This window comes from Cricetulus griseus, chromosome 3, assembly GCF_003668045.3.
Source record: "Cricetulus griseus strain 17A/GY chromosome 3, alternate assembly CriGri-PICRH-1.0, whole genome shotgun sequence".
NCBI classification, from domain to species: domain Eukaryota; kingdom Metazoa; phylum Chordata; class Mammalia; order Rodentia; family Cricetidae; genus Cricetulus; species Cricetulus griseus.
The window spans coordinates 54,217,947-54,495,577 of NC_048596.1; the positions used below are offsets into that span (position 1 = coordinate 54,217,947).

At 47.7% G+C, this 277,631-nt stretch overlaps 18 protein-coding genes, 2 non-coding genes and 1 pseudogene across 36 annotated transcripts in view; 11 read left to right on the forward strand and 10 right to left on the reverse strand.

The window, feature by feature from the left end:
• Positions 1-42: 42 nt before the first annotated feature.
• Positions 43-2,337, reverse strand: Cd248 (CD248 molecule). Its single transcript, XM_027408638.2, has one exon. It carries the CDS (start codon positions 2,335-2,337, stop codon positions 43-45), a length of 2,295 nt encoding a protein of 764 aa, XP_027264439.1.
• A 10,422-nt stretch (positions 2,338-12,759) lies between these two features.
• Rin1 (Ras and Rab interactor 1) lies at positions 12,760-19,337 on the reverse strand. Of its 3 annotated transcripts, XM_027408641.2 has the most exons (11): positions 19,180-19,337; positions 18,852-19,032; positions 18,638-18,752; positions 18,477-18,549; positions 18,295-18,386; positions 17,422-18,162; positions 16,881-17,186; positions 16,425-16,583; positions 16,175-16,326; positions 15,090-15,382; positions 12,760-14,282 (listed from the first exon to the last, which is right to left on the reverse strand). In XM_027408641.2, exons 1-11 carry the CDS (start codon positions 19,332-19,334, stop codon positions 14,156-14,158), a joined length of 2,394 nt encoding a protein of 797 aa, XP_027264442.1. In that variant the 5' UTR covers positions 19,335-19,337; the 3' UTR covers positions 12,760-14,155. The 3 variants fall into 3 exon arrangements, with proteins under 3 accessions (XP_027264442.1, XP_027264441.1, XP_027264440.1); XM_027408640.2 differs by having other exon boundaries at positions 12,760-15,382; positions 16,452-16,583; XM_027408639.2 differs by having other exon boundaries at positions 12,760-15,382.
• Positions 19,338-20,159: 822 nt separating this feature from the next.
• Brms1 (BRMS1 transcriptional repressor and anoikis regulator) lies at positions 20,160-28,675 on the reverse strand. 5 transcript variants are annotated; one of them, XM_027408643.2, is made up of 10 exons: positions 28,517-28,675; positions 24,290-24,435; positions 24,106-24,196; positions 23,813-23,940; positions 23,614-23,693; positions 23,440-23,536; positions 22,789-22,881; positions 21,605-21,669; positions 20,954-20,993; positions 20,160-20,612 (listed from the first exon to the last, which is right to left on the reverse strand). In XM_027408643.2, the coding sequence occupies exons 2-10, from the start codon at positions 24,426-24,428 to the stop codon at positions 20,605-20,607; spliced, it is 741 nt and encodes a 246-aa protein (XP_027264444.1). In that variant the 5' UTR covers positions 24,429-24,435; positions 28,517-28,675; the 3' UTR covers positions 20,160-20,604. The 5 variants fall into 5 exon arrangements, with proteins under 5 accessions (XP_027264444.1, XP_035297934.1, XP_035297935.1 ...); XM_035442043.1 differs by having other exon boundaries at positions 24,290-24,474; positions 28,517-28,665; XM_035442044.1 differs by having other exon boundaries at positions 24,290-24,447; positions 28,517-28,663.
• Positions 28,676-28,871: 196 nt separating this feature from the next.
• B4gat1 (beta-1,4-glucuronyltransferase 1) lies at positions 28,872-31,151 on the reverse strand. The gene is made up of 2 exons (XM_027408642.2): positions 29,942-31,151; positions 28,872-29,724 (listed from the first exon to the last, which is right to left on the reverse strand). The coding sequence occupies exons 1-2, from the start codon at positions 30,995-30,997 to the stop codon at positions 29,533-29,535; spliced, it is 1,248 nt and encodes a 415-aa protein (XP_027264443.1). The 5' UTR covers positions 30,998-31,151; the 3' UTR covers positions 28,872-29,532.
• A 420-nt stretch (positions 31,152-31,571) lies between these two features.
• Positions 31,572-31,653, forward strand: Trnas-gcu. Its single transcript has one exon. It is a non-coding gene; the product is annotated as a tRNA-Ser (tRNA).
• Positions 31,654-39,916: 8,263 nt separating this feature from the next.
• Slc29a2 (solute carrier family 29 member 2) lies at positions 39,917-47,824 on the reverse strand. 3 transcript variants are annotated; one of them, XM_027408647.2, is made up of 12 exons: positions 47,658-47,824; positions 47,354-47,435; positions 45,693-45,853; positions 45,386-45,525; positions 44,711-44,845; positions 44,416-44,513; positions 43,783-43,867; positions 42,873-43,015; positions 42,551-42,656; positions 42,379-42,464; positions 41,421-41,620; positions 39,917-40,900 (listed from the first exon to the last, which is right to left on the reverse strand). In XM_027408647.2, the coding sequence occupies exons 1-12, from the start codon at positions 47,684-47,686 to the stop codon at positions 40,861-40,863; spliced, it is 1,305 nt and encodes a 434-aa protein (XP_027264448.1). In that variant the 5' UTR covers positions 47,687-47,824; the 3' UTR covers positions 39,917-40,860. The 3 variants fall into 3 exon arrangements, with proteins under 3 accessions (XP_027264448.1, XP_027264447.1, XP_027264449.1); XM_027408646.2 differs by having other exon boundaries at positions 39,917-40,904; XM_027408648.2 differs by lacking the exon at positions 44,711-44,845 and having other exon boundaries at positions 39,917-40,904.
• A 41,224-nt stretch (positions 47,825-89,048) lies between these two features.
• On the forward strand, positions 89,049-93,750 carry Npas4 (neuronal PAS domain protein 4). The gene is made up of 8 exons (XM_027408649.2): positions 89,049-89,223; positions 89,981-90,132; positions 90,261-90,363; positions 90,477-90,750; positions 90,939-91,048; positions 91,371-91,506; positions 91,638-93,067; positions 93,722-93,750. Exons 1-8 carry the CDS (start codon positions 89,049-89,051, stop codon positions 93,748-93,750), a joined length of 2,409 nt encoding a protein of 802 aa, XP_027264450.1.
• Positions 93,751-94,204: 454 nt separating this feature from the next.
• On the forward strand, positions 94,205-101,503 carry LOC100767881 (D-3-phosphoglycerate dehydrogenase-like). Its single transcript, XM_035441596.1, is given in 5 exon segments — positions 94,205-94,349; positions 99,904-100,413; positions 100,416-101,045; positions 101,048-101,288; positions 101,290-101,503. Coding segments are annotated over 5 exon segments (1,740 nt in total).
• Positions 101,504-103,190: 1,687 nt separating this feature from the next.
• On the forward strand, positions 103,191-103,297 carry LOC113834985. The gene has a single exon (XR_003484062.1). It is a non-coding gene; the product is annotated as a U6 spliceosomal RNA (small nuclear RNA).
• A 5,040-nt stretch (positions 103,298-108,337) lies between these two features.
• Mrpl11 (mitochondrial ribosomal protein L11) lies at positions 108,338-111,490 on the reverse strand. The gene is made up of 5 exons (XM_027408650.2): positions 111,278-111,490; positions 110,858-110,953; positions 110,266-110,359; positions 110,023-110,182; positions 108,338-108,630 (listed from the first exon to the last, which is right to left on the reverse strand). The coding sequence occupies exons 1-5, from the start codon at positions 111,398-111,400 to the stop codon at positions 108,525-108,527; spliced, it is 579 nt and encodes a 192-aa protein (XP_027264451.1). The 5' UTR covers positions 111,401-111,490; the 3' UTR covers positions 108,338-108,524.
• Positions 111,491-124,990: 13,500 nt separating this feature from the next.
• On the forward strand, positions 124,991-134,667 carry Peli3 (pellino E3 ubiquitin protein ligase family member 3). Of its 3 annotated transcripts, none has more exons than XM_035442040.1 (6): positions 124,991-125,142; positions 128,455-128,584; positions 130,282-130,383; positions 131,819-132,013; positions 132,310-132,498; positions 134,098-134,667. In XM_035442040.1, exons 1-6 carry the CDS (start codon positions 124,991-124,993, stop codon positions 134,665-134,667), a joined length of 1,338 nt encoding a protein of 445 aa, XP_035297931.1. The 3 variants fall into 3 exon arrangements, with proteins under 3 accessions (XP_035297931.1, XP_035297933.1, XP_035297932.1); XM_035442042.1 differs by having other exon boundaries at positions 124,991-125,131; positions 128,561-128,584; XM_035442041.1 differs by lacking the exon at positions 130,282-130,383.
• A 4,053-nt stretch (positions 134,668-138,720) lies between these two features.
• Dpp3 (dipeptidyl peptidase 3) lies at positions 138,721-161,825 on the forward strand. Of its 2 annotated transcripts, none has more exons than XM_027408652.2 (18): positions 138,721-138,779; positions 139,952-140,231; positions 143,733-143,822; positions 144,316-144,453; positions 145,141-145,215; positions 146,322-146,415; positions 148,959-149,089; positions 149,185-149,315; positions 149,390-149,448; positions 150,252-150,446; positions 150,590-150,702; positions 151,034-151,126; positions 152,398-152,460; positions 152,547-152,671; positions 152,781-152,901; positions 154,630-154,809; positions 158,886-159,048; positions 161,280-161,825. In XM_027408652.2, exons 2-18 carry the CDS (start codon positions 139,962-139,964, stop codon positions 161,453-161,455), a joined length of 2,217 nt encoding a protein of 738 aa, XP_027264453.1. In that variant the 5' UTR covers positions 138,721-138,779; positions 139,952-139,961; the 3' UTR covers positions 161,456-161,825. The 2 variants fall into 2 exon arrangements, with proteins under 2 accessions (XP_027264453.1, XP_027264454.1); XM_027408653.2 differs by having other exon boundaries at positions 138,765-138,784.
• Positions 161,826-162,600: 775 nt separating this feature from the next.
• Positions 162,601-181,912, forward strand: Bbs1 (Bardet-Biedl syndrome 1). Its single transcript, XM_027408654.2, has 17 exons — positions 162,601-162,754; positions 163,057-163,133; positions 163,237-163,271; positions 165,788-166,060; positions 166,572-166,618; positions 166,712-166,750; positions 166,848-166,920; positions 168,348-168,479; positions 169,647-169,753; positions 171,643-171,763; positions 171,892-172,050; positions 173,855-173,924; positions 174,483-174,641; positions 176,370-176,503; positions 178,571-178,705; positions 179,882-179,968; positions 180,222-181,912. Exons 1-17 carry the CDS (start codon positions 162,708-162,710, stop codon positions 180,306-180,308), a joined length of 1,782 nt encoding a protein of 593 aa, XP_027264455.1. The 5' UTR covers positions 162,601-162,707; the 3' UTR covers positions 180,309-181,912.
• A 2,354-nt stretch (positions 181,913-184,266) lies between these two features.
• On the reverse strand, positions 184,267-191,629 carry Zdhhc24 (zinc finger DHHC-type containing 24). The gene is made up of 3 exons (XM_027408659.2): positions 191,304-191,629; positions 189,869-190,146; positions 184,267-187,233 (listed from the first exon to the last, which is right to left on the reverse strand). The coding sequence occupies exons 1-3, from the start codon at positions 191,582-191,584 to the stop codon at positions 186,935-186,937; spliced, it is 858 nt and encodes a 285-aa protein (XP_027264460.1). The 5' UTR covers positions 191,585-191,629; the 3' UTR covers positions 184,267-186,934.
• Positions 191,630-192,449: 820 nt separating this feature from the next.
• Actn3 (actinin alpha 3) lies at positions 192,450-207,789 on the forward strand. Its single transcript, XM_027408655.2, has 21 exons — positions 192,450-192,593; positions 197,797-197,911; positions 198,161-198,280; positions 198,614-198,700; positions 198,779-198,866; positions 199,318-199,396; positions 199,480-199,561; positions 200,737-200,822; positions 201,149-201,241; positions 201,782-202,012; positions 202,126-202,273; positions 203,405-203,555; positions 204,095-204,203; positions 204,291-204,431; positions 204,708-204,890; positions 205,294-205,428; positions 205,512-205,691; positions 206,548-206,694; positions 206,790-206,855; positions 207,266-207,424; positions 207,508-207,789. The coding sequence occupies exons 1-21, from the start codon at positions 192,450-192,452 to the stop codon at positions 207,664-207,666; spliced, it is 2,703 nt and encodes a 900-aa protein (XP_027264456.1). The 3' UTR covers positions 207,667-207,789.
• A 132-nt stretch (positions 207,790-207,921) lies between these two features.
• On the reverse strand, positions 207,922-213,115 carry Ctsf (cathepsin F). Of its 4 annotated transcripts, none has more exons than XM_035442039.1 (14): positions 212,835-213,115; positions 212,527-212,625; positions 212,159-212,243; positions 212,005-212,066; positions 211,810-211,885; positions 210,863-210,976; positions 210,595-210,740; positions 210,410-210,506; positions 210,249-210,329; positions 209,324-209,443; positions 209,180-209,244; positions 208,943-209,082; positions 208,544-208,602; positions 207,922-208,445 (listed from the first exon to the last, which is right to left on the reverse strand). In XM_035442039.1, the coding sequence occupies exons 1-13, from the start codon at positions 213,051-213,053 to the stop codon at positions 208,557-208,559; spliced, it is 1,350 nt and encodes a 449-aa protein (XP_035297930.1). In that variant the 5' UTR covers positions 213,054-213,115; the 3' UTR covers positions 207,922-208,445; positions 208,544-208,556. The 4 variants fall into 4 exon arrangements, 3 of the variants coding, with proteins under 3 accessions (XP_035297930.1, XP_027264457.1, XP_027264459.1); XM_027408656.2 differs by having other exon boundaries at positions 208,992-209,082; positions 212,835-213,114; XR_004769049.1 differs by having other exon boundaries at positions 208,375-208,445; positions 208,894-209,082.
• A 6,721-nt stretch (positions 213,116-219,836) lies between these two features.
• On the reverse strand, positions 219,837-223,019 carry Ccdc87 (coiled-coil domain containing 87). The gene has a single exon (XM_027408660.2). It carries the CDS (start codon positions 222,959-222,961, stop codon positions 220,376-220,378), a length of 2,586 nt encoding a protein of 861 aa, XP_027264461.1. The 5' UTR covers positions 222,962-223,019; the 3' UTR covers positions 219,837-220,375.
• An 86-nt stretch (positions 223,020-223,105) lies between these two features.
• Ccs (copper chaperone for superoxide dismutase) lies at positions 223,106-236,547 on the forward strand. Its single transcript, XM_027408661.2, has 8 exons — positions 223,106-223,257; positions 223,552-223,624; positions 228,535-228,672; positions 229,287-229,464; positions 229,940-230,000; positions 235,888-235,965; positions 236,036-236,139; positions 236,242-236,547. The coding sequence occupies exons 1-8, from the start codon at positions 223,219-223,221 to the stop codon at positions 236,393-236,395; spliced, it is 825 nt and encodes a 274-aa protein (XP_027264462.1). The 5' UTR covers positions 223,106-223,218; the 3' UTR covers positions 236,396-236,547.
• A 12,227-nt stretch (positions 236,548-248,774) lies between these two features.
• LOC100761394 lies at positions 248,775-251,628 on the reverse strand (annotated as a pseudogene).
• Positions 251,629-253,432: 1,804 nt separating this feature from the next.
• On the forward strand, positions 253,433-273,639 carry LOC100757535 (RNA-binding protein 14). Of its 3 annotated transcripts, none has more exons than XR_004769051.1 (3): positions 253,433-253,900; positions 272,376-272,458; positions 273,588-273,639. XR_004769051.1 is itself a non-coding variant. In XM_027408665.2 (3 exons), the coding sequence occupies exons 1-3, from the start codon at positions 253,564-253,566 to the stop codon at positions 272,377-272,379; spliced, it is 1,806 nt and encodes a 601-aa protein (XP_027264466.1). In that variant the 5' UTR covers positions 253,435-253,563; the 3' UTR covers positions 272,380-272,458. The 3 variants fall into 3 exon arrangements, 2 of the variants coding, with proteins under 2 accessions (XP_027264466.1, XP_027264465.1); XM_027408665.2 differs by lacking the exon at positions 273,588-273,639 and adding an exon at positions 261,625-263,089 and having other exon boundaries at positions 253,435-253,900; XM_027408664.1 differs by lacking the exons at positions 272,376-272,458; positions 273,588-273,639 and adding exons at positions 261,625-263,089; positions 263,827-264,711 and having other exon boundaries at positions 253,436-253,900.
• Positions 273,589-277,631, forward strand: part of LOC113830712 (RNA-binding protein 4-like) — a 7,856-nt gene continuing 3,813 nt past the window's right edge. Inside the window, 1 exon segment of the mRNA XM_027408668.2 lies at positions 273,589-274,010. Within this exon segment, the coding sequence (XP_027264469.1) occupies positions 273,599-274,010 (412 nt within the window). The 5' untranslated portion in view covers positions 273,589-273,598.

A 277,631-nucleotide genomic window follows, 5' to 3' on the forward strand; every position in this document is an offset into this window, starting at 1 on the left:
CAAGTCCCTTCCTCCTGTCCCTCAAGGGGTGTCTGTACCCCATCACACACTGGTTCTGCAGGTCTGTACCCCTGTAAGGCTGCCTCTGGGGGGCATGGGTTCTGTTGGGCTCTTGTTGCCAGCTTGTGTGACCCAGCGATAGCAGTCAGTGATGCCCTTGTTGGGGGCATGGGGGCCACAGCGGGTACAGTACACAATCCCCAGTGCAAGCAGGACCACCAAGAAAACGCATGTTGGTACCAGGAGTGCCACCAGCAGCCATCGGTCATCCCTCTGGCTTTGGCCTGCCAGACCCGCTTCTGCCAGGGCTGTTGGAGCTGCTGTAGGGGCCACTGAGGGCAGCCGTGGCACCAATTTGGGACTGGGAACTCCTTCCCTTGGGACTAGAGGGGCTCTGGAATAGGGACGTGTAGGGCTGATAGTTGAGGTCTGATTAATAGGCCTCTGGGGGGGAACCGTGGAAGGGGGAGCTGGAGGATGGGTGGCATCAGACAGAGGCACTTCATGGACTGAGGACCTGGAGCTGCTGGCCAGAGAGGGCTGGACAGCTGGGACAGAAAGCTGGGGAGCCTGGGTTCTGATGCCTGGAACATCTGGGACCAGGGGGTGTTGACGGGCTTTGGAAGAGGTATCCCCAGGGTCAAGGTTAGGTGGGACTGGAGGCAAATAAGTGATAGTGTGGGTGTCTGGAGACATAGGGGACTGGTGAGGAGGGAATACTTGAGGGTACTTGGTTGAGATAGTGGGCGGCTGATAAGCAGGAGGCTGTGCTGGGCGAGTGGCTGAAATAATCCCAGGCTTGTAGCCAAAAGGCAGGTCTGGATAATTGGCCTTGATTTTGGGGGTCTGGTGCTCAGGGAGCACAGCTGGAGGTGTGGCAGGGGCTATGGCAGGTGGATGGACAGGGCTCAGGGGTGGGTGTGTGGCTGAAATAACAGAGGTCTTGTGGGCAGAAGGTAGAGTGGGTTTCATGGCAGAGATCACCATGGGCCGAGTGGCAGAGATCACTGAGGAGTGGTAGGGACCCCTGGGGGCACTGAGTGGGGGTGGCCAGGTAGGCTCCAGGTACAATCTCTGAGGCTCTCCATCCTGTGGGAAATTGGGCCTATGGGCCAGGCCAAAGTCAGGCGGTCGTGTAGGTGACATCCATAGGACTCGCTGCTCCTCTGTCCAGGTGCCATCAAAGACCTCCCAGGCCTCCTCTTCATCCTCCCCTTCTTCTCCATCATCCAGCAACTCATCTCTAAGGTCCTGGGAAGCCTGGGCACCCATGGCTCCTGCAGGGCTACAACTGATGCCATCTGCCTCAAGCTCATGACCTTCGCTGCAGTAACACTCAAAGCCACCAACATAGTTGACACACATCTGCTGGCACACTCCAGCAATCTGGCACTCATCCGTGTCCACGCAGCGGTGTGGCTCATCCTCAGCTGGCCTGAAGCCCAGGCGACAGTGGCAGCTGTAGCCCTGTGGCCCACCAGGCTCACACTGCTGCTCACAGGGGGCCTGGGCACAGGGGTCTTCACAACTGTGTCCATCTGCGGCTAGACGGAAGCCTTCACTGCAGCGGCAGGACACACCACCATCCACCTCTTCCACACACTCGTGTTCACAGCCCCCATTGTCAGGACCGCAGCCTGTCCCTGGGCACAGTGGGCCACCCTGGGACCAGCCAACGCCACCTGAAGGTTGTTTCACACACAGCAGAGAGGCTCCCCTGCCAGCCTGGCACTGCACGGCTGCCACGGAGCCAAAGGGCAGCCACTCGAACTCGCTGGAAACGAGGTGGAAGGGCGTGGTGTAGACAGCTGGGCCGGCTTGGCCCACCTCAACCGGCAAGGCAGGGCAGGCACCCTCAAAACCAAACTGGCAGAGGTAGCCATCGACAGCCAGTGTACACGAGCCTTCAAGCCAGCGATGCTCTCCACTGGTCTCAAGGGCCGCACAGCGCTGGGCCGGACAGGGTCCTTCCATAGCCGGCTGGGCCCAGTTGGTGAAGGCGGTGTCCTGGTCTCCCGTGGTCCATATGAAGCCCCGCAGTGGACGCTGCGGCTGGCATTGTCGAGCCTGCCGCTGCAGCCCAATCCACAGCAGCCCGCTGTCGGGTCCGACGCCCACCAGGTTGTCCACACGCCTTGCCTCCTCCGGGGTCCGCGGCGTGGCCAGGTTACCCCCCAACTCGCGGCACGCCCGCCAAGCTTCCAGGAAGGTGCGGCGCCGGGGGAAGAGAGCGTAGCAACTGCTCGGGCCACAGACGGCTCGGGGCTCGGGTGTCCAAGGGGCCTGGCCCAGTGTGGGCAGCGCGGCCGCCCAGGCCAGCAGTAGGCGCAGCAGCATCGCGACGCCCCCCGACTGGCCCGGCTCGGGCCCGCCGCTGCTCTTGACAGAGGGAGGGATCAAGGCCTCCGGCGGGAGGGCCGGGGGCGGGCCCTGCGGACTCACGCCTTGTAAGGAGTGGGCTGGGGCGGCTGCCAGCTCCCCTGCTAGCTCCCCGGGGGCTGTTGGAGCAGGAAGCAGTGGGGTGGGGGGTTCTGGGGTGAGAGGCGAAGGGCAGAGGAGGGGAGGAGGTGCAGTTAACTGACGGGCTACCTCAGGCCTTACAGAGCTGAGAGTCCGGGAAAAACGGAACTGCCTGCCTGAGAGGCTTCCCTAGTCAACCCTCTGAAACTAACTGCAGCAGGGTCTGCAGCTAAGGCAGCTAGGGTGAAGTTGTCTTCCCGAGACACTCGTGAAGATGGGATCTGGATTCACAGAATCAGTATGTGACTGCACTCTCAGTTCAACGACATGCTCGGGCCAGCCCGTTCCCATCACATGTATGAGTGCAGGCTCCTCTTCCAACTCCTGACAACTCTGACACCCTATCTCAGGCGGCCAAACCCCAGCCTCACACATGAAGTCCTCCTGACATGCTATGCCCTTAGGTGGACAGGCAAGAATGATTTGGCATGCTAAACGGTCTAACCTATGAATCTCCTCCCATTCCTGCCAGGCCCTAGATGAGAATCAACTTGATAACCCCCATGTGGACAACCTCAACCAGACAAGGATTTGATGAGCACCTTTGCCCAGCCTATCTCACTCCCAAGTTTTCTGGCTCCAGCAGGATTAACCCTGGGGGTTAGGGAATGGGGAGGAGGCCAAGGGCTGCCCTCCCCTTACCCTAGCTCAGTCAGAGGCCCTGGGAACCTGGACTTAGAGGGGGAGGAGGCAGCCCGCAAACAGGAAATGCCTCGCTGGGCTCCTGCTGCAGGAGGGCAGGGTGCAAGATTCTGGGCTGAATGGAGGCTGGGCTATAGGCAGGGTGAGCAGGGCTGCTTATGACAGGACCTGTGCAAGGCCATGTATGGGCATGGGGTACACAATGGGATAGGCATGAGCGACCACACAGGCATCACACTGCCCTCCCTACGCCCAGGGCTTACTGAATAGCCTGGCCAGGGTCCTCTTCCCATCCTTCCTGGAAGCCTCTGGAGGTTTGTACAATGGGCCAGGCACCCAGGATGGCCCCTGGGAATCTGTCTGAAGGATTAACCCCCGAATTTTCTATTTACTATTATTATTTTATTATTATTATTAATTTTTTGTTTTTAGAGACAGGATTCCTCTGTGTAGACCTGGAAGTCCTGGACTTGCTCTGCAGATCAGGCTGCCCTTGATCACGGAGATCCTGGCCCTACCTCTGCCTTCCAAATGCTGGGATTAAAGGTGTGCACCACTACCGCCTGGCTATTTATTTATTTATTTTTGGTTTTTCAAGACAGGGTTTCTCTGTAGGTTTGGAGACTGTCCTGGAACTCTCTTTGAAGACCAGGCTGCCCTCAAACTCACAGAGATCCTCCTGCCTCTGCCCCCCAAGTGTTGGCATCATCAAAGGTGTGTGCCACCACCACCTGGCTTATTAATTATTTTTTTAAGAGATGGATTTTGCTATGTTGCCAAGGCTGTCCCCAAACTCCTGGGTTCTGAGTAACTGGTACTATGGTCACCCAACACCAAGTAATCCTTTTATGCTCTTGTTTCTTTATTTTGATATTTTGAGTTTTATTTTCTGATTATGGATGTTTTGCTGCATGTATGCATGTATACCATGTATAAGCCTAGTACCCTCAGAAATGAGAAGAGGGCATCAAATTCCCTGGAACTGGAGTTACAGGTAGTTGTAAACCACCATGTGAGTGCTGGGAACCAAACCTGGGTCCTGTGCAAGAGCAACTCTTAGCTTCTGAGCCATCTTTCTAACCCCTTGTTCTTGATTTTGAGGCAAGGTCTTACGTAGCCTAGGCTGAACTGGAACTCACCGTGTCATCAAGGATGACCTTGAACTCCTGCTCTGCCTATCTCCTCATGCCTGGTGTTAACACATCATGCTTTATATTTTCAGCAGATTTTTGAGCCAGTGGGGAGGAGAGGTGGGGAGTGTGTGTGTGTGTGTGTGTGTGTGTGTGTGTGTGTGTGTGTGTGTGTGTGTGTGTGTGAGTGTGTGTGTGTGTGTGTGTGTGTGTGTGTGTGTGTGTGTGTCTTAGTGGCAGAGTGATTCCTGGTCCTGGGTTGGATTCTTAGCACTAAGAACTTTTTGAGGCATGGATGAGAAAGTGAGAGAGAAGCTTTGTCCTTTGGTTCACATGCCATGTGTTTGAGGCTGTCTCCGAACCTTCATTGCCACACCTCACCCAGCCCCCATTTGTTTGTTTGTTTGTTTGTTAAGACTTGTTCTCACTATGTAGCTCTGGCTGGCCTGGAACTCACTGAGATCCATCTGCCTCTGCTGGGTTTAATGTGTAACACCATACAGGCTCTTTCTCCCCTCCTTTGTTTATTTCACTTTCCTTTCTTTTTCCCCTTCTCTTTCTCTTCTCTTCCTTTCTTTTCCTTCCCTCTCTTCCCTTTTCAGGTTCAGGGTCTCGTTGTACAGCCGTGCCAGGATTACAGGTGTGGGCCACCATGCCTGGCTTCCATTTTTCCCATCTACAGTATGGGGATGAATGTGTCCAGGGCTCTCAGTTCAGCAGGACCATTGTATCACACACTCCCTATTTGTAAATGTGTTTTGTCAACTGCAGAGTACAAGACAAATGTTCAGTAGTCTTCTAAGCAAATCTAGATGCCAGTAGGGACCAAAGCTGCTTTCACTAACTACCTCATAGTGCCCAAGTTGGACCCGCAGATACAGCCAGTCTGTGAGAACCACTGTTTATACAACTCTCTCTCCTTATGCTCGGAAGTCTTATGCTCTAAGCATGCAGGGTTACGCCCCTTCTCAGGAGAGCAAAGTCCATCCTTCCATTGGTGCAGGAGCCAAACCTTGAGCTCATCCTTCACTCCTCTTTCTCCCACACCCCTTGTCCAGGATCTCAGCAAACCCCGTTAGCGTCATTTTCAGAACTGGATCAAGAGTGTGACCACTTCCCAGCACCACCTTTCCCTTCCCATCCACCCGGTCTCTTTTCTTCATCTCCTGTCTAGAGCCTTGCAATTCTCTCTCCTTCTCTGCCCTTCTCTCTCTCCCCCTCTCCTTCCTCCTCCTCCTTTTCTCCCCTCCTTTCTCCCCTTCTGAGGATAACCTTTAAAAAGAGGGTTGGAGAAGTGATTCAGTGGTTAAGAGTACTTGTTGCTCTTGCAAAGGGCCAGAGCTTGGTTCCCATACCTACATGGAGGCTCACAACCATCGGTAACTCCAGTTCCAGGGAATCTGATGCCCTCTTTTGACCTCTTCCACACCTAGGCACACATGTAACACAAGTTGTGTAGTGTATATAGTGTATGCAGGCGAAACACTAGTATGCATAAAATAAATAAAACAATCTTGCACACACACACACACCCTTGGCCAGACACAGCCAGTCCTCTGCTCACAACCCTCCAGGGCCCATGTCTCACTCAGCACTCAGAAGTAGCCAAAGTCCCTGCCATGTGATCTGTCTCCAAACTGCTCAGTCCACCCTGTCCCTCTTATTCCCTTGGTCCCTCTGTTGGTTCTAGCCACTCTATTCTTGTCTGTGCTGGTCTTAGACCACCAGGCACTAGCTACATTGAGCTCAGGACCTTTGATTCCACATTCTCCCCTGCCTGGAGCATATCCCTGCAACATCTAAAAACTCTGCATTCACTTTCTCAGGACTCAGTTGAGTCAGCAGAGTCCATGGCCCAAACTCTACACAACTCCTCTTTCTCTCTGGCCTCACTAATCACTTTCTGTCATGGTATGTCCTTCATTGTTAACTCTCTTATGACCTGAATCCCAGCCAGAATCCCTCACCTGTGACTGGCATTATGATACTTAGGGCTAGATAGTAGTTATGAGTGGTTTATTCTGTGCTGGCTTTGACCCCAAATGTGAATAGCATCCTTCCAGATGGGATGACAAAATACAGATCTCCAGATATTGCCAAATATTACGTGCCCAGTGGAGAACCTCTGTCCTGGGAGACTATGAGCTCCATGACAGCAGACTCATAGTATTCCCTGGTGTGCCGAAGAGCCTGGAAAGTTCCAGGCCCAGAGACTCTGCTTAGTGAGAATTTGTTACTAGGGGTGGTAATACATGCCTGAAATTGCTTCAGAGGTGGAAGCAGAGGATTAGAAATTTAAGGTGGGTGCAGGCCTTTAATCCCAGCACTCCATTGGCAGAGGCAGGTGGATCTCTGAGTTCAAAGACAGCCTAGTCTACAGAGAGAGAGTTCCAGGACAGCCAGGAAAACACAGAGAAATCCTGTCTTGGAAAAAGAAAAAAAAGGAAGGAAGCAAGGAAGGAAGGAAGGAAGGAAGGAAAAAAGAAAGAAAGAAAGAAAGAAAGAAAGAAAGAAAGGAAACCCTGTCTCAAAGAAATAAAAAATGAAAAGGTGGTGGTGGGGACTTGCTGAATGACTGAAGGAACACAGAGAATTTAAGAATCTGGTTCCTGAAGATGCCATTGGAAAGCTGGGATTTGCCTGGCATCGAAGCCTGCACGCTGTCCTTATTGCTAGCTATTCTTTTGAAGTAGGGCATTCCTGGTGGTGTACTTGTCTTCTTGTAGGTGGGGAAACTGAGGCTTTGAGAGTCTTAGAGGGAGTTAGTGGCAGTGCTCACACTAGAACCCAGGGCTCCGGCTTCTCACTCTGTTTCCCAGCTGCAGCACTGTGGTACTTTCTGAGCAGAGGTATTCCAGGAAGATGGCCTGGGAAGAAGCCTAAGCTCTGGGGTCAGAGCTCAGACAGGTTTGGATGAGGCAAAGGACTTCCTTACCTGGCCCAGAGAGGAGACTGAGCAGAGAGAGAATATCAGGCAAGGAGGAGAGGCCTGGCTTGGAGGCTGGAGCTCCACTGTGGATGCCATAGGAAGAGTCATGGCAAGGGAACTCCGTGGTTGGTGGGTGGTGGGTGGAGGGGACCCAAGGCCAGGGACCAGTTAGGAGACTGTTGCAATCATCTGGGAAAGGGAAGGGATCTGGCTAAAGAGCTGGGCTTCAGGGCGGGCCGGGCTGGGGGAGGCAGCCTCTGGAGGTTCCTTGGGGGCGGTTCTGAGCTTGGTCCAAGGGTGTGGTGAGCCCAGTCATGCTTCGGGCAATGGCCAGTGCTGGGCGTCTGAGAAGAGGTTCTAGGATGTCTGGCAAGTGGGTGGGTCAGATCAGAGGTCAGGACCCCAGTTTCAGAGGGGTGAAGGGTTGGGGGAGCAGGCAAAGGAAGTAGAAGGAAGAGGGTCAAAGGCCAACTTCCAGATGTATTAGCTAGGCCTACTCCAAGTGGAGGGAAGCCAAACCATGCTAAGGGGCTGAGAAGCAGACGAGGGAACACCTCTAGCTTCAACAAACATAAAGGATCAAAAATAAGAGTTAGAGACATACTTAGGTGTCCAGGTTGGGTATCCAGCCCTCCCCGAGGTTGGGAGAAGTGGGGTGGAGGTTGCCTAAGAACTTTCTTTCCTAGTTCAAATGGGGAATACAATGAACATAGCACCAAGGTTCTGGAGATCAGGAACTAGAGAGGGGCTGGCTTGAGTTTTCTTCTCCTGCTGTTCTGGTTCAGTGCGATTCATATTGGTTCACTCATAGTGGAGAGAAGATGCTAACTGATGTGACCAATGAGTAAAGCTTGGGTGGGTGGATATGTGAGCGGGTGTATAGGTGAATGATGGAGAGATGGGACGCTGAGTGGATACACAGGCAGATGATGGACAGACATACACACGGGTGAGTGATGCATGGCTGTGTACATGGGTGGGCACACAGATGGTAGGTACATGGGTTGACACACAGCCGTATGAATGAATGCATGGAAGCAAGGCTGGGAGGAAGGAGCTGGGTGGATGATGGATAGACCAATGCATGTATGTATGTATATATCAATGTATATATGGTAAGTGGATAGGCAGGTAGGTGTATATGTGGATTTTTTTTTTTTTTAGAAAAAGTCTCATGTACCCCAAGCTAGTTTCAAACTTACTATATAGCCAAGGATGACCTTGAATTTTGTATCTTTCTGCCTTTACCACCAAGTGCTGGGATTATAGGCATTCACCACCTGGCTTATATTTAGATGCATGGGTAGATACAGTATATAAACGAAGGATATATATATACAGGATATAAAAAAGGCTGCCTGAGTTGTCACTTCCAGTCACCCTCATGAGTGGCATGCTGAGAATGGATCTCTGCATCTGTGCAGGAAGACAGTCCAAGACAGGGACAGCTTGGTTACCACTGCAAGGAAACAACTGGGGTAAGTCCCCACACAACTGTGTTCTGCTGGGGCCTGAGGCCAGTGTATCTTCCCGGCTGGCCCGGGGGCGGGTAGGTAGCAGGGTGTACCATCTCAAATTCTGTTCACAGTGGGTGCAAGGAGGCTGGGTCTCCCTGTTGTGATAGTGGTCCACATGGGAGTGGCTCTGCCTAAGAGGGCCATGGAAACAGAAGCCCACAGTCTCAGGAACACTTTTCCAGGAAACGCAAAAGGGGGATGGTTTGGGATGCAGTGTGTAGGCTCAGAGGGGAAGGGGTAAGGTGGCCTAAAGAATGGCTGGCCCAGAGAGGGGCCCCAAGGAATGGCTGGGTGGGGGGATCGGGTGAGATTGGGGGCACCCCCCCCCCGCAGGCATCCTGAAGAGCCTTGGCATGCTGGCCTGCTGAGCCAGCACATTGCTGTGTGTACAAATCACCTCCTTCCCTTCTCTCTCTCCGTCCCTACCCCCCACCTCAGTCCCTGTCTAAACTCATCTCAAACCACCCCAGCTCTCAGGCCTCAGGAGGAAGGGCTGAAACAGGGTGGGAGGCACCCAGTTTTGGGTGGGAGCCAAGATGGGTGGGTGGGAGAGGATTTCCCTGGGCAGCAGTGGAGAAGGGAATGGTACATTTTCGACCTCCTCTCCTTCCCACTATGGGGGCCACACCCTTTGTGCTTCTGGCAAGAGAGCCCTGCAGGGAGGGGGTCATGCTGCTAGGGACAGGATGGGTGGGAGACAGAGGTTTAGAGAACTCAAACTGGGAAGAAGGGGTGTTGGCCCTCCTCAGCATCCCTGAAGCCAAAGAATTCTGACAGCTGGGGGTAGCTGAGGGTAGAGTGGGGGCTTGCATGCATGCGGTTACAGAACAACGTGTTTGCATGCACGGGCATGTGCACACACATGTATTTGCACAGCCTTGACATGGCTATACATGTGCACAGCTGGGTGTCCCAGCAAATTTACACCTGTGCCCACAGCTGAGAGTGAAGTAAATGGCTCCTTGGAATATGCAATCTGGGTCCAGCTGGGAGTCCAGTTCTCTCTCCTAGCAGATGTCTGACCCGAACATCTGGCCACATCTTCTCTCAAGAAAAGGAATCCTGGAACCTGTGTCTTGGCTAGAAGGGCCAGCCCTGCCTGAGTTGTGCAGGCAAACCCTTCTGAAGCCTGTGTAAGGGCACCTGTGGGTGTAGGCTCTCTGCTCAAAGGGAGGATCAGCTTGGCCCAGTTTGCTGAGGACTTTTCTAACTTCAGTCCCCACTACTAGGATCTCACTCCAACCACACATACCCAAGGCCTGGGTAAACAAGGTGATTGATCCCACTGTCACAGGGACTATTTCTTTGTGCCACATCCTTTCCCAGCTACCCTAGTCCCTGTCTTTCTGATCTCTGCCACACCCGTGCTCTGGAACTTGCTCCAGAGGCTCTTTTCCTTCTTTGTCCAACTCTTCTTCTTCCTGGCCCTCACCATCCCCCAGGATCCCTGCCTCTATCTGTCCTGTCTAATTCATCTCTTTTTCCTCTGTTTCTGGGTCTCCATTTCTCCTTCAGGGGTCTCCTGCCCGAAGAAGTGTCCCCATGTTGGTCTGGGGTCTGTCTCTTTGCTTTCAGCTTCCTTCTGCATCTCTGCTCTACATCTCCCATCACTCCCCATCTATTTAGCAGTGTCTCTATCCTGCCACCATCCCTGGGTGGTCTAGCCTCCCTCCTCTCTCCCTGCACTGTATCCTGGGGGCTGGCTGGGGTGGAAGCCAGGTCTGGGGTCTGTGACCAGGCCAGGAAGGAGAACCCGAGCAGACATGATATTTACTTTGGGACTTCAAAGTGGAACCCAGGCTGCGGTGGGGGTGGAGGGGACTGGCAAGCAAAAGCCAGACTGAGGTCAGTTCATGCTCCTCCCCAGTGAGGGTCTCCTTGGTGACACACACCTCCCCCGTGGGACACCAGACCCAGAGTAGAGATGGAATGGGCTATTTTGGTGCAGAGTTCCAAGAAAGGCACTTCCTGTACCCTCACCCTCACCCTGCCCCCATCCTTTCTTCCTGTCACCCTGCAGCTAGGTCTGGGCAGCTTGGTCCCCCCACCTCCTGTAAGCATCCCTCAGCTGGGAACACAAGGATTTCTGGGGATGGTAGGAGCAAGGGCCTCAGTCTCAGCAAGAAAACATCCGAGGCACTGGGGCAGCCCATGCATTCTCTCCTTCTGGCAGAGGCTTCGCCTGGCAGGGCAGCGTGGGTCTGTAACCCTGTCAGCCCCATGCAATGGGACCAGACAACTCTAGCTTTTCCCGACCTTTAAGAGTCCACCAATAGACTGCCAGCCTGAGCCTGGAGGATCCAAGATGGACTGTGAAGGTCACCTCCTCAGCTAAAGACATCCAGCTGCTAAGGCCAGGGAAGGTTACAGGGGTGGGGGTGGAGGGGTGTTTCCCAGCCTGGAAGGCTGGGCTGATTGTCTCATCCTACAGCTCAGCAAAGAGGCCTAAGTCTCACCCAGGGGGTACCCTTCAGGAAGGGCCACCACCATGACACTTGGATCCAAAGCCCACTCAGGCCCCTAGAGCCCCAGCTCCTGGGCCAGTGCCGGTCCCCATCCTCCATCCTTTAGCTCCTCCTGTGAATCAGGCTGGAATCTGATGAGCTCAGGCTGCCCCGCCCAGCCTGCCTGCCTCAGCTCTTGCCTAGCCCGTGAGGTCACCACACCCTTGCAGGGGTCTTCTCAGCAGTTCAGTTTCCTCAGGGGGCCCACAGGGAGCTGGGTGGGGGAGGGAGGCTGGGTTAAGCCAGATATTAGGAGATTGGGGTTGGACCTTCTGTTCATGTTCCAAAGTATGGTGTGGTGTGGTGTGGTGTGTGTGTGTTGGGGGGTTCATTTCCAGGGATTAGACAGAATAGTAAGTAGAAGCTGTGATATTACATTCATCCAGAACATGGATGTAACTGTATTAAAGATGTGAGTGTTGTTGGCACTCTTGCATTGGTAGGCCTGAGTCAGGAAGTCTGTGTCATTACAGGCCTGGGTCCACAGTCCCCATGTATGTCATAGTGGTGCCCGGGTGTGCATGTTATCCTTGGGGGTGCCTGGCACTGTAGTACCCACTGGGAGAGCAGTGTCACTTTGCATTGGAATGTGGGTCAGAGAGTCACTATGCTCTAAACTGTAAATGTGAACACTGGTCATAAGGCCACAGTAGGATGCTAAGGAGGGTGGGTCAGATTGAGTCTCAATGACTGCCATTCACTCCACCCCTTGGACCATCCCATAGGCCCCTCCCTGTTTCTGGCCCTGCTGGGCCCTAGAATCTGACTCAGGCAGCCCTTTCCTCACTCCACTCCTGACCCCCTTTCAAAGTGGTCTTCTACCTCCAGTAGGGTATTCATTATTCCTTGGGATAGCACCAGGGGAGAAGAGCCCCTAGTGTGGAGCTGAAATGAGGCATGCATATCCCTTGGTAGAAGTGATAGAGGATGTACCACCCCTGGAACAGACAGGACGGGTTTGGATGAAGACTTCCCAGATCCACCATTCTGCATTATTCCACATATATTTTTACAAGTGCCAATTCCGGCCCAGGCATTGTTCTAGGTCCTTGAAGGCCTGCTGGGAAGAAGGCCAGTATGGCTCTGTCATGCCACTGGGAAGACAGATAATAAACACACACACACAAACCGACGCCCTGACTTTAAAATGGCAAATACAACATTGCCAAGCAAGGAAGTGACATGTCTGCTTTCAAGACACCCAACCAGTGTCCCCATCCTGCACTGCAGCAGTGGTCACTGGACAAGGGACAGCACATCTCAGAGCCTTGACCTCTAGGACATTGGTAGAGTTCCCTGGAATGCAGTGGTTCACAGTTACCCCTAGATCACAGCACCTAGAACTGTCTCTATACCACAAAATCCACTCACCCCCCCTTTTTTAAGATGGGGTCTTGCTGGCTTTCACTAGGTAACCAAGGATAACCCTTAACTCCTCATTCTCCTGTTTAGCTCCCCAAGTACTGGGATTACAGATGTGTGTTCCGATTGCCTGGCTTTGATTGTTGAGAGTATGATTAAATGATTCCTTCTCTCTGGAAGGTATATGTTGAGTTTTCTGTCTGTAACAAGCCACTTTCCTGAAGAAGGCCTCAGGTTCCTTGTTTATAAAATGGAGACATTGGGAGGAGAAAAATAAGATGGACACACTAGTCTCAGACTGTTGTATTACTACCAACTCTGCCTGGTTAGTCTTCCATTGATCCCAAATTGTACTCGTACTGACTTGGCCTGGATTGGTAGGTAATCAGATTTTTTTTTTTAAAAAAAAATTCAGACAGCAGGCAGGACCCAGAAGTGCTTCTTTAAGCCATAGCTGGATCTGCACTGAACTCTAAAAGCCCAGAATTAGAACTGAGCACAAAAGGCAGGGCCTATGGAGGTCCCAGAGTCTTGGTTCCCATGAGACCAGCTCCGTATCCTGCCTGCGGGGTTCTCTGAGCATCCTTTTCAGACATTCCAGGTCCTTACCCTGGGACTGCACGCCACACCCCCTGTGTCTCATTCCCAGAAACAGCTTTCCTACCCCACCCCACCCCAGTCCCTTACTGCTGGTTATCAAGCTTCAGTCATTGGACACCATTTATTGAGCCCCTGTGGAGTGCTCTGTCCTGTACAAAGCATTGCAGGGAGGGAGGGCATATCATGGAATAGAGGGCCATGTTGTTCAGGGCCGTGAAGTCCCAGAAACCCTGTCTATGCCTCTGGGTGGTAGAGAGGCAAAAGGAGCTGGGACCATCTTCTCCCTCTGCTCGATATTAGATACCAGATGGGCTTGCCCCTTCTCATACACTCTCCCCTACGAGAGAGGGGCATGCAAGTGGGTAAGAAGGAACATTGGTGGCCTAGTGACTACTTTGGAGACCTACACTGGCTAGATGTGGGTCTGAAAGTCAGGGTCCACACTTCTACCTCCTGGTAATCGTGCATGGCATGTGAGCTGGTGTCCTTGTGCTGAGGCCCAGGAGAGTGCCTCTGATACTGGAAACAATTCTTCCCTAAGAATCTCTGACTGCAAGTGGCCTCTGCCCTGCATTTTCCAGGCTGTCAATAGCTGTAAGAGTATAAAGCCAGTGACTGCCTACACTTTATGGCTCTTAAACTCTCATTATCCATACTCCCCACCCTGGCCGGGAGGGGTGTGTGTGTCACCCTCTGTAGCTTCTTAGGCTGTGCATGCCCTCTTGTGGCTATTGGTGGGCATTTTCCTCTGCTCAGATTTGCAGCTGGCTTCCCTCTGGCCTTGAGGGGTAGTTTGCTAAGACATTTTGGCAATTACCTGCAGTGGGCCCACAAGCTTTGTGCTGTGCCTTATGGTCAAGCTTTTGCAAGAGCCCCAAAAGAGGAGTACAAAGACAACGTTTGTGGAGCACCGCTCTCTGTTCTGGAAACTTCTCTTCCTGCTGGTGGGCATTACTTCCCAGGGTCCAGTTTCCCAGAAATACTGAAGTGCCTCACTAGATTTCTGATCTTGAAAAAAGGCTGGAACATAGGTGCTTTCTCTCTTGTGACCTGATCTCCAGTGCAGTCTCTGAACTGACTGAGGAAGAAGACACAGATGAGACCAGCCTGGTGGGGGCAGGCGCCCTAAAGAATGACGTGGCTTCTAACACCTGTCCTGTTCTCCCTTTCACCTGCCCAGTCTTTGTCACCAAGTATCCATGTGGGGCCTGGATCACTCCTGGAGCCCTGCAAAACAGTACTCATATCCCCTCTTTGCAGACCAGGGGAGAGCTGTTTGGGGACCTTTGCTGTCATTCTGCCGCCACCCTGGCCCCTGGAACTAAGAGCGATTGGAATTGTTCAGGGACTTGAAATGCCAGCAACTCTGCCTGTGCCCATGGGCAGCACGAGAGGCAAAAGAAGCCAGGAACACCCTTCCTCCTATGCTGGAGTTGGCTATTGGATGACTTTGTTCCTTTCCAGGGACATTTATCCCTGTGGACTAGGGAGGAACACAGGCCAGGGGCCTTGGACACAGGGTCTTGGAGTCTCCTAACTCTCTTAACTTGCCCTAGTCTATGTGTCCAGCCCCCATTTCCTAGCAGGTGGACTCATGAAGATCAGATAGAGGCAGTGGCAGACACAACAGAGAACTGGGTGTGGGTGGTGAAGGAAGCTTGGCAGCTGGGAAGAGCATATTTAGAGGCTCCTGGAGGCCCAGGTGACCCTCTTGGCTCTTTCTGGCTACTCTTCTGCAGCCTGGCTTCCCTCTGCCTTTTGCTCCTCTGGTTGTACACGACCTCCTCTGGCCTGATTCTCGCCTCCTCCTTGGTCAACAGTTGTCTCCAACTCTCCCTCACTATTCCCGCCCCCTTTCTCCTCCTCCCATGCTCCCGCCTCTTGCCTCTCACTGCCTGCCTTTGCCTTCTCTGTTGCAGCCCCCTGGGTCTCAGGCCTCTCTGCACGGCGGTAGATGAGGTAGCCAGTTGCAGGAAGCCCATGGGCCAGGGCTTCAGGGGGCAGACGATGGTAGCCCTGGTCCTTGTAGAGGAAGAGGCCGAATGCATCAGGATGGGTCACTCGGAACTTGGTGGCACAGAGTTGGCTCAGGGTGGCAATTGATGACCCTGGGGGTACTGCCAGGGTCTTGGAGGTGCAGCCTGTGCTGGGGTCCTGGTAGGCTACTCGGAGGAGGTGCTGTGCAGAAGACAAGAACAAGCCCTCAGCTATGCTGGGTGGTCACCTCCAAAGCAGAAGGGACAGGCTGAAGCTGTGCAGGAAGAGGGTGGGGTGGGTGACAAGAGCCCCGTGAGCTCCAAGGGGACACTGGGGCAGAGAGAAATGTGTTTGGGCTAGTGGTGCACGGCCAGCCCAGAGGGAACTTCAGAATCCTGAAGAGGTGGGTCCACTGTGTGCAGGGCTCTTTCTAACTGTTCCTGGGGCTAGTTACTTCCTGCTAACCCCAACATTCACCAGTGCATCTAACCTTCATGGCAGCCCAGATGCCCATTTTAGAGACTGGGAAACCAAGGCACAGGAAAAAAAAAGTGATAGAGCTGGGGCAAAGGTATAGCTACAAAGTCTAGACTCATAGCAAGACTGAGAAGGTTGAAGTTCAAGGTAGTGCACCCTGGCCAAGGCCCAAATGGGAGCATAGATGGAAGCTTGACGACAAGGAAGGTAGAACCTTGTTTGGTATTGGGGACCAAGAAGTTCTCACGCTCCACTTCAGTTTCTACCTCTTTATCTGTAAAATGGGGCAAACAATGCCCTACTTCAGAGTTTCTGTGAAGATTCAAGGAGCTGCCCTGGAGCTCAAAGCCCAGTGCCTGTGGCATGAAACACATTCCCTACACGGGCTGCTCTGATACTTAGATGGGCCTCTATTTCTATTGTAGGCTGATGCAGGGCTAGAGGAACGGTGCTGGGTGATGTCAGAGTCTCTCTGATCGCGGCCAGTTGGGGTAGACATGTGGAAGGGCCCCTTACCTGGAAGTTGTAGGTGGCCGGCAGGCGGCGCTGTTCCCAGAGGGCCAGAGAGCGCTGGAGCTCCTGTGCCGGGCTGAGTGGGAGAGCGCGGGCCTGGCTCAGGCCACTCAACAAGGCCAGGCTGGCCGACAGGCTGGTCAGGTAGTAGCCGCCTAGGAAACAGGGTACAGCTCAGGCTGGAGTAGGGCGTCCTGCCTTCCCTTCCTTACTTGCTCAGGACCTGCTAGCGACTAAGAAGCCTCAGTTCCACCTGGACAGGAAGTGAGGGTGCCCTCACCCTCTCCGGTGAGCAGGGTAGGTTCCAGTAGCTCCGACATGTACTCAGCTTCTAACAGAAGGTCAGGAAGGTCGCACTGAGCCAAGACAAGGCTCAGCAGAGGCAGGAACTCATCAGCGCCTGCATCCTCCCCTGTGGAAAAATGGGAAGGAAGGCGTTCCAGCCTCCTCAGAGGCCCAAAGGCTAGGGTCTAACCCCTGTTCTAGACAGTGACTCCTCCCACCACCTGCTAGACCCCCTAGACAGGACCGGACTGTCATGGCAACCACAGGGAAGAAAGACACTCCTCTCTCTAGAACCCCTGAGACGGGAGGGTTGGATCCTTCTGCCCTTTTGCAGTTCTGGGGGCCTGGGACCTTCTCCCTGAGAGAGGGGGTTCAGTCTCTACTCAGAAAGAGCTGGAGCAGGGGAAGGTGGTGAGGGTCATACCCGCCTGGGTTTTCAGGGCTGTGTAGAGCAACTTGCAGGCCTGCAGGAGCCACTTGATCTGGGCAGTAGGTGAATAGGTGCCAAGCAACTGAAGCAGTTTCTGGCGCACCTGTTCCGTCTCCACTGGGTAGGAGAGGGGCAGGTGGGACCCGAGGGCTCCAGGTCCCTGGGTCCGGGCCAGGTGGAAGCCCTCAGCTAGGCGGCCAAGGGAACCATCTGCGGAAAGACGCCGCCGCAGGCGGGCAACTAGGATAGGTCGAAGAGGCTTGAGAACAGAGCGATGCAAGGACTTCTCCAGAACCAGTTCTGCCAGAGGAGAGTAGACAGTCAGGGGGAAGGGGCCTGGAAGAGCAGGAGGCCCTGGTCAAGACAGGAGGTAGGAGAGGGGTGGGGCATGGAATTCACTGCAAAAGTAGTGGGGGGAAGTGGGGTGTAAGGAAACCAGGAGTCCATCATTAGGCACCAAGGCAAGGAGAGAGGTGGGTGAGGGAGGGTGGAGAGCCAGGAACTGAACCTGTGGAGGCCAGGGCTGGGGCCTTACCCAGCCTCTCCGGTGGTAGCAGCTTCTCAGGGCCCAGCTCTGCACTCAGCATGGCCCGGGCCCGGCTTAGGGCCTGGCGGATGCCCTGCAACTCCCGGGGCTCCGGACCAGCCCGAACCTGGGTCAGTAGGTCCTGCACTAGCTGACCCACAGCTGTGTATCGGTTCTGCATTAGCGTTGTGGCTGCCCGGCCCACCTGCCTCTCCGGTGCCAGCAGAGAGCAGAAAGCAGAACTCATGGACCGAAGCAAAGGCGGCCGCTGCCTTGGGCGGCCCAGGCGCGGGGAGGTGGTAGGGCTTCGGGGAGAACCCTCCTCCTCTGAGCTGCTGGGGGAGCAGCAGTCGGCCTCCTGAAGTGAAGGTAGGGGAGGAAGACTCTGGCCGGAAGCACTCCCTGGCACCCGATACCCCATTGAACTCTCCCTCTCCAGCAGCTGTCGAGGAGGCAATCTTGCTGTTTGGCTGGAAGAAGTCCCTGGCAGCACTGGGACTGGGGGAGGCGGCACAGCAGGTGGAGACAGAGGGCTGGAGGTCTCTGTGGACACACGCACTTTAAAACTCCTCTTGAATTTCTCTCGTTTGGTGGGGCCCAGATCCCCTGGGAAGAGGGGGTTGAAGAAGCAGAGGGCTGCACCAGTGCCCTGATCCAGCTCTTGAGGGGAGCGAGCCTTCAGCCTGGGTATCGGTGGGGCTTCACAAGGCCTCTGCTGAACCTTGGTGTTAAGGGAGGAACTCCAGAACTCTGGCAAAAAGAAACCAATGGGAGCCTCAGAGCTGGCTCTGGAGGGTGCCCACAAAGAAAGAACTTGGTTGCCCTTTCTTCCCCATTTGGTCTATGTTTCCGTCTGTACAATGGGCTGCAAGGAACGCTTACCCATGCCCAAATGGGAGATCGCCTCCAGCTCCTTGTGGGTGGTTGCCTGATGAATGGCTCTGGGGAGCCGGAGTGGGAGGAGAAGAATGTCCCTAAGGTCATAACAAGGAGCAGTCAAGAGCAAGTGGTATTCAGGTGCAGGGCGTGTGGTCATCAGGTACCCGGCAGGTAGGCAGACTCACCTGGTATGGCAGTATGCACAGATGAGCTGAACCAGGTCCTGGAATACGAGCTCTGAACCCTCCAAAGAGATGCCTGAGAGACACTGGGAGTGAGGCTGTTCTCTGGGGACCTCCCTCCCCAGCCTGTCTCCAGCCCCTTCCCGCCAGGCCAGCCCCCTCACCACCAGGGCTCTCTTGGATATAGTGGCTGGAGACAAAAGAGGGGCCACTGGCTTCTGGCAGCCGCACACACAGAGCCCGGCACTGGCGAGTGTTAGATTTCCGTACCAGGAAGGTCTGCAAGTGAATAGGATTAGGAGGCTCAATGCCTCCATGTCCAGGCCCTTTCTCTCCCACCCTTGGTGAGCCAGTCCTGGAGGAAGGGAAAAGACTCACCCCTGGAGGCTCTGTCCTCAACACGTGTAGTGCGGCTGCAGCGTTGGCCCGCAACTGTAACCACACCGGCCGGGTGATGAGCAGCCGTTCCCGCAGACTCACGGTGCGTGCTGGTTGTTGGGCCCCGCCTGCCTGTGCCCTGCTGGCGTCAGGCGTGTCATACAGAGGGTCTGGAGATGGACTGGGGGCAGACACGCAGACCTGAGCAGGGGTCTGGGCAAGCACCTCTTCCCCGTCCTGGGCTTCCCACCTATCCATCTGTCTTTGCCAGACCTTCCTGTCACTGCCCTCACCCCCTGCACCCAGTTGCCCTCCCAACTTCACTAACTTTTCTTTCTGTTGGTGCCCAGGAACAAAGTTTAGGTTGGCAGTTCCCAAAGGGTGTGCTTCTGTATCCCCAGGGTCTTCCATGGCTAGGAGCTCCTTCAGCTTCTCCTGGGACTCAGGAAGAGAATCCAACCCCCAAGGCACAGGCGGGCACATTCCTAGCGGTGAGTAACACTTCCTGAAGGCGGTTCACCCTGTCACGCCCCGCCAGTTAACTCTTGTATGTCCACTCCATGTGGCCAGTGTCCACTTCTATTCTGGGCCCAGCCTTGAATGGCAGGGGCCCCCTTTATGTTAGTGTCACTATTAGGGCCTCAGCTGTGGGAGGACCACCTCCACACAGCGTTTCCTCATATAGAACCTCACACTATGCAGCTGGGTAGGGAGGAGTTAAACAGGGCAGACCAAGTTCCCACAGGCCCAAGTCTCACCCCTGTGTCACCTCAAGAAGTCTGTGGTCACTTGCTCATCTGCTTCTGCCTTGGAGGGGGTCACCCTTGTGGGAGAGCACCCCCTACTGGTCACAGATGACTCATTCCTGAACCTAACTTGGGTTTTGTGATTTCAGGTTGCTATGGAGAAAGGATGCTGTGTCTCCATGGAAACTAAACCCTTTGCTTAACTGAGGTTCTGGGGGTGGTTCTGACACTCATGCTAACCAGGGGAGAGTGTGGCTGTGAGGTTGTCAGCACATGGTGCTGCTGCTAGCTGCCTCCCACACACAGGCCCTGCCAGCCTGCCTGCCAATCTGCCAAGTGACTGGGGCAGGTGCAGACATGACCTGGCCTCCAGGCATGCCTTCATCCAAGGCCATGTGCTTCATTTGTTTGCCTGGGCCACACCACGTGTAGACTCCAGCTCTGGGCCCAGGCTCGTTTCTAAGTCACAATGTTCTGAACAACAGGGACCCCAGAAGAGTCTGTCCCAGGTGTTCCCCATAAAGCCTTGATTCCTTTTAAGAGAACAGCAGACACACACTGGTCAAGGTCCAAGGATGAGTTTTATTCCAGTCTTTAGAATCTGGGAGGCAGACACCAGGAATGGCCCTGAGAAAGTCTGGGAAGATGCCATCTCCAGCGATAGCTAGGAGGGGCAAGACCCCAACATGTTTCTGGCTCAAGAGTTCCCCAGCTCCTGGCTCAGTGGGGAGGGCTGCTGCTGTCATATGAAGCCTATCTTTATTGGGGGGACAATAAAGGAAGTTACTCTTGGGGGGGGGGCAGGAACGGAGTCTTGCTTGGCCAGGTCAGCTTCAGGGTCACGGCTATGCAGATCCCAAGGAGAGCAGAGGAGCCCAGGCCAGTGTTGGTCAGGGGACAGCAGTAACACTGGAGGACTACCAGGCAACCCCCTGCCTTTGCAGAAAAATGTTAGTCCTGTGTGTGGTGCCAGCTGCTCCAAGGACCCTCTGAGTGGAAATGCAGTGTCAGGGTCCTAGGGGCAATGGGAAAATCACTACAAGGAAGGTGAATCAAAGAGAACAACCACTGCCTGAGGCCCTGGGGAAACACCATACTCCCCTCACCCACAGGGCTTCCTTTCCCTGCCCTCTGACCCACCCTGCTGCGGGCCAGCTCCAGTCCACCTTTATCTCTCTGTGGTGCTGAACTTGGGACCAGAGGCTTACCCATGCTAGGCAAGCACTCTACCACTGGGCCCTCCATTTTACCTTTACAAGTCCTTGCCAATCTGGTTCCTATTCCCCAAACTCCCACAAAATCCTCAAAGTGAGATCAAGCTATGGATTCTGACAGGGCCACCTCTTTGGTTCTTACCATCTGGTTTTCTCTTCTGAGGAGACACTGCTGCCCTGGCCTGGGTGTAGAGAAGACAGGGGCCTTTAGAGTCTACTTTAACTTGTTGACACTGCCCCCTCTACACCAAGGGTGAAAGCTGCTGAGTCAAATTGCATGAAATATAAAAAACTCCCTACACCAAGCTCTCTCAGGGGCAGCTTTTCTCTTGTTCATCAAAACTGTCTGGATTGGCCGGGCGTTGGTAGCGCACACCTTTAATCCCAGCACTCAGGAGGCAGAGGCAGGCGCATCTCTGTGAGTTTGAGGCCAGCCTGGTCTCCAGAGCGAGTGCCAGGATAGGCTCCAAAGCTACACAGAGAAACCCTGTCTCAGGGAAGAAAAAAAAAAAAACAAAAAAAAAACAAAAAACAAACAAACAAAAAAAAACAACAAAAAAAAAACCTGTCTGGACCAACGGCTAACCAGAACACATCCTTTTCCTTCCTCAGGTCAGTCTAGGAGGACTACAAATAAGCTACCACAAAGTTGGTACCAGGGCTGAGGCAGATATTGCTGAGGGGCAGGCAGAAAACTCCCTAAATACCCTCAGATACCAGAGCTGTCATGAGTGTATGAGAGAGGGGTGGGGGTGGCAGAGCAGGATGGGTAAACAGGCAGCAGCAGACCTACCTTTTTGATAGCCGTCCAGTCTTCCAGAATGTCGATCTCCTGCAGCATGTATACAATGTATGGGCCTGCACAGGGGTCAAGGAAGAAAGATGACAACAGGAGACAGGGGACAAGGCTCCACTGGATGGCCACAGGTGGCAGTGCCACCTGTCTCCTGCTTAGGAGAGGTGGTACATCGGTAGTGTGGAGGGGGTGACAAGAGCCTTTTTATTTTTTGAGACACAGTCTCTATGTAGCCCTGGCTGGCCTGGAACTCACAGAGAGCTGCCTGCCTCTGCCTCCTGAGTGCTGGGATTAAAGGTGTGTGCCTTTACACTCAGTAAGACCCTGGGCTTAATCCAAGCTCCACCTCCTGCCTCAGGGACCCTAGTTCTTGGTGAGTGTGGGGATTGTGGTGGGCACAAAACCTTACCCATTCCCTTCACACACACTCATATTTTTTTTTTTTCCAGATCAGCTGACCAAGGCCCATCCTATCCTGAGGGGCCCTGCTCCTGCTGCTTTGTCTGGCTCTGTCAGGAACTGGCTCATTGGACCCTTCCTCACCTAAATGTAAATAGTGGCCTCTTCCCTCCTGATAGCACACTATGCTATGGATCTGAAATTTACCTTTACCCACAATGGTTCAATAAAATCTCCATCCCACCTCCATCCTGAGGTGGTCCCAGGGCTGACACTGTGGATGTGGAAGATCTCAGTGCTATGCTGTGCAGCACATGAGAGTCAAAGACAGTGAGTCCCCTGTCTCACTGTTCAATACAGAAGAGAACACATGTATAGGGCTGGGGGCTATGGACCAGGAGAGACCTCAGAGGACACAGCATCTGACATGACACCCCTGCCCAGACAAGCAATAGCTCCAGAAGGGTCAAGCAAGGCCTGAGAGCATGGAGTTTGACCAAATATAAGGACATTGAGGGAAAGCCACAAGGCTCCAAAGGCTGATCCTTTCTCAGGAAATTACTATGAGTCAGTGAGCTGAGTTTTCTGTTTCTTTGGGGTCCACTGAGCTCAAGAGGACATAGGACACAGAAGAAAATCCTGACAACTGGACATTTCAGGTGACACCAAATGACCATAAATGATTCTAGTTTGACTCTGTCCCACACAATCCCTCTAACTTCCCTGAGTCCAGGGCCTGCCTTGTCCTGCCCAGTTTCAGGGGACTTTGAGTGGAAGGATACCAGAAACGAGAGGTGCCTTCTTCCTCTTGCTGGGTGGCAATGAGTCCCAGGTCTTTGAGCTGCCTCTGGCGTGTAGTTTGTCATCCCACCACTCTGTGCCCAGAGACTCAGAGTCAGGATCAGGACAGTGACCCACAGGTAACTCCCACTATCCCTGTGGTTTTACCATGGACCAGCCTGGCCTCCCCTCCCTTCCCCATCACCACCAGGGCAGTGGCCCCAACCTTGGGCTTGAGGCTGGTGACCTCTTGGGACCACTGAGGTCCTTACTGCATTTGGTGCAAGCCGGCAAAGATGAGATGACACTGCCCTTCGTGGTTAAGCCCCAGTTTTTCCATTTGCTTAGTAGACAGGATGAAGGTAATTCCTGGACCCCATGTGAATGCAGATGCCACCATCATGGAGAGGACTATGGTTTTTATATGCATCCATGTGTCAGCTGGATAACCCCCACTCTGAATGGGGACAGGCAAGGGTGCCAATCTGCTTGAGTCCCAACTATATGTGGAATACTGAGCTAGACCCTTTCCTGAAGACTCATTCAGTCCTCACAGGGATCCTAAAAAGTGGGCTGTTTGACTCCCCTTATGCAGCCTGGGAAGCTGAGCTCCAGGGGTGGGGAGGTACTGCAGGATTGGGCCCTCGCCTCACCAGAGCTGATGTCTAGGCTCTGGCGGTCCTCCTCCAGCCTCTGGATCCGCTCCTGCAGCTCCCCAAGGAGTGTGTCATACAGCAGCAGCTTCTCACTCTGGGAGGGGAGAGCCTTTCAGCCAGGGGAACTACTGGACCTCAGTCTCCCTCCCAGAGGCCCACTTGCCAGCTCACCTCTAGGTGCTGTTTGGCTCCCTGGAGTTCACACTCATATTTATTCCTGATCACATCCAGACAAAAGCCCTTGTAAATTCCTGCAAAGGGGGAGAGGAGATCTGCCCTAATGTGCCCCAAAAGGAGACCCACAAGGATAGGGAGAGGCAGGGCAGGTGACAGAAAGCTATGGTTCTGGGAGGAGAGGGCAGCTACAGACCTGCCACCTGGATTCGGATCTTTAGGCTCTGCTGCAGCCCTCCTAGAGGCTCTGTATATTCTGGGGCTCTCTCAGCCCCCACTTCCTCCAGTCGTAAACGCAGCTGGCTCAACCGTTCCCTGAACAACCTGGAATTAAAAACAGCTGTGTACCACTGGTTTCTCCAGCGATCACCTGTCCTCAGGCAAGTGCTTGCCAAACACCTGCTCCCATTATGCCCCATTTGCTGCTCTTCATTATGGGCACCTGCACCCCGGTTGCCCAAAGGCCCACCCCAAGACTCCCAAGCTCACTTCTCTTTCAGCTCTGAGAACTGCTTTTCCAGGTCCAGCATCTCACTGACACACTCACTGCGGCGCCGCTCATAATCTTCGTCATCCATCTCTGAGAGAAAAGCCAATTAGTGTTGGTGCTGCAGGGGCAAGTTGTTGCTTTTTTGTGTGTGCATGTTTGTGACACTTTTTTGCAGGGGCTCACCTGAGCTCTCCTCCTCTGACTCAGTCTGGCTGCCGCTCCGTTCCTCCTCGCTCTCATCCGCCTCTCCATTCACCTCAGCTGCTGAGTCGCCTTCTGCCTCCATCTCTTCTGCTTCTTTGCCTGGAGGCTGGATGGGCATCTGGGCTCTGGGAAAGGGACTATGGGCTATCACTCACCACTGTCCACTATCAGAGCAGGCAAACAGGGAGTTTGACCAAATATAAGCCTTGAATGAAATAAGGGGCAGTGACTGTTGTCACCACACTGAACATACACTTTATAGACTTACAGAATCCTGGGGTGCTTGGGAATGTTGGCCAAGGGTATGAGTCAGGGATTCCCACTGCTGATGGGACTGGACCCAAGCTTCTGATTGGGTCCTACAAGACCCTTTGTGGACTGGAATTGAACTATAAGTCTAGCTCCTTCACCTCACTAAATGGCCAGTTCTCACACTCCTACCCCATTTCTTTGTCCATGTGATTGCCTACAATGTCCTCAGCCTTTCTTCCCAATACCGTCTCACAATTCTCTAGTCTGTCCCTGTGTTCTAGATCAAATCCTATCATCTGCTTCTTCAGCCCCCAGTGTTTCCTTCTCCCTACAAATCTTCAGCTCCTGCTTTCTGGCCCATATTGGAAGCTTAATCTTTAATGTAACAGTGTTTAGACATGAGACCTTCAGGTTATCTATGATTGGTTTACTACATACACACACACACACACATCATGGAGCATATATGAAGGTCAAAAGACAACTTGTAGGAGTCCATTCTCTCCTATCATCAACACTGGACTCTGGTGGCAGTTGCCTTTACATGCTGACCATTTGACTAGCCCAAGGTGGGGGCTTCTAAGGTGATTAGGTCACCCTCAGTGTACTGATGCCTATTCAGCAGAGGATTCCTGAGAAAATACGGGTCTTTTCTCCCCACCTTCTGAAAGGTGCTGCTCCAGCAAAAAGGCCCCTGCCAGACATGGGTTCCTCAACCTTGGTCTTGCCAGACCCTAGGACTCAGACAGTTTTTTATGTATGGGTGTTTTGTACTGTGTCTTTGTACCATGTGTGCGCAGCGCCTCTGAAGGAGGCACAGGATGCCTTAGAACTGGAATTACAGACATGTAACTAAGCTGCAATGTGGGGGCTGAGAATGGAACCTGGGTCCACTGGAAAGCCAGCCAGTGTTAATTGCTGAGCCATCTCCCTAGGAACACCAACACCATTTTTAAAAATGTCTGATGCTTGGGATTAAACTCCGATTCTTTTTGGTTTGTTTTTTCTTGAGACAGGGTTTCTCTGTGAAGCCCTAGCTGTCCAGGATCTCACTCTGTGATTACCAAGCTGGCCTTGAACTCCGCCTGCCTGTGCCTCCTGTGTGCTGAGACTAAAGGCAAGAACCACCACCAGCTAAATTCAGATTTTTATTTTTTAATTTTTTTGTTTGTTTTTTTGTTTTTTTGGGAGACAGGGTTTCTCTGTATAACAGCCCAGGCTGTCCTAAAACTTGGCCTTGAACTCACAGAGATCTGCCTACCTCTGCCTCATGAGTGTTGGGAAAGATAGTATTTTATTACTGAGCTATGAACCCAGCCTTTCTTGAGAATCAGTCCCCCTAAGTTGCCTAAGCTGGCCTCAAACCACTAGTAACCCCTCACACCTCACCTTCCCAAACTGCTGATATCACAGGGTTACAGGCCCTCACCACAACTCAGCTTGTTCTGTATAAATGACCCAGTCTCAGGATTTTGTTTTGGTAAAAGACAGGGGATTGAACTTGGGTTCTCGTAAATGTGGAGCCCTAACTCTACCCCAAACCCCCAGGATTCCTTAAGGACTTAGACAGAAAGCACCTTCCTATGTGGAAGTTCAGATGTGCTCAGGTTTTTCCTACCATTAAGAAAAAACAGAGCTGGGTGGTGGTCCACACACCTTTAATCCCGGTACTCAGGAGGCAGAGGCAGATAGATCTCTGTGAGTTCAAGGCCAGCCTGGTCTACAGATGAGTTCCAGGACAGCCAAGACTACCCAGAGAAACCCTGTCTTGGGAGAAAAACAAAACAAAACAAAACAAAACAAAACAAAAACCACAAAACAAAACAAAAACCCAGAAAAAAGGAGAGAAGTATGAGCAGGTTGCTAGCATGTACGAGGTTTTGGGCTCAATTCCCAGTACTAGAAAGGGAAAAATAAAAAAGAGAGAGCCTGATATGATACAGGCTGATGCAGGAGGTCTGCAAGTTCCAGGCCATCCTGGGATAGATAGTGACACTCTGTCTTAAAACAAAAACAAATGTTCAGTGATAGAGTTGCTGCTTGCAGAAACAGCTGGACTAGATCCTCTGCCCTGTGGAAAACAAATACAATTAAAAAAATAAAGCCAGGTGTGGTGGTACAGGTCTGTTACCGTAGCACTCAGGAGGCAGAGGCAGGAGGATTACTAAAAATTCATGCCCAGCCTGGTATACAGTGAGTTTCAGGCTGGCAATAGTTGGTGAGGCTATGTCAAAAACCCCAAATAAGTAAGTCGGTAAATGAATGAATGCATACAAAACCTGGCCCAGTTTACTTAACTTCTATAGTTCTCCAGGCCTTGTTTATACTTGCTGTTGTGACTTTTATCTCCTACTCTTTCACTGGGTACCCAGTACTCACACTGAAGCCACTCTAGCAGAATTACACAGCAACTTCCTTGTAGCAAATGCCACCAGCATTTTTCAGTGCTTACCTTAGATGGCCTTTCAAAAACATTAAACACTGCTAAGCCTTCCCTTCACACACCCCCTACTTATCTAATATTTACTAAGCACCTAATATACGCCAGGTACCAACAGTCACTGTGGTAGAAGCTAGAGTATAGTTGTGACAGACAGTCTTTGGCCTCAAGGAAATGACAAGTTCCTGGGAGAGAAGGCAAAGAAACAGACCTTTATAAAGTGTGAAGAGAGTCAAAACTAGGGTGTTATGGGAAAGGTGTCTAGACAAGATCTTGCTGCAGAACTAACAGCTTCCAGAGGAAGATAGACTAGGTGAGAACTTGGCAGACAAAAGAGGGATCATTTCTGGCAAGTGCAAAGATCTAGAAATGGGAAAAGGGACCAATGACGTGGGCATGTAAGCTCCCACTAGACCCAGGTTTCAGGAACTCGGTTATCTACATATGGCAGGTTGTTGAGGATTCATGTAGTGACTGGTCAGGCAGAAAATGTGAGAAGGGGTTTGTGATGGAACTCCCAAGGTCAACCAAAGAGGTAGGGGAGAACCTCTGCAGAAATAGATTGATCATCTGAGAAAATAAGCCATTCCGGATGCAAATACTCTCTCTGCCAGTGGGGGCTTCTATTTCACGCTGCTGTTACTCCTACATCTCCAGCTATAGTGGGGTAGACACCCCCCAAGCTTTCATAATTTCCATCTCCTATTCTCTCATTTTCATGTCCATCCACCCAGTGAATGTGGGAGTCTCACCAGGACAGGGGCTGCACAACTGTCTTATTCACCCAGCACAACACCCGCTCACTGTATGACTGGAGATGTCTAAACACAAAGTAAACAACAACAACAACAAAAAAAAAAAACCTTTGCAGTGCAGGAATTGGCTTTTGCTTCTCTTCTCAGTAACACTACTTACATTGGTGGCCACCCATTCAACTAATTATAGTGATGGACCTGCAGGAAAGTTTAGTAGCATTTCCTCCTGCTCTGAAAACCTAGGTACCCAAAACTGCATGACTGTTCCCCTTCTCAGGGCTCAGGTGCCCGCGCGGGCAATTCCTTTTCACCGTTATGTATATGTACTTTCTAAGACGCAGCACGAAGTCTTAAAGACCTCCTTCCTCCAGCTGACTCCGATCCTGACTTCGTTAAATGAAGTCACAACCGTCTCTTTTTCACCCAGGTACAACAAACAGGGGATATGCCACTGCTGACGGCTGTAAGAAGTGGAAGAGGCGCGCTGTAAGGCGCAGTGTACGTGCAGTTTCTCTTTGCAGAGGTCTGAGCACCTCCGGAGCAAGCCTCCAGGGAAGGGATACCCCTCCCTACAGACGCGGAGAACAAACTCACTGCGGCGCTCCGGGAGCATCCAGCCGCGATCCACCCTCCGATTCACCGAGCTGGCCAGGGAACCGCGGGCTCGTCTAAGGCCAGCACTAGAGCCGAACCGGTTAAGTCTCTGCTTTGGCTCCGACCCGGGAAGCCCAATCCAGCGCCAGGCGTGACCATACGCACCGTAGGGACTGGGGCCTCCGGCCTCACGCCCGAGACTCTACGAGAGCTGTCGGACCCAGGCTGTAAACGCCACCGCCGTTGGCCTCTGGGAATGAGCTGCGAAGGTCCCTCTTTCTCCAGGAGGGGCCGACGCTTCCGTGTGCGTCATCAAAGGGCGCCCGCCGCGAAGTTTACAATCGACCCACCGGTGCTCAGGCATGCCGGGATACCGCGGGCGGGTCCCCATAGCAACCGGCCCACCGTCTCCCCGGCCTCCCAGCCTGCCCCAGCATTGTGGTCTGTGCCCTTGAGTCCACCAGATAACACGATGCTCCCACCACAACCCCTCAGAGCTCAGGAGAGTCACAGAGCCAGCTGAGGGTCTGAACACTCGTTTATTTACACACTCATCTGAAGGCAAACGCGCAGCCCAACCTAGTGAAGGGCACAGAGCTGGGAGTTTAACCCCCAGGGCCTACAGACCCTCGCTCCTTCAGGGAGCTTGGAGGGCCAAGGTGTGAGAGAACCAGGAAGCTTAAGTTTTACCCCAGATTGAGCACTACATTCTATGTTTTCATCTTTCTTTCCAAAAGGCTCATTTTATTAAGTACTCAGGATTCTCAGATTTATTCCATTCATACTTCTTGCTCTGCGGTTATCCACCCAACATTGTTAATAATAACAATATAATACTAACAATAATAGCACTGTAATAATATTAATAATACTTAACATTTGTACGAAGTTTACAGGATGTTTTCACATACAGCACCTCATCTGAGCCAACAGTTCTGTGAGGTAGGTATTTTCACCTCCCTTTTTACAGACGGGGTATTGGAGGCTCAGAGAGGTAAAAGGATTTGTTCAAGGCCACACAGCTAGTTAGTGGTAAAGCTAGGACTTGATCCCAGCACCCCATAGTCAAGTCCAGTGTTCCAAAACCACAGCTACCTCTGTAGAGTGGAGGGATGTGTCTTACCCCAGTCAGGCCTGAGGAGCCAGATGCTGGAAATTCTCAGACCAGGGGAAGAAAGGATTCAGCATCGATGGGGAGAGTTGGGGTACTTAGCCTTCAACTCCTGTTTGAACTGGCGGTAAAGGATCTTATTGCGTTGGTTTTCTGCCTCCTTTTGGGGATGGAACTTCAATGCTTCTTTGAAGCCCTTATGAACCAGAAAACCTTCGTTCAGCACCTCAAAATTAAATCCTGCTACGTGCAGCTCACAGGCCTGGAGAGAGAAGGGGGGGCAGAGAGAACAATACTTTAATGACATCCCCAGGACCCAAATAGTCACCCCTAAAGCTTCACTCCACCCCCCTCTTGGGAATTCTATACCATCCGTCCAACCACTCTCCTCTTGCTTCATGGCCTCCTTTCTGTCAATGTCCACTCCATCCCGGAAACACCTGAGTCCCAGTCCCACCTGCCCCGTCCCTTTTAGGCACCTGGCTGATTCGATTGAAGCCATACTGCCGGAAGCGCTCATCAAAGGTGGGCACCTTCCCTCCAGCCACATAAAATGGTTCCCAGGGGTCCCGCCAGGGCACCACGTAGGCAGGTCTCAGCAAGCTCTCTTCTGGCAGGTTGACCCAGCGGGAGTAGTTGGTGGGTGCATGGCAAGGTGTGCACAGCCCATAATAGAAGGGGCGGACTTCGCCCACCTGATAGAGCTGCACTAACTCGTTTTTGTTCATGGGCATCCGGCGGGCCCGGCGGATTTCAAACGCAGGCACCACCAGGGCCATGCCATCCCAGTGGTTACTTTGATCCAACATTTCCCTCAGGCGTCTCCACAGGCCCTCGCTGGGCACCATGTCCACATCAATCACCAGGGCATAGTTGGCCTCTTCTCGAGCCAAATTCCTTAACAGGTTATTGGGGTAGGAGATGTTGGTGCCCAGTGCATAATTAGTCCCGGGCTGGGCGACCCTGGCTAGCTTGTCAAAGACCTCCTGGCAGGACCGCAGCAGGGCAAACTCCCCAGGCTCCCGGGGGTCGGGCACAGCAGCCTCATAACGTGAGGGACACACGAGGTGCATGGCGACCCTGGCACGCATCTCAGGGCAGTGGCTACTCAGCGCGTAGGCCAGCACTGTGGCCATCTGTGCCTCCTCTTTGGTGGCCGCGAACACTGATACAGACAGTGGGCCCTCCCAGCGCTCCAGAAGTCCGGACAGGTGCAGGAGGTTGTCTACGCTGGCATGAGTAGCTAATATGACATCGTTGGGGTCCATGGTGGTCTTCAGGAGACCCCTGTAGACGCGATAATCGCCGCTGGCATCCAGAACGCCTCCGGAGGCCAGAGCGGTGCGGAGTTGCGACTTTACCTGGTCCACGGATCGCGGGGACGGCGGGAAGAACTCGAAATACTGTTCCTGCTCCTCCTGCCCGTGCAGTCCGGAGAGCAGCGACAGGTAGAGCAGCTGCAGCATTGCTACCAACATGAGAGCGGCCAGCAGCAGCTGGTAGAAGGCGCATCGGATGGCGTAGGACATTTGCATGGCTCTCCGGGATCCCGGCGCGATGCGGGGACCACCGGCCGTAGCCTCTGCCAGCCACCGCAAGCCCAGATTTACCGCAGCCTGCCGAGCGCAGCCGAGGCCAGCCGAGGCCAGCCGAGCCCAGCTCTCATCCCCGCCCCGCGTCCGCTCGCCTCCATCTAGGTGCGTGCCAGCTCGCCCTCTGTGAGAGAGGAGGAGCTACTGCAGCGGCGGCTGTTCGGCGCGCGCTTTGCAAACGCCGAACCTAGTCGTGCTCGCGTCGTGCGGCCGCGGACCCCTGGACGTGCATCTCTCCCTCGGGACCGGACGCAGACCCCCCGGGCCAAGCGCGTCCTGAAACCCCAGTGCGCTCGCTGGGCCGCGGGGAGAGGAAGCCGCGCAGAGCTCAGCTGAGGCTCAGTCAATGATGGCGCGGTTCCTGGCTGAAGCCCTCCAAGAGGAAATTTAAAACACTCTTATTGTTTCTTCTTCCAAAGAACTTTTTCAGGTGGGTACTAAGAACGTGGATGGAAGTGTGCAGGAGGCGCGCTGGAGATGAGAGATATGGGAATGTGGAAACAATCTCTGTGTGTGGGACGAGGTGGCCGAGTGGTTAAGGCGATGGACTGCTAATCCATTGTGCTTTGCACGCGTGGGTTCGAATCCCATCCTCGTCGGTTCTGTTTTACAGGGGAGAAGGCTTCTAATTTTCCATATCCTGCCTGTCCTGAACGTGAAGGAACCTGGGGTCCGATTCGGTGTTCTCCACTCCGTGTGCCCGCGGACCCGGTTTCCAGTGGGTTCGTAGTCCATCCTTGAGAACGGTCCGTGGAATCGGTCGAGCCTCCACTTTTCTTTCTCCTAAGAAGTACAGAGAGGGGGTGGTTGCCATCAAAGACTGGTACCCTGATGTTTACCAGCAGCACCTCGCTCGCCCGATGGTGTCTGCAGGGGGTGTAGTGTTAGATTATTTCAATTACTGACCTTTCCACGCTGGTGTTTCCCTCACTTCCCCCCAGGATGGAAACATCTTATCTACACACATTGAAGCAGAAGGCTTGTCCAACACCAGCCACTGTACACTGAGGCACTTAGTGTTTGTGGATGAAGGGGACCATGCAATCTTTAGCAGAATAAATACTTGGCTTTTTTTAACCAAGCCAAGACACATCCTTGCGGCAGAGGACTGTGAGTAAGGAGCACTGGAGCAGACTGGGGAGAGTACTAAGTGACAGCATTGGCTGGGATGCGGGGAGGGAGGGTGGGGGTCCACAGACTGTAGGTCCCAAACATTCTGGAGACCTGTATTTCACAGATTGGTACAGTAGTACTCGGGGTGCTAGCTCTCTGCCCTGCCAAGGCAGTGCTGGGCACTGGGGCTGGGGGCCCTGCACATATAGGTACATACTGACCTATTCACTGAAGACAGGCTTCAGGGGGAAACATTCAGAACTTTCAGTACAGGCTTTGTAGACATGGGGCTCAGAAATCAGACTTGGTGCACTGTTAGGGTTTTTGTTTTGTTTTGTTTTGTTTTTCGAGACAGGGTTTCTCTGTGTAGCTTTGGAGCCTATCCTGGCACTCGCTCTGGAGACCAGGCTGGCCTCGAACTCACAGAGATCTGCCTGCCTCTGCCTCCCAAGTGCTGGGATTAAAGGCGTTCGCCGGCTGCCAGGCCTGTTTTTAACATTTTTTTTCTTCACAAACAGACTCTCAGAAAAATAAACTTAGCAAAACAAATACTATTAAAATAGAGCTTCAAAATAAATATTGCTTATAAAGGAAACCTTTGATAGGTTTTGTGGGTTGAGAAGGGGGCTACATTGAAGGGAAATGAAATGAGAATGTGGTGGAATGGGCACTGGTACAGTTCTACTCTGGGTAACCCCTTCCTTATTGTACTATTATCATTTTAAAGAGTATCTCTCTATTGTAGTCCAGGATGGGCTTGAACTTGTGAACCTCCTGCCATCACCTCTAGAATGCTGGGATCATAGGTTTGCACCAGCACATCTGGCTACTCTATTATTATTTTACTGTTTGTGTTTTTGAGATAGGGTTTTATTTTTGTGGTTTGTTTCTTTTGAGACAGGGGCTCTTTATGTAGTTAGGGCAATCCTGGAACTCACCATGTAGCCCAGGCTGGCTTCCAACCCATAGAGAGTCCCCCTGCCTCTGCCTCTTGAGGGCTAGCATTAAAGGTTTGTGACACCAAGCCTGGCCTGATTTGTCTTAGTATGGAGCCCAAGGCTGTCTTCAAATTGATTCTCTTGCCTTGTGTTCTCCAAAGATGGGATTACAGGCATGCACACCATGTCTGGCTCAAAATCCATTTTAAATTTTGGCTTCTCACTATGTGTTGAAGTTTGTATTCAGCAGTGACCAAGCTGCTTACAGCTCTGCCTTGGCTCTCACTCCCAACTCTAACAACCTGCTGGGGTAAAAGCATGGGGCCTTCTTCTCAGGCTGATTTGGAACAGGCACATCACTGTACATGCACATGATTTTCTAAATTGCTTGATATTTGTGGGAGTTTTCCAGTTTGCCACAAAAATCCCTTCCAGCTCTTCCTGCCAGACTTTGAGCTATTGTTTGCCTCACCTGTAATCTTCACTCCAGACAGGAATGGGTCATCAATTTTCCCCATTGTGTCTTAGAGAACTGCCCCTTTCCCTTCTGAGATTTCCGAGTTAGCGAAAACACAGACTTGTGTTTGGCATCTATCCTTTGGGTAGGTTCCAGGACTTATTAAAACATAAAGACAATTCTTTTAGAACAAGGTCTGCTTCCCCTCCCTAGGAGCCAATCCTGGATCGTCACAACTACCCCTGTATGAGTTGATTTTCTGTGCCTGTAGCAAAATTCCCGAGGTTAAAAACTCAAGGGGGAAAAGTTTTTTTTTTTTGGCCCATGGTTTCAGAAGTTTCAGTCCTAGGCCATTTGGCCCCATCCCTTTGGGCCTGTGGCAGGAAAACATCGGGGATGCCTGTGATGAGGTAAATATGCTGTTGTTTGACAGGAAGGAAGCAAAAAGACAGGCTAGAGTCCCAGATCCCTGTGAAAAGCATGACTTCAGTGGTCTAACTTCCTTCCATTAGGCCCCACCCCCTAATAGTTCACCACCTCTGACAGCACTACAGTCTGGAAGCCCAGCGCTCCAGAGGCTGAGGCAAGGTGAGTTCCAGGGTAGCCTGGGCTACATGGTGAGTCCTTTTCTCAAAAACAAAGACTCAACACATGATCCTTGAAAACATTTAAGATCCAGCTTTAGCAACCCTGGAGGGATGGGACAAGGACAGGTAAAATATTACAAAGGGTTACTATCAGTTTTAGCTGCCTTAAATTTTATGCCAGAAAAAATAACTTGTTTCTTTTATTATTTATTGACAAAAGTCCTTAAAACTTAAAACATAGCAAACAATCACAACACAGGGCTGGTGAGACGCAGGTGCAGGCACCTGCCACCAAGCTTGATGACCTGAATTTGATTCCTGGAACCCACATGGTGGAAGGAGAGAGCCAGCTCCAAAAAGTCTTCCTTTGACTACCGTGTGCATTCTGTGACATGTATGTGCCTGCACCGGAAACATCATACACGACAACCACACGGAAAACAAAAATTCAAACCCATAAGCAGAACCCATAAGCAGAACGAAAAGTTGAAAAAAATAAACACAAAAGTCAGTATGCCCCTTCTGAGACATCAGCTAAAATCTCTCTCTGTCTCTACTGTGTGTGTATGTGTATGTGCAGGTGTGTGCACACAGGTGTGTATGTGTACATGTGCATGTTTGTGTGTGTGTGTGTGTGTGTGTGTGTGTGTGTGTGTGTGTGTGTATGTGTTGGTGTGTGTACAGGTGTGTATGTACATGTAGGCCAGAGATTGTCTTCAAGTGTTTTCCTTGTCACGCTCCACATTATTTTTCAAGACAGGTTCTCTTACTGAACCTGGAGCTCACCAACTTGACTAGGCTGGCTAGCCTACCTGGGATCTGGCCATCTGTACTCCTCAGTGCTGGGATTACAGGCAAGCACTGACACGGCTGGGGACCCAAAGTCAGGACCTTATGCTTACTCACTAAGTGCAAAAACCACTCACCCCACCTCTTGGGAATGTGGGCATCATATTCTTAAAGTTGCTTCCTGCTGTCTGAGGATGATGACATCTTTAGGGGATCCTGAAAAGAAAAATAAAATGAGTTAATTGTCAAGTCCTGGGAGAGGTAGCTGTATCATTTGTTTTCCAGTCTCTGTGTAATGGGAAAGTACAGGGCTTGTCTGTCTTAAGTCCTGGCTAGAGTAGTCTGTGAGGCTGGATCATCTCAGCTAGTCACTTCGAAATTGTTCTGAGCAGTTTTCAGTCCAAAGCCGATCTTTAGTTGGTGTTCAGCTTAACAGTGTTACCACAGGCTTCATGAAATCATTGTGGGATCCCATCATTTTTTTGGAGACTTCAGAGATCACATTACATCATATTATTCCTTTTCTTGATAATTTTTTCTGGGTAGTTCTTCCTTCTCCTCCTCTCTCCTCCTCCTCCTCCTCCTCCTCCTCCTCCTCCTCCTCCTCCTCCTACTCCTTCTCCTTCTCCTTCTCCCTTCTTCTTTGAGACAAGGTTTCTCTGTGATTTTGGAGCCTGTCCTGGAACTCGCTCTTGTAGACCAGGCTGGTCTTGAACTCACAGAGATCCACCTGCCTCTGCCTCCTGAGCGCTGGGATTAAAGGCGTGCCCCACCAACACCCAGCTCTTCCTTTCTTTGCATACTTATTTGTTCAAATGTCTTTAAATTCCTCAAGATGTTTGTTTTTATTTTCCTGAGAAGACAAAAGCAAAACCCTTCCCCAATCCTAATTTTGGGGAGGTTCCTAATCTAATCTTTATCAATTTTGATTTCTCCTGAAGCTTTTCTTTTATCCTCTAAAGCTCTTCTATCACCCAGAGCAGTATGTTTTTTTGTTTGTTTGTTTGTTTTGTTTTTTGTTTTTTTGGTTTTTTTTACAATAGGCATTGGGTTCTTTAATTGTTCTGGGAAGGAGTTTCCTTTCGAATGACAGGAAACAACTGAACTGAATTTGGCATAGCAGCCTGCAAGAGGCCTCTCGAATTTCCCAATGGCAAATGATTACCTTGAATGTCCCTTGTTGGTCTACATTCATTGGTCAAATGCCTGCCTTTGCCACATCTTCTGCATAATCCAGAAGGGAGGGGAGTTCTGTTTGGATTATGCTTATAAAAAAAATTGTTTCTAGGAACGCCCTATTTACAGTCCCTTTTAAGATGACCTTGTTTGCCACAATTGAAACATTTGCCATTTTGATTTTTTTTCAAACTTCTTGAAATCACCTCTCCTATCAATTCATCATCATGGCCATGGGAGTCAATATTGTTTGTATTTCAAATCCGTTCCTCCAAGGGTGCTGACCTTGCCTTTAAAGGCCTAATTATCCATTTGCATTGAGAATTAGCATTTTCAAAAGCCAGAGATTCAATTATTATTTGTATAGCTTCTGAATTTGACATCATTCTATTTACTGCTGTTGTCAATCTTTGTAAGAAATTCATGAAGGCTTCCTTTGGGTCCTGTATAACTTTAGAAAATGATTTGGTTTTCTTTCCTACTTCTCCAATTCTGTCTCAAGCATTAGATGCTGCTGCTCGACAAAGCCAGGGCATTGTCATCATATAGAGATTGCTTTTTCTATAGTAGCATAATCTTCTTCTCCAAGAAGTTGTTTCTTGGGAGATTTTCATAACTCTAGGTCTACACCATTGTTCAGTGGTCTTAGCTTCTTCTCTGAACCAGGTACTCCTTTGTAATTGTGGACCAGGCTCTAAAATAGCATTAACCAAGTCTATCTAGTCTCTTTAGGGATAATTCTATTACAAACTGACCTTGAGTTTAACATCTGCTTCACAAATGGTAAATGCACACCATATGAGACTATCACTTCCTTAAATCTCCTTAAATCTAACTTGGCACAGGAGCCCAATTAGCTCTTACAGAGACTTTATCATTTGGCAATTTCTGTAGGGTTACTGGATATATTAACATTTGTTCTTTGAAAACCTTAGGCTGGGGGCTGGAGAGATGGCTTAGTGGTTAAGAGCAATGACTGCTCTTCCAGAGGACCTGGGTTCTACTCCCAGCACCCACATGACAGCTCACACCTGTCTGTAACTCCAGTTTCAGAGGATCTGGTATCCTTACACCAATGCACATAAAATAAAAGTTAAATAAAGTATAAAAAAAGAAAAGAAGGGGCTGGAGAGATGGCTCAGAGGTTAAGAGCACTGACTGCTCTTCCAGAGGTCCTGAGTTCAATTCCCAGCAACCACATGGTGGCTCACAACCATCTGTAAGAGATCTGGTGCCCTCTTCTGGTGTGCAGATATACATGGGAGCAGAATGTTGTATACATAATAAATAAAATCTTTTAAAAAAAAAGAAAAAAGAAAATCATAGGCTGTTCTCCACCCTTATAATGCAATGCTGAAATTGGTTCTCCTTTAAATTCCTCTGTCTGGGTCTGAATATCTCTGTGATCTGTTTTATTAAGGTTTTCTAAAACTTGTATCTTAGCACTCAGCTTAACCAACTTTTTTTAGTGATAAAACAAAAATGATAAAACTGATAATGTTTATAATTGGCATTATCTAAGTCCCATCTATATTAGTTATTCCCTCATTTAATTGTTCCACTTTCAAACTGTCTAGCATATTATCATACAGAGATTTAAATCCCTCCATTATAATAGTGTCTCCTGTTTTAACTAATTCCTTCCTCTAATAGTTCCCAATTGTTTTACCAAATCTGGCAACAGTGTCAGTGAACTGTGAGGCATAGCATGTCTGATCAGAGAACTAGGGTGTGGCTGTGAGCTGAGAGTGGCAGCCTGAGGAGAGAGGGGAAGCCTGCAGCCCATGTGGAGAAGAGAGAGCGAGCCGTGTCTGGGAAAAAAAACAAAAACAAAAAACAAAACCACATGGGATTGTGTGAAAAAAAACATTATGTGACAGGAGTGGCCAGAAGGCAAAGCCAGTCATTCTAGAGTGGATAAATCCTGTGGTGTTTGGAGCCCAGGTGCTTCTGGAGTTTGGGTGGCAGCTGGAAACTGCTTTAGAGAGGCTACAACAGGAAAACCCCAAACGTACTCAGAGGCTTGGGGAAAAAAAGAAAAGAAAACTTAGCCAGTTGGGCAGTGACTTGACAAAGCCACAAGCAAATTTTGTTTTGTTTTGTTTTGTTTTTTGTTTTTCATGAATTCGTACCTTTACATTGGGTGCCAATATGTAGCATGAATAATAAAAACCCAAAGACAAATATTGGGGTTCAAGTTGAAGATCAGAAAAGCAAAGCAGCCATCCACTACAGAGTTCTTACCTCTACCAAGGCTTGGGGCCAAAAGGGTCAGTCCTATCCTCAGTGTCACTACAGACTGAATACACTGCACTCCTGTCTCCACCGGTCTGGTATACCTCTCTAGTGCTGGGATTAAAGGCGTACATCCACCGCCCCCCAGCTTCTATGGCTAACTAGTGTGGCTGCTGGGATTAAAGGTGTGTACCACCACTGTCTGGCCTGTATGGCTAACTAGTGTGGCTAGCTTTGCACTCTGATCTTCAGGCAAGCTTTGTTAAATTGCAAACAAAATATCACCTCACTTAAAGTTTACTTCTGAGTTTCTTGGCTTTTGGGACCTTCATTCCACTCTGTTGTGACTACCGTGTGGGTGCTGGAAATCAACCTGAGTCCTATAGAAGAGCAGCCAGTGCTCTTAACCTCTGAGCCATCTCTCCAGCCATTAGCAGAATTTTAATGCTTATAGTGCTTATAAAAGGGTCATCTGCCCCTGGTGGGTTTTTGGAGACTGCCTGTCCTGTAAGTGGATGGAGGGTTACTTCCCTGGCCCAAGGAGACTGCCAGGCCAAGAGTTCTCTGAAGGAACTGGGCTCAAGAAAGGGGATAGTGGCAGTTAGCTATTCAGCCAAGAGCTCTGCCCAGGAGCATGGAGCCACTGCTTCCTACATTTTAGATTTATTTTTATTTTATGTGCATGAGTGTTTGCCTGCACACATGTATGTGCACCATGTGTGTGCCTGGTACCCAAAGAGCTCACAAGAGGGTGTTGGATCCCTTGGAACTGGAGTTGCAGTGTTCCCAGCCACCATGAGTTCTGGAAATCTTTTTTACTCTTTTGGCTTTTTGGCAGCCCCACCACCCAGCTTCCAAATAAATCACAGAGGCTTATTCTTAGTTATGTATGCCTGGCCTTAGCTTGACTTGTTTCTTGCCAGCTTTTCATATATATATATATTATATATATATATATATATATATATATGTTTTTTGAGACAGGGTTTCTCTGTGTTGCTTTGGAGCCTATCCTGGCACTCACTCTGAAGACCAGGCTGGCCTCAAATTTAGAGATCCGCCTGCCTCTGCCTCCCGAGTGCCAGGATTAAAAGTGTGTGCCACTCTTACTCCATGGGTGGCTGGCCCCTGAGTTCTTCCCTTGTTCTCTCCTTGCTCCTCTTTCTTGGCTCTCCTTCTATTTATACTCTCTGCCTGCTAGTCCCAGGTATCCTTGCTCCTGCCTCGCTATTGGCCATTCGGCTCTTTATTAGATCATCAGGTGTTTTAGACAGAGTCACAGCTTCACAGAATTAAACACATGCAACATAAACAAAAGTAACACATCTTAAAATAATATTCCCCAACAAGACTCAAACCTGGCAGATCAAGAACAGATTAACCCCCAAGCCATCTCTCCAGAGTTTCTTGCAGACTTATATTTCGGCCTCCTCAGCTTTCAAGAGGTCCAGAGCCAGAAGAGCAGTGTACAAACCTGCCTATCTCAATCTGTCAAGTGGGTACAATCATCCCTACCCCACCCAGTTCACTGAAGCCAGCAGGACTTCAGAAGTAAACACTCCAGGAATCCATCATAAAAATGAACAGTTTTTATTGGTCTTAGGAGCAGGGTCAAAGGAGAAACGGGGTGAAAGATGGTAGCAAGTGCCCAGGGCACCTGCCTGGAGACCTTTGAGGAAGAGAAGCAAGTGGTGGGCTGGAGGGTCAGCACCTACAAGGAGGAGGCTGTAGCCTCACCTCAGAGAGGCACAATCCCCACCCAGCTTGTTCTAAAGGCCTCACTGAGGTTTCTGTTGAGAATGTGGTTGTGGAACAACTTTGCAAACTGTAAAGTGCAGTGCACAAAATGTGCAAACTAGCTGCCTTTCTGTTAGACAGGCCCGTCTGCATTCTAGGCTATGAAAAAACACTGTTGGAGGCTCAGAGGTTGGTCCCTTGAGCTTTTTCTTCCCTTCAGCTTCCATGGCCTACCCATGGACTTTGGGGGTGGGTGGGTGGGTGGAAGCATTGTTCTGGAGCTGGCCCCAGTTCCCACTCTGAGCTGAGGTAGAGACCATCAGGGTGCTCTCAGCCTGTAGGTGGCTTTGCTCCCTGGGGTCAGTGGGTGGTTGGATAGAAACACAGTCTTGGTGGCAGGGAAGGCCCTGGCCTGCGGCGTCTTTCTTCTGATTATTGCCTTCCAATATGTTCTTTTGTGCATCTCAGTGAGGGCCGTCCTTCTGTGTCCTGTTTCACTCCTGGGTGAGGAGCAGAATGACCGCTGGTGGGTTCCTCACCATATGTAATGTGGCTACCAGCCAAGGTAGTTTCTGGCACCCACAGACTTAGAGGCCCAGTGTAGCAGAGGTCCTTCCCCTGGGAAAGTTCCAGCTTCAGAAGCAGTGCTGAGAGGAGGACTGTGGGGAGCACTGATGAAGAGGGTTGTGGGGAGCATTAATGGGCCTCAGAGCAATGCCTTAAAGAGGAAGGAAAGAGAGGCTCCGCAGGAGAGTCCCAGGGCCAGGAAGAAGGTCATGAGGGCTCCAGCCACCTCCCTCTCATGTGGTAGCACCTGCCTAGAACACAGAAACAGAAATTTACATAGAGAATGCTAAGCCTGACCTTAGAGACAGCTTCTGGGCCCTCTGCTGTCCTTCTGCACTAGGGTTCTAGTATGGGTCTGACCCCACCCTGTGTCACTATAACCTGGTCTTTCTCTGGACTTCAGTTTCTTTCTCTGTAAAATGAAGTTGCTGAAAAAGAGTATCTCTCTAGACCTTTAGGGTCCAGCTTTACAGGGTTCTAGGTTCCATCACTTTATTTCTCAACAGAATGTCCCAGCTGGTTCTTCCTGTCATGCTTACTCTTCTGGGAGTTCCAACCCTACTGCCCCTGTAGCAAACAGCTGGGCTACCTAGACAGGTAACCTCCCCAGTTCCTAGCCTGGGGTGAGAGCTACAGTGAAGGCCTGTCCCTTAGTATAACACACAGGTCTGAAGACAGCTGCCTATGGTCAGTGGTCTCCCCATGCAGACACTGGTCCTGAGCTAGGTCCTCCCCATCACCAGCACCCAGCCCTTTGCTCCCCAGACCTGGGTGCCAGACACATGGTGAGAGACACCAAGTAGCCGTTGGAAATGGCGAAGAGCAGCATAAATGTGATGAAGTAGGCGTCCTGCCAGAAGATGGTGGGCAGCCGGACTCGCTTGGGCACGTGACAGAGCATGAAGAGGGGCACAAACAGGAAACGCAGGCACACCAGCAGGGGCAGCAGCCGGCTGTCCTCATCTGGCTGTGACAGAGGTGCAGGTGAGTGTGGGCCCCACAGCTAGGTGGGAGGTTTGCCACATGTGTACAGTGCCCTAGGAGCCAGAGGAGGCTGCATCGGGCTCTCTCTAGTCCCTGATCATTTCTTTATAATAAGAGCATTCAGGCCGGGGGTCGGTGGGTGGTGCTCGCCTTTAATCCCAGCACTGGGGAGGCAGAGGCAGGCAGATCTTTGTGAGTTCAAGGCCAGCCTGGCCTACAGAGAGAGAGAGTTCAGAAATCCTTTCCTGAACCCCCCCCTCCCAGAAAAAAAAGAGCATTCAAAATTCTGCCCTCTAGCTTTTGTGAAACACACAGGACATTCAGATTATCTACAGTCACTGTGCCTGGGAGTAAAGGCATGTATTTCTCCAACCTAACTACAACTGGAACACATTGGCCAATTGTCCCAGATGGGATTCCAAGCAAGTGGGAGGCCAGGTCTCTAGGTTTGTTACATTCCCAGGAAGCTTTCATGAAAGGAAACAATGCCCCACTAACAGTAATTCCTTAACTAAGAATCATGGGGACATGGAACCCCGATAGATGTGGTGGTTTCTGCTTTGGAGGAACTCATCCCCAGCCTGGTCTGCCTATTCCAAGGGTCAGTCACTTACTGCCAGTTAGAGGGCTGTTCTAATGTCAGTCGGGGACTAATGAAAGTCACCTTTCTATGTTCCTGTGTACCCTTTGGTTCCCAATTACTTCCTAACCCTTTGGCTGGGTCAGCGCAGATAAGCTCACCCACAGGAAGTAGGAAGTCAGACTCCGGCCCAGCCAATCCATGATGTTGAAGAGCAGGAAGCAGCAGATGGGGTTGAAGAACTGGCCTGGGAGGAAAAAAGTAGATAGTCACCCCTGATCCCCATCTGTCCTCTCCCTGACTCCCTCAACCCCTCTTCAACCCAACACTCACTCCACTTCCCAGGGCTGGTGGAGCTGGTCACCATGGCTGTGATGGCAGGAAAGACCGACAGTGTGACTGTGAAGACCAACACAAGGCACAGCGCCGTCAGCCAGATCTGGGAGCCGGAGGCAGGGGTGTGAGTGGGCAGGGCAGCCCCTTGTCTATCAAGCAGCCCCCAAACCTGCTGCTGCAGCCCTACCCACGGCATCCCCAAGCCACCCTGACCCATTAACATTACAGAGTAAGCACCAAAGCCTAGGACTGGAGAAAATGTCCCTGGGTGGATGGTCAGGAGTTATCTCCTAGCTGAACCCTCCAAAAGACAACGAACCTTCCGGAAAACAACAAAGACTGAAGGTTTTTCTGACTTCTGTGGCCCGTCCAGTTCCAGCTCTGACTCCGGCTCCTTCTCAAGGTCAAGATCCAGAGCTGGGCCTGCCTTCTGGGGGCTAATGGGAATCCCATTCTTCTCATCTAGGGGAGAGGGAAAGCTGGGGATCAGGCCTGTGGCTCAAATTTCCAAAACCAAGGAAATCCTGGCGGAGAAAAATGTGTCTCTTTCCAGCCAAAGTGAAGAAGGGAATTACTAGTGTCAATAGCCTGTTTATTAATTTGGGGACCGACCCATGGTTTCATGGGCTGTTAGACATGTCACTCAATTACATCCCAGCACTTAAATGCTTTTGTTTTGTTTGTTTTTGAAGAGAGGATCTCTTTCCGGCCCAGGCTGGCCTAGAACTCTCTATTACCTAGACCTCTGACTTGGTATTCTGCCTATGAGCCAGGCAATGAGCTAAGCATTTTGGATAGATACTCATTGTCTCTCTGCAAGGAAGAAATGGAGGCTAAGCTGGGCATGGTGGCAAAATGCCTTTAGTCTCAGCACCCAGGAAGCAGAGAGATTTCTGAGTCTGAGGCCATCTTGCCTTACATAGAAAGACCCTGCTACTAAAAATCAACAATAACAACAAAAGGGGAAATGGAAACTAGAACCCTTCACTGATCTGCCCAAGGCTATAGAGACTAGAGATTGTGGGTATAGAGTGCTTTCTGCTGCTTCTCAGTTTTGCTTAAGAGGAAACAGACTCACAGGGTAGCAGGGATGGCTTCCCTTCATGGCCTGCGTCTGCTCACACAAGGCTCAAGGAGATGGAGATGTAGTGGGAACAGAAGGGAACAGTTCCCAGGCGTCTACCTGAACTTGCTCTCTCTCACCTCCCCTGCAAGGTCTTGGGATTTACCAGCTTGGAGGAGCTCAGCTTTGGTCTCTAGCTCCTGAGCTGGGGCCTGGGACAGCTTCTTGGCCAGGTAGTATTGAGCAAACTCCTGCAGAAGGATCAGGAAGTCAGTCCTGCCTGAGGCTTGTCTGCAGCCCCCTCAACCCTCCCACCCTTGGGAGGCTGAGGTCCCTGTGGTGGTTTGAATGAAAATGGCCCCCAAAGGGAATGGCACTATTATGAAGTGTGGCTTTCTTGGAGTAGGCATAGCCTTGTTGGAGGAAGTGTCCCTCTGGACGTAGGCTTTGAGGTCTCCTATGCTCAAGCTATGCCCAGTGTCCCAGTTCACTTCCTTAATGCCTGTGGATCAAGACGTAGAACTCGCAGCTCCTTTTCTAGCACCATGTCTGCCTGTGTGTCACTATGGATTAAACCTCTGAAAATGCAAGCCACTCCAATTACATGTTTTCCTTTATAAGAGTTGCCATGGTCATGGTGTCTCTTCACAGCAATAGAAATCGTAAGACTGTACCCCAGTCAACACCCCCTTTAGGGGGATCAGCATTATCTGAGGTCTCATCTCTCTCCCTTGGCCTCTCCCAGGGCTTTGTCCAACATCCCCTAAGGTGGGGTTGTCTAGCCCAATGGCAGGCTTACCAGATGGGGCAGGCTAAGGTAACACACGATGGAGAGGAGGATGCCTACACAGGGTGTGATGAAGTACCCGAGGGCAGAGGTCTGGGCATCTACACCACCTGTAACAGAAACTTCAGCTGCAGAGGAGATGCAAGTCCCACAGTCCCACATGGTTTTCTGTAGTGTCACCTGGTCATTTTCCTTTAGTTCAAAGTACAAAAGTCCTGTCCCTTAGTCTCCACCCCCACACCCTGGCATCTTTCTCCCATGGCCCATCTCTTCTTCCCCAGCCCTCCAGCCACCTAGGTGGACTCACTGGCCATGGACATGAGCATAGCAAGGGCAGCGAAGATCCCAGCCAGGCCCTGGCCACTGAGGAAGAGGGTGCTGTAGGTAGAAGGCATGGTACCCAGCTGCCCAAAGAGGCTGCCTTGAAGCACTGCACAGAAGGCTGTGGAGAGACAGGGAGGGACCAATACTCAGGCAGCACTGGAGGCATCTGAGAGCAGGTTTCTATAAGGTGCATGGAAAACTGATCCAGGCTAGGGAGGTGTGGGTTTTCCAGGGCACTTAGGGCAGTCTGCTAGAACATCTCCATCTATTTCTCTCTCTCTCTTTTATTTTTATTTCTTTTTGAGACAGGGTCTCACTATGTAGCCTTTTCTAGCCAGGAAGTCACTATGTAGTCTAGGCTGGTCACAGAGATCTACCTGCCTCTATCTCCCAAGTGCTGGGATAAAGGCGGGCACCATCACACCCAGCCTATTTTTCTTTTGAGATATAACCATTGATCTGTGGGACTTCTGACTAAGAGGCCTGCTCCTAGGTCACTATGGGTCTGAGACAAGTGACTTCCCTCTCTCCGGGATCAGTTTCTTTTGGGGAAGATTTGCGTGACAATGGTATTGTCTTCCTTCAAGGATGTGCTAGGCTGTCCCAGTGCTAGGCTTCCCAAGGAAGAAGTAGGGGAGGGAAAGGCAGATGTACTTACAATTAATGAACCAGACAGATGCCATGGTGATGGAAAAGAACAGCCCGGGGCTCAAGTCCACCTTCACCAATACTGCAGTCAGGACAAACAGCAGTAGTATGGCCAGCAGGCTGCCCAGAATACGTACTACCTCAGGAATGCTGCTCAGAAAGGGGTAGAGGACATCAGATGGCCAGGCAGGGGAAGGTGGGCAGAGGGGCAGGGCTGGAGTGACAATTGGGAGCAGGGAAAAGACTGGAAACAGGAGGTGTTCCTGGCCTCTATGACTGTCCCCACACAGAGGCTGGGTCCAACAACTGGCTCTTACCACTGATACAGGAAGGAGTTGAGGAGTGTGAAGAGCAGTAGGGGCAGCTGGGACAGCAGTGTCACCCAGTTGTTGAAGTTGTAAGTGTCTGTGGAACCAGTGTGGTTGGTGCTCAGAGTCTCAGCTGTGCCATTGGCCCCTGCCAACCGTGCCTGGAAGTACTGCCAGATAGGAGGTAGTATAGAGTCAGGAAACACCTCCTCCTCCCTCCCACACCTGGGTATGATCTCTGGGCCTGTCTTTGCACTGTCCCCAACACCTGGCACACAGGTGGAACAGGATGGGTATGCACTGAATTAGATGGCTGAATTCTGGGACTGAGACCAAGGCCTTGCTACATGACTGGGTCACATCTCCTCTTCAGTGCCCCACTCCGGTCCCCACCCCTACACCAGCAGCAGCCGCTATATTTATTCATCCCATGGGTATTTATTGAACACCTACTGTATGCCAGGCCCCAGCTTAGGTGCTAAGCAACTTTGTCCTCTCCAGCACACATATCCTGCTACTCTTCTGCTTAGCTTCCCCATGGCCTGCGAGGCAGATCTCGTGTTTTAGGACTCTAGATCTTTTCCAAATAGGCCCTTCTTAGCCTGCATTCTGAATTTCCTCCCCGAACCTTTTGCCTGCTCAGTTCCCAATTTACAAATCTCTTCTATGAACCTTTAGTACTCTGTTTCAGGCCGAAATGGAATGACGCGTGTCATATTACATTATTAATAACTCTGGCCCCATGGTTCTCAAGTTCAGTAGCTGATTTATCTTTGGGTATCCAGGGTCCAGCACTGACACAGGCACTCCATGGGTACCTGGAGAGTTGTCCCACTGAATATGTTTGAATAACCTTGTCCCAAAGAAAATGCAAGCTACGCATTTTTGCTTTTCCATAAAAGAATGTACACTTTGGGGAATAGAACCTCCCTCTCATGGGGCGTTGGTGGCGCATGCCTTTAATCCCAGCACCTGGGAGGCAGAGGCAGGCGGATCTCTGTGAGTTCGAGGCCAGCGTGGTCTACAGAGCAAATGCCAGGATAGGCTCCAAAGCTACACAGAGAAACCCTGTCTCGAAAAACAAAAACAAGGGGCTGGAGAGATGGCTCTGAGGTTAAGAGCACTGGCTGCTCTTCCAGAGGTCCTGAGTTCAATTCCCAGCACCCACATGGTGGTTCACAACCATCTGTAATGAGATCTGGTATGCTCTCCTGGCCTGCAGGGATACATGAGGAGAAATGATGTATACATAATAAATAAATCTTAAACAAAAACAAGAACAAAAGATGCCCCTCTCTACGCAATGCCTGGTTCACAGTAGTTGCACACTAAATATTAGTTGAATAAATGTAATTCATGTCATTGCAAAGAAAGCTAAAGGCTTGGAAAATCCACTTTTGGAATGATTGGCCAGAAAGATCAACAAAGAACGTGGGCTGGTAGCTACTTTGCTGGTTAGATCCCTGCATTGATGGCCCTGTCCCTCTGGGATCTGGGTATTCCTAAAAGTTTGCCTAGCTGAGAGGCGGTTCCCTTGTGAGGCTTGGTGCTCCACTGACAGGTGAGAGGTAGAAGGCGTGGTGAGGAAAGCGGCTCAGGAACCGCAGCCCAAGGTGGATGGAAGGATGGAGGCTGTGGCCATGCGGTTGCTCATCGCCCGCGGGTCTCACCGGGATAGCGGTAATGAAGAAGTTCCAGGGGAGGAGGGTGCCCAATCCCAGGATGAAGAAGCTGATCCCGACAAGGTGGTAGCTGTGGGGATCAGTCAGAAGGTCACCCCGAGGACGCACGCCTGGGCCGCCCCTCAGTAGAACGGACTACAACCCCCATCTCCCCCATTCAATCAGCCAAGTGAATCGGCTGATGGGAATTGTAGTCCCGTTGGACTTGGACTCAGGAGTACCCAGACTATGGGGAATTCACAGGCCTATGGCCACCAGTGCCCCGGGAACACCACGTGGGTTCCCACCTCACCTGTCCCGAGGGGAGTCTTCTCGCGCCATGGCTGCCGCTGCCCAGTGCGCCAGGCGGGGCGGCTGCACCTGAGCCTGGGAGGTCAAAGGACAGCGACCCGGGCCGGTCTCCTGGAATCCCAAGGTCGGGGCGCCGTAAGGAGTAGAAGGGTCCTAGGTAGACTATGGCGGACGCGACGCTCTGCGGGCTCGGACCTCGGCTCCGCCCCGGCCCCGGCCCCGGCCCCGCCCCCGGGGCGGGAACAAAGGGCCGTGCGCCCCTCCTCTGTGCCGCCGGCTTTCCGGACTCCGCCTTGCAGACCGCGGTTCCTTTGGGTTTGGGATCCTGTTTCCTGCAGCTTGCACGTGTGCTGCTGGGTCTTACCGCCGTCCCGCCCTGCAGCCGCCTGTCCTCTCTGTGGGAATCTGCCCGGGGTCTCTGGGAAGGGTGACAAGGAGGGCGCCAGAGGGAAGGGGTCCGTCGGTGGTTGTGCACAGCCGAACTGGCTGGGGTTCTTCAACTTAGCAGACTGCGAGGTGGAGCCTCGCGGGCACCCCTTAAGGTTTGGGGCCCTCTGAGCTTGCTGCTACCCAGTCGGCAGCTGAGCGCATAAACCTCACCCGCGGGGTGGGAAAAACCAGCGCCACCCACTGTTGCAGAGGGTCCCGGCGAGATGCTCCGAGGGAGTTACCCCGGAGGTCGAGAAGTTGGCCAGGTGTCTTTGCAGACGGATATGAAAAACAGACAGACCCTTTTCCAGGGGTACCAGGGTCCAGCAAGGAGGGGTTGGACGAAGGCTCCAGAGGGAATGTGGCTCCCTCCCCAGCAGTCGCCGCCGCCACCACTGTGCGGTCACTCTCTACTATTACCCCCACCCAGGGGAAACTTTGATGAGATTGAAAATCAGAGTCTTATCATTTATGCTTGGATGTGGTTTCTCTGGGATGAGGAAGGGAGACTTACTGTTTTTCTAAGAATATATCTATCAAAAAAAAAAAGTATATTTATCTGGGCTGGCGAGACAGCTCTGAAGGTAAGGGTGTTAGTGCCAAACATGATAACTCGAGTTTAAGCCCTAGGACCCGTACGGTGGAAGGACTGAAGTGACACCTGCAAATTGTCCTCTGACCTCCACACAAGTATGGTGGCACACTTGTGCCCACCCCATGAATAACTGTGTGTGTGTGTGTGTGTGTGTGTGTGTGTGTGTGTGTGTGTGTGTGTGTGTGTGTTAAAGAATATAGTTATTAGCTGGGCGGTGGTGGAGCACACCTTTAATTCCAGCACTTAGGAGGCAGAGACAGGCGGTTCTCTGATTTCGAGGCCAGCCTGGTCTACAGAGCGAGTTCCAGAACAGGTAAGGCTGCACAGAAAACACCCTGTCTTAAAAAACAACCAACCTCCGGGCAGTGGTAGTGCCCGCCTTTAATCCCAGCACTTGGGAGGCAGAGACAGGCTGATCTATGTGAGTTCAAAGCCATCCTAGTCTACAGAGCTAGTTCCAGGACAGACAGGGCTACACAGAGAAACCCTTTCTCGAAAAACAAAGAAACAAAACCCCCAAGAAACAAACACAAACAATCCCCCAAAACCAACCAACTATAGTTGCACCAGGCAGACGTATTTCTGCTCTCTCTGTTTTGTTCCTAGAATCCAGCCACCCTGCTTGGTTCATCTAAGGTGGTTAATAAAAGGATTACATCATAGTGGTCTGCAGATGACTGCTGGGAACCTGTGCGTGTCAGGCACTCTTACCCCGTAGCTGGAGCCGCATCCATAGCCCTAGCCAGAGACTTCAGGAGGAAGACAGCATCCAATCGCACCGGAAAAGACAGTTCCTCAAGACACTTTCCAGCCTTCAGATTCGCAGGAGACAATATGAATTCATTTCCAGCGAGTTTCCAAAGACCTGTAATGCCCTGCACCCAGAACTGGCCTCGGTGTCTCCTGGCAATTTTGCATACATACTTTTTACTCATACTTATTTTAATAATTATTATTGATACTGGTTTCTTGATGGTAACAGAAAAACGAGTCAAAGGGGGATGGGGGTGGGGACATAGCCCTGACACAGTGTTGAAGACAAACACGGAGAATGGAGCTCTAAGGAGCAGTGCATTTTGCCTGTTAGGGCTGAGATGGAAGAAGAGGAGGCATTTCAAGGAAAGAAAGGACTGCACCAGGATTGGCACATGAGAGTGCTGGCACACTATGGGACACACAGATAGACCCCTTTGGCTGGAAGGAGGAGGCAGAGCCTCCATGGAGTTTCTCAGCTTAGACTCTGGGGTCCTTGTAATTAACAACCAATATTTTGTTTCTTTTCTGTGACAAAATTGCATGTTTTTTTTTGTTTTGTTTTTTTGTTTTTGTTTTTTTTTTTTGGTTTTTTGAGACAGGGTTTCTCTGTGGCTTTGGAGGCTGTCCTGGAACTCGCTCTTGGAGACCAGGCTGGTCTCGAACTCACAGAGATCCACCTGCCTCTGACTCCCGAGTGCTGGGATTAAAGGCGTGCGCCACCAAGGCCCGGCTAGCAGAATGGTATGTTTAAAGAAACCCAGGCAGAAAGTATTTTTTTAATGGCACTGTGATATCTTAAGGGTGTTATAAGGCAAGAAAGGAAAGCATTTAGTAATAAAATAATAAATGTGAATAGATCAGTGTGAGTCACATGCTCAGCCCCTCTATAAAACCACAGTTGCAAACACACAACAGAGGCACCAAAGCTAACTCTTAAAGGCCACTAGTGTGTCTTGGTGTTATGCTATTCTGAAATGGAGACCAAGACTTGGCGAAACTCCAAATGACAGTGCAGCTGTCGCTCTGCAGACAGTCCTGAGTTGCTGGAAAATGCTGTGTATATATAAACCTTACAAATGACACATTGTGTCTGCGTGTCAAGTGGACTTACAGCCCAGGCTCAGAAAACTATCACCAGGGTTTTTTTTGTTTTTTTTTTTGTTTTTTTGTTTTTTACAAAAAAATAGTTGGTTTTATTTGTTGGGGAATATTATTTTAAGGTGTGTTGACTTTTGTTTTATGTTGCCTTTGTTTAACTCTGTGAAGCTGTGTTACTTTGCCTGTCTAAAACACTTGGTGGTCCTAATAAAGAGCTGGATGCTGGTTGGAGGGCCCCTTAAAAATATAAAAGATCAAAACAATACTTTATCTATCTATCTATTTATTTAATTACTTGGGTTTTTTGAGGTTTCTCTGTGGCTTTGGAGGCTGTTCTAGAACTAGCTCTTGTAGACCAGGCTGGTCTCAAATTCACAGAAATCAGCCTGCCTCTGCCTCCTGAGTGCTGGAATTAAAGGTGTGCACCACCACCACTCAGGGCATCCAGTGCTCTTAACCACTGACCCATTTCTCCAGCCCCTGAGAAACTCATCTTTATGGTAAGACACCTTCTACAAGAATAGGGACATATTGGATGTTTTCAGCAATTCATATGTCATAAATCATAAAATTATGATTCTTTGAATTAGGATCAAAGTATCTGTGTGACTTGTACATAATAAATCTTTAAAAAAAGTAGGTTCAATAATTTATCCTTTTCTCCTCTTTTTTTTTTTTTTCCAAAAAAGATCCCTGAATCTAACCTCCTTTGCTTAGTTACTTCCCTGATCATGACCAATAACAACTTGCTACCAAGCCCCCTAAACATTGACAAACATCCACTCAATGATCAGAAACCAACTGTTAGACCCCCGAAAACTCAAGTATCCGGGGTCCCAGGCCACGTTCACGGTCACCCCAATCACCAGGCGGATTCGAAAGCTTGCTGCAAACTGCATGAGGCTTTATTGTAATTTAACGAACTAACCCCATGTTAGCTCGGGTCTTTGATCCACCCACCATGGCGGATGGCTAGCAAAGATGGCTCCTAGGGGCTCCCGAAAGATCTTATAGGGCAGCGTAAGGGGAATGTCTAGGGGTACGCACAGGCTCACAATTGGTGTGCCTCCAGGCTTGGAGGGCTTGCCCTGTGTTGATTGGTCAACTGGTTGTTATGGCCCACAGGCCCTCCCAGGGTGGTTGCTATGCTCTCTACATCATTACTGTGCACTTGTCCATAAAGCACACCCAGGGTCGTAAAGCATAGCGCCACCAGCTAACTTCTGATTGGTTTCTTGTCACGAGACAGGCATCTGACTTTCTAGTGTCTAGAACAAGGTCATAGAAGCACAGGTTCGACCATTATGACTGCCGAAAGGGAAGCTGGTCCCTTCACACCCACCCCACCTCTTGGGAAATGTGGGTGCTGTGTTCTCTGGACTGCTTCCTGTGGTCTGGGGGAAATGGCATCTCTAGGGGACTCTTAGAAAACTGGGGTAATTGTCAAGTCCTGGAGAGCTAGCTGTATTATTATTTTTTGTAGTCTCTTGTGATGGAGAAAGTGGAGTGCTTATCTGAAGCCTTGGCTGGGTAGTATGTGAGGCTGGACCATCTCAGCCAGCAGCTTTGAAGTTGTTCTGGATGTAGATTTTTGAGGACCAATCCTTTTGTTCTGAAAACATACAAACCTTTTTTTTTTTTTTTTTTCTTTCTTTTTTTTTTTTTTTTTTTTTTTTTTTTTTGGTTTTTTGAGACAGGGTTTCTCTGTGTAGCTTTGAAGCCTGTCCTGGAACTAGCTCTTGTAGATCAGGCTGGTCTTGAACTCACAGAGATCCATCTGCTTCTGCATTTACTACCCCAGCTCTGAGAAGTTACTGAGCCCACTTTCCGGAGTCCCTGCAAGTGGCAGTTGATTGTTCAAAGTGCTTGTAGAGGGGCCCAGGCTGTTGAATGATATTTTAATTGCATTCTGATGCTCCCGAGACTGTCAATAAAATTTTCTTTGAATCAGAGGCTCGAGGTAGCTACTAGCTGACAAAAATGAACCATAGAGGTTTTGGAGGACTGAGGACAGATAGAGAGACAGGAAGGAGTAGGATGGGGCTTAGAGAGGGTCTTGGCCATTTTTTGGATCAAGGAATGAGAGAGAGGAGGCCACTGGTCACTTCACCAACACTTCTCTGATCATCCAGGTTCTTACCCTGATATCTGACTCCCAAGTTTTTATGGATAAGGAATAATTAGACAAACATTTCCATCTGGTATCCAACTCAGGGCATGAGATTTTGAGTTAGCCATTCGCCCATGGTTCTGTAGTTGTTGGAGCTGCTGTTTCCTCCCTCACTGCAGGCCCTTTGAGCAAGTCTGGGATTTTTCTGTCTTAGTCTATCTACAACAGTCTCCAGCTGCTGCTTTATCCCTGCCCCAAACTCCACAGGTGCCTGGTCTCCAAATATCACTGGAGTTATCTGCCCATCACCAGCTGGCTCTATCTTTCAGATGACCCCATGTCCCCACTTCCCAACATGTTTGCTTCTTCCACACATCCTCAGTCTGCTTTTCAGGTGGCTGGCTCCCTCTGTGGGCTGTGGGCTTCCCTTTGACCCCCTCCTTGGGCCACTGCCACACCAGGTCAGCCTCCTTGACACCTACTCTGGCTTTTACTGCTGCTGCCACTGCCACACACTCTTAGACCCCCTGGCACATGCAAGCAGCTGCAGCTGCCCTCAGTCTGGCCACGCACCGCCTGTGTTCTCTGCCTAGCTGTGCTATTCAGTGACAGCCAGCTTCAGACTTCACTGTTGTCCTCAGCAGATCTGGTGAAACATCTGGGAATACACCGGTAGGAATTTAGATTTTTTTTTCTTTCTTCTTCATCTTCTTTTTTTTTTTTTTTCAAGACAGTGTGATGGGGGAGGCCCTTCTGCGTATATATTTGTTTTATTGGTTGATAAAGCACTGTTGGCCAATAGGGAAGCAAGATAGGTGGGACTAGAAGTCGAGGAGGATTCAGGGAAATGTAGTAGAGGGAGTCACCATGTGGGCCTGGGAAGATAGGACGCTTGCCACTGGTGTCCTCAATAAGATAAGTTTATAGCCGGGTGTTGGTAGCGCACACCTTTAATCCCAGCACTCGGGAGGCAGAGGCAGGCAGATCTCTGTGAGTTTGAGGCCAGCCTGGTCTCCAGAGCGAGTGCCAGGATAGGCTCCAAAGCGCCACAGAGAAACCCTGTCTCAAAAAACCAAAAAAAAAAAAAAAAAAAAAAAAACCACCAACAACAAAAACCACTTGCTGTCCTTGCAGAAAACACGGGTTCATTTCCCAGCACTTGAGTGGCTCACAACAACTTGTAGCTACAGCTCCGGAGGCTTCAACCCTGTCTCAAAAAAACAAAACAAAACAAAACAAAAAAAAAAAAAAGAAAGACTGGAAAAAAGGGGCTGGAGAGATGGCTTAGAGGTTAAGAGCACTGCCTGCTCTTCTAGAGGTCATGAGTTCAATTCCCAGCAACCAGAGGGTGGTTGACAACCATCTATAATGAGATCTGGTGCCCTCTTCTGGCATGCAGGCATACATGGAGATGGAATGTTGTATACATAATAAGTAAATAAAATCTTTTTTAAAATAAAGTTGTTTTATTTAGGTTGAACTCTAAAGCTTAAGAGAAAACAAGTTTAGCTGGTATGTTGGATAGTTTTATGTTAACCTGACACAAGATAAAGTCATCTGCGAAGAGAAAACGCCTCCATAAAATTGAGCTGTAGGAAGCCTGTAGAGCCTTTTCATAATTAGTGACTTGTGGGGACAGAGCTCTTGGGTTGGTAACATAAGTCAGGATAGAAAATGAAATAGGTACAAAACTTTGGACTCGGCAAGATAGATAATGGAGTATTTCCTCTGAATTCACCAAATGCAGATGGACTGGACATTATGAATGCAATTTGTAAACAGAGGCTTTTTTTGTCTCTCTCAGTCCTGTAGCCACTTTCAAAATAATCATCCAGAGGCTTATATTAATTATAAATGTCTGGCTGATGGCTCTGGCTTATTTTTAGCTAGCTCTTACACTTAACCCATTTCTATTAATCTGTGTATGCCACATGGCTGACTTAACGGTGCTCTGGTATCTCTCCCTGTATCTCTGTTTGGTTTTCCTGTCCAGCCTTGGGCTAAAGGCCAAATCAATTTTATCAACCAATGAGATCAATCATATCCATAGCATACAGAAAGACCATCCCGCAGCAGTAATTCATACCTGATAATTGGTCTTATTGTATAGTTTTTCTGTGTCAGTGTAAAACCTTCCCTTTTTGTTTAGACAAAAGGGGGAATGTTGTATGATATTTTGATCATATTCTGATGCTCCCAAGATTGTCAATACAATTTGTTTGAATCAGAGGGCAGAGATAGCTACTGACTGATCAAAATTAACCACAGAGGTTTTGGAGGACTGAGGACAGATAGAGAGACAGGAAGTAGTAGGACGGGGCTTGGAGAGGGTCTTGGCCTTTTTTGGATCAAGGAAGGAGAGAGAAAGGAGGTCACTAGTTGCTGCTCCAACACTTCTCTGATCATTCAGTTTCTTATCCTGATATCTGACTCCTGAGGTTTTTGTTGCTGTTGTTGTGGGTTTTTTGTTTTGTTTTGTTTTTGACTTTTTCAGACAGGGTTTCTCTGTGTAGCAATGTAGACCAGGCTGGCCTGGAGTCTTTATTGATAAAGAATAATTAGATAAACACACCAGGCAGGGACTTGGGTGGAGCTGACTGGTGTGACTTCTCCACCCCTGTGGTTGTCCATGCATTGGATGACAAATACAGTCAGATTTTTCTTAATTTCCCTTAACAGCTTGCAATAACTTATTAGCTTCATAAGACTAGAAGTTTCAGCCTGGCAGTGGTGGCACACGCCTTTAATCCCAGCACTCGAGGCAGAGGCAGAGGCAGGTGGATCTCGTGAGTTTGACACTGAAGGGGCCAGCTCCCTATTTTGGCAGCCATAACAGCTGAACACGTGCTTGAGTGACCTTGTCCTAGTCACAAGAAAGTCAGATGCCTGCCTTGTGGCAAGGAACCAATCAGAAGTTAGCTGGTAGCGCTATGCTTTGTGGCTCTGGGTGTGCTTTACAGACAAGCACACAGCAATGATGTGCAGAGCGTAACAAGCACACTGCGAGGGCCTATGGGCCATAACAACCAATTGGCCAATCAACACGGGGCAAGTCCTCCAAGCCTGGAGGCACACCAATCCCGAGCCTGTGCGTACCCCCTAGACACTCCCCTTATGCTGCCCTACAAGATGGCTAGGCAGCCAGTTGGAGGTGTCTTTTGCTAGCCATCCACCATGGTAGGTGGGTGAAAGACCAGAGCTAACATGGGGTTAGCTCGTAAAACAAACAAACAAACAAACAAACAAAAACAATAAAGCCTCATGCAGTTTGCATCAAGCTCTTGAATCTGCCTGGTGATGGGGTGACTGCGGTCATGGGCTGAGACCCTGGAGGCCTGAGTTTTTCCGGGGGTCTAACATTTGGGGGCTCGTCCGGGATTTGCGACCACCCCTCACCTGAGTGGATTCGATCTTGGAGGTAAGATGATTCGAGCTCGAAACTTATATGTTCAATGTTCTGTATGTCTCTGCTGTTTTGTTGATTTGGTGCCATGACTTGAATTTGATCTGTACCTGCGCAGGACTTGTACTTGTATTTACTTGTATTTGGAATTTGTATTTTGGACCTCAGGGGAAAACAGATGTATTTCGAGATTCTGAAGTCCCGCCCTGGATGAAAGTCCAAGGGTCGTTTGATTTGGACCATAGGGAAAGCAGATGTGCCCAGAAACAGACGTTTGTTTCTGGAACCCTTGGTTGCCCTGGATGAAAGTCCAAGGGTTGTTTGTAATTTTGGTTTGGGGCACCATTCCTGCCACTCGGTTTGTCCTGTCTGATGTCTGTCCTGTTTTTGCTGTTTGTGTCTGTCTCCATACTAACCACCCCTCCCCTCAGTCTGACTTTGACCACTGGACAGACGTTAAGGACCATAGTCAGTTAAAGTTCCAACACCCCCTTTCGTTGAGTCACGTGGCGCCAAACTGGGTAACTTTCTTTTCTGGCCTTTGTTTCTGTATGGTTTCTGTATGCCTGGAGGGTTGGAACATGCTGGGTGACTGAGCAGGTTTGTTATCTGATCTGTTGCAGTCCACGCCCTCACCGCCTGCTTGTGTGTCAGTTTTATTATTTTTTGTTAATTTCGTAAATGTAAAGGTCCTATATTAGGGTTTACAAGAATTGTTTAGGGCAGAGGTTCAGGCGGCAGCCTTCCGAAATCTGTAGGGGAGACTTGGTTTCAGACCAAGTTGATCTCCGTGGGGCTATCCATCTGAAATTCCGAATAGGACCCTAGTCTGTGTTAAACATCTCTTTCTGTCCCTACTGCCCATGCACATGGGTCAGGGGTCTTTTCTTGATGCTCTGAGCATGTGGAGCTCGGGCGGGAGTCATCTCAACTGTGATCAGCAGATGCGCCCAGAGGACAGACTGCTGCCCTGAGGACACCCAGGAGGTACGAACGGAGGCGAAGAACACTTGGATCCTCCTCAGTTAGCGGAGAATGTAGCTGCCTGGTTCTGCCTCCCGTCTTCCCGGCGCCATTGCCTTATTAGCGGTGCGGGCAGATTGGATTGGCATCTGTCCTTTTCTGTCTATTCTGTCTCTACCCCAACTGCCAACCTGCCATGGGTCCTGGCTTGAGGCAGGGGTTTCCCTAATCTGAGGGAACATGGCTGCAAGGCCGCCATCTGCCTGGCTGCCCGGCCTTCTCTGTGCTCCACACACATGGTATGCAGGGAAACCGAGAGGGTCTTTTTTCCACCCCTGCATTGGCCGAGGGTCTGGGGTTACCAGCAGCACCCCCACCCCAGGTCTCTTCCCTGAGCATGTGTAGCTCAGGCGAGTGAGGTATCTGGTCTGATTTGGATGTTCTAAAAAAAAAAAAAAAGGCCTTAAAGTTATTAAAAACTATGGAAAGGACTTTGATAAGAATTTTTATGTTGCCTGAGAAATGAGAATGTACTAAAGTAATAAAGAGGGAAAGGGAAAAAGAAATTTGTCTAAGAATGTCTAAGAAAATCAGAGGAATAAACTAAAGGTATATAGAAAGTTATAGAGAGTTAAAGCAAGTCGTAGAAGGTCAGAGAAAAGGTTGTTAAAAGAGAAAAATGTAAACTCTTTGCTATGGTTTCTCATGTCTACAAATAGTAAATTTTAAAAATGGTAATATAAGTTAAAATTTTAACCATATTAAGCTAATTCTGTTTAAAAATTCCTGTTTATTTTTCAAGTAATTTATGTATACTTGTTTTAAAATGTTCTGTTTCCTGGCATAACCTAAGTTCTGTTACAAGCATGTAGCTAAAATGAGTGGTGAGGGTCACCGCCATTTTGTAGCCAGCCATGTTAAGAATGACCTTCTTATTGCTTAGAGTTGGGATTGGAAGAAGGTGTTCAAGTTAGACACTTTTTCCACATGACTTTAAGACTTAGCTAGAATAGACATAGGATGTATCATAGCAGATTATTGTATCTTCTTGTATTCCACCCTTATGATTGTTAGTTTTGGATATTTTACACTATTAAGTTTTAATCCTCTATTAGACTAAAAGGGGAATTGTAGGGAGTCACCCTAGCCCCGCCCAATAGTCCTGGGGCAGGTACCAGGTGGACCCGGGGACTCGCCCATAAGGGCGTGGTGAAGGAAAGCCGGGATGACGTAAGGGAGCCTCTTAAGGGGCTGCACGTGGGACGCGGGCCCCTTTTGTTCTGGCCGCGCTGGCTGGGTTCTTAACCTAGCTCTGGCCTGTGTTTCACCCTGCTGTCCTCTGAAATAAAGAGACCATAATCCAATAGTAGCCATTTTGCTAAAGTTGAAAAAAATACTTAAACCGCCATGGTGGGTGGACAAAAGACCTGAGCTAACATGGGGTTAGCTCGTTAAATTACAATAAAGCCTCATGCAGTTTGCAGCAAGCTCTCGAATATGCCTGGTGATTGGGGTGACCGCGGTTGTGGCCTGGGACCCCGGATACCTGAGTTTTTCCGGGGGTCTAACACTTTCAACCCCTAAGAGTAATGACCCATAGGTTGAGAATCAACTCTAAGCCATTTCTCAGACTGCTTAGATCATTGTCTTGCTGTATCATAAGATAGGAATATCCCAATTTCTGGTGTTTAGTATTTGGTGCTCAGAATTGCAGCCTTAATTTTTAACCTTTTCTTTATTTTTAAGTTCATATATTAATAATATAAAACATTTTATAAACTTAAAACGTCACATAGTCCTATAAATTTAAATATTTTAAAAACTGTTCCTTAGGGGCTGGAGAGATGGCTTGGCAGTTAAGAGCACTGATTGCTCTTCCAGAGGACTCTGTGAAAGGTTCAGGCTTAAATGCTGATCGGCTCTACCTCTTAAAGAGACAGACCCCGCCCCCTGACAACAGTCAGGGCATGTACAGGAAAAGGTACTATGTCATCACCACGTCACCCACCACACATTTTCAGCCTGTATGAGGACTCTGGGCATGCGTGGAACCTCAGTGCGCACGCGCCATCTTCCCTTTAAAAGCACCAACTTCCCTGCTGCTCGCTCTCTTTATGTCTCTCTCTCTCTCTCTCTCTCTCTCTCTCCTCCCACATCCGTGCTTTCTCTGCCTCTATATGGCGACCGGCCATGGTGGTCAGCCATTACCCCTGTTCCTCTTCTCTCTTAGTCTCCCTACTCTGCTGAGTCTAATAATAAACTAGTCAATATGTCTCCTCCGCCTTTCGTTTCCTCTTTTTCTACAAAAACATAACACCCTGTTATTCTTTTACTTAAATTAGAAGAAAAAGGTGCAAGATGAAACATGAGAACAAGAGATACATTAACGATAGAGTGAGAGAGAAATAGAAGAACAGAGCAGGACAGAGAGTAAGAGAGAAGAGAGACAGAGTTAATCCCAGCACTCGGGAGGCAGAGGCAGGCAGATCTCTGTGAGTTTGAGGCCAGCCTGGTCTCCAGAGCGAGTGCCAGGACAGCTTCCAAAGCCACAGAGAAACCCTGTCTCGAAACACCCCCCCCAAATATCCAGTTTTTAAAATTTTTCTGTAAAACCCTAAAATTTCCACTAAAAAAGTTTTGAAATCTGTTAACTGTGTGTTCCTGCAATATCAAAAATAAAAAGTAACTTTTTTTACTTTAAGAGAGAGAAAACATGGGCAGGAGAGATGGTTCAGTGGTTAAGAACACTAGATGGTCTTCCAGAGATCCTGAGTTCAATTCCCAGCACCCACATGTATACAGAATACTGCATACATAATAAATAAATCTTAAAAAGGGGGGAGCAAACAGGGGCTGGAGAGATGGCTCAGAGGTTAAGAGCACTGGACTGCTCTTCCAGAGGTCCTGAGTTCAATTCCCAGCAACCACATGGTGGCTTGTTGTGCCCATAATTCGGAACTCCAAAAGAACCCACCAACAAGGAGACGACTCACCGAATGCAAGGACAAAGGTTTCTTTATTGGCTCGAGGATACAAATTGCAGCAAGGACCCCATTCGTTAGGGAGTACCCACTTTCGACTGAAGGGTGTTTTTATAAGGGAAAATTGTTGGGCTGGAAGCCCTAAGATTACAGAACTTCTGTGGTTACACAGGATGGGACAAAAGATTGTATGCTTCAGGCAAGGCACAATCAAGCAGGATGCTACAGAGGAAATGAGTTTGTTAATTATCCAGAGGAATGTGGACACCATTCTAGGGTGTGATATCTATCTGGTCTCAGGGCTTGAGTCCTGTGGACCTTTGTTTAACCTTGTCTTCTGAGCTGCCTTTTGGGAACTCAGAGCTTTCTTTTTGGGCTTTGGAGTCTGGGTTTTAGACTTTTATTAACTTTTTCCTTTCAGGTTCACAACCATCTATCATAAGATCTGGTGCCCTCTTCTGCTGTGCAGACAAATATACAGACAGAACACTGTATATGTAATAAAAATAAGTAAATAAATAAAAAAAGAGGGAGGCCGGGCGTTGGTGGCGCACGCCTTTAATCCCAGCACTCGGGAGACAGAGGCAGGAGGATCTCTGTGAGTTCGAGGCCAGCCTGGTCTCCAGAGCGAGTGCCAGGACAGGCTCCAAAGTTACACAGAGAAACCCTGTCTCAGAAAAAAAAATAAAAAGAGGGAGAAAACAGGGCATAACCATAATCTGCATAAAGCAAAACCAAACTCCTATTAAAAGGTTCAGGTTTTAATGCTGGTTGGCTCTACCTCTTTAAGAGACAGACCCCGCCCTCTGACAACAGTCAGGGCACGTACAGGAAAATGTGCTATGTCATCACCACATCACCCGCCACACATTTACAGCCTGCATGAGGACTCTGGGCATGCGTGGAACTTCAGTGCCCATGGGTAGTCTTCCCTTTAAAAGTTCCAACTTCCCTGCTTCACTCTCTCTCTGCTTCCTCTTTACTCTCTCTCTACTCTTCTCCTCTCTCTGTTTGCTTCTGCTTCTCTTCTCTCTCTATGGCGACTGGCCATGGCGGTCAGCCATTAACCCTGTTTCTCTTCTCTCTCAGTCTCCCTACTCTGCCAGGCCTAATAATAAACTGGTAATATGTCTCATCTTGTGCCTCCTCTTTTTCTATCTAATTTAAACAAAAACATAACACCTATAGTGCAAACAAGCCAGCGCACAATATCTGGGATGCATTCATAAGCTTTTGGTTGTTTTTTGAGAGGCTTCCATTACCTCTTTGGCCCTACCCTCACCAGCATGCAGACAACCTGCCTTGTAGATCCCAGCCAGTTCTACCTCATTGTGGCTGGTGTTTCTGGTGACCTTCACATGGCATTGGCATTTCCAAAACTGCTAAGGTCCACCATTGGGATTGGGCTTTGTGACACATTGGCAAGCCTTAGCTGTTCCCCATGACCTGGTGAACTCTTCAATTACAAAATTTAGCTGCCAGAGCAAGGTACATTCTTGCATATAAAAGCATGGAAGTGCAGCTTCAACATTGTTTGTTTGGTTTTTTGAGACAGGGTTTCTTTGTATTGCTTTGGAGCCTATCCTGGCACTCACTCTGAAGACCAGGCTGGCCTTGAACTCACAGCAATCCGCCTGCCTCTACCTCTGCCTCCCGAGTGCTGATATTAAAGGCCTGTGCCACCAACACCCGGCTCAACATTGTTTTTAACATTGATTTTAAACATTATTTTAAATCTTATCTTTCATAAACCTTGTTTTTAGGGCAGGACAGGAATTTACTACATAAAAATCCATCCTAATCCAAAATAATCTTGGAGACTTGTTGTTGCCTCCTTAGTAGGCCCACTCCACATGGTCATCTTTAATCAAGATGGCAGTGAAATCATGTGACAACTGTCTTCTCTAACGCTAGCAAAGATGGCTGCCCAAAGATGGTGAAGTCACATGACATCCACCTTCTCCAACCCTAGCAAAGATGGTTGCTAGCCATGTGGCCACCTAAAGATTGTGGCAATCCAAAATGGAAACATGCCCATGGTTCCTTTAAAATTACCCATGCATAGATTTTTAATTATCAACTCACAATGTTACTACTTTTTCTTTTTTTCAGATTTTACAGATTTTTAAGCATACCCGACAAAATAAACTTATAAATCTAAAGATACAGAATGTACACATAAACCAAGTCTAATTGTTTGGCTGTTCTACTTTGCTTTCTTTTCCCTGTTATTGTGGCCAGTGGTCAACCGGCACAGTGACATACAGGTGTTAGACCCCCGAAAGCTCAAGTATCCAGGGTCCCAGGCCACGTTGGCGGTCACCCCAATCACCAGGTGGATTCGAGAACTTGCTGCAAACTGCACGAGGCTTTATTGTAATTTAACGATTAGCTCGGGTCTTTGATCCACCCACCATGGTGGATCGCTAGAAAAGACGGCTCCTAGGTGCTCCCAAAAGATCTTATAGGGTAGCGTAAGGGGAGTGTCTAGGGGTACGAACAGGCTCACGATTGGTGTGCCTCCAGCCTTGGAGGGCTTGCCCTGTGTTGATTGGTCAACTGGTTGTTATGGCCCATAGGCCCTCCCAGGGTGGTTGCTATGCTCTAAGTCATTGCTGTGCGCTTGTCCATAAAGCACACCCAGGGTCGTAAAGCATAGCGCCACCAGCTAACTTCTGATTGGTTCCTTGTCACGAGACAGGCATCTGACTTTCTAGTGACTAAGGTTCCTTGTCACAAGACAGGCATCTGACCTCTAAGTGACCAAGGCAGGTTTATGGCAAGCATGTGTTCGGCCGTTATGGCTCCCGAAAGGGAAGCTGGTTCCTTCACAGGAAACTTTTAAATATACCCGATCTACTGAAGGGAAAGCCGTAATCCAACTCTAGAGCCAGCTTTCCCATAAAGAACAGCATAAAAGCAGCTATGGCAGCTCTGGTGACTGGCGGCTGGTGGTAGCAGAGATAGCAAAAATATCTGACCCATTTTTGTCTCAGCTCCATGCTAGCAACAAAACCTACAGACATACCGGAAAACAAAACAGGGACAAAACTTTCCATCAAAACAGGGAGACATAACTTTTGAGAGAAATAGACAAAAAAACTTTCCAACAAGATAAACAAAACTTTCCACAGTAAACAAACAAAGCTTTCTAAGCAGAATCAGATGGCTCATCTACGTCTTTCTATATGCCATGGACAGGATAATATTGAGGTCCTGTTAAAGCCCTTCCACGTCCCAGATAAGATTCTCACTAAACAGAACCAGACTCATGAGGAAACCTCTGGAGATGCTTGCTGTATTTCTCAGCATAGTCAACTCGACTCTCTCAGACTTCTATAGTCTGCAAACTGAAGTCAGCCTTGGATCCTTGGAACATCTCAGGGGACTTGCCTCCAGAAGGGGTCCCTCAGCCCCAGAGTTCGGGAGTGAAGGTTCAGGCTTTAAAGTTTGGGTGGGTGGTCTGAATCTTGCTGGGGGCTTCCAGAAAATGTTAATCTCACTGATTGAGAATAAGATCACTACCACAATTTAAAGCAAGCTTTAATTAAATACTGGCCAGGTCACAATTTGTAGCAGCTTAAGAAGAAAACCCATAATTCATTGTATTTCCCATCAGGTCCAATCAGGGGCAAACATACATCCTAATGTACCTCCAGCTTACATCCAGGCAGGGGCAAGCATATATCCAGATACATTTCCTGCCTGTGAACCTTCTGCCCACATGTGATCAAGCACATAGGTGCAGATGGGTCAAACAAACTTGTTTAGGGGAGTGAAAACATGTGGCTTGTTATCTCCCATAAACAATAGTTGTTACAATAAATGACAAAAGCTGCCGAGCCCCACCTCCACGTGTGTGCTTTACACCAGCTGAGTTAGGGCCCCAATTAATGCACAGAGAGACTTGTATTAGGTACAATGCTGCTTGGCCAATGACTAGGATTCTCATCTGTTAGCTCAGTCTCAATTATCATAAATCTATATATTTTATAAGGCTTATCTATAGAGGATACCTTTCACTGGCACCCTCTCTTGCTGGTGGCTCACATGGCGCCTTTGGAGGAAGAGTGGAGGGGAAAAGGGGACACTTCCTGTTTTCTTTGCTTAAATATGAGTCTCCTTGCTATGTCACTCCCTGCCTGGATTACCACTTCTCTACTACATTTCCCAGAATCCTCTTTGACTCCTAGTTCTGTCTAACTTGCTTCTCATTGGCCAAAGAGTATTTTATTCAATAATCAACACGATAAACATACAAAGAAGTATATTCCCCATCAAATGGACTTCAGCATTTCAAGAACTATCTGTCCTTGGGCTGGCTTGCAGATCAGAGGCATTTTTGTTTCATGGATCTCTTTGGCATAGTAATTAAAATTAAAATGTAACCTTGGCTCTCAAATTACCAGCATCTACTCATCAAATCCCCATAGTCCCCAGCAAGAGGTGTTGCAGTACTGATGAGGAAACTGAAGCACAGAGAAGTTCAGTCTCTGTCTCTGTTCTCACAGAGAGAGAGAGACTGTCAGGACTAGAACCCAGAACACCTTACCAGCTACCACAGTTTTCCAGACTGATGAGGGAAAAGAGTAAAACTAGATCATCTGAGGCCACTATGTTGAGTCAGAAACATGTTGTCTTCGTCACTTCCCATTGCCATAACCAAATACTTGACGCCAGGTAATTTATAAACAAAAAAGGTTTATTTAGCCCACAGTTCTAGAAGATAGGAAGCCCAAGAGCTTGTCACTGGCATCAATGTGGATGTCTTACTGTGTCAGACATAGCAGAGGCGTCGCTGGGTGAGACAGAGCAAGGTGTGTCAAAGGGAGCGTCTTTTATTTCAAAGCCGCTCCCCAGATTAGCCTCTGGTCCTTCAGGCTCTGAGGAGATGAATCTGCTTCTGAGGGCAGAGCCCTTGTGACTCAAGCACTTCCCATAATTCCCAGGGCTCAAATACCTCCAAGATTAGGTGTCCAATCCATGGATCATTAGATAATACCACTGATTTTAGCTCCTTCTGCTGTCCGCAGCTCTTCCTGCTGAGATCTTAGACTAGGAGGAAGGCTCAATTCTGTTTTATTTTCTATGCTGTTTCCTTCTAAGGAGCAGGCTCTGTTGGGGGCTGGAGAGATGGCTCAGAGGCTAAGAGCCTGCACTGTTCTTGTAGAGGACCTGAGTTGGGCTCCCAGCAGCCACAACCACCTGTGATTCCAGCTCCAGGGGATCCGATGCCCTTCTCAGATGACTGTGTTCTTGTGTACATACTCACATACACATCACTTAAAATAAAAGTAAATATGTTCTATGAAACGCTGGTGAGATGGCTCAGCCAGCAAGGGCACTTACCCCCAAGCTTGATGACCCATCAATCCTTGGAATCTACATAGTGGAAGGAGAAAACCAATATCCACACAGTGTCCTCTGACCTCCACATGTGTGCCATAGCAAAGTGCACACAAACTCACACATGTGCTGGTATTTTGTCTATGATCTAGTAAAGCTTTCCTGAAGGTCAGAAAGCAAAGCTAGCCACAGAGGCCAGGCTGTGGTGGCACACACCTTTAACCCCTGCAATAGAGAGAAATATAAGCTCAGTGTCTCAGTCTGCATTCAGTTTTCAGTCACACTGAGGACAGGATTGCCCAGCCTTAGTAGAGGTAAGAACTCTCTAGTGGCTGGCTGCTTTGCTTTTCTGGTCTTCAGCTTGAATCCCAATATCTGTCTCTGGGTTGTTTTTTTTTTAATTATTTATCTTTTTTAAAGATTTATTTATTATATACAGTTTTCTGTCTGCATGTGTCTCTGCAGGCCAGAAAAGGGCAACAGATCTCATTGCAGATGGTTGTGAGCTACCATGTGGTTGCTGGGGATTGAACTCAGGACCTATAGAAGAGCAGTCAGTGCTCTTAACCTCTGAGCCATCTCTCCAGCCCCTGTCTCTGGGTTTTTATTATTCGTTTTTATTATTATACACATAAACACACACTCACACACACAAGTAGATAAGTAAATAAAAATTAAATTTATTTTAAAATGTTTCATCAAATTAACTTCAGGCTCTGAATATAGATGTATATAATACAAAAATGAATTTCTGATCCCCAAGATATCTCATTTATGTATATGCAAATATTCTGAAAACCCCAAAACTTCTGACCTTAAGAAGTTTGTGTAAGGGAGACTCCATATGTCACGTCTTAGGGCTCCCCAGGCCAGTCACTCTCATGTCACTCAGCACAAGAGTTCTGGGTTGTTTTTTGTTTTGTCATAAGCCTCTCTCAAACTGTAGACAGATGTGGGAGTGGAGGGTGTAACCATTCTCCAGCTGTCTTTTCCTCATGCAACCTTCTGCTTCATATATTTTCAGTTATTTGAGGTTAGTTATGGCCCCAAAATATTAAATAAAAGACAAGTAAACTTTCAGAAAGTTCTTTTTAGCTTTGTTTATTTTATTTATGTGTTTGGGTGTTCTGCCTGAATGTCTTTGCATCATGTACATGCAGTGCCCACGCAGGCCAGGAGAGGGCGCCAGATCACCTGGAAGTTTAGTTACAGTTGTGAGCCACCATGTGGGTGCTGGCGGTAGAATCCAGATACTCTGCAAGAGCAGTAGTAGCCAGTGGTCTGAATGGCTGAGGCATATCCCAAGACCCAAGTTATTTTTTGTTTAAAGGAAGAGCTTTTGTAATTTTTTTTTTCGAGACAGGGTTTCTCTGTGTAGCTTTGGAGCCTATCCTGGCACTCGCTCTGGAGACCGGGCTGGCCTCGAACTCACAGAGATCCTCCTGCCTCTGCCTCCCGAGTGCTGGGATTAAAGGCGTGCGCCACCAACGCCCGGCTGCTTTTGTAGTTTTTTAATATACATTCATTGATTTGTGTGTGTGCGAGCATGCGTGTGTGTACACATCCAAAATGATTTCTTAGGGCTGTTATCTTCTGAAAAGGTCAGGATGGTGTTGCCTGTGATCGCCAAGGGAGGGGGGGTCGGGGGTCTAACTTTGGTTTGCAAATACAAAAAAGCCTTGGTTGTCAACCTCATTCAGGAAGGCCCAAGAAATCTCTCAAGTTTTAAAAGTGTATAAATGTGTTAGAAAGGAGAATCTTGCAGAAAGCCAGCAATCATAATGCCCTGTGATCACTTGGCAAGGAAGATTAATACATAAATTTCCCCGAGGATTCAGAACTGCTGGTTCAGCTGGACCAGGGCCGTGGGTAACTCCAGTCCATTCCTTTGCCATTGTGCTACTAAGTCAGAATGCTGGTGTCCTTCCCAGGTGGGGAGGAGCTCAGGAGGTGATTAGGTCATGAGACTCAAGAACAAAACTTTTGTTGTTTTGGTTTTCAAGCCAGGGTTTCTCTGTGTAGCCCTGACTGCCCTGGGATTCATTTGTAGACCAGGCTGGCCTCAAACTCACAGATTCATTGAGTTGTGACCTGCTGTAATCATTGAGTAAGGAAACAGAGCCTTGTTATTTCACCTTGTTGGTGTCTCTGTGACACGCTGGGAATATACTTTCTCAACACATCTATTAAGTAACAGCATCAAGGAGAGTGAGACCTTGTGTCCTCAAGCGCTGTCTTAGTTCTATCTCGTCTCACTAATGGTTGGTTTATATAGTTTATCTCCTCTCATTGACAGGAGATTTGCTAAGATTGAAGATGTTCACCACCACACCCAGCTGTAGCCCATCTCCTAAATGATTTTAGGCAATCTACTTTGGAGGGGAGAATGCTACAGGGATTAGTGGGTTTGGTGGCTACCGAGGATGAACCCTCTCCTATTCTGTTTGGGATTCTGCTGTATCAACACAAAAGGGACTAAGACAATGACACTTATAATCATACCTTTCTTTGGGGTGGGGGGCTTTGGGGGAGTCTCCCCCTCCAGCAGTGTTTCTTCAACATCCTCTGTTGGTAAGGCATGGGACAGAATTTCCAGCAGCTTTTAACTGTTTATTAATTTTTGAGGCAGGGTCTCTCCCTAGGCAAGACTGACTGGAATTCACTCTGCAGCCTCAGGCTGGCTTCCAGCTCATGAAGATCCTGAGGCCAAAGGGGGAATGTATTTAGTGGGTGTGAGCTGCCTCTAGCACAAGTTAACTCGCTGGAGAAATGAAGTGTTTTGTGTTTTCCTTTTTCCCAAAACGTGAATCTCATTTTGTAGCCCATTCTAGCTTGAACTCTCTATGTATCCAAAGATGCCGTTGAACTCCTGGTTTCCTGCCTCTTCCTTGCAAGTGTTAGAGTTACAGGTGTAACTTTAACAACCCTTTAAAGTTACAGCTCAGGGCCAGGAGAGATGACTCAGTGCTTTAGAGCAATTTCTGTTCTCAAAGAGGACAGGAGTCCAGTTCCCAGCATCCACACGGCAGCTCACGACCAACTCCAGGGGACCCAACACTCTCTTTTGTCCTCCTTGGGCACCAAACACACACATGGTGCACACAGGCAAACATTCACATATAAAACAAAAAATTTTTAAAAATAGCTGGGCATAGGTGGTGCACGCCTTTAATCCCAGCACTCGGGAGGCAGAGGCAGGAGGATCTCTGTGAGTTTGAGGCCAGCCTGGTCTCCAGAGCAAGTGCCAGGATAGGCTCCAAAGCTACACAGAGAAACCCTGTCTCGAAAAAAAACAAAAAAAAAATTAAAAATAAAGTTAGATTTTAAGTGCAAGTTGCTGTGGTTGGATAGGAGTCCTTCAAAGCCCCATGTGCTAAAGGTGTGGTCGCCAGCCTGGGTCACCTTCTTGGGAGGTAACAGCCTTTACGACATGAGGCTAGTAAAAAGAAGTTACAATGGGGGCTGGAGAGATGGCTCAGTGGTTAAGAGCATTCATTGTCTGTTCTTCCAGAGGACCTGGGTTCAATTTCCAGCAACCATGTGTAGCTCACAATCATCTGTAATTCTAAGGGATCCAACACCCTCAGACAGAAATAAATAAATCATTAAAAAATAAAAAAAATAAAAAAGTTGCATCATTGAGGGTGTGTTCTTTAAGGGAATACTGGGACCTGGGACCTTACTGTGTTTCTTGACTTGTCTCTCTGCCCCCACCCCTCCACATGGAGCCATCCTAGGCCTAAAGCAATAGGGCCAAGCGGCTGTAGATTGAAATCTCAGAAAATGTGAGCCAAAATAGCCTTCCATCCTCGAAAGTTGCTGTTATGGCTTGGACATTAAATGAAGACTTACTTCCTGAAGCAGCTGTGTTCAGAGGTGGGACTCTGGAGGACGAAGGGACACTGATTTCAGACTGGAGTGACCCACCTAAGCATTCCTAGTTCAGTGGGCTCCTGGGAGACGGTGGGGATTTGGAAGGTGGGTGGAGTTGGAGCAAGTTACTGGGGAACATGCCCTTGGAAGGTGTGCTTTCTTCCTGGCCGTCTCATTCTCTCTTCCTGCTTCCTGTCCACTGTGAGCTAAGCAACTTCATCCTACCTCACTCTCCCTGGCGTCATGACTGTCTCACCACAGGACCAGAAACAAGGGAGCCAACTGTGAACCAAAAATAAATTATTCCTAATTACAGCTGATTCCTCGGGTATTTCGTCACAGCATTGGAAAGCTGACTAATATGGTTGATTATCTCAGGCCTTTTGTCACACTGACGTAAAGCTGACTAACATACCAGGGCTGCTCTTTCAAGCAAACCCATTCAGCATTTGATGGCTAAAAATGGTTGAGATGAAACCGATGTGTTTCACCTATGGAGAAAAGATGCCAGGGACATCAGAGTTAGGTCTAGAAAGTGGTGGGTGACAGATTGCACCTGATACCAGGTGGGTCGACTATGCTAGGCAGAGCGCAAACCACACGGCGCCTTCCAGATGGTGCCAAGGATGGTGATTCACCCGGAGATGCCAAGAGCTCTGTTCTGAACTTCATGGCAGACATGTTCTATTATGTATCTCCTGCTATTGCTGTTGCAGGGCTAGAGACCCAAAGACCCCCTCAACGAAACCAAAAGAAGGCTGGAGACTGCCTGGAGAGCAACACTTCTTACAGAGCACCTCAAATGCATTATATAGGGAGCTTTCAAAGGTAAAGAACACAGAAAAAAATCCTGGTTGGAAGTTGCAGGGGGAAGTTAAGCAAGCAAAGCAGTTTAACTTAAATAAATAAAAACCATGCTATTAGCTGGATACTTTGTCCCTGATTTTCTTCCTTCTTTACTTTCTTTCTTTCTTTCCTTCTTTCTTTCTTTCTTTCTTTCCTTCTTTTTTTTTTTTTTTTTTTGAGACAGGGTTTCCCCGTAGCTTTGGAGGCTGTCCTGGAACTCGCTCTGTAGATCAGGCTGGCCTCGAACTTGAACTCACAGAGATCAAGTTCTGCCTCTGCCTCCCAAGTGCTGGTATCAAAGGTGTGCACCACCAACGCCCAGCTGAGCAGGCTCTTGAATAAATATCTATTAAATAACTAAAGTATTGGATAATGTTTTTGCATTTGCATATGACTTGTATTGTTTGGCTCTGTGTTTGTGGCTCTGTGTTTGGCTCTGTGTTTGTGGCTCTGTGTTTGGCTCTGTGTTTGTGGCTCTGTGTGTGTGTGTGTGTGTGTGTGTGTGTGTGTGTGTGTGTGTAAAAGGTGCCTGCAAGGGCAGGAGTGCACATGTGAAGGTCAGAGGGAAACCTGTGAAAGCTGGTTTCCTTCTTCCTCCTTGGGGGTCTTGGGAATGGCAATTGGGTCATCAGGCTTGGCAGTAAGCACCTTTACCTGCTTAGCCATCTCAAGAGCCCAAACAATGGGCATCTTTCTATGTCCTTGAAATGTTGGGCCTGCAGGTTACATCTTTGCTTCCTTCCTCCTTTCATGGGATCCCTCTCCTCCCACTCTGGGACTTGACATGACTTTTTCATCACTTCCTACTTTCTCTTTCCTTCTTCCTTATTTTCTTTCTTTCTTTCTCTTTCTTTTTTGAGACAGGTTCTCACTATATCCCTGCTGCCCTGTGATTGCTATGTAGACTAGTCTGGCTTCAGAGATCCACCTGCCTCTGCCCCTGGAGTACTGGGACTAAAGGTATGCGCCACCACTGCCCAGCTATAAAATACATGTTTAAAAAAATTAAAGAGGGCTGGTGAGGTGGCTCAGTATTGAAGAGCACTGGCTGCTTTTCTTTAGAGGACCCAGGTTTGAGTCTCAGAACACATACAATGGCCCACAACCATCTGTAACTCCATTTCCAGGGGCCGTGATGACCTCTTCTGGCCTCTGTGGGCATCAGCCACACAGACGGTGCACAGAGGTACATGCAGGGAAAACTCCCATACCATACACATAAAATAAAATCGTTCTTTTTTTTGGAGGGTGTTACAGACAGGGTTTCTCTGTGTAACAGCTCTGCCTGTTCTGGAACTCACTTTGTAGACCAGGCTGGCCTGGAACTGAGATCCTCCTGCCTTTGCCTCCCAGGTGCTGGATTAAAGGCGTGCTCTGCCACCACCTAGCCTAATAAAATCATTATTAATGTTTTTTTTTTGTTATTTTTATGTGACTTGGTGCTTTTTCTGCATTCGGAAGTGCCTGTGTGAGGGCACCCTGGAGCAGGAGATACAGACAGTTGTGAGCTGCCATGTGGCTACTGGGTATTGAACCTTGGTCCTGTGGAAGAGCAGTCAGTGCTCTTAACCACTGAGCCATCTTTCCAGCTTGTCATTCTTAAATAATTTTCTTTTAAATTTAAAGAAAGAGATCTAGCAGTCTGGGGAGGTAACTTATCAGACAAAACATTTGCTGAGCAAGCATGAGGACCTGAGTTTGAATCCCCAGCACCCCCCCCCCCACACACACACACACAAGCAGTGCACGGCAGCACCCATCTCCCACTCACAAACTGGGTAGTCAGAGATGCAACGGTCCTGGAGACAAAGACCAGCTAATCAGCCACAACTGTGAAGGTCAGGTTCAATGAGAAACCTTGTGTCAAAAAATAAGGTAGAGGGCTGGAGAGATGTCAGCAGTAAAGAGCACTCCTTCCTCTCCAGAGGGTTCACACTCTGCTCCCAGTACCTGCACAGAGACGCACAACTATCTACAACTCCAATTCCTGGGGATCTGACGACCCCTTCTGGCCTCTGTGGGCATCAGGCATGTACATGGTACAAAGACCTCTATGCAGGCAAACCCCTGTGCCTCCTTGTCCCCCACACAACATAAGGAGCAGAGGGACAGAGGAAGACATGACTGTCAACCTCTGGCTTTCCCATGTGCACACGAGGTTGCACCAGAACATAGCATACAGACCTTCATAAAACAAGTAACCACCCTCCCCTCGTTCAATGTTTTTTTTTTTAAAGATTTATTTATTTATTACGTACACAACATTCTGCTTCCATGTATATCAGCACACTAGAAGAGGGTGCCAGATCTCATAAGGGATGGTTGAGAACCAACATGTGGTTGCTGGGAATTGAACTCAGGACCTCTGGAAGAGCAGTCGGTGCTCTTAACCTCTGAGCCATCTCTCCAGCCCAAAATAGGTTTTTTGTTTTTGTTTGTTTGTTTGTTTTTTTCGAGACAGAGTTTCTCTGTGGCTTTGGAGGCTGTCCTGGAACTAGCTCTTGTAGACCAGGCTGGTCTCGAACTCATAGAGATCCACCTGCCTCTGCCTCCCGAGTGCTGGGACTAAAGGTGTGCGCCACCAACGCCTCTCGTTCAATGTTTTAAAAGTCACTTTGGGTTGTTTTCTGTTACTTGCAGCCAAGGGCATGATACATGGGTGTCGGCAAACTGCATGCAGTGAGGTCTGGCTGATGCTGATTAAGTTCTGTGGGTTCAATTTTCTTTACTGTTGGTGGCAATAAGTTCAATAAGAATTCAGAACCCATTTAAAATATTTATAGAGGTTAAAAGCAGGCCATGGTGCCACACGCCTTTAATCCCAGCACTTGGGAGGCAGAGGCAGGAGGATCTCCATGAGCTTAAGGCTAGCCTGGTTTACATAGTGTGTTTTAGGACAGCCAGGGCTACATAGAAAGGCCTTGTCTCAAAAATAAGCACACACACACACACACACACACACACACACACACACACACACACACACCAGGAAACATGGGGCCCGAAGATGGCTCACTGAGTCCAATTGCTTACTGACAAGCCTGATGACATGAGTTTGATCCCTGGAATCTGTGTGCTGGAAGGAAAGAACCAATTCTCACAAGTTGTTCTCTGACCCCGCAAGTACACTGTGGCATGTGCACCCACATATGGAATAAATAGACACGTTATTAAATAAGTATAAAATATATCTGAGCTACATTGTGTTACAGCACTACAAATGGGACAGAATAATAACCCTTCCCCAAATCAAAGTTTGAGCAGAGATACTTCACTGTCAGTGTGATCAGCTACCTAGAGAAACACATCAGGTCTGTGGTGAATTGACACAGTCCATGCTGTATGTGTTATCTGTGTGCTTTCTTCTTAGTTAGACTCTGGGCTAAACTTACTACTTGTAAGGTCAATAGAGTGTGAAAGAAGTGGTATTGTGATGGTTTTAGGTATTGGCTTCAAAAGGCTTTGTATGCTACTTGTCCCTTGTCTCCACGTGGACAAGGTCTGGCTAGGCCACTGGAGAAAGAGAAACAACATAGAGGAAAATTCAACTGTCTTATCCTAGACTGCCAAAACAGCCTACAGCCAGCGGATCCTCAAACATCCCCAGAGAGACCCCAGACAATTCACAACCAACTACAGTGAATATGTCTAAAACTAGAAGAATATCCTAGTTAATTTACAGGCTTATGTGTAATAAAAAATGTGTAGAATTTAAGCTACAGTACAGGGGGAGAGTTATCTGTTACAAAGCCATAGCTAACTGATACAAAACCCCAATAACTAACTTATCAGAATGACCCCTGCCACAAAGATTGGCTAACTGGTTGTAGGTATAATATGGAAAAATTGTTTCTTTTTCTTTTTTTTTTTAAGATTTATTTACTTATGTGTAGAGTGTTCGACCTGCATTATGCCTGCAGGCCAGAAGAGGGCACCAAATCTCATTATAGATGGTCATGAACCACCATGTGGTTGCTGGGAATTGAACTCAGGACCTTTGGAAGAGCAGGCAGTGCTCTTAACCTCTGAGCCATCTCTCCAGCCCAAAATAGGTTTTTTGTTTTTTTTGTTTGTTTGTTTGTTTTTTCGAGACAGGGTTTCTCTGTGGCTTTGGAGGCTGTCCTGGAACTAGCTCTTGTAGACCAGGCTGGTCTCGAACTCACAGAGATCCACCTGCCTCTGCCTCCCGAGTGCTGAGATTAAAGGCGTGCACCACCAACACCTGGCTAAAAATATGTTTCTAATCAGTAGTCTGCAACATGTTGGCTCATAAGGGTTAGATTGTAAGAATTTACTAGACATGGCTCACACTGACAATGCTTAGCCCAGGCCCTGCTGGTAGAAACCAGAACTAAGCAGTCATATAGCCTTGTGATATGATTTGGATATAAGATTCCCCTTCCCCGCCTTTTGAGTTGTAGTGTGACTCTGGTTCCAGCCCCAAGCTGCCCCGGCCAACATTCCTTCCTCGCTATGGACTGTGTTCTAGTTTCCTTTCTGTTGTAACAAAATACTGTGACCAAAAGCAATTTAGAGGAAGAATAAGCTTATTTCAGCCTACACTTCCATGCTCACAGTCCATCATGGAGGAAGTCAGGGCAGGAACTCAAGGTAGGATAACCTATCCAGAAGCTGTGGAGGAACATTGCTTGCTGGCTTGCTCCAGGGCTCATGTTTAGCCAACTTTCTTTTTTTGGGGGGGGGGTTTCAAGACAGGGTTTCTCTGTGTAACTCTGACTGTCCTGGAACTCACTTTGGAGACCAGGCTGGCCTCAAACTCACAGAGATCCTCCTGCCTCTGCCTCTGCTGGGATTAAAGGTGTGCACCACCACCTCCTGGCTACAATCCAGGACCACCTCGATGCTCACAGTGGGCTGGGCCCCTTGCATCAATTAACAATCTAGACAACCCCCTCCCCAGATATGCCCTCAGGCCGATAGGATTTAGAAGATTGCTTAGTTGAGGCTTTCCTCTCAGATGACTCTAGACTGTCAATAACTCCTGTAACCCCTGAGTCATGGACCAGACTAAATACTTCCTCTTTGAAGTAGCTCCTATTTGGCATTCCATCAGAGCAATGATAACAGTAGCTGATAGGCCACACTAAAACCCTGGGCAAGGAGCAAACTGGGAGCCTCTGCTGCAGAGATGGGATATAGAAAATTACACTTAACTGTTACAATTCAAGGGTGAAGATCACCAGCTGATACCAAACTGCAAGTGTCCTTGTAGCCTTAGCCGTGACTGTCCCAGAAGCCCCCAATGCCAGCAGGCAGAAAGGAGCTACAAGGGCAACTGGAACCACAACCCTTATAAGAGAAACTGTATTTGGAGCCAGAAGATGCCTCAGGATGCAAGGAAATTGGCCAAAGGAAATGGTAGGGAAGCATTCAAGAAATGTCGCCTGGGAACTTACCAAGGGTGTCTCGATAAAGGTCACTTCTGAATGGATTTTCACAGTCTTTCAGAATTGGTTGAAAATCCTATTAAGGAAGAGAAAGGAAACAAAGCAGAGACATCAAGGTTGGGAAAAAAATTGGTGTGCTCCCTTAGATGAGGCAAGATGGCTTCTAACAGAACTTGGAGTCCAGGGTCTGCCTGGTAAGTTCAATTAGTGTTACCATGTGGGGTCGCCATGCCTCAGAGCTGACGCTTTGCTGTCAATTTCCCTCTGTCAAAGCTACCAGCAGTGTCTTTTCCTTGATAAAGGATGACAACCAGCTCCTTGGATTCCTTCAATGGCTTGATTCAGGACCTGGCCACCCCTAAGTGCATGAATTGAAAATAATAAGGGCTGGGGAAGGGCTGGAAGGATGGCTCAGTGGTTAAGAGTGCTGGCTGCTCTTTCAGAGGGCTGGGTTTTGTTTCCAGCACCCCTGACAACTCTCGACTGTCTGTAACTTGAGTTCCACCTGATGCCTCTTCTGATACCCGTGTGTACTGCATACACATCGTACACATACACACAGGCAAACATACATGTAAAATAAAAACAAATACATCTCTTAAAAATGAAATAGTTTTAAAAACAGTGGGGAAGCTAGGCGTGGTGGCTCACATCTTTACTCCCAGCGCCCAGGAGGCAGAGGCAGGTGAATCACTGTGAATTCAAGGAAATCCTTGTCTACATAAAGAGTTTCAGAACAGCCAGGGCTATGTAGAGAGACCCTGTCACAAACAAACAAACAAAATGAGGACAAAAGCACCAAGGCAAACATGAGGTTTGAATCTCTATGAAATCCTACTTTAAAACAAAACTAGTTAATAAAAACCCAAACTGCATAGCCAAAATTTACAACGAAACTGGATAATAGTGAGTATATACCATAAAGCCCCAAATGCAAGCTAGTAGGAAGAAGATACTGATGTTCAAAGATGAAGCACAGACTCAGTGTCTCTGCAGGAATAGAAAGGAGTGCAGAACCCTGGTACCCACTGGCTACTGAGCCAGTCTGTTCAAAACATTGGGTGGAAGGAGGGGGCCCTGTGGAGGGTTCAGGAGAAGCAGGAAGGTAGCACCTTCAGACAACAACGTGAAAATATGACATGTGGAACACACAGAATTTAGCTCCCCATGGAAAGAGCAGAGAGACAGAGCTCTCCATCCCTCTCCTGACCAGGGCTATGTTTTTTATTAATAAAGCGGTCCTATAAAACTCCTCACTTTCTCTCCTAAGGAGTAAGGTCTCACAGGAGTGATGGACTTCATCCAGTTTCCTTGCTGCCTAAATTCTGAGATCAGTAGTGTAGAGACCCGGGCTCCATCCTCTCCAGCAAGCCATTTCATTCTCCCAGCCAATCTTATTTGTGAAACGGGAATAGTTTTAATGAGGCCCATCTTGCTTATCCCAAGAGAATGTGACCATACATGTGAAAGAGGGACACAGGCACTTTTTTATGCTGTGATGAGTTCTGGAGACACCACCCTTTGATGCTGTAGATTCTTGGGCAAAGTTGCCCGCTCTCTCAGCCTCAATTTTTGTCCCTGTAAAATGGTAACAGCAATAGTAATCCGCATTAGAGAGATGATTTGAGAATGAAATAAAGCAGTACGGAAAGGCGCTTACCATCGTATTATGTTACCTATGAATCCCCCATAGCTTCCTCCATTGAATTGCCCAATGCGCCTAGGTTTTCTCTCGCACAAACGCCAGAGGGCGACATAGACGGAGGAACTCCAGCCACAAATTCTTGCCGCAGCATCGTGAACCGCCACACAGTGGCGCTAAGGCACAGGCTGTCAGGTTTTCCGCAGAGTTCGGGGTTCTGAGAATTAATTGAATGAGGGAAAGGGGAACCCTGGGAATAGAGGAACTCTGAACCAAAGGGTCAGAGATTCTTAGCCCTAATAGTCCCTGGGCCTCTGGGACACAGTAAGATCAGTGGGGAATGAGTGGGTCCTGGCACTTTTTCTTCTGGCTGAGTCTGCATCCCTTTGCTCTGCAGCTGTGTTACCTGATGCGCGGAGGGAGCACTCGTCTCTGTGGGCTCCTCGGCTCGCTGAAGCCCATTCATCTGCTACCGCGGCACTCTGTTGCCATGGCAACATGATGCAGACGGAGGGGGGTAGCTGGGAGGAGGGAGGCCCTGCGTGACGTCTGCACTCCTCGCAGCTCATCTCTCGCGGCCTCCCAGTTCTTGCCTATTTTGGAAGAGAGCCGCAGCCCTTCTGCTGATGCGCGCGCGCTGGCGCCTTTTTAAGGCAACTGGCAGAGTGGCGGCTTCGCCAGAGCTCAGGAGCTGCCCCCGCCCCTGCGCAGCGGAGTCCTGGCCGGCCTTGGAAGCCCCCCGGAGCCATGGCCCCACCCCATTTCCATCCTAAGGCCCTCCACCTTTGTGGGGACATTTCAACCTTGGAGAGAGGAGGTCTTGCCCTTAACCCCTCGGCCCCCCGCCCCCAAGAGGGGAGTTTGTCTTATAGAAACCTTGGAAGGAAACAAGATTCCAGGCCTATCCGTGCTTGGAGATCCTACGGACAAGGCCACAAGAGGGACAACGTCAGGTGAGGACCTCGGACGCCCTTGGGCCTCCTTTTAGCCCCTGATTAAACCATTTATTCTTGGGGCACAGTTTGAAGTAGAATTGGGATTCCAGGAAAACTCAGTCCTCTCATTAAACTGAAAGGGAGACTGAGGCACAGAGAAGAGTAGTCATTGGCTAGAGTCACATGACTAGTAGTTCCTGGAGGAGCATAGACCCGAGACCAGGCTCCCTGGCCCCGGGAAAGCCCCCTGTTCCTGAATGCTGAAGACTACTGATAGGTTGTGTTCTTCTTTCTCCCTTGCCCTGCACCCAGCCAAGGGCTAGGTAACTCCGCCTCCTACCAGCTGTCTTTTCTTCCCCGGCAACATCCAGATCTTAGGTGGCCTTTCTGAACAAACTTCTGGATCCCATGGACTCCATGACCAGGTTGTTGCTTATAAATATCTGCTTCCATTGAAGGCTTCTTGCATCCCACCAGCTCTCTGGAACATTCTGGAGTCAAACATCTCCTAGACTGCCTGCAAGTGCCACTTGGCTTCTGGATGGAAATGTGGCCTGCTGGACACTGGCAGGACTCCCCAGAGCCATGTGGACCCAGCCCCTGGGACCCTCTGCCCAGTCCTGACGACACCTGACAGAGGACAGCATGATGTACTTGGCCATTCTTGAGGATATGTGCAATTTCCAGACATCTGCTGGTCTCCATTCTGGACCAGGGTTGGGGACCCAGAGTGGATCTGATCTAGATCAGCATTTTCGGTTCAGGGTGTAACACCTATTCCTGGAGCCTTGAATGGTGCTTCCAAGGGACACCCATTGCCAGGGCCAAGCCTTCAATGCACAAAGGGGGAAACTGAGGCAATCTTCAAAGAGACGTCATTTGCCAAGGTCACAAGGCAAAGCAGTATATTTGTTGCTGAGATTAGGATCCAGAACAATGCCTCCTCACCCCAGAGGCCAGCCTTTGAATGACACACAAGGTCACTGCACTGTGTGAGCCAAAGACATATTTCAGGACCTACGGTCTCCAACTGTGACTGTGGCCCTTGGGTTACTTCATTCTGCACTAGCCTTCAGTCACCCAAGAGAGATGACCTCAAAGGCGCTCCCACTTCAGTTGGGCCTCTGAGATTCCCTGAAAGTAGGTGTTTGGGCCTACCGAGGGACCATGATGAGAGGATTTTTCTTCCTTCCACAAGACTGAATGAAGTTAAGGAATCTGCAGACATTAGTCACTTCAGGCGCAGGCTGTGCAGACCAGTCTCAGGATGAGCAGGGGTCTGTTTTGTGCATTTTGGACCCCATCAGACTCCTTCAATGGTGAGTCCCCTGATGAAGTAGGTATGGACCTGTAAGAATGGCCCTGGCTGGGTTGGATCTAATGAGGGGGAAAAAGCCAGTGAACCACTTGCTTGCCATTGAGCTACAGCCTTAGGAAGTATTTATTTCTCCAAGTCCATACAGGCTTGATGTTCAGGGATCCCAGGTGACTCTGCTCACCCAGAATTGACAGGCATAATCCCCTGGAGACTTCAGACTCTCTCAGACCCTAACACTGGGCACATGGGTTCAGCCCCACCTGAAACTGGGTTTCAGCATTGCCGTATTCAAATTCTAAAGCCTGAGAGGTGCTAAGCCAAGTGTGACCAGGATACAGAGACAGACACTCATGAGGCCAGATAGGGGAGGATGGTCCTTTAAGGCCAAGTGTTCTGGTGCTCTTTCACTTTGCAAATAGGGAAGGGGAGGCCCAGAGAAGAGAGGGGGATTGCATGGTACCCCATGTGGGCTGGTGACAGTTAGGACTAGAATCCACATCTCCTAATCCTTCTGCTTGGGACTCTTCCTCTGCCTTAAACACAATCTGCTGGCACTGGGGCTAAGCTCACTTCCTCTTCATCCCAGATCTCTGAATCCTTGGCAGAGGAATCCTCAGCCAGGGCTGGGCCATTCAGGAGCTTTCCCCTCACCAGATGGTTCTTTCCTCCGCAGCTTCCTGGTGTCCCCTCCTCACCCACACAGTGCTCATCCTTTCCTAGTTCCAGAAGCTTCTCCAGTGACAGGCCAGCACGGCTGCTTCTCTGCTTCTTGCCATGGCTGCAGACTTTGCCAGGGTGGGGGTGTCCCCAGCTCTCTGCTCTTGAAGTCTCTTCTTCATTGCTCCTGGGGTTTTCTTTCTGCTTCTGGACCAGGCCTATTGATCATCCCTGAGCTTTAAATCCCTCTGTCTTTCCTGGCCTCTGTTGGGCTGCTTCCTGAAGATGCTTCCTTTGCATGCCCAGGGCCATTGGAAGTGATCAGCCCACACATCAGGTCTGCTCTGGGGCTTCTAATGAGCTAATCCCCTCACCAGGTACATAAGGCAGGGGTAGCTGCTGCACTGGTAAACTCTGTCACTGGGGACACTCAGGTGCTATTACAGATGAGCATAAAGCTGGGGTCCATGCTGGCCTGCAAACCTGGGAAGAAGAAAGAGCGAGGAGATACCAGTCACAGGGAGCGCTGGAGTATGGAAAACAGGAGCCAGGATGTAAGCTGTGTAAGAACATGGTCAGGTCGGCATCTAGAAAGATTTCAATTGTTGACTCCTGGAGAATACATTGGTGATGGCCTAGATGCTCCATTCTGCCCCTGAGGGCAGAATGCCCACTGATACACAGGAAAGGGTCTGAATCCAAAACCTCAGGATCACCTGGTGACTCCACTGATATCTTTATCCCTGTCTTTGAGATATTTCAGCCCCTGCCCCAGCTGCCTCCACCTGATACCCAAAGACCAAGGATGCAGGAAGTACACAGGGCCATTAACCCAACCAAGCCACTTTTGTATGGTCTCATTAAAAATTATATTTTCCTTAAGATAAGGATTGTCATGTAAAACAATCTGGTTTCTAATTCAAATAAAAAAATCTGAAAAAAAAAAGATAATAGTCACTCCCATTCATATCCAACACTTATCCTGTTCCTTTCATGCCTATGGCCTTGAATTGCTTTGACAAATCAGTTCACCTAGTTCTTTTTTGTTCGTTTGTTTTTGTTTTTGTTTTTGTTTTGTTTTGTTTCTAGACAGGGTTTCTCTGTGTAGCTTTGGCTGTCCTAGAACTTGCTCTGTAGATCAGGCTGTCCTTGAACTCATAGAGATTTGCCTGTCTCTGCCTCACCTAGTTCTTTTTCTTTTTCTTTCTTTTTTTTTTAGGTTTTTTGTTTGTTTTGTTTTGTTTTTCGAGACAGGATTTCTCTGTGTAGTTTTGGAGCCTATCCTGGCACTTGCTGTGTACGTCAGGCTGGCCTCAAACTCACAGAGATCCACCTGCCTCTGCCTCCCAAGTGCTGGGATTAAAGGCGTGCACCACCAATGCCCGGCCCAGTTCACTCTTAATATCACATCAGTAGTAGGGATTGAACTCAGGTTCTCAGGTTTGGCAGCAGGCACCATTACCTGATGAGCCATATTGCTGGCCCTTCCATTCTAAATGTGACAAACCACCCCTTTCAGCCTTCTCTTCACCAAGAAAAATATCCCCACTCTTTCCACATTTTAGTTTTTTTCTTTTAACAAATATACAAGGGGTACTTTGCTTCTTTCATGACAGTCATTCATTCAGATGGCTTGCTGGCATGGTCTTCTTACTAGTATGGAGGCTCCATGATGTTAAAGCCAGGATTATGTCTCCCTCACTGCCGGCATCCACCACAGAGTCTGGTCGCAGTTCACCCCTCAGGTGTGTATAGTGAGCATCGTGTCAACCTCCTTAGTGCCTGATTTCTGCTCAGTCATGTGGTGAATGCTGGCAATATGGCGGCAGGGGGTGCACTAGTAGACAAGGAACAAGCATGATAATTAAGACTGTCAAACCCAATGACAAAACAGGGTGCACATTCGTAATTCTAGCATTTAGCAGGTAGAGACAGGAGGACCAGAAGTTCAAGGTCATCCTCTGCCATATAATGAATTGTGGTTAGGCTAGGACACCAGAGACCCTACAGGCACGGGTGGGGCTGTAGGGCAGAAGGGCTGTGCTAGTCACCACTAGAAGATCACTGGGGCAGGGAAGAACTCACCAGTTGAGGAAGATCACCCACACGAATGTGTGAGGGAGCCTTCTCCTCCAGGCCTGCAGATCTAGAGGGGCAGGGTCATGCCCTCCACTTCTATCTTCATGCCACTGAGGCAGCAGAGTCCTTGGTCTGAATTTTTAAAGTGTGTCCTGTGAATTAATTTTCCTCCCCTCGTTGGAGCAAGCCCCCTCTATCAGCCCTGTCCTCAAGCCTTGCCCAGATACCTTCATTTTTCCCATCCAGGCTCTAGATTCCCCCTCCTACCCACTCCATCCCTCCATACCCACCCCTGCCCAGCTCACTCCCCTGGCTCTGACCATTTCCATGTGTGGGTGCCAGCTGTACCCTCTTCACATGAGATTTGTTGGTTTCATAACCATAAATAGATAAAACATTGTGAGTGCTTCCATGAGCAAGTGGGATTGAGGGGGTGACCTCACAATGAAAAGGCCAGAGGAGAAGGAAAGCAACCCGAGGAGGTACGGCCGAAGCCAGCTCAATATGTACAAGCCAGCACTACTTGAGGACTGGCTTTTCATTGCATAAGTGGTGCTCCTTAAACACAGGACTGAGGACTGCCAAAGAAACTTCTGGAAAGCATTTGTGGGATTGCAAGTCCACCAATTCAAAAGAACAATATAATAAGAAAATCTAGACTTTAAAGAGAAAACAGAAAGAATATGGAAGCCAAGAAACATGGATTTTTAATGCTTTTTTCTATTATTATTATTATTATTATTATTATTATTATTATTAATTCAAGTTAGGGAACAGGCTTGTTTCACATGTAATTCCCCTCTCCCTCTCCCTCCCCTCACCCCCATTCTTTCACTCCATCCTCTGTCGGATTTTAATCCTGGAAACATGGATTTTAATTCTGAGTTCATTTCATTCTGGCTGTGTGACCCTGAGCAAGTTGCTCACCCTCTCTGGGAAGGTGTATATTCTTCCATTGAGCCAGAGACAACAGGAGGCCTGATATCTCACAATATGCTCATTTTCTGGTCTTCCTGATAGAAACTTAACCTCCAATATGGGACAACTAATCTTCCCAAAATGCAGTCCCAAAGAGACCATGGATGGAATGGGAGAATCTGCCTCTTCATTGCCAGTTGGTACTCATGCTGTCATGGTAATGGGGTATGTAGAATAACTTCTTCATGGGAGAGACTATACATTTATGGTTACAAAAGGGATAGTTATTAGTAAGGGCTTTCCAGGTTCTTCTCCCTTTGATGGGTAAAGAAAGAGTAAAGAGAGATGAAGTCACAGCTCGGTTTGTTCTGAGACCAGAGTGCTTTCCAGAGAGAAACGGAGTGATGTGGGGAGGGCTGGGCGAAGTTTTTTCTTTGTCCTCTGCTGTAAGGATAACAATCCTTTTCTGTCAAGGGTCAGGTAGTAGACATTGTGGTTTGGTGGTCTCTGGTCTCTTCTGTGGCTGTGTGAAGATGGGCACCGGCCATAAGTAAACTAATGGGATTGAATCAGTCCCAGTAAAACTTCATTTGTAAAAAGAACTGGTGGACAAGATTATTTGTGTCCATAGTATATAGATCCCAGTTTTGTTCAATGTGACAAGAGAACAAGATTCAGTGTGTGTGTGTGTGTGTGTGTGTGTGTGTGTGTGTGTGTGTGTGGTTAAGCTTGTTCTCTTGCCTGTGCCTTGCTATGTGACTTTAGGTCATTGTCCATTTCTGATCTTAATTTCACCAACTATGTAATGAACATAATAATACCAATCATATTAGTCCTGAGAAAATGTCTAAGAGGGGCTGATAGGATGGCCAGGAAGGTTAAGGCACTTGCTGGCAAACCTGATGACCTGGGTTTGATCCTCTCTCGGGACCCATGTGATGGAGTGAAAGAACTGACTCCTGCAAGTTAGCCTCTGACCTCCACACATGCACACCACAGCACATTTGTGTCCCCACATGATAAATAAATACATGAAAAAGAGAGTGCCCTCCATCCCCTTACTCCATCACTTTGAGTGGCACTAAGCCTTCCACAGGGGCCATGTCCTTGCTTGCTGAGGATGATAATAGCCTTCTGGGATGAGATGCATATTTCAATAGTCAGATTCTTGGTCTGTGTTTCCAATGGGGTCCTCAGTGACCCCATTTCTGGAGCAAGCCAAGCACAGGAGGCAGCAAGGTTCTCTCTTCTTCTCCACCATCCCGCCATTTGGCAGGGTGCTAGAGTTCACTTGAGGGAGCAACATGGCTGGTGGCCAGCTTTTCAGGAGGCCTTTGAGAGTCAGGCTGGCACTAGAGTTAGGAACAGTAAGCTTCTGGGTCCTCCAAGCCAGCTCTGGTCTCAGCTTCCCTGGAGCATCCAGGAAGCAATGACAGCTGTGGTCCAGTGGGAACTTGCAACCCCATTGCTTGCATCATAAAGTTTAAGTTGTATCTTGTGCTCCTGTTTCTCATATGATCTCTGAATGCCACATCGTTTAGCACCTTTTCATCTCTGAAGCCCTAGCAAGTGATTCATTCTTTCTTTTATTCTCTGTCTTCCCTCTTCCTCTCCCTCTCCTTCCCCTCACCTCTCCTTCTCTTCCTCATAGACATACTTGTGCAGACAAACACCACATTGCATCTACAGTCCTCTGTCAACATCCTCGCTCCAATTTCTGAGAAAAAGCAGCCAGGGGTCTCCATAATATTCTGAAGAACCAAATCCTCCACCCACCTTCCAACTCCTCAGGAGGTCTTCCTCCTGGAAAATCTCTGAAAAAGATACATTACTTCTTCTCTAACAGGGGTTGTGGGGTGACGTCCCTGTAGAGCCCCAATAAAGCTGTGCAAGACAGGGGCAAGGGATCTCATGGCCTGTTCTTGCTATAAAAAGGCCTTTTTCGGAAAAAAATAAAGAAAGGATTCAGCCAATCCCTTCTCGATGCCATCACCTCTTCTTGGTGATTTTTCGGGGAAGGAGTGGGTGGGTTTCCATGGCAACAGATGCGAGCTCTGCTCAGTAAAGAAGGGACCTTGATATTTTTTTCTCTCTCATTCTCTCAGTTATGTGTGTGTCTCTGTGTGTATGTGCGTGCTACACATGCCTATGCCCACACCAGCAATTTTTTTTAGAACTAAAGAAAGCCCTTCTCTCAGCTCCCCAAATATGGAGTGATAGAAAACCACTTACTCCTGCAGGCCAGAGAAGATTCGGGATGGTTCCAGAGAAAGGGGAGTGTTCCTATGAAGTTGTTTTTCTCCACTGCAGATATTGCATGCAGCAGAGAGGCCTTTGCAAATGATTAGAGGCTTAGAGTTAGAAAGAAAGATGCTTGGTGGAGAGAGGTGAGCAAAGGATAGATGATGCAAAAACAACAAACAAACAAACCAACAAATGGTACCACAGTAGCCAAGGGAAAGTGCACTGAGTCTCAGCAAGCATGCAATCTACACAAACCATCTAATGCCATGAGAAAAGGTCCAAGGCAGACTCAGGTATGGACACAGACATGCAGAAAACTGTAAAATAATATATGTAAGCACAAAATACATAATTGCACATGACACATGAAGGTAGAGACTTAGAAAAACACAGACAGATAAAAACCACAGATGCAGGTACTGGCAAATATATAGACACATAAGGATGCAGATCCCAGCTACAAAACACATGCAAACAGATACATGGATGCAGATAGACAAGTGTGTTCAGACATACAGGCTTGGATGAAGACACAGAACATGCAACACAGCTTCAGTCAAGTACACACACACACACACACACACACACACACATCTCCCCTTCAATTGTTCTAAGCATCCTATAGCAGGAGAGCAGAGCTGCAAATGCTGCATGCTCACCCAGCAAGCTTGGGAATCTCTTGTACACCCCCACATATTCTTTACACACACACACACACACACACACAGAGACCCCAAAGCCCCTCTCCCAACTCACTCCTTGCCCACTTTCCCATAACCAAAGGCTGTGATGCCTCCCCCATCTCAGGCTTCCAATTCTGTTCTGCTGCTGCTTCTGCTGCCTGCCGCTTGGGGGGGGGGAGAGTGGGGTGACTCAGCCAGGCCAGGATGACTCACACTGACAGTATTTTTAGCAGCGGCCAGGAGCTCTCTAGCGTGCCAGCCGCCCCCCTCCTCCTGCCTGCTATTTCAGAACCGTCACTGGTGATATAAATAGCTCTTCTCCCACGGCCTGAAGCTGCTGCCAGGCTATTTTTGGTTCTGCATGGTTAAAAATAGTTTCATATGGAGGTGGGAGGCAAAAGGAGTGGGAGCTGGCCTAGGGAGAGGAGACATTGGGGGCACAGAGAGCTTCTCAACTTGAATCAGAGTAGGTAAACTAGGATGATCCCTCATCTACCCCCTCCCTTGTCTCTTTCTAGACCCTTCTTCCCTTCCAAAGTCTCTCATCCCTAGTCCATTCTGGAAAAACCCGAGGATTCTTCCCTTGAGTTGAATTCTTTCCCCTAGCTTAACTAGTTCCTGGAGCCCGGGAGTCTTGACCCCCACCCCTGTAAATAGCCCATATATATTCTCAGGAGAGGATGGCAGTGGCACTCTGCTACTCCGAGGCCCACCTCTGATTTGATGTTACAGGCAGGCCATGGCCAATCTGATTGGCAAGGCAATATTCAGCACCACGGACAGTGACCATCACCCTGTGCTTTCATAGCCCTGCTGCTCAAACTGCTTGGAGACCAGCTGAATGCAGCAGAGAGACGCAACTTATTGCGAAGGAGATACCAAGAATGTCTCCTAGCCAAGGCCTAGAGCATCTGTATTCGAGGAAGACAGGCTGGGAATAAGCTTCAGTAATAGAATGCTTGTCTAGCATGCATAAAGTCCTGGTCCCATTCTCAGCACTGGGAAACAAACAAGTCCACTGGCCACACAATGGTTTAAGTAGATGCTTTGAATCTCTACCAGTATGGTAGGATAGGGTCTCTATAACCATGCACCTGTTCCTTCTCTCCACCCCCACTTTTGGCACCACTAGGGATTGAACTCAAGCTTTGAGCATGCTAGACGTGTGCTCTACCACTAAGCCATAGCCCCCTTCCTGCATGCACCGTCTTCAACACCCCCTTCTCCTCATTCCACGTTGATTCTCTTGGTACCACCCCTTTCCATGTGGAATGGGGGTTTTCTTGACCAGAAACTTTTCTCCTTGGTGTCAAAGTTCATCTCTACCTCTATGACTTTCCACAGCCAGGACTGTCCCTCTCTCACAATTTTTTAAATGGTGTTGTTTTTTTCCTGCCCTAAAAGTGTGTTTACATTTTTCTACTCTAAATGAAATTTCAGGAAAAAGTTTCCATAGACCATCGCTCTCTCCTTTTATGAGGTTGTGGATTAAAAACAGGGCACCCATTCCCTCTGTAGAGAGCAATCATATATATTGACTAGAGAAAGGGGAGGTGTGATGCAAAGGCCACCCTATGGGGATAAGCCAGAGAATGGCTGATAATTAAACCAAAGGTGCAATTTTCAGGGGTTTGGGGGTCCACAAAGCTGAGACAGACTGCCTAACATTCAATGGAGGAAGAAGAAAGGAAACACGCGCGCGCGCGCACACACACACACACACACACGCACACGCACACATGGTGGAAAGTGAAAAGGCAGAACAAGGAGCCTTGGCGCTAAAAATGGAGGAAGAGTTGGAGGGAGATGGGAAGGGGAGCCTGGCAGAATTAAAGGGTCTTGGGTAGGTGCAGCAGTCACGGAGGGCCCAGCAGACCCTGGCTTCTTGGCTGCCTCCCCCTCTTCCCCGCCGAAGCGGTGGGGGGAGCTCTCCGGAGCAGTGCGGAGGCCGGTAGGCCCCGCCCGCTGCCGCCGCCGCCGCAGCAGCCGCCGGAGGATTCCTGTCCTAATATGGAGCTGGGATTCCCCCAGCCCCGCCCCCGCCCCCAGCCCGCTGGAGACTCTGGGGCTCGCTAGAGGGCGGGGGAGCAGTTCGCCTCGGGGGCTGGCAAGCGGGAGAGGGTGCGGGGAGACCCAAATGCAGACCCAGATCCTCACTAGGGTCTGGATCCTTGCCTCAGTTTCCCCCCACAGGTGGCTGAGGTTATAATAGAGGAAGCAGGAATCACTGCAGAGCACAACAGTGGTGTTTGTGTTCCTGTGCCGCCCCGGGTGTATGATCAAGGCCGAATGCAGCTGGGTCTCTTCCTCACAGGACCACCATTCCTCTCTATCCTAGATCTTTAGACCCTCAGGCCAGGCCTTGAAGGGGAGGAAGGAATTATTTATTTGAAAGTGGCTAAGGGATTTTTCAGATTGAATAGACCCCAGAGAAGACCTCCAGTTGTGACCCACCCCCTCCCCCAAAGCCAAGGAAAGTTCCTCTTGTGACTTTGACCTTTGCGTGGCAGATAGAGGCAAATTCGCAGAAGACCCTGCCCCTCTCTATCCTTTGCCTCCTTAGAAAAATCAGTGTTGGTATCAGCCCGTCCTTGGCTCTCCTGCCAAGGGCTTCAGACCACCCTAACCCGTGCACTGTTCCTCCTCCCAACAGAATACAATGGGAAACCTGGGTCCCTGCATTCCATGCCTGGCTCTGCACAGCTCTCGCCAGCCGGCCCCCTCCGCAGCCTCCTTCCCCCCCTTCCCCCGCCCCCTCCCTCTCCTGCTCGACGTCACAAGATGACGTAGGAAGCCTAGGAGGGAGGAGGAGCGCCCCCCTCCCAGCCAGTGGCTCCCGCTGCAGCTTGCTTTAGCCCAGCCTCCCGCCTCCCGCTCCCCCCTCCGTCTCTAAAACGAGCCCCCCACGCCTGCCAGGAGCTATATAAGGCGGATCGAGGCAGGCGAGGGGGGCAGCGCTGCCGAGCGGAGCCCAGGAGCAGAGCGGGAGCAAGCGAGAGCCTGAGCGAAAGACCGGGAAGCAAGGAAGAGGAAGCCTCCTGTGCATCGGAGCAGGATCGCAGGTGTTCGGGAGCCGGAGCCGGAGCCGGAGCTCCACAGCCGGCAATCATGTACCGATCCACCAAGGGCGCCTCCAAGGCGCGCCGCGACCAGATCAACGCTGAGATCCGGAACCTCAAGGAACTGCTGCCGTTGGCTGAAGCGGACAAGGTCCGGCTGTCCTACCTGCACATCATGAGTCTTGCCTGCATCTACACTCGCAAGGGTGTCTTCTTTGCTGGAGGTGAGCAAGCTTGGGCTACCGGAGACCAGCGCTGACGGGGACTAGGGATGGAGGAGCTTAGGGAACACGCTGAAACTGCCGCTTGTCTAGGACAGCGTGCTGGAAGACTGTGGAGAGAAGGGACTTGAGGGGACTCCGGACTTCCGACTTTTTCTCCGGAGCTCTGTCTAGACTAGCCTGAATGATGATCCTAGCACCAGATTTGTGGGAGATGGAAAGCTAAAACAGAATGGTTCGGGTTCCCAATACCTCAGAGGCACTCCAGGAATCCAGACAGTGGACGGAAGGAAGCCTGGCAAGCTGCAGGGAAAGTCTGCAAAGGCAAAGTCTAGGAAAGAGCAGCTTGTGCAGGGAAATGCTTAGAGGGACTTTCTATGCTCGCTGGGGGTGCTGTCCTGGGTCCTGAAACCACCTTGCTCATATGCTGCTGTCCGCGGTGCTTAAAGCACCGCCTTGCTGCACATGGTGCTGTCCGCGGTGCTGAACCCCAATTCCTTTGGGAGAGCTCTGTCCACGGTGCTGACAGTTCAGGGTTGCTGAGGTTCGCACAGGGCTTGGAAGTCTGAGGGCTCCCTGGCACGATAGTTTCAGCAACAGGTTTCCTGGCCAAAATCCACAAGCAAAGGGTCAACAGGTGTTTGCAGAGATAGGTCTGTGAGAATTCCCTGTCTCTAATCTGAGATTTAGACGATGCCCTCCTCATCTCTGTTTTGTACCCGAGTCTTACCCTGACTCATAACATCTTCTCACCCTACAGGCACTCCTCTGGCTGGCCCCACGGGGCTTCTCTCAGCTCAAGAGCTTGAAGACATTGTGGCAGCACTACCTGGATTTCTGCTTGTGTTCACAGCTGAAGGGAAGTTGCTATACCTGTCTGAGAGTGTGAGCGAGCATCTGGGCCACTCTATGGTGAGTACTGAGAAACCAAGAGTTCCTGGAGGTATTTGTGTGGAGGGTTCTGCCTTGAGAAATGCTATTGGTCACAGATTGGCTCTTGCTGTCTTCACTAATGACCACCTCTTCTTTCATTCTTCTAGGTGGACCTGGTTGCCCAGGGTGACAGTATCTACGACATCATTGACCCTGCTGACCATCTCACTGTTCGCCAGCAGCTCACCATGCCCTCTGCTCTGGATGCTGGTAAGAGCTTTTTACCCATCCTTCGGTCCACTCCTCTGCTCCTCTGCTCCAACCATCTGTTTTTTCGCTACTGCCCACTCTCTTAGTCCGTTTTTTCTTTTTTCTTCACCTAGATCGCCTTTTCCGTTGCCGATTCAACACCTCCAAGTCTCTCCGGCGCCAGAGTGCAGGAAACAAACTGGTGCTTATTCGAGGTCGATTCCATGCTCATCCACCTGGGGCCTACTGGGCAGGAAACCCTGTGTTCACAGCTTTCTGTGCCCCACTGGAGCCAAGACCCCGCCCTGGCCCTGGCCCTGGCCCTGGCCCTGGCCCTGCTTCACTCTTCCTGGCCATGTTCCAGAGCCGGCATGCTAAGGACCTAGCCCTACTGGACATCTCTGAAAGGTAAGCCCAGAGTGTTCAAACTCCAGTAAGAAGGCAGGCCAGAAAGGAGGGTACCTTAGATTCTTGACCCTATTAGATTCAGGACAGGGAGGATGGGGCTTACATGGGCAGAGAACTGGGAGGGAGTGAAGTGCATGTGTCAAGTTAAGGAAAACAGAAAGCTGACCTCACCCTTTCCACCTTCCCAGTGTCCTAATCTACCTGGGCTTTGAGCGCAGCGAACTGCTCTGTAAGTCATGGTATGGACTGCTACATCCTGAGGACCTGGCCCACGCTTCTTCTCAACACTACCGCCTGTGTGAGTGTCCTGAGAGACTGTGGATAACACAGGAAGCTGGGAGAAGGCATGGGAAATAGATCAGGAATGGGTTGTGGTCCACACTGATGTTGAGGAGACCCTGAACCCAGCAGTTCTGGAAGCTATAGAGTCAACTTTGGGGTGAGAAGTCAAGGCAATATAGGACAGAGCTAAGAAACACTAAATGATAGTCACGGTGGGGAGCCTAGAGGTACAGGTTAGGTAGTCAGAAAATTCATGACTCCCTTAGTCCAGCCAGGGTGGAGGTGAGGAAGGTAGGTGTTTAGGTGGTGTTGCTTGATGTACCTCTCTTTCTCTCCAGTGGCTGAGAGTGGAGATATTCATGCAGAAATGGTAGTGAGACTTCAAGCCAAGCTTGGAGGCTGGACGTGGATCTACTGCATGCTATACTCAGAAGGTCCAGAAGGCCCTATTACTGCCAACAACTACCCTATCAGGTAAGTCATAAGATACAGAATGGAGGAGAGAGGAGGAGGAGCTGAGATCTGCATGGAGAGAATGCAACTCAGAAAACAACTCTGGTAACTGACAGCAAAGCCTTACAAGCCACTTCTTCTTTCCTCTCCAGTGACACGGAAGCCTGGAGCCTCCGCCAACAGCTGAACTCTGAAGACACCCAGGCAGCCTATGTCCTGGGAACCCCAGCCATGCTACCCTCATTCCCTGAGAGTGTCTTCTCCCAGGAGCAGTGTTCTAACCCACTCTTTATGCCAGCCCTGGGGCGTTCCAGAAGCACCAGCTTCCCCAGGGCACCTGAACTAGGTGTGATCTCAACATCAGAAGAGCTTCTCCAACCCCCCAAAGAGCTGGACTTCAGTTACCTGCCATTCCCTTCTAGGCCTGAGCCTTCTCTCCAAGCAGACCTGAGCAAGGATTTGGTGTGTACTCCACCTTACACACCCCATCAGCCAGGAGGCTGTGCCTTCCTCTTCAGCCTCCATGAACCATTCCAGGCTCACTTGCCCACTCCATCCAGCTCTGTTCAAGAACAGCTGACACCAAGCACCGTGACTTTCTCTGATCAGCTGACACCCAGCAGTGCAACATTCCCAGACCCACTAACCAGTTCATTACAAGGACAGTTGACTGAAACCCCAACCAGAAGCTATGAAGACCATTTGACTCCGTGCACCTCTACCTTCCCAGACCAGCTGCTCCCCAGCACTGCCACATTCCCAGAACCTCTGGGTAGCCCCGCCCATGAGCAGCTGACTCCTCCCAGCACAGCCTTCCAAGCACACCTGAACAGTCCTAGCCAAACTTTTCCAGAGCAACTGAGCCCCAATCCTACCAAGACTTACTTCGCCCAGGAGGGATGCAGTTTTCTCTATGAGAAGTTGCCCCCAAGTCCTAGCAGCCCTGGTAATGGGGACTGCACACTCCTGGCCCTAGCTCAGCTCCGGGGCCCTCTCTCTGTGGATGTTCCCCTGGTGCCTGAAGGCCTGCTCACACCTGAGGCCTCTCCAGTCAAGCAAAGTTTCTTCCAATACTCTGAGAAAGAACAAAATGAGATAGATCGTCTCATCCAGCAGATCAGCCAATTGGCTCAGGGCGTAGACAGGCCCTTTTCAGCTGAGGCTGGCACTGGGGGACTGGAGCCACTTGGAGGGCTGGAGCCCCTGAACCCCAACTTGTCCCTGTCAGGGGCTGGACCCCCTGTGCTTAGCCTGGATCTGAAGCCCTGGAAATGCCAGGAGCTGGACCTCCTGGTTGACCCAGATTCTTTATTCCTGGAAGAGACGCCAGTGGAAGACATCTTCATGGATCTCTCTACTCCAGACCCCAATGGGGAATGGGGATCGGGGGATCCTGAGGCAGAGGTCCCAGGAGGGGCCCTGTCACCTTGCAACAACTTGTCCCCAGAAGATCACAGCTTCCTGGAGGACTTGGCCACCTATGAAACCGCCTTTGAGACAGGTGTCTCAACATTCCCCTACGAAGGGTTTGCTGATGAGTTGCATCAACTCCAGAGCCAAGTTCAAGACAGCTTCCATGAAGGTGAGTCCAGCCTAAATGTCCCAGAGTTCCTGTCCCTGTCCTGTTTTAATCAGATGTAGGGTAGATTGGGTGAATGAGTTCCACTCTCTGGACCTCAGTTTTACTAAGTGAACAATATCATCTACCACTAAGGAGGGTAGTGAGGATCAGAACAATGCAAAACTTTGTATGAAAGATTAATAGATCTGGTGGGCAGGGGAGGTAATATGGGATAAAGTGATGGTCAATCCTTAGGCAAAAGCTTGGAAGTTCATGAGGGACCTAGACCAGTCACCATCTCCATTTTTTAGACAAAAATAATCAGGGCCCCAGAGTTAAAGAAATTTTGCTTAAGTCATACAAAAATGGATGAGAGTTGTTGCTTCCCCCTAAAGGGGATGTAGAGCAACAGTTGGTAGAAGTTGGAGAAAGAAAAGACGTTGCTGAGCCCCTAGCTCCATCTCAGTGGCCCTGTGCTATCCTCTCCAAATTGCCCCTTATTTACTGACACTCTGGGGATCATTTCCTCATTTGGCCAGCCCTTTTGAAGCCCATATTGGCGTTGTGCCACAGCCTGAGCCCAAGGACCCTTTTCCTAATAGGTTTGACTGATTTCTCTCTCTCTCTCTCTCCCTCTCCCTTCCCCCTCCCTTCCTCCCTCTCCCTCTCCGACAGATGGAAGTGGAGGGGAAACAACGTTTTGAATAAGTCTGTGACTTAACGTCGTCAAGTATGGCATATTGTCATCAAGACGTGGAGCCGCTCTCCACCCCCCGGGACTGTTGGGGGATTCTGGGGGCCAGAGGGGGATATATCTGATTCTCCAGGCCCCGAAGGATTTAGGGGGGAGGTGGGAGGGCAAGGGAGGGGAGCAACTTTTTAAAATCAAGGGACTTCGAGCGATCCCAGTTTCCATTTCAATCTGTATTCACTCGTAGTGAGCTTCCTTGAATGGATTTCAAGCGGAGAATGGGGGAGTCTCACTTCCCCACCGCGCTGCCCCATGGGCTTGGGCCAGTTCTCCATTCCTAGGGGCCAAGCCACCCCTGGGTTTTGTTGGAGGAAAGGCATGGCCCACCTGGGGCTAGCCTGTGCCCTGAGGGGCTCTTGACACCCACGTAGAATTCTCTACAAAGCAGTAACGGGATTTCAATTCCGATGGACTCTGCCGCCCTGGCGGCCCTTCCTGTGACTTTTGCGCCCCGCGCCTGGGGTGGGGGGCGCGAAGAGACGCTACATTCCTTTCCGATGGAGGAAGGCAGATCTGCCGTCACACGTGTGCTTGCACGAGTGCGTGTACCTGGTGCGGGACTCACCCGGCCGCCAGACTGCCTGGGCTTGCCCAGGTGGCCACCTCGTGGTGCTGCGGTGACTTTGTAGCCAACTTTATAATAAAGTCCAGTTTGCCTTTTTGGTAGCTCTGGTGTCCTGCACTACTGTGAAAAGGGAAGGGTGGGGAGGAGAGAACACGAGGAGCACAAATAGGAGCCCTGGGACAGGAGACACGGGCTGACCCTGCTCTCAGCTCTGGCATCTCGTCGTGAACTTGTTCATTTCTCCACTGAATCTGAGCCTTCAGCATGTGGTCCACACTGTGCTAGAAGACTGAGCATTTGTCTGAAGCAGAGGCTTCCTTGAGGATACTGGAAATTCTCTCTGTCATGGGTTTACAGTGGTCACAGTGTTAGGGAAAGCAAAGGGTCTGAGGCCTCAGCTTGACATTGGTCCTGGATATGGGTTCTGGTCTTTTCCTGCCTGATGGTGCAGGATACTGATGTCCTTGTGGAGCCTTAGATCTTACATTGGAAGCTGTAACCGGTTATCATCACATAGGGCTTTTCAATGAGCAAATATCTAAATCACTGCAATAAAGCTCCGTTTCACTGATAAACCAACTAGATGGTGGGTGTTTCCCCCACAGTTAGTGAGAGGTGCAGGTGAGCTAATACACCCCATCCCAAGTCTTGGCTGTCCTCTCAGCTCCAAAAGCCAATGAATTACTACAGACTCCCTAAGAATGACAGTGTTTGTTGGAGCAGGGCCCCAAGTTATCCACACCTTTGACCCTTCCAAGTCTGCAAAGCAGAGCAGAATTGTGACAAGTCAGTGGGAGAGAAAATTTCAAATTATGGTTTTTGACTCCAAACTCGAAGGCTCAACAGCCACAGGGTATGGCTAGTGGTGGGCAAATGAAAATTAGGAAGCAGAAATACCTGTATTCATATCACACTCCGACCACTTACTTTTGGAGTAGGCCTAAAGCTTCCACTTTCTCACAGGTAAAGTGAGGGCAGTAACAAAAACAACAACAAAGAGACACTGTTAAGATGGGACAAAAGTCTCTTCCAATTGAAGAAGTGCAGAAAAAGTCAGGTGGTGGTGGCACACACCTTTAATCCCAGCACTCAGGAGTCAGAGGCAGGCAATCTCTGTGAGTTCAAGGCCAGCCTGTGATGGGGGATGTCCTTCTGTATGTTGTGAATGTATGTTTCTCTTATTGGTTGATGAATAAAGCTATTTCAGACAACGGATGGGCAAGATTTAGCCAGGTGGGAAATCTGAATAGGGACAGAGAAAGGAGGAGTCAGGGAGACACCATGTGGCTCCAAGGAAGATAGGACGCCTAAGCATTGTCTGGTAAGCCAAGACCACGTGGAGATACATAGATTAAGAGAAATGGGTTAATGATTGAGAGAGAGCTAGCCAATAAGAAACCTAAGCCATTGGCCAAACAGTTTATAATTAATATAAGCCTCTGTGTGTTATTTGGGACTAAATGGCTAGAGGACCAAGTGGGGCAGAAATATCCATCTACAAGCCTGCTCTATGAAGAGAGTTCCAGGACAGCCAAGGCTACACAGAGAAACCCTGTCTTAAAAAAGTGCAGAAAAAAAAAAAAAACTCAGGTTGTTTTGACCTACAAGGCAGTGGTGACCTAGAGACCTCTTAGTGGTGACTTAGAGAGCCTCTTCTGCAAGGAAGGATGACAACTCCAGGCTTCAATCTTTCCACAGAAACACAGAAGCACAGCCCTGAAAACTGTCCTGGCCTCCTCTCATTTCAGAGTCCAGCTGCAGAGCCAGGCCTTCAGAAGGTCCTTCCCTCACAGAAAGGAAGGTATTCACAGGGCCCTGACACCCTTTTCTTCCTTTAATGGGTGTTTGGTGGAGCCAAAATCTGCACTGTCACCCCCAAGAGGACCCTGCCTTAGCTCCATTCCCTCCTCAGCACAGGGACAGTGAAGTGTTGAAATAGATAAAGGTGTTTGTGCAAGAATGATGATCTGCATTTAATCCTTGATGGAAGGAGACAGCCCACCCCTGGAAGCTGTCCTCAGATTTCTAATGCACTCCAAGACACACACAGGGCTGTGTGTATACACATACACACACACACTGTACACACTCCACACTGTACATACACTCCACACACACACTGTACACACTCCACACTGTACATACACTCCACACACACACTGTACACACTCCACACTGTACATACACTACACACATACCACACTGCACACATACACACACACCACACTACACACACACTGCACACATACTACTATACACTACATACACACATGCACACAACATATATTACTACAACTAATAACTAAAAATTTAAGAAAGGGGGTGGATTTGGGAAACTTCTGTGAGAAAAAAGGAAACACTTCCCTGATATTTGGCAGGTGGTGACAATAACATATATTTTATTTGTTGTGTATTTCTTTTTTGGGGGGGTTCAAGACAAGGTTTCTTAGCTTTGGAGACTTTCCTGGAACTCACTCTATAGACAAGCTGGCCTCAAACTCACAGGGATCTGTCTGCTTCTGCTTCCCAAGTGCTGGTATTAAAGGTGTGTGCCAACACCACCTGTCCTTGTGGTGTATTTCTTGTTTATTTTGCCTTTGAGATTTTTTAAATTTATTTTTTATTTAAATTAGAAGCTTCTTTTACATGTCAATCTCAGTTCCCTCTCCCTCCCCTCCTCCCTTCCCCCCACCAACCTCCCATCCCAAGTCTTTGAGATTTTTGTTTGCTTGTTGTAACAGGCCCTGGCTATAAAGACCTGCTATATAATATAGGCCAGACTGGCCTGAAACTCATAAAGATCTACCTAACTCTGCCTCTGGAGCACTGAATTGTCTCTTTTTTAAAAATAAAATGACAGATACTTACTGTATTTACATCATGCCCCACTTCCCAGTGTCCCTTGCCTTTTGATTGTTTGTTTTTCAAGACAGGATTTCTCTTTGTAGCCCTGGCTGCCCTAGAACTTGCTCTGTAGACCAGGCTGGCCTGGAACTCAAGAGATCTTCCTGCCTCTCCCTCCCAAGTGCTGGGATTAAAGGTGTGCACCACCACAATCAGCTTCTCCTCCTTCTCCTCCTTCTCCTTCTCCTTCTCCTCCTTCTTCTTTTCTTCTTCCTTCTCCTTCTCCCCCCCCCCCCTTCTTCTTCGAGACAGCATCTCATTCTTGAGTCCAGGCCAACCTTGAGTTCACTGTGTAGCACCCAAGTTGGCCTCAGACTTTTGCAAATCCCCCTGCCTCAGTCTCCCAGGTGCTAGGATTACAGACTTGAGCCAGCACTCCACTGATAACCCACCCTGAGGTTCACCCAGACCACCTGGTCCTGAGGTGAGGAAAATAAGATAGAAGAGGCAATGTTGCCACCTGCTGGAAGGAGAAGTAACTGCACCATTCCTGGCTGCTGAGGCTCCTGTGGCTGAGCGTCATCACCTTAGAACAGCTAGACAAACTGAACCCCCTGAGCCCGGGAACTTTAGAATCTGAGAGTGACTGACATTCTGGGGACACAGTGCATGAGAGAGGGGTCTTAGTTCTGTTCTATTGCTGTGAGGAGACATCATGACCAAGGCAAATTATAAAATAAAGTATTTAGTTGGGGACTAGCTTAGAGTTTCAGGAGGTTAGTCCATGATTATCAGGGCTCAAAGAGTGGCAGCTGGCAGGTAGGCATAGCACTGGAGAAGTAGCTGAGAGCTTACATCTGTTCCACAAGATAGAGGCAGAGAGAAACCTCAAAACAAAGCCCATGCCCAGTGTCTTAGTTAGGGTTTCTACTGATGTGAAGACACCATGACCACAGCAATTTGTATAAAGGAAAACATTTAAATGGGTGGCTTATGGTTTCAGAGACTTAGATCATTATCATCATGGCGGGAAACATGGTGGCATGCAAGCAAGCATGGTGCTGGAGACAGAGCTGAGTCTTACATGTTGACTTGCAGGAACAGGAAGTAGTCTGAATCACTGGTGTGGCTTGAGCATATATGAGACCTCAAAGCCCGCCTCCAGAGTGACACACTTCCTCCAACAAGGTCATATCTATGAATTCATGGGCCAATCGCATTCAAACTATCACATTCCATTCCCTGGCCTCCATAAGCTTGTAACAATATCATAATTCAAAACACATTTAGTTCAACTTTAAAAGTCTGTATAGTCTATCACAGTCTCAACAATGTTTAAAAGTCAAAGTTCAAAGTCTCTTCTGAGATTCATGCAATCTCTTAACTGTAATCTCCTATAAAATCAAAAGAAAAACAGATCACAAACTTCCCACATATAATGGCACAGAATATACATTACTGTTCCAAAATGTAGAAAAGGAAATACTGGACCAAAGCAAGACCAAAAACCAGCTGGGCAAACTCCAAACTCTGCATCTCCATGTTGGATGTCAGAACAGTCTTCAGATCTCCAACTCTTTCTGCTTTGCTGACTGTAACACACTTCTCTCTCTTGGGCTGGTTCCACTCCCTGTTAGCAGCTCTTCCTCAGCAGGTATCCCATGGCTCTGGCATCTCCAGCATCTTGGGATCTCCAAGGCAATCCAGGCTTCACCTTCACAGCCTAATGCAATGGCCTCCATTCAGGGACACTGCTGACTCATGCCTGGTCTCAGTGGCTTTCTTAGTCTCAGAAGCAAATTCCAAAGCCCCTTTCTTCTTAACTCCAGAACCATGTAGCCACTGCTTCCAAGTTCTGCTGTTTACTGGGGCTGGAACATGGCCCCCTCATTCAATCACATCTTCACCAACTTTCTGTTTTCTATTGTTTCCTCACTGTCTAAGCTTGGCTGTTCTGAAACTGGATCTGTAGTCCAGGTTGGCCTTGAACTCAGAGATCTTTCAGTTACAAATTCACCAGCTTTCTGTTTTTTTCTTTTCTTTTTCTCTTTCTCTTTCTTTCTTTCTTTCTTTCTTTCTTCTTTTCTTTTCTTTTTTTTTTTTTTTTTTTGAGACAGGCTTCTCTGTGGCTTTGGAGACTGTCCAGGAACTTGCTCTTGTAGACCAGGCTGGTCTTGAACTCACAGAGATCCGCCTGCCTCTGCCTCCCTAGTGCTGGGATTAAAGGCAGGTGCCACCACAGCCTGGCCCAGTTCTTTCTTATTTGACAGACTAACTGGGCACTCATTTACACTACCACCTTCTGTGGGAGTGACACTGAGCTAACCCCTTAAAGATGAGAACAAAGAGAAATCCAAATCCAAATGAAGGATGTGTAAGGACATTAAAATGAGAAGTGTTTGACTTGCTTAAGAAATAAAAATGAGGTTCAGGGCCGGGCGTTGGTGGCACATGCCTTTAATCCCAGCACTCGGGAGGCAGAGGCAGGCAGATCTCTGTGAGTTCGAGGCCAGCCTGGTCTCCAGAGCGAGTGCCAGGGTAGGCTCTAGAGCTACACAGAGAAACCCTGTCTTGAAAAGTCAAAAAAACAAAAACAAAAAACAAAAAACAAAACAAACAAACAAAAAAAAACGAGGCTCAGTCACTGGAGCCAGCCCTGCCTGAAGCTTCCTGGCCTAAGTGCGTCTGCCCACCCAGAGCAACTGATTCGGAGGCCTGCTCCAGCAATAGCCTTCACAGATCTGTGCAAAGTGCTCAGCACTGACAGCCTGGACCCCTGCTGCCAGAAGATCCTGCAAGACGGAGGGCTGCGTGTAGTGGAGAAGCAGAACTTGAGCAAGGAGGAGCTGATGGCTGAGCCGAAGAACAGTGAAGGCCTTATTGTTCCGTCTGCCACCAAGGTCCCTGCTGATGTCATCAACACAGCAGAGAAGCTCCAGGTGGTGGGCAGGGCTGGCACAGACACGGACAATGTGGATATGGAGGCTGCCATGAGAAAGAGCATCCTAGTTATGAGGTGCCCTAATGGGAACAGCCTTAGTGCTGAGGAACTCACCTGCGGGATGATCATGTGCCTGGCCAGGCAGATTCCCCAGGCCACAGCTTCCATGAAACATGGCAAACGGGACCAGAAAAAGTTCATGGGGACAGAGCTGAACAGAAAGACACTGGGAATTCTTGGCCTGGGCAGAATTGGGAGAGAGGTGGCCAAATGCAGTCCTTTGGGATAAAGACTGTAGGCTATGACCCCAGCATTTCCCTAGAAGTTGCAGCCTCCTTTGGTGTTCAGCAGCTACCTCTGGAGGAGATCTGGCCTCTCAGTGAGTTTGTCACTGTCCACACTCCCCTCCTGCCCTCCACCACAGGCTTGCTGAATGACGGCACCTTTGCCCAGTGCAAAAAGGGTGTGCAAGTAGTGAACTCTGCTCGAGGAGGAATTGTGGATGAAGGTGCCTTGCAGTCTTGTCAGCGTGCTGGTGCTGAGCTGAATGTGTTTACAGAACAACCATCATGGGACTGGGCCTTAGTGGCCCACAAGGATGTCATGAGCTGTCCCCCTCTGGAGGCCAGCACCAAGGAGGCCCAGAGCCACTGTGGGTGGGAAATCACAGCCCCATTTGTGGGCATGGTGAAGGGGAAGTCTCTAACAGGGATGGTAAATGCTCCGGCCCTTACCAGTGCCTTCTTTCCACACACCAAGCCTTGGATTGGTCTGGCAGAAGTGTTGGGCACACTGATGCATGCCTGGGCTGGCTCCCCAAAAGGGACCATCCAGGTTGTGACACAAGGAACATCACTGAAGAATGCTGGGACCTGCCTGAGCCCTACAGTCATTATTGGCCTTTGAGGGAAGCATCAAAACAGGCAGATGTGAGCTTGGTGAACACTAAGCTACTGGTGAAAGAGGCTGGCCTCAATGTCACCACGTCCCATAGCCCTGTGGTCCCAGGGGAACAGGGCAGTGGGGAAAGCCTCCTGACTGTGGCCCTGGCAGGTGCCCCCTATCAAGCTGTGGGCTTGGTACAGGGCACCATAGTGATGCTGCAGGTGTTCAATGGAGCTGTCTTCAGGCCAGAGGTGCCAGCCCCTGCTCAGGTTCTGGGATCAGCCCTCCAACCTTGTAATGCTGCCCACTGTGACTGGCCTTCTGGCAGAGGCAGGTGTGCAACTGCTTTCCAACCAAACCCCCAAGGTATCTGATGGAGAGACCTGGCACTTCATGGGCCTCTCATCTCTGCTGCCCAGCCTGGAAGCATGGAAGCAGCATGTGTCTGAAGCCTTCCAGTTCTGCTTCTGACCCTGGGACTCAGAGGTGCCAGCCCCTCAAGCCTTTCTGAAGAAACCCACTCACTGTGATCTACAGGGAGAGGGCAGAACCTGGGTATCTACCTGCCTTAAATAACATCTAGTATGAGTCTTAACTCCAAAAAAATGAAAAGAAAGAGAGGAAGAAAAGAAGCCGGGCATTGGTGGCACACACCTTTAATCCCAGCACTCAGGAAGCAGAGATAGGTGGATCTCTGAGTTCAAGGCCAGCCTGGTCTACAGAGCAAGTTCCAGGACAGGCTCCAAAGCTACACAGAGAAACCCTGTCTCGAAAAAACCAAGAAAAAAAAAGAAGAAGAAAGAAAGAAGAAACAAAAGAAATAAAAACGAACTTGTGGGTTGAGGCAAGCAAGAGAAGAGTGGTAGGAGAGAAGACGGCCCAGCACTTCTCGTCTGTGATAGGTATTTTAGTTTTATTCTACCTGTGTGTGGTAGTGAACACACTACTCAAAAGGCTGAGGGTGGAGATCCCTGGGTTTCTTTTTTTTTTTTTTTTTTAATTTATTTTATGTATGAGTGCTTTGTCTGCATGTACACCTTTATGCCAGAAGAGGGCACCAGATCTCATAACAGATGGTTGTGGTTGCTGGGAACTGAACTCAGGTCCTCTGGTCCTCTGGAAGAGCAGCCAGTGTTCTTAACCGCTGAGTCATCTCTCCAGCCCGATCCCTGGGTTTCTTGACAGCCTGGGGCACATAGCAAGACCCTGACTCAAAAACAAAAACAAACAAAACAAAAAACAAACACAACAGCTTGGTCTACAAGAGCTAGTTCCAGGACAGCCTCCAAAGCCACAGAGAAACCCTGTCTCGAAAAAACAAAAAAACCAAAAAAACCAAACCAAACCAAACCAAAACAAAACCCAAACACAAACAACAACAACAACAACAACAAGAAAATCCTAACCAAAAAACAAAGGGCTGGTGTCCTACTTAGGGTTACTATTGCTATAAGGAAACACTGTGGGGGCTGGAGAGATGGCTCAGCAGTTAAGAGCACTGACTGCTCTTCTAGAGGTCCTGAGTTCAATTCCCGGCAACCACGTGAAGGCTCACAACCACCTTGAATGAGATCTGGTAATCTCTCCTGGCATGCAGGCAGAAGACTATATACATAATAAATAAAATCTTGAAAGGAAGGAAGGAAGGAAGGAAGGAAGGAAGGAAGGAAGGAAGGAAGGAAGGAAGACTGTGACCAAAACAAGTTGGACAGGAAAAGGTGTGTTTGGCTTATACCGCCACATCATAGTTCATCACTGAAGGAAGCCAAGACAGGAACTCAAACAGGGCAGGAACCTGGAGGCAGGAGCTGATGCAGAGGCCATGGAGGGGAGCTGCTTACTGGCTGGCTACTCCTAACTTTCTTAGTCGGCTTTCTTTTTAAAAAAATTATTTATTTTATTTTATGTATATTGGTGTTTTGCCTGCATGAATGAATGTCTTTATGAGGGTATCAGATCCCCTGGAACAGGAGTTATGGACAGTTGTGAGCTGCCACGTGGGTGCCGAGAATTGAACCCCGGTCCTCTGGAAGAGCAGTCAGTGCTCTTAACCACTGAGCCATCTCTCCAGACCCCTAGCCTGTTTTCTTATAGAACCCGGGACCAACAGCCCAGGTTGGGCTCTCCCCCACCAATCACTAATTATGAAAAATGTTCTGTGCTCACTTGGGCAGCACATACACTAAAATTGGAATGATACAGAGAAGATTAGCATGGACCTTTCCCAAGAATGGCATGCAAATTCGTGAAGTGTTTCATATTTTTCATCAGGGAAATGCAAATCAAAACAACTCTGAGATTCCATCTTACACTGATCAGAGTGGCTAAGATCAAAAACACCAATTTATGCTGGAGAGGATGTGGAGAAAGGGGAACACACCTCCATTGCTGGTGGGAGGGCAAACTTGTACAGCCGCTGTGGAAATCAGTATGGCGATTTCCCAGAAATTTAGGGATCAACTTACCTCAAGACCCTGCAATACCACTGTTGGGCATATACCCAAAGGAGGCACATTCACACCACAAGGACATCTGTTCACCTGTGTTCAAAGCAACATTATTCATAATAGCCAGATCTTGGAAACAGCCTAGATGCCTCTCACCTGAAGATGGATAAAGGAAATGTGGTGCATTTACACAATGGAGGTAAGAAACAATGACATCCTAAAATTCACAGGCAAATGAACAGAACTAAAAAAACAAAACAAAAAAAAAAAAAACCACATTGAATGAGGTAACCCCAAACCAGAAAGACAAATACAGTATGTACTCACTCATAAGTGGATACCAGACATAAAGCAGAAGATACCCAGCTTACAATCCACAACCCCAGAGAAGCTAGAACCCTCTTCCAGAAACAGATGGAAGCAGATGCAGAAATTCACAACTAACCAATGGGTCAAGCTCCTGGAGTGAGGGAGTGAGGAAGGAGCAAAAATATGAACAAAGGAGTCAAGACCATGATGGGGAAACCCACAGAATCAGCTGACCCAAGCTAGTGAGAGATCACTGGCTCAGGTCTGACAAATGGGGAACCTGCATAAGACCAAACTAGACTCCCTTAATTAATATAGGCGACAATGGTGCAGCCAGTGACAATATACGAGGCCACTAGCAGTGGGACCAAGATCTAAAACTAATGCACAAACTGACTTATTGGAGCCCATTCTATATGGAGAGATACCTTGCCCAGCCTAGACACAGGGGTGTGGGGGTGGGGAGGTGCCTTGGTCCTGCCTCAGCGAGATGATGGGACAGACTTAGTAGACTTCCTAGGGGAGGTCTTACACTCTCCATGGAGCAGATGAGAGGTGGGGGAGCAGGAGGAGAAGAGGGAGGGGAAACTGAGATTGGAATGTGAAATATAAATTAATAAAAAATTTTAAAAAAGAAAATGGTCTACAGGCTTTCCTACAACCTAATCTTTTTTGTTTTGCAGAGGACCTGAATTTGGTTTCAGCACCCACATTAGGTAGCTCACAACCACCATAGCTCCAGCTCCAGGGCATCTCACACCCTCTTTTGGTCTGCACTCACATTCACAAACAAGATGGAAACCTATTAAAGAACAGCACCTAAGGTTGTCCTCTTGTCTTCATACAGACAGATAAAAAAATACACAAATTACTGGAGAAAGGTGGTAGTGAAAATAGTCTAAATAATTGCTAAATTAAAAGTTGAAAAAGCCACCACACCTTTGATCCCAGCACTTTCTTTTTCCTTTCCTTCTCTCTCTCTCTCTCTCTCTCTCTCTCTCTCTCTCTCTCTCTCTCTCTCTCTCATGTGTATGCATGAGCAGAACAAAGACGACACATTAGATGAGATGGATGAGGGAAAGCCTACAAGGTCTCAGCCTTACACAAGAATCAAAGGCAGGACCTGGAGAGATGGCTCAGAGGTTAAAAGCACTGACTGTTCTTCCAGAGGTCCTGAGTTCAATTCCCAGCAACCACATGGTTGCTCATAACCATCTGTAATGAGATATGGTGCCCTCTTCTGGCGTGCAAGCATATATGGAGGCAGAATGTTGTATACATAATAAATAAATAAATCTTTAAAAAAAAAAAGAATTAAAGGCAACTAAGGGATGCTGAGAGTGGGAGAAATCTTCTCTAGCAGAGTACATTAGTTATCCAATACCCATGGTCACCCCTACAACATACATACAAGTAATATTATTCAGATTGAACAGGTCACATTTAGGAATATATGTACATACATATATGCATATGATAACAATTTATGTAAAAATAGTTCGTGAATGTGAAAAAGTGCAAGGTGGGGTATATGAAAGGGTTTTGAGGGAGGGAACGTAGGGGAGAAATAATGTGATGATATTATAATCTCAACAATAAAAGGAAAAAGTTAATAGAATATATAAAGATAGGTTTATAATAGAGTATACATGTAATGAAATACACTATTGATTGTAATATTAGTAAGCAATGCTTTTAATAATTTATTTTTATTTTATGTGCATTGGTATGAATATGTCAGATCCCCTGGAACCAGAGTTTAGTTTTAAACTTCCATGTGGGTGCTGGGATTTGAACCCCGGTCATCTGGAAGAGCAGTCAGTGTCCTTAACCACTGAGCCACCTCTTCAGGCCCAGTAAGCAATGTTTAATTATTAAAATTTATGTGATAAATTTGCTAAATTAAAATGTTCAATATGGTAGCAAACAAAATACAGTGCCCAGCATGTAACATATGGCAAATGCAAATTTCATCTTCCCTGCTAATTCTGCCGCTCTTCTGAGAGAACCCTTGATGGTCTGAAGAATGGGCAAAACAGGAGGCCAAGGATTTCCCAGGCAGGTGTCAATTGGAACTTCACTTTTTTTGTTTTTTTGTTTGTTTTTGTTTTTTTGTTTTTCAAAACAGGGTTTCTCTGTGGCTTTGGAGGCTGTCTTGGAACTAGCTCTGTAGACCAGGCTGATGTCAAACTCACAGAGATCCACCTGCCTCTGCCTCCCGAGTGCTGGGATTAAAGGTGTGTGCCACAATGCCCAGCGGCAGGCAGACCTTTGAGTTTAAGGCCAGCCTGGTGTGCAGAGCCAGTTCCAGGCCAGCCAAAGCTACATAATGGATCCAGTCTCAAAGCAAAACACACCCACCCAGTAGGGAGGCCCGAAGTTGCCCCTGTATCTAGATGTAATCCTTCCTGCGACCTGATCTCTTCCACAGGATCCCGTTTCTTAAAAGGAAACTCCAACAGATAGACTAAGGGAAGACAGGCAATGTGCCCAAGCTTCTGTGTCTATGGACCTCATCAACTCTACCTTCTCTCATCCCTGAGGGAAAGAACACATTAATCTTCTTGTTCTGTAGTGCTGAGAAGAAAACTTGGGCTTCGAATAAGCAACAGCTCTACCATGAAACTATGGTCTTCAACCCAGAACACAGGGTTTCTCCCTGGCCTCTACTCTCTCTTTCCTGAGACAGGATTTCTCTGTGTAGCCCTGGCTGTCCTGGAACTCACTCTGTAGACTAGGCTTGCCTCAAAATCACAGAGATCTTCCTGCTTCCCGAGTGCTTTGACTAATTGTACCACCACTGACAGGCAACCCCCACTTCTTGTCCGAACTCAGAACCTGAATGTTATCGACGTTCCCCAGAGCTTCAGGTGCTGGAGGCTTGGTTCCCAGTGTGGTAGTGTGGAATCCTTAAAAAGTGGGGCCTGGGGGCTGGAGAGATGACTCAGAGGTTAAGAGCACTGGTTGCTCTTCCAGAGGTCCTGAGTTCAATTCCCAGCAACCACTTGGTGGCTCTCAACCAGCTGTTATGAGATCTGGTGCCCTCTTCTGGTGTGCAGATAGACATGGAAGCAGAATGTTGTATACATAATAAATAAATAAAATCTTTAAAAAAAAAAAAAGTGGGCCTATGCCCAGTGTGGTGGCACATGCCTTTAATCCCAGCACTCAGAGAAGGCAGAGGCAGAGGCAGAGGCAGAGGCAGAGGCAGAGGAGGCAGAGGCAGAGGCAGGTGGATCTCTATGAGCTTGAGGCTAGCTAGAGTTGCATATTGAAACCCTATTTCAACAAAACAAAACAAAACACAAAGAGGGCTAGAGAGATGGCTCAGCAGTTAAGAGCACTTGTTTGGCTCAATCCCAGCATCCACATAATAGTTCATAACTACCCATAAATTCAGTTCCAGGGGATCCATTATTCTTTTCTGAAACACACCAGGGTCTAGGTTTGAACGCAATTCATCCCATAATATCATAGGGTGTAGCACTATTGGGAGGTATGGCTTTGAGTGGATACGGCCTTATTGGAGGAAGTGTGTCACTATGGGGGCGGGCTTTGAGGTTTCCTATGTTCAGGATACCATCCAGTGTTTCAGTTGACTTCCTGTTGCCTGCAAGATGTAGGACTCTCAGGTATAGCTGCCATATCTGCCCACACGCTGCCATGCTCCCTGCCATGACGATAAAGGACTGAACCTCTGAAACTGTAAGGCAGCCACCCCAATTAAATGTTTCCTTTATAAGAGTTGCCATGGTCATGGTGTCGCTTCACAGCAATAGAAACCCTAAGACACCAAGCATGCACATGGTGCATATACATACATACAGGCAAAACAATCACATATAAAAGAAAATGAGCTGGGCCATGGTGGCACATGCCCTTTAATTTCAGCACTCAGAAGGCAGAAACAGGTGGATCTATGTGAGTTCAAGGCCAGTCTGGTCTACAGAGTAAGTTCCAGGACAGTCAAGGCTACACAGAGAAACCATGCCTGGGGGGAGACAAACCAAATAAATAAAATGAATAGATTTACTTTTTTGTTGTTATTGTTTGCTTGTCTTTCAAGCAGGGTTTCTCTGTGTAACAGTCCTGGCTGTCCTAGAACTTATAGTGTAGACCAGGCTGGCCTTGAGCAGATAGCTCTACCTGATCCTGCCTCCTAAGTGCCGGGATTAAAGGTGTGCGCCACCACCATCTGGCTTAATAGATGAATTTTTTTTTAAAGTGAGGTCTAGTGGAAGGTGCTGAGGAATCCCACCTTTCTTATTGTTGGCTTTAAGGAAGAAACTGTTTCAAGTGAGGTTACCTCTCATAGACAGCCCTATGCATGTGACTATTTCCACTAAACCATGCTGTGACACAGCCAAGAGAGCCCTTGCCAGACACCAGCACCATGAATGAGAAGCCAAATAGATATTTTTTCTTTATAAAGTACCAAGCTTTGGTAATCTGCTTGGCTGAGCCTATGCTCACTTGTGGGGCAATGCATACCTGTGAAGGTTGATGACTGTCAGTATTAGTCCCCATCTCTGAGTTCTCAAGAGGGAAATTGAGAGTGGGTAACAAAGGATGTTTATTCCAGCGTGACCCATTAGCACAGCCATATGTATGGAAATATACATAAGAAGTCAGGAAACTATAAATCATGAAGTCCTTTCCTCTCCTTTGGTTCAGCTTTCTCGGTAGGCTCTCTTCTCGGCTCTTCTTTCAAAATTCCAGAGTGTGGAAGGCTGGGATCACTTCTTGGCAGCTGCTGCCTGGGCTGCCAAATCTGCCTCTTTCTGTGCAGCCAAAACCACGGCTCGTTCCTTCTGGAAAGCTGCCAGTTCTTCTGCACTGAGGCTGCAGGTGGACAAAGATGGTTAGTGAGTGGCGGGTCCTAGCACAGACCCCAGCTGCCCTTCCCCTCTCTGGACTCCCAACTCCCATATCTCTGCTCAGGTTTCCTCTACCTGGATCCATACAGTGAGATATCGGAGACAACCACATACTCCACCTTCCCATAGCTTTGATTCCCATCTTAAGGGCCTACTTAACCAGTGGCCTCTACTCTACTACTGGGATTTACTAGACCTTCCTTTGAGCCACAAACACTTCACATGAGGGAGTCATAGGCTTGTATGTAGACACTCCCCTCTATGCCCCACAAAGTAAGGACCTGAAGAAACATCAAGGCCACCTGTGCTCTACACTGCCTCCCTGAGGATCAGCCAATACCAGCCTTGCTGTGGAGTATAACATCTGCAGCGAAGAGGCCTGTGATGACCGTCCCTGTTCCAGTCTCTGACATGGTCTGGGTCAAATGCTCTCCCACTTACAATTTACTTCAAGTAAACAATTCCTGAGATCATCCAAAGCCAGCTGACTGGGACAGCTGTTGGCCTTAGGATGGAGTCTGAATGTGAGACAGCTCAAAAGATCCTCCCCGACTGCTCCCTGCTTCAGATCATGCCCCACTCGGCCTCTAGACAAGACTCCTGTAGCTTCAGCCCCTTACCTCTCATTATTCACTGCAATTTTCCCACTTTTTGGAACATTGCTCCTTTACCCTCCTTTTCCTGGGCTGTTTTGATGTCATCTCCTTCAAAGAGTCCTCACTGACACACCAGGTAAAAGCAGGAACTCTCCTCTCTGCTTTCATGACATCCACTGATTTTTTAAACAACACTGACCAAATGCCAGTTTAATTCTCTATGTATGGATCTGCCTCTACCTTAGGACTATACATTTTTCCAGAGTGGCCAAATACTACTGCTCATTTCTGGTTATATCCAATGTGCTGAACCATGTCTAGCACATAACAGGGGCTTATGAAGCATATTCCAAATGAACAGAAGAGGCTTTCACCCATATCCTTCTGCTAGAATCTCAGGTCCTTCGACTTAAAAACTCTACATGTAGCCGGGCAGTGGTGGCACATGCCTTTAACCCCAGCACTTGGAGGCAGAGGCAGGTAGATCTCTGAGTTCGAGGCCAGCCTGGTCCAGAGAGCCAGTTCTTGGACAGCTAGGGACACACAGAGAAACCCTGTCTCAAAAAAACAAACAAACAAAACAAAACCCAAACAAAAAAACAAAAACTCTACATGTATAAAAATATCATAATGAAAGCTATCATGTATAACTAATACATGCTATAAAATTTTTTTAAACCTGACTATTTCACTATAATGGGCCCTCTCACTTTACTCCCAAATAGGAGCTTCCTTTCCACAGCACCGTTCAGGATACTCACTCTTTCACCACACGAATGCCCAGGGAACGGGCAGAGCCAATGATGGAACGGACAACAGAAGACAGGGGCACATCTTGCAGGGCGAAAGCATCATCCTTAGCTTTGACACAGGCAATCTCATATATGTGCTTCAAACTCACCAGGCCTGCTACCTCTTTCCCTGGGAAGAAGGAACAAGCTCCAGTTGTCACTACTTTTTTTTCTGGACACATCAGAATCTCAGGCACCCACTCTAGTCCTTACCTGTTTGTCGGGCCCCCTTCTCAATCCCAGCTGCTGCCTTCAAGAAGTAGGAAATAGTGGGTTGCCCAATCTTAAGCTCAAATGTCCTGTCAGGCTTGATAGAAAGAAAGATATTGAGAATTTCTTGGTTTTCTATTCAGGTTCAGGGAATTTGTAATGTCCCTTTTCTTCTCAAATCAACTTGCCTTCCTGTGGTGTCTTTAACACCACAAAACCATAGCACACATCTATGAAATGAAAGATATGAGCCAAAATATAGTAGGACTGGGCTGGAGAGATGGCTCAGAGGTTAAGAGCACTGACTGCTCTTCCAGGGGTCCTGAGTTCAATTCCCAGCAACCACATGGTGGCTCACAACCATCCGTTATGAGATCTGGTGTGCAGATATACATGGAAGCAGAATGTTGTATACATAATAAATAAAATCTTTAAAAAAATATGGTAGGACTAAGACGGTTCAGAGAAATTATGGTTGAGGTTTCACTGTGTAGATGAGGAAAGTGGAGAGTGACAACCAGGTTAGGGACAGAGAAGCAACCCCGGGCGACTAGTTTTAAGCGCCAAAGAAGACTACAGAACAATGAGACTGCACCTTCACAAAAATCTTTGTAGGCAGGGGAATGCCTTCTTTGATGTCCTTTGTCTTCTCGTTGAACTCTTTGCAGAACTGGTTGATAGAGACGCCTCGCTATGAGGAAAGCATAAAGTTAAGTGTAGGAGTTAAAGGGTTTCTACCACCCAGGAGCCCGTCCCTTCCCTCCTTCGTCTTCATTTCCCGTGTTCCTATATTTCTTCTATCCGGATTCAATTACAGCTTCGTGTCTGGACGATTCGTCCACAAGGTCCCACTTAATCAGCAACTAGCCAACTGGGAAGGGTCAGAGAAACTGAGGTCAACAGAGGCTACGTAAGCAACACAAAGACACAAGGCGTGCGGGTGCGAAGAGCCGCGACTTCCCATCTATCCGCTACCGCCTTCCGTGTCCCCCGGGCCCGGTTCCAGACACTACACCTGCCCCAAGATGGGACCTAGTGGGGGCCCAGGCATAGCTTGGCCTGCTCGCACGATAGCCCGGACCACGCCACCAGCCTCCGGCTTCCTGAGGGCCCGAGAGACTCGGCTTAGCTTCGACATGATGCGGGATTTTCAGTCTTAGTTCGCCTTGGAGCAGCAAGAGCTACGCTCTGGGCGCTGCCATTTTGGGTCAGAGGTCACGGGTCCTCACGTTAGGCTAGGGTGAGGCCAGCAAAGAACAGCCTAGTTTCAGTCACACAACTCTCCAACCAAAGACGGGATAAGGAATCAAAAATATCTAAACTTTGCGCTATGAAGACAGGAAGAGAACCTGTACGGCTTCGGTCCACACAAACCCTCAGGAGTGCGCACAGGCACTAGATTAGACAGCCAAACAGGAGTGCGGGACCTTGATTCTCCGCACGGCATTGTGGGCTGTGTAGTTTCGGCGCCTTCTTCTGCGCCTGCTGTTAGCTGTGCTCTGGGTCGCCATCTGTCGGACACAGTATTATCTTAGTGTTTGAAATGGAGCAAGCAAGGGACTCCAAGTGGGAGTCCCTCGGGTCTTTTTGTTCCTCATGTAGTTTCACGTATGGAGTGGGAACAAACCGACAGACCGCTGCTCTTTCTGGCTAAGAACTTGAGCCATATCAGACAGAATTGGGTTCAGGTTAGAATGTCCTGTTTCATCCTCTGTACAACGGATGTTATAGATGCCTTTCGGAATTAATTGTGACAGCTCAATAGCACACTGCCTAGAACAACACTTGAACCCGGAAAGCAGTTACTGTTATTTGTACAAAGGAAAGGGATCAGCTTTTTGCAACCTTACCCCAATCAAACATGATTTCTTGGCAGCTCCTTGGGCATACTTTATTGCTCCCCTGACCTTCAGTTTTTTTATTAGAAGCAGATTTTACTGTATGTGTTTCAGCACTCTGCATCCTGCCCCAACTCTCCAGGGCTACTTGTCATTCGTTGCTTTCTAGTGAATGGCATTTGAAGCCTGGGGTTTTGAAGCCTTTGTTATCACTCCCTTGGGCAACCTTGTGTACCTATGCTCTTTGGTATAGCAACGGCCTTGGAAGACTCTGACTGACTCTCCTTGAGCACATCTAGCTATGAAGCTCCACGAATTGTAGGCTTAAGTTTTTATTTTCCACAATAGTCCAGAGTGTAAAGTTCTGCATAAGCTGATGCCCAGCCCCCAGACTGAGACTACTTTGAAGTAACTATCCACTAAATCCGTGTTTGAGATCCTTCAGATTCCAGGAGGATTCTTTGGTTCTTTTTACAATTTCTCTCAGGCCAAAAGGCAGCTTATTGTATAGCATATACCTCCAGACCCTATCAGCTTGCCCTGAACGGCCTCTCACAACCCTCCACTGTTTTTCCTTCTTTTTCCATTTCCTTGTGTGTGCAGTGTGGGTGTGGGTGAGTAGGTGTGCTTGCAAACGTGTGCATGTGCATGTGGAGGGCTGATGTTGATCCTCTTCCATTGCTCTTCTGCCCTAACACTGAGGCAGTGTCTCTTACGCAACCCAGAGCTTGCAGGTATGGTCCGTCTTGTTAGCCAGCTTGCTCTGGGGTTCCTCTGTTAGGCTGGAATTACAGGTAGATCACCATGCCCAGCTGGTATTGACGTGGGTTTGTTGAGATCCAACCTCTGGCCCTCACTCTTGTCTTGTGCAGGGAACACTTTGATAGCACACACACACACACACACACACACACACACACACACACACACACACTATTTTTTGAAATTGCCCTTAGACTTGAATCTACAAAACCTGCTGCAAATAAAGTCAGGTCCTTTCTGTAGTGACCCAGAAGCCTTTCTTTTATCACCATCTTCTGTGCTCAATGGAATCCCTGAGCCAGGCAGTGGTGTTGGCAGGAACAATGGTGTGTCTCCTTGAGAGACACCCCCACCACAGGAGCTGAGTGCTTAGTAGAAAAGGGGCCCAACAGCTTCCGGTCCCCTCAGTTTCCCTCACATCCTCCCCTCAGCATAACTCTGCAAGCTGGGGCAAGAGCAACCAGTACTCTGGGATTTTCTGTGGTGTTATACCAAAGTGGAGTGTCCATCTCACCAGCAGAGCCCTGGTGAAAGAAGGCAGACCCCATGATGAATGACTTTCTTTTTCTGTCCTTGGTTGTTCTTTTTGTTTGTTTGTTTGACTGACTGATTTTCAAGACAGGGTTCCTCTGTGTAGCCCTGGCTGTCCTGGGAACTGGCTTTGCAGACCAGGCTGGCCTTGAACTCAGATCCACCTGCCTCTGCTTCCTGAGGGCTGAGATTAAAGGAGTGCACTTCCACACCTGTCAACTTTTTTAGTAAGGCATAAAAATAAATGTCTATTAACTACATGTAGATTAGGAACCAATGCATCAAGGAAAGATTCTGTCAAGTTTACCTTCAGAATTCATGAGTTTATTGGAGTTACTTAACAGGAGTGTGGGTGTCACATGACACCACTGAAAAGTCCCACCAGTCAATCCCCCCCCCCCCGTGGTGAATGGTAAATGGCCCCATTCATCATGTGGGTGTGTGCATATATTTGTGTAGCTGCTCCTGCACCCATGTGCATGTTAGTTAGAGGTCACAAGTTGATACTGGATGTCTTACTGGATCATACTTCACTTTACCTTATTTTTGAGACAGAACCTCTCACGGACCTGGAGCTTATCAATTTAGCTAGCGTGGCTGGCCACTGGCTTCAGGTATCCCTCTGTCTCTGTTGTACTGCCAGGACTGGGGTTACAGAGGTAAACTGCTCTACCGAGTGATTTTACATTGGTCCCAGGTTTTTCCATAGGCGCTGGAGATCCTAACTTAAGCTTCCAAACTTCCCCAGACTCTAAGTTTTCTTTTTTTGGCATGTGTATGTGTGTGGTGGCATGCGTGTATATCTGCATGTCCACACATGTGCACGTGGAGGTCACATTTTGAGACAGCATCTCTCCCCTGAACCCAACGTTTACCGATGGAGCTAGTCTAGCTAACTTGTTCCAGGGATCAATTACATGCTGGCCACCATACCTGCCTAGGGAACCTGAATTCTGATCTTCATGTTCTCTCAATGAGCACTTTACCCAGTGAGCCACCTTCCTAGCACCCATTTCAAGCTTTCTTACAGCTAAAGCCTCTACTGACCACTTTGTTACAACTCTGAGAGACTCCAGAGGACCTAGGTTTGATTCCCAGAACCCAGACTGTGATTCACAATCATATGTAACTAGTTCTGCAGATACTGGGCACACACGTGGTGCACAGACATACTTGCAGTCAACACACACACACACAGAGCTGGGTATGATGGCACACATTTTTGTTTTTGCTGTGTTTTGTGTGTTTTTGTTTGTTTGAGACAGGATTTCTCTGTGTAGCCTTGGCTGTCCTGGAACTGTATAGATCAGGCTGGCCTCAAACTCGGAGATTTATCTGCCTCTGCCTTCATAGTGCTGTGATTAAAGGTGTGTGCCACTATGCTCAGCTATGGCACACACTTTTAATCCCAGCACTTGTAAAACAGTGGGAAGTGGATCTCTTTGTGTTTGAGGCCAGGTGCACACAGTGACTTCCAGGCCAGCCAGGACTACCTTATCTCAACATCCCCAAAACAAAACTACAACAAAAGAAACAAGCACACATTTATGCCCTCATGGTTTCTAGAGGATACTCTGTTTAGGGTCTCATGAAGGCATTGGGTGGGACGATGGTCTTCTCTGAGGTTCCACTGGGGAATGATCCACTCTAATTGGTAGAATTCAATCTCCCATAGCACTAGGACTGAGAGCTTTTCCTGTTGGCTACTGGCTGGAAGCCATTCTTAGCTCGTAGACATAAACCCATTTTATTTTGGTTTGTTTTGTTTGCTTTTTTGGTTTTGGGGTTCTATTTTTTGAGACAGGATTTCTTTGTGTAGCTTTGTAGATAGACGAGGCTGGCCTTGAACTCACAGAGATCCACCTGCCTCTGCCTCCCGAGTGCTGGGATTAAATGCGGGTACCATCACTGCATGGCTGTTTTGTTTTTTTTTTTTTTTCTTATGGCTACCTTTTTCTTTTGTAATTATACCAATTTTAAATTAGAAACAAGCTTCTTTTACATGTCAATCCCAGTTCCCTCCCCCTCCCCTCATCCCCTGTCCCTCCATCCCAAACCCTTTCTGCTCCCTAGGGAGGGTGAGGCCTTCCATTGGGGAATCTTCAAAGTCTGTCATATCATTTGGAGCAGGGCCTAGACTTTCCCCCATGTGTCTAGGCTGAGAGAGTATCTCTCTATGTGGAGTGGACTCCCAAAGTCCATTCGTGTACTAGGGATAAATACTGATCCACCACCAGAGGCCCAATTGATTGCCCAGACTTCCAAACTGACATCCTCATTCAGGGGGTCTGGATCAGTCCTATGCTGGTTTCCCAGCTATCAATCTGGGGTCCATGAGCAACTCCTTGTTCAGGTCAGCTGTTTTTGTGGGTTTCTCCAGCCTTGTCTTGACCCCTTTGCCCATCACTCCTCCCTCTCTGCAACTGGATTTCGGAGTTCAGTTCAGTGTTTAGCTGTGGATGTCTGATTCTGCTTCCCTCAGCTCCTGGATGAAGGCACTAGGATGGCATATAAGGTAGTCATCAATCTCATTATTGGAGAAGGACTTTTAAGGTAGCCTCTCGACTATTGCTTAGATTGTTAGTTGGGGTCAAACTTGTAGATCTCTGGACATTTCCTAGTGCCAGATTTCTCTTTAAACCTATAATGGCTCCCTCTATTATAGTATCTCTTTTCTTGGTCTCCTCTATCCTTCCCCTGACTATATCTTCCTGCTCTTATTATGACCTCCTCTCCCCTCCTCTTCTCCCCTTTTCTTTCTTCTAGCTCCCTCTCCCCCCCATGCTCCCAATTAGCTCAGGAGATCTTGCCCCCTTCCCCTTCTCCAGGGGACCATGTATGTCTCTCTTAGGGTCCCCCTCGTCTGTTTTGGGTTTTTGACACAGGATCTCACTATGTAGACCATACTGGCCTTAAATCACAGAGATCTGCCTTGGCTTCCCAACTGCTAGGATCAAAGATGTGTGCCACCACACCTGTCTTAACCTCAGTTGTTTGACACATAGGTCCCCTGTTAGATCGGGATTGATGGAGACATAAGAGAAGACCCAGATAGCCTCTGCACAAACAGTTTTCTTTCATCAGAACAGCGAAGGAGGCTTTTAGGTACTTAACCCTTAATCAAGACAAGTGCCATGAATTTAGGAACCTGCTACATGATGTATACGTGATCATGTACATTCTATCACTTTTCCTATACTTTTGGTCAGAAGCAAGTCACAGTCCCTACATTTACTCAAGGTGAGGGAACTATAAAAGGGAATGTGTACCAGAGTGCAAATGTCATGGAGACTTCCTTGAGACCCTGTCTAATACAGCCTTAAAGATATTGTCAGTAAAATATCTGATGGCCTTTGGCAGGGCTAACAGTCAAGACTATAAGGAAGTGAAGAACATATCATTGGCTCTCAGGGCAAGGAGATCCTTGGTATATATTGGCAGGAAATGTAGCAACACTGCCACCTGTGACAATGTGCAAAGTAGAAGATGTTGCCTGATGAGCTGTGCAGCACAGCACAGGAGATTTCTAGGTGAAATGTTGAAAGCACCACCTCGTTTTGATTCTTGTTTAGACTAAAATATGAGAGGTGAGATATAAACTGACAAGGGCACTGCCAAACCCAAAAAAAGTAGGACCTGATGGTTTTGGAAAATTCCAGGCTCTCCAGCCTGCAACAAATAAGAATGGCTTGGGGCGGGGAGATTAAAAAAAGAACATTTTCATTTGTGGTCAAAAATTGATATCAAGAATATGGCTATAAGGACTAGACATGGTGACACCTATAATCCCAGTAGATGGTAGGTAGAGACAGGAAGATCAGGAGTTCAAAGTCATCCTTGGCTTTACACTAAGTTATAGGTCAGACTAGGCTGTGTTTGGGACCCTGTAACAGGCCTGGCAGAAATAAAGATATTTTAAAGAAGAACCCTTATCTCTCAATTTGACTATCAGACTATTGAAACAGTGGACCCAAAGAAATGGGATTTTCAGCCAGGCGTTGGTGGCACACACCTTTAACTCCAGCACTCGGGAGGCAGAGGCAGGTGGATCTCTGTGAGCTTGAGACCAGCCTGGTCTACAGAGCAAGTGCCAAGGCAGCCTTCAAAGCTACAGAGAGAAATCCTGTCTCGAAAAACCAAAAGGAAAAAGAAAAAGAAAAAAAGAAAGAAATGGGATTTTTCCCCAGGGATTTCATGCTGGGAGAAGAAAAGGGCACCAGCTAGAGCTGGAATTTATCTCCCAATAAGAGATTTTTCAAGGTCCTAACTTGTCAGACACCCTTACAGGTGAGACTGAAACACAGATGAAGAGAGCTCAAAGGGGACAGGGCCATTCCTTGATCGGGACGGTCATGTCCTTGGTCCTCTATTTCAACTTTCATCTTCACTTCAGGACCCAAAAGACAGACTTAGGGGGGTTCACTGGATCTCTTTGCCCCACCCCCAGTGTGGCCAACAAATACTGAATAAATCTCCATGATCTGCTCTCTGCATTTAATTGGCTTATTGAAGGCAGGTGCGGGACCTGACTTGTGGTACAAACTGTGAGCCACAGGCTGTGATAACTGTCAAAAGCCAACATGAGAGAAAAAGGAACCAAGTAGGATAACAAATGTTTATGATTATATTTAATTTATTTAGTGGCACTGGGGGCTTGAATGTAGACCGCACACACCAGGCAAATGTACCACCACTAGGCTATATCCCCATCATTCTTTTTTACTTTGTATTGTGAGACTCACTCTGGCTGGCCTGCAATGTCCTGTCTGTCCCAGGCAGACATGGAACCTGCCTTTCCCCTGCTTCACCCTCTCCAGTGAGTGACGGGGGTGACAGGTCTGTGGTGCCAGGGCTGGCATAAATGCTTATTATTTCAGTTGTTAGATTTGTTGTTTTAAGACAAGGTCTCACTATGCCACCCAGGCTGGCCTCAAACTCACAGAGCCCTACCTGCCTCTGCTTCCTAAATGCTGAAATTAAAGGCATGTAAAGAACTATGTTCAGTTTTGCTGGTTTTGTTTGTTTGTTTGTTTTTGTTTTTGTTGTTGTTTTGAGGCAGAGTCACGGCATGGAACATTCTATTTGAAACCAGGGTGGCCACCAATTCACAATCCTCCAGCTTCAGCTTCCCAAGAGCTAGGGTTTGGGGAACGCATCACCACGTTGTCACCACCATGGCAGGAGGGAAGATACTTTAGACACTATTGCTATCAAGCTATGGGAGCAATGGACTCCAAAGAATTATAATGTTTCCAGGAATCTATGATAGGAGAAGGGAAAGACTGAGTTCTGGTGCCAGACAGAGGAGCCTACCGCCCATGAAGCGACTTCATGGCATTCTGACAAGTTATCAGGTCACCTTGCAGGGCAGATCTGACCTTCCACACTTGGTGTCAGTGACAACCAAGGTCACACCTTGACCAAGACCACTTAGTAATGCATAGCTCTTGCCCTCCATTTAAACCTAAAGCTCATCCCATTCCTGGAGGATGGAATTGAGAGTCTGTGTTTCTCTTCAGTGTGGCCACACTGGATAAATAAATCTTCCTTCTGTACTTTTTGCTATTCTCTCTCTCTCTCTCTCTCTCTCTCTCTCTCTCTCTCTCTCTCTCTCTCTCTCTCTCATTTTGTTTCTCTGTGGCTCTGACTGTCCTGGAACTCTCTCTGTAGACCAGGCTGGCCTTGAACTCAGAGATCTACCTGCCTCTGCCTCCCAAGTGCTGGGATTAAAGGTGTGTATCACCACTGCCTGGCTCTTATTTGTCTTTTTTAATTAGCATGTGGAGGGTGGAGGACAGAGTCTGGCCTGTTGGGACTGCCAGAGCCCAGGTTATGAACCCTCCAGGAACAGCAACTAGTTGATGATTATTATAAAGAAATTAGTAACTAATACAGTCAGACACTGAGACGAGCTTTTCCCAGCATATTTGTGTTTAAATCTCCCTGTGACCTCCTGTGGGGCATACAGCGTGTTATTTACAGAAACCATTAATACTTTTAGTGTAAAAGGGAGATATAAATTATAACACTTCTCACCTTTTTTTTTTCTTTTTTCTTTCTTTTTTTTTTTTTTGAGACAGGTTTCTCTGCGTAGCTTTAGCCTGTCCTGTAACTGGCTCTTGTAGACCAGGATGGTCTTGAACTCACAGAGATCCACCTGTCTCTGTCTCCCAAGTGCTGGGACTAAAGGCGTGTGCCACCACCGCCTGGCTATTCCTCACCTTCTAAAAACAGAAATTAGCAAAAAATTTTAAGGGTTCAGCCACTAACACTTTTAGACTTGAAAACTCTTCTATATCTCACAACTACCCAGTTTTGTTGGGTAGCTTTGACAACAGCCATATACAGCAAAGAAAGAGGCATGGCTACACACCAACAGAAGCATTATCTATGGAGACTGGAGAGATGGTTCAGCAGTCAAGAGCATTTACCTTTCTCCCAGAAGACAAGAGTTTGGTTTCCAGTACCTACATCAGGCAGATCATAACCACCTGTAATTCAACTCCCCTGGCCTCTGAGGCACCTGTGCTCATGTGCACATATCCACACATACATACACATAATTAAAATAAATTGTTTTTAAAAAGTATTATCTACAAAACAGGTGGCAGGCTGAATTTGCTTTGTGCGCTGTAGTTTGCACAGGCCTGTTCTGCAATGAAATATCCTTTCTTTCCATCCCCTTGACACCTCTTGGGACACAACATAGCTCAGCACATTGGACTTTTCTCAGTCATTTCAGATTTCAACTGGGCTTCCTTCCTTCCTTCCTCCCTCCCTCCCTCCCTTCCTTCCTTCCTCTCTTCCTTCCTTCCTTCTTTTGGTTTATTTCTTTGCATGAGAATGAGTGTTTTGCCTGCAGAAACGTCTGTGCACCACAAACACATCTGGTGCCTGTGAGGACTGGAAGAGGGCACTGGATCCACTGGAACTGGAGTTACAGGTGGTTGTGAGCCAACATATGGGGGCTGAGAATTGAACCTGGGTCCTCTGCAAGAGTAACAGGTGTTATTAACTGTGAATCATCTCTCCAGCTCCTCAGCTCAGTCTTGAGTCATCCATCCTCCTCACTTCTATTATACTTGTGGTGACCTCGCCAACCTAGAGTCATGACACTGGCGTGAGCCAGAGACATCCAGGAGCCTCACTGCCTTCCAGGTTAGATGCTACAAAGATACTTGCATTTTGCTGTTCTGATTGTCAAATCCAGTCATAAGTCCCTTATGGACCTACAAGCCTCTTAAATTCCGAGGCTCTCCCATGTCACCAATACCTTGAAGAGGCCATGGATTAGATGTGGTGGTCACAGCACAAAGTACATACACTGCTGCCATCCTGCCCTGATGGAGTCCTGATGCAGTGAGGATATGAGAAGTGATGCTAACTCTTCTTTGCTCTGTAACCCCAAATATGTTTGAGGGGCCTGTCTTTTCCAAGCCCATCCTCTGGCCTCCAGCATAGGCTTAAGCAGAGCCTGGTATCTCAGTTCTCTCTTGTCTCTCCCAAAATGCCTAGCCAGGAGTTTGGTACTGTTGCTTTTTATTTGTTGTGATTTTCTTTTTGTTGTTGTTGTTGTTTTGTTTTGTTTTTTTTTTTCAAAACAGGGTTTCTCTGTGGCTTTGGAGGCTGGATTTTCTTTACTTTTAAAAGAAGATTTATTTTATTTTAATTTATGTGGCTGAGTGTATATGTGTGTGCATGTAAATGCACAGAGGCCAGAAGAGGGTGTTGGATCTCCTGGAGCTGGAGATACAGGCAGATGGGAGCTGCCTGATGTGGGTGCTGGGAACTGAATCACTAAGACATCTTTCTAGACCCCTGTTTTGTCTTGAGACAACATCTCACTTGTAATCCTGGCTGACCTGGAACTCACCATGTAGATCAGGATGGCCCCAAACTTACAGAGATCCACTTGCTGATACCTCTTGTGGTGGAATAAAGTTGGCGATGTCTGAGCCCTTCCACCTCCATACCTGGGCTGTGCTAGCATCAGGTGTACCCAGAGCTATAAACCAGAAGAAAGCGGCTCCCTTGAGTCTTGGCAACCTCTAAGTCCTCTACTGCAGCCTGGTGTGGGGCAGTAACAACGGGGGTTCCAGTTGTTGGCTCACACTTGTGAAATCTGGAGCAAGCTTCCCTCTCTCTGGGTCTCCATTTCCTCACATGTAAACTGAGGACTCTAAGAATAGTTCAGTACACAGTCATGAGGGACTTCTCTGGCAGACACTGTTGGAACAAATGAGCAGGACTGCCTCCATACTATAGGCCTTTAGGATTTAAAACTTCCTCCACTGAGGGATGTGTGGCTTTCTCGGGGAGGGGGCTTCTAGGAGGTTCCTGTATAACCAATGAGTATGTTTCTTTGGCTGCGATATATATCTATATCTATATATCTATATCTATATCTATATCTATATCTAATTCTATATATATCAGTGATCAGTGTTCTGCCCAGGCCAGAAGAGGGCACCAGGTCACATAACGGATGGTTGTGAGTCACCATGTGGTTGTTGGGAATTGAACTCAGGACCTCTGGAAGAGCAGCCAGTGCTCTTAACCTCTGAGCCATCTCTCCTGCCCCTCCCATTCAATCTTTGTGGTAGAAGCCATGGGCCATCTCTTTTGTGCATAGGTCCTTGATTTCCTCATAAAACACACTTCAAACTCAGGGGTTGGGACTGAGGTGTAACTCAGTTGGCAGGGTCAAATACCTAGCACCTATGAAACACTGCATTTGATCCCAAACCCTGAATAAACTAGGTGTGGTGGCATAGACCCATTAACCCAGAACCTGGAAAGTGGAGACAGGAGAATCGGAAAGTCATTCTTGGCTTCAAGTTCAAGGTTAGCCTGAGCTGCATAGAACTCTGTCTCAAAACAAACATACAAACTCAGGGGTTAATTGGCCACTGGGATGTTGTTCCAGATCACGAGATACTAAGCAGTAGACACTCTATCCTTCCATAACTATCCTTCTAGTTTTTGGCAATTTAAAGTCAGGAATTCATTAGGCTTGGTGGCCTGTGCTTTTAATCCCAGCTCTTGGGGAGCAAAGAAAAGTAGATCTCTGTGAGCTGGAGGCCAGCCTGATGTACATGGTGAGCTCCAACCCAGCTGCGGGTACACAGTGAGGCCCTGTCTCAAAAAGCAAAACAAGGGGGCTAGAGAGATATCTCAGTGATTGAGAGCAATGCCTGCTCTTCCAGAGGCTGGGAGTTCAGTTCTCATCACCGACATGGTGGCTTACAACCATCTGTAACTCCAGTCTTAGGGGATCTGAGCTTCTGGCTCTGCTGGCACCAAGCATACACGTGGTGAACAGACATACACGGAGGCAAAACACTCATACACATAAAAATAAAATAGATTTAAAAATTCTAAAACAAAACAGACAACAACAAAATAAATAAATCCGGAGCTCAAGAGCTGGAGGTGTTGGTTAGTGGTAAGTGCTTGCTAGGCCAGATCCCCTCTAGGTCCCTCTTCTGCAAGCTATTCCTGTAAATCTGTTTCTGTAAATCTGTTTCGTCCTTGGGGTTGTGGAGGGGAGGCAATTATTGTATCTGCCTCTCAAGGATTAAAAGACCTCATTTGTTCAAAGTCAACGCAGAGAGCCAGGTACAGACAGAAGAGATTTTTTTTTTGTCCAGAGAGGAACCGAGCATCCAAAGTCGGCTTCCCTTTGAGGGTTTACAGAGGATAGGTGCAAGCTGGTGGGAGGGGAGGGCAGCATTCGTGGACACCAAGAGGGCCCGAGCCCACCGAAGCGTACAGAGAGAAAGAGATGGAGCCGCACTGGAAGACAGATCTGCACTCAAGACAACCGCAACGGCTTCCCTCAGCCTCCGCGGGTGACACACCTTCCCCCGCGTCCTCTAGTAGTTTCCTTTTTTCAGCTCGCCCCCGGCTTCTCTCTAACTTCGTGGTGTCCCCAAATGGGAGGCAGGGTCTTGGAGCAGGAGGTGGGGAGTCCTCAGTCTAACGTTGGGGAAAGGAGCTTCTTGTTTACTGTGAGAAGAAGGCTCCGGTCTTGGGGAGAACCCCGGAGATCGTGGAAGGAAGGCGAAGTATCCCGAGCCTGGAATAGGGGAGGGGTCGTGTAGATCAAGTGGCGTCCCTCCACTAGCCAGGAGGGGATAGGGAGTCCCTCGTAGGGAATGGCGGGAGGGACTTCGTTGGTTCCAGGGGCGGGGCCCAGAAAAAGGCTCGGGCTCCCGAAAAGCTCTTGGCATTGCCGATTGCTGCTAGGCTAAACCGCAGGAGGCGGAGCCTCAGGGTAAGGCGGGGCTCTATAGGGGGCGGGCCCTGAGGGGGAGGCGGGGGCAGGGGGTGGAGCGTGGAGGTTTGTGTGCGCAACCTTCCCTCCTCCGGTCCCCGAGTGTCCCCGCGACGAGGCTGCACCGAGCAGCCGCGGGCCGAGCTCGTCCCGCCGCTGCAGTCCCGGGGCGCAGCAAGGGAGAGGCGGGTGGGGGCGAGCAGCTCCCAGAGAGCCCCGGAGCGCAGCCAGGTGAGGCCTGAGAGGTGGAGGTGCGGTGGAAGGGGGTCTGCGCCGTGAGTGTGCGGGGGGGCGTGTTTGCGTTTCTGGTGGTGGCGAGGTTAGGGGAGCGGGTCTGAGGGCTAGCGCCTGTGGCTGTTGGCGCGTGGGCGCGTCCCTGCAGTAGCATGTCTGGTGTGCTGCGCCCGCCTGGGCACAGCCCGCGGTGCTAGGGGTGTGCGGGACTGTGTCTGCGCGCGCGCGCCTGTTTGCGAGGGGCCGCCGGCTTGTGTATCTGCGTATGCGCTGGGCCGTCGTCGTGCCCGTCCCGAGCGCAGCGCGGGGTGCGAGCCTCCCTCGGCGCAGACCCTCCGGCGTTGGGGTTGTTAAATAGGCAGCCTGCGGGACACCCGCTGTGCTGCAGGGGAAGCCCGACTGGGGAGCGCAGCCCCCACAGGCCTCCTGGGACCAGAGCGGCCTGAGGACCGCAGACAGACACCTGAGGGAGGGAGGGGACGCGCACCCGGGAGGGAATTGGAGGCCTGCTTTCAATGCCAGGCCAAGATGGGGAGACTGAGTAAGGTGGATGACAAGAGGAAGAAAGATTGATAGGAGAAGGGGGGAATAGAGTTTGGGAAGAGAAAAGGCAGAAAAGGACAGTGCTGGGAGGACAGAGAGTCATTGAGAGCAGACAGACCGACAGAGGCCTAGACCTGCAAAAAGGCAGAAAGATTAGCATGAACATATAGATCCAAGAACCTGATAAGAAGGGGTAACTGAGGTGTTGGGTTAAAAGCCTAAGCCAGGAACTAAGTCTGAGAAGTAAAGCTCCTTAAGACCTGGCTGCCCCTCTGCCAAGCATATTCTCTCCAAAGTTGTTATATTCCACTGGCCCCATCAAATATCCTGACCCTCTGACTTTGCCATTTCTTTGTTTGCCTTGTCTCATCAGTCTGCCTCCCTGGCAATCCAGCAATCTCACCGTTTATGGGGAACAGAAGTAGTTATAATAATAAGTGTTGAAGGACCACGCTTGCCTTGGCTTAAGGCAGCTTGCCTGAGCTAGACAGGAGCTGGTGTGGGATGCTTCAGAGTTCTTTTCTCCTCTCCCACTCTGCTCAGAATGGTGCTGGAAGGAAACCCTGACGTGGGATCCCCTCGGACCTCGGACCTCCAGCACCCAGGGAGCAAGGGCTCTTGCATCCTCTCTTCTCCTGGTGAAGAAGCACTGCCAGGCGAGGAACCCATCAAGTATGGTGAACTCATCGTCCTGGGGTGAGGCTCCCTAGTCCAGGAGTGATGTGCTTTGGGTAACCCCCTCCTCAGGTCAGCCAAAACCATGGCACCATCTGCCCTCTCCAGGGCTCCTTCCTCTTTGTTTCTTGTTACCTTCCCGGATGAAAGACAAAATTGACCAAACCCGTATCTGTTCATAATTATTTGATCTTTCTGTTTCTCATAAAATTCCTGAGACAATTCTTAACTGCTCAACAGAGTTTCTAACCAGATGAGAAAAAGAGCCTGAAAAACACCTACTGTGTGTAGGTGTAGGGGAAAGAACTCTGATTCTGCACAAAACTCCTTGGTCCCAATCCTGCTTTTGCAAATTGCTGAACTTTCCTGTGCCTCTGTTTCCCCATTTTGAAGACAGGGTTGATACTAAGTCACAGCCCCAAAGGTTATCTGAAAGAAGGGATTTTTGTAAAGTACATAGTCTGGTACCCAGCACTTACCAAGTGTCAGGCAGGCAGGTGGTGCCAAGCCTTTTCATGGGCAGTATTTCATTTCAATCTTCACAAAGATGCTGTGAGGGGAAGTGACTGGCCCAAGGGCACACAGCTGGTAGGTGGCCGGGCCGGAATTTGAACCCATCTTCCTAACTGTAGATATAGCAAACTATCACTAAGCTGCAGCTTGCTCTTGTGCTACAGATGAGAAAGTGTAGTCTCTGAGAGAGGAATTTATGGACCTTGATGGCTGAACAGACCTGATCCCTTTTGGTCTTTGCCTGCCTGGATACCTGCACTTCCCATGAAACTCTTCCTCCAGACACAGATTCCTCCTCCTTTCCCTGTGCCTCCTTTTGGCCCCATCTCTACCCTGAAGACACTGCTTGGTAGGCTATGGGATCATGATGGAAGTTAACAATGCAAAACAGGAGCCGGGTGGTAGCGAACGCCTTTAATTCCAGCACTCCAGAGGCAGCGGCAGGTGGATTTCTGTGAGTTCAAGACCCAGGCTGGTCTACAAGAGCTAGTTCCAGTCCCCTTGCCTTTTTTCAAATAACAATAATCGCTAACTCATATCAAGAGCTGGCCAGCCTCTGTCAAGCATTTTACAGCGCTTTATCTTTTTAGTTCTCCAAATCAACCTTCTGAGTAGGTTCTGACAAATGAGCTCTGTTTTATAGAGGTGATGACTGGAAGAGCCAGGATGTATGCCAGGTTCCTGTGTATTGTCAGCCTGCATCCTGACTGTTTCCCTCTAGACCTGCCTCTGCCCACACAGAAGAAGTACTCAAAGTAAAAGAGATGTTCCTCACAGGGGTGCTTACCTCTGAAAAGCAATTGCTTTGTGTCTGATGGAAGGAAGGCCTGTGTTTCTGTCTGGGTGCAAGGCCACAGATAGAAGAAACTGCAGATTAAGAGGAGGGAGGGGTTTTGTTGACAGCCCTCTGTCTTAAGCAGATCAGAGAAGCCTCACTCAAGCTGTGTATCAGAGCTACTGGAGAACACGTGTATGACACACACTGAGTCAGGTGGAGTGGCACACACCTCTAATCCCAGCACTCCAGAGGTAGAGGTAGGGAAGCCAGCCTGGGTTACATGAGACCTTGTCTCCAGATCAACAAAAAGAAGAAAGAGGGAAGGAAGGAGGGAGGGAGGGGGAGAAGGAGAAGAGAGAAAAGAAAATAGGAGATAGCAGGAGGAATCCTACACCTAAAGAGGCAGAATCTCCGGATAGGTCTAGAGAATACCAACTTTAATGGACTCATTAAATTCTAATTGGTCCTTGTATTTGACTTTATTTATTTATTTATCTTTGTTTTTGTTTTTCCAGGCAGGGTTTCTCTGTATTTTTGAAGACTTTCCTGGAACTTTCTTTGAAGACCCGGCTGGCTTCGAACTAACAGAGATCCTCCTGCCTCTGCCTCCCGAGTGCTGGGATTAAAGGCGTGTGCCACCAATGCCCGACATGTATTTGGCTTTTTTTTTTTTTCTTTTTGAGAGAGGGTCTCATGCTGGCCTCTATCTCCCTAAGTAGCTGAGGATGACCTTGAGCTCCTGGTCTTCATTCTTCCCAAGTTCTGAGATTATAGACTGCATTTATGTGGTGCTAGGAATTGAAACCAGAGCACTGTGCAAGCTAGGCAAGCATTCCACCCATTGAGCTATCCCCAGCCCTATCTATATTTGGCAACCTTTTTTTTTTTTTTTGGTTTTTTGAGACAGGGTTTCTCTGTGTAGCTTTGGAGGCTGTCCTGGCACTTACCCTGAAGACCAGGCTGGCCTCGAACTCACAGAGATCCACCTGCCTCTGCCTCCCAAGTGCTGGGATTAAAGGCGTGCGCCACCAACACCCGGCTAATTTGACAACCTCTTATTTCCTTCTCCAAAGTTTGCTGTGACTCCCCATTACTTACAGAAAAGCATTCTTAGCTTGGCATTCATATCTCTCTATACTATACTTTACCACCGAGTCACCAAATCCTATTCTTACTAAACCCTGCCAGTCTTAGGGCCTTGGGTCAGAGACCTCTAAATTGAAGGACTTTGGCAAGTCTAGGTGGAGTATGACTGCAATCTGGCTTTTTTTTTTTTTTTAAAGCTTCTTAGCTTGAGGCAAATCATTTCCCTCCTGGGCCTTGACTTGTCTAATTTATAAAATAGGAAGAAAGACATTTCCCTGGCAGGACATTTCACAGATTCCATTAGGTAATTAAAAACATGAAGGACCAGGAACAGAGGCAGCAGTCCATGGCAGCGGTCAAGGCAATGACTCATCTCATCTTTGCTCCTCGTGGTCATTCCCCCTGAATCAAAGCTGGAAAGGAAGCTGGAAATGAGACGTGTGGGGATAATGGAGGGAGTGGGATTCGAGGCTGTCCTTTCCTGCTTGGTCATTTATGGCAGTTGTGTGATGAATGACCCTTTGCTGCAGAAGAAGTCTTTCCAGGCTCCGGAATCCCAACCCTGGGGTTGTTATCCCACCTCCTGCCACCGGGGCTTGAGTGTGCTTGGCTTGTGCCTGGGTCATGGCAGGTGGTGCCTGGGTTCCTTGAGAAGCTGGGTCCTCCCCTCCCCTGAGGACACAGACGTAACTATGATGCATCGCCTCTGCGACCCTAGCACTTGCTGTCACAGCCGAGGCATCCAGGAAACAGTTGACTCATTGAAGGAGGGACCCCAACTCCTGCTCCTCAAGCCATTTGCTGTTCTGGGCTCTTCTGGCCTTGGGTAGTTCTAGCATTTGTTTATCAAGGTAGGGTCTACTCTGAGTTGGCATTTTCCTTCAGGTCTCCTAGGGGCTCACTCTCTTCTTTATCTCCTCTCACTTACGCCCCCCCCCTCCCGACAACATCCACAGCTACAATGGATGTCTGGCAAGTGGGGACAAGGGCCGCCGCCGAAGCCGCCTGGCACTGAGCCGCCGGCCCCATGCCAACGGAGTGAAGCCAGACGTTATGCACCACATCTCCACACCACTCGTCTCCAAGGCAAGCAGCCTCCCTCCGTGGAATGGATGTCATCCTCTCCTGTGTGTACAAGCCCAGGTTTTAGCCTTGCTAAACCTACCTGCCCATGGCGTTTCTGGAGCAGAGGAGCCCACTGTGTCATTGTTCTCTCACTGCCTGTTGTCTCAGTAAAGAAATGATTGTGATGGGGCTAGAGAGATGATGGCTCAGTAGGATAAGAAGGCTTGCTGTGCAAGCATGAAGATTTGAGTTTGGAGCCTCAGCACTCATAAAGTAAAAGCACCCACTGTTGAGGGCAAAGTCAGGAGGACTGCTGGGGCTTGCTGACCATCATCCTAACTAAAAAACACAAGTTCCAGGTTCAGTGAGAGACATAGATGAGAGTGACAGAGGACACCCAGTGGCTTTTGTGGGTACAAACTGTGCACACTTACGCACATAAACCACACCACAGACACACCCCAAAATGGCAATAATAGACATCTTCTGCAGTGTGACTAATCCTTAACAGCCTTTAGAATGTTTCCTTGACTGCCATACTCCATTCATTGGTTGGAATTTTTACTTATTTAAAGATTTTAAAATTTGTGTTTATGTGTATAGATGTTTTGCCTGCATGAATGGCTATGCACCATGAGCATGCAGTGCCTGTGGAGGCCAGGAGAATGTACTGGATATCCTGGGACTGGAGTTACAAACCCTTGTAAGCTGCCATATGGGTGCTGGGAATCAAACCTGGGTCCACTGCGAGAGCAGCAAGTGATCTTAATCACTGAGCCATCTCTCCAGCACCTATCAGCATTATTTTAGAGGTAGCCAAGGACCATGAGTGGGATATAATGTTCACACAATGTATTACGGTTCTCTAGAAACTGAACTCATAGAATAAATCCCTATCTATATATCTGTCTGTCTATCTATCTATCTATCTATCTATCTATCTATCTATGAATAAATATGTAGGGGACTTATTAGAATGGCTTACAGGTTATGGTCCAGCTAGCCCAACAACAATTGTCTACCAATGGAAGGGTCAAGAACTCAGTAGTTGTTCTGTCTATGAGGCTGGATGTCTCAGCTGGTCTTCAGTATACTCTGGAATCCTGAGGAAGTAGGCTCTAAAGCCAGTGAAGGAATGGAGTTGCCAGCGAGAGGGAGAGCAAGATCTTTCTTCTCCCATGTCCTTTAGGTGGGCTGCCAGCAGAAGGTGTGGCCCACATTAAAGGTGGCTCCTCCTACCTGAAAAAAAATCTTGATTAGAGGTTTATCTTTCCACCTCAATTACCTGGATTAGAAGTGGATCTTCTTACTTCAATGATTTTATTAAGCAAAAATCCCTCACAGGCATGCCCCATTGTTTGGGTTTTAATTAATTCCAGATATAGTCAAGTTGACAAACAAGAACAGCCATCACACACAATACCAAAGGGAAAACTTTGACTTTATCCGGGTGGCATGGAAGTTAAGTCTCTGCTGTTTCCAGCTGTGTGACTGAGGGCCGGCTCTTGTCCAACTGTAAAAATGAAATAATAGCACATTTTTGAGATAGCTGGCAGATTAAACAAGAGAGCTAGCTGACAGTTCCTTCTGTACAGTCTCCTCTGCACTGGATGGAGCCACCCTTTTCTGGGAGTGACTGTTGGGTCTTGAACTGGCTTCTGGCTCAGAAGTCTACACCTCTCCTGTACCCTGGGAAGTGACTGCTTTCTCTCCACCAGGCCCTGAGTAACCGAGGCCAGCATAGCATCTCGTACACACTGTCCCGGAGCCACTCAGTCATAGTGGAGTACACACATGACAGCGACACAGACATGTTCCAGGTATGTCCAGTCTTCCAGCCCCTGTGCTCTGCAGGTGTTCAGGGTCAGGCCATGGGCCTAGACGCCCTGGGAAAGGTGCTTCTGAAACTCTGTGGGTTGCCCTACAGATGGGAAAGTAGGATGTCTTAGACTGGGTTGCTGACTTTGCAGTCAATAGCCAGTCAGCAGCCCTCAGAGTCAAGACACATAGAGTTGGGAGGTGATATGGCTTTGGAATTCAGCGTATAGGGTTAAGCCCCATCATGCCTAGGTTCAGTTCTATGCTTTTAACCATTAGGTGACTTTGGACAAGAGTCATTTAACATCTCTGAGTCTTGTTTTCTTCATCTGTAAAATGAGGTCCATAGTAGCTCCCCACCATGGGAAGAGAACTGAGGTCTTGTACGTTAAATATTTAGCTTAGGCCTAGAGAGATGGGTTAGTGGTTAAGAACATTTATTGCTCTTGCAAAGGACTCAGGTTCAGTTCCCAGCACCCATATCATCTGGCTTACAGTGGCCTGTGACTCAGTTACAGAGGAATTGATGCCCTCTGGCCTCCATAGGCTCTTGCACACATGTAGTGCAATAAACTCATTCAGGCACACAAACATATACAGAAATAATAAGTAGGTGTGGTAGCTCACACTTTAATACTAGCACTTGGGAGGTGGAGACAGGTGAATTTGAGGCCAGCCTGATCTATATAGTAAGTTTTAGGCCAGTGAAGGCTACATAGTGAGACCCTGCTTAACAGCAACAACAACAAAAAAAATCTTTAAAGATACATTTTTTTTTTTTTTTCGAGACAGGGTTGTGGCTTTGGAGGCTGTCCTAGAACTAGCTCTTGTAACCAGGCTGGTCTCGAACTCACAGGGATCCACCTGCCTCTGCCTCCTGAATGCTGGGATTAAAGGCATGTGCCACCAACGCCCAGCAAAGATACATTCTTAACTAAAATTTAATTTGTTGTTACTATTCCAGGGTGTCACCTTTTGCTTGGTCTATGAGCAGATGAGCTGGTTCTTACTGAGTGGGGTGTTTCTCAGAGCTATGGGGCCACGGAGCACAAGTTGCTTCATGCCACAGCTAATCAGATGTAGAAAACCTGCATGCAAGCCCAGAGGGTCTAGAGCAGTAGTTCTCAACCTGGTGCTCTCGACCCCATTGGGAGTCGAATATCAGATACCCTGCATATCAGATATTTACATTATGATCCATAATAGTAGCAAAATTACAGTTATGAAGTAGCAACAAAATAATTTTAGGGTTGGGTCATGAGGAGCTGTATTAAAGGGTCAAAGCATTAGGAAGGTTGAGAACCACCGTGATAGAGAGTTGTGCTGTGCTACCCTCTTTGGGTCTAGCCTCTTGATTGATTGATGGCTGCTGAGATACCAGGTCAGAAACCTGTGAACTTTGCCTGTGCGTGTGTTCTTGCCCTCCTCTCCTTGTAGATTGGCCGCTCTACTGAAAACATGATTGACTTCGTGGTAACAGACACATCTCCTGGTGGAGGAGCCACAGAGGGCCCTTCTGCTCAAAGTACCATTTCCCGCTATGCCTGCCGCATCCTCTGTGACCGCCGGCCACCCTATACTGCCCGCATCTATGCTGCTGGCTTCGATGCCTCTAGCAACATTTTTCTTGGAGTGAGTGATCCCCAGGCAGGGCTAACCCTTCCACTGAGTGAGCTGATGGGAGGGAGGCTGGGGAGATGCTGCAGGCTAGAGTGACGGCCCAGTCCATAGCCATTCTCTGCCACAACACTCTATGGCTTTAGCATTCCACTTCTTGAAGAAGCAAAGTGAGGTACAAAGAAGTTAAGTGGTGCCCAAGACCTTTCTGGGAAACCCCAGACCTTGAAGGTGGGAGGACAACACCTCTCGCATGCAGCCTTTGGGGGGGGGCTCCTGGGGTTGTGAGCTTATCCTTCATGTGGTCCTAGGAGCGGGCAGCCAAATGGAGGACTCCTGATGGTCTGATGGATGGCCTGACAACCAATGGGGTCCTGGTGATGCACCCAGCAGGTGGCTTCTCTGAGGACTCTGCCCCAGGTGTCTGGAGGGAGATTTCCGTCTGCGGGAATGTGTATACATTGCGGGATAGCCGCTCAGCCCAGCAGCGGGGGAAGCTGGTAGGTGGCCTCCTCCATTTCTCCCCAACATTCCCAGCCCTCGTAATTAGTTCATTGCTTTTTTCAGCTGAGAGATGATCTACAGTACTTCTGTCCAAGAGTCCCGGTAGGCTCTGGTGAGCTGGCCCAGGCTCAGCATGTTCTTGACACTTGTCACTTACCCACAGATAGGACCAGAGCAAGGTCCTTATGCATAGTTCCATTCTGCTGAGGATCCAGCAGATGATATGAAATAGAACTACACAAATGCACTGTGTAGAACCAAATGGCTTTGAGGCTGCCAGCAGCTTAGGAAAATCACATCTTCTTCCAAGGGTGACACTTGGTCTGTGTATGAGCAGTTTATAGCCCAGAGTGTTGGCAGCTTATACTGTATCTGTTACATTCAGGGAGGTAGGTTTAGTGTTTTTAGTCTTTCCCAGCAAGAAATGGCCTTTAGCGTAGTTCTTATACTGCTGGCCCAGAGTTATCCCTCTGGTGCTGCTTAAAGCACTAATGCTGGAAGTGAGTTATAGGAAACATAGGGCCATATAGCCAGATTCCTTGACTGGACTACAGAGAATTCTCCCCAGCTGCCAGCACATGGAAAGTTTATGAGTTCTAGGCCAGCCTGGGTACACAGCAAGAGCCTGTCTCAAAATCAAACCAGGGACTAGAGATAGCCCAGCTGTTCTTCTAGAAAACCCATGTTTGATTACCAAACTTACAGCCATCTATAACCCTAGTTCCAGGGACTCCAACACCCTCTTCTGGCCTCCATGGGCACCAGGCATGCATAGGGTACATAGACATGCATATAGACAAACACTCCTAAAATTAAACAAAACAAAACAAAAAGCAAATCATGCACATGAGCCAGGCGGGGGTGGTGCACTCCTTTAATCCCAGCACTGGGGAGGCAGAGGCAGGCAGATCTCTGAGTTGGAGACCATCCTGGTCTATAAGAGCTAGTACCAGGACAGCCTCCAAAGCCACAAAGAAACCCTGTCTCGAAAAGCAAAAACAAACAAACAAAAAAATCATGCACATGAATGTGACATGGACATATGTTTGTTACATGCCCACTATATACCAGACATTGTTCCATGTTTTTGTCTGGTTGGCTTATTTAGTTTTCACAAGGCCCACCACTTGAGATATAGAATCCACTTTAAGGTCCAAGAGACCAAGACACAGAAGTTAAGTTATTCAAACTCAAGATTCAAACTCAGGCTCTCTGTCTCTAGAGTTCTTGCTGTGATCCATGACCCTTAGGGCAGCTGCTTTGGGTTAAGCAGCCAGTGTGCACCATGGGAGGTATTTGCTCTCTCTACTATATCCTACTTTTGCCATTATGGGAGAGCTTTGAAAAACCTTTCAGAAAAACCTTACTTTGGGCCAGACCTCCTGATTTGACCTATAAAGCTGCCAAAGTCCAGGTCCTACTGAGAATAGTGGCTGTATGGGGGTATTTGTCTTCCTTGTCTCAGCTGGCCTGCTGGCTTAGGGTGTCCTCTCCAGGGAATGTCACTGGCCAGATAGGTGGCTTCTCTGGTGTGAGGCTGCCAGATGGCAGGGCCAGAGAGCTCTTGGGCTAAGGCCTTCTGCTGCCTCCGGCAGGTGGAAAACGAATCCAACGTCCTGCAAGATGGTTCGCTCATCGACCTCTGTGGGGCCACGCTGCTGTGGCGCACTCCAGCAGGGTTGCTGAGGGCACCCACACTGAAACAACTGGAGGCCCAGCGACAGGAGGCCAACGCAGCACGGCCCCAGTGTCCTGTGGGCCTCAGCACCTTGGCCTTCCCCAGTCCAGCCCGTGGCCGCACAGCACCTGACAAGCAACAGCCCTGGGTCTACGTCCGTTGTGGTCATGTCCATGGCTACCATGGCTGGGGCTGCCGGAGGGAGCGAGGCCCTCAGGAGCGCGAGTGTCCTCTTTGCCGCCTTGTGGGACCCTATGTGCCCCTGTGGCTGGGCCAGGAGGCCGGTCTCTGCCTGGACCCTGGGCCACCCAGCCACGCTTTTGCACCCTGTGGCCATGTCTGTTCTGAGAAGACTGCCCGCTATTGGGCCCAGACACCACTGCCGCATGGCACCCACGCTTTCCATGCAGCCTGCCCCTTTTGTGGGGCTTGGCTCACTGGTGAGCATGGCTGTGTCCGCCTAATTTTCCAGGGACCACTGGATTAGGCTCTCCAGGGTCCTTGCTGCCACGCCCGCCTGCTCACCCAGGTCCCCCATCTCCTGCTGTTCAGAGGGAGCTCTGCATGTGGGACTGTGCCTGCTGGCAATAGCCACACCAGGTGGACATATCGGATGGGCTATGGCCCTCAACTCTAGCCTCTAAGAGGATCCCTGAGATCTCTATCCCAGTCACGCTGATGGGGACTGTAGCACTAGCTCTGCCCCAGGCTGATGGAGGGTGCCCCATGCCTCTGCCCTTCCTGGGGTATCCTACATCATGCCGCCTACACTGTGCCCCTGGGGGAGTGAAGGGGCTAGGGCCCCTGACTTCCAGCTTAATTTGGTTGTGCCCTGAACCTGCCAATCCAGTAACAGCTATTCCTTCCTCCCGCTGCTGCCCTGGGTTGCTCTTTAAATCTTGCTGCTCAGATGCCTTCACAGATCCAAGTGTCTGTCCCACATGCATGCCATACCTCCAGCCCTCAGTGAGCAATGAGTGGGCAGGCAGTCTGAGGTCAGCATTTGCAGGCAGGATAGTGCCAAGTGGGGGACATACGGACAATCAGGTTCTGCACCTGGTGAAGTTCACAGCCTCATGGAGGGTAGACAGCTTTTTGGGTGTTAGGATCAGACAATTATAAGGCTAGAGGTCAGCACTTGCTGGATTTGGGAAAGTAAAGGACTTCATGGAGGAGGTGGCACAGGAGCTCAGCCTCCATGCTGGCTTGGAATCTTCCAGGTCCACAAGGTAAGGGCTCTGTACCCTCTTGGCACAGGCTCAGGGTAAGGAAGCAGGGAAGGAGAAACAGATTAAGGGCTTAAGGGATGCTGGAGCATAGCATGTGGTCATGCTTGGTGGAGAATCCAGATCCTCATTTGTGGATAGTCAGGAGTCAGCTTCACAGCACTGGCTCTGACCCAAGGGCTACCATTGCTGAATATTCACTGTGTGTCCCACCCCGTCCTAACAGTAATTACAGCTGTGTTCATTGAGTACTCACTAGGTACCAGGGCTGTCTCTCCAAGATTTTGTTATTTAATACTCACAGTGATCCAGAAGGGGAGATGTCTCCATTTGGGTTCATAGAGAGATAAAGTTACAATCTAGTTGCAAGTCATTATTGGAAGCCACAACTACCCCTCTCAGATCATACTAAGGCTGGGCAAGACTGAGGTAAGGCAGTTTAGAGTCTGTTTCATGGAGAAGCTGAAGAACAGATAGATGGATATCCACCTGCTCAGTGCCCATCCCCATGCAGGGCCCCGGCAATGAGCAAGGGCTCCCACTCAGAGGACACCCTGTGGGACTAATGTCAGAAGCTGATCACCACATCCTGATGGCCACCTGTACATGCTGGGGTTAAACTGAGAACTTGGACGGCCTAAAACCAGAGCCACATCTTGAATGGCAGACACTGCAGAGGCAGGATGGAGTTTGGAGGGCAGTCTGGGTGAGAGCAACAACATAGAAGAGCAGGGAAAATGCCAAACAACCAGTATCTGCAGGTCAACAGAAAAAGTGATGGGATCAGGGCTGTAGGCTGGACCAGGTGGACCTTGGTGACTGTGGAACTCAAGTCAGTTCCAAACTCCTCCCTATTCCTTCTGTTGGTGAGTCAGGACTTCGTGTGAACCAAGGGCTGAACTGAGGTTTCCCCCTGACCATTCAAAGGGGAGTGAACCAGGAAAATAGGTAGATAGACTATAGAAAAATAAGAGAAGGTGGCTCTGAGTGTAGGTGTGACCTTATCCTCAGTGCAAGACAGAAACCAGAGCTTTAGGGAGGTGCTGATTCCATAAGGACCTACCCAAGGCCACACAGCCAGTTGAGGCCAGAAAGACCAGACTTGGGCTATTGAGAGGACAGAAGGCAGCCATCACACAACAGACTGCATCACATAGCTACAGTAGGAAGCATGGCAGAAGGGGATACCAGAGTGTAAGGGAACATTTCAGCCCTCCCTGCAAAACACTAGAAATGAAATTGTACTCCGTTCTTGCTAATGGCCCAGTTGGGGACCAGGCAGGGGATCTCATTTTTGGTGTTGAATCTCAGACTCTGGGAGGAGCGACAAACAAAAGGTAATTGCATGGGCTCTGAGAAGAACTCAGGCTGGTGGTGGGAGGCAGCTCTTGAGCTTAAGATCCCACAATTGTTAAATGGAGTGATAGTCTCTAAGGCCAGGCATGGTGGCATGTGCTTACAATCCCAGCATTTGGTGAGCTAAGGAAGGAGGATTGTGTGTTCAGTGCTAGCCCAGGCTATATGACAAGACCCTGTCTCAAACAAACAAAAAAGTACATTACTCACCAGGTGGATGTAAACATACAGAAAAGCCATGACCCATTAATAGACTGTGCTGTGTCAAAGAGAGAGAGAGAGAGAGAGAGAGAGAGAGAGAGAGAGAGAGAGAGAGAGAGAGAGAGAGTTGAGTGAATGTTGGGGCAGGAGGAAGAAACAGTGTAGTAGAAAGTCTTAGGAAATCAAAGATCCTCTTAGTCTAAGTTTTCCTACCTGTGCAGTTGGTACAACAATGATATGCTATCTCAGGGGTTTTGCAAGAATTAAATGAGATTCTATATGGCAAGCTGCTGGTAAAGGACTTCATTCAATAAGTACTCCCATTAATTGAGATTATAAAATGGCATCATGCAACTTGGTTGGGGGTCTTGGGTACTGGGATCCTTCACTTGCCTGAGCTACCCCTACCCCTTGGTAGCTATGGACAGCTCTACCTCTCCTGCCTGGTTATGGTTACACTTCAACTTCATCTGTGTCAGTCAACTTTATTCTAAAAACAATGAAAAAAGGCAAAAGGAAAGAAGGGGAGTTTCCTTAGGACATAAACATTTTTACAGAATTCCCTCCTATAATGACACATACCAGAGCCAACAGCTACTAGCATTGTGGTGACAAGCCCGTCTTGGGCACCTTTGTGAAAAAGAAACTGGTGCTTGTGCTGGACACTGGTTACACTGGGCCCCATACTTAGGTGTGGCAAGGAGAGGGTGTTGGATTTCAGTCCCAAGACACTATCTTCTACACAACCCTAGGGGGCAGCACTTCCCCTTGACGGTCACCCATCCCTTGGAGCAGATTCACTTACTAGTCCTGAAGTAAAGCTGACAGAGCTCAAGAGTCAGAGAAATGGTCTACCTAAAGTAACGGAAGTCAGATTTGACCTCAGGCAGCATGCGTCAGCTCCCACTCTAAAGCAAGCTCTTTGCAGTGTTTTCTACTTCAGATGGCAGGAACTTGCACGCACTAGGGGTCACTCAGACAGACACCCTCATGACTACTAAAAACCAGCAGTATGCTTGCCTACATCCTGGGCTGCTCCTGAGTAGCCAGAGGCTGCTTTTCTATTCTGTCCAGCAAACGGCTGCACCAAGAAAATGCCGGCTCTTTGCTGCCCCCATCTTCGCGTGTTAAAGAAACTGGGAATTCGAATGTTTAAGGGTTGCTTCCAAGTCCATGGCAAGCCAGTGAAGCGCCTGTACCATTTTTCTGCAATCTTGAGTGGGTGGAACTACCTCGGTTCTGCCAGTAGTTTCTTCGCCTGTAGCCTCCACTCTGCAAGAGCTTTGTAGTCTCCAAATAGCAACTCCAAAACCAGAGGGGAGGGGGATCCACATTGCTATGCTTTCCTCTAAGTGCATGTTGCCATCCGCCAAACCCAGGTTGGAGGGACACTGGAGGTGAAATCCCAAATAGAGCAACGTCCCAGCTACGTGGTGGGGGCTACTGATGTATAGGGATCCTTATGTTTGGGGACCTTGTCAGTATCCTCTACCTGCACCAGGCAGCAGCCACGTGGGTTACCGAGATACCCAAACCTCTCCCGACTCCCCCTCGCCACTCCTCAGAGCCAGTGTGGACTGTGGACAAAAGGCCAAGGCCTCAGGGCCCTTCTAAGCAAGCACCACCCATAGCGCCCGGGGGCGGCGGGTAGATGAGGGAGGCTCTGTCCTCGGCTCGTACACTGGCTGCAGCCGCCGCCCATCTGATCCCAGAGACCAGACAATTGGTTGGTGGGGGCGGGGCTTGTGAAGTCCCAATGAATGGGGGGGGGAGCCGGAAGCAGGAAGTGAGTTTGCGAACGGAGCAGCTGCAGCAGGTGAGGTGCGGAGCCCTGGTTTCGGGGTCATGGTGTGTCATCTTTAGGGGATCAGAGCTTGGCCGGGCTGTGAGCGCAAGATCATCCTCTTTCTGTCCACCCTTCAGTGCCTTGTCCAAATCTCTCCCTGCTTTCGGGCCAGGGAGGCTTTCCGGGCAATAAAGAGTTAACCCCCTTTTCCTAGCCCCGGCGACTGGGTAGTTGGGGCGGAGCCGCGAAGGGGGAGCAGGGCACGTGTGCTTAGTCAGGGGCGGGGCGTGGAGAATGTGGTGAGTTGGGAATTCCCTGGGTCCCATCTGGGCTGCAAAGCTTTGGATAAGTTGCTTGTTTTCCAAATGTCAGTGTCTCTATCTGGAAAATGGGTTGTGACCTTGTACGGCTTCCCAGGCGTAGCAACAGAAGGAAGCAGGATGATGGAGGGCTGAAAAAAAAAGGAGACTGGGGCAGATGCTGGGAAGGAAAAGCATACAAGAAGGTCACTACTGTTTTGGGTTTGCTTGTTTTTTGACAGGGTTTCATGTACCCTAGACTGGCCTTTGAGTACATCCCTGGGCCTGGTTGGTGCTAGGAAAACACTCCATCCCTGCTCTAGAAGTGGCCTCTTTAATTTGCATACACAGCTGTTAAGTTTGATGTCATCTTCATAATCAGTTTTACAGAGGAGGAAAGAGAGATGCAGGGAAGTGAAGTGGCTGGCTTGGATTTTAGAACTCTGTGATGGAGCAGATTGGAACAGGGGGTGGGTGGGAAGCCAGGCACCTGCCTTGATCAGCAGTGATGGGCGGAGGTATTGAGGTTCTGAACCAAGAGTCATGGAAGTCTGAGAAGGTGGAGGTGAGTGAGACAGAGAGTGGCCTGCCCTGGAGGTCAGCATCGAGGGTTTATTCGGCAGATTCCTTCCTTGTATGCTCAGGAAAAAAAAGTCTTGGCATCTTTGAGCCTCAGTTTCCCCATCTATAAGATGAGGTAGTTGGATACAGACATTAAGTCTGAGAGGCCAAAGGCACAAACTGGCCCACTAAGTATTTGAGTCTTTGAATTTCAGCACAGCAGGTGAGTGGGTGCTACTGGATCGCTCCCTCCTGGGGTTTTGGGTGAAGTTAGCTCGTGAGAGTTCAGAACAGATGCGAAGGTGGTGTGTTCTCTGAGATGGCTGTTATGTGTCCTTTCAGGACAGGACCCATGGCAGATACCCAGTACATCCTGCCCAATGACATTGGTGTGTCTAGCCTGGACTGCCGTGAGGCCTTCCGCCTGCTGTCACCCACAGAGCGCCTGTATGCCCATCACCTGTCTAGGGCTGCTTGGTATGGAGGCCTGGCTGTGCTGCTCCAGACCTCCCCTGAAGCCCCCTACATCTATGCTCTGCTTAGCCGTCTCTTCCGTGCCCAAGACCCTGACCAACTTCGACAACATGCCCTGGCTGAGGGCCTTACCGAAGAAGAGTATCAGGTCAGTTCTCACAGGCCAGCCTGGTGTTCGGGGGTGGGGGGTGGGGGGGGCTGGCTCTAGAAGGGTGTGAAGGACCAGGATCAAGGGACACAGTTCTCTCTCTAACTAGGTAGAAGACTAAAGGCTGCTAGCTCAAACATGCATGCTCTCTCTCTCTCTCTCTCTCTCTCTCTCTCTCTCTCTCTCTCATGAATGCACATACATATACCTATCTGTAGCCTCAGGCTTGTCATCTGTAGAGTATGAATGTGGTCTGCCCTTAGTATTGTGGTGACCTACTTAGTGCCTGCTTCAAGATGCAGGGAGACCTGCCGGGAGTTGGTGGCGCATGCCTTTAATCCCAGCACTTGGGAGGCAGAGGCAGGTGGATCTCTGTGAGTTTGAGACCAACCTGGTCTACAAGAGCTAGTTTCAGGACAACCTCCAAAGCCACAGGGAAACCCTGTCTCGAAAAACAAAAAACAAACAAACAAACAAAAAAGATGCAGGGAGACAAGACAAGCATGGTGGCACACACATTAATTCTAGAGGCTGAGGTGGAACGATTGTTGTGAGTTTGAGGCCAGCCTAGGTTCCAGAGTTCTCAGCAATCTGCAGTGATTGTACAAAGGAATTAGCAGCTGATATTGAAGGTCAGAAAGGTGGCCTGGGTGGAAATTAGGAGGTTTGAGTTACTCTTCTGCATTGTGAGGAACCTAGGTAGTTTGATCTGTTTGTGCCCTAGCTCTTGTCTGTGGATGTATTAATCAAATAACACACTACTTCTTAGTGTAATGCAGCAGTTCAGAAACATACAAAACACAAAAAATTACACATGCTCATTGTCTCTCCAGAGGTAGCTACTATGGCTAGTGCATTGGATACTGATACTTGTATGTGCACAGTATATTTTTTTAACTTAATTTTTTGTTTTGTTTTTCGAGACAAGGTTTCTCTGTATTGTTTTGGAGGCTGTCCTGGAACTTGCTCTGGAGACCAGGCTGGCCTTGAACTCACAGAGATCCACTTGCCTCTGCCTTCCGAGTGCTGGGATTAAAGGCATGTGCCACCAACGCCCAGCTTAACTTACTTTTTCTTTCTTTTCTTTTTTTTTTTTTTTTTTGTTTTTCGAGACAGGGTTTCTCTGTGGCTTTGGAGGCTGACCTAGAACTAGGTCTTGTAGACCAGGTTGGTCTCGAACTCATAGAGATCCCGAGTTCTGGGATTAAAGCATGTGTCACCACCACCCGGCTTTAGCTTACTTTTTAAAATGTAAAATGACAGCACGTGTGTCATTGTGTGCACACGTGCAAGTATTGAACATGTAGATAGTAGAAGAGAAGTTACTCCCTTGAAACAGGATCTCTCTCTGTCTCTCTTTCTGGTTTTTCTGAGACAGGGTTTCTCTGTGTATCTTTGGTTTTTTTTTTTTTTTTTTTGGTTTTTGAGACAGGGTTTCTCTGTGGCTTTGGAGGCTGTCCTGGAACTAGCTCTTGCAGACCAGGCTGGTCTCGAATTCACAGAGATCCGCCTGCCTCTGCCTTCCAAGTACTGGGATTAAAGGCATGCACCACCAACATCCAGGCAGGATCTCCCTCTTTTACAAAGAGTTATTTAGTTTTATTGTGTGCATATGTGTGTGTGTGTGTGTGTGTGTGTGTGTCTGCTATGAGTTATAAGTGCTCACAGAAGCAAGAGGCATGGGATCCACCTGACGTGGGTATTGGGAACCAAACTTGTGTCCTCTGGGAGAACTCTTAATTACTGAGTCATCTCTCCAGCCCACAGAGAGGGTCTCATGTTGAGTCCGAAGCTTGTTGTTCTGTCTAGGCTGACTGACTATAAAGCTCCCAGGGTAGCCTGTGTACACGCCCACCTTCCAGTGCTGAGTTCACATGCCTGCATGGCCATGCATGACTGTTTTTTTGTGGGTGCTGGGTATTTAAACGCAGGTCCTCATGCTTGTACAGCAAGTGATGTACTGAACCAACCCCCAGCCCCATTTTACCTTTTACATCATGTTCTCGGTGTCCTGCATACTGCCCTTTTTGCAGGTCTCTGTGTCCTGGAGAACTTCCATAGAGTGTATATTAATTCATTTCCCTTTATTGGCTGTGAAGCACTCTACAGCAGTGTACACTGTAATCAGATGAGTCCTTTTTTTTAAAAAATGCTGGACGTTTTAGATGGTTTCTCCTTCTTCTTACAATGCTCATCCTTGTACAAGTGGGTTAAGTAGAAACTATTTGTAGAAAATCTAGCTTTTAGGTTGAAGGTTCTGTACATTTATAATGCTCTGATACTGTTAAATTATCTTGTAAGACCATGTGTGGCGGTGTTCGTGTAGTGGCCATGGTCACCTTTAATCTTAACACTCAGGAGTCCGAGGTAGGAGGATCTCCGTGAGTTCCTGATCTACATATTGAATTGTAGACCAGCCAGGGCTAGATAGTGAGACCCTTTCTTCAAATAAAATGTCTTTGAAAAAATGCTTCAACATGTTATGTTCCCACCAGGAGTGTATGAGGCTGGGACCTGGTTTTCTATAAGGAAAAGGATCAGATTGTTTTTTTTCTGAGCCAAGCTTATTGTTTCTTCACCGCCTTTGAACTTTGGGAAGAGTTAATCTCTGTGGAAATGCCTGTAAATGGGAAGTACTACCCAAGTGTCAACTATTTTCAGTGGGATTCTTTTGTTCCAAAGTAGCAGAAACTCAGTACAAAGTGGCTTAAAGAAAGCATTCTAGCGGGGTAGTATTGGCGCATGCCTTTAATTCCAGCACTTGGGAAGCAGAGGCAGGTAGATCTCTTAGTTTGAGCCCAGCCTGGTCTACAGAGTGAATTCCAGGGCAGCCAGTGTTGTACAGAGAAACCCTGTATTGAAAAAGAGGGAGAGAGAATGAATTATGAGCTTAGAATTATGAGCCTAGTATGGTGGCATACACCTGTGATCCCAGCATTTAGGGGGCAGAGGCAGGCGGATTTCTGTGAATTCCAGAACAGCCAGGGCTACCCAATGACACCCTGTCTCCAAAATAAACAAACAAATAAATAAACGAAAAGCAAGAGAATTGTTAGCTCACATAATTTCAAGGTCCAGGGCTAGAAGAAGCTTCAGGTGCAGCTGGATTCAGTTGTTCAGTCTATCTTGAGATGGGATCTTCATCTCTTAGTGTTCTCTAATCATTCCAGTAATAGAACATCTAGGTCTGGTGATGTTGGCCAGCTTGACTGTTTCGTTCAGTCTATAGTAAGAGGAGGTGATTCTCTGACTAGCCTAGCCAGCTTGTGTGCCTACCCTTGGAACGGTGGGCACCCTAGGTGTGTTTGGTAGCCCTGAAACTAATTTGTCTACATGGTGGAGTGGGTCAGACTGGGGCCTCCTAGGATCAGGGCTCTACCCTGAGATTTCCCAGCCTCTTCCATACTGGTATGCCCTGGTGTTCTGACTTGACATTTTCCTGAAAGCAAAAGGGAGCTGTGCTTCTCAGGTGTTTGATGCTATGTTGCCTCCACTCCCTAGGCATTCCTGGTCTATGCTGCCGGGGTCTACTCCAACATGGGCAACTATAAGTCCTTTGGTGACACCAAGTTTGTTCCTAACCTGCCCAAGGTGAGTTGGGGAGGGTGACAAGTAGGCAGTGGTGGGCTGTGGTTGGAGTATGAAGAAGGGACCCTGGTTGGAGTCAAAGGTGCAGAGTCAAGCCATAACCCTGTCAATGGGACACTATGACTATAGTGTCACTCAGCATCCTCATGCATGGCAGACACACACACGTAAAGGAAAAGTGTTTCAGACTGTTGATCTGAGAGTCAAACAAGGACAGGTTGTGTAAATGTGAACTGTTAGATGGCCACTGGTCATCACTGGGAATAGGTGGAGCCCTAGGGTTCCTCAGATGTTAATGCCTGTAGAAGTGGCCTGGTAATATTGAATGCAGTGTCTGATGGAGAAGGTCTGTGGTAGCCTGAGGCTCAGCTCTTCTCAGGGCTTGGTGATGCTGTTGTTCCTGGGATATGCTATGAGGTCTTAGGTTCAAGTAGAGGGAGGTTCTGAAGGTTTGAAGGACCTGTGACCAGGCCAATGACTTCCTTTTTCCTTGCAGGAAAAGTTGGAACGTGTGATCCTGGGGAGTAAGGCTGCCCAGCAGCAGCCAGAAGAAGTTAGGGATCTCTGGCAAACCTGTGGGGAGCTTATGTTCTCCCTGGAGCCAAGGCTTCGACACCTTGGACTGGGGAAGGAGGTGAGTCCTGCCATCCAAGAGCTCAGTAGAGTGGAGGGCATCTTTGAGGCTGCTTGGTAAAAATGGAAAGGCAGCCGATGGGAGGCAGGGGACTCTTCCTCTACTCTCTAGCTAAAGCCATTTGGCACCACAGGCCTACTTGTCATCTGTAAAATGGGAAGAGAACTGGATGGAATGTTTCCAGAATGTTCTTCCAGGTCTGTCAAGCCAGGGTGTAGATACATGAAGCGGGGGGGGGCGAGAAAGAACTGGGAGGGAATGATGTAGGGGGCTAGGGTCCCTGCCTCTAGGGATTGCTTAGGTTGCATGGGAAGAGGCTGTGGCAAGGCCTAGGGGTGAGCCAGCTAGAGAGGATGGGTGGGAGCCCAGCTGGAGGAAAGGCATGGTGGCACACACCTGTAATCCCAGCCCTCAGGAGGTTGAGTCAAGATGGTTGTGAGTGAGAGGGCCAGTGTGGGCTGCATAGTGAGACCCCGTCTCACAGGAAAACACATTAAAAAATGTCTAAGATGATAATCTGTTTTACAACTCCTCCCCCTGGAAATAGATGGGAGAGGCGCTAGGAGGAGATGCAGAGATCCTGGCAAGGAAGCCATCAGCTGATGTGTAGGGTCCCAGCTGAGCCTTCAGTAACTCTGCCCTCTTGTCTCCCCACCCACCTCCTATCTTACCGTCTCTTCCCAACAGGGAGTTACCACCTATTTCTCTGGGAATTGTACCATGGAAGATGCTAAGCTGGCCCAGGACTTTCTGGACTCTCAGGTTTGGGAATTGGCAATTTGGGATACTAGTTTGTTGTGGCTCCTTGTCCCTGCCCCTTCACCATGGGCACCTGTTCTTGGGTCCCAGCTTGAACTCAAAAGACATATGGGCACTTTGGATCCTTGAAGTGGGAAAATACTTAAGGGATCTTGTGTGTGAGGTAAGCCTCTGCCAGTCAGGAAGACAAAGATGTTACATGTGTCCCAGGAGCCATTTCCACACTTCCAAGATGGGGCCCCCGGAGCCTGGCTGCCCAGCCACTTACCAGCTGTGTGGCTGTTTCCCATGTCCGTCTCACACAGCTGAGAGTTGGCTGAGGTGGCTCCATGTCTCACACGGCTAAGCTGGTGCTTAGTGAAAGTTATCACTCATGGGGCTGGTGAATGCCTCAGGGGGTGAAGGTGCTTGCCAATAAGCCCAATGACGTGAGTTTGATCCTCTGGGATCTACATGGTGGAAGGAGAGAACTAATTCCTGAAATTATTCTGAGACCTTCATGCAAGCACTGTGGCACATGTGTGGACCATTTTTTTTTTTTTAATTAAAAATTGGTGTGTGTGTGTGTGTGTGTGTGCACGCGCGCGCGACTGAGTGTATGTAATATGCGCCACCTTTATTCAGGAGCCCTTGGCTATCCTGGGACTGGAGTTAGAGATGGTTGTGAGCCACTGTGTAGGTGCTGGGAACCAAACCTGGGTCCTCTGCAAAAGCAGTGCAGTAAGCACTTGTAACTTTTGGCCCCAGCATATTATTTCAGTTTAGTTTAGTTTTTTGAGACAAGGTGTCACTCTGTAGACCAGGCTGGCCTTGAACACAGATATCTGCCAGCTTCTGCCTCCTGAGTGTTGGAATTGAAGGCATGCACTACTGTATGTATGTATGTGACTATGCACATATGTATCTATTTTTTAATTAAATTTATTTTTTTAAAGTTAGCATTTAGTGTGTGGAGCACAGCAAGACAGTCATCCCAGGCTGGCCTGGAATGACTCCTGGTAGGCTTGGAAAGGTTCCTAAGAGAAACCCCAGCCTACTTTGCCTCACTGCTGTCCATGGGATGGCCACTCCTCCACTCGTCCCTCAAACCCTGCTCTGGTCTTTTCCAGAATCTCAGTGCATACAACACACGGCTCTTCAAGGTGGTCGACCAGGAAGGAAAGTCCCACTATGAGGTGCGACTGGCTTCAGTGCTCAACACAGGTGCGCTCAGGCCCTAATGGATGATGTCAGCCACCTAATGACCCAGGTGGCTCAGGGCAACAGCCCACCTCCTCCAGCAGAAAGAGTCCTTTGGTACCAGTTGTTTCTTCATACAACAAAAGAGTGGCTCTGGACTTTGTGGAGTCCTTTATTAATGTGAACCAATACTTGTGAGTGGACAAGGCACCAGGCTCTGCCTGGTCTCAATCCCACCCCAGAGCGAGATCAGTATCTCCTCAGTCACTCAGACAGGGAATGGCAACAGTGGGGACCTGTTACAAGGCAAGGAGAGTGAATATATTTAGGCCCCTGTTTTTTACCCATCCACATCCCCAGCCAGTCCCCAGCCTCCAGCACTCTGCTCTAGCCATGTTCTCCTGAGTCCTGCATCTCGTCACTAAGTTGTCATACAGTTCCTTGCCCAATTCCTGCTCAGAACAGCTTCTAGCCTAGCCCATATTTACCCAGCCATCTCGTCTTCATCCCATGGCTGGATGTGGATGGCACCTTTTTAGGGACCTTTCCCAGCACTCTCACTAGTTCCCTAGTTGGTCTTCTGTGTCTTGATGACAAGTCCTCTAGTAGAATTGTCATTGTCTTTCCCAGTGTCCAGTGCTTTATAGTACTCAGGTACTCAGTGTGTCACTGAGCGTGGGGGTGTATAACGAATGGACATACCATATGCATTCCAGATAGAGGGAAAGTATGAGGCCACCACAGGGTGATGGAAAAGCTTAGGGGCAGCATGAAGTCTTTCACACACAAAAAAAGACACATCAGGTAGAGAGATGGCTCAGCAGCTCAGAGCTCTCACTGCTCCTCTCGAGGAGCTGTGTTAGGTTCCTAGCACCTACGTCAGGCCAATGGTAACTCCAGTTTCAAAGCACCCAACACTGTCTTCTGGCTTTCCTAGGTACCAGGCATGAATGCGCTATACATACATACATGCACACATTCATACGTATACACAAAATAAAAACAAATCTTCAGAAAGAAAGGAAAGAGACACAGATCTGGGAAACAGAAGGGGACCACGATGATGCAGAAGCTGGAACATAGCAACAGCACAGGTCCCGGGGTAGGACTTCGAAAGAGTGGCTTTAGGGCTGGGAATGTGGATTGTGGGTAGAGCACTGGCCTAGCATGCTCCAGGCCCCGGATTCTATTCCAGGTACTGAAAAACTTGCCTTTTCCAGCTTCTAGAAGACAGCTAGTGGTCCCTTCCTTGCTGCACACAAACTCCTTCATCAGCTCCTATTCCTCAGTTACACTCAGCTCTCATAGTTTTTGAGATGTGGCTCTTATTTTATTCATTTTTTCCCAAAGATTTATTTCTTCCTATTTTTTTCGTTTTGAAGATTTATTTTTATGTGTATATTGTATGTGCCTGTGTGAGTTTCTGTGCACCTTGTATGTGCAGGTGCTCAAGGAGGCCAGGCCAGGGCCTCAGATCCTGTGAAACTGGAGTTACAGATGCCTATGAGACACCTAATAGGGGTCTTGGAATTGAACCCCAGTCTTCTGCAAGAGCAATATATACTCTTTTTTGTTTTGTTTTTCAAGACAGAGTTTCTTTGTGTATCCCTGGCTGTCCTAGAACTCGCTCCATAGGCCAGGTTGGCCTTGAACTCAGAGATCCACCTGGCTCTGTTTCCCCGAGTGCTGAGATTAAAGGTGTGCACCACCACTGCCCTGCAAGAGCAATAAGGACTCATAACCACTGAGCCATCTCTATAGTCCTGTTATTATTTTTCTAGGACAGAGTCTAACTTTGTAGTTCAGGCTAGCCTGGTGGAGTTACAGGTGCACTATTGTGCCCATCATAACTCTTGGTGTTTGTATGTATGGAGTATGGGGATTTTGTCAAGGTTATTTTTATTTTTTAGGTTTTGTTTGAGATAGGGTCTTCTGTAGTCTTTAAGGATACCCTAATCTCACTGTGTACCTGAGATGACCTTGACCTCATCTTCCCAAGCCTACTTCCTGATGGTGCTCAGGTGTGCAGTGCCATACCCTGCTGTTTTACTGTTTCTTTTCTTTTTTTCTTTTTAACATTTAGCATGTGTTGGAATAGAAGTCAGAGGATGATCCACAAAAGTTGATTCTGTTCTCTCGTCATGTGGAGGTTAAATTAGGAACTAAACTCAGGTCATCAGGCTTGATGGTTGGACCCATACCCTCTGAGCCATATCTCCAGTCCCTGTGCTTTTTGAGACAAGGTCTCACTCTAGCTCAGGCTGATCTCAGACTCAAGTGTGAGCCTCTTGTCTCCACCTCCCAAACACAACCAGGATTACGGATGTGCACTTTACCTGGTTTATGCAGTACTAGGTATCAAACAGGGGCTTTGTGCAAGATGCGAGCGAGAGCACTCTTATCTATTGAGTCACATCCCTACCCCCTAATATATGCATGTTTGGAGAAGAGAATTTATCCTAATTTCTGTTGGAATGTGGAACCCTTGAAGTGCTTAGTGGGCCAGAGTGAAAAGCCTGCTGGTGTCCTATATTGGCCTTTTCCCTGAGTGTTTCCTCATCCCTTAGATCCTGCTCTAGACTCTGAATTGACTTCTAAGATGAAGAGCTATGAGTTCCAGGGAAGCCATTTCCAGGTCACCCGGGGGGACTATGCCCCCATCCTCCAGAAGGTGGTAGAACACTTGGAGAAAGCCAAGGTAGGTCTGGCTGGGGCCTGAGGGGTCAACTTACAACCCCTCTGGGCAGCAAAGGTGGATGGTCCAAGGCTGACCAGAACCCTTTTTGCCCCTAGGCGTATGCAGCCAACAGCCACCAGGAGCAGATGCTGGCCCAGTACATGGAGAGCTTCACTCAGGGCTCCATTGAGGCCCACAAGAGGGGCTCCCGCTTCTGGATTCAGGACAAAGGCCCTATTGTAGAGAGGTGAGGTGCCAGCCTTTGCCCCCCCTCCATGCCTTCTTCCAGATTTCCTCCATCTCTCCAATTCTCTCCTCTAGTTACATTGGCTTCATTGAGAGCTACCGTGACCCCTTTGGCTCCCGAGGAGAGTTTGAAGGTAACTTCTTGTGGAGTGGGGAGGTTGGGTGGAACTCCCTCTTGCACAGGTCCAAGTTCACACTTCCATTCTCTCTCGAGGGTCTATCTTTCCCTCCTAGAAGTAAAACAGCAGCCCTGGGGCAGTGTACTTACAATATCCCAGGTATTGTGTAGTACAAAGTTAACTTATCATTGTCTTACTGAGCCATCACATGAAGCTTTTACCATAGTGGTGGCTGAGTCGTTACCTTGACTGAGCCATTCCACTGTTTTGTCTTTTGTGCCTGACCTGGCAAGGCTCTAGGTAGACAGACAGGCAAACTGGTTTCTTACCCTGGACTTCCCCATCTGTTCTGTGATGCCAAGTAGTCAGTCCCCTGAGCATCATGGAGTCTTGTGTGTAGTGATGTGCTCAACAGCTAGGGTGTGTGTGCCTGGCCCGTGAGACTGATGTAGCTATCATCCCCAGCTGGTGGCAGACTGCCTCGGTCCCCATTGCACAGGCAGATCATTGCTGGAGGATTCAGACTGGTCTCTGCCTGCTCTCATTCTCCCCATTCTGTATAGAGACTGAAGATTGCTACAGCTAGGGATTAGCCTGGCAGGAGAGAGGAGAGTGCCAGCAGTACATAGGAGGCCTCAGACCCGAGGTCCACATGCCTGCAGCTTTCCTGCCTGGGACCTGGGACTTCCTGGCCCCCAGCAGCCAGCACAGTGCCACTGCACATAGTGTGCTCATTATGCACGTGATGACCGGAGGGACTGGGTAAGGTGCAGTGGGACCCCAGGACGCTGCCAAACCACAGCCCCACCTCCCAACAGGCTTCGTGGCCATGGTGAACAAAGCCATGAGTGCCAAGTTTGAGCGGCTGGTGGCAAGTGCTGAGCAGCTGCTCAAGGAGCTACCCTGGCCTCCTGCCTTTGAGAAGGATAAGTTCCTCACCCCTGACTTCACCTCCCTGGATGTCCTCACCTTTGCTGGCTCTGGCATCCCTGCCGGCATCAACATCCCCAACTGTGAGTTCTCTTCATATCCTCCTAATTCTAGTCCTCCTCCTCCACACACAGTCCTCACCACAAACTGCCCTTTGCCCTCACCCTTCTATCAACCCCCTTGACCTGTGTCCCTCCCTGTGTCAGCTCTCTTCCTTGTCTTCTAGACGATGACCTGAGACAGACGGAAGGCTTTAAGAATGTGTCTCTCGGGAATGTGCTGGCCGTGGCCTATGCCACAAAGCGGGAGAAACTCACGTTCTTGGAGGAAGAGGACAAGGTAGCCCCTGGCTGCCTGAGGCTTGGGGCTAGACTGTACCTGGCTTTATTGAGTCAGGGAAAGCATACTGACCAACACTGTGGTAAGGTCAAGAGTCTAGCTTTGGTCCTGGCTTGGCCACTTTCCTGTCACATGACCCTTTGTCACAAAGGAGCTTCCATTTCCTCACAGGGTGCACAGTGGAGGTGGTCCCTACCCCTGAGTCATTGTGAGGTTGAGACGGGCTGTTCCACATTCCTTACATGGCTGAGCTCAGCCTTGCAGGGAGGTGTGCTATGCTGTGTGCCCACGGTGAAATAGTGATCAGTCGGGTCATTGTTTGTTTTGGCAGGACCTGTATATCCGCTGGAAGGGGCCATCCTTTGATGTGCAGGTGGGGTTACACGAGCTGTTGGGCCATGGCAGTGGCAAGCTCTTTGTGCAGGTGAGAAGGGCCACCAGGGGCCACTTGACCTGACCCTCCTATGAGTGGAGCTGTTCATTTCTAGGGCAACATGGCTCCCTTCAGTATCTGGAAAAGTACAGGCTCAAGCCTTGGCAAGGCAGCAGCAGAGACTGGCTCCTCCTGGTCTCTGTCTAGGGGCTACCTGAGTCCTACCTTCAAGGGGTGCTTTCCTACCTTGAGCCGAGCAGTTCCTCTTGGTCATCAGCTCAGCTGAACTGAGCCCTCTTTACCCATTCAGTCACCTGGGCTCATGGAAGAATGGGGGTGGGGGTCAAGCCAAGTGTTTTTTACTTAAGGTACTGCCCCCCGGAGCACTTCTTTTTCCTCATTAGCCACAGTGCCTGGAGCCCTAGGCTCACACCTGGCTAAGGAAACTCCTGGGCTCCCAGTGTGGAGCCCCACAGCTGAACTAACCAGAGAAGGATAAGGACCACCAGTGAGGATGGGGTCCTGGGCTGGACCTGCTTCCTTTGCTGGGGCTGCCTCCCTAGACGAGGAGTTGGACCTGGTAAGGCAAGAGAATTTAGAGGGCAGCTGAAGGGGCAGCAGCCAGCATCGTGTCTCATCCAGTCTTTACTGAGGCCATGCTCTTAAATACTTTTCTTCTGGCTGGGCCTCAGTGGACCCATCTGTACAGTGGGGTTTCTGATGCCATCCCATGAACTATAGTGAAGAACAAAAGAGAAAGTGAGGTGTAAGTCCTGGCACCGTAGGGTTTTAGCAAACCTTTATGAGTATTAGGAGGCAGAGAGGTTCTGCAACCTGAATCCATTTGGGGGCTCATGGTGTCTGAGCCCCAGTTTTCCCACCTGTGATGTATGGATAGAGCCTTTCCCCAAGAGGTGGCTGTATTAAATGTGTCAACACATAAAAGACACCTGGCATATGGCGGCATGGGGAGGGTTGGCAGCACGAGTGTTGGGGCCATGACAGGGACAGAAGCAGCCAGGCTCTTTGGACTACCTATCAGGGCGTTTCCCACACAGGTCTGGAGAATTTGAGTTCACAGACAATTTCAGGTGGTCTCTCCCTTGTTTGTACAGTGAAGCGAGCTGGTGGTTTCTCTACTTCTGCGGGAGCCACGGAGATGGTTGGCATCACAGAGCTCTGAGGACTGCAGGCATTAGTATAACAGTGTCCTTATGGTTCCTGCCTGACCTTTCCATTTCCTTATATTTCTGAGCTACTTAGATTCTGTTCAGGGACACTGTCCCTTAGCCCACCCCACATTCATGACCCTTCTTCTACAGGATGAGAAAGGTGCGTTCAACTTTGACCAGGATACAGTGACCAACCCAGAGACTGGGGAGCAGGTGAGGAGAGCATGGGTGGAGCCCTGCTGCTGAGACGGGGGGACACAGGCAGGGCCTAATTGCTGGCTCCTGGGTCATCCTTCTAGATTCAGAGCTGGTACCGGAGTGGAGAGACGTGGGATAGCAAATTCAGCACCATTGCCTCCAGCTACGAAGAGTGCCGGGCCGAGAGTGTGGGCCTCTACCTGTGCCTCAACCCCCAAGTGCTGGAGTAGGAACAGCGGGCTAGAGGGGTGATGGGGCTAGTGAGTCCCACACTGGGCAGCTCTGAGGGTATTGGAACACAGGGCTAATCGGATCATCCCTGTCCCCTCCACCAGGATCTTTGGCTTTGAGGGAGCTGATGCAGAAGATGTAATCTACGTGAACTGGCTCAACATGGTTCGGGCTGGACTGTTGGCTTTGGAGTTCTACACTCCAGAGGCAGCCAACTGGCGACAGGTGGGACTGGCGAGGAGCCACCTTCAGGGTAGAGAGGGAGCTTGCCATGTGGCCACAGTTGGGATTCTGGGTGCAGGGATGGGACAAACCACATCACATTTCTCCTGGAAAGAGAGTCAGGATCCAAATTCATGCAGTCTTCCTTCTTAGCCATTGGACTTGGTTACAATAGTTTTTTCAGCCAATCAGTGGTGGTGCACGACCAGCCTGGTCTATTAGAGCTAGTTCCAGGACAGGCTCCAAAGCCACAGAGAAACCTTGCCTCGAAACCCACTCCCCCCAACCCCCCCAAAAAAAACATTTTTTTGCCTTTTTTGTTTGTTTTGGGGTTTTGTTTGTTTGTTGTGGTTGTTTTAGTGTTTTTTCTCTGTATAGCCCTGGTTGTTCTGGAACTCTTTCTGTAGTCTGGCCTTGAACTCAGAGGTCCACCTGCCTCTGCCTCTCGAGTGCTGGGATTAAAGGTGTGTGCCACCACACCTGACCAACATGTAGTTTGAAACTATGGTAATCAACGTTGATTTAGTTTTTTAACTATTTATTATTTGTGTGTGTAGAGTTAGTTCTCTTCTTCTATTTTTTTGAGTCCTGGGAGTCAAACTCAAGTTGTCAGGCTTGCATGGCAAGTGCTTTACTTGTCAAGCCAGTTTGCTGGCCCTTTTTATTTTTTTAAAGGAATATTAAGTAAATGCAGTTTGAGAAGGCAGTACATGTCATCAAAGGCTGTGCACTATAAAACCTTGCAGCAGCTGGGGGAATCTGAGACAGGTTTACCTGAATCCAGAAGTTCCTGAGAAGCCTGGGCAACATAGCAAGACCCCATCACAAAGGAGAAAAGAGGGCTGTAGGGATGGTTCAGTGGTTGGGGACACTGCCTGCTCTTTCAGAAGGCCCCGGGTTTATTTACATGACCGATAAGAATTGCTTGTAACTCCAGTTCCAAGGAATCCAATACCTTCTCTTGGATCCTACAGATATTGCATACATATGGCACACATGCATGTAAGCAAAACACCCATGCATATAAAATAAAAATGAAACAAGTTTTTAAAAAGTTAAAGACAGAAAGAAAATTATGTATGTATGCATACATACACACGTAAAAGAAAGCTCGTTTTAGAATCTGGACTGAGTTTGACTCCTGACTGTCCTTAACAGCTGTGTGACTTTGAACCAGTCATTTCCCTTCCCTAGGCCCCAGTGTTTCGTCATATGTAAAAGTGGGGATAATGATGCCTGTTTGGTTCCATTGTTCAGCACAAAAAAGATTGGGAAAGAGCCAGCTGTGGTGGCGCACACCTTTAATCCCAGCAGTAGGGAGGCAGAGGCAGGCGGATCTCTGTAAGTTCAAGGCCAGCCTGGTCTACAAAGTGAGTTCCAGGACAGTCAAGGCTACACAGAGAAACCCTGTCTCAAAAAAAACAAAAACAAAAACGATTGGGAAACAGAGTCCTCAGGGTCTTGGTAGTGAGGGGACCCTGGGAGTAGCTGCTATCTGGAGCATTAAGAGCTGTGACAGGTGATAAGGGCGCATTGGGCACTAGGCTCTGCTCACACAGCCTGCCCCAGTGAACAGGAGAAGGAAGAATTGGAAGGGAGAGGAGTGGGCAGAAAGGATAAGAGGGAATAAATGGACAGTGGCAACTTGACAGCATGTTGAACACCTTTACAAGTTTTGCATCAAGCACTGAAGAGGGGCAACAAATGATCTCTTCCCCTTGGCCCTGATAGGCCCACATGCAGGCTCGATTTGTGATCCTGAGGGTTTTACTGGAGGCTGGCGAAGGACTCGTTACGGTCACTCCAACCACAGGTTCTGATGGGCGCCCAGATGCCCGTGTCCATCTGGACCGCAGCAAGATCCGGTCAGTGGGCAGACCTGCTTTGGAGCGGTTCCTACGGAGACTCCAGGTAAGTAAAGGTTTCATCTTGAACACCTCCAACTTCTTCTCTGTCCCTCCCTCCCATCCTATCAATACCTCTTAACCCCCTGGCCAGTCCATTCATCCAGCAAGTCTTTCTGGTGACTGAGAATAAGCTAAGAGCAGTTTCTCACACAGTCATTCATTCATGACTGCAAACGTGATGCCTTCAGATCATGGCAAAGAGCTGTATGGTCGTGATCCTGTTGAGTGTGATGCTAAGTGAGACTGGAAAGGAAAGGCCTGATGTTTGCAGAGTCCAGAAAAGGGCATTGATTCCCCTGGAACTGGAGGTACAGACAGCTGTGAGCCAGCATATGGGCACTGGGAATAGAACCCAGGTCCTGTGGAAGAGCAGTCAGTGCCCTTTTTTCTTTTTCCGAGACAGGGTTTCTCTGTGGCTTTGGAGCATCACCTGGAACTAGCTCTTGTAGACCAGGCTAGTCTCAAACTCACAGAGATCCACCTACCTCTGCCTCCCTACTGCTGGGATTAAAGGCTTGCACTGCTGTCGCCACCACCTGGCACAGCCAGTGCTCTTAACCACTTACTCATTTCTCCAGTCCCTGAGAAACCCATCTTTGTGGTATGGTACTTTCTACAAGAATAGGGACATATTGGGTGTTTCCAGCAATTCATATATCATAAAAAATAAAATCATGATTCTTTGATTTAGGATCAAAGTATCTCTGTGATTTTTACACCAATCTGTTTCCAGGAAGGATCTAAAGAAACTTTCCATAAAACCTGTGGGAGTTTGGGGTGATTTTTTTTTTGAAATTGGGGGGGCAGGCACTGGTGGGGTGTGTGTGTGTGTGTGTGTGTATGTGTGTGTGTGTGTGTGTGTGTATGTGTGTGTGGCCAGGCAATGGTGGTGCAGTTCTTTTATTCTAGCACGCAGGAGACAGAGGCCAGATGGATCTCTGTGAGTTTGAGGACAGCCTGATATACAGAGTGAGTTTCAGGATGGCCAGGACTGTCACACTGTCACACAAAGAAACCCTATCTCAAAAAGCAAAAAAGAAAAAAGAAAAGAAAACCATGATGTCTTTGGTAGTTTCAGGAGTAGGAAGGGGGCATTAATTGGCAAAGCTAATGAGACCTAGGTGGGGGCTGGAATTTAGTTAGTAGTAAAGGGCCAGTATGAAGGTGGTAAAGAGAGAAAGTCATGCTGACAGCCTCTGGAGCTCACTGTACCATCTTTACAACTTTTTAATAAATACAAGATTTTTTGCTGCAAATGGCAAAAACAAGGAGCTGTTCTCAGAGCATTAGGTGTAGGAATCAAGGAATCAAATCTACCAGCTCCTAAGCAAGATTAAACCAGCCCCTTCTAGAGGCTGAGCCAGTAGGTCTTTTTTTTTTTTTTTTTTTTGAGCAGGGTCTTCTTATGTGGCCCTAGCTGGCCTGCAACTCTCTGTAGACCAGTCTGGCCTCAAACTCACAGAGACTGATTTGCTTCTTTCTCCCTAGTGCTAGGCTAAAGGTGTTACCACCATGAGTGACTCAGTTGAGTCTTTGTACAAGGGGAATCTTACAGCAAGCATCAAGTTCAGTTTCCTCAGCAGTGTTTCACAGAAACAGAATATGAAGTCATCTTTGATTCAGCTGTATATTGTGTCAGCCATGTTTTTCCCACTGGTATTAACAAAGGTTAGGTGTGAACCTGTATTTATGACTTCTTGGGAGGTCTGGCAACAGTAGGCTCAATTCCTCTGTGACTAACTGGCCAGAACTGAATAGTAGCCTCATATTCAGTCATGGCACTGACTATTCATTTTCCCCGGGGACTTCCTGCTTCCTGTTATTCCTATCATCCAATTTCTGTATCCACTAATTCTACATCCATAAATTCAACCAACTGCACACATGCAAAAATATTCAAGAGAATTATCTTGTATGTACTGGGCATCCACAATATTTTTTCTTGCCATTCCCTAAACAGTATAGAATAAGAACAATTTACATAGCATTACATGTCTTGGGTATGATAAGTAATCCAAGGAGCTGGGCTGTCGGTCAGTTGGTAGAGTGCTTGGTGTAATGCACATGAAGCCCTGGGTTCCATCCTCAGCACTGTGTAAAAGTGTCGGTTTGTACCTGTGACCCCAGCACTCAGATCAGGAGTGTAGTGGCATCCTTCACTACATGATTAGTTTGAGGCCAACCTGGGTAGACTACATAGGCTCTGTCTCAAAAAAAAAAAAAAAAATGCATACCTGAAGATACCGCTCAGTGGGTAAATATGCTTGCTGCACAAGCTTAAGGACCTGAGTTAAAATTCCCAGCACCCATGTGAGAAGCCAGGCCTGGTTGCATACACCTGTAACCCCAGCACTGTAAGGGGCATAGTCAGGAGGATCGTTGGGCTTGACCAGCCCCAGGTTTAGTGAGAGGCCTCGTAAGGGTTTATGGTGGAGAGCGATCGAGCGGGATGCCCAGTGTCTTTCTCTGGCTTCCTCTGCACACACCAAACACACATGTGCATATACATCAAACACATAGACACAATTAAATCTTTAAAATTTGTAAGAAATCTAAATGTGGTTAAAATATACTATACCAGAAGATGTGTGGAGCACACCCTTTTGGATTAGTGACTTGAACATGCAGATTTTGTTATCCACCGAGGGTGCTAGAACCCACTCCTAGTAGACTGTAGCTGCCTGAGTCACTGCTGATACTACTGGCTCCTTTGGCATCCGTTTTACTAACTCCAGTTTGAGCTACCCAGGTCTGGCTTGTTGGTGTGATGAACATTACATATTACCAAGAAGTGAGAGAGAGATGACCTGAATCCCCCCCAGAGCTTACATGGGGGAAGGAGAGAAAAGACTCCCATGCACACACACCCCAAGGAAACAGAAAAAGAAAAAAACTAGGGGTTGGGGATTTAGCTCAGTGGTAGAGCGCTTGCCTAGCAAGCGCAAGGCCCTGGCTCATAGGAAAGACAGATTGTAGATCTAACTGAAGACAAAAAGAAATAAAACATGGAGTAGAAAACAATGGGGGGCCAGACTAGGAATTGAACCTCAGACTTCAGTCTTACTAGGCAGGCACTATACCACTGAGCTGTATCTGAAGCTTTCTAAGAGAAAGGTTAAAGAGAAGCGGAGCAATGTCTAATATAACAAGCTCAAGAGCGTGGGAGAGAGACATAGAAGAGACAGTGTCACAGGAGAACCTGTGTTGGTGGAAGGGAAAGATATGCTTCCATAGCTGCCTCTATATGGGCTTTAATACTATTTACACAGGCGGAGCTTGGATGCTGTTAAAAGCCTCACCTCTTTTAATTTTCATTTAAATTGGTTTTGGGTGTGTGTATGTATGTGTGTGAGCGTGGTGTATGTGTGTGTCCTGCTCTATCACTCTCTGCCGTGTTCCCTTGAAACAGGGTCCCTCGCTAAACCTGGAGCAAGGCCGGCAGCCAGCAAGACCCAGGGACACTCCTGTCTCCCCTACCTCCCAGCACTAGGATCACAGACCCATGTGTCATTGCTCAGAGTTTTACATGGGTGCTGGGAATTTGAACTCATGCTTCTCTTTCTTACCCACTGAACCATCTCTTCAACCCCCAAACCCAACCTCTTAATATATACACTAGCCCCTTTTGAATGTATTAGCTGTCAGACATTGTGCTACATAACCTTTAATCTCCACAGGGAAAAGGCAGAAGCAGGCAGTTCTCAAGTAAGTTCAAGGCCAGCCTAGTCTATATAGCGAGACTCTGTCTTTAAAAAAAGGAGAAAAAAAATAGCCATCTAGGATTTTTTTTTTGTTTGTTTTTGAGGCAGTCTTATGTAGTTCAGGCTGTACTCCCTATGTTGCCAAGGATGACTATGAACTCTCGATCTTCCTGTCTCTACCTTCCAAGTTATGGAATTATAGGTGTGTGCCATATACCCAACTGGGTCATTAAGTTTTAGCACTGAAATTTTATAGAAGACAGATCGTTTCATAGCACATCCTATCCAGATCTAGGCCCAGCTGGCTGTGGTCCCTGGCAGAGTCCTGTGGATGCAAGGTGAGTGCCCATTCTACATGCTTAACTCCTCCTCCTTGCAGGTGCTGAAGTCCACAGGGGATGTGGTTGCAGGGCGGGCCCTGTATGAGGGGTATGCAGCCGTCACTGATGCACCTCCAGAGTGTTTCCTCACCCTCAGGGACACAGTTCTGCTGCGCAAGGAATCCCGGAAACTTATTGTTCAGCCCAACACTCGCCTCGAAGGTAATGGATGTTGCACCCATTTGATGGAGCTACCTGGGATCTTTCCAGAGAACAAATGACACACTTGGTTCAGGGAGGGCTCCCTCACTGCTGTGTCCTTTCTGGCAAACCTCAGGCACAGAAGCTTGGCATTTTCCATCTCACACGCCTGGACACTGGTTGCCAGGCAGCAGCAAGAGGTCGCCGGAAGACCAAAAGAGTAGGAACTTGTAGAGGCCAGGCCAAGGCTTGGAGGATCTGAAAGGTCCTAGCAGGAGGTAAAGTCAGGCAATGAGCTGGAACTGCACAGGCCAAGTAGGACCTAAGAGAATTTGAAACACCAACATTCAGGATGGAGATGTCTTCATTCCTCCCCTGCTTCTCAAATAACATTTCCATTTCTAGAATCCCTGGCCCTGCCTGCATGGTGCTGGTACCTTGTGTGCCTTTTAATCTCTTCAGTGTACTGAGTCCACTCTACTCATAGCCTTTGTACACACTGTTCCTTCAGCTTGGCACAATCGCTCTCAAATCTGTGCCTGTCTGATTCTTCTTGTTGGTCAAGTCCCTGTTACATGGCACCTCCCTGAGATATGCTGTCTTCAGCCCCTCCACACAAAGTAACCCCCTAAATTTCTTATCTCTTGGCTTCATTTTCTTTGTACTTTGATACATTCACTCCAGGAGAAGCCACTGAGGGATGGAACAGTGGATGGGACCCAGCCATTCCCTGAAGCAGTTCAGAGCCCATTAGGAAAGAGAACAAGTGGAGCTACTAATCACACAGGGAAACATTTATGAATGTTTTAAGGATACGAACAGTGTTCTGAACACTTGGATAAAGATCCCATCTATATCTTTAGAGTACCCAGGAAAGTTCTTGGGAGAAAGTGGTGGTGTTTAAACCAGACCTGAGGAACAGGTTGGATTTTTTCAAAGATGGTGCTAAGCTGTGGAATGTCCTATGATGGAGCATTTTCCCAATACATAATAGGCCCTGGGTTTTACCCCCAGCACTTTGGTAGTTGGTGGTGATGGTAATGGTGGTGTTGGAGGACTTGCAGGTCCCAGGTCCTATGTTTTCACGATAGGCTGGGATGGTAGCTCATTGGCAGCATGGTCTGCACTGCCAGATATGGCCCTAGGTGCCATCCCCAGTACTGAGAAAAGGCAGAGCCTCACAAGGATTAACTCCAAAGCCCGATGAAGTTTTCGTCTGTGAACTCAAATACACAACACAAATGTATCACATTTGTCTCAGGCCACACAGCTAAGTGGGTGCAGAGTCAAGACTTGAACTTGAGCCATGCTAGCCTGAAGCCTGCTCTCTTAACTACTGGGAACCTCTCAGTGCACACACCACACACAGGTCAAAGGTAGAGCAGCTGAAGAAGATAAAGGGGGTGCTTCCTGCCAGAATTCAGGAGCCTGGAGACAGGCCCATTTAGCAGGTAAGGTGCTCAGAGATGCTGCTGCTGAGGTAGCTAGCACTCATTGAGCACCAACTGATGCTCTAGCATACATAATCATAGCACCTTGAGAGAAGAGGTCATGTGCTTATTCCCACTTTACTTGTAAGGCACCGAGGCTTAGAACAGCTGGGAAACTTGCCCATGGTCTACACATGTCAATTAGTTGCTGGACTGTGAGTTTCAAGATGCCAAGGACTGTATCTGTTTTATCTAATGTTACACTTAAAAATTGACTTTAGATTTATTTTATGTGTGTTTTGCTTGTATGTATGTATGTGCACCATGTGTACACACAATGCCCACAAGAGGGCATTGTATACCCTGGGACTGGATGGTTATGAGTCACCATGTGGGTTCTAGAGGCCAAGCTGAGTGCAGCCTGGGTCCTCTGCAAGAGCAACAAGTACTCTTAACCCCTGAGCTATCTCTCTCCAGCCTCCTGACAAAGCTCTGTTATTGATCATTTTTGTTAGTGATTGTTGGGGTTTGGTTTGGTTTTATTGAGACTCGAATTCTCTTGGATTATGGTATGTACTGCGATGCCAGACTTCATTTGAGCTTTGATGCAGGAAGGATGAAAGCTGGTAGCAGTCCATTTAATCTGCTGTAATTCTGCCTTCCTCACTGGTTACTCTAATGACTAAGATAACTGGCCTAAACGTTGAACAGTTTGTGCCAAGAGGTCAGTCAGCACTCGACAGTCTTACGACTCTGTTACTATGATGCAGCTTCCCTATTCACATCTTTCGGTGCTGCTGTTTTTTCTCTGTCTCCTCCCAGGCTCAGAAGTACAGCTTGTAGAGTATGAGGCCTCAGCTGCTGGTCTCATCCGATCTTTCTGTGAGCGTTTTCCAGAAGATGGGCCTGAATTGGAGGAGGTCCTTACCCAGCTAGCCACAGCAGATGCCAGATTCTGGAGGGACCAGGTCAAGGAGGCCCCAGCTGGCCAGGCTTGAGAAGATTTCGTGATTCCTTTCCCCACTCCATAAACCTGTGTGTGTCATTAGGAGTGGGGGGTAGGGGTGGGCTCTGACTCTGGTGCTACCTCAACTGAGGGTGGTGATGCTAACCCTTCTATTTGTCAGCACTTTCTGGTTTACCAAGTACTTCCTCAGTTCCTTGGTCTGCGCTGCCATCTTTGGAGGGAGCTCCACAGGCTGCCTAGTCCAGTTTCCCACATGGGACAATGCAGTTCTGAGAAGTGACTGGTCTAAATCTGGTAGCTGGCATGTGACAGAGCCAGGGCTCAAAGCGTTCTCACCAAATCCAATGCTCTTCGTGTATTACTTTTATAACCAGAAAAATAAATACCACAAACAACCATCATTGCTATGTGTGAGATTCTTCCTCCCTGTGTTCAGAGCCTGGGGAGGGCACAGTACCGCACTTCTGGCTTCCAGTCCACAACAGGATTTTGCTATCGTCTCTAAAGGAAAGCACAGAGGCATAGTATGAGTTCTGCAGCTCTCCTTTGTGACATATTTTTTTTAAAGATTTTATTTATTTATTATGTTTACAACATTCTGCTTCCATTCTGCACATCAGAAGAGGGCACCAGATCTCATAACGGATGGTTGTGAGCCACCATGAGCAGTCGGTGCTCTTAACCTCTGAGCCATCTCTCCAGCCCCCATGACATATTTTTAATATTTTTTTTTCTGTGTATGTGTGCATTTTCTCACTGTGGGCTGGTCCCAGCAGAAGCTAGAAGATAGTATCATATCCCCTAGAACTAAACTTAAAGAATTGTGAGCTGCCATGGGCTGCTGAGAAGCAAACTGGGGTTCTCTGCAAGAGCAGCAAGCGTCTTGTACTTTAAACTTTCAGGAGCTTAAGAGCTAGTACCCATCAACTTGAGATCCTGCCCTTTAATCCTCGTGGTTTGGGTCTCAGAGCTTGGACCTCTACAGTCAGAAGAAAGGACATGACACTTTTCGACTGGGCTAACCATAAAAATTGAGGCAGTTCATTTTGATGATCTTAACCTCCAACAAGAGCTCCTCCCCAGCCCTCGAAGCCCAGGACCCTGTTATTGGTGCAGAAACCATAAGTCAAAATAATGTAAGAGGAAATGCTGGCAAGGAAACGGGCTGGTTCCAGCCGGGACAATTACATCCCCGGAACGTTTGTTTCTGTGCTTTCTGGTGTCCGGATTCTATTGGGCGTTGCGCTATAGCGGAGGTGGTTGCCAAGGCGACGCTAGGGAAGATGGCTGCGACGTCTTCAGCGGATTCCGACAGCGGGAGAACTGAGAGGTGAAGTCCCGGTTCCTTAGGGCTTCCTTTCCCTCAGATGAGTAGACCGCGCCTTGGTGCCGAGTCCCGGGCTCTTGCTTTCGGGCTGCGCTGAAAGTTCTGAAAGGGCCGTTTAGAAATCAGTAACGGAAACCAAAGGCCAAGAAGCGTCTGTGTTTGTGATTGGCTGATCACCCCGGGCGCCAATTGATCCCAGATTCTCCTTTCTCCGTGTTCTCAGGCTCGGGCATCATCTTACTCAGAACTTTCTTCCTTTCCCGTGAGACTCACTTTTTCCAACTATCCTCTCCTTTCCCTCACAGCAGCGAAGCCAATTCGAAATGGCTGGACGCGCACTACGACCCCATGGCCAACATCCATACCTTCTCCCCCTGCCTGGGTGAGTCCCCAGACCTGGGAAAGCCCGGATTCTAGGAGGATGGAAGGATCGGGTAATGGTGAAGCCTTTGGAGCTCCCACTTACGACCCTCTGTGTTTTCCAGCTCTGGCAGATTTGCATGGCGATGGGGAGTACAAGGTAGGCAATCAGAAAGTTGAGTGGGGAAAACTCAGAAGTGAGATTTGCAGAGAGGGGCAACATACTCTAGAACCCATTCGTACTGAAAAGGCACATTTAGTTGCAACTCCTTTATTTTTTTAATTTTTAAATTTATTTAACTTGTTTTTATGTGCATTGGTGTGAAGATATCAGATCCGCTGGAACTGGAGTTACAGACAGTTTTGAGCTGCCATGTCGGTGCTGGGAATTGAACCTGGGTCTTCTAGAAGGGCAGCCAGTGCTCTCAACCGCTGAGCTATCTCTCCAGCCTCCAGAACTTCTTTCTTTCAATAATTTATTTATTTTTATTTTGTGTGCATTGGTTTTTTTTGTTTTGTTTTGTTTTGCATGTATGTCTTATGAGGGTGTCGGATCCTTTAGAACTGGAGTTACAGACAGTTGTGAACTGCCATGTTGGTTGCGGGGAATTGTCCAGGGTCCTCTGGAAGGGCAGCCAGTCCTCTTAACCACTATTTTATTTAGATAGTAAACATTAATTTTATAACATGATCTGTAGAAATAAAGCAGAAAAAAGTTGTAGATTTATAATGGTCAGATATATAATTCTCTAAAAATTAATTTGGGGGTGGGAGTAGTGATGCATGTCTTAATTACAGCATTTGGAGAATAGAGACAGATAGCGATCTCTGTGAGTTTGAGGCTGGCCTGACAAGTTTGAGCCCAGGCAGAACTACATAGTGAGACCTTGCCTCAAAACAAACAAACAAAAACCCACAAAAAACCAATCCCCATCCCAAAACAAAATTAGCAACAAAGTTAAAAATGAGATTTTATTTATTTAGTGGGGAGGTCAGGTGACAACTGTTGAGAGTCAGTTCTCTTCCGTGCAGGTTTCAGTGACTGAACTCCAGTCGTCAGGTATGGTGGCGAGCACCTTTGCCCACTGCAAACCCCAATTCTTTATGTCTAGTTGTTGTTCCTTAATTTTTTAGTTTATCATTCAAAATAATGGGCTTAAAAATGAGAAGTGATTCACAAAACTGGTTTGTTTGTTCTTTGTTGTTATTGTTTTAAGATAAAGTCAATGTAATAGTCTTGGCTGTCTTGGAACTCACTATGTACACCAGGTTCCAGTGCTAGGATTAAAGGCATGTGCCACCGTGCCCACTTTCTATGTGTCATCTTTGAGTAGACACTATGCTAATAATCTTCTCTGTATCATACAAGGTTTAGCCTATGCGCTGCTAAAGTGAGCACACAGCCTTTTAGTTTAGGTACTGTGACATGATTCTTCGGTGCAAGGGAAAATACCTTGTTTGGGAATGGGCATTAAAGTCTCATTTGGTAAAGGTACTTGCTGCTAAAAGGAGAGAACCAACTCCCTAAAGTTGTTCTCTGATCTCTACATAAGTGCTCTGGCATGGATGTGCCCCCCCACACAAAAAGAATATAAAGGGAGACAAAACTCAGGGAAGTGAGCTTATTTCTGTTTCTCAAGAGGGCATAGATTATCAAGAGGCTATGATTGTTGACACCGATAATGTTTTTATAGGGTCCATAATATTTTTCTCTCTACTTTTCTTTATAAGTAGAAATTTTCCTTAGTAAAAACTTGATTTCTGGCCGGGCTTTGGTGGCGCACGCCTTTAATGCCAGCACTCAGGAGGCAGAGGTAGGCGGATCTCTGTGAGTTCAAGACCAGTCTGGACTACAGAGGGAGTTCCAGGACAGCCTCCAAAGCCACAGAGAAACCCTGTCTCAAAAAAAAAAAAAAAAAAAAAAAAGAGGAATGAATGATGAAGGATAAGCTTTCCTAGGGGGATCCCTGTAACAGACACATACACACACACACACACACACACACACACACACACACACACACACACACAGACACACACACACACACACACACACACACAGACACACACACAGGAGAGAGAGAGAGAGAGAGAGAGAGAGAGAGAGAGAGAGAGAGAGAGAGAGATATTGGGGTTCAAGCTGAAGATCAGGGAAGCAAAGCAGCCAAGCTACCAGAGAGTTCTTACCTTTTACAGAGCTGGGGCCTATTCTCAAGGTGTCTAGAGAATGAATGCTTGAGAGTGAGACCTTGCTCCTGACTTGTATACATCCCTAATGCTGGGATTAAAGGCGTGTGAGCCCAGGTGCTGGTATCAAAGGCATAAGCTGTTTCTCTTTAGGGCTGGATCAATCTCATGTATCCCTGGGTGACCTTGGACTCAGAGAGATCCAGCTATCTCTTAATCCTGAGTTTTAGGATTAAAGGTGTGCCTTCTGGCTGCTGGGATGAAAGGTGTGTGCCTGGCTTCTATGGCTTGTGGCTGACTTTGCTTTCTGAATCCTCAGGCAAGCTTTAATAAATCATAAATAATATATCACTACAGATCTCTCTTCCAAGCCCATGGCAAAAGCTTTGTGATTGTGAGGATGGACTAGTAAGCACCAACAAAAAGGCTGAGCCTAAGAAGCTCATTAGAAAGATGACCATTATGCTGAACGGTCTCCTCTCTCTGTAGCTGGTGGTGGGAGACCTTGGCCCAGATGGGCAGCAGCCCCGCCTGAAGGTGCTCAAAGGACCAACGGTGCTGACCGAAAGCCCACTGCCTGCCCTGCCAGCCTCTGCTGCCACCTTCCTCATGGAGCAACATGAGCCCAGGACGCCAGCCCTGGCTCTCGCTTCAGGGCCATGTGTCTATGTGTATAAGAATCTTAGACCCTACTTCAAGTTCAGCCTGCCCCAGTTACCTCCAAACCCTCTGGAACAAGATCTTTGGAACCAAGCCAAAGAGGTAAGTGACCTGGGGAACAAGAATGCAGCTACTGAATGAGGAGGACCAGACTTTCAGAAGGGTGGGCTCACAAATGGGCCAATAGTGAGTGGTATGCCATAGCCCACCTCTGGCAGCAGCAGTGAGATGCTGTGCTTGGCCCTGAGGAATAGCTTCCAGGGAAGCACTGAACCAGGTCCTTTAGAGAGCAGAAGCCAGAGAACCTCTCTGCATTAGCCACATCCCTTCCTACCTATGGGAGAAGGGAAACCAAAGAAGGCTCTCTAGAGTGAGTGGGGGATGATCCTGGAGAGTAGGGATCTCTAGGGGAGGCAACAATAAAAAGGATGATTGGCTGAGCATAATCCTGAGACTAGATTCAAAGGTCTTGGACTTGGGGTTCGTGCCAGGCAGTTAGGAAAAAATCAGAGATGAAGGCCTGCCCCTTGTCCCCAAGACTAGATGTAGTGAACTGGCTGAAGACACGGCTTCTAGAACTTACAGGCTCTCCCTTCTCTCCATGCTGATATAGGACCGGATTGACCCCTTAACCCTGAAGGAGATGCTGGAGGACATCCGGTGAGAGCCCACTTCCCCACTTTCCACTCCTTCATCCCAAAACTCTGCTGTGAACACTCACGAAAGCCGCTATTTTGGCCACTCTCATTTCAGGGAAAAGGCGGAGGTACCTTTGTCTGTACAGTCACTCAGGTAGGAGTCCTGTGGCGGCAGGGAGAACCGGGTGTCTGGACTGGCCCCAGGGGCAGACAGGCCATGACATGCAGGTTCTAATTCTGTGTGTTTACAGGTTTCTGCAGCTGGAGCTGAGTGAAATGGAGGCATTTGTGAACCAGCACAAGGCCAAGGTTATCAAGCGGCAGGTAATGCCCTTTTTCTTTCTGTTGTCCTATGAAGGTGCGTACATTTTAAATTGTGTGTTCTTTCATGTGGTCAGGTGTATATGTGTGCATTCATGGGTGTGGAGGGCAGAGGATGACCTCAGGGTCCAGCCTCAGGAATGCCGTCCATCTCCTTTGATATAAAGTCCCTCTTGACATAGAGCTCACCAATTAAGTTACTCTAGCCAGCCAGGAAACCCCGGTGATCCAGCTGTTTCTGCCTCCCAGCACTGGTATTACAGGGACATATCACCATGCCTGGCATCTTTTGCATGGCTCTTGGGGATCAAACTCAGTTCCTACCAACAGAAGCACTTTACCAACAGAATTATATCCCCAGCTCCAAACACTCACATGAGAGAGAGAGAGAGAGAGAGAGGGGGGGGAGGGAGGGAGGGAGGGGAAGGGAGAGAAGGGAAGGAGAAAGAGAGGGAGCATACAACACCAGTAGTTAATGCTAACACTGAACCTGGCCAGTGGCACTCTACAGTTTTCCTTCCAGCCATACTACATGTCTAGGGTCTCAAAGTAGAGTACCTCTTTATTTGTAGTTAACAGGGATGGCTCTGGACAGCTGTGACATAATATTAATTATCAAACTGATTTTCTTAATGATAAAGATAATTCCATTCTTAATACAGAATATTTAGAAAATAAAGAGAAATATAAAGATGATTCCACTACATAGAGTCACCCACTTCTTATCATTTCTGTACATTTCTTTCATAAATGTACTCTTCATACTGCTTCTCTTGAATAACATTTTGAGAATACCATATTTTGAGCCTTAAATATCCTTTGAGAACTCTAATTTTAATAGGTCATTAATTTTTTAATTGGCTATTTGTGATTTCTTTCATTTGTTTGGTTTGGTTGCTTTGGGTTTGTTTGTTTTTTTGTTTTGTTTTTTCCTGAGACAGGGTTTCTCTGGGTAGTCCTGACTGTCCTGGAACTTGCTCTGTGCACCAGGCTGGCCTCTGTCTCCCAAGGGCTGGGATAAAAGGTATATGCCAGTATGGCCAGCTTGAATCTTCTTTTAAAAGATGATTTTGTTGCTTAGAGAGTTTTGTTTTGCTTTTGAAATAAGGTCTTGGTAGGTAGTTCTGGCTGGCCTGGAACTGGGTAACTTGATTTGTAAGCCAAGCTCACCTTGAACATGCAGTAATCCTCCTGCCTCTGTTTCCCCAGTGGTATGAAGCACATACTCAGCTCTTGGGTGTCCGGCCATGTTGATTTTGACTGTATGAATAACTCTTGAGTGGTTTAGACAACGCTCATTGTTAAGAATTTAGGTTTGTTGCAAAACTCTTTTCCATTAACATTCAGGCACGCCTCATGCTTGCTCCTCTTTTGCCCTCTTCCTTCCCTTCTCTGGTTCTGGGATGTCTGGGACCATGGTCCTTCTGCAGACAGTCATCACCACCATGACCACCCTGAAGAAAAACCTGGCTGATGAGGATGCGGTGTCATGCCTGGTGCTGGGCACTGAGAACAAGGAGCTCCTAGTGCTTGACCCTGAGGCCTTCACCATTTTGGCCAAGGTCAGTATCAGGTCTGCCCTGGCTATATACAAGGTCCAGGCTGCATTCCCTCTTGTTCTCTCAGTTGTGGGTAGTGTCATTCACTGAAGAAAAATGGGAACATGTAGTTAGGCATAAAGAAAATGATAGATGTCCCAAAAGCTTACCACTACTGGGTTAGTATGAAAGGATTGGCTTGGATCTTTCTAGATGTTTTCATGAGTGGCATAGTTATCTGACTTGATTCAAACATTATAATTTTATACCGAGGTATATTTCTGTTCCAGTTTCATAACTGCTGCTGTGATAAAATACCCTGACCAAGAGCACCTCGGGAAAGAAAGGGTTTGATTGAATTAAAGCTCCAAGTTACAGTTTATCACTTCAGCGAAGTCACGCAGCTGGTCACATCACACCCACAGTCTAGAGCAGAGAGGAAGGAACACACCTATGTTCTCTGCCTGCTTGTGCTTAATCTCCATCTGTCTTTCTTCACTCACACAGTTCAGAACCTAGCCACTGAATTGGTACTGCCCACATTCAAGGTGTGCCTTGCCACCTCAATTAACAATCAAGACAGTTGCCCACAGGCCAACCTGATCTAGGTAGTTCCTCAACTGAAACTCCTCACAGGCGAGTCCAAGTTTTTTTAAGTTGATGTTAAGTGCAAGCAATACAATATCCTTAGATAAACAGGCTAATGTATAGAATCCGACAATTTGTTTTTTTCACATTACCAGATGATATTAGTGTCTTCCCTAGGTTTACAAAAACACATCAGCCTGTTCTGTCTCCCAAGTGTATTACAGTATGTATCACCACTCCCAGCTTCATATCAGCATAGTTAAAGGCTCCACATAGCCATTCTGTATGTGGAAACACATGTAAATACATATATAGATGTACTTACCTTGCCAATGGTGTCCACGTAAATGTTTCTCATTATTATTAATGCTGCTATAGTGGTCTTCCATGTTCAAGCAAAGCAGACAAGCTTTGTATGTCTACTTAAATAATTCCGATACTTTCCTGGAGATGGCAGAGTTTAGCCAAATGGTATAGACTTAAAGCTGTGTAGGAATTTAAGCTGTGACTAATAGGAAGTGGATGAAGAGACGAGGATTTTACCCCAAGAATGAACAGTTTCTCCCAACTAGGGTGAGTACTCTTTGAACCCTTTCTCTGCAGATGAGCCTGCCCAGTGTCCCTGTCTTTCTGGAGGTTTCCGGCCAGTTTGATGTGGAGTTCCGGCTGACTGCTGCCTGCCGAAATGGGAGCATCTATATCCTGAGGAGGTAGCCACACTTGGCCTCAGAGACTGGTGGTTTCAGAGGCTTGCAGGATGAGCAGGAGGTCTGAGGGATTGGAAAGATGATGAGAATTCATCAAGGAGGTTGAATTGGTGAGGGTTGAAGGGAGGAGGAGGCTGGCAAGGTGAGAGCCTGGCACGATGGTTGTAATACATGAACGGTGCAGAGGTAGAGGAAACAGATATAATCTCTTTTTTGTTGTTGTTTTGTTTTTTGTTTTTTGAGACAGGGTTTCTCTGTGTATCTTTGGAGACTGTCCTGGAACCCTCTTTGAAGACCAGGCTGGCTCCGAACTCACACAGATCCCCCCTGCGCCTGCCTCTGCCTCTGCCTCTCTGCCTCTCTGCCTCTCTGCCTCTCTGCCTCTCTCTGCCTCTCTCTGCCTCTCTGCCTCTCTGCCTCTCTGCCTCTCTCTGCCTCTCTGCCTCTCTGCCTCTCTGCCTCTCTGCCTCTCTGCCTCTCTGCCTCTCTCTGCCTCTCTCTGCTCTCTCTGCCTCTCTGCCTCTCTCTGCCCCTCTCTGCCTCTCTGCCCCTCTCTGCCCTCTCTGCCCCTCTCTGCCCCTCTCTGCCCCTCTCTGCCCCTCTCTGCCTCTCTCTGCCCCTCTCTGCCCTCTCTGCCCCTCTCTGCCCCTCTCTGCCCCTCTCTGCCCCTCTCTGCCCCTCTCTGCCCCTCTCTGCCTCTCTCTGCCCCTCTGCCCCTCTGCCCCTCTGCCTCTCTGCCTCTGCCTCTGCCTCTGCCTCTGCCTCTGCCTCCCGAGTACTGGGATTAAAGGCACGTGACACCACCGCCCAGCTGATATAATCTCTTGTATTTGTTATATTGTTTTATAATATAAGTGACACATGCATTAGTTTGCTATTGCAGACAGTCTTAATTCAAGACTTTTATTGAGCACCTACTATGCATTCAGCATTGTACAGGGTGTTGGAGAGACGATGATGATGGGATGCTGTGAATACGGTTCCTGCCTTCCAAGGGAAGACAGATATTAAAGATACTGAGAGTTGGATGAGTGCTTATTGAGGCTCATTGGGAAGAGAAACATCATCTGTGGTGGTAGCTTGAAGGGGGGTGCACCTGTAGTCCCAGCATTTGAAAGGCTAAGAATGGAGAATTCCTGGAGCCTGGGATTCTGTACCTACTTTGGCCAGAGCAAGAGCCCAGAAGCCAGTGGAGACTCAGAGTCATTAGATGGCCTGAAGAAAAGTGGGTCACAGCCTATGCTTGAAATTAGTGGGTAATTTCTGGAAAAGGAAATTACATATACAAATGCATATATAGATGTACTTACCTTGACTTGGTGTCTACTGAAATGTTTCTAATTATTATTAATGCTGCTACAGTGGTCTTCCCTGTTCAAATAAATCAGACAAGCTTTGTATGTCTACTTAAATGATTCCGCTAACTTTGTAGAGGCGGCAGAGTTTAGCCAAATAGTATAGACTTAAAGCTGTGGCTAATAGGAAGTGGATGAAGAGACTATGATTTTAACCAAGAATATACAATTTCTTCTGGAAAAGAAGAACTAAGATGGAGAGACAGGAAAACTGAAGGTGGCATCAATGGTAAATGTACCATACTTTCCTGATAAGCCAGTAAACTTCCCAAGTCTAATAACACTGGCTAGACTATTCTAAGGTAAACGTATTCACAATTCTGAAATCCTAGGCTGTTATATTTGTCACCATTGTGAAGGGCAGGAGGGGACAGAGTGGGAAAACATTAAGGTCACACATATACAAAGTGGTAGATGGAGAAATAACTCCATTATCTACTCAGGACCAGGGTTGCTTTCAGGGTAATCTGGGGTTGCTTAGAAGGGATGGATCAGCCAGAGAAATAGAGGCAAGGCTTCTGTGTGTTTATTCCACAGAGACTCCAAACACCCCAAGTATTGCATCGAGTTGAGTGCCCAGCCTGTGGGGCTGGTCCGGGTATACAAGACCCTGGTGGTGGGCAGCACCCAGGAGAGTCTGCATGGCTTCACCCACAAGGTGTGGTCTCTGGCAAGCCCCTCCCCCTCCCCTGTGATCCTAAAGCTTTCCCTCCCTGCTGCTCCAGCTACCCTTTCTTTCCACTTGAAGCCCTGAGCTCCCCAGACACACTGGTTGTGTTTTGCTAGGGTAAGAAGCTGTGGACAGTGCAGATGCCTGCAGCCATCCTGACCATGAACCTCCTGGAGCAGCGTTCCCGGGGCCTGCAAGCAGTCATGGCTGCTCTGGCCAATGGAGAAGTCCGAATTTACCGTGACAAGGCCCTGCTTAATGTCATCCATGCCCCTGTGAGCATACCTCCAGCATTGCCCCAGCTCTTCCTTACCCCAGACCTATATTTTTTCATTTTATAGTTTTTTATTTAGTCTTTGACAATTTTGTACATGTATGTAGTTGATCTCACTCACCCACATCCGCCTTTTAACTCCCCAACTCCCCCTGATACTGCTTCCCCAGCAGGTCTCTTCTACTTTCATGTCTTTATTTTTTTTAATAATGTACTGAGTTTAATTAGGGCTGTTGGCATGTATATGTGGTAGGTGTACTTACGGAATCATGACCAACTTACCAGTGGCTACACCTCTGAAGAAAAATGATTCCCCTACTTCCGGCAGCTATTGACTGCCAATTGCTCCTTAGCTTGGGTGCAGCCTCATCAGCCCTTCCCCCACCCATCTAGCCCTGCTTCTTCACTGCCTTTCCTGACCCCATAGGGACAAGTTTCACAAGTACTGGTTGAACCCATCATGGTGTGTACAGTTGCTACATGAAGGGTAGCAAAGTTTGCCAAGTAGATGAATGTCAGAGGAACATTCTAGACCAGGAACAGCATGAACAAAGGCTGAGGGACATACAAGTTTTTTTTTTTTTTTTTTTTTTTCTTTTTTTTTTTTTGAGACAGGGTCTGGCTGGCCTGGAATTCACTGTATGGACCAAGCTGGCCTCTTAACTCACAGCGATCTACCTGCCTTTGTCTCCTGAGTGCTGGGATTAAAAGCCTAGGCCACTATGCCCTGCTCTTTACTTTTATTTTTAAAATATAATGACATCATTTTCCCTTTCCTCTCTCCAGCCCTTCACATGTACCCATCCTCCTTCCTCCCCCTCAAAATTGTGGCCTCTCTTTCTTTAATTGTTATTGTTTTACACACACAATTTGGTCAGTTCATTTTAGTATGTATATGATTTCAAGGCTGACTACTTGGTATTGGATAACCAATTGGGACTTTTTTATTAAATTAATTTTGTGTGTATAGCTGTTTGCCTGCATACATGTTTGTATACCATGTGTGCACAGTTCTCATGGAATTCAGAAGAGGACATAAGACCCCTGTATCTGGAGTTACAGACCACCATGTGGATGCTGGGAATCAAACCTGGGTCCTCTGGTAAAGCAGCCAGTGCCTTTAACTGCTGATCCATCTCTCCAGTTCCAGGGAGATATATATAAATTTCATGTGTGCATATGCCAGAGAGATCAGAGGACAATTTCAGGGATGAGTTCTCCTTCCCCTATGGGTTCTGGGGGATTGAACTCAGATTGTCAGACTTGTACAGTAAGAGCTTTTGCCCTCTGAACCATCTCACCAGCCCCAAGTGAACATTCTTAATGGAAAAATCTAAGTGGTTTTATGATCACTGTGTGAAATCTGAAAGCAGTGGTTGGGCCTGATGGTACTGGGAGGGTAGGGGTTAGGAGAATAAAGAGGAGAAAACTGGGTAAGATACATTGGAGTCTGATGTGGAAGATCTTAAATATCCTTCCAAGAAAAGCAAAAGCCATTAGAGGTTTATGGTTTTGAAAAGCAGTGGAGGCAACCAAGGACACAATGGAGGCACACACTAGGTAGCTCAAGAGACTGAATAAAAGGCCACCCCAAAAGAGAGCTAGGGGTGTTTAGTGTAGAACTTCAGCAGGGCCAGTAGATTGGATGAGAGATGGAAAATCCAAGAAATATTTCCAAGACAACATCGTGGTAGCTTTTCTTCACATCTTACCTGTTTTTACTTCCATCTGGGCTCTCCCCTCTAGCCCATCTTGCTTTCCTTCCCAAGATATTTTCCCAGGTAAAATCTCGTTTCTCCACATAGGATGCAGTAACCAGCCTTTGCTTTGGCCGATATGGGCGAGAAGACAACACCCTCATCATGACCACTCGGGGTAAGGACTCATCTGGGAAGGATGGGGCAGGCCTGGAGTGAAGAGGATGGGATGTGGGGAAGGGCGTGGACAGAGAGAGGTGGACATGTCCTGTGTAGGGTTGGATCAGCTCATCAGCACTTGGATTTTTCTGCCTAAGAGCTAATCCTGGTTAGGCTGGTGCCTCGCCAGTTTACCCAGCACCCTCAGCACCCACCATAGCGCCAAGAACATCACAGTACTTCATAAACAGCTACTAGATATATGAATGGGTTAGTGATAGGAGACTGATGGAAGCCGCATGTGCTGTCACACACTGTAATAGCAGCACTTGGGAAGGTGGAGGCAGCTGAATGAGGAGGTCAAGGACGTGTTTTGACAGAGGGAATTCCAGGCTCTCCTAAGCTACATCAGTCCCTTCCTCAGGAGAAAAGCCAGACTTGAGATATTTCATTACTTCTAGCAAGTGAATCTCATCATAAAGACAGACATGTACGGGCATGAGTATAATTGTTTGGGAAGAAAGGGGATGTGGAGTAGGACAGGGTGAAGAAAATGGTTCCTTTGCCCACTTCTCAGGTGGTGGCCTGATCATCAAGATCCTGAAACGTACAGCAGTGTTTGTGGAAGGGACAGGTGAGACGGGCCCACCACTAGCACAGACCACAAAACTCAATGTGCCCCGAAAGACGCGGCTGTACGTGGATCAGACCTTGAGAGAGCGGGAAGCTGGCACAGGTAAGACTCAGAGAACACAGAGAATCCCATCCTTGAGCATGAGTGAGACCTTAGCCAACAGGGAGGTTTAGGTGTCAAGTAATGAACTAATCCTCAAGGCAGAGAGTGCTGTTAGTGACCTTCAGGGCCCTCAGCATTCAGAGCCAGCAGTTACTTCCAGATGCAGGACTTCTCAAGAGAAAAGGAGAAATTCACCAGGATTCTTCCTCTTGTTAAGTTTTCCAGCTCATCCATTCACTCGTTACCTGTGATGATAACCAGGCACACTGGGTGTCTTGAATTGGGCCATCCCCTATCTTGGGAGCTCAATCCATCTGGTCAACTTCATGTCTGGTATTAGATGGTTTCTCCCAAGGGCTGCTGGAGCACAAACCAGGGAGTGAAAACTACTGCTGGGCATAATGATGGTGCTTGCCTTTAATCTCAGCACTTGGGAGGACGAGTCTGAGGCTAGGGAGAAGTTACACAGTAAGACCCTGTCTCAAAAATAAACCAAACAAAATACAACAAAACATGTAAATGAAACAATGGATAAAGGGAGTTAAGTTCTATTAGATGACAGATATAAAAGTCTTAGAATCTCATAATCTTGGGCTGGAGAGATGGCTGCTCTTCCAGAGGACCCAGGTTTGATTACCAGCACCCACATAGTAGCTCACAACCATTTTAAGGCCTTTTTCAGTGGATCTGATGCTACCTTCTGGCCTCTACAGGCACTACACTCCTGTGCACATACCCACATGTAGGTATACCCATACACATTAAAAATAATAAAAATTGAAACACTTGGATGCTTTTTATATGTACCAATAATATCTGACTGACAAATATGGCAGAAAAAGTTCTGTTCGCAATAGCAAAGAGATCCCTAGAAAAAATATAATGAGAAAATGTACAAAGTCTAGTAAAGAAAATTATAAAACTATCATCATGATGGATGTGGTGGCACACACTTTTAATCCCAGCACTTGGGAGGTGGAAGATGGGACATCAAATTCATGATTAGCCTTGGCTACATAGTGAGATCCTGACTATAAAACAAGAGCAAAAGACAGCAACAAGGCAATTAGAGTGGGGGCTGTGGGGGCTTCAAATCTAGAAGCGGATTTGAAGCAGGGTCACCTGCGTCTGGCAGGTGGTTAGAGGTAAGAGATGAACCAAGGATACTTGGAGACAGGGGTGCAGTGGGTGGGACAGGTGCAGTGAGTGACTCAGGGTGAGGCTGGTTTCCATTGTGTTGAGCTTGGTGTGCATGGGGCCTCAGATGGAGATGACCATGGGGTAGTTCAAAGCTCAGGCAGGCCTGGGCACCCAGAAGCTGCAGGGACACACTACACAACAGTGTCTGAGCTGGGCTTGTGGATATGGGAACAAGTTTGAAGCCTTGAGCTGGGAGCTGATGTTCTTTAGGGTGGCCAGAGTCGGGGCAGGCCCTGAATAATCCAGAGAACAAGGTGGTGGGTGAGAAGACCAAAGCCAAGACCAGCCTTAAAATGGGGAACAGCAGTCTTGAAGGCTGGACAGAAGGAGCCAGGGGTGGAAACCAAGATGAGGAGGGAACAGGGTGTGGTGCACAGCCTCCAGTGTGGCCCTGCTATCCCTATGTCCCCAGCTTCTGCAGGCCTTGCCCCTGCCTGTCATCCCGCTATTCTCCATTCTTCTCACACAGTCTGAACAGCACTACTCTCCCTCCCACTGCTTCACTCGGCCTTCCTGTTCCCCCTGCAGCCATGCACCGAACCTTCCAGACAGACCTCTACCTGTTGCGCCTGCGGGCTGCCAGAGCCTATGTACAGGCCCTGGAGTCCAGCCTGAGCCCCATGTCAAGCACAGCTCGGGAGCCACTCAAGCTGCATGCTGTGGTAAGCACCAGGTGTGGGGACATTAGGGCAAGGGTGAGTGGGATCCTCCTGTGTAGTTGGTTTTACTCTTTACTCTTCTGAGGGCCCGCCACCTAGCTCCCAAGCAAACATAGAGAGTTTTTTCTTTCTTATGAATGCCGGCCTTAGCTTGGCTTGTTTCTATCCAGCTTTTCTTAAGTTAAATTATCCTGTCTACTTTTTGCCTCTGGGCTTTTATCTTTCTCTATTTTTGTATGCCTTTCTTTACTTTACCTATGGCTTGCTGTGTAGCTGGGTGACTGGTCCCTGGAGTCTTCCTTTCCTCCTTTTCTTGCTCCTTGACCCCCCCATTTCTCCTCCTATTTATTCTTTCTGCCTACCAGCCCCACCTATCCTTTCTCCTGCCTAGCTGTTGGTCATTCAGCTCTTTATTAGACTAATCAGGTGTTTTAGACAGGTGCAGTAACAAGCTTCACAGAGTTAAACAAATGCAACATAAAAGAATATAACACATCTTTGCATCATTAAACAACTGTCCCACAGTATATGCAATTGTAACACATCTTAAAATTATATTACACAGCTGGGCGGTGGTGGAACACGCCTTTAATCCCAGCACTTAGGAGGCAGAGGCAGGCAGATCTCTATTAGTTCGAGACTAGCCTGGTCTACAAGAGCTAGGTTCAGGACAGCCTCCAAAGCCACAGAGAAACCCTGTCTTGAAACTCTGCCCCCCTCCCAATTATATTCCACAAAACTCCTGCTGTATAGGTGAGCACCCAGAACCAATGCCAAGCCACCCAGCCTGTGCTCCCTTCTCACCTCCCCACAGATCTAGAGACTAAGGCTCTGTTTTCCTGAGAGGGTTCCTCTTACTTCCTATACTGTGTCTGAGGAGGGCTGCTCAGTCTTTTAAACTGTCCTCTCTGTGACTGGCTACAGAGGGGTACATACTCCCCTGTTCCATGCTGTACCTCAGATAAACCCCTGGGCTGGAGTGGGGTATAAGCACAAAGTAGTTACAATGGGACATCTTCCCAGGAATCTGGGAGGATTCTGTTGGCCACAGTTCAAGAAAGAGAGTGACTTTTGTTGGCATGGGTAGCCTAAGGGAACAGGACTGACTGACTGGTACAGGGAAGAGTTGCTGTGACCTGACCCTAGGTGCCCTGGGCATGTATACACACAGACACACAGACAGACAGACACACATACACACAGAGATCCATGCATACAGACACATATAGGTAGACACACAGACACACAAAAAGACACACAGACACAAAGACACACATATAGACACAGACACATACAGATAAACACACACAAACAGACACAGACACACACACACACAGACACACACACACACTCTCTCTCTCTCTCTCTCTCTCTCTCTCTCTCTCTCTCTCTCTCTCAAGGCCCATAGGGCCCCAACCAGTTCTCAGTGAGCCTAAATGTATTGTCAGAGCCACCCATATTCTAATTGCTCTCCTCCTCCTCTTCCTCCTTCTCCTCCTCTCCCTCTTCCTCCTCCTCTTCCTCCTCCTCTTCCTCCTCCTCTTCTTTCTCCTTCTCCCTCCACCACCACCACCAAGACAGGGTTTCTCTGTGTAGCCTTGGCCTTCCTGGAACTCACTCTGTAGACCAGCCTGGCCTCAAATTCAGAGATTTGCCTGCCTCTGCTTCCAGAGTGCTGGGATAAAGGTGTGTGCCACCATGTCCTGCTTCAGTTGTTTTCTTTTCTGAAGAGGTGGCTAGAGAGAGAAGAAAGGGTTACAGAGCCTCTTAGAATGGAGCTGTGGGGGGACAGTTAAATCATTGAGCCAGTGGGATAAGGCCCTGGGGTCCGTGATGAACACAGCCCCAAGCCAACTTTATTTACAACTCCTTAAGTAATCTCCATCAAGACCTTCCTGATCTGGGCCTTTGCCATCCTGTGTACCTTCTGTGCCCTTTAAGAAGCAGATGGTCAGAACTGGAAAATGGTGGCTTGAGAGCATTGATGGGGAAGCAGCAGGCAAGCTGGTGTGGTATTCAGGGCTCAAGGCCAATGGGTCCTGAGGGCCTCTCCATCTACTCTTTACACAGGTTCAAGGCCTGGGTCCCACCTTTAAGCTGACACTTCACCTACAGAATACCTCAACAGCTCGGCCAGCACTGGGGCTGCAGGTCTGCTTCCTGTACAATGAGGCACTCTATGCCCTGCCCCGGGCCTTCTTCAAGGTACTGGATCTCCACGTTGATGCCACTGTTGGGCTGCAACAGTCAGGGCTGGGGCTGATGAGATGCTTCTGTTAGGCTGAGGTAAGGGAGTGGCCAGCAAACCAGAGACCAAGCTCAGTTCCTGCCTCCACTGCCTTTCTCCCAGCCAGAGAGACCCCAGGGAGCCACACACAGGAGCTGGAAAAGAGCAGAGTGAGCTCTTTCTTTGCCCCCGCCCCAGGGGGGCAACAGGATGCTGTTGGGGAGGAGGGTAGGAAGCTCCAGAACTCATGCTTCTTCTCAGCTGTTCCTGATGGAGAAAATGAGCCACCCTCTGCCCCAGTCACTGCAGAAGCAAAGGGCTTCCCCAGGGCTCAAGGTGTCCTCAAGTTTGGAGAAGCAATAACCAAGACTCTTGAATAGGGAAGAATCAACCCTGGCCTTGGTAGCTGTCAAGAGGTCTAGGTTTAACCACAGACACATGCCCCTGCCCGAGGGTCAGTCAATGGGGACCCTGAGAGAGGGAGTGAGAATGAAAAGGGCAAGAGACATGAGAGATGGACAAGACAGTATTCTGATCAAGTCTCATTTATTAAACACACAAGCAGGGCTTAAGTAGAATAAGGGAATCAGGAAGGGGGGAAGGTGGCTAGCCACCTGCAGGATGTGTTGCCAGGAGATGAGGCTAGGATTAGGCAACTCCCAGCCAAGCAGATGTGGGAGAAGGTGGCCATCAGTCAGGAAGATATGGGGCTGCAGCGGAGGCTCTCCTGACCGCAGACATGCTTTACACGAGGATAAGCGGATGTGAAGAGCCCAAAACTTAATTGGGTTAGTTCCTAAACTAGTAACAGACTGCATTAGATGGCAATTATTATGCTGTCTACATTCAGCATAATACCATTCTGAACCATTTGAGAACCAGGAGCACTGTTCCATGGAGACCAACATTTTCTCGTGTCTGACCAGGTTCAGCCTGGCGTGTGGCACAGGTATTATATAGACACATGGGCCCCAGGCATGCACTTACTTACCCTCCCTGCACATCGCTCCCTGGGTCTGGCTAGTCTTCCCTGCCCAGGCTGAAGGATCCTGAGATGCAGCTAAGAGGACAGGCACAAACGCTTTGAAGGCTGCTAAACACTGTCTGGGTATGTGGGCTTTGAGGGCTACTTTATTTTTGTCCCCCAAACATAGGTCCCTTTGCTGGTGCCAGGACTCAGTTACCCACTGGAGACCTTTGTGGAGAGTCTCAATAGCAAGGGCATTTCAGACATGATCAAGGTAGGTTGCCTTTTGGTATTTCAGAGAGGCAAGAGGAACCCTGGGAAAGGCTGGAGGATGAGGGTGGACAGGACTCTGGGGCTCTGGGCTTCAGTGGGAAATGTCAGCACAGCAGAAGCCTCCAAGCCTTCCCATCCCTCTGACAGGTAGGCTGGTAGCCTGTCATTTGTGCCAGCACAGACAGAATATTTGATGTTAGCAAAGAGGAGAGGTCAAGGTGTGTGCCCACTCTGCCATGTCTTCTCCTCCCCAGGTGCTGGTGCTCCGGGAAGGCCAGAGTGCACCCCTGCTGAGTGCTCACATCAACATGCCTGTGAGTGAGGGGATGGCAGCTGCCTGAGCTCTGGGCCAGCATTTAAGCCTCCACAGAATGGAGCCAGCCAGATCCACGACTTCCGGTGCCCCCCAGGCTACGTCCCCACACAGCAGTGTAGTGGCATCCGCTTTCTGTGCCTCTCTGAAAGAGTCCCTGCTCCCTACCCTTGCCACCGGGCCTGATCCACAAGACAGGGAGTGCTCAGAGTCAGCTCCTGCTCCCTGGTATCCCTCCAGAGCACTGACCCATGATTCCTGCTGCCTACCACCCTCCCCAGCTCTTTAAAGAAATCTCAGGTCCTAAGAAGAGACCTGAGGTGATCAAGGTGAGCAGAGGCCCCACCCTTCCTTACTCCACTCATCTGTTTCAGATCAAGGCTGCAACTGCTCGAGGTCTTGGCTGCAGCTGCCCTGTTGCCCTTTAAGATTGCAGGGGGCATGGTTTCTGCCAGCTTATCTTGCAGACACATGCGCTAAGCTCCCTCATGAAAAAAGGGCTCCACTTTTACCTTGCAGTCCAGGAGACACAGGGCTGTGTCCACAAGTCTTAGACCAGCCACAAAGATTGACGGAGGAGGTGGTGCAAGAGGTAGAGGGGATCCCTGTGAGGAGCTAGTGGTCCCAGCCCCAGCCAAAGCTCCCACACAGCAGCTGCTCCTGACCCGAACACTTGCGTCCAGAGCATCATTCCTGAAATGGAATACCAGGCTAGATAGCAGAGCTAGGGCTGATGGCACCAGGAAGACCTGGGAACTGGTATCTGGGAAGTGGCCCAAGAAGTGGTGCCCACAAGTACCTGTCAGGATGCACTTAGGCCCAAAACACAAGATGGTCCAGAGGGTCGAATGTTTCTGTGCAGTAGCCAGAATGTGCACGAGGTCCCTGAAAAGATACACATGAGTGGTATGGAATGAAGCTGAAGGCTAAATGAAGATGTGTTTAGATTCCAAGTGCCAGCAGCCTCTGGCCCTCTTCAAAGACCATTCTGAACCACTTGAGAACCAGGAGCGCTGTTCCATGGAGACCAACATTTTCTCGTGTCTGACCAGGTTCAGCCTGGCGTGTGGCACAGGTATTATGTGAGGGGTGCTGTGCTGTCACATGTTGTGTATTGGGTCAGATGACATCCCAGTCCCTTTCACCCCAGTCCAGCTGTAAGATCAGAACAAAGCATTTGGTGTGCACTGTCTCCATAGCTGTTTATGATGATACAAGGGAGAGACACATGCCCAGGCCCTACCAAGTAAGTGTTATTCTATGCACTGGTTGGTAAGAAATGTGTGGCTGGGCCGGTGATGGCGTTCACTTTTAATCCCAGCAAAGGTAGGCAGATCTCTGTGAGTTCGAGGCTTGCCAGGACAGCTGTTATTAAAGAAACCCTGTCTTGAAAAGAACCAGGGGTGGGGGGTGGGAAGAAATGTGTGTCCTACTCCTTATGGACACAAAGGAACATGAGCATAAACAGCAGAGTGCCCAGTACACACAGGAGTGAGAACGCTAAGAAATTGTGAACATTAAGGATGAGAAGAGTCTATCTGTTTTCATAATACTTCATTTGAAACATACACCTATGTAGTGATCTGGAATAGACTATTTAATACAAAATAAATGCCTTCCCATTCCACAGGACCATCCCGTACAACAGCCATTTTCATTAAGTTGTTTTGTTTTTTTGAGATAGGGTTTCTCTGTGTAACAGCCTGGTTGTCCTGGAACTCACTATGTAGACCAAGCTGGCCTAGAATTCAAAAAAAATCCATCTACTTTCTCAAGTGCTGGGATTAAAGGTGTGTACCACCACTGCCCAGCTTCATTAAATATTTTAAAAATACATATAAACTTTTTAAAATGTTTTCCTTTTAATTATGTATGTAAGGTTTATGTCCATGAGTACAGGTGCCTGAGAAGGCCAGAAAAGTGTGTTGGATCCCCAGGAACTGGAGTTACAGGTGGTTGTGAGCTACCCAGTGTGGGTGCTGGCAGCTAACCTGGTCTTCTGCAAGAGCAAGGGTTCTTAACCACGGAGTCGTCTCTGCAGCCCCTGTACTACTCTTGCTTCAGTTGTCAATCTTGAACATCCTTTGACTCTGTTGTAATAGATGAGGCTTTAGTGCTATTGAGACCCCTCCCCTGCTCTCCATGTTTTAGGTCATCTATATTCACTGTTTTCATTGCTGTTTATATTGATATGTGGAAACCTTAGTAAAGAATTAACTAAATAACCATTTTTGAACTTTGAGATCTTTTCATGGAATTGGTACCTGCTTTATTTTATTGCTTAGTTTTCTAATATACAATTGAACATTTTCCTCTCCAATCTTGGTTCTTTTCTAAGCACACTTCCTTCATAGCTTACTTCTGTGTAGACTCCTATAAGAGAGTTCCCTTTTCCCTTATCTAGGGCTATATCCCCTGATTCCTGAGCTCCGTGCCTTCTTTCTTATTCTGCCCTCATTTGGTAAAAGATATCCATGGGTAACTTCTTTTTAAAACCCATTCAAGGGACTGGCGAGATGGCTCAGTGGCTAAGAGCACTGGCTGCTCTTCCAGAGGTCCTGAGTTCAATTCCCAGCAACCACATGGTGGCTCACAACCATCTGTTATGAGATCAGGTGCCCTCTGCTGGAATGAAGGAGTACATGGAGATAGAGCACTCATACATAACATAAAATCTTAAAAAAACAAAACAAAAACCCACTCGATCACTGCTTGTCTGGACATTGCTGTATTCAGCTCACACATTTAATAATTTGGGTGGTAAACAAAAGCTGAGATAATTTTCCATAGACAAAGATCCGGTGTCCTCTGGCTTTCTCCTGGTTCCTGATTGTTGCTTTGTGAGGTGGGGATAGATGGGCATTCCTTCTCAGAGCTGTACTTTTCTCTCTAGAGCTCCAGTTAAGCCCAACATCTGATAAATGGTCATTCCTGAGAGAACTGGATTGATCCTGATTTTCTTCTCTCTTCTGTCATGGTCATTGTTTTCTGAGATTGAGAATTTTGTTAGCTTTTAAGTTTCAAACCATGTTTTTCCTTAGTTCTCAGCTCTTCTGTTCTGTCCTCATGGTATCCTTTCAAAGATGCACTTAATTTTTGCATTTATTTTTGTGTGTGTAGCCTAACAGCATCTAATTTTAAAAAACTCATAGTGAACTTATTTAATTAAACAGTCCATTCCCTCTAAAGTCAGAAATGGGCCAGAGGGGGGGGTTCAGTGAAAAAGAGCACTTGCAAAGGATCTGAGCTCAGTTTCTGGCACCCATATGGTGTGGCTCACAATTGTCTGAAACTCATTTCAGGGACCTGCCACCACTTTTGGCCCTAGGCACCCACATGGTGCACATACATACATGTAGGCAATTAGACACATAAAATGTTTTTTAAAAAGTTTAAAATAGGGGCTGGAGAGATGGCTCAGAGGTTAAGAGCACTGACTGCTCTTCTAGAGGTCCTGAGTTCAATTCCCAGCAACCTCATGGTGGCTCACAGCCATCTGTTATGAGATCTGGTGCCCTCTTCTGATGTACAGATATACATGGAAGCAGAATGTTGTATATATGATAAATAAATAAAATCTTTTTTTAAAAGTTTAAAATAATCCGGGCGTTGGTGGTGCACGCCTTTAATCCCAGCACTCGGGAGGCAGAGGCAGGCGGATCTCTGTGAGTTCGAGGCCAGCCTGGTCTCCAGAGCGAGTGCCAGGATAGGCTCCAAAGCTACACAGAGAAACCCTGTCTCGAAAAAACAAAAAACAAAACAAAACAAAAAGTTTAAAATAAAGTAAAAGGCCAAGTGGTGGTAGCACACACCTGTAATCCCAGCACCTGAGACAGAGGCAGCCCTGGTCTACAAAGCGAGTTCCAGGACAGCCAGAACTGTTACACAGAAGAAAAAAGAAGAAGCCAGATATGGTGATTTACCCTTTTAATCCCAGAATTCGGGAAGGCTCATTTTCAAATACAAAAATGGATCCACTCAAAAGACATGTTTATCAGGGGGGAAAAAAGCTTTATTGAAAACATTTAAAGCTGACACATCCTTAATCCCAGCACTTGGGAGGCAGAGGCGGAGGCAGGCAGGCAGATCTTTGAGTTTGAGGACAGCCTGGTCTACATAGTAAGTTCTAGGCCAGCCAGAGCTACAAAGTGAGACCCTGTCTCAAATACTAAGAAAATATTCATTGAGGAGATAAACCATGTTCATGACCTGGGCAGCTGAATCTCACAGATGCTAATTTTCACCAAGCTGATGTACAGTTGTTGGGCTCCACTGAGTACTTCAAGGTGGGCTTTTATTGGTGAGATCCGAGGAGCTGGCTCTCAGATTGGTATGGAAGAGCAAGGGTGCCTAGTGGGTGATTCCCACTAAGAGGTAGAAAAAACAATGACCAGTGGAGCAAAGCAAAATTTGGTTGTGGTATATTCAGAGTTCCATGTCGAAGAAAAAGTACCATACCACTACATGCAGTAATTTGGACACATCTCTGAACCAATATTGAGTGAAAAGACAAGCCACAGGGGAGAAAAAAAACTGGTATAATTCCATTCATACACAACCAAAACATGCAGAACCAATACAAACACATGTAACAAGGAAAGCAAGGGGATGATTAAGATCAGTGTGTCACTCATCTCCTACTCACTAGGGAGGGCACAGCAGGAACTTCAAGGAGTGGTGGTTTTCCCAGACAAGCTGTGGTGAGGGTACCAAGGAACCTTACATATCTCGAAAACACATGAAAATTAAATATTCTGCAGAAGAGGACACCAGATTGCCAGCGCCTCATGCAGCACCAAGTGTTCCTAATGTCTTTTTAAAACAACAGAGCATGTTGAGTGGCAAACAATGACCTCTTGGAGTACAGGCAAAGCCTGTCAGGAGGGTAGACTCCTGGGGACTTGGCATGTTATTATTTGCAGGTGACAGCCAACACTTTCTGTGGACTTAGCTCTATTTTTGATCCAGCCCCCCCCCCTCCTACCTTTCCTGTTGGCCCTGAGATCCAGAGCTGCTCTGGTCCAGTCTGTCTTCCTTATTACCCTACCATCACATCCCAGGAGGGTGGCTGCAGGGGTAGATGAGGTCTGAGGGGAAGAACAGTTCACACCTGATCCAAACTGTCCGACACCCCACCCAAGGTTAAACCAAAGCCTAACCTCATCTTCCATAATGCTGGGGAAGTTCTGCCTTGCTTGTCCTCTCCCCTCTTTAGGAATATGTCATTTTGATTTTTGATTTTTTTATTTTTATTTTACTTTTGATTCTCTATTAAGACAAACAAGCTCCCAAATTCTGTCATGTTTCAAAACATTGCTAGGCTCTTTGGTATACAAACATCTATCTTCTTTCCCCTTATAAATTTATATTATTTTTATTTCTCTATTATTTTAGTGAGTCTAAAGGCAAACAGAGTTAACTGGGGGTGCTGAAGCCTGCTGTGTTTAGCTATTAACTATATTTACATCAGATGCTGAAAGCTAGGCATGTGGATTCACCACACCTGTAATTCCCTGGGTTTGGAAGTCTGAAGCAAGCAGTTTGCTGAAAGTTCCAGGCCAGCCTGGGACACTAAATGAGACCCTGTCTCGATAATAATAATATAAATAATGATTTTTAAAAGCAAAAAGGGGGCTGGAGAAGTGGCTTAGTGGTGAAGAGTATATATTACTCTTGCAGAGGACCCAAGTTTAGTTTCCAGTACCCACATCAGGTGGCTCATAACAGCCTGTAAGTCCAGCCCCAGGGGATTCAATGCCCTCTTGAGGTCTCCATGAGCACCCACGTATACATGCCCATGCATGCATGAAAGTACACACACACTAAAAATGTCCTTCGCAGCCGGGCAGTGGCAGTGCATGCCTTTAATCCCAGCACTTGGGAGGAAAAGGCAGGCACATCTCTGAGTCTGAAGCCAGCTTAGTCTACAAAGTGAGTTCTAGGACAGCCAAGGCTACACAGAGAAACCCTGTGTCAAAAAAGAAAACAAAAAAGCAGAAGCAGGTGGATTTCTGAGTTAAGGCCAGCAAGGCCAACACTTCTATCCTACAATGTTGTCACGTGGTCTAGCAGTGCTTTATGTTTTTACAGAACAAAGATCCTAACTTTGGCCCCACATTCAGGTGAGCTACAAGATCTTCCTTGAAACCCCTGCTGCAGAGAGGTTTCCATGGAGTGCTGCCCTCTAGAGCACATTTGGACTCTCCTTGCCTGGATCCACCACACCCTCCCAAGGCCGGAGGAGGCAGAGCCCTGGCCCATTAGGATCTCATGCCTCCTGTAGTCTCCAGGCCTGATAATAATGGGAACTGGAAAACAGCAAGCAAAACAGTAAAGTGAGGGGTGGGAACCCAGCAAAGACGGGGAAGGACAAGAACCTAATGGGCACTTTATCAGCCTGGTAGAGGGGCAGGCAGGCTAACCAAGTCGCCCCCTTGCCAGACCCTCCTCTGCCAAAAGGGGCCGAGTTTCCGTGTCTGAACTCTACACATGGAAGAGCCCACAATGGACAGGTCCATGGAAGGAGCTAGAGCTGCCACTACAGGCATGAAGGGCCAACCTGGCCTCCTTCCTGTGGCTGGCATGAAATTGAAAGCAAGCCCAGCTCCCTCCTCTGCTCCCTTACTCCCTATTCAGTTCCGGCTCTACCTGGAGTCAGGAAGCCACAAGACCCACCACTTCAGCTGGTGTCTGGAAAGTGATCCCATCTCCAGGCAAAGGGGAGGCTAGGAAAGGCCAGAACCAGACTAGGGCCCAGCGTGGACCCAGGGCTGCCTGCAGGTTGTGGCAGGTGCCCAGGTCATAGGAGTGCTGCCCCCGAGCCCACTCCCAGGTGGTCTGGCCCCGAAGCAGCAGCATCCCATGGAAGAGCAGTCCAGCACCACACAGCAGTGCGCCTGCCACACAGGTGTCCACCACAAAAGCTAAAGCGAACTGGGCCAGAGACACTTTGCCTGTGGGGAGAAAACAGAAATGGTCTCAGGGGATAGCAGTTGGCTGGCCTTCCCAAACCCAAATCCTGCCTTCCTCCCACCCAAGAAGTGGGATTCATCCCTCCATTCTGTGAATTCAGTTACTCGGTTACACAGAGGAGCATAGCATCTGCTACCATCTGGGCCTCAGCGGCAACTAGTTCCTGCTGAATTGACCACCAGAGGTCATGAAACACTGTGCAGAAGCTAGGCACGAAGGGCCATGGGTTGTGGGATGTGCTTCTTGTGAGCTGTCTTCAGTGGGCAAACACATGCACAGAAAGCAGACTAATTTGATTGTCAGAGTTTGAGATTTAGGGAGTCATGAGAGGGCTGCTTACTGGTCATAGCATTTATCTATGGAGTGAAAATGTTAGTGGTAATGGTTGCACTACACTATATACTAAATATTTAGTATATTTGGAATACTAAAATCTACTGAATTTTACACTTCCAAATGACTAAAATGATGTGTTTTGTATCAGTAAAAGAGTACTTGGTCTGAGGAAATGGCTCATTCAGTAATCTGCTTGCCTTACAAGCATGAGACACTGAATTCAGATCCTCAGGACCCACATAAAAATCTGGATGTGGTATCATAGGCCTGTGATTCCAGCGATGATTGGTGGGAGGCAGAGACAGGCAGATCTCTGAAGCCTATTGGCTAGCTGGCCTGGCCTACTTGTCAAAGTTGAGAGACTGTGTTTCAAACAGAAGGTGGGAGGTACTCAATCTCCTCTCTCTCTCTCTCTCTCTCTCTCTCTCTCTCTCTCTCTCTCTTCCCCTCTCTCTCTCTCTCTCACACACACACTCATGAAACCACTCCAAACCATGGCAGAAATACTGTGCAAAAAATACTAAAGGTAGAGGAAATAGAGCTCATCTACTTTGATAAGGGGGCAGAGGAATATCCTGTCCAGGAGAGACTCTTAGGAGACAGTGTCAATGGTCTGGCAGTTTAAGAAGTCCTGTTACCCAGCAGATATGTGTGCAGTAAAAACCTGAAGGGAGGAAGGGGCTCCAAGAGCAGCCAGACATGCCAGAGTGTTTCGAGGGAGAGGAGAGATCTTCCACACTAAAGTACAGGATACAAAGTCTGTGGAGACCAGATGAAAGGAAGACCAAAAGGGAAGGTAGAGATGGAAATTTCGAAGTCTTAGCTTTAGGTGAGGCCAAAGGCAAAACCTGTGAAGAATGCAGCCCTGGAAGCCCCTGAGCCTGAGAGGTTCCTGAGAGGTAGAAGCTAGAGGAGCTGGGTTTTCTACAGACAGAGCCTGACTTGTGCCAGTCCAGGAGGAGGAAGGGCCGGGCAGAGGCCAGGTGGGAGCAAGGAGAGGCAGGAGAAAGCAGCTGCAAGCTGCACACATCCTTTGGAAAGAGGAGACAAAATAAGAAAACGGTCTACATAAGGTAAGGGAACCCCAAGAAAGCCAATGAAGAGAGCTGGGGCACAGGAAGAGGAGGGGACAAAACAAGCAGAGGCCTCCAACAAGGGAGGTGGTAGCTTTTGAAAGCTGTGGGCCCTCCTGCCCTCCTGGGAGAGTTGAACACAGGAACATTGTTGTTCTTTGTTTCTGAGACAAGATCTCAAAAAATGTAGCTTGGGCTCACCTTAAGCTCCAAATGTAACCCAGGTGGGCCACAAACTCTCAATGCTCCTGCCAGCCTGAGTTTCAAATGGAGAACAAGGTGAACCTAGCCATGAACACGTATATCTGGCAGCTCTCAGTAGCCAGAAGAAGGAAGATGAGCTAAGATGCTTGGGAGATTAGCAAGAGAAAGGTGGAAATGAAGGACTCTAGCCTAAACAGGAACAGTGAAGGTCGGACAGGGAAGATGAATTGAAACATAAAAACCAGGGAGAAAGGGTAGAAGATGGAGGTTACAAACAGGGAGGGCCAATGGAGGGGACACATTCTGGGTTCCGACAAGAAGTAGTTGTGGATATGAGAGTTGGGGGAAGTGAAGCACAGAGGTCAAGAAATGGGAGCCAGGAGCCAGCACATGCCTGCAACCTCAGTACTTGGGAAGCTGAGGAAGAGGCAGTGAGTTCAAAGCCAGCCTGGGAGACACAGCGAGACTGTGGGAGGGAGGGAGACAGGCAGGCAGGCAGGCAGGCAGGTACTGGGAACAGTAAGGAAGGCTATAACAGCTGCAGAAAAGCACCTACCCTTGGAAAACGGAACCGTAGAGAAATGTATAGAAGACCCTAAAAGGAAGCCAGCATGAGCACCTCAGTGGCTTCCAGAGGCGGGGTGGGGGTGGAGAGTATATTTGGGACAGAAGACCTGCCCATCTCCCCTAAGATAACCTTCTAGCTAGCATCCCAACAACCCATGGGCTTTCATACTAGCCTTTCCTCTTCTGTAGCAAGCCTTGGGATCCTTGATTTAGGGGCTAGAACTCTGTTCTTGTCTTGGAGCACCATGTAAAGCACAGTACTTCACACTCAGCTAGGTATGAGGTTTCCATCTCTCCTTAATTTACTCTTGGACGGGGTCCCCAGAGCATTGCCCAAGAGAACCAGCTGGACATCCCACCTCCCATGGGAAGGGTCCTTGTTCCCCAACACAGTGCAAGGGTCTCTGGCTCCTGCAAGATTCAGAAAACTGCCCACCTGTGAGTAGCATGAGCCAGGGCAACAGCAGGAGAGCCACTGTGTAGAGGGCTGAGTGGGCCTGCAGCAGGGCTGACAGGGCAGGGCTTAGCAGCACTGAGACATGGAGCAGGACACCAGCAGCGTGAAGCAGCAGGCACAGGAAGGGCCGGTAGTTATGGAAGCCCACACAGCGGCCCAGTAGGCGGCAGTGGTGGTCACGGCGTAGGATGCACACACGGCAGGCAGAGCAGTGCCCACTCCGTGGTGGCACCTGGCTTTGGCACTGGTAACAGTAACTGCAGAGGCGGGGGAGGGGGGAAGAGCCATGGGTTAGTGCACCCAACAGCTCTCAGTGCCCCAGACCATGCCCAACCTCAGCTCCAGAGACCATCTTGGAGAGCAGGAACAGCCACTGTCCTTGCCAGGCCCCTCAACTCTAGCGCTGCTGGTCTGAGGTGGTTACCTTCTGTGACATAGCCACTGAAAAACAAAGTTTTCAATGGCTTGGGAGTGCGTCAACCACTAACATCTCTTTCCCTCTCTCCACTCCAGTCACTACCCTTGTGGTTCTGGAATATTCTGGACCTGCGGTGGCTTCTGCCCTTTCATGGTCTGTGTCCTCCTCCCAGAAACCAGTTCAAAAATTCCCAAGTGGCTAACTCCACCACCTGTTGTGCAAATGCCTCAATAAGGCCCACCTTGACCACTTTTTATTTTTGTATTTTAATTTTTACTTACAAATGTATAAACTTAATAAATCTTAATATACTTGCAGATACTGTGGCTCTTTGGTAAAATGTGAATAATTAAATCAAGCTAATTAACAAATTCATCACCCAAAGGTCTTGAACTGAAAATCTATGTATTATTTAACATTGAAACTTTGGGCGGGGAGATGGTTCAGTGGTTAAAGGCATTTGTTGCACAGGCCGGACGACTTGTTCAGTCCCCCAGAACCCACGTGGTAGAAGGAGAGAACTCCCAAAAGTTGTCCTCCGACCTCCACATGTGTGCCGTAGCACGTGCGCTGGGACTTGGACACATCATAAATTCATACAAAAACTGATAAAAATAAAAGAAACTTGTGCTCCTGGCCTTCTTTTACCCTGTTCTATTTTTTTTTTTGTTTCCACATCATCTTTTACCGTCTGTTTTATGCAATTTGCTTATTTATTAGGCTTATAATTTATTATTTGCCCCTTCCGCCACTGAAATAAACTCCAGAAGGTCAGACATCTGTTTTTACTTCAGTCCCCAGAACAGTCAGTGCCTGCTCAGTATCTGAATGATAAGTAGCGGATGCCAGGTTCTAAAGGAGTTCTTTGGCTCTAACAACTCGAATGCTAACGTCATCTGGTTTCCTGCAGCTCAAGTTCCAGGACCTCTCTTGGTCCCAGCGTCCCACGCCCCCCACGCCCGCTTCTGTCCGCCGACCCCGGTGCCCGACACTCACGCCCAGCCCTGGCCTACGCCGCGGCCAGCCAGCATCACGCCCCGAATGCTGGGATCTGAGCGCAGGAAGAGTCCCACGTTGCCCAGCAGGTTAAGAAGCTGATAAGCAGCCAGCGCCAGCTGCAAGGCCCGGGCCAGGGGTCCCAGTGGGGGAGGCCCGGGCCCCAGCACCATCACGTAAGCCAGCTCCAGGACCACGGCGGCGGCCCACAGCGCGGTGAGCACCAGTGGCAGCCGCGCGGACGCTCCTTCTGCTCCTCGAGCCGCCCAGGGCCGCCCCATGGTTCCGACCCACCCGCTGTCGGATCCCTGGGACCCCACCGCTTCCGTATTGGGGCGGGCATAGCGGCGGACGGATGTCTGCCCTGACCAATGGGAACTCGCAGGGGTGCGTTGCGCGTCAGTTTCACAGGGCGGGGCCACAGACACAGAGAAGTGATTGGCTGACAGACCAGATTTCAAAATCCGGTTGGTGCTGCCGCTCAGTGTCAAAGTGAAGCGTCGCCAGCGACCTGCAGGGGCCACGCCCCCTGGCGTGGCTGGCTGCCACACCCCGGAGGATTGAGTTGCAGCCCCCGTGGCGTCGGGGTTTCCCGGCTCAGCACATTCTCACCACACTCCTCTACAGCCGCCCCGGTATTAATAGACCTGGCTGGCCCTATCATCTGGCCCCGAGCCTTTCTGCATGCTCGGGTGTCTCCATCACCCTAGAAAACTCCTCAAACAGCTTGTTGCCTCGGTGTTACTGACTTGTGAGATAGAAATAAGGGTCTGTTTCTCGTGTGCAGTGCTGGAAGGGGGGCAGACATTTAGAATGGCCTGCAGCCACCACCTGGACTCCACTTTATAGATGGAGTTCCATGACTCTCCCAAGATCACACAGCAGGCTAACCACAGGGCTGAAATGCAAACCCGCTGTCTAAGCTAGCAGTCACTCCAGCATCCCCCGCAATTCCGCAATCTTTGACTCCAGCACAATCTCTTCTCTGGTCCAGACCCAAGTTCCCTCGCCCCCTATCTGGCCCCACCCACATCCCCCATATTTAGTACGAATCCGATCTGGGGCTGGGCCGGGCTCTACTTAACCCGGCCTGAGCGTTCAAGAGCTTGCCCAGCGGATCAGAGCAGAACGAAGAGTCCGAGCAAGATGATGATGGTTATGCAGCCCGAGGGTCTGGGGGCCGGGGCGGGGCCCTTCTCCGGCGGCGGGGCCGGCGAGTACATGGAACAGGAGGAGGACTGGGACCGTGACTTGTTGTTGGACCCGGCCTGGGAGAAACAGCAGCGGAAAGTGAGTGCTCACCCATTTCCCAAAGGCAAAACTGAGGCTGAGAGGCCTCCTGGGCATCTGGGCAGTTCAAAGACCTTCCTATAATCTAAACTGCCGTTCCCTAACCCAGGCTCTGCTCACCAGCCATCTGCTTTCCCCGAGGGCTAGAAGAAAGGCTGGGAGTCCTCATGAGGGATTTAGGATGTCAAGGAGTTCCTAAGTCCCTAATGACCCCTGCCCCCAACTCTCTTGAGCCCACTGCCCCACTTCTGCCGGTGAAAGTAGATTTTGGACAAGGTCCAGAAGATCCAACTTGTTGGGTGGGAGGCGAAGGGTTCTCAAGAAGTTGTGTCCCTTTATACACCCACCCCACTCTCCAGTTAAGTATCCCCAGACCCCATCCTGAAAACATGCCAGGCTAGCAACCAGTGGGTGGTGTAGGGGAGAAGAACCATCTGGTACTCTTTCCCATCCTCTACTATGTATTCTGCTCAGGTTGGTGTCCACAGTGCCTCTATTGGCTTGACAATTGAAGAAACTGAGGCCCAGAAAACAGCAGAGATAGGCAGCCTCTCATATACTATGAGAAAAAGAGTCCCCCCATCGGAGGGTCTTTGTCCCTTGCCCCAACCCTCTCTTTCCCAAGATATTCCTCCCTGCTTTAGAAGCCCTGAGTCTGCTAAAAGACCAGAAGGTCAGGAGGAGGGGAGCCCTGGGTCCCCTTACCAGTAACTTAACCCGGGGGCCCAGATGGACACTTGTGCTGAGGCAGCGCCTTTGGGGGAGCTCAAGAGGGCCATGTGGGCAGCTGTTGCCCAGGCCTGGCCTTGTAGGGCACTGCCCCACTCCCTGAACTATTTTCACTCCTAGCTCCCCAGTGGAGGGAGCAGGACACCTGGGTTCCCTAAAAGAGAAAATGATTCCAGCTCGACTGAGAAAATTTTGAGGAGCTGCAGGCCAGGCAAAGTCACCAAGAGGCCATTAGACATGCCTTTTGCCAGCTATGCCTGATTCCAGGAAAGGGCCAGACATTGTGTACCCAGTGGAACTTGTAGGGTCTGAGAACCCCAGAATTTAGAACCAGGGCATTTCTTCTGGGTTAGATGACAGACGTTGACTACAGGGGTGGGGAGGTTGAGCTGATTGGGCTGAGGTGCCTGGGTGATCCACCCTCCACCCTACTCTCCCTCTGTCACACACCCACACACCCACACACCTGTCTCCAAGCATGGCTGTGCTCCCAAGCATGGCTGTGCTCCCAAGCATGACTGTGGTCCCTGAGTTTGGCAATCCCCTGATGATGTAATCCCTGCCCCTGGATCCAGCTGCCATTTATTTGCTCAACAACTCTTATTCCTACCCCCAGCCATCCAGCCCTCTCCCACATTCAAGTCTACTCGTCTCTACCATAACATCTGCCAGTCTCTTTCCTGCCTTTGTCATTTATATCAGAACCATGCTTTCATTCCAATTTACAGCCACCTATGTCCATCAACAATATCCACCAACAACTCAAATACACCATTAGTTCATCAACAGAACAGGTAGATGCTCTGAAAACCAGTCAGAGTCCCACACAGATGGACATGTGGGATATTTCTTTCTCATTCCACATCGCTTACCCCAGGGCTGTAACATCCTTGTGGTCAGATCCCGATCTGCCTCATCCATCCCTGCTCCTATATGCTTCCTGGTGACTGCTTCCTTGCTTACCAGTGACTCCAATATCCAGGGTCTGCAGTCTGGAGCACTCATGTTCTCTCCTGATACCTGAGTCCTCTTCAGCTGATCATATTAAAAAACAATTGGCTTGTAAATATTTCTTGGCATTTTTAAAGGTCTTGTGTAGCCCAGGCTGGTCTTGATTTGCCGTGTAACCAAGGATGACATTGAACTTCTGAACCTCTGCTTCCTCTTTCCTTTTAAAGTTTTTATGAGATTTATTCATTTTATTTTATGAGTGAGTGTTTTGCCTGTGTGTATGTATGCGTATCACATCCATGCTTGGTGCTTAAGGAGGTCAGAATAGGGTATCAAATTCCCTGGACCTGGAGTTAAGGGTGGTAATGACCCACCAAGTGGGTGCTGGGAATCAAACCCTGATCGTCTGCAAAAACAACAAAGCAGCAACTGCTCTTAATCACTCAGCGATCTCTCTCCAGCTTTTCCTCCACCTCTGTTTTGCTTTTTGAGTCAGGGTTTCTCTATGTAGCCCTGGCTGTCCTGTAACTCCCTCTGTAGGCCAGGTTGGCCTCAAACTCAAACTCATAAAGATCCCCCTGCCTCTGAGTGCTGGGATTAAAGACATGTGCCACCACTGTAGGGCTCCTTCCTCCACTTTCTAAGTTGGGGGTTGCAGGTATGCACTACCACACCAGGTTTTAAGTGGTGCTAGGAGTCAAACCCAGGAGTCTTGTGTGCAAGGCAATCCATCACTCCACCAACTGAGCTACATCCCAGAGGTTCCATAAATTTATCTTTAAAAAAAAACTTTTTCTTTAATTATTTATTTTTATTTGTGTGTATGTATGTGGGCATCCATGGAGACCAGAGAGGGTGTCAGATCCCTGGAGTTTTAAACCTCTTACATGGATGCTGGGAATCCAATCTGGGTCCTTTGGAAAAACAACCAGTGCTCTTAATCATTGGGCCATGATTCCAAACCCATAAATAGGTGATAAGAAGGCCTGCAATCAGCATGAAACAAAGTACATTCCCATATCTCCTCATATCCACTCCCATCTCTTTCTATCCCTTCTCACCTCATTTTACCCTTCTGTTCTGACAACCATTGTCCCTGCTTTTAATTACATTTAAATTAGCTTTTAAATTTACATTTGGAAGACAGAGGCAGGCAGCTCTCTCTCAGATGATCTGTTTCCTCATAATGAGTGTCAGGATAGCTAGGTCTGCATAGAGAGGCCTGACTCAAACATAATTAATTAATAAGTTCTGATGCCTCCCTCTTGCCTGGAGCTTTGCCAACTCTCTGTGGCTCTCAGGATCAAGTTCAGACTCCCTGGATTAGCACCCAGGATCATGCATGACCTGGCCCCTGCCACCCCTCCGGTCTGTCTGTCACCACTGATACCCCAACACCTCCAGCTTTATTCTAGCAGTGCCCACAATGCTTCAGTCCCACAAACAGAGCAACTGTTTCTGACTACACATTTTCCCTTGTGTCTGCCCCTGCCTGATATGCCCTTGTCTGCCCTTCCTGGGCCTGTACTAGCTCCTGCTCCTCCATGTGAGCCTCCACATAATTTGAACACCCCAAATTCCTTTACATGTCTCTGCCAGTACACCTCAGAGACCTACATGACTCTGATTCTGTGACCTCTTTCAGGGAAGGGCTACATCTTATTAAAACTCATATTTGGGACCCGGGATGTAACTCAGTTGATTAGTTTTGACTCAGTTTAGCAAGAGTCAATCCCCATTATCAAATAAACAGGGTATGGTAGTGCATTCCTGTAAGCCTTAATCCACTTAGGAGATGGAGGCAGGGGGATCAGAAGTTCATTGTCACCACTGTTCAAAATTACACAAACCCCTGGAATACATATGACGTGGTCAAAAAAAAAAAAAAACCCTCATGTTTTCTCCCTCACTCCCTAACCCCCTACCTCCACACCTCCCAACACCCAGCCAATCCTCCTGCCATTTGTAGACCCAGGGCATCCATACTCCAGTGGTAGAAGCGGCTGTAGAAAATATGAAGGCAATCTCTTGCTCTTGGGTCCTTGTTGACTAAGGACTCACTTATACACCCCCTGTAACAGAAGCTCACCATGTTACCTCGGCAATGACAGCTGTCCAATACTTATAGGATCCTCTTCTACTCCAGCTCCCAGAACACCTGGAAATCTGGCCGAAGAGAGAATGCCAAATGGCCTCCAGGGCCACCTCTCAGGAGCATCCATCTGTTTTATGGTGGGAGGAATGATGTTTTTCTATTGGCTAACTGCTGCACATGAATCTACTGACATTTTAATTATCATCTGTGGCCCCATGGTTCCAGGCCACTCAGGTCACAGCCTGTCGGCGCTTCTAGTCCCTTTGTCCAGGCACTGATGCAGCCATGCTATAAAGATTTAAATTAAGTCTCTATCATTCTATTTATTGATAAGACTCAGAAGTCAAAGGCTGGGGTGAAAACCTGCTAGCTCAGAGAGGTTGAGTAGCTGACCTTGCTTTTTGGCTAGAGATATTGCAAAAGACATGTCACTTCCCTCATCCCAGAACCCAAAAGAAGTGCCAAACTCAAGTTCCTGTCCTTTCCTTTCTGTGTGTTTTATCTATCCAAATTTGGCTTCTTTGGGGCCAGTTCCAGTCAGTTAATCACTGGTTTGTCCCATGATTCAAGGTTTAACTTTATTGGCAAATTTTGGGAGTGTCAGAGTTTGATCACCCGTGCAGTTTTTGTATCTGGGGTCTTCCTGGCAGGTGATTCCCGTCTCTCATCTAGATGTGATTCCCTTGAGGAGCTCTCAGTTTGGAGACCATGTACCTGGGCTATCTGGACCCTCAAGGAACTCCATGTTTTTTAATCCCATCTCCAGTGATTAAGATTAGACAAGGCTGTGGAGCAGGCTTTTTCTTTGGGCCACCAGATCACAAAAATAAAAAAATGACACGGAGACTTATTATTAATTATGAAAGTCAACTTTAGCTTAGGCTTGTTCCTAACTAGTTCTTATAACTTAATTAAACCATATTTTGTAATCTACGTTCTTTTATGTGACTCGGTTACCTTTATTCTTACTGTCCATCCGGCTCCCTCTGCATCTGGCTGGCAACTCTGCCTTTCTTCTTCCCTGAGTTCTCTCTGCCCAGAAGTCCCACCTGACTTCTTCCTGCCTAGCTACTGACCATTCAGCTCTTTATTAAACCAATCACAGTGAATCATCTTCACACAGTGTAAAGGAACATTCTGCAACAAAGCTGGAGTGCTGACCACAGGGAGGTCCCAAGTCCAAACTGGTACCTGCAGGGGCCCCAGAACCATTTCTCTTCTCTCAGTAGAAGTAAAACTCTAAGAGCAAAAGAAGCTGGGGAAGGACACAGAGCAAGCCAGTGGTAGAACCAGGATTTACACCCAGGGCCTTGAGCTCTAGGACCCGCCTTAATGGAGGGGCTAAGTGTGTGTGTATCAGGCTCAGTTCCAGGCATTCCCCATCTCTAGATCTATTCCTACTGTCCAATCACTATCTTTTGCCCCTAGACCTTCACTGCATGGTGCAACTCACACCTGCGCAAGGCAGGCACTCAGATTGAGAACATTGAAGAGGACTTCCGCAACGGTCTGAAGCTCATGCTGCTCCTGGAGGTCATTTCCGGTGAGGGCATACATCTGTGGCCAGGGAAATCTGGAGAGTTGTGGGAATGGTGTCAGCAGAGTACTGGAAGGGAGTTGTGTTGGAGAAGGGAAAGCTTGGGAACAGCATTTTAAAATTAAAACAGTTTTTTTTCAGGGCTGTGAATCAAATTCAGGGCTTCAGTCAGGTTAGACAAACACTCTATTACTGAAGTACATTCCAGGTCCCCTCCAATAATCTTTGACCCTTATCCTCTCCTCTTATACTCAGGAGAGAGGCTTCCCAGGCCAGACAAAGGCAAGATGCGCTTCCACAAAATCGCCAATGTCAATAAGGCCCTAGACTTCATTGCCAGCAAAGGAGTTAAGCTTGTGTCCATTGGTGCTGAAGGTAAGAAGGGAACAGGAGGAGCCTGGGCAAAGACTCAGAGGGAATCAATAGGTTTCTTCTGCAAAACCCAGTGGAGATAGTTATTGCTGTCTATTAGAAGTAACTGTACCCAAAATGCCAGCCCAGCACCTGGTACATAGCAGGTGTTCAACAAATCATTCTTTAAACAACAAATGAACAAAAACAACAACAAAAAACCACTAGGTGATTATTGAGTGCTTGTTAAGTGTTTACAAGGTACCAGGTCTTGGGTGGGATACAAGGGCCAGGAGGCTGAGCTGGAGGACCGTGTGCTGAGGCCTGGAATCCAACTCTGACTCTTGTCCCTGACAGAAATTGTTGATGGGAACCTGAAGATGACCCTGGGCATGATCTGGACCATCATCCTCCGCTTTGCCATCCAGGACATCTCTGTAGAGGGTGAGCAGAGGAGGAGGCGGTGGAGAGAGCCAGCTCAGACTCTTCCCTAGCTAACACTTCTGTCCCTTTGTCCCCCAGAGACTTCAGCCAAAGAAGGCTTGCTTCTCTGGTGTCAGCGGAAAACAGCACCATACCGCAATGTCAACGTACAGAACTTCCATACCAGGTCTGTTAGATGGCATCGTGGGTACAGTGAGCAGCTCTGGTTCGTGAAGGTGTAGACTGGCCCTGTCACAGACTTCAGTGATTGGAGGGGCTCCAGTTCAGTTATTGAAACAGCCTCTGAAACAAGGACTCAGGACACAGGCAGTGACTGGGACAGAAAAGGAGGGTTGCAGTACACTCCTGGGACAAGGAACAGTTGTGACATCCATGGAAACATATTTCAGCCAGAGAAGACCTGGATACTCCACATACCTAGAAACTGGTCTGGTCTGAGCCCAGGAGTGGGAAGGGATTGTAAGGAACTGTGAGGAGACGGTCTGGCAACGAGGGGCCAAGAAATTTACTTGACTGCATTTCACAGTAAAGGAGGTCCTGCTGGGGTGCTTCTAGGCTGAGGGTGGGACATGGCCTCACTCTGAACCCAAACCTGACAACTCTTTCTGTCTGTCCAGTTGGAAGGATGGCCTGGCCCTCTGTGCTCTCATTCACCGCCACCGGCCAGACCTCATTGATTACGCCAAGCTGCGCAAGGTGAGCCTCTGTAAGTCGCAGATCCAATTCTGCGGTCTCTGCCTTCGGCTGACCTTTCACTTTTACCCCTCGTGACTCTCTAGGATGACCCGATTGGAAACCTGAATACTGCCTTTGAGGTGGCAGAGAAATACCTGGACATCCCTAAGATGCTGGATGCAGAAGGTGAGATCAATGGGTGAGAACAGTATTAAGTGGTACACAGCCCGACCTCCACACAGTACCCTGCTCTCCCCTCCTCCAGTGACATTTTACTCCTACCCCCTACTCTATCCCCACCTTTCTCCCTTCTCTCTCTCTCTCTCTCTCTCTCTCTCTCTCTCTCTCTCTCTCTCTCTCTCTTTTGTTTTTGTTTTTCAAGATAAGGATTCTCTGTATTTCTTTGGAGGCTGTCCTGGAACTCCTGTAGACTGGGCTGGCTTCAAACTCACAGAGATCCACCTGCCTCTGCCTCCCAAGTGCTAGGATTAAAGGTGTGCGCCACCACCACCCAGCCCTTCTTCCTTTTCAGAATCTATGGTTTTTGAGACAGAGCCTCATGTAGCCCAGGCTGGCATCAAACTCAGTATATCTCTGAGGCTACCCTTGAATTCCTGATTTCCCTGCCTCCACCACTCAAGTGCTGGAATTATAGGCAGGCGCTACCACTCCTAGCTCTTTTCACAATGTTTCATTCCATCATTTCTTTTCTCCAGGAGCTTTCCATTACCACCCCTGCCCTCCATCCCCCGTTTCCTCTGTGGAATGGCTCTGCTGTCTGTCTCATACCCAGCCTCCTGGTTATCCAGGATAATATTGGTTCCCAAGACTGGAAGCTTCTCTGCCTGTGGTCCCTGAGCCCAAACAGGGTTTAGTCAGTGAAGCAGCAAATATTTTCTGAGCAGCTGCTGTGTGGTACCCTGGATGTCTGTGTACCAAGAAGAACTGCTTCTGGCCTCCAACGAAATCATAAGACTTACAGAAAAGGCAGAGACTGAATTACAGGCTGGCTGGGACCACCAGGCAGAGTTCAGAGGTCCCTCATGAGGGCCTCAGTATCTGCACACTCATGCATGGTCTCACACCAGGCCCTAGGGTGATCACAGAGGGCTTCCTGAAAGAGGAAAACACTGGTCTTGGGGACACTGGCTGTTAGTGACTAGAAGTCTCTGCTTTTGTCATCCTGAGGGTATTATCTGCATGGAGGGGAAGAGTCTTGAGTTCATTCCCCACCCTGGCTTTGGTCAACATACACAGTATAAACCAAGAATTGAGGATGTTGCTAAGTAATATCATGAGAAAAGCCCTGGATTTGATTCCCATGCCTCAAAAAAACAACACACCTTGCTGTCCTCCCCTAGACATTGTGAACACCCCAAAACCAGATGAGAAAGCCATCATGACCTATGTTTCCTGCTTCTACCATGCGTTTGCTGGGGCTGAGCAGGTAAAGAAGGACCCCATTGCCGCCCCACTAAGGGCATTGCTGCCTAGGTAGGATCCAAGGGCCCAATCTTGGTGTTAGCCCAATATTAGTGGAAGGTGCCAAGTGGGAGGAAGCCTGCTGTTTCAGTTGTACACAATGGGTCCTTGGTGGGGGGATGGCTCAGGGACAGAGGCCTTTGTCCTGAAAGCACCCTCCCACCTTAGAAACGTGATCAACCCTCCTTGATTTGTACACAGACCAAGTTTTTTAAAGTTTCACACAGGGAAGCTCGGTTGTGGAGTCTGGGGTAGCTTGTCCTGAGCCCTCTTGCTGCCCCCCACTTACAGGCAGAGACGGCTGCCAACAGGATCTGCAAGGTGTTAGCTGTGAACCAGGAAAACGAGAAGCTGATGGAGGAGTATGAAAAATTAGCCAGTGAGGTGAGGCTAGGGCCAGAGAGCTATACTCTTTACCCTGTTCCCACTGACTGTCCCAACTCCTCTAGCCTTAACCTCTGGCATGAGTCTGCAGAGCCTCCTTCCAGGTTCTTTCTGTTTCTGCCTCCTCACCATCTCCTGCCCTTCTGTCAGCCAAAACTCCCAGTCATTCCTGATTCAGTTATTGTTCATACACTCACTGGTCCCATCCTTCCCGTATATTTAGGTTTTTATGCCAACATATTTTGGTCCCTGGACTAAGATTGACTGTCCTGGAACTGGGATGTGGTTCAGTGGTAGAGTGCTTGTCTACCCTAGATTCAAGACACACACACACACACACACACACACACACACACACACACACACTAGTCCTCTAACCAGTGAAGACAGACTACCCCATCCTATTCTCCATAGTTTTGGAAGTCCCCTCCACATATTTGAGGCCTGGCCCTCTGGCCACAGACTATGTATGGAGTGGAGATGAGTGGGTGAGGTGTGGAGGTCAGCTCAGAACTTGCTGCTTTGCTCTGGTCCTGGCAGTTGCTGGAGTGGATCCGTCGCACTGTCCCATGGCTGGAGAACCGAGTAGGTGAGCCTAGTATGACTGCAATGCAGCGCAAGCTGGAGGACTTCCGGGACTATAGACGCCTGCACAAGCCTCCCCGAGTGCAGGAGAAGTGCCAGCTGGAGATCAACTTCAACACGCTGCAGACCAAGCTGCGCCTGAGCAATAGACCTGCTTTCATGCCCTCTGAGGGCAAACTGGTTTCGGTGAGATAGGCTGGTCATGAGAGTGCTCACATGCTCTGGGTGACCTTGGGTTCTTGATCCCCATCTGCATAATAGGTGAACTGTGCTGGAGGCCACCTTTGTTTTCCACACAGGACATTGCTAATGCATGGCGAGGACTGGAGCAGGTGGAGAAGGGCTATGAGGACTGGCTGCTTTCAGAGATCAGGCGTCTGCAGAGGCTTCAGCACCTGGCTGAGAAGTTCCAACAGAAGGCTTCCCTGCATGAAGCTTGGACCCGGGGTAAGTATATCTTATGGGACTAGACTCTTTCCTGGGACAAAATACACAGGACAGGGGCCAATGGTCTGCAGGGAACCAGAGACCAAATTTGCCCCGCCCTCAAAATTGTCTTACTATATAGTGCTAACTAGCCTGGAACTCACTATTTGGACCAGACAGAGATCTACCTGCCTCTGCCTCCTGAATGCTGGGGGTACTGGGATTAAAGACATGAGCTACCAAACCTGACCGGAGGCCAGATTTTTCATTCCATCCTGACTTGCAGTGCAATCTGGGCTCCTCTTGGGGCTAGTTTTGTTACCTATAAACTTAATCTCCCTCCTCTCAGGCTCTCATCCTTTGTAGTCTTCTCTGATTAATTTGTCATTTAGCTTTTGTATATGGAATAGGTGTCCAAAGATAAGTCCTTAATCTCAACATCACTATGTTATATTCAAAGTATATTGATGTAGAATACTGCATAAGTCAAATATATCTATCATTTTCCATAAATAATGCCATCCATTCAGGATTATATCAGAGATTTCGGTTCTACAAAAGAATGAGTCCTTGGGGCTAGAGAGATGGCTTAGTGGTTAAGAGCATTGACTGCTCTTGCAGAGGACCTGAGTCAATTTCCAGTAAACCATGGCTCACGGCATCTGTGTCTACAGTTCCAGGGTAGCCAACACACTCTTCTGACCTCCTTGTACACCAGGCATGAATATGTTGTGTAGACAAAACAGTCATACACATAAAAATGAATATTAAAAAGAATGGCTCCTTAAAAATGAATCTGTTAAACAAGGCATGGTGTCACACACCTTTAATCCCAGCACTAGGGAGGCAGAGGTAGACAGATCCCTGTGAGTTTGAGGCCAGCCTGATCAACATAGCAAGTTCCAGTACAGCCAGGACTATGTACAGAGAACCTGTCTCAGCAATAACAGAGCAGTGGGGTGGTGTGGATTATCAAGTAATTCCAAAATTGTAGCAAAGGTCATCCTGAACGTTGATGGGTCAGGGGACATTCCTTTCATTGGCAAGCAATGCCAAAGATCTGGCTGGCATCTCAAGGTATGCTGGGAAACTACACTACAGTACAGTCATGGTGGCCTCTGGGTGACAGGACCTTGTTCTCTTTCCGAGCAGGCAAAGAGGAGATGCTGAACCAGCACGACTACGAGTCAGCTTCACTGCAAGAGGTGCGTGCTCTGCTGAGGCGCCACGAGGCCTTTGAGAGCGACCTGGCTGCACACCAAGACCGGGTGGAACACATCGCTGCGCTGGCCCAGGAACTCAAGTAGGCGTGGCCAGAGGCATGGCCCTGACCCTTCCCATTGAGCCCCACCCAACTCCTCTGTCAGACCCTTGGTAACCAAGTGATGGCACCCTGTTTCCTCTCACACCATTACTGAAGCCCTTCCTGAAACACCATTCCCAACCCCTACATTTATCCATTGACACTTTCCCAGTCCCACTGCATGGTGAAACCTGTCCCCCATGACCTGAAAACCCCTTTCACCTCAGATGTTAGCCCACCACCCCAGTCAGCCTTGGCCTCACCAACCACCTCCTCCAGTTCCTCTTCTCCCACAGTCCTGCTTCTGAAACCCCAGGCTCCACATCAGGACATCTCCAGGGACTGGAACTGAGGATCCTGGGTGCCAGTCTTCCTGCAAGAACACACTGACACCCCTGAAAGAAAAAGCTCCTCTCTACCACACACCTACTCTGGCTGCCTAGCAATCACTCCTGCACCCTCACCCCACCTTGGGTTTCACCAGGGTTCAATTTAGGCCAGGGTCTGCCTCTAAATGCATTCCCCTTTTGACCTATCAGTGAGCTGGACTATCATGAGGCAGCCTCGGTGAATAGCCGCTGCCAAGCCATCTGCGACCAGTGGGATAACTTGGGTACACTGACCCAGAAGAGGAGAGATGCACTAGAGGTGGGCAGGTGGTCCAGGGAACTGAGGACAAGGTGAGGAGTCCAGCAAGCTACAGAGGGTCTGATCCATGGTCCTCCTGACCCCTAGAGGATGGAGAAGCTCCTAGAAACCATTGACCAGTTGCAACTAGAGTTTGCTCGGCGGGCAGCACCCTTCAACAACTGGCTGGATGGGGCTATTGAGGACCTGCAGGACGTGTGGCTAGTGCACTCTGTGGAAGAGACTCAGGTGAGTGCAGGCATTAGGGGAGAAGTTTGGGAGGCACTGAACATAATGAGAGGTAAACTAGTCTCACATCCCATCAGCCACACCTTTGGGTTCCTGGCTAATAGGTATAGGAAGCAGGAAAAATCCCCAGTTATATAGTGCTGGGCTGGCAGGCAAGAGGCCCAGATTCTTAAACCAGTCCTGCACCAACTACTAGGTGGCCTAATTCCCTGTTCTGCCTCCTCTGTTGCTTGTGATAAGTGGGTGCGCTGGCTGATCCTTTCTGTTCTCCCCCAGAGCCTGCTAACAGCACATGAACAGTTCAAGGCAACATTGCCCGAGGCTGATCGAGAGCGAGGTGCCATCCTGGGCATCCAAGGAGAGATCCAGAAGATTTGCCAAACGTACGGGCTGCGGCCAAAGTCTACCAACCCCTACATCACCCTCAGTTCACAGGACATCAACAATAAGTGGGACACGGTCAGTGTCACTGGCAACCCTGCATAGTCCCCACTTGCACGTTTGAATCAATGAAACCTCTGGTGTCCCAAGATATGGGGAATAAAGCCCACCTCTATCCAGATCTTGGGTCTGCCACAGATTCCTCATGGCATTGGATAAGCTTGAACACCATTTCTCTATCAGGATTGACAGACATATAATTTACTGTATGCATATCATCCACAAAGCCCACCTATACTAGTTATGTCATTGGGCACTATTGTACAGATGAGGAAACTGGAGCCTATAAATATGAAGCCATTTGCCTCAGAGTTTATCCCAATGTGTCTCATGAGAACAAGAACTGAGGTTTGAAGGCCTGAAGGCCATCTTGCCTCAGAACCATCTCCTGGCCCTCAGACTCAACCACTCTCTTTCTCAGGTCCGAAAACTGGTACCCAGCCGTGACCAGACACTACAGGAGGAACTGGCACGGCAGCAGGTGAATGAGAGGCTCCGGCGACAGTTTGCAGCCCAGGCCAATGCCATAGGACCCTGGATCCAAGGAAAGGTGGAGGTAAGGACTTGGAGAGCTGGGACAGCTCAGGGAATGGGGTTGAGGAAGTTAAGAATTCTTATCTTGCCTGGGTACCCCTGCAGGAGGTAGGGCGACTGGCAGCTGGGTTGGCCGGCTCTCTGGAGGAGCAGATGGCAGGTCTACGGCAGCAGGAACAGAACATCATCAATTACAAGAGCAACATTGACCGGCTGGAGGGTGACCACCAGCTGTTGCAGGAGAGCCTGGTCTTTGACAACAAGCACACAGTCTACAGCATGGAGGTGGGGGTCTCACCCTTGAGAAAAAGGGAAGGGAAGCCTGATGTGACCATAGCTGAACAGAGCAAGCTTTTCCAATGCCCCATGGCAATATGGCTATCCAGCAATTGGAAGTAACTAGTCCAGGCCAGGTATGATGCACACCTATAATGCCATCACTTGAGAGGTAGAGGCACAAAGATCAGGACTTCAAATGTCATTCTCAGCTACATAGCAAGTTCAAGGTCAGCCTGGGGTTTATGAGGCAAGAAAGAAAGGGGCAGGGAAGGAAAGGAAAATGATAAGTGACCTGTTCAGAGTCAAAGCATCCTAAAACCCACCCCAGGACTGGCCATGGCTGGTTGATCAATACTTAATACATAGTAAGCCATTATAAGATAGACAGTGCCAGGCCAGGCGTTGATGGCGCACACCTTTAATCCCAGCACTTGGGAGATAGAGGCAGAGGCAGGCAGATTTCTGTGAGTTTGAGACCATCCTGGTCTACAAGAGCTAGGTCCAGGGCAGCCTCCAAAGCCACAGAGAAACCCTGTCTCAATATAGTGCTGCTTAGAGTCACTTAGGGAAACTTCAAGATGGGGACAGAGGCCCAATAAAGGGGAGGACTTGTCCAATGCCACATAACGGATTAAGAATACAACTAACTAGACAGCCAGGTGTGTTGGTGTATGTCTTTAATCCTAGCACTTGGGAGACAGAGGCAGGTGGAGCTCTGAGTTTGAGGCCAGCCTGATCTACATAGAATTCCAGGACATCCAGGGCTACATAGAGTGACCCTGTCTCCAAACAAACAAACAAAAAACTGGAGTAAGGACAAAGAGTGGGCCACCCACTGACTGCCTTGTCTCTTGCCCTCTAGCACATTCGTGTGGGCTGGGAGCAGCTGCTCACCTCCATTGCTCGCACCATCAATGAGGTAGAGAACCAGGTATTGACCCGAGATGCCAAGGGCCTGAGCCAGGAGCAGCTCAACGAGTTCCGGGCATCCTTCAATCACTTTGACCGGGTCAGCAGGGCCCTAAGTCCTGTGGGCTAAGAGATGGGGGGGGCGGGGTTGGTGGGATTTGGAGACCAAGCCTGATATCCATTTGCCCTCCACAGAAGCGAAATGGGATGATGGAGCCTGATGACTTCAGAGCTTGCCTCATCTCCATGGGTTATGACCTGGTGAGTCTCCTACCCACTTCTACAAGTATCATCAGTTCCTCTCCTTCTGTCTGGCTCCCTCTTCACACAAATCATCTCTGTTCATCACACCCACACAAAGGCTATCTAAAGCACAGAGGTAAATCAACTAGTTGTATACAACCTCAAGGTCTTAGCTTGGACCATGCCCCCACTCCCAAGAAAAAATCATAAAATATCAAGCAAACAAGGGGGAGTTGCCATGGGCAAAAGACAGATTTCTGCCTAGCATGAAGAACTCCCTAAAGCCAAGCTGATAATGTCTTGGGAAGAAGAGGATACGTTGTCACTGGGTGATGCAAATCAAGTATGGAAAATCCCCAGGAGAGGACATAAGGAGCTCTCTTGACTTTATCACTTATGGACACTGTGCTTGCCCTCTGTCTCTGCAGGGGGAAGTGGAGTTTGCTCGAATCATGACTATGGTGGACCCTAACGCAGCTGGGGTTGTGACTTTCCAAGCCTTCATTGACTTCATGACTCGAGAGACTGCTGAGACAGACACAGCTGAACAAGTTGTAGCCTCCTTCAAAATTCTGGCAGGAGACAAGGTGGAATCCCGTGTGGTGGAGGGGCTGGCAGGCTAGGGCATGACCTAAGACCTGTGGGCCCTTAATGTCTCCTCTTTTTCTAGAATTATATTACCCCGGAAGAGCTGCGGCGAGAGCTCCCAGCTGAGCAGGCTGAGTACTGCATCCGTCGGATGGCACCCTACAAAGGATCTGGGGCTCCACCTGGAGCCCTGGACTATGTGGCTTTCTCCAGCGCCCTCTATGGAGAGAGTGACCTCTGACATTCTTAGGAGAGAAGGAGAGAGGGCATTTCCTGTGGTAGATTCCACTGTCCCTCAGAGAAAGGGCCTCAAGATCATCCAGCACTGTGTTTCCAAATAAAGACCAGGCTATGGTCTCTCCCATTTCCTCTTGTTTCCTAAGGGGAGACTGGGCCCTGGAGTTCTTGGGTAGGACCAGCTACCCACCCTACCTTGACCCACCAGGGATCCCTAAGACCCATCTTTTCCCTCAGAGATTAAGCATTTACACCACACTGGGGAGCAGGGTACCTCTTTATTGCTCTTAGAGAAGGCTGGTTACAAGTTTCCTGGATGTGAAAGGGGACCAGAAAATTTACAGCATCAGACAGAGGAAAACCAAGGCAGGAATTCAGAGCTCACTGAAGACAAAGCTAGGTTATGATAAGACTATTTCCATTCTGCACCTTACCCGAGCCTGGGGTTCCTGCCCCAGCGTTGGCTTCCATGAAAGCCTCCTTCACCTCAGGATCCTCCTAGCTTCCACAATTCAACAAAGACGCAGCTGGGAAACTTCAGGAGGGCATGAGAGGGAGGGAAGAAGGGGCCCAGGGCCCACTGCTCACCCTGAGGTACCAAGAGCCTGTCCCTCAGCCAGCTGCACCTCCTGAGGAGGGGCCTGGGCATGAGTCAGGCTAAAGAAGGGGCCACTGTGGTCAGCATCTGGTCCTCTGCCAGCAAGTCCCTCAGTTCACCACTGCCGAGCTGGCCATAGTATTCACACCACAGGCTCCAGACCCACGATACAAGTAGTAGTAACCCTGAGGGACAGTGGTAATTGGTGAGGGTGCTTGTGGCTTGGTGAGGGTGCTCAGGTAGAGTAAAGCTGAGGGTCAGGGGCCAACCAGGCAAAACTCACCTCCTCACCCCAGTTACTGCCCCAGCTGTTCTTGATGGCCCAATAAGGAGTGTTGGAGCCTGGTAGCAACATAGAATACAAGGAGTCAGAGGCCCCCAATTTTCCACTTGGAGACATATACACTGCCCCCTTCAAATATCTGCAGTGGGCCTACAGGAACTAGGAAAATAGCAAAGAGCCAATGAGGCCCACTTATCCTCATTGAGACCTCATGCACCTATAAGGCTTGCGGACAGCACTTGTCCAATTGCCTCTAGAATAACCCTTCATTCAACCTCCCACAGCCCAGCTTTCCTATCTACAAAGGCATGGGTCTTTCTCTGAGGCTGGGATTCAGGACAAGGCAATACCCGGAGGTTCTCCTCAGAAGGGCTAAGAAGCTGCTATCTAGCCCCTGACCGTGGCCTGGGGTGGCTGGAAGGATAAGCAGGAGGCCAGTGGAACTCACGGTTGCCATAGCCCACCAGCAGCACAGCATGGTCGATGAGCCAAGGGCTGCAGAGGGGCCTGAGAGGGTGGGCAATCCCATGGCGATAGAACTGAGAAGAAAACAAGGAGCAGAGAGGGGGCCAGCTGGAAGAAGTGAGGGAGGCATAAACAAGAGATGGGGCAGGAGCACAGAGGCCAGGACCTCACCTGCATGCCAAAGGCATTGATGGCAACTGAGATCGGTCCTTTCTGGGCCAGCCAGGCTGCCATCTCTAAGAGGGGAAGGCAGTGTCAGTGGTTACCTGGGCCCAGCAGTATCAACCTGGATCCACCACCCCCGCCCCCACTCACTGCTCTCGTTCTTGCTCAGCTCCACTGAATCATTGATGTAAACTTTTGCCTTCTGTGCTGAGAAGTTGCAGGCCTGAACATAGCCTTTGTAGCTGTAGTCATCCTCTGTCTCCAGCCCTCCTGGGAAATGAGTAGGAGTCTGTTAATCACTCACTCATGTTCTCCCGGACATAAGAGTGACAAGCATCCCATGGACATGAAGTCACATGTTCCTTACATATGCTCAAGGCCCCAGGCCTGAGGATCAGGACTCCACTCCCATCTCTGCCTCCTTGCTGAGGCCTCATCCCAGGCTTCCTGGCACTTTTGCTCTTTGCGGCTTGTCCTGCTCTTACAGTCTACTGCTAATATAGCTCAGACCCTTGTTAGGCTCCTGGTCGGTCTGTCTGTCTGTCTGTCTGTCTGTCTGTCTGTCTCTCTCTCTCTCTTTCTCAATTTTGTTTATTTATTTATTATGTCTTCTGCTTGCATGCCAGCAAAGGGCACCAGATCTCATTCAGGGTGGTTGTGAGCCACCATGTGGTTGCTGGAAATTGAACTCAGGACCTCTGGAAGAACAGTGTTAACAGCCGAGCCATCTCTCCAGCCCCGCTACCCTAATTCTTTAGCTCACCATCCCTCTACCGCTGCAGTCTATGGCTGAATTTAATACCTCTCCTCAGGAGAGAGATGTGCTGCTATCTAGTTTAGCAGCATAGTAAGAACACAGACTTCCAGGAAGTGAAAGCATCAAGACTCACTGGGGCCTTGTCATGCACCAAAATCTTCCATCCATTTTCTCACTGGAGACAATCACAAAAAGCGGGCATTGCATATCTCATTTCACAGCTGAGATAACTGAAGGTCTGACAAAACCGACTTGCTGTACATCTTCAGCCAGAAAGGGTCAACATAAAGACCAGAACCCAGTTCAAACAATGCATACCCAAACTCTTTATGGCTGTGTAGGCATTGGAGGGCATTCCACCCAAGCAGGCCTTGTCCATCTTGTCGCAATCCAAGAGCTCTAGGAGACAGAAGGCTGGTTCCAAGGGGCCCTCTGGACAGGCTGGCCTCAACATCAGGGGGATGGAGCAGGATGCTCACCCTGCTCTGACAGGGAGAGCAGAGTCCCCTGGTTCAGGAACCACTGGCCCTCCACATTGCCTGTGACAGAGAAAGCCCAGCAGGAGCCACACATGCCCTGCAAGACAATGCACATGGTCAAGACTCTACCTTTCTTCAGGGTCCCATGCAGTTTGCCTTCTCACCCCTACTTCTGGGATTCCAACCTGGTCCTTCACTTTAGTGACCGCCCCTTTCTTCCTCCAGTCCCATTCAGGTGGGGCGGGATCATTTATGGACTTGGCTAGACTCATCTTGCTGCCAGGCTTCTTTTGTAAGAGGGGATTCAGGTAGATGGTGTAGAATTCCTCCTCTGTAGGTAGATGTGGACAGGGCAGAGAGGGGTGAATATTTTACGATAGTCCAAATGGGGAGCTTCAGGAGCAGGGCCCAATCTCTTCCAAGTTCTGTGAGGGCTCCGGTCATCATCCCTACCTGTGAGGTCACTGAATTTGGTGATCCCATATTGAGCTGTGCCACGGTCCAAGGCCTCAATCTTCTGTGCTTTTACCATGTTTCTGGTAAAGACAGTCAAGCGCCACTGGGTTTCTGAGGACCAAAGAGAAGGAGAGAGGCTGAACCCAATCACATCACAGTAGGAGAGATAAGTGGAGTTAGTTTTCCCCCAGTGAGAGGTAGACTCTGGACTGAGCTTGAAACTTTTGAGCATGTGAGAGTGTGTGTGTGTAGATCAAAGGACAACCTCTGGTGTCATTCCCCAATCACTTTTGTTTCACAAATGGTCTCTTAAAGGCTTAGAACTTAATCAAGTAGGCTCGGCTAGCTGACCATGAGTCTATTTCTGCCTCCCATTTCACTGCTGTCTCGGCTACCTTGCTGGGCTTCTTTGGTTGAATCTGGGGATTGAACTCATTATCTTCACACTTTCAAGGTGACGGCTTTATTAACTGAGTCACTGCCTTAGTCCCTGAAGCTGTTTGTATGGACAGATCTCTGAGACAGGCAGAATAAGACACGGAGGAAACAGACTTCAAAGTGACAAAGTGAGAGGTCACTTTGGGGGCCCAAACTGGAGCAATGACTTCTTGACTATAAAAGCAGTAACCAAAATGAGACCCAAGGGTGACATGCAGGAGAGGTCATGGAAAAGGCCATGATGTCAGAGGGAATCCAACAGAGAACACCTTGTCTCTGCCTTACTCCACCCTGCCTGGAGGGATGGATGCCCATGGTTTCTGGCCAGGAAGATAAGATGGAAAGAGACAGTCCTCTCTTCCTTGACAAGATGGCTGCTTAGAAAGCTGGATAAGAACTTGGGGATTGGGGGGTCCTTGAGAGACACAAGGTCTTTGTGTCCTTTCCTTCCTCAGTATAGGTTGCTAAGTCTGACTGGGACAGGTACAGTTAAGGCTGAGCCCTACCTTCCCTTGATTCATAAGTCCGGTTATAGGTAATCATGAAGTCCTTGAAGACTGTAGTCATCTTTACAGAAAAGTCCTGGGAAGGCAAAAGGGTGTTTGTTTACAAGGAGTTCAGCCTGATCCAGGACACTAATATAGGGTAAAGGGAAGAGAGAAATAGGGGGCAGCTGGCTCTCCCAGATACAGGCTTCTCACCTGGGGTAGGGGCTCCTCGTTCAGCAGTGGAAGGAATGAGCTGAAAGTCTCGTTTCCATGCTCTGGAAAGGGTTGGAACAGAGAAGTAATCAAGGCTGAATTCTGAGTCAAGTATGGACTGGGCTATCCCAGTTTCCTTGAGCTATCCCAGCACCTGTAGCCTTGATATTCACTGGGCCACAGTCCCTCCTCAGTAGCATGTGTTTTCCTAGCTCATCCAGGATTTGGAAGCTGCAGAGCTGGAGGGAGAGAAGGAACAGTCTGGTGACAGATTGGAACAAGATCCTGGCAAGAACAGCTAGAAGCTCCTCAAAGGAGCGCCCCAGAGAAAGGCAATCACAACTTGGTGGAAGGAGGCCCTGGCCAGCAGCAGACACCCAGAACCCAAATACCCATCCTTTCAGAGCATCTTGATCTCTAACTAGTAACTCAGGGTGGTGTAACCTCTGTCTCGTCACAGGACCCATCATTCCAATTGCTTGCCGGCCTAGGGCCAACAATAGCTGGAACCCCACCACTCACCATGGTTTTATTGGTCACAGGTAGCAGGCACAACAGTGGATCATTGCAAAATGGCTCCTCCATTGTGGCTTCCAGAGAGAAGAGAGAGCCTCGACCCGCCTGGAGGGAGGAGAAGGTGAGGCTGGCACAGCCATCTCCCTTTGCTCCTCTTAGGAGCCTGTAGCTCACCTGTGCTTCCCTACCCAATCTTAGCCTGCACAGGTCCCTTCCTCCACCGTTCAGGCAAACACCCAAAATTTAAGTCAAACTCCACCTTGCATCATCATCCCTGGCCCCGGGCCCCGCGCTCGCTCCCTACAAGTCCTCACCCGGCGGACGCGCCCGCGTACGGCCCCCAGCACGGCCCTCGTCCCCGCAGCACGGCCGTAATTGTACATGTCCAGTGCGAAGCGGGCGGGCGCCAGCAGCTCTGAGGACGACAGATCCCAGGCCTGCTCGTCATCGGCCCAGGGCTTGGCGGGGACCGGGACCAGGACCACTGCCCGGAGCAGCGCCAGCAGCCACAGCATCTGCAGCAGAGGCGCCATGACGAGGGCAAAGCTGGGGCCGGGACTCAGCGACCCACAAACTCGAGGATAACCGACCCGGGGCGGAGCCTGCGCTCAGAGGCCACTGAGTGTCTCCCCACGGCCCTGGACGGCGCCGGAGCGGCCAATGGGCACCGATTCTTGGCGCCTGCGCGCTCGCTTATTTACGCGAGACACGTGGGGCACGTGGGGATGGTGGTGGTGGGGAAGGCTGAGAAATAAAATTAGAATTCACTACTTATTCCATCGTTATCTTAAGCAATGAAAGCCAGATCCCTTTAATCATAGCAGACCTGTGAAGTAGGTATTGTCTAGTTTCACAAGTAAGGAAAGAGAAGTTACAGATGGCTCATGATAAGAGTAGAACTTGAACCCAGGCAATTGGTTCCAGAGCCTGGCTTCGCGGCTTGATCTCTCCTTTGAGGCCCCTATTGTCCTTCACAAGATGATCAGTAACATTACTTCTGGGACCCAAGATGTAGCTCAGTTGATAGAGTGCTTGTCTAGCATGCATAAAGCCCCTGGATTCCATAAGCCTAGCGTGGTGAGGCACTTCTGCAATCCCTGCTTTCTGAAGGAAGAGACAAGAAGATCTGAAGTTCAAGGTCATTCTTGGATACATAGTGAATTTGAGCCTAGACTACACGGGTCTGAGTCCCCCAGTCTCCACGAGCCCATATAACTGACTGTTACAAGGTAACCATAAGAGTAACCAACAAAACAATGTGCACAGGGTGGGATCCTGCACTGTGTTCTAGGGCTGCCAAGGGACAGCATCACAACTGAAAATAGAGGGGGAAAATCTCCAAGTGTAAAAGTGTGTGGGGGAATAAACAAAAGGATCATAGCCCAAGATTCATGCTATGTAAGCCTCAGGTACACTTGGTAAACTGCTTGGATACAAAAATCCAATGGTATCGGAGCAGGGAGGCAGGCATTATCCTCGGCTCATTGGAAGAGGAGCTGTTGCCGGGAGCATTTTTATCTGAACCCTTGCAGTTAAAGCTCTTAAAAATGAATCTTGCCACAGGCAGAAGGGCGTGGCTGCAGCACTTAGGAGACAGAGGCAGGTGGATCTCTCTGAGTTCGAGGCTAGCCTGGTATACAGGGCAAGTTCCAGGACAGCCAGGGCTACATTGAAACCCTGTCTCAAAAAAACCAACCAACCCAACGGGGGGGGGGGAAGGGAGGGAGAGAGAGAGAGACAGAGAGAGACAGAGAGAGAGAGAGAGAGAGAACAAAAAACCAACAACAAAAAAGTAAAAAAAAAAAATAGCCGGGCGTTGGTGGCGCACGCCTTTAATCCTAGCACTCGGGAAGCAGAAGCAGGCGGATCTCTGTGAGTTCGAGGTCAGCCTGGTCTCCAGAGAGAGTGCAAGGATAGGCTCCAAAGCTACACAGAGAAACCCTGTCTCGAAAAACCAAAAAATTTATATATATATATATATATATATATATATATATATATATATAGCTACTGCACTTGGTTGCCCAGAGGTGGAAGGTTAAGACCCTATTGATGAAGACACCATGCATTTCAGACACAGAGCCCAGAGCTTGAAACGACCTGATTGCCTCCTTCCTGAGGACCAAACTTCATGTTATACCAGGAGAATCCATGCAAGAGCTTCCATGGAAGGAAGAAGGGGGGCAACAACAGTCCTATGGTATCTATGCACCACATCAGCAACAAGCATGGCATGATAACCCTAAGGGTGCAGTAGTGACATGTAAACCTTGGTGGTAACCAAAAGCTCTGTAATTAGGCTTAAGACCTACTGAACAAGAGGGAAGCAATGCCTGGTGCTGGAAACTTAGCCAGTTACTTCAGGCTAGGGAAGTCATGGACCTGGGAGGACAACCTGCAACCACTACTTTACTAAGCCATCGACAGTCTAAATATTTGTCCCTATACTTCTCTTTGCAACTAACAGAGACTAATGCAGAAAATCACAACCAATCAAAATGTAGGGTTGTGTAGAGATGTATTCCAAATGGCTACATTTATAACAAGCTCCTTGACCTAAGGCCCAAGGAACATTTTGGAAGAGGGAGTGGAAATATTGTAAGAGTCAGAAGATCAGAGAGTTTTCTGTGAGATTGTATCTTCTAGTAACTTTAGAAACTATACCCATGAAGTCTCACCAACATGACTCCCTAAACACAAGCTGAACAAGGACAATACTAAGAGACACGATAAAATGAACAAGGGAAAGCCCACAAGGCTTCAAACCTACACAAAGTACTACAGGCAACTAAGGAATACTGAGAGTGGGAGAAACAGTCTTTTCTAGGGAACAGCATACTGACTGGTTGTCTAATACCAAGTTATCAGCCCTAAAAACATACTTATAAATAATGTTGCTCAGCCAGGTGTGATATTTAGTCCCAGCACTTGGGAGGCAGAGGTAGGTGGTTCTCTCTGTACATTTGAGGCCAGCCTGGTCTATATAGCCAGTTCCAAGACAGCCAGAGCTGTACAATAGAGAGAAACCCATGTCAAAAATAAACAACAAAACAAACAAAAAGCAAATAACATAATACAGACTAAGCAAGTTGTGCATATGCATAAATGCATGTAATAACAATTAATGATAAAAGATGCTACGAAATTGAAAGAAAGCAAGGAATGGTATATGGGTTTAGAGGGAGGAAAGGGAATGGAGGAATGTTGTAATTATATTATAACCTCAAAAATAGAGGAAATAGGGCTGGAGAGATTAAAATGTAAGTACAATAAAGGTTTCGTTGTGACTTTCTCAAAAAAAAAAATGCAGGAAGCTAGGTGTGAGAGCATGCACTTTTGATCCCAGCACTCAGGAGGCTTAGGCAGGCAGATCGATGTAAGTCTAAGGCCAGCCTGCTCGACAGAGTGGGTTCTAGGCAAGCCAGGGCTACATTGTGAGACACTGTCAAAAAAAAAGTGGGAGAGGGAAGAGATATTGATTTTTTACAGAAATAGAAAGCTTTTAAACACATGAAATGTGAAAATTCAGGGCTGGGGATAGCTCAGTTGGTAAAGTGTTGGCATGGAAAGTTGAAGACCTAAGTTTGATGCCCAGTTCTTATCTAAAAAACTAGGCATGGGCTGGGGAGGCAGAGATAGGTGGATCATTGTTCCTGAGTCTGACTTACTAGCTGAGGTTTAGGCCAATGAGAGACCCTGCCCAAAAACAAAGTGGAGGACTCTTAAAATTGACCTCTGGTCTAAACATATACCCACAACACACACACACACACACACACACACACACACACACACACACACACACACACACACACACTGTGTTCATGGAAGCCGGAGAACCATTTGTGGGAGCCAGCTCTCTCCTTCCACCCACGTAGGTCTAGAGATTAAATTTAGGTCATCAGACTTGACAGCAAATACCTTAACTTGCTCAGCCATCTTACCAGCTCACAAGAAAGAAACTTCATGAATACTTTCCTTTTTTTTTAATGGTTTTTCAAGACAGGGTTTCTCTGTGTAATAGTCTTGGCTGTGCTGGAACTCACTTTGTAGACCAAGCTGGCCTAAACTCACAGGGATCCACCTGCCTCTGCCTCCCTATTGCTGGGATTAAAGGTGTGTGCCACCACTGCCCAGTTTAGAGCATTCTTTTTGGCTGAAAATGTCCAATAACAAAGGACTAATTAAATAAAACATACACACAAAAGAATGCTCTATAACTTTCAAAAGAGTAAAGTAATGGGCTATGGAGAGAGTTCTAGGCAAACCTGGGCCCCACAATAAAAAAGGAAATGAAGCAACTGTATTATATATTGGATACATTCAGTATATATACCTATGTATAGCAAGTATATAATGAACTTGATGCACTTTATTTAAAAAGTGGGGGGGGCAGGGAGAAAATAGTATGACATTCTCCAACTGGTATAGCTATAAATACTTGCACATATTATGCATACGTACATGCTTCCTGTGTACATAGGCTGTTTCTGAAACAATGCCTACAATGGCCACCAGTGGAAGCAAAGTTCCTGAAAGACCCCCGGAGGCTCAGGCCCCCAGGATCTCAGCCCAGGACTGTGGCCACCCCAATCACCATGCGGAGGTGGAAACTTGATGCAAACAGCAAGAGGCTTTACTGCAGTTGTTTCACGAGCTAACCCCCATGTTAGCTCGATCCTTTCATCCATCCACCATGGCAGATGGTTAGGAAAGACATGGAGATCTTATAGGGAAGCGTAAGGGGAGTGTCTAGGGGCACACACAGGCTCAGGATTGGTGTGCCTCCAGGCTTGCTCTGTGTTGATTGGTCAACTAGTTGTTATGGCCCATAGGCCCTCCCAGGGCGGTTGCTTTGCTCTGCACGTCATTGCTGTGCACTTGTCCATAAAGCACACCCAGAGCCATAAAGCATAGCACCACCAGCTAACTTCTGATTGGTTCCTTGCCACAAGGCAGGCATCTGACCTCCTAGTGACCAAGGCAAGGTCAGACAAGCATGTGCTAGGCTGTTATGGCTCCTGAAATGGGGAACTGGTCCCTTCATTCCCTGTCTACTTCTAGGTTTTAAAGACAAAAGTCACAAAATTACATCACAGAATTACTTTCAGTAGGTATGGGTTGGTTTCTGATTGGTTGACATTTGGCAACAATTAGAATTTCTCAAAGTCATATTTTGACATGAAATACGTGTGTATCAATTATTCTCATTGGCCAGTGCTGAGAGGGAACATTCTGTGGTTTCTATGGCTTTGTCTTGTTACTTGCAGGTGGCCTGTTATACATAGATACCAATAGTTTTCAAAACTGTATCCTGGAGACTACAGGGGAGATTTTGGTCTCCCCTGGAGTTTCTTTTGTGGGCAAACAGTTACCAGGAACCAATTACCCAGGAGGCTGGGGTGGGGGGAATCTGGAGTTTCTTTGTGTCATGTGCCAAGTCAGAGGCCTACATGTCCTTTCTGTAGCCTGTCATGGCTACTAAAGCAGGGGGCTGAGTGAGGGTCTAGTCCCTTTATTTATCTCTAGTATGAATAAGAGTTGAATGGGAACTTAAGGCTTTGTCACAGTTATACAATTTCCCCCCAGTGTAAATTATTAGAAGTGAAGCCTTTGAGTTTAGTTTACCCCTTTCAGTTTCATGGGTTTATGTGCATCATGTGTATGCCTAGAGCCTGAGAAAGCCGGAAGTCATTGGATTCCCAACTGAACTGGAGTTACGGGCGGTAGTGGGCTACCTGATGTGGGTGCTAGGACCTGAACTTGGGTCCTGTGGGAGAGTAATGAGCCATCTCTCTAGCCCTGCTTTTTGGCATCTTGCAACAACCTTGTCTGGTTCATCTCTTCCTCTTATTCTCCTCCTCTGGCTCAGGACACCTCGCTGTTCCTGGAGCAGCCTGAGCATTGTTGATTTAGAGCTAGGTCATCAATGACTGTCAGGAAAGTTTTCCCAGGTGTCTAGAGGATTTACTTTTCACCTTCTGCCTTTGCTCAAATTTTGTCTTCTCAGGGAGGCCTGTACTGACCATCTTTATTAAAATATTACTCACCCTTAATTCCCAATCCTTTAATATTTTTCTTTCCCCCCCCACAGTACTCACCACCATCTAACACTATATTATTCCATGTGCTTAGTGACATGTTTATGGTCTGTTTATTGCCAGTGGAATATGAATAAAGAGATCTTTAATTCACTCACTGACGACATCATCATTAATACGGTTAACTTGGCAGGATCTAAGATCACCAAAGAGACAAGCTTCTGGAGATGTGTGATGGCTTATCTAGATTAGATTGAGGGGGGCAATGATAAATGTGGCAGCATCATTCCACAGACAGGGTCCTGGGCTGCATAAAAAGAAGACAGATAGGTCAACCATGGTGGTGCACACCTTTAATCCAAGCACACAGGAGGCAGGGGAGAAGAGTCCAGCTTGGTCTATAAGTTAGTTCTAGGACACCCAGGACTACATAGTGAGACCCTGTCTCAAACAAAGGAAGCAGCAGTGGAGGAGGAGGATGAGGAGGAAGAGGAGAAGGAGGAGGAGGAGGAGGAAGAGGAGGAGGAGGGAGGGAGGGAGGAGGAGGAGGAGGAGGAGGAGGAGGAGGAGGAGGAGAAGAAGAAGAAGAAGAAGAAGAAGAAGAAGAAGAAGAAGAAGAAGAAGAAGAAGAAGAAGAAGAAGAAGAAGAAGAAGCAGCAGCAGCAACAACAGCTTGGTCAGATTCAGCCTTCATCTTTCTCTGTAGATGTAATGTGACCAACCACATCCTGTACCTGTCATCATACCCCCCCCCCCATGATGACTGTATTCCCTGGAACTGAGTGCAAAACAAACAAAAAACAAAACAAAAGAGCCAAGAGGAAAGTAGCAAATACTTGCTAAATACAGAATGTAACAATTGTTATCTTCAAAGAAGGAAATTGAGGATTGGAGGTAGGAAGGAAACTTACTTTTCGTCTTTTATTGTTATTGTTATCATTATTATTGGTTTTTCAAGACAGGGCTTCTCTGTGTAACAGTCTTGGCTGTCCTGAAACTCACTTTGTAGACCAGGCTGGCCTTAAACTCATAGAAATCCACCTGCCTCTGCCTCCTGAGTGATGGGATTAAAGGTGTGCACCACCACCACCTGGCTAGTTTTTATTATTTTTAAGTGTGTGTGTGTGTGTGTGTGTGTGTGTGTGTGTGTGTGTCTGTCTGTCTGTCTGTCTGTCTGTCTGTCTGTCTGTCTGTGTGCATATGCGCAGGTGCCAGATGATGCCAGGGGTGTCAGATGCTGGAATTACAGATGGTGGCAAGCTGCCTGGTGTGATGCTGGGAGTTGAACTTAAGTCCTTTGGAAGAGCAGTACATGTTCTTAATCACTAGGCTCTCTCTCCAGCCCCAGAAACTTACTTTTCAGTACACAGTTTGATATACCAAGTGCTTTTATTAACAGGCAAAAATCTAGTAAAGAATGTTTTAAGCTTGCAGCTGTTAATTTCAGAGCTGTAGTGCTTAAGTATTATTCTATTGAGAGCCTAAACAAGAGTGATTTGGAGCTGTAATCAGACAATTAATATAGTAAGATAGTGACACTAAATTGAATTGTTTTAAAAATTACAACTTGCTCTGTCTGACCTATGTTATAATGAACTCCAAGGAACCATTTGATAAGGGATTTTGGTTGTATTGTATAGCTAGCACTGTTGACATACATGGAATACCAGGCTTGAGGAATCCTTTTATCTAGACTGCTAAGACAAAGACTCTCAGTCCTTTGTAGAAATATCCATAGTTGTTCTAAAGCCATTGAGAGGTCTGTGTGAGTGTCTGGGTGTTTGGGAGGAAGGGGTTTGGGGACACTTGGCCCCTTAGCGGGTAACAGGAGTATTCCCAGGAGCTATTAAAGACTGACTGCTGCCCCTTGTGAACATGGATGATTGGTAGAAGGCTTTCTGGGCCCGGATCAGATTTCGAACCCGCCGCTGCTGCTGGAGCCAGTAGAGCATCTCCACTTTGTCCTGCTTCATCTTGTCTAGATAGCGCCGCCCCTTGAAGGTCACTGGCTCCCCAAAGACTGACTCTATCTTTTTCAGTAAGGTAATCAAAGAAGACTCCATTAGATTGAGCTTCCTTTGGATATAGCTACGGGACTGATTTTCCTCCAGAAATCGACTCAGAATCAAATCAGACTTTTGGAAGAAGCGATTGGGGTCAGAGGCTTGACGTTCAAACCACTCCAGTCTCGCTAGCAACAGCTCCCGCTTCTGAATGGGCTTCAGGACCCGCTCCCAGGCCCTGATTAAGGCTGGTAGCTGCTGCAGGCGTGCCTTGGAGCTGTACTTAATGACCATGTCCAGCCGGCTCTGGACAGGGACTTCCAGTGCGTCCCACAGTCGTTCTAGACGCTGCTGCAGGTTTAGGATGCTGGCTTTCCCAGGTCCTCTATCACTGAAGATAAAACTGTCCTCTAACACTGAGCTCCAATTCCACTCTCCTGGCACAAAGTCTGGTTCTTCATCTTCCAACAGGGGTGGAGGGTGCTGAATCTCCAGGGACCGTTTCACAGGGGCGGGTATCTCCACAGGAACCTCTTCTTCATGAATTTGGAAGATGACATGGAGGAAATCAGTCTCCTGAGTGTCGAGGTACTTTAAGTAGTCTTCCGCAGACAAAGAGGTATTCCACCAGTTCACCCATACACCCTTGTTTGGTCGCTTTTCCCAGCTTTTGCGCATTTGGACGACTGTGGGAGAAGGTTTCTTTTCAGGGAGCAACTGCTGCATGCTTGTTCTTCTGGGGTAAAATCCAACCAGATCTTTATTGATCGGGGTTTGTTTATCTTGGTTTAGAAAAGTTGAAAACAAGTAGTTGGACCAATCTCTATCTGCTGAGGGCTCAACCTGGGGTCCTTCATCAAAAGATAAGTGACTATGAGAGACTCGGGTCATCAATTCCTTGTATATCTCTTTGGTGCTATTGCCAGTGAGAAGATCAGCATCCATTTCTTCGATGGCTTTGCAATCCAGCTCCCCAGTCAGATGGTTGTACAGAACTCCAGCCCCCTCAACATGGAAAGTGTCATAAAAGTATCTGTCTGAGAGTTGCACAGTAGCTACTTGTACCACGACCTGATTTTGTAGCTTGACAGTAATAGTCACTGGCTGTGGGTAAAGTGGAGTGATTCTTGGGGGGTGAAGATACCACTTCCCCAAGGCTTCTTCATCCTGCAGGCTCTTCAGCATTTGGCGCAGGTTCTCTATGTGTTGCTGGGCAGTTAGGTGCCTGGTAAGGACCCCGAGGAGTGGGGGCAGGCCCATGCCCAATTCCATGGGTGGGTAGTGAGCCCACTCCATTCCCATGCTCTTTGTCTTCTGCTTCAGATCCTTAGCCACCATTTCCTCAAACAGCAGTGGTTTTCTCTCTGGAGCCAAGACCAGTGGAGTGAGGGGATGAGGGGAGAGAGGGGGCAGGCCCAACTCATCTGCCAGATTCCACCCCTCACGAAGACAGGGCATGGACTGGCCCCTGGGGAGCCTGGGGTAGATTGGGGAAGTGGGGAAGGGGGAAATCTCACTGCCGCCAGGAGAATGGCTAGGCAGTGGTGTCATCGCTGAGGGAGTAACTTCAACTTCTTTTTCCTTCTTCGTGCAGGGCACCAAGAGGAGCTGCTTTATACCCTTCAGCTGGGGGATGGATTTTAACTCCTTTACTGGATCAGGTTCCGGCTCACTGGAGAAATCATATGGACGGCTGAGTTGGACAAGGTAGGTCAGGTTTAGGCTAGAGCAAGGCACTTGGTCCAAGCCGGTATTGTGAGGCCAGGGGATTGGACAGAGTTTGAAAGTCCCAGGGGGGCAGGCTGGGGGTCGCAGCTTGGAAATGCTCCCCGGGGTCTGCTCTAAATTCAGCAATGTCTGAAAATCAGCCAGCAGGAAGCGATAAACATCAGGACTGGTGAGGAAAATTGTGCAATCCCTGGCAAGGTTGACTACCAACCGGCTGAGGATGGCTGCTTCAGTGAAGACCTTTCTAGTGGGCGGCAGGATCACCAGCAGGTGCAGGTAGCGTATGAAGAGCTGCTCACTGCAGATCAGCACGTAGGACTCCAGCCTCTTCCGCAGCTTCTGGTTGTTCTCATAGTTCAAAATAGGTTCAGTAGGAGGTTCCTGCCAGCTGCACTTCAGTTCCTCTAGGATAACCCGGGTGAGACGGAGTCGATCCTTGGGAGTCACCCGCGCCGCCCGCCCACTGCCTGCCAGCCGCTTGGACACCAGGCGGCACAGCTGCCCCACTTTTAGCTTCGCCAACGGGATGGATTGCAAAGGCGAGAACTTCTGCGGGGGGCCCTTTGGAGGCTCTGGAGGCGTCGTCACCTTCCGGGGGAAGAGCGACAGTGGACTCAGCAACCGGTGGTAAATCGGACTGAGGTCAGGCTCTTGATTATTTAAATCCATCCTTTCGCCGGCGGCTCCCGCTGAGCCGGCAGAGGACGCCAAATGGTTACTAAGGAAACCAGAGCCAATGGCATCAATACGCCTGCGCAGCCGGTAGCCCCTACTGGGTGGACTGCAGGCCTGGGCATAGCATGCGCACGCGCCAAGGAGGTGGAGCAAAGGGTGGTTCCCGAGGCTCCGCCCACCCCACAAGTCTGAGCAGCCCTGCTCTCTGGACCCTAACTGTTTTGCGGCCCAGGCGGTTGACTACATCCAGGATGGCTTCGGATTCCCGGGACGGTGGGACCATGTGTGCGGTGAGTGAAAGCTTCGCGTGGAGCCTCGCATAGCTCGGCCCTTGGGGTGGTCGTTATCTTGAGAAGCCAGGAAAGAGCAGGCTCCTGGGGAGGGATGAAATCCCGGGGTTAGGATAGGTATGCTTCTTGCATTGTGGGTGTGGGAGGGTGAGACCACCATACTGGAATGCTCATGAGATAATGAAGAAGGAATTTGAACAGAAGTCATATGCGACGTGCGCCCAGCGTCGTCATAGGGAAGGTGGTGACTCAGGATAGTGCCTGACATGTATCCTGGCCCTGCTGCCCTTACAGCTGGAGTTTGCAGTGCAGATGACCTGTCAGAGCTGTGTGGACGCGGTGCACAAGACCCTGAAAGGGGTGGCAGGTAGGAGCAGAATAAACCTTTGTGGGCTCAGCCCAGAGGTTTGTGTTTAGCCGTATTCCCGTTGTACAAATCCAGAAAGACACCTAGAGAACGAAAGGAAACTTCTCAGAGCCACACAGAGGCAGAGCCTAGAGTTCAGGCCTCAAGCTTGCCTTGCCAGAGCACTCTACTAACTCTGCCTGTTCTGAGCTGAGCCTCCGAAGCTCCTCCTATCCGGGCGTTCTGGGGATCACCTGAAGTCATGCTTGGGAAACAGCATGGTTCTGATAAAGCAAACAGCTCCCAATTTAGGAGCTTAAGCCAAGAGGTTTGCAGGTCATATGGCACAACTAGAAGGATGAAAGGCAGAGTCATCTTCAGGACACTGAAAACTGGCTTTTTTTTTTTTTTTTAAGTCTGTTAAATGTTCATCTAACCTTTCAGCAAGTATAGATTAGACTGGGGGCTTCCTAGGAAAAACTTTTACCCCTGTGCTCAGGTAGAGTTCATACTTGCTTTGCCAAAAGAGCATTCACAGAGCACTTAATTGGAAAGCCATTGTGGGAATGGAAAGCAAGGAGATTAGAAGCAGAGACACCGGGCTGGGGGCAGTGTGTGCAGTAATGAGACAGATGCACTCTAGAGTTAGGTCTGTTTGCATTCAAATGCCCTCTTTGCTACATACTAACACAATGACTTCAAACTTTCTATGTCTCTGTTTCTGCAGTGTTTGATATTAAATGATATTCATAACTCAGGATTGTCATGAAGAATGAATTAGATGATGTAAGTCTTGAGCATGTAATGAGAGCCCAGTTAATCTCAGGGGCTTATAAAGAGGAAAGGCCAGCCTGGTCTCCAGAGCAAGTGCCAGGATAGGCGCCAAAGCTACACAGAGAAACCCTGTCTCCAAAAACCAAAATAAATAAATAAATAAAAATAAAGAGGAAAGGCTTACAGGCAGAGGTGATGAGCTAGGAGGAGACTTCTGAACTGATTTTTTTCTTTTCCTCTTTCTTTCTTTCTCTCCTTCCTTTCTCCCTCCCTCTCTCTCTCTCTCGTTTTTTTTCGAGACAGGGTTTTTCTGTATTGCTTTGGAGCCTATCCAGGAACTTGCTCTGTACGCTGGCCTCGAACTCACAGAGATCCACCTGCCTCTGCCTCCCCAGTGCTGGGATTAAAGGCCTGTGCCACCAACACCCAGCCCTTCCTTCCTTTTTTTCAAGACAAGTTCTGTATACATAGCCCTGGCTTTCCTGACCAAGTTGATCTTCAATTCAGAGATCTGCTTGCCTCTGCCTCCCTCGTGCTGAGATGAAAGGTGTGCGACACCACACTCACCCTGGTACTGATTTTTTAATTTATTACTAGTGTATGATGTGTTTGTGGGAGAGGGGTTGTGCATGTAGAGGTCAGAGGACAACTTTGTGGAGTTGTTTTTCTGCTTCCAGCTGTCAGTCTTGTGCTAAAAATAGTTTACCTGTTGAGCTACTTGGCTGGTCTGGGGCAGATTTTTTTTAAAGGCTTATTTTTTTTTTAATTTGTTTTGCGTGTGTGTGTGTGTGTGTGTGTGTGTGTGTGTGTGTGTGTGTGTGTGTGTATTTTGCTTGCATGTATGCTGAGGCTAGGGAGATGGCTGAACTGGTAAAAGTGATAGCTGCCATCTGTGTGAGATTGCCGGCACCTGTATAACTGCCAGACAGGTGTAGCATCCTACCTGTAGTCCCAGCACTCAGAAGATAGAGACAGGATCCCAGGGCAAGCTGGCTAGCTAGATTAGCCAGATCAGTGATCTCTGAGTTCAATTGACAGAACCTGCCTCAACATAAAAGATAGAGAGCAGTTGCCGGGCTTTCTTGGCGTACTCCTTTAATCCCAGCACTCGGGAGGTAGAGGCAGGCAGATCTCTGTGAGTTCCAGCATGGTCTTCAGAGTTCCAGGACACGCTCCAAAGCTACACAGAGAAACCTGTCTTGGGGGGAAAAAAAGGTAGAGAGCGATCAAGGATGACACATGGCCTCCATATGCATAGCTGCCAAATATATGCCCCCATACTCAGGAACATACATACACACATGTGTGCATGCTACATGCTTACACACACACACACACACACACACACACACACACACACACACACACACAAAATCACATTGGCTTTTATGTGGAAAGATACTAAAGCAGTAGTTCTCAATTTTTGGATTTCGACCCCTTGGGAGTTGAATGACCCTTTCTAAGGGGTTGCATATCAGATATCCTGTATATCAGTTATTTACATTACAATTCTAAACAGTAGCAAAATTACAGTCATGAAATAGCAACAAAAATAATGTTATGGTTGGGGGTTACCACAACATGAGGAACTGTATTAAAGGGTCACAGCATTAGGAAGGTTGAGAACCACTGTCCTAAAGAGTCAACAAAGAAAACAGAAAGCCCATAGGTAGGGGTCTTGAACAGGCTAAGTGAAGTGAGGCATCTAAGATAAGTGCTGAGGCCTGAATGTGTTTTGCACACACAGCAGATAAGGTTTCCTGATAGCCTGGCCTAGGTATAGGGTAGATTCCCAGACCCAAGAATTGTTCCTGATGTGGGAGGGCCAGAGCAGAAGGCTTTTGTGACTATGCCTCTTAAATTCCCACCTCAGCTGAACCAGAAGGTGGTGTGTTCCAGCACAGCAGCAGTTCTGTTTGCTGGGTGGATCTTGGAGTATGGCCAGGCCAGGCTTTGGTAGGGCTCAGTGAGGACAAAAGAGAGGCCACAGTTACTGTAGGGGAAATGTGAAGTTGGAGCTCCTCCCTGGGGGGAGAAGAGTAAGGCTCTCTTTCCCAAGGCCTTGGCAACTGTCTCACTCAGTGTATTCTGTGTACTGAAACTCTCCTGCCCAGCTTTGAGAAAGTGAAACTGGTTTCACTTACTCAGACCAGAAAACATGGTTATCAGAAGTCTCTTTTTGGTCTTAAAAAACCCACTGAATGGCTAGGCGTTGGTGGCGCACACCTTTAATCCCAACATTAGGGAAGCAGAGACTGGCGGATCTCTGTGAGTTCGAGGCCAGCCTGCTCTCCAGAGTGAGTGCCAGGATAGGCTCTAAAGCTACACAGAGAAACCCTGTCTCGGAAAAACAAAAACAAAAAACCAATGAAGCCTTGAATTGCTCTGTGTCCAGCTGAAGTCCCGTTTGTCTGTTTTCCCAGCAAGAATGCTTTACAGGAAGTAGCAAGCTCTACTACATCTTGGCAAAGCTTTGGCCGAATGTGGAATGGCTCATCTCCTTTAGATTTTCCCTCACCATTCCAAAACATACAAAGGATTGTAACCAGTGTAGGTGGATTGCTCAGCGGAATTATAGGAGAATGTGTGAGGGTTGGGGGAGTCCTAGGAAGCCTGGGCTAGGGGCTCTTCTTAGGTGAGTAGAAGGTTTGGGTTAATTGTTTTTGCTCTGTATCTAGGCTGCCTGGACTGAGTTGCAGTCTGTAACCTACCTACTTATGTGCCTTGATATCCTTATCTGTAAAACAGAAATAAATTCCCATGATTACTGTGAACATGAAATGAACCAATGTAGGTAAGACACATCAAAAAGGGGCTTATGAGCTGGAGGGATGGCTCAGTAGCAAGAGCACTGGCTGCTCTTGCAGAGGACAGGGTGGAGCAGTGGCTCTCCCCCTGCTTTCTTCTCTTTCTTTCTTTCTTTCTTTCTTTCTTTCTTTCTTTCTTTCCTTCTTTCCTTTCTTTTTTCTTTTTTCTTTTTTCTTTTGTTTTTGTTTTTCAAGACAGGGTTTCTCTGTGTAGCTTTGGCGCCTCTCCTGGCACTCTATCTGTATGCCAGGCTGGCCTTGAACTCACAGAGATCCACCTGCCTCTGTCTCCCGAGTCCTGGGATTAAAGGTGTGCATCACCACCACCCAGCTGATCCTCCCTTTCTTAATGTGTGTAACAGTTTTGTTGAGCTAAAATTCACATGCTACAAAATTTACCCATTTGAATTATACAGTTCAGTTCATTCAGTGAGCTATGCAGCCATCGCCTCTATTGGTTATATATATATTTGTTACTGTCTAAAGAAATCCTGTATCCTCTATCACCTTCCTATTCTCCAACCCTGTCCTCTGTGATCTATTTCCTGTCTATATTATTTACGATATGTGGCCATTTGTGGCTGGTTTGCATGTTACCCTCATCAGTGCTGTAGCAACGTGTGTTTACACTTCATATCTTGTCATGTGGACATTTGGGTCGTGTTCACCTTTCAACTGTCATTAATAACGCTAATATAGTTAGTCCACTTTAAAATTTATTTATTTGCTTACTTAGTGGGGGACACCCATTTCACAGCATGTATATGGAGGGCACTGGACAACTTTGTGGAATCAGTTCTCTTCTTCCACCTGTATATAGGTTACAGGTTAGCTCACTTTTAATGAAAAAAAAATCTTGTGATCCTAGAATTTAGAAAGTTGAGGCAGAGAAATCACCTCAAGTTCAAAGCCAAGCTGGGCTAAATATTGAATTCCAGATCAGCCTGGGCTATAGAGTAAGATCCTGCCTCAATAAACCTAAAAGTAAGATACTATCTGACATGTAATAAGAACTCACAAAAAAGGGCTGGAGTGTAGCTCAGTGATAGAGCACTTGCCTAGTGTTGTGAGAAGCCTTGAGTTCCACTTCTCACATCACATCTGTCTCTCTCTCTCTCTCTCTCTCTCTCTCTCTCTCTCTCTCTCTCTCACACACACACACACACACACACAGGAGAGAGAGAGAGAGAGAATACTACGCCCAAACTCCAAACTCTTAGTAACAGATGGGAGCTTCCAGGTTTCCCTCTGGTCATATGAAGCTTTGTAGAAATGGGGGTGGAGAAGTGCTTGCTACCAACGCATGATGCCAGCCAGCCCTCTGCTGACCTCTTCCTCTGTCTCTGCCAGGTGTCCAGAGTGTAGAAGTGCAATTGGAGAACCAAATGGTGTTGGTGCAGACCACTCTTCCCAGCCAGGAGGTGCAAGCGCTCCTGGAAAGCACAGGAAGGCAGGCTGTACTCAAGGGCATGGGCAGCGGCCAGTTACGTGAGTGACTGCTTATAGTATTGGCCTTGGCCTCTGGGGTTGGAGGGCTGGAGCAAGAGCTGGTGTAAATCTAACCCCGGGAGTCTGAGTATTGGACTGGATTGGCTTTGGGAGATATGAACATTATATGAGTTCCTTCCCTGCCCTTCCTGAGCTGCTGGAAGCACAGTGTCAATCTCATGGAAGGAGAGTAAAGACCATTACCCAAATTATTTTAGTCAAGTTAAGAAAGCTTTATTTTCTGGTCGATAGGGCTGTCTTCCTAAAGCAGAGTTTGAGGAAATAGCTTTGAACATAGGAAAAAGTGGGGCTTATATAGTCAAAAAAACTTCATGGCTAGGAGGGTTCCAAGGATTTTGGTGACTTGGCAGAACATATAAAAATTATTTGGCAGAACATTTTATCTTATCAGGGTGGAGATCACAGTGGAGGGTGTAAAACATGTGAAATTTCATAAACCTGGTCAAGACATGGTCAAACCCAAGTTTTACAGAAAACAGGAATGAACTTTTTTTGACCTTGTAACCAGATGACTTCTAATCTGAAATGGAGTCAGGATGGTCCATTAGGGGCTGAGAGAGATGGAAAGACAGTGAGTATTTCATACCTTGCAGAGAATCTGGGAGCTGCAGTAGCCATTGTGGAGAGCTCTAACACCATACGTGGGGTGGTCCGATTCCTACAGCTGACCTCTGAACTCTGCCTGATTGAGGGGACCATTGATGGCCTGGAGCCTGGGCTGCATGGATTCCACGTCCATCAGTATGGGGATCTCACAAGGGATTGCAATAGGTGAGTCATCTGTAACATCCCTATGGGTACACACTTTCACTTTCTGTCCCCAAAAATACTCTGGTGGGGGCACATACACACAGGCCCAGTGTACAGATGAGAAAACTGAGGCTTAAATAGGTTACATGGCATATGAAAGACCTCAGAGGATTTGAATCAAGGTTTGAGATAGAGGGTGACTCCTGGACACAGTGAAGGAAGAGGCCCTGTGTCTATCGGTCTTCTGTAATATGACTGATGGTGTTTTCTGTAATATGATTGTTTACTCCTCTGTGTCTCCTGAAGCAGAAACTCAAGGAAGGCATAATCCATGTGCTAGTTTCTATGTTCTTTGCCCAAATCCTGGCATGGAATAGGTCTGTTTGTTGAATGAATGAATGAATGAATGAATAAGTGAGTGACTGAATAAAGGTAGTCGGAGAAGAGGGCCTAGATGCTATTATTTGGATACCTATTTGCTAATTTTCATCCTTAGCTGTGGGGACCATTTTAACCCTGATGGAACATCTCATGGGAGCCCTCAGGATACTGACCGGGTAAGTGTAGGTTTGGGCTGGGTTTGGGCATAGAGAGAACCCAGGGACTCAGAGGCAGGCAGGCAGTTCTTGGGTCTTGGACTATGGTTGCTTTATGTGTCAGTCTTTCCCTCTCATTTGATGCTGATTAGCTTAGTAACTTTACTTGATACCTGTTGTGATCATGGTCCTAGGGATACAATACAGTATGGCCCAGTGCCTGTCCTTAGGAAATTCACAGTCTAGTGGGGGAATTCTATTGTTGTGTAGATAGATAGTCTTGGCAAGAACCCTTAGGGCTTCTTTCTTTTCCTTCCCTGCCCCCTCTATCCCCTCTTCCCTCTTGTAGGAAGCCCTTTCCTTTATTTCGGTGCTAGGCATGGAACTTAAAGCCACACACATGCTACTCAAGTGCTTTGCCACTGAGCTGCATTCCCATTCCCAGTAACACTGGGGTTTAATTTTCCACCATAAAATTCTCTCTCTCTCTCTCTCTCTCTCTCTCTCTCTCTCTCTCTCTCTCTCTCCCTCTATCACTCTCTCCCTCTCTCTCTCCCTCCCGAGACAGGGTTTCTCTGTGTAGCTTTAGAGCCTGTCCTGGAACTTGTGCTATAGACCCAGGCTGGCCTCAAACTCATAGAGGTCTGCCTGCCTCTGCTGGGATTAAGGTGAGCACCACCACTGCCTGGCCCATCATAGAATTCTTTTTCTGTCTTCTGTTTCCTGCCACTTTAGTGCTCTTTGTCTTAACTGACTGCATCTGTACTGTTAATTATTCCATTGTTTGATTGAGCAGGAAGGTCAGGGTGGAGCAAGGAGGTCGTGGTGAAGAACAGTTCACATCGTGGTAGACAGAAAACAGAGAAAAGGGTCACAGGTAGAGGACAGGCAAGATACCTCCCTGAAGGACATTTCCCCAGGGATCTATTTCCTCCAACCAAGCCCCAGCAACTACCCTTTACCATCTCCCAGTAATACCAACATATCATGCATCCATCAAGGGATTAATTTTGCACACCCAGAAGTGTGCTTTACATATCTCTTAGGTGTTTGTCAATCCAATCAAGTTTATAATCAAAATTAGGCAACACAAGAACATTGCTTTCTTGCTCAGACATTTTATGTTCCATAGTGTCCTTAGGGTTGCACATCTCTTAGCACCTCCTTTCTCGGGGGAGGGTGCCCCGCCCAGTATGTGGAGATAAAGGCCTGAGGGGAGTTCTGGTTCCAGGACCTGGAAAACCCCCAGTTTCTTCTTAGATCCTCTCAGGACTCCAGAGTTTGTTTTAATTTTCTGTCATTTTATTTTCTTGTTTGAGATAGGGTCTCAAGTAGTCCAGGCTGGTCTCAAACTCATGATGTAACCAAGGATGACCTTGAGGTTTTTGTTCTTCCTTCCTCTACCTATCAAGTGTTGAGATGACAGGCATAAGTCACTATGCCCTGCTTTCTGTCTTGATGCCACTCCACAACTTCCTGCCACAAAATCAGCGGAACCATGGCACAAGCTGTGCATTCCCATCCCATGGAGCTGTGGGACTAGTCGAGCATTCCTGTCACAGATCCCACATTTGGATGTTAAAAAATCTAAGATGATGATAAGAGTTTAGATTATTTTTAATTAGGAGTACTCAACCAGTAAAGTATTCTAGAATTATGGGGCTAGAGAGATGGCTCGGTGGTTAAGGGTGCTTTCTGTTCTTCAGAAGATCAAGTTCAGTTCCCAGCACCCATGATGGGTGGCTCCAGGGGATCCACCACCTTCTTCTGGCTTCTACAGGCACCCTTACACAATATGATATACACATAAGTGTAGGCATATATACATATGACTAAAATTAAATAAATCTTTAGAGCTGGGCACCATGGTGCACACCTTTAGTCCTAGTATTTGGGAGGCAAGGGAAGGCAGAACACTCTAAGTTAGAATCTAGTGACTATCAGGCTAGCTAGGGATACATAGTGTTTCTTGGGATATTTGATCTCACTATGAAACTCTTGAGATTGTGTTAATAAAACTAACCTTGGGTCAGGGGGCAGAGCCTGTGATTAGTTGACAAGAATTATCATCCACAGAGAGTACAGAGGACCCACTGAGATGGATGGAGAAGACGCATAAGGAGTAGTAGGGAGGGACTCAGAGATCCCTGGTCTTTTTAGTCTGGATTGTGTGGAAAGACGTGCATGCTAGGTCTCTGATCAAAAAAGGAAGGTCATGTGGTTGCCCCCAGCCTGGGTCTTTATTGGTAATAGAACAACTTAGATAAAAACATTTGGTGGCACCGCACAGCACAAGGGCACAAGATTACACAGCAGCTTCTGAAGCCTCCACTTTTCTCTACCCTGCAATAGCTATTCCTCAGGCAGCTTCTCCTACCACTGCTCCCCTACCTCCCTGGTGCCCACCCCAGGGTCAAGGGCTTCTCCCACTACAAGCACTTTAAGTTTGAATCTAGCCTGGTTTACACAGTAAGTTCTAGACCAAACAGGGATACATAGTGAGATTTGTCTCAAAAAAAATTTTTTTAAGTAAATATTATAGAGTAAAAACAAAACACCAGCACCACCAAAATCCATGGGCATAAGACATGCTGGTCTAGATGACTATTGGCAGCTTGTAGTGTTGCAGTTGGCAGACAGTGGCTATTGGCCAGACATCAGTCTTTTGCCACATGAGCTTCTCCCTAGAGTAGCTCACCACATAGCAGCTGGTGTCTCTCAGGACACATGAGTGAGAGAATGAGAGGGCATCCAACATGAAGTCATATTCATGCTGTAATCTATTCCAGGAAATGATACCTGATACAGTCCACACAAAAGTGAGTAAATCATAAAGAATGTAAATACAGGAAGGGGCATCCACTGGGTCTCTGCCTCCTTGGATCTGCAGGATGCTGATGAGGGGCTCTGCATGTGGACAGGGTGAGACTGGGGATGGCAGATCCAGCAGAGGAAACCGTCTAAGTCACAACAGAGTGGAAATATTCCTAAAAGGCAAAGATTACCTTGGGACTTTTGTCCTTGCCCTTAGACCCCACTTGGGGCAGGGGATCAGAAGGGACCAAAGAAACAAAACCAAAGAGAATTATCCTAGGTATAATGACACATGCCTGTAATTCCAGTATTTGGAAGGTAGAGACAGAAAGATTGGGAATTTAAAGCCAGCCTTGGCTACACAGCAAGTTTAAGGCTACTCAGGGTTACATGTGACCTTGTCTCTAAAAGGAAACAAAAACAAAACAGTGTAAAGACATTTGTTGCTGACTCTGACAACCCAAGTTTGAACTCAGAAACCCACATGATGGAGAAAACTGTCTCCTATAAATAGTCTTACTTCCATGTGCTCATGTGTGTGTGTGTGCGCACACACACAGGCACACACATCACACACACGCACACACACACTCAGACCACACACATGCACTAAAAAACCACACACACGCACACACACATACACACAAACCACACACATGCACACACCCACACACACAGCGCACACATGCATGCACACCACACACACCACGCACACATGTACACATACACATCACACATGCACACTGCACACACATGCATACCACATACACATGCACACTGCACACACATGCACACCACACACACACACACACACATACACACACACACACACACACCACACACACACAAAATAAATGTAAAAATAAAAAACAAAAAGTTGCCGGGTGTTGGTGGCGCATGCCTTTAATCCCAGCACTCGGGAGGCAGAGGCAGGCGGATCTCTGTGAGTTCGAGGCCAGCCTGGTCTACAGCCAGGACAGCCTCCAAAGCCACAGAGAAACTCAGTCTCTAAAAACTAAAGAAAAAAAAACAAAACAAAAAGTTATGAGTGTAGTCTATTTGTAGAGCATATACTTAGCATGTATAAGACACTAAATTTATTTGAATTTTAATCCATTTGATCCTTCTCTCCAGAAGATGAACTAAAAATGAGCAAGAATACAGTAGTGAAGACAGCGTGATATTCAGCACATTTCTTCTGGATGTCAGCACCTGGCTTGTCCAGATGGAATTAAAATCAGCATGGGAAATTACATCCAAGCCTGGCTGTCTCTTGCATACCTGCTAACAGTCTGTCAGGTTCCTTCCCTTTATACTCTCTCTAGTCTTTTCTACTCTACTATGGGATTCCTCTGACACATAAAGGAGCCTCGCCATATGCTATGTGAAAACCCTTCTCGGTTCCTCATGACCCAAAAGTACAGGCTGGACTCAGCATGCTAGAGTGACATTGACAGCCTCTCTGACTAGTCCTTAGAGGAGGGATTGAAGAGGCTGTTTTCCCTGCCCCCCTTGCAAGATCATGCCTTGAGTCATACTGCCTGGCTTATTCTTCAACCCCAGAAACAGTTGATAAGGTCCTTGTCATCTTCCCCACTTTGAACTCTCTACCACTAAAGTTTTTATCATAGGGCAATATGACAAAAAATGTCGGGTGCCAGATGTTCCTCTAGACAAGATAAAAATAGAAGCCAAATTTCTGTTTTTTGGTTTTTTTGGGGGGGTGTTTGTTTGTTTAGATATAGTCTCTCTATGTAACCCTGGCTGTCCTTGGAACTCTCTGTGTAGCCCAGACTGGCCTCAGACTCACAGAGCTCTGTCTGCTTCTGCCTTCTAAGTGCTGGAATTAAAGGTATATGCCTCTATGACCTGAGAAGCCATTGACATTCTTCATTACTGGGCAGTAAGACTATTGGGACCAGCCCTCTCCAGCTTAGGCATTTGTATCTGCTCATGAATCAGGTTGGAAATGATTTTTTGCACAGATGTAGTTTCTATGGCTCACCACTTGGGTTCTGTCACCTCAAAACTCGATATCTGGCTGGGTGTTGGTGGCACACTCTTTTAATTCCAGCACTCGGGAGGCAGAGGCAGGTGGATCTCGGTGAGTTTGAGGCCAGCCTGGTCTACAGCCAGGACAGCCTCCAAAGCCACAGAGAAACCCTGTCTTGAAAAACCAAAAAAACAAAACAACAACAACAACAAAAAACCCTCCCAAACCAAGCCTCAGTGTCTGTTATCCTCACTCTGTTCCACTGCTCATGATGCCTGGCAGAATGTCTGTACTGGGAAGTACATACACACAGTGTGTGTGTGTGTGTGTGTGTGTGTGTGTGTGTGTGTGTGTCCTATGGATGTGGAGGTTGACTTCAGTTGTCTTTCTTTATTGCTCCTCACTTTGTTTGAGACAGGGTCTCTTCATTGAAACTGATGCTTGCTTGCTGTTTTCACTAGACTGGCTGACTAGTGAGCCCATAGGATCTACCATGTGCTGCACCCCATCAATGGGATTATGGACATGTGTTACCACGCTAAGCTTTCACATGTCTGCAGGGAGTCTGAGCTCTGGTCTCCTTACTTGCATAACAACCATTGAGCCATCTTCCCTGCCTCTACAACCTTTTTATTACTTTCAAGATAAAAGGGGGCAAAGCCATCTCTTTGCCCCCTCATATTTCTTCCTTCTTGTTCCTTGAGGCTGAGAGTCAGGAAGGTAATGCTGGCCACTGTAATGGTTAGAAAAGCCAAACATAGCTAACTTAAGCCTTGAGAAATGGAGGCTTACCCAGGGCTTCCTGAGCAACTGGACATTTGGGCTAAGGAAGAAACAGGAACTTAGCTAATTGGGGATGGAAAACAGCCTAGACAATTGGCTTGTGGGGAAAGAAGTTGAGTCTTTGCAGCATGGTGGCTCTCTGCCAGTATTTCACTCCCAGGGAAGGCAATGTCCAGTGATCTTCTTTGCCTTCCAGTTGACATCTGCAGAAGGAAATTAGGAGCTTGGGGAAACAGGATGAAGACTCAGATCCTGGGAAGGCTAAAGATACCAGCCATACTATGTAACTTTTCTTTTCTCCATGGGGTCTCATTCCAGCACCGGGGAGATCTCGGCAACATCCTGGCTGATGCTGATGGCCGAGCCACCTTCCGGATAGAGGATAAACAGCTGAAGGTAAGGTGGAAAGAGTGTGGGGACCCTCCTCGAAGGAAAGTGGAGTTGAGGCTGTTGTTTCCCTTCAAAGGTGTGGGATGTGATTGGCCGAAGCCTGGTTGTTGATGAGGGAGAAGATGACCTGGGCCAGGGAAGACATCCCTTATCCAAGATCACAGGAAACTCTGGGAAGAGGTGAATTGTGCAACCCCCGGCAGGAGGCATGGGTGTGGCGGGGGACACATGGGACCCTAAGAGGCCTAGAGAAAGCCATGCTGACCATACATCTTTCCGCAGGTTGGCCTGTGGCATCATTGCACGCTCTGCTGGCCTTTTCCAGAACCCCAAGCAGATCTGCTCTTGTGATGGCCTTACTATCTGGGAGGAGCGAGGCCGGCCTATTGCTGGTGAAGGCCGAAAGGACTCAGCCCAGCCCCCTGCTCACCTCTGATCAGGGCCTCATCTCATGTTATTTTGTCCCCCTAGTTGAAATCTACCTGCAGAGGAAACAGGGGACTTTGCTTGGGCAGGCTTAGGAGAACTAAGTACAGGGCAGGTAGGGATTGTATGCTTAGCAAATTAAATTGTTATTTTCATATGGCACTTTGTGTTTTAGTGTCTCTGTGTCCTTTAATGGGCTTGGTGAGTAGAGTCTCTCTGCTGTCTGCATCCAGAGCTACCCATTGGATTTGGCACCAAACTAACTTTAATTCCATATATATCAGGAGAACTCCTCGTCTTCCTTGGAGTCATGATAAAGGGCCATAGCAGTCACATGTTGGTGTGTGATCACCCTAAGTCCCTCACTGTTACTGAATAGAACTAAAAGAACTTTTGACCTAACCTGAGCCTGTGTCTCCAAGAAATCTGGAATCTACCATTAGGTCCCTTTTCTCTGTGGATGGACTCATAACACGGGAAGTGGGAAACTACAGTGGCCTTTTTCTCTTTTCCTTGTCAACTGAGTATCAGAAGAAAAGCCAGGCCCAAAAGACAGAGGAATGAGGGAGATGCCCAGAGAAAACCTGAGAGCTGCTAGAGAGTTCTGGCCACCCTGCAATCCCCAAATCAGGTCATTGTGTGGTCAACTGCCTCTTGTCTTGGGATTCAAGAGGTACTCTTATGTCCCCCTGCAATGCATGTCTCTTCCCCTTTAAAAAGAGTTGTTTTCTTTTTTTTTCTTTCTTTTTTTTTTTCCTGAGACAGGGTTTTTCTGTATTCCTTTGGAGCCTGTCCTGGAGCTCGCTCTGTAGACCAGGCTGGCTTCCAACTCAGAGAGATCTGCCTGCCTCTGCCTCTCGAGTGTGCCACCAACACCTGGCTTTGAGTTGTTTTCTTTTACTCTTTTTGGGTGTATGTGTATTGGCATGCATGGCTGTGTGCATGCATGTGGAGAGAAGTTGATATCCTGTTGGTGTTCTGTTTTGCATGGGTCCATGGAAAAATTAGGGTCACTCCAAGATGCATTTTGGCTTAGCAGAGCAACAGAGGAGCCAAGTTCTGGTGAACTGACTGCCCATTGCTTCACAAAAACTTTCTTTTATTGTTTCACAATTTACACCTCTTAGCAAGTCAATTTCTGAATACCAAAACCTTTGATCTGGAGTTATTTGAAGGAACCATTTCATTTGCCCAAGCAATTCTCAGCTATGAGACATCTTGGTTTTCCAAGTACTTCCATAACTAAGTTTTACAAAGGCTCTGATTCCTCCAGGAAGAAGTCAGATAAGAATCAAACACTTCAAATAAAGGGTAATAATCACAAAAGACAACTATTACAAAAGGCAGTTCAAAGCCTAGGTGCTAACGTTCTGGGATTCAAGCCAGATGCATTGCTCTTCGAGATCTCTTGCTGCACCACCCAGTGTCTTCCATAGTTATTTTCTATCTTCAATATTAAAGCAGAGCCTCCATTTGAACCCAGAGTTTGCTTATTTGGCTAAGGCAGTTTGCACCACAAATCTCCTGTCTCCATCTCCCGAGCATTTACATGGATCCTGGGGATCCAAACCCAGGTCTTCAAGCTCGTGTCAAGCTCTTTAGCCACGGAGCCATCTCTCCAGCCCTTTTTATGCTTCTGCTTCTGCTTCTTCTTTCTTCTTCTTCTTCTTCTTCTTCTTCTTCTTCTTCTTCTTCTTCTCTCCTTCTCCTCCTCCTCCTCCTCCTCTTTCTCCTCCTCCTCTTTTCCCCAAAACAGGGTTTTTCTGTGTAGCTTTGTAGACCAGGCTGGTCTCAAACTCACAGAGATCGCCTGCCTCTGCCTCCCGAGTGCTGGGATTAAGGAGTATGCCACAATGCCTGGCTCTCCTGGATTTTTAAATTTTTCCTTTCTTTTTTTCTTTTTTGGTTTTTCGAGACAGCTCTAGCTGTCCTTTGTAGACCACACTGGCCTCAAACTCAGAGAGATCCTATTGCTTCTGCTTCCCAAGGGCTGGGATTAAAGGCGTGGGATACCACCATCTGGATTTTAAAAGGAATTTTTTTAAATTAGCACACAATTAGCTTCATTAGGACATTTAATCCACACAGACCATTGTATCTTGTACTTCTCGTCTCCAGTTAAGTCATTCATTCATTTCATTTTTTAATGAGATTTTTTTTTTTTTTTTGGTTTTCCGAGACAGGGTTTCTCTGTGGCAATGGAGGCTGTCCTGAAGCTAGCTCTTGTAGACCAGGATGGTCTTGAACTCACAGAGATCTGCCTGCCTCTGCCTCCCAAGTGCTGGGATTAAAGGCCTGTGCCACCAACACCCGGCTCGATTTATTATTTTTATGTTATATGTCTGAGTGTTTTGGCTGTATTGCATGTATGTATTGTACCACATGCATACCTGGTACCCTTAGAGGCCAGGAGAGTGTGTCAGATTCCCTAGAAACTGGAGTTGCAGACACTTGTGAGCTGTCATGTTGGTGCTGATCTCAGATCCTCTGAAAGAGTACTATATGCTCTTAACCACCGAGCCAATCATCTCTCTAGCCTTTCCTCCTCCTCCTCCTCCTCCTCCTCCTCCTCCTCCTCCTCCTCTTCTTCTCCTCGTTTTTTTTTTTTTTTTTTTGACAGTCTCTTGTAGTCCTCTGACTCTCTCAATAGCTAAGGATGACCTTAAACTCCTGATCTTCCTGCCTCCACCTCCCAAATGCTAAAATTACCATGCCCTGCTTTATGCCTAATTAAGAAATATTGCATGGCCAGGCAGTGGTGGTGCACGCCTTTAATCCCAGCACTCAGGAGGCAGAGGCAGGCAGATCTCTGTGAGTTTGAGACCAGTCTGGTCTACAAGAACTAGTTCCAGGACAGCTCCAAAGCAACACAGAGAAACCCTGTCTTGAAAAGTAAAAAAAAGGAATATTGCATGGCACAGAACCTGAGATACACATGTCAAGGAAGCTCTGGTTAAGAGCCTGAGGCTACATGGAGTGCTAGAGGGAATCCCAACAAAGATCTCTTGGCCAATGGCTGCTAACTAGGAAATAGTGTGTGGCTCCTAGATCCAAGTTCCCTACTTACCTATTCTGTCCCTAACAGCATTCCCTGGGCCACATCAGGCTTGCTCATCCTGACAAAGCTGTTTTTATGATTACGTGAGCTATCAGACAGCAAACCTTGTCCCCTTTGCCACATGCTTAGAACGGGGCAGTGGTTTTATAGCTGTTGGCCTTGACTTTCAGCCTCCTGGCTCTACTCCCAATTCCCAGGCCTTGCCTCTTTCCTGCTTTAAGATTACTGGCAGTGGCAGGCCTTGGACCCTGTTCCTTCTGTTGGTTCTGCTGGTTTTCCATCTGATGGGGGAAGTGTTCTGTGTATGTTTGTCTTATTGGTTCATAAATAAGGCACTGTTGGCCAATAGGGGAGCAAGATAGGTGGGACTAGGAGTCGAGGAGGATTCTGGGAAATGTAGTAGATGGGAGAGTTGCCATGGTATTGGGGGGAGGGGGAAGAGGACACATGAGGTTGGTGTCCTCAGTAAGAGAAGTCCTTGTAAAAATACATAGATTAGTAGTTATGGGTTAGTAATTAAGTCAGAGCTAGCCAGTAAGCAACCACAGCCAAAGGCCAATAGCTTTATAATTAATATAGTATCTCGTGTGTTATTTGGGGTTGATGCAACACTGGGACCAGGCTGTCGGGAAGAGTTATCATGACATCCATCTCCCCTTGGGTCCAGGAAGCCAGTCTTTTAAAGCTTGGGGCCCAGGATCTCTTTCCCTACCTAGTTCCTGGTCATTTGCATGTACTCCCATGTATGGTACCCATGGAGGTAAAATGATCCACTAATTGTAGCTGAAAAACACATTTAATTTACATTAATGATTAATTTACAATCAATCATTCCTTAGTATCCACATGGTTTGGATTCTGGGCCCTGGTAGATAAAAACTCGTGGATGCTCAATGCCATACATAAAATGGTAAGGTGTTTGCAATGAACCTATGCATACCCTTCCTCCCAAATACTTTGAGACAGGATCTCACTATGTAGCTCTGGCTAGCCAGGAACTTGCTATATAGACCAGCCTGGACTCACAGAGATACACTTGCTCCTGTCTCCTGAGTGCTGAGATTAAAGACATGTATCACCATGCTTGATTCTCCCATATACTTTAAAAGATTAAAAAATGTGTTTGCTCGTGTGCCATATGCATACTTTGTGTCTATGGGGCTAGAAGAGATCATTTGACCTCTGGAACTGGAGTTACAGATGGTTGTGAACTACTACATGGGTGCTAGGAACTAAATATGGGTCTTCTGCAAGAGCATCAAGAACTGAGCTATTTCTCTAGCACCTCTCCAATATGCTTTAATTTGAGTCTTAATTTTTTCCACGAGGCCCCTTGTATAAAGGTACATAAAATAAGTATCCAAATGAGACACTAATAAATTATAAATATTTAAAAATTTTAGTATACAAATAATTTTTAAAAGTTTGATTTTAAATTTGATTTTATGCATGAATGTTGTACACCATTTGTGCCTGGTCCTTACAGAGCTCAGATGCATTTATCTGATCCCTTGTCAGAACTGGAGTAAGGGATGGTTGTGAGCCACCATGTGGGTGCTAGGAACTTAACCAGGGTCCTCTGGAAGAGCAATGATTGCTCTTAACTTTGAACCATCTCTCCAGCCCCATCTCCCACCCACCCCCAAAAACACACATATAAACACACTCACGCTTTTTGAAATTGGGTCTTACTGTGTAGTTCAATTAGCTTGAAATTTGCTATATATACCAGGTTGTCCTCAGATTCACAAGAGATCCACTTGCTTTTGCTCCTGAGTAATGGGAGTAAAGGAGTATGACACCACTCCTAGCCTGATTCATGATTTTGAGTTGCTTTTTGGTCATTGTGCTTTTAGAAACTTTTCACTTTTGCCAAAATTTCTGGGACCCACACCCCATATTAAGTTGCATGACCCCATATAAGGTTGGACTCAGTTTAAGAAGCTTTTCTTTAAGTTATCACACCCAATAAAATAGGTGGCTTTGTAGGTAAATATTAGAATTATTATTTAGGGAACAATGTCAAAGACAAAGGCTATATGACACTTTTTTTTCCTGAAGATGTTTTTTTTTTTTGGTTTTTTGAGATAGGGTTTCTCTGTGAGCTTTGGAGCCTATCCTGGACTCGCTCTGGAGACCAGGCTGGTCTCGAACTCACAGAGATCTGCCTGCCTCTGCCTCCCAAGTGCTGGGATTAACGCCTGGCTCCTGGAGATTTTTTTAAATTTATTTTTTTTGAGAATTTCATACTTGAGTATGTATTTGCATTTCCACCCACCTTTTTTGAATATTTTCAATCTGTGGTTGTTTGAATCTGTGTGTGAAAAACTCAGTTTATTTCATTTACAAACAAAATCTTGTTACTTTTCTTTTTTAATTGTTGCTGTCTTTTGGGGGGGCTTTATTTTTGTTTTTGTTTTTTGAGACAGGGTTTCTCTGTGTAACAGTCCTGACTGTCCTGGAACTGGTTTTTAAGCTACCACTATCCTATTCAGCAACAGCAACTCCAGGCCACAAGTGCCGAAACCTGAGGGAATTCTGTTCCCTCAGGCACCGACTCTTTCAAAGCTACTGGGGAAACTTATATCCCTCCCTTGTAAAGAAACGTTACTAAGCTTAAATCGAAAATCAAGCCCCACACACTAATAGTGGGAGACTTCACCACCCCACTCTCACCACTGGACAGGTCTGTCAGACAGAAGCTTAACAGAGAAATAGAAAACTAACAGATGTTCTGACTCAAATGGACTTAACAGACATCTACAGAACATTCCACCCAAACACAAAAGAATATACCTTCTCAGCACCCCATGGAACCTTCTCAGAAATAGACCACATAGTAACAAAGCAAACCTCAACAAATACAAAAAAAAAAAAAATGGAATAACACCCTGCATCCTATGGGATCACCACAACTTAAAGTTAGAATTCAACGGCAGCATTAATTAATTTCAGAAAGCCCACAGACACATGGAAATTAAACAATGATCAACTGAACCACTACTGTGTCAAGGAAGAAGTAGAAATTAAAGACTTCCTAAAATTTAATGAAAATGACCTCACAACATACCCAAACTTATGGGACACAATGAAAGCAGTGCTAAGAGGAAAGCTCACAGAACTAAATGTCTACATAAGGAAGCTGGAAAAATCCCACACTAGAGAATTAACAGAGCAACTGAAAGTACTAGAACAAAAAGAAGCAAACTCACCCAGAAGGAGTAGACAGCAAGAAATAGTCAAATCAGGGGCTGAAGTCAATAAAATAGAAACAAAGAAAACAACACAAAGAATCAATGAGATAAAGAGTTGGTTCTTTGAGAAATTCTACAAAATAGACAAATCTTTATCAAAAGACACAGAATATCCAAATTAACAAAATCAGAAATGAAAAAGGGGACATAACAGACACTGAAGAAATCCAGAGAATCATCAGGTCATACTTCAAAAACCTGTACTCTACAAAATTGGAAAACTTTAAGGAGATGGACAATTTTTTAGATAAGTACCACATACCAAAATTAAATCAAGGACAGATAAACAACTTAAATACACCTATAACCATTAAGGATATAGAAACAGTTTCAATAGTCTCTCAACCAAAAAAGCCAAGGCCCGGATGGTTTTAGCATAGAATTCTACCAGATGTTCCAAGAAGAACTAATACCAATACTCAAATTATTCCACACAATAGAAACATTGCCAAACTCTTTTTATGAGGCTACAGTAACCCTTATACCCAAACCACACAAAGACACAACTAAGAAAGAGAATTATAGACCCATTTCCCTCATGAACATAAAATACTCAATACTGGCAAACCATATCCAAGAACACATCAGAAAAATCATTCACCATGACTAAGTAGGATTCATCCCAGAGATGCATTGATGGTTCAACATATGAAAATCTGTCAATGTAATCCACCACACAAACAAGCTAAAAGAAAAAAAAAAAAAACCCGATCATCTCATTAGATGCTGAAAAAGCCTTCAACAGAATTCAACACCCCTTCATGATAAAGATCTTGGAGAGAATACAGATACAAGGAACATACCTATACATAATAAAGTCAATATACAGTACTCAACAGCCAACATCAAATTAAATGGAGAGAAACTCAAAGCAATCCTACTGAAATCAGGAATAAGACAAGGTTGTCCACTCTCTCCATATCTATTCAATATAGTACTCTAAGTTCTAGCTAGAGCAGTAAGACGACAAAAGGAGATCAAGGGGATACATATTGGAAAAGAAGAAGTCAAACTCTTGCTATTTGCTGATGATATGATAGTTTACATCAATGACCCCCAAAAATTCTACCAGAGAACTCCTACAACTGATAAACATCTTCAGTAATGTAGCAGGATACAAGATTAATTTTAAAAAAATCAGTAGCCCTCCTAGATACAGATGATAAATGGCTGAGAAAGAAATCAGAGAAACATCACCTTTACAATAGCCAAAAATAACATAAAATATCTTGGGGTAACTCTAACCAAACAAGTGAAAGACCTGTATGACAAGAACTTTTAAGTCTTTAAAGAAATTAAAGAAGATATTAGAAAAATGGAAAGATCCCCCATGTTCTTGGATAGGTAGGATCAACATAATAAAAATGGCAGTCTTCCCAAAGTAATCTACAGATTCAATGCAGTCCCCATAAAAAAAAAAAAAAAATCCCAGCAGCCGGGCATTGGTGGCGCACGCCTTTAATCCCAGCACTTGGGAGGCAGAGGCAGGTGGATCTCTGTGAGTTTGAGACCCACCTGGTCTACAAGAGCTAGTTCCAGGACAGCCTCTAAAGCCACAGAGAAACCCTGTCTTGAAAAACCAAAAAAAAAAAAAAAAAAAAAAAATCCCAGCACAATTCATCACAGACCTTGAAAGAATAATCCTCCATCAACTTCATATGGAAAAACAAAAAACCCAGGATAGCCAAAACAACCCTGTATAATAAAAGGATCATCTGGGGGCATCACCATCCCTGACTTCAAGTTCTACTATAGAGCTATAGTAATGAAAATAGCTTGTTATTGGCATAAAAACAGACAGGTGGATCAATGGAATCAAATCGAAGACCCTGATATCAATCCACACACCTATGAACACCTAATTTTTGACAAAGAAGCTAAAATTATAAAATGGAAAAAAAGCATCTTCAACAAATGGTGCTGGCATAGCTGGATGCTGGCGTGTAGATGAGTGCCGGTAGATCCATGTCTATCACCATGCATAAAACTCAAGTCCAAATGGATCAAAGACCGCAACATAAATCCATCCACACTGAACCTCTTAGAAGAGAGAGTGGGAAATACACTTGGACACATAGGCACAAGAGACTACTTCCTAAATAGAACATCAGTAACACAGACACTGAGAGCAACAATTAATAAATGGGACCTCCTGAAACTGAGAAGCTTCTGTAAAGCAAAGAACATGGTCAACAAGACAAAATGATTCCCTACAGAATGGGAAAAAAACTTCACCAACGCCACGTCTGACAGAGGACTGATCTCCAAAATATAGAAAGAACTCAAGAAACTAGAAATCAAACCACCAAATAATCCAATTTAAAAATGGGGTACAGATCTGAACAGAGAATTCTCAACAGAACAATCTCAAATATTGAAAAGACACTTAAGGAAATACTCAGCATCCTTAGTCATCAGGAAAATACAAATCAAAACCACTCTGAGATTCCATCTTACACTGATCAGAATGGCTAAGATAAAAAACACTAATGACAGCTTATGCTGGAGAGTTTGTGGAGAAAGGGGAACACTCCTCCATTGCTGGTGGAAGTGCCAATTGGTACAGCCACTCTGAAATCAGTATGGCTATTTGTATGGTAGGGATCAACCTACTTCAAGACCCTGCAACACCACTGTTGGGCATATACCCAAAGGAGGCACACTCACACCATAAGGACTTTTGCTCAACTATGTTCATAGCAACAATATTTGTAATAGTCAGATGATGGAAACAACCTAGATGCCCCTCAGTTGAAGACTGGATAAAGGAAATGTGGTACATTTACACAATGGAGTACTGTACCGTGAGGGTGCAGGTTAAGATATCTTTATTCAAGTAATACCGGCCAAGCACAAGCCAGAGCGTGCCTAGGGGCAGCAAGCCAGGGAGGCCAGAGAGAGAGCTCCCACATCTCTGCCGAACCTTAAGAACTCCCCTGACCACGTCCTGATAGGCGTGGTTAAGCACACCTGTAGCTAGCTCTTAGGAGGCGTGGTTACAGTGTCTCCCTACAATTCCCCTTTTAGTCTAAAAGAGGATTAAAACTTAATAGTATAAAACATCCAAAATTAACATTCATGAAGGTGAAATACAAGAAGATACTATAATCTGCTATTGCACATCTTAACTATGTCTATTCCAGCAAAGCCCTAAAGTCATCTGAAAGGGGTGTCCAACCTGAACGCCTCCTTCCAACCCCAACCCTAAACAATAGGAAAGTTATTCCTAACTAGGCTTACACCACCCTAATAGACAATAATGGGGAATGGGGACGTAGCATCTTTTAAGTTACTTCCTGCTGAAATGGAACAATGGTAGCCTTGTGGGGTCCTGTGGGAAGAAAATGTAAGTATAGTGAAAGTCTCTAATGGATTGTATCCAGTCCATGTTAGATGGGATTTGCTTGATTGAAGATCTAGGTTAAAATCCTCAACTTGATTGAAGCCAGTACTCAAAGCTCTGGTCCGAGTGTCAGTTGAAACGGAGTAAGTTGGATCCAGTACAGTCTAGAAGGAATGGCCCAATTCCTTTTTTGGAGCATCCAGGGATTGTTTTCAGGCGGGTCTTCATTGGCTGTATGGGACTCAAAGATAAGTGTTAGCAGAGAAATGTTTGCTTGCATATGTATGTATGCTGGGAAAGGCAACCATGGGAAAATGACAATTATGGGTTTACGCCTTGAAAGAAAGAGCCAAGAATAGACAAAAGATAGTCCTCAAATTCTTCATTTATTCTGTATCACATCAATTGGCTTCTTGATATAATACAGAAACTCTGTAGTTAAACAACATGTTTGGATTTTAGGGGAGGAAAGCCAAATCCAACTCTAAATTCAGTGTTGATTAATTTGAATAGGGACTAGGAAATGAAGAGAAATAGAGTTATTTGAGAGACAGCTGTAAAGTTTACTGTATGGCACGTTCCTTTTGTTTGATGGTTATAGCTACCTTCTTTAAGTATCTACCCATGCAGTGTCCTTTGACTTCCTGAGGTGGGTTTTCTTGTGAAGATAAAAACAAAGCATTTCCCTTTCCTTTAGGAGGCTTTTATTTAGTTTATGAGATATACCTCAGTAAATACCTGTCAGTCGTCCTTATCGAGAGGGTTGTCTTTTTTAACTAGAATCTTGATCAATTTTGATGGCATCCAAAGTTTTTCTTCTCCTGTGGAAACAAATGCAAAACCCCTACCCCAACGTAACACATGTCTAGGTTTCCATACCGAGGTCAGTACATCTTTGAAGTACACTGGTTGATTCAGTTCAGCAGTTTTTTCCGTAGTCCAGTGTCTTTCCGCAGCTGTTTGTCCTTTGTCATTGGCATTAAGAAAGTTTAGTGTCAATAAAGCATTATGTAACCTATGTTTGGGGGTTTTGACTTACCAGCTTGCCTATGGAGCATCTCCTTAAGCGTCCTATTAGATCTTTCAACAACTGTTTGTCCTGTAGGACTGTGTGGTATACCTGTGACATGCTTTATGTTATAATATTTGAAGAACTGTTCCATTTTTGTGGAGACATGCTGGAGCATTGTCAGTTTTTATCTGTGCAGGTATGCTCATAACTGCCATCACCTCTAGTAGGTGTGTAATAACAGAATCAGCTTTTTCAGAGTTGAGAGCAGTAGCCCATTGGAAACCTGAGAATGTGTCAATGGTATGATGCACATATTTCAAATTTCCAAATTCTGTAAAGTGAAAGACATCCATCTGCCAGATCTCATTCCTCCGAATGCCTTTAGGAATACAGCCTGCTGGCAGTGGAGTTTGGTTATAAAAGAATAAGTAGGACAGTTTTTCACTATCTCCTTGGCTTGTTGCCAAGTGATGGAGAAGTCCTTTTTTAAACCTTTGCTATTTACATGATGTTTTTTATGAAATTCTGAGGCTTCTAGCACAGAGCCAGTTAATAAATGATCAATCTCGTCATTGCCTTGTGCTAGTGGGCCTGGCAGACCCGTATGGGATCTGATATATGTAATGTATAGAGGATTACTTCTGTTTCTGATTGTTTCCTGTAATTGTAACAACGAGGTTAATTTAGTATTATCAGGGACAAATTCTGCGATCTCTATGTGTAAGACCACTCTCTCTGCATATTGGGAATCAGTAACTATGTTAAGAGATGTGTATGAACAAAATCAGGTCATCAGATTGGTAGTAAGTATTCTTACCAACTGAGACACTGGCCCTCAAAGGTATTTGCACACTCATGTTCTTAGCAACATTATCCATAATAGCTGAAATCTCAACACACCCAAAGTGTCCACTGATGGAGCAATGGATAAAGAAAATGTGGTATACATGCAATAGAATATTATTCAGCTTTAAAAGGGGAATTTTGACACACTACAATCTGAAGCTTGAATACGTTATACTAAGTACAATAAACCTGTCACAGGAGGACAAATATTTGTATAATTTACTTCTGTGAGGTACTCAAAATACATTTACAGAGAGAAAATCAAATGGTGGTTTCAAGGTTAATGTTAATAGGCACAGAGGTTCAGTGGAGGAAGGTGAGAATACTTGGGGATGGAAGGTGGTGGTATTTGTACTACAATGGAAATGTACTCAATAGCTAGAACTGTACACTTGAATGTAGCTAAAATGGTCCATTTTTTGTTATACATTGTGCTCTTTGTTTTGTTTTGGAGACAGTTTCTCTGTGTAGCTTTGGAGCCTGTCCTGGAACTCACTCTGTAGACCAGGCTGGCTTCTGCCTCTAAGAGCCGGGATTATAGCCTTATGCTACCACCCGCAGGCTTGTGTTATACTTTGTTGTAGAGCTGTTTCCTCTAAAACGAAACATGATTTCCTGGAAGGAAAGAGGAGCCCACAATAAGAAACCCACAAGGGACTGGAGAGATGGCTTAGCAATTAAGAGTACTGGAAGAACTTCCAGAGGACAGGAGTTTCATTTCCAGCATCCACATGGTAGCTCACAAGCACCTGTAAATTCCAGTTTCAGGGGACATGACATCTGTCCTCTTTTGGCTTCCACCAGCACTACATGCACGTGGTACACAGACATACTCAGGCAAACATTCATACATTTATTAAAAGAAATCCACAAGACTCAAGAGACTCCTCTCCAAGGTTATTTACCTATTTGACATAGTGTCTTACGTATCCCAGGTTATCCTACAACTTGGGATGGTCTTCAACTTGTGATCCTCCTGCCTCTTCTGAGTGCTGGCATTACCACTATGCCCAATTTATGTAGTGCTGGGGATGAAACATAGGGCCTTATGCATGTTAGGCAAGCACTCTACCAACTGAGCTACATCCCTAGCACCTCCCCACCCAAGGTAATGTAAGTGGTAAACCACTGCTGGGGAGGGAAACCCTTTAGTGATGTAGCTGTTTGCAAGTTGGGCAAGGGACCATCTTGATGCCAATTTTATGAATCATTACTCATTTGAGGGAGGGCTTTTCAGTAGTGCACCCCCCCTCCCAAGAGTCACCTCTGTTCCTGTAACAAATAAACCTATGGGCTTAGCAATCTGTGTAGCCACCCTGCCTGGCCTCTATGGATAACTACTGTGCCAGCTGTGCACTCTGATTTTCAGGCAAGCTTTGTTAGATCATAAACAAAATGTCACCCCAAAGCTGAACATGGATGGGATTGTTTTTTTGCTCTGTCTGGGGTCAATAGTAGTCTTTCCAGATGGGAGTGATATTTCTCTAGGAGGAGGTAAAATCCACATTACCAACAGAGTGTGTGTACTTTCCTCCTTTTCAGCAACAGATAGAATAACTCTAAATATATACCCTGGCTATGATGATCTCTTTTCCTTTATTAACTAATAAAGGAATGTGCTAAGCAACATCACACTGGTGATTAGGTTTCAATTTAGGCTGAGTGTGATAGAGCAAGCCTTTATTTTTTATTCTTTTCAGTTCCTGTCTTTTTATTTATCCATACACAATGACCTGTCTTCTGGTTTGTTGAAGCAGTAAGTCAGACAATACTTGCCACAGTAATGTCTGTCAAAATGGCTAGTACCGCATTCATTAGACACACTTGAAGGCGACTAATTTTGCCATTTTCATCCACCTTATAGTACTACAGCACAGCCAACATAACCTTCTTTCTCTTATGCTTATTCTTCTTGGAAGTGGTGTAAGACTTTTTCCTCTTCTTAGCACCACCATGAAGTCTCAACACAATATGAAGGCTGGACTCCTTTTGGATGTTGTAGTCGACAAAGTATGGCCACCTTCCAGTTGCTTACCAGCGAAGATTAGCCTCTGCTGGTCAGGAGGAATTCCTTCCATATGCTGGATCTTGGCCTTTAGATTTTCTATAGTGTCCGAGGGTTCAACCTCGAGTGTGATGGCTTTCCCTGAAAGGGTCTTCTTGAAAATCTGCATCTTGGCGGCGGTTCCATCACAGATGGCCGATTGGAAAGCTAGAGCAAGCCTTTAATCCCAGCACTCAGAAAACAGAGACAGGTTAATTTCTGAGTTCAAGGCCAGCCTGACCAACATTGTGAGTTCCAGGCTAGCCTGAGTTGCACATAGTGAAACCTTGTTTTCTCAAAAACAAACAAAACAATGAAAAAGTTTCAACATACTAACTTGAGGGAAATTCAAATATTCAGACCATACTAAATGAAAATTTACTGTTTCTCTCACAATATTCTGTATCTCAGTAAATGCTAATTCCATGCTTCCATTTGCTCCATGTCACCTTTGACTCCACAATGTACATCTAATCATGTATGGCAAGGACTTTAAATAACCCCAAATATAGTCACTTTTTTTTTTGTTTGCTTGTTTCTGTTTGTTGAGACAGGGTTTCTCTGTGTAGCCCTGGCTACCTTGGAACTCTGTGGACCAGGATGACCTTGACTCAAGAGATCTTCCTGCTTCTGCCTCCCAGTGCTGGGATTAAAGTCATGAGCTACCATGGTCTGGCTTCTGACCGAGTTTTATTCTACCATGGCAACACTCATCACATAACCATCTCCTGGATTTTGGCAGTAGGGATTATTATTCTGTGCAAACAACTGTTCTGTTTTTGCCCATCTCAAGAGCAGCCATAACACAATCATGAAACCTGTGCCATCTCATCACTTCTACCTGATGTTCTTCATAAAGGTCCAGTTGCAGAGTATAAGGGAATTATCCCAGTGACCCACCGAGTACCACACAGTCCTCCTTTCTGCTCCATTAGTCACTGTGCCTGACTCCAGGCACATTGGCTTTTGGCTCTTCCTTGAACCAGCCAGATCTGCTCCTGTTCCCAGGTCTTTGAGACTTGTGCTTTCTGGCTGGCATTATTTCTTGGCTACTTCAAGTCTTTATCACTATCTACCACGATGCATTTGTTTATTATTGAATTATTGAGACAGGATCTTCCTCGGTATTTCAGGCTGACCTCAAACTTGTGATGGTCTTCTTGCCTCAGACTCCGAAGTGCTGGGATTACAAGGATGAGCTACCACCATTGGCACTATTTCACTTATTGCTCGTCTTTCCCTCACCATAGTATATAAACTCCAAGAGAGTTGAGGTTATTTTGCTCAGTGCCTTCTTGTTGGCAGTCTCCATATGGAAAATGTGCAGTAATACAGTGAGTGAAAATGTAGGCAAGTAGTTAATGAGTTTACACTTTTGACAACTTTTGTTAAATTTTTTTTTTTTTTTTTTGAGACTGGGTTTCTCTGTGTAGCTTTGGAGCTTGTTCTGGAACTCACTCTGTAGACCAGGCTGGCCTCTAACTCAGATATCTGCCTGCATGGCTTGTTTAAATTCTTAAAATCTCACTGTGACCTGGCCCATCATGGCCTGAAATTCGCACTGATCTTCCTTTCTCAGTGAGCCACTTCATCTAGGTCTTTTTTGTTGTTTTTCGAGACAGGGTTTCTCTGTACACAGGATAGGCTTTGGAGCCTATCCTGATACTCGCTCTGGAGACCAGGATGGCCTCGAACTCACAGAGATCCACCTGCCTCTGCTTCCCGAGAGCTGGGATTAAAGGTGTGCACCATCAATGCCCGGCTTGTTTTTTTTTTTTTTTTTTTTTTTTTTTTTTTTTTTTTCTTTTTTTTGTTTTTCGAGACAGGGTTTCTCTGTGGCTTTGGAGCCTGTCCTGGAACTCGCTCTGTAGTCCAGGCTGGCTTCTAACTCAGAGATCCGCCTACCTCTGCCTCCTGAGTGCTGTGATTAAAGGGGTGCGCCACCACCGTTTGACAACTTTCGGGAGTAGGTTCTCTCCTTCTACCTTGTGAATCCCAGGGATTGAATATAGGTTCTTAGGCTTGGCAGCAGTTGGCTCAGTGGTTAAGGGTACTGGTTGCTTTTCCAGAGGACATTGATTTGATTCCCAGCACCCAAATGGCAGCTCACAATCATCTGTTCTGGCACCCTCCTCTGGGCTTTTCCTGTTCTCTTCACTTCTGTAAATTTTACTCTTAATCTGTGGATTGCTTGGTGGCTGGCCTTCAACGTCCTCCTCTCCTTGTTCTCTTTCTGCTCAGTCTTCTTATTTTTTAAAATTGGTTTTATTTTTTTGGTTTTTCGAGACAGGGTTTCTCTATGGCTTTGGAGGCTGACCTGGAACTAGCTATTGTAGACCAGGCTGTTCTCGAACTCACAGAGATCCACCTGCTTCTGCCTCCTGAGTGCTGGGATTAAAGGTGTGCACCACCACCGCCCGGTTAAAATTGGTTTTAATTTTAAAAATGTTACCAGTTTATGTGTGTGTTTTGCCTGCATGTTTTATCTGTGCGCCACATACAAGCAGTGGGCAGAAGAGGGCGTGGATCTCTTGAAACTGCAGTTAGCTGGTTGTGAGCCACCCTTTGAGTGCTGGGAACTGCTGCTTTGGAAAAGCGGCAAGTGCTAGTAACCATTAAGCAACCCTTCTAAGGTTTTGTTGTTTTTTGAGATAGGGTTTCTGCATAGCTCTGGCTGTCTTGGAACTCACTAGTAGACCAGGCTGGCCTCGAACAGTCCATCCATCTCTGCCTTCAGAGTGCTGGAATTAAAGGGAGTACGCCACCACGCATGGCTCCCCCCTCTTCGTATTTTTTCTTTTTTTTTAAAGCTTCAACTTTTGGCTTCCTTAGGATGACTGCTCTTCTACTTTATAAAACACAACTGTGAAAAACTTCATGCATACAATAAATAGTCACCTCTGTATTTCTCGATTGCAAAGTCCATCAGGTTTGGGCAGACGCTCAGTTTTCACTGCCTGCAAAAACGTTCTGAGCCTTAGCAACCCCAAGGAATGTGCTTGCAAATAACGGAACTACTCGGGAGAGGCGCCTGCTTCTCCGGTCCCCTCCGACCGCTGAGTACAGCATCGGGAACCGATCCCAGACTAAAGGCGTTTGTCCTGTTTTTTCCCGCCAGGCCTGGCCTTCGGCAGACACTCACGCTGCCACAACACTCGTGGTTTGGTCGGAGCAGCTGGAATGTAGGAGGTCTGCCTTCCCTGAGAGAACAAAGTTTTCCTTGGGGCCCTGCGGGCTCGCCACACCCCGGCCAGAGGACGCTCCGCCGACTAGGCCTCTGCCGACTCAGCCCGGGCGCGCTCCCTCGCCGCCAGCCCTCCTCTCCCCTCCCCCCGGCGGCGGCGGTTGGTCGCGCGCCTCCATGCCTTTTCCACCCCCTCCGATAACAAGCGGGCTCCAGGCCCTCTGGGATTGGCTGCGTCAAAGGGCATCTTCTGTCAACCTCTTTGATTGGCTGCCGTAGGTGCGGGATGCCGTCCCCAATTGGCTAGGTTAGAGCGCCTGCGCGGCGGGGTTCTCGGTCGCCAGCCATTCCTGTGGAGGACTGCGGGTCGTTCGGACCTTTTGCCTGTCGCTGTAGGAGGGATCCCGTCTCTCCGGAAAGGCGGCTACGGCGGCAAAATGAAGATCTTTGTGGGCAATGTCGATGGGGCAGATACGACGCCGGAGGAGCTGGCGGCCCTCTTCGCGCCCTACGGCACGGTCATGAGCTGCGCCGTCATGAAACAGTTTGCCTTCGTGCACATGCGCGAGAACGCTGGCGCGGTGCGCGCCATCGAGGCCCTGCATGGCCACGAGCTGCGTCCAGGTCGCGCGCTCGTGGTGGAGATGTCGCGCCCAAGGCCCTTGAACACTTGGAAGATTTTCGTGGGCAATGTGTCGGCTGCATGCACAAGCCAGGAATTGCGCAGCCTCTTCGAGCGCCGCGGACGCGTCATAGAGTGTGACGTGGTAAAAGGTAACGCGGGAGCGCGCTCGGGGGGGAGGGGCTCGCGCGCGCTGCTCTCAGCCTTCTAGCCACGCCCCTTACTCAGGGGTTGGTCCTTGCGGTTGGGAATGGTGGGGAAGTGCGCGGGAGCGGGGCCTAAGGTGCTGAGGGCGAGTTGGAGGCAACATTCATCAAGTGGGAGGAGTCTGCTCTGGGCGGGTGCAGTGGCCCCTGCGAGCCAAAACCACGGGGCTGGGGACGCGCCAGAGATCTGCCGAGTGTGTCGGGCTGGAGCGGGGGTGCATTTTCCGGGTTGCAAGGGTTTGGTACCAAACTGAAATTGGGAAGTGATGGGCACCAGCCGGACCGTGGAGCGGGGAACATTTCGCCACTTCCCCACTTCCTCTCCAGACATCGGTCAGATCAAGGGGAGAGGGAAAAGGTGGGGGCTAAAGCCCCAAGGCTTCTCTGGGGTTCCCTCCTGGCGAATGCTCCCAAGCGGGAAGGTAATGGGACCCTTGATCGTGTCTCGGGTTGCAATCTTTGTTAGTATTGTCATGGATTTGCTTGTGGGTACCAGAGGGGCCTTTTCAATATTTCGTGGGTTAGCATTGGCAGTTTTGTGCTTTCCAATTCTCGGCCCCCTCCCTTTACATCTTACCAGCTGGAAGCCTTGATTTTGTTTATTTTTTTTTGTATTTGGAAGGGGGTTGTGTTATGAAGCCAACCCCCCAGGTTGCCTTTACTTGGTGCTTCAGGGCACAACTGTTTTATAAGCTTGGTGAGATTGCAAAGGGGATGTTGAGAGGCATGTGAGGTCGCTGTTAAACTGGGACTAAATACCATTTGTTCAGTAGTCTTGCTTGAATAATTCCTAGGACATCTCCCTAGTTTTCATCTTCTTTGAGGAAATGTGTCTTTATGAGACTCCGTTGGCTTTCTCAGGTTGGGGTCTTAACCCTTATCTCCTAAATGCTATTCTTTTTCGTTGGCAAGATGTTATGGGACAACCCAGGCTAGTGTCTGTTTCACTGATCAGAGGTAACTTTGTCCTATTGTATCCCTATCAGCCCATGCCCTGTGGGAAATTTTGAGGCCAGAAAAATAAATGCGGGTGTAGGTGCTTGCTCATTTTCATCAGATAGTTCATTTGCTGCTATCCAGGAAAGTCACAACTTTTGGGCCATTCCTTGTCTTTTCTGTAATGGGGAGGGGGTGTTTCAAGGGTCCTAGGGTGTGCATTACTAGGAACAAAATTTATAATCTGCATTGATACTGCATTCTGTTTTCCTCAACTCACGTTATATCTGGAATGAGACTTTCCTGCAGACATTAAGCAGATTGGTGCATAGATTTTTGCTTCTGTTTAGAGTAAAAGAGTGGGTCTCAGTTTGGGACTTGGCCAGGATGGGATATATGAGTTTTTAATGAGAGTTTTGTGTTGAATTGACCTAGTTTCTTTTGTGGTTCTTAGGTAGGCTGGCTACTAGAATGGAAATCTAGAATCCAGTACCTCAGGGGACAATGTCCATTGGAATTCATGTGGATCAACAAACTTTTCTCAGATGTAGACCAGAAATTTGCTTGACTTTGTTTGGGACTGACATTAAGTGGTAGTTGATAATAACTTCACATGCATGTAGCACTCTAGGCAGATCCCCTGTGAGAGTTAGACATTTTGTGCATTTTTTTCCTTTTGGAAACATATCCATAGAACTATACTCTAGGCTGATATGACATAACCTCTATACTTTGATATAAAGATTTGGAGAGGATTTGAACACACTGATGCCATTCTCTTTTGGGGTGAAAGATTTTTAAAGTTGGGAGTGTACTAGAATAGACTGGCTCTGTAAATACCCTGCTCATTTTTGGGAGGGGAGGCTGAGGATGGGCATTTGGTTGAGCTGTCAAGTCTTTGAAAAGTGCAAAAGCTTGATCTTACACAGAGTAGCCAGCTCTGTTTTATTTCATAGGAAAAAAAAACATAGTTGCTTGGTTACTTGAGCTTAGGTATGGTTTGTAAAACAAAAATCTCCATAGCAACAATGATAACTATTCTCCACAGCTATGTACCGTAAGATATTCAAAGATGAACAATTTCAGGCAGGAAGCATTACAAGTTTCAGGGGAGGTCTGAATATCAGAAAAGAAAAATACTCTTTTTTTTTTCTTGGTCAGCCATTCATTTCTGTACACAGCTTTGTAAATTTAAGTTGAAAGTATTTAGTCTTTGTTTGGGAAAACTCAGTTTCTAATATTCTCTTAGCTTTGGTGCTAGAGAGATTGTGGTGCAATCACACCACTACTTCTTTGAAGTAGTTCACCAGGCAAGTGGGCCTTGGGAGTTCTTCAGGGTTTTGGGTCTTTGTTGTCCTAGTAGTTGTTGGTTTCTGAATGTCTTTGACAGTCTGAGGTTGGCTGCTTATTTCAATGAAACTTAGCCCTGGTGCAGTCTCATTAACTAGGTTACAGACTCCCTGGCTTCTACTAACTGAGGTATGTCTTCATTATAGAGATTGTGGTGCTAGAAGGTCCTGAAAACATTACTTGTTGCTAATCATTACCCCACCCTGGGATTCTGTGTAGTCCTGGAACTTGCTCTGTAGACCAGGCTGACCTCGAACTCAGGATTCTGCCTGCTTCTGTCTCCTTACTTGATAATCTTTTTTCTTTTTTTTCCCCGAGACAGGATTTCTCTGTGGCCTTGGAGTCTGTCCTGAAACTAGCTCTTGTAGACTAGGTTGGTCTTGAACTCACGGAGATCCGCCTGCCTCTGCCTCCCGAGTGCTAGTACTAAAGGTGTGCGCCACCAACGCCTGGCTCTTACTTGATAATCTTAATGTAGTGATTTCCATCAGTGGTTTCTTTGAAGTAGTTCACCAGGCAAGTGGGCCTTGGGAGTTCTTCAGGGTTTTGGGTCTTTGTTGTCCTAGTAGTTGTTGGTTTCTGAATGTCTTTGACAGTCTGAGGTTGGCTGCTTATTTCAATGAAACTTAGCCCTGGTGCAGTCTCATTAACTAGGTTACAGACTCCCTGGCTTCTACTAACTGAGGTATGTCTTCATTATGCATCCCTCCCTTTAGGTTTGTTTTACTTTGTGTATATAAGTGCCTTCATATATGTATGTGCACTACATCTATGTCTGATGCCCACAGAGATCAGAAGAGGTTGTCTGATCCCTTGGAATTGGAGTTAGGGATGGTTGTGAGCCTCAATGTGAGTGCTGAGAACTAATTCTGGATTCTGTACAAGAGTGGATTCTCTAAAAGAGCTGCAGGTCTTGTAGAGAATTCAGAAGCCACCTCTCCAGTCCCCATCCCTTTTTTGAGACAGTGTTTTATGCAGTCCAGTTCTGATCTCAGTTGCCTCTAACTTTCTACGAGATAGGTATGTACTTTGATGCCCACCTCACACTTCGTTTGTCCTATCAAGCCTTCTAATATTTAGACTTAGACATTTCCCGATAAAAGTTGACTGTGTTTGTATCAGAGGCCTCTCCTCATAGCTCATTTGGGCAGTCATTTAAATTACTCATTTGAAAGTACTGTTCTTTTCTCCTTCCTTTTCCCTCCCCCAACTCTCTTCCTTTCCTTTTTTTGTTGTATGGGGGAGGGCTCAAACCAAGGTCCTTATACTTGTTATGTATACACCATCACTGAGCTACATCCCAGTTTTTTTTAAATAATTTTGTATTTTTTTAAGGTTTATTTATTATGTATACAACATTTTGCCTCTGTATTCCTACACGACAGAAAAGAGGGCACCAAATCTCATTATAGATAGTTGTGAGTCACCATGTTGGTGCTGGGAATTGAACTCGGAAGAGCAGTCAGTACTCTTAACCTTTGAGCCATCTCTCCAGCCCTTTTTTTTTTTTTTGGTGGGGGGCACGGTTTCTCTGTAGCCCTGGCTGTCCTGGAACTTACTCTGTAGACCAGGCTGGCCTTGAACTCATAGTTCTTAAATCTTTTTTGTTGTTGTTTTCAAGACAGGGTCTCACTATGTAGTAGCACTGGCATCCTGGAACTCACTGTATAGACCAGACTGGCCTCAAATTCACGGAGTTCCACCCAAGTGCTGGGATTAAAGATGTTCGTTCACCACTACCCCCCTCTGCCCCCTCAATTCTTAAATCTCAATTTTTTGATTTGTCGATTATTTTAAGCCCTCTGTTTTTGTTTTTAGGGACAGGATTTCTCGGTATTGCTTTGGAGCCTGTCCTGGATCTTGCTCTGTAGATCAGGCTGGCTTTGTTTTTTTTTTTTTTTTTTTTTTTTTTTTGGTTTTTCGAGACAGGGTTTCTCTATGGCTTTGGAGGCTGTCCTGGAACTAGCTCTTGTAGATCAGGCTGGCCTCGAATTCACAGAGATCCACCTGCCTCTGCCTCCCGAGTGCTGGGATTAAAGGTGTGCCCCATCAACGCTGGACTAAGCCCTCTCTTTAATTTTTTTTTTTTTTTTTTTGAGACAGGGCCTCACTAAATAATCTAGGTTGGCCTCTAACCTCTGGTCCTTCTTGCCTTTCCTCCTGATTGCTAGTATTACAGGGCTGCTGTCTGTCACATGCTGTGCAGCACTTGATGTTTTAAAACTCAAAACCAAATGTAAGGTGTAGATGATGAGAGATCCAATTTATCTTGTAAATCCATTGAAATTTTTGTTAGGTGTTTTTCTTAGCTCATTTTTGAATAGAATGATAAGGAAACAGGTGGGTGATCATGGTGGTGCATGCTTTTATTTTTTAAGATTTATTTATTTTTTTGAGTATGTGTATATATGGAGTCTAGAACTAGAGGACATTGGATCCCCTGGAACTGGAGCTACAGGGAATTGAGAATCACTGGATATGGGTGACTGGTACATGCTCTTAGCCACTGAGCCGTCTCTTCAGCTCCCACTTGTCACCTCACCTTCCTGCCCCATCTATCTACCTTTAAGCACCAATTAATCTTGATGTTTTCTTTTCATTTTGAGTGGGTGTTTCTGCTTGTCATTGCGTTTTCCTGGTACCTATGCCATTCCTGAGGTGAGTTCAGCCTTCTCTCTCTCTCTCTCTCTCTCTCTCTCTCTCTCTCTCTCTCTCCTCTCTCTCTCTCTCTCTCTCTCTCTCTCTCTCTCTCTCTCTCTCTCTCTCGGCAGTGTCTTTGTAGCTCTTGTTGGCCTCTAACTCATCTTCTGTTTCACCTGAGTGCTGGGGTTGTAGGCAAGCTTTACCACACCTGGTCTGTTTTTAAAGATATCTTAGACTTAGCTGATTGAACCCAAAGTGGAAATCAGCAACCAAAGGACAATTCAGAGATACCCTGTGGCTAGGTGGGAAGGAACATTTAGCCTTTCATAATTGTTAAAAAAAAAAAAAAAAAGAAGTCAGCTTTTGACCAGGGGGTCATTGTTTGAACTAGGAGTATCAAGCTTGGTGTTCATCTTATTCTTAAAAATTAAGCCAGGCATAATGGTGTACCCCTTTAATCCCAGTAGGCAGGGGTAGTTTCTGTGAGTTGGAGACCAGTCTGGTCTACTTAGTGAGTTCCAAGACAGCCAGAGCTACATAGTAAGACCCTGTCTCAACCCCCCCCCCATATTTTATGTGTATGACTGTTTTGCCTGCATATGTATGCCTATGTAGTTCAGAAGACAGTGTGGAACTGGAGTTATATACAGGTGGTTGTGAGCCACCCATGTGGGTGTTGAGAACCAAACCTGAATCCTCTGTAAGAGCAACAAGTGCTCTTTACTGCCAATCGAACTCTCCAACCTCATTTTGTCCTTTTATTGTATTAAGCAGCTTTCAAGTTTGTGTGACATGTCTTGTTAGAGATGAAAAATAGCATTCTCTAGGAAAATAAACCCCTGGTTGGTTTAGGTTTGAAGAATTGTCATAATTCTCCATTCTCATAGCTATTTAGACCTCACAAGGCATTTATGTCTTCTTGAACCTCTATCTTCCTGAGGTCGGTAGGATAAGTTTTTCCAATGGGGAATAAATGATAAGTTCTGTAAGATCACCTAACAAGTCAGGGATGAAGTGATCTAGACCTGTATCTATAGTGTAGTATATATAGCCTAGGACCCTTTACAGTATTCTGTACTTGACTTCAAATCCAGGAAATGACTTGTTCTCAAAGTCCTAGAAGTACGATACTTTTTTGGAGTCCATATGCAATAATCTGTTTTATAAAATAGATTTATAAAATGTAGCCATAGTAATTCCATCCAGATAACTCTTCATTTCTTGAACTGATAGGACAGAGGTTGAATCCTGGCTCTTGGATTACTTAAAGTTTAGCCACAGGTCCAAAATAGAGTTGGAGCAGAACCTTTCTTTCTTTCCTTCTTTATTTCTTTCTTTCTTTCTTTCTTTCTTTCTTTTTTTGGTTTTTCGAGACAGGATTTCTCTGTGGTTTAACTAGCTCTTGTAGACCAGGCTGGTCTCGAACTCACAGAGATCTGCCTGCCCCTGCCTCCCGAGTGCTGGGATTAAAGGCGTGTGCCACCAACACCCGGCAGAACCTTATTTTTTAAGAATGGGTTCCTTTCTTTGTTCTTCATATCCTGCTGATGGCACTATTACAGTTTGTGGTATGGATGTTATCAAGAATTTAGTCCCCTTTAAAAGTTTTTCCCTATGTTGTAGATAACTAGAGTTCTCAGACCAATATCCTGTCTTAGACTTCTCCCAACATAACTTACTCAGGTAGAGAGAGCCTAGTAGGTGGCTGATGATATTGCTCAGTCATGAACTGGCATTTGTGAGGCCCTTCCTATGTTCAGTCCCTGGCTTAACGGGGCCCCTCTTCCCCATAAAAGCAAGTGCCCCTTAAGGGTAAACCTAGAAAATCAGTAAACAGTCTTTTAAGGATAAGGTATTCTTCTGTCCCTTAAAGAGGAAATAGCAGAGGAAGCAGTGTAGACTTATATTACATTCCCATATCTTATTGACATTTCATAGGGTCTAGCTTCTGTCCAAGTTAACATTTTTAGTCATACTACACAGTCCTGTCCATGGACTTCTCAGGGATGAAACAAAGGGGCATGGAAACGCTAACTGGGGCTTTGGTCCTGGCATTAATGCATCAATTTATGGCAAGCCACATAAACTTTGAGCATGTGTGCCTAAAGGGGAAGATGATGGTCCTTTTTCCTGCTGCCTCACAGGATTATTGAGAGGTCCGTCCTACATGTGAAGGTGGTGTGAGAACTGGAAAGTAATAGGAGGGGGGGCGCGGTTTCATAGGAGGAATTTCACGAATGCTTGCTTCTTGAAGTCACTCTGTTCTTGGTAATGGGACTTAGACTGAGAAGTGAGTCATGCCAAAATGTGAGTGGTTGTGTCTAGTGTTTTAAGCTCTTAGCTTCAGAGGTGAGTGGTAAATAGTTATTAGATGAATTAGTAATTGAGTGATCTCCGAATTGCTTTCTGCGTTTGCTTGCTGGTTTATATTTATAGAAGCTGTGAAGATTTTTTATCCTGCGTTGTAGTTCGTCTTTGCTTTTTCTTTTCTCACAGAAAGTTAGTTGATTGAGGTGGTAGGGGGACAAGGGAAGAAGACCGTAGTCAAAGGCGACTGTTAGAGATGGTCAAAAGCTTTGTTATACATCAGCTACATTTCATGGCATACTCATGTAGAGGAGGGTTTGGAGACCTGGTTGTAGCTGGCAACAGCTGGGTGCTGTTGTGTGTCCAGTTTGGGACCCAACAGGTAGCATGCCCTGCCCCCCTAATTGCTAACCCTCTGTCTGCTGCTTTATCAGACTACGCGTTTGTTCACATGGAGAAGGAAGCAGATGCCAAAGCCGCCATCGCGCAGCTCAACGGCAAAGAAGTGAAGGGCAAGCGCATCAACGTGGAACTCTCAACCAAGGGGCAGAAGAAGGGGCCTGCCCTGGCTATCCAGTCTGGGGACAAGACCAAGAAACCAGGGGCTGGGGATACAGCATTCCCTGGAACTGGTGGCTTCTCTGCCACCTTCGACTACCAACAGGCTTTTGGCAACAGCACTGGTGGCTTTGATGGGCAAGCCCGTCAGCCCACACCTCCATTCTTTGGTCGCGACCGCAGCCCCCTGCGCCGTTCACCTCCTCGAGCCTCTTATGTGGCTCCTCTGACGGCCCAGCCAGCCACCTACCGGGCCCAACCCTCGGTGTCGCTGGGAGCTGCCTATAGGGCCCAGCCTTCTGCCTCTTTGGGTGTTGGCTATCGAACTCAGCCCATGACAGCCCAGGCAGCCTCTTACCGTGCTCAGCCCTCTGTCTCCCTTGGGGCCCCATACAGGGGTCAGCTGGCTAGCCCTAGTTCCCAGTCTGCTGCAGCTTCCTCGCTTGGCCCATATGGTGGAGCCCAGCCCTCAGCCTCAGCCCTTTCCACCTATGGGGGTCAGGCAGCTGCAGCTTCTTCGCTTAACTCCTATGGGGCTCAGGGATCCTCCCTTGCCTCCTATGGTAATCAGCCATCCTCTTATGGCGCCCAAGCTGCCTCTTCCTATGGGGTTCGTGCTGCTGCTTCTTCCTATAATACACAGGGAGCAGCTTCTTCCTTAGGTTCCTATGGGGCTCAGGCAGCTTCCTATGGTGCCCAGTCTGCAGCCTCCTCACTAGCTTATGGAGCCCAGGCAGCTTCTTACAATGCCCAGCCCTCAGCCTCTTACAGTGCCCAGTCTGCCCCATATGCTGCACAGCAGGCTGCTTCCTATTCTTCCCAGCCTGCTGCTTATGTGGCACAGCCAGCCACAGCTGCTGCCTATGCTAGCCAGCCAGCTGCCTATGCTGCACAAGCCACTACCCCAATGGCTGGTTCCTATGGGGCTCAACCAGTTGTTCAAACCCAGTTGAATAGTTATGGGGCTCAAGCATCGATGGGCCTGTCAGGTTCATATGGAGCTCAGTCTGCTGCTGCGGCCACTGGCTCCTATGGTGCAGCAGCTGCCTATGGGGCTCAGCCTTCTGCCACCCTGGCAGCTCCTTACCGCACTCAGTCGTCAGCCTCATTGGCTGCTTCCTATGCTGCTCAGCAGCATCCCCAGGCTGCTGCCTCCTACCGTGGCCAGCCGGGCAGTGCCTACGATGGGACAGGCCAGCCGTCAGCAGCCTACCTGTCTATGTCCCAGGGGGCCGTTGCCAACGCCAACAGCACCCCGCCACCCTATGAGCGTACCCGCCTCTCCCCACCCCGGGCCAGCTACGACGATCCCTACAAAAAAGCTGTCGCCATGTCGAAAAGGTACTGTATGCCCCCCTGCCTCAGCCCCCAGCTGGGGCTTCGGGCAAGGGGCTGAGGTTGGCATGGGAGGGAAACAGCCATCGGCCCCTCCCTTGGTCTTTCTTTTGTGGGATGTCCAAAGGTCATGAGGATGAGTGTCTGAACACTTGTGGCCATCAAGGGTTAGGTGGAGCCTAGTGCTCAGTCTGGGCTGAGGAAGCGTCACCATTCTAGGATAGCCTGTTGTACTATTGGAGCCACTTTCTGCAGGAATGACTCAGCTTCTCCCACTGTCTGAAGGATCCTTAAGCCCATTCCCTTGTTGTCCTGGTTTTGGTGGGGTAGATGTGAAAGAGTAGTCCTTTTGGCACTCACTGGCTGAAGGCAAGCTTATGAGGTGCGTTCACCCTGGGAAGTTGGGGACCCTGCTTTTCGTCCGTCGTTCTGTTGATGAACCAAGGTCTTTTTGTGCAGGGCCCATGAATGGGGATAGTTTGTTTGGGAATGTAGACCAAAATTCACCTTGACCAGTTTGGAAGGGAGAGCTTCAGCAGAGGGCTTGGTTTCCCACTGACTTGAACCCAGGTTTGATTTCTTGGCCTGGATAGATAGGATGATGAGCCTTCTGACAAGGAAACCAAATGGTTTGAGACAAATCTGACAACACCCTCCCTGTCCCCAGTGGCATCTCCCCTAGGCCCACCTGGAGCCTTCCCCTCACCTGTCTCATTTACCAACTGTCTTCTTCTCTCGACTAGGTATGGTTCCGACCGGCGTTTAGCCGAGCTCTCTGATTACCGCCGTTTATCAGAGTCGCAGCTTTCGTTCCGCCGCTCGCCGACAAAGTCCTCGCTGGATTACCGTCGCCTGCCCGATGCCCATTCCGATTACGCACGCTATTCGGGCTCCTATAATGATTACCTGCGGGCAGCTCAGATGCACTCTGGCTACCAGCGCCGCATGTAGGGCCATCCTGGGGATGGGGCACCACAGAAAGGGAGAGAGAGGAAGAGGTAGGGTAGGGTGCAGACCCAGGTTATCACCACCCTGTCTCATACCTCTCCCGATGGTGGTTTTTCATCCCCTCCCTCTACCATGTGGGCCTTCCCCAGGAGAGGACCCTTTTGTGTTTGGCAGTAACCTGCTTTGTTTTCTTTGCCTCAGCAGCACATCTTGCTACTGGCTTTAGATCTGCAGTTTTCCCTCTACCCTGCCATCTCCCCAGAATGGGTATTTCTTTTATATTTTTATTTTTTTTCCTGGCTCCCTTTTATTTTTCTGCGCGATACTTATGGTTGCCTGGAGGGTGATACAACCTGCAGCTGAGGTCGGGCGGCGCCTTTTTCTTTTTAGATGTGAGGGAGGCCAGGAAAGGGTTACTTTAACCATTTCCTATGGGCCAAGCTATGCCAGCAGTCCAGGGGGCCCTGATTCTCCTCCGTAGAGACTGTTGAGACTGAGATCCTGTTGGGACAGTCAGTTGGTATGTGTCCAAATCCCTGCTTACCACTGAAGTTTTAGCTGATGGTGACTGGCATAGTCCCAATTCCCTATCTCCCCAAGTAGGTGGTGTTAGAAACCTTAATTTTTTTCTCTTTTGTATGGACGACAAATAAAACTTGGGGCGATTTGTGGTTTGGAAACCTGGTTGTCATTGTCTTGATTGCACTCAGTGTCAGGTGAGCCAGTTTGACATCCAGGAAGACATGACAGCTAGAAGAAAGGCAGCCTGAAGACCCAGAGTGGGTATGGAAAGGTGCTTGAATGTGGGTTTAGAATGATTCCTTAGTACTCAACGGGATTAAGCTCATTATCGTCTTAAATAGCATGCCATCTTTAGAACTGGAGAGTTCAGACCAAATGGTTGAACTTTCTTAACCATCAGTTTCAGTTGATCACATCGAAATTCAGTAAACAATGCCCATTTTCCTCTGCTTATGTTTGACTAATGTCCATGACTTTTTCCCAGTTCAGGAAAAAAACAAAAAGCAAAAACTATGATCTAGTAGGATGGTTCTGGCTGAGATCTGGATGGGATTGGGTAATGGGCTGCTGTAGTGTTGACAGAGCTAATGAAGGCAGTAGACTTGAGTGAGTGTTAAGGCTGGGAGCTGGGAGAGGAGCCATAGTGGGGTGGGGGTGATGTCACTATCCGGCACTGCCCTGTGGTTGGGAAAATGAGGGGCAAGGAAAATTTGAAGCATATGGGGCATTCTGGCCAATCCTGGTACTTCGCCTGTTGAACTTCACCACGGAGCATCCTTCCTGTGTCCTGCCAACCTCGGTCATCACAACACCTGAGACTCCTTTTCCTTGTCTGCATCTATTTATGGTTTTTAGATGTCTTCTTGCTGGGTTTATATTTGAGGGTGTTATAAGACATGCTCACGAGAAGGGGCTGGGGTGCAAACATAATGAAGTAAGAATGCTGAGAATTGAAAATTCTTAATACTTTTACTCTAGATCTTGTCCGGGAGAGGGGTGGAAGATCTGGGCAGTTTCAACCAGGGATAAGATGGAGGCTTGAACTTGATGGGTAAATGAAAGAAGACTGGTTAAGTGGAGTGATAACAGAAACCTGATACTCTTTGGGGAAGGGTGCTTTAGAGACTTTTGGGGACCTGCTTGATTAAGATGCCTTAGCAAAAGGAGGTTTGTGTGTGTGTGTGTGTGTGTGTGTGTGTGTGTGTGTGAAGCTGCCAAGTAGATTAGGTGGGTTGTTTCTGCCTACTTGATTGGCTTCATAGGAACTTGGCTGTGATAGTAGCTTTCCCCAAATGTCTTCTTCCTTCTGCCCATCATGTAAAAATATGCCTCAAAATCACAAGTTCTTATTTGTGGCTAACTGGAATAAATCTCAGGAAGTATTGGGATCAGAGCTCTTTTATTTGCTTCTCTTTCTGCTCATCGCCTTGCCTTCAGGTGCTTTGCTGCTCATTTTCATCCCTCTGCAGGCTTGGGGTAGAATGGGAAGATAGGTTTCTTAATACTTTTCTCTGTGATGGTAGAATGATCTGAGGGCTAAGTTAAAGGCTCTGTGTGACTATTCTAGGGGAACAGAGGATTGAATGTAGGTCTGGGATTGTGGCGTATGTATTTGCAATATTTCTTTGTCATTTTTCTTTTTCTCTAGTTCTTGTCCTGCCACAGTCAAAATTTCATGGTTCCTGCAAAAAAACATAAAAATCCCACCCTCCCCCCAGTAAAAAAACAACAACAACAACAAAAAAAAAAACAACTTACTGTGTTCCCAGGGCCATTGTTGAACCCAAACTCTTCAAGTGATTTGGCTTATTGAATGACTCTGTTGGCCATCTTTAGATCCTGTTGCCTTGTTGCCTCAGCCCTCAGGGTTCTCATTAAAGCCAGAAGGAGCTACAGAGCTACATCATTTGTCATTTCCCTTTCTCTTGAAGATTGTTTAAAAAAGTTTTCTTTTTATTTAAATTATTCATCTGTGTTAATTCTCTAACTCATACTTTGCTTTTTATAGATTTCTGAGTTTCAAGTTCTTATAACTTAGGGAAATTTGGATTTGGTGAATGGGCAGACAGAAATGAGTGTTTTTGGGAAATGGATTTTCATTATATCTTCAGAACATTCAACTTCTACACATATTACCTCTATACCTTGGTTATATTGGGGAAGTTTTTGTTGGTTTATTCCTGGAACAAGACTACATAGAGGCTTCTAACCTTGTCAGCCGGTCCTGTTCTGAGGTTAGGCTTTGTTTTAAATTATGTTGGGTAGCCTGGGGTTCCATTTCTTGAAATCGAGGTGGTAATGAGAGACTGACAATGAGGAGCCAGTCTCTAGAAGTGTGCTACTTTTCTAATCATATCTCTACATATAACCCCTGCCTCCTGCGCCCTCAAATCCCCAGTTAAGCTGTGTTGGAGTCCTGGCACAGTCAATTGGTCTCATTTGTCCTATCAAGCCAAGTCAGTGGACAGTAGAACAGCATGGATGGGTAAAGTCATAATGAAAATACATTTGCTAGATTTATGGACTAGTATTATTTAATAGAAGTTTGGGTAATAGAGAAGATAACATATGGAAAGCTAGTATTTATCTACATTATGTTTTAAAAAGATGCTAAATTGAGACTTTTTTTTCTGAAAGCTCTAAAGTTGATTTCAGGTCTGTCTCGAGTCATTTGAAGTGTGTATCTATAAAGCTTGAGACACCAGTGCTTGGTAGCTTAGCCTTGGGTTGACTAGAGATCTCTACACTGATAAGTAGGACCTATTCCAGTGAATTACTTAAAGTTAATAGGCAGTGCTAGGCAAAGGGTAGATTGAGGAGAAGAGGATCAATGTGTCAATGTCTAGAGAATACTTTTTTTTGAGATGGGATTTGATTTGAAAACTTGGTACTAAGAATTGTCTAGTAAGACTTGTCTGAGGTTTGAGTTTGACTCCTGGCCCTACCTCTTAGCTGTGTGGTAATTGGGCATGTCAGCACTTCTGCCTGCCTCGTTTTTTGTCATCCTATATTTTTTCTTTTTTAATTTGAGACAGTGTGTCATTATGTAGTCCTGGCTGGCCTGGCATTCAGAAGGCAGATCAGGCTGACCTCAGAATCAGCTGTCTGCCTGCCTCTGTCTCACGAGTACTGTAATTAAAGGTGTGCACTACCATACTGAGCCTTGTCTTTATTTTTTTTGAGACAGTGTCTTACCTGTCCGAGGTTGGTCTGCCTACTCCATATGGAGCTGAAGATGACATTGAATTCATACCTTTCTGTCTTCATATCCCAAGTGCTATGGTTACTGGCAGGTACCACCACACCCAGTTTATATGGTGCTTGGGATTTGAATGACTCTAGAGACTCCTTGCTAGAAAGCACTCTACCAACTGAGCTGTATATCCTTAGTTCCTCATTCAACAATGATCATGGTTCTGAGTATTGCATTAGAAGTCATTTTTTTATTAACCAACTCAGAAATGTAAAAAAGTGATAATTTTAGTACCAAAATCTCATTTTTTTTATTATTATTATTTTTTTTCTTGAGACAGGGTTTCTCTGTGGCTTTGGAGGCTGTCCTGGAATTAGCTCTTGTAGATCAGGCTGGTGTTGAACTCACAGAGATCCACGTGCCTCTGCCTCTCAAGTGCTGGGATTAAAGGCGTGCTCCATCAACACCTGGCCCAAAAACTCATTTTTATATGCTAATATTAAAACCAGAATGTATTACCTCTCTTGTAATTACTCCATATTAGTGTTGGAAACAGTGAGTGAACATATGACATGAGGATATTATAATCAGCTACTAAGTTTTATCTCTTGTGGCTACAGACATGGCTCATTGGTTGAGTGCTTTCTGCTCTTGGAGTGGGGGCCTGCGTTTGGTTCTCAGAACCTACTTGGCGGCTCATAACACTTAACTCTAGTTCTAGAGCACCCAGTGCTCTGTGAGTACTATACATGGTACACATGAAATTCTCACAGGCTCACACACATAGACTTAAGAAATTCATCTAACTAATGAGACATTAGAATTTGGGGATACTGAGATGACCTTGTAAAGCACTTAGTTGTGCAAAGGATGTGTTACATAGCTATGGATGCAGTACATACAAGTCATATTGAAATCTTCATTTTTGCTGTGAGTGGTGCTTAGCAATGACTTTAGCTACTAGACCACACCAAGTTTTGGTGACACTCCTCCCCACCCCACCCCCAGTCTCTGGCGACGCTATTTTGTGTTCAAGGATCTCATTGTTGTTTATGGAAAATAAAAGAAGTCTGAATGTAGGGGGGTAGAAATAGTACAGCTGACAGTGGGTTTGGAGCGGGCACACTTGGTTTCAGTTAGCCTATTGGCTTTCTAGGAACATCCTTGAAGGATATTGGTTTTTAAGTTGAACCTTTGTCAACTTGTAACTCATTTTTGGACCAGGGACCAGTTATTTACTAGAAGTGTAAATTATTAGACGGATATGTTGACTTGAGGCTATAATTCTAGCACTATAAAGGCTGAGAATGTTTTGTTATTTTACTGGGGAGTGAACCCAGGACCTTCTTGCTAGGCTGGTATTCTATGACAACTACATTCCCTAGTCCTGACAGACAAGATGATTTAAAAATAGTATTCCAGGATAGTGAGATGGCTCAGGCAGTGAAAGTGCTTCTGAAGGTGTGATTATAGATAAGGTAGATTGAATTAGGTGCCTTAATTTTTTTTTTTTTTTAAGGAAAAACACCAAGTTCCTGTATCTGTGAGTAGGCTGTGGTTAAATAGACATCAATATGAAGACACTTGATTTATAGTTTATCTCTTTACCTAAGGCTTCATTTTGCTTTTGTCAAAGTTAAGATAACTTGATTACCACATTTTGTTTTGAAAGAAGTTGGAACTTTATTATAGTTAATGATAAGAATAAGGGTATATGCTTAACAACAGTACTGGTAACTTTTTTTTCTTGAAGTACTGGGATTCTAAACTAAGGACTTCACACATGTTAGGCTCTTATCGTTGAGCATATACCTCTCCAGCTAGCATACCTGTGTCCCAAGATCTTAACATGATAAGTTATCTCATGTATTAGTTTCTTAGTTGACAAATATTTGAGTGTCTTTCATGTTACCAGAGTAGTTCCAACATTGAGGGTATATAATATGGAAAAATGAACAAGATAGAGTTTCAAGTGATAGTAATTATTTCAAAAGTAGCATGAAGTGATGCGTTAAAAGTTGGAGTCCATGCCTTTAGATGGAGTGGCTAGTAAAAGATATGAAGAAAGAATTTTCTGTTCTGAATAGCTAGGGACGATAAAAACCAGTCTTTATCTGGAGGGCTGATCAATCTGAGAATGTAGTGAGAACCTGGTTGGGTAGATTGTTAGGCCATGAAGAAGTTTGAATACTTGCAATGTAGACCAGGCTGGCATTGAACTTTCAGAGACTCAACTGCCTCTGCCTCTCATGTACTAGTATTGCCTAGTCAACTAATAGTTTTCAAAAACTAAGGAGATGATTTCGATTTGGAGGTTAGTTATAGGGTGAGGTCTGGTAGTCTTAATGTCTGCCTTCTGCCGTGAATTGTTACCAGTCTCTACCTTTGGACCTGTAGAGATGCTAGTTTAGTAAATGAATTGGTCTTGTATGCTTTAGCAAGTTATTTTCAGGGATTTTGCCATAAGAAAACCTAGAAGATTGAACTGAGAGAAAAGGATTTCTATAACATACACATTTCTGGATACATATGAGTCATGGTAAGGTAGTGTTAGACCTCCTTAGAAAGGTCCAGTGAGGGACAGTAGAATTGGTTATATTGATTGCTGTACTCAGGTGACCTTTACTTAGTCTCAAGTACATCAGAGTGAAAGGAACCATGGTTGTATTTAATAATGTCATATTTTGACTTCTTTTGTTTTGTTTTTGTTTTTTGAGACATTGTTTCTCTGTATTGCTTTGGAGGTTGTCCTGGAACTCAATCTGGGTTGCCTAGAACTCACCTGGTTCTGCCTCCCAAGTGCTGGGATTAAAGCCAGGAGCTGTCTATATTTTAACTTTTTTATTTTTATTTTATTTTTAATTTTTTTAACATTCCCCCTCTTTATTATTTTTTTACATTCTAATCCTGGTTCCCCCTCTGTCCTCTCCTGCTCCCCCCACTTCCCCACCCTATCTTCCATGTGCTCCTCAGAGAGGGTAAGGTCTTCCCTAGGAAGTCTAGTAAGTCTGTCCCATCATCTCATTGAGGCGGGTATATTTTAACTTTTGTTTTTTGTTTTTCAAGACAGGGTTTCTCTGTATTGCTTTGGAGGTTGTCCTGGAAATTTGTAGACCAGGCTGGCCTCGAACTCACAGAGATCCTCCTGCATCTGCCTCCTGAGTGCTGGGATTAAAGGCATAGGTCACCAACATGCCTTTTTAAAGATAATTTTTGCCTACGCTGGAGAGATGGCTCAGTTTAAGAGCACTGGCTGTTTTTCCAGAGGTCCTGAGTTCAATTCCCAGCAACCACATGGTGGTTCACAACCATCTGTAATGAGATCTGGTGCCCTCTTCTGGCCTGCAGGCAGAACATTAAATAAATAAATAAATCCTTAAAACAACAACAAAAACTTTTCCCATACTTAAATTATTGACTGATTTTCTGCTCCTGAGTTAGGCTTATTTTCTGTCTTCTACTTTTTGTTTTAAAGTGTGCGTGCGTGCGTGCGTGCGTGCGTGCGTGTATGTATGTATGTATGTGTGTGTGTTGGGTGGTAGTATGCAGTTTGTGTTATCTCACTCCTGGATCATTCTTTCTCATAAAATTCTCCTGCTTTCCGCCTATTCGTGTTTAAGTTATCCATTCAGCAACTTTCCCTTTTATCCCCATCTTCAAACTCTGCTTTGCAAAGGGTCATGACTAAAGTTGCTTGCTCATTGAGTATGGGATTATGTGAAGCAGCCAGTGGGTGAGAAAATGTGATGAGGGAATTGGACCCTGTGAAGAATGTTCGTTTGTACTTATTTACAGCTGATTGTGACTAAGCCTTTTCTTCTAAGGTCAGTTCTAGGGAGTTTTAATTTAAAGCTCTGGTTAATGGCACCCAATAAAACAAAACGAAACCAAACGTTTGCTGTTCCCGTTTTTGTGCTTTTGGTTTTTGTTGCTTTTTTTCTCTTTCTCTTGGTGGGGTGAGGTTGGGGTGGGGGTCAGTTGTCAATTTTCATGTTTACACACCCTTTTGGGGCGGTGGGAGGCAGTGACCTAGAGGGATCGTTAACGCCAGTGCCTCATAGGTCTCAGGCCGCTCATTTCTGGGTCATTACACCGTAATTGAAGCTGGATCTACAGACTGTTTGAGAGTTCTTCAACTACCTAGTTTTAATTTCTGGGTAGCTATGGGACTCAGGAGGGTAAAGTGGAAACTGCCCAAGGTGGAGGTTGATTTTAAGTAGGGGCGGGCGCTTGGCTATTTATTGCCGGAGTTCTATGTAGGCTGGACCAAGGTCTGTGTAAACTGGACGGATGCAGCATCCATGGTGCGGGGTGTAGTGGCGTTCAGTTGAGAGGGGATGCGAAATCTTGGAACATAGGACTGAGTACTGTTACGGTGTGCACGTGGAAATGGTGGAATATGAAAATTTAACGAAGTTGGGGCCATGAAGCTACTAAATGCTACACTGAGGCTCTTGCTTATTCTGCCTAATGGCGGGCCGCACTTCGAAGAAATCCACGTTTGTAGCTCCTCCCGCACATGGACCTTTTGCCCAATCAGTGGCTTCGGTTTCACTAGGCTGGGTACTCATTGGCTTTCGTATAAAAGCTCCGGATTACTGACGTTTCCACCTCTTCCTGGCCTCTCAGGTAATTGGCGTTCGCGGTAACCAATCAGGAAGAGGATCGCCGGGAACGCCAGCCTTTAACTTTACCGAGCGTCCAATCCGGTGGTAGGTTCACCCCCCTTTCTACCCAGAGTCACTGCTGTGGCCGCCGCCATTTTAGCATTTTGTCAGAACCTTCCGCGCTGCGAGGAGGAGGATCTGCAGATTTCCATGTGGTGAGAGACTCCAAGTCCTCCTACTGTGTTCATTGTTCTGTTAAAACTTAGCTGACTCCCTTGGGCGTCAGGGTTGTCCTAGTGGGGTCGCGGCCTGCGCACCCGTCACTGAGCCGACCTCGGTCCTCGACTTTGTGCGGTAAGCCTGAAGCAGCCCTCCCCCAAGTCCCCACCCCCCACCCCACCCCCCCGCCCCTGGAATACCTTCCTTTTGTCCACTTTATCCTCTAGTTTGTTCACTTTTCTATTCAGGGGTTTCCGCCTAGATAACTATTAGATTTAGAGATGAGAATTTTTCCTGGCCCAGGGCATTGTTGCTTCTATAGCACCTATCTTTGACCAGACAGATTTTCTTTCTGTGGGAGCTTCGTTGTAATGATGTGTCTCCCAAAAGGATTTCCCTTACTGGGACACTTTTCTGTATTTCCCATACTTTTTATCTGGTTGATCCTAGTGTTCACTATTCCTAAGGAAACGCCTAAACTTAGCTACTGCAAGGCCCACGTTTTTAGAAACGGTTGCTAGAAAGGAAGAGTTAATTAGCAAGTCTAGTGGTTAGGATCTTGTTTTCTAATGGTCATCATAGTGGGCTGAAATGCTCAGGATATGTAGCTTTCATTTATACTCAAAACTTCCAGTCCTGTTTTCCTCTTTGTCGGGGGCAGGGGATATAACCCAGTGGCTGAGCTCTTGCCTGTAATTACTGTGCTGTAATGTAGGTTTGATGCCCAGCACCACAGAATCTCTTGTTTACAAAAGCCTGCCCTGTTAGAGATCTCTTTAGTAGAAGAAGTTCTTGTTGGGAGTATAGCAGGCTCTCTTGTTGAACTCCCTGTTGGTTATTGTTTGGAGATGTAAGTGTAGGCACACCCCTAAGAGTGTTTTTGGCATTATATGCTAGAGGAAAAAGAGGTAATAGCAGTGATCTCTGTATCTTTTCCTGTCTGTCTGTCTGTCTGTCTGTCTATCTGGTAGTTTAAGGTATGTCATCCCTTAAAAATCTTGTGATTTACTTGCAGGCTGTGTGGAGATGGTGAAGCTGTTCATTGGAAATCTGCCCCGGGAGGCCACAGAGCAAGAGATCCGCTCACTCTTCGAGCAGTACGGGAAGGTGCTAGAATGTGACATCATTAAGAACTATGGCTTTGTGCACATAGAGGACAAGACGGCCGCTGAGGATGCCATACGCAACCTGCACCACTACAAGCTGCACGGAGTGAACATCAATGTGGAAGCCAGCAAAAATAAGAGCAAAGCTTCAACCAAGTTACATGTGGGCAACATCAGCCCCACTTGTACCAACCAAGAGCTTCGGGCCAAGTTTGAGGAGTATGGCCCAGTCATCGAATGTGACATCGTGAAAGATTATGCCTTTGTACATATGGAGCGGGCAGAGGATGCCGTGGAGGCCATCAGGGGCCTTGACAACACAGAGTTTCAAGGTGAACCACTCTCTTTTGGTGGTTATTAGGAAGAAATTGGATGAGTAAAGAAAGGGTTTGGGATAGAAAGCTTTTGCTGGCTGATAGAGGAGGAGTGAAGTATTTCTTAAGCAAAAATTTTTATGTTTATTGGTTTATTTTGTGTGTGTGTGACATAGCATCATATGGAAATCAGAGGACAACTTGGGGCAGGGGTGTCTGTTCTCTCCTACCTTGTGGGTCCCAGGGATGGAACTCAGGTGGTCAGGCCTAATAACAAGTCAGATGACAAAGGCTTCTTTGTCAAGTCCACTGACCCTCAACCTCTTTTCTTATGAAGCCTTCAGAAAGAATGCAAGAAATGGTGATGGAGTTTTAAAATGGAGAATAGTAGCTTTGAGGGGGAAAAAACACAATTGGTTTTCATTTGTGGCCTTTAAGGCTTTTGAGTCTGTTGTGAAATCCCTTCTCTCTGCCAGGCAGTGGTGGTGCATGCCTTTAATCCCAGCACTCATGAGGCAGAGGCAGGCCAATCTGAGTTCGAGGCCAACCTGGTTTATAGAATGAGTTCCAGGACAGCCAGGACTGTTTCACAGAGAAACCGTGTGTGTGTGTGTTGGGGGGGGGGGGTCATTTCTCAAGATTTTGGTCTTCTTTTTACCCTCTTACAGAGCAAAGTGCTTTACTCTGATTTTACTTGGCTCAACACAGCGTCACCATTGTGTTGCACTCAATAGAGGGAAATCCAGAGAAAGCAACATGTCAGGGACAGAATTTGGGTTATTTGGGTTAAGCTTCCCTCTTGTCCCAGTTCTTTTCAGTAAAAATAACAAGCTTTTGAAAGGTTGTGGCTCTAGTTAATTTTGTTTTGCATTTGTGCCAAGGAGTTACATTTTGAAAACCACTTAGAATCAGAAGACTGATTTTAAGAATCTAGGGAGGAGGTATTGGGATTTGGAGCAGTAATGGCAAGTCTTCTGGTCAGTTTCATGTGCATGTATGGGTAGATTGGTTTAGACATCTGAGGGGTGGGGTAGTTTGGGTGTTATCATAAAGCCCTGGTTTATTGTTTAGCTGAATTGTTTCTGTGCCCTGAGGGCAGCTTGGGTGTTGATGTGGACTATTGATTGGTTTGGAAGATATTTAGTTTTATTTTAATATCAAAACTTTTCTGTCAAGAGTGGCATTTAAAAGACTATTGAATTGACAGCTGAACTTTCAACACTTCCCATGATTTTAGGTTCCAAGAGTCAGAAACAGTTTTCCCTAAGGTTCTGACAAACAGTTTTCCCTAAGGTTCAAATTTACAGCATTGTCCTGGAACTCATAGCTGTGCTTCTTAAGGGGGAAAAGAAAACACACACACACACACACACACACACACACACACACACACACACACACACACACACACGGATTTTGAAATATTTATGTGTGGCCTACAGAAGTCATAAGAGGGTGTCAGATCCCTTGCAACTGGAGCCACGTGGTTGTCGGCCATATGTTGATATACGTATTAGGGACTGAACTCAGGTCCTTTGGAAGAGCAGAAAGTGCTCACCAAACCCACAACTGTATTATCCCCCAGCTTCAATATTTAACTTTATGTGTGTTGCTTGAGTGTGTTGTGTATGTGCACAGCATGTGTACAGATTCCCCCAGAATTATATTTCAAACCTGGATTCTGGCTATATTAACACAAAGTAGTGGCTCGTTCTTTTTTTCAGTAATGCTTTTGTTGAACAGTGCTTTACTGTCATCTTTGTTCATTTCCCTTAAATTGAACCTTTCTGAGAGTCTGATGATACTTCTCCTCCCTCCTCCCCCATGTGATAAGTGCCCTGTGTCATGGGCATTACTGAGTGCTATTAAAAATGTCACAGGTCTCTCCGGTCTAGTTTGCTTTCCGTTTTTTTAATTGGAAAGCTGAGAGTTATTTTGTCAACAACTTAATTGGAAGCAGCAAAGACTGTTTTTTGTGGAGGATTCTGGTATAATACCTGATTTTAATCACAAAAGAAGTGGTGTCTACTGGTGGTGTATAAGGGGAGGAGAGTGTGGTTTGTTTGAGGGCAAGTATTCTTATAACTGGGTATCTGAAACTCACGCTCTGGTGCTAACCCATGTTTAGTTAATTTTACACTATATCCCTTAATGTCATGTTTCTTAAACATACAGTGGTAAAGATGGAGTACAGGGCTTTCAACAACTGGAGGCCATCTCTTCCTCTTCTTTTCGAATTATCCTTGTTAGGCTCAAGGCATTTTCCTGCCTCCAGCCTCTTCTAAGTGTGTGTTCCCCAAGCCTCAAGCATTTTTCTTCTGTGAGTGTGTGTTTGCGCACACATGCATGTGTGGAAGTGTGTGGGTGGTTTTTCAAGACAGGGTTTCTTAGTGTAACAGCAGCCCTGGCTAAACTCATATATCTGCCTGCCTCTGCCCTGAGTACCAGGACTAAAGAAAGTTCTTTTTGTGAGCCAGGCGGTGGTGGCACACGCCCTTAATCCTGGCACAGGGGAGGCAGAGGTAGGTAGATCTCTGTGAGATTAAGGCCAGCCTGGTCTACAGAGTGAGTTTCAGGACAGGCTCTAGAGAAACCCTGTCTCAAAAACAAACAAAAATTGTGTTGTCTCATGGTATTTACCTGACTGGTCTTTTCCCTTCTAGGTTATTACAATTGGGTATATTCTCTTTTTTACTTGCCTACATGAAGGAAACATGAGTTTAGATTGAAAAGATTTAGTTCCTTTTTTGAACATCAGAGTCAACAAATTTATGGATTAGGGCGTTTATCAGTGAGTGACTCTGTGTTAAATGTTTGTTTCTTAGTTGCTTTTTTTTTTTCTAATTTGTTATGTCCTAAAGTTCCCCATCCCGGGCAAATGTCAGGGTAGTCTGTTATGGCCTATAAATACCTAATTGCCTCTTTGCTCTTTTGATGATCTGCAGCCTAGATTTATTAAGCTTACCGGTTCATGTGTTTTGTTAGGATCTAATTTTGATTTTTCAGGTGAGATTATTTACCACTTTCTCTGCTGTTAGAAAACTCATCCTTCTAGTCATTTTTTTAAAAAAAAAAATTTTACTTTCTTAAAATGAGTGTTTGCCTAAGAGCGTGTGTGTGTGTGTGTGTGTGTGTGTGTGTGTGTGTGTGTGTGTGTGTGTGTGTGTGTGTGTGTGTGTGTGTGTGCGTCCGTGTGTACCACATGTATGCTTGGCACCTTGGAGGCTAGAAGAGGGGATCAGATCCCCTGGAAACTGGAGTTACAGGTAATTGTGATGTGCCATGTGAATGTTGGGAATAGAACCTGACTCCTGGAAGAGCAGCCAGATCTTAACCACTGTGCTATCCTTCCAGCTCCCTTCTCTTATCTCTTTTTAATATCGGGTTTGGGTACATTAGAGTCATTACATTGTAAAAAATTTGCTGTATTTAGACTGCTTTTGAATTCATTTGCCAGTAAATTTGTTGACATTATTAGAAATTTCTTAGGTGAAAGATTGAGGATTCGTTTTAATCTTTATTGTAAAAGTTGCTACTTTTCTTTTATTAGGGCTTTTAGAACTATTTCAATTTCAAAATACCAATTGTGAGTTTCAAAGAAAGGTTGTGTTTGGAGCATGTTCTTACAATTTAAAGTTC

Bases quoted from the DNA above. Each gene is read 5' to 3' on its own strand.
- Cd248 (XM_027408638.2), bottom strand. From the start codon at position 2,337: ATGCTGCTGCGCCTACTGCTGGCCTGGGCGGCCGCGCTGCCCACACTG.
- Rin1 (XM_027408639.2), bottom strand. From the start codon at position 19,334: ATGTGCCCGCCTGTGCCTTGGGGGTTGGATTCTCTTCCTGAGTCCCAG. The intron at 17,187-17,421 runs GTAAGGCCCCAG...CTCCTCTGGCAG, and splicing joins GCTACCACCGGAGAGGCTGG to AACTGGTTCTGGAGAAGTCC. The intron at 16,584-16,880 runs GTATGACCCTCA...ATTTTTCCACAG, and splicing joins AGCCCTGAAAACCCAGGCGG to GGGAGGATGCAGGCGCTGAT.
- Brms1 (XM_027408643.2), bottom strand. From the start codon at position 24,428: ATGCCCATCCAGCCTCCAGGCAAAGAAGCAGAAGAGATGGAGGCAGAA. The intron at 24,197-24,289 runs GTGAGCCCCTGC...CTTTTCTCTCAG, and splicing joins GTCAGAGGAGGAGAGCTCAG to AGATGGATGACGAAGATTAT. The intron at 22,882-23,439 runs GTGAGGCGAGGG...CTCTGGGCACAG, and splicing joins GAGCCTAGACATCAGCTCTG to AGTGGTGGGATGACAAACTA.
- B4gat1 (XM_027408642.2), bottom strand. From the start codon at position 30,997: ATGCAAATGTCCTACGCCATCCGATGCGCCTTCTACCAGCTGCTGCTG. The intron at 29,725-29,941 runs GTGCCTAAAAGG...TTCTCTCTCCAG, and splicing joins GCTTCAATCGAATCAGCCAG to GCCTGTGAGCTGCACGTAGC.
- Slc29a2 (XM_027408646.2), bottom strand. From the start codon at position 47,686: ATGGCGCGAGAAGACTCCCCTCGGGACAG. The intron at 43,868-44,415 runs GTAAGCCTGCCA...ATCCTTCTGCAG, and splicing joins ACCTTAGCCTGCCCCATCTG to GAGTTTGCTCAATACTACCT. The intron at 42,657-42,872 runs GTTCGTTGTCTT...TCCGGCTCCCAG, and splicing joins TCTTTGTTGTTTTCCGGAAG to ATCTGGCTGACGGCGCTGTG.
- Npas4 (XM_027408649.2), top strand. From the start codon at position 89,049: ATGTACCGATCCACCAAGGGCGCCTCCAAGGCGCGCCGCGACCAGATC. The intron at 89,224-89,980 runs GTGAGCAAGCTT...CTCACCCTACAG, and splicing joins GGGTGTCTTCTTTGCTGGAG to GCACTCCTCTGGCTGGCCCC. The intron at 91,049-91,370 runs GTGAGTGTCCTG...CTTTCTCTCCAG, and splicing joins TTCTCAACACTACCGCCTGT to TGGCTGAGAGTGGAGATATT.
- Mrpl11 (XM_027408650.2), bottom strand. From the start codon at position 111,400: ATGTCGAAGCTAAGCCGAGTCTCTCGGGCCCTCAGGAAGCCGGAGGCT. The intron at 110,954-111,277 runs GTGTAGTGTCTG...CTTTCCTCATAG, and splicing joins TAGGTCCCATCTTGGGGCAG to CGAGGCGTCTCTATCAACCA. The intron at 108,631-110,022 runs GTGAGTATCCTG...GTCCACCTGCAG, and splicing joins GGCATTCGTGTGGTGAAAGA to CCTCAGTGCAGAAGAACTGG.
- Peli3 (XM_035442040.1), top strand. From the start codon at position 124,991: ATGGTGCTGGAAGGAAACCCTGACGTGGGATCCCCTCGGACCTCGGAC. The intron at 128,585-130,281 runs GCAAGCAGCCTC...TCTCTCCACCAG, and splicing joins CCACACCACTCGTCTCCAAG to GCCCTGAGTAACCGAGGCCA. The intron at 132,014-132,309 runs GTGAGTGATCCC...ATGTGGTCCTAG, and splicing joins CTAGCAACATTTTTCTTGGA to GAGCGGGCAGCCAAATGGAG.
- Dpp3 (XM_027408652.2), top strand. From the start codon at position 139,962: ATGGCAGATACCCAGTACATCCTGCCCAATGACATTGGTGTGTCTAGC. The intron at 150,447-150,589 runs GTGAGTTCTCTT...CTTGTCTTCTAG, and splicing joins CGGCATCAACATCCCCAACT to ACGATGACCTGAGACAGACG. The intron at 152,902-154,629 runs GTGGGACTGGCG...TGGCCCTGATAG, and splicing joins AGGCAGCCAACTGGCGACAG to GCCCACATGCAGGCTCGATT.
- Bbs1 (XM_027408654.2), top strand. From the start codon at position 162,708: ATGGCTGCGACGTCTTCAGCGGATTCCGACAGCGGGAGAACTGAGAG. The intron at 162,755-163,056 runs GTGAAGTCCCGG...TTTCCCTCACAG, and splicing joins GACAGCGGGAGAACTGAGAG to CAGCGAAGCCAATTCGAAAT. The intron at 168,480-169,646 runs GTCAGTATCAGG...CTTTCTCTGCAG, and splicing joins CCTTCACCATTTTGGCCAAG to ATGAGCCTGCCCAGTGTCCC.
- Zdhhc24 (XM_027408659.2), bottom strand. From the start codon at position 191,584: ATGGGGCGGCCCTGGGCGGCTCGAGGAGCAGAAGGAGCGTCCGCGCGG. The intron at 190,147-191,303 runs GTGAGTGTCGGG...CCGCCTCTGCAG, and splicing joins GGCGTAGGCCAGGGCTGGGC to TTACTGTTACCAGTGCCAAA. The intron at 187,234-189,868 runs GTGGGCAGTTTT...TTCTCCCCACAG, and splicing joins CTGGCTCATGCTACTCACAG to GCAAAGTGTCTCTGGCCCAG.
- Actn3 (XM_027408655.2), top strand. From the start codon at position 192,450: ATGATGATGGTTATGCAGCCCGAGGGTCTGGGGGCCGGGGCGGGGCCC. The intron at 199,397-199,479 runs GTGAGCCTCTGT...GTGACTCTCTAG, and splicing joins ATTACGCCAAGCTGCGCAAG to GATGACCCGATTGGAAACCT. The intron at 200,823-201,148 runs GTAAAGAAGGAC...CCCCACTTACAG, and splicing joins CGTTTGCTGGGGCTGAGCAG to GCAGAGACGGCTGCCAACAG.
- Ctsf (XM_027408656.2), bottom strand. From the start codon at position 213,053: ATGGCGCCTCTGCTGCAGATGCTGTGGCTGCTGGCGCTGCTCCGGGCA. The intron at 212,244-212,526 runs GTGAGTGGTGGG...CTCTCCCTCCAG, and splicing joins CTGTGACCAATAAAACCATG to CTCTGCAGCTTCCAAATCCT. The intron at 209,444-210,248 runs GTATGCATTGTT...CTCATTTCCCAG, and splicing joins CACAGCCATAAAGAGTTTGG to GAGGGCTGGAGACAGAGGAT.
- Ccdc87 (XM_027408660.2), bottom strand. From the start codon at position 222,961: ATGGATTTAAATAATCAAGAGCCTGACCTCAGTCCGATTTACCACCGG.
- Ccs (XM_027408661.2), top strand. From the start codon at position 223,219: ATGGCTTCGGATTCCCGGGACGGTGGGACCATGTGTGCG. The intron at 229,465-229,939 runs GTGAGTCATCTG...TTTCATCCTTAG, and splicing joins CTCACAAGGGATTGCAATAG to CTGTGGGGACCATTTTAACC. The intron at 235,966-236,035 runs GTAAGGTGGAAA...TTCCCTTCAAAG, and splicing joins TAGAGGATAAACAGCTGAAG to GTGTGGGATGTGATTGGCCG.
- LOC100757535 (XM_027408664.1), top strand. From the start codon at position 253,564: ATGAAGATCTTTGTGGGCAATGTCGATGGGGCAGATACGACGCCGGAG. The intron at 253,901-261,624 runs GTAACGCGGGAG...CTGCTTTATCAG, and splicing joins AGAGTGTGACGTGGTAAAAG to ACTACGCGTTTGTTCACATG. The intron at 263,090-263,826 runs GTACTGTATGCC...TCTCTCGACTAG, and splicing joins GCTGTCGCCATGTCGAAAAG to GTATGGTTCCGACCGGCGTT.